At 39.2% G+C, this 288,358-nt stretch overlaps 5 protein-coding genes and 2 pseudogenes across 20 annotated transcripts; 2 read left to right on the forward strand and 5 right to left on the reverse strand.

The window, feature by feature from the left end:
* Positions 1–20,355: 20,355 nt before the first annotated feature.
* On the forward strand, positions 20,356–111,165 carry PHC3 (polyhomeotic homolog 3). Of its 12 annotated transcripts, none has more exons than XR_009612180.3 (18): positions 20,356–20,443; positions 23,423–23,588; positions 28,072–28,227; positions 29,350–29,427; positions 42,851–43,009; positions 45,025–45,123; positions 52,964–53,210; positions 60,530–61,401; positions 61,696–61,743; positions 67,068–67,218; positions 72,046–72,296; positions 76,379–76,538; positions 84,182–84,296; positions 87,874–88,006; positions 88,098–88,329; positions 93,539–93,751; positions 103,778–103,852; positions 109,198–111,165. XR_009612180.3 is itself a non-coding variant. In XM_060639173.3 (16 exons), the coding sequence occupies exons 1-16, from the start codon at positions 20,430–20,432 to the stop codon at positions 93,691–93,693; spliced, it is 3,036 nt and encodes a 1,011-aa protein (XP_060495156.2). In that variant the 5' UTR covers positions 20,356–20,429; the 3' UTR covers positions 93,694–101,592. The 12 variants fall into 12 exon arrangements, 8 of the variants coding, with proteins under 8 accessions (XP_060495156.2, XP_060495158.2, XP_060495159.2 ...); XR_009612181.2 differs by lacking the exons at positions 103,778–103,852; positions 109,198–111,165 and adding exons at positions 88,506–88,633; positions 91,875–92,003 and having other exon boundaries at positions 93,539–93,650; XR_009612179.2 differs by lacking the exon at positions 109,198–111,165 and having other exon boundaries at positions 103,778–104,197.
* Positions 68,984–160,316, reverse strand: GPR160 (G protein-coupled receptor 160). 5 transcript variants are annotated; one of them, XR_013549769.1, is made up of 5 exons: positions 160,047–160,316; positions 159,246–159,373; positions 108,936–109,041; positions 72,061–72,294; positions 68,984–69,428 (listed from the first exon to the last, which is right to left on the reverse strand). XR_013549769.1 is itself a non-coding variant. In XM_060639196.3 (5 exons), the coding sequence occupies exon 5, from the start codon at positions 104,769–104,771 to the stop codon at positions 103,755–103,757; it is 1,017 nt and encodes a 338-aa protein (XP_060495179.2). In that variant the 5' UTR covers positions 104,772–104,843; positions 108,060–108,219; positions 108,936–109,041; positions 159,246–159,373; positions 160,047–160,313; the 3' UTR covers positions 101,997–103,754. The 5 variants fall into 5 exon arrangements, 4 of the variants coding, with proteins under 4 accessions (XP_060495179.2, XP_060495183.2, XP_060495184.2 ...); XM_060639196.3 differs by lacking the exons at positions 68,984–69,428; positions 72,061–72,294 and adding exons at positions 101,997–104,843; positions 108,060–108,219 and having other exon boundaries at positions 160,047–160,313; XM_060639200.3 differs by lacking the exons at positions 68,984–69,428; positions 72,061–72,294 and adding exons at positions 101,997–104,843; positions 158,811–158,978 and having other exon boundaries at positions 160,047–160,312.
* Positions 160,317–181,505: 21,189 nt separating this feature from the next.
* LOC132683367 (large ribosomal subunit protein eL6-like) lies at positions 181,506–183,752 on the reverse strand (annotated as a pseudogene).
* Positions 183,753–190,088: 6,336 nt separating this feature from the next.
* On the reverse strand, positions 190,089–191,634 carry LOC132683366 (DNA-directed RNA polymerases I, II, and III subunit RPABC5 pseudogene; annotated as a pseudogene).
* A 6,292-nt stretch (positions 191,635–197,926) lies between these two features.
* Positions 197,927–222,390, reverse strand: SEC62 (SEC62 preprotein translocation factor). The gene is made up of 8 exons (XM_078432179.2): positions 222,274–222,390; positions 214,431–214,539; positions 213,391–213,496; positions 207,862–208,066; positions 207,514–207,606; positions 204,901–204,961; positions 203,624–203,743; positions 197,927–199,342 (listed from the first exon to the last, which is right to left on the reverse strand). Exons 1-8 carry the CDS (start codon positions 222,307–222,309, stop codon positions 198,873–198,875), a joined length of 1,200 nt encoding a protein of 399 aa, XP_078288305.2. The 5' UTR covers positions 222,310–222,390; the 3' UTR covers positions 197,927–198,872.
* On the forward strand, positions 222,338–245,080 carry LOC132683370 (uncharacterized). The gene is made up of 4 exons (XM_078432181.2): positions 222,338–222,607; positions 237,455–237,509; positions 242,740–242,869; positions 244,598–245,080. Exons 1-4 carry the CDS (start codon positions 222,414–222,416, stop codon positions 244,615–244,617), a joined length of 399 nt encoding a protein of 132 aa, XP_078288307.2. The 5' UTR covers positions 222,338–222,413; the 3' UTR covers positions 244,618–245,080.
* Positions 245,081–249,079: 3,999 nt separating this feature from the next.
* Positions 249,080–276,761, reverse strand: SAMD7 (sterile alpha motif domain containing 7). The gene is made up of 9 exons (XM_060639189.1): positions 276,535–276,761; positions 270,832–270,937; positions 268,227–268,353; positions 266,845–266,969; positions 262,806–262,884; positions 261,039–261,661; positions 259,890–260,011; positions 252,921–253,031; positions 249,080–249,784 (listed from the first exon to the last, which is right to left on the reverse strand). Exons 2-9 carry the CDS (start codon positions 270,932–270,934, stop codon positions 249,617–249,619), a joined length of 1,458 nt encoding a protein of 485 aa, XP_060495172.1. The 5' UTR covers positions 270,935–270,937; positions 276,535–276,761; the 3' UTR covers positions 249,080–249,616.
* Positions 276,762–288,358: the final 11,597 nt, after the last annotated feature.

The following is a 288,358-nucleotide window of genomic DNA, read 5'->3' on the forward strand; positions in this document are numbered from 1 at the left end:
GAGATTACTCCCAACTGTGAGCCTCCACTAATTGGTAAATGATTGCCCCACTACTTCTGACAATGCCCTAGGGCATAAATTGCTCCATTGTCTGAGCCAATGGTCATTTTTTATTTATAATTTTCTTCAGTTATGGTTGTTTCACTGGGGAGAATATATAGGAAGCTCCTCATGTTTCCATTCTGGAAGTGCTCTGACATTGATCTTTAAAGTCAATGTAATGCAATTAAAACAGAAGGCACAAAGAGTTATGCATACAGGATGATCAGGTCACAGAAATTATGTTATTTTTAGTAACAACAACAACAACAAAAATCCCTGGCAACTATTGAGCCATCTCTTTAACTTAGAGAACACAGAACTCTATAAAAAGGTTTAAAAGGAACATGGCATCGCATTGATCATATCTTTAGGAAAATTTGACTTCCTTGCTGCAGATTAAGCTGCTCTAACAAGAATAATCAGAAGAGCTTGACCTTTATGTTCAGTCTCAATTAGCCTCACCAGTGTGCCCTGCAGTCAGGATCAAATAGGAAAATTTGTTTGCCATGTTCTTTATGTCAACTAATAAATCCTGCTACTGGATTTCTGTGGTCTCTTCCTCAATTGAGAATCAAATGATATAAAATGTGAAGTCAATGGTAGACCCTGTGAACAAGTCTCCCACAGCCCATTTTCTTTCTGTTGTACTTGAAACAGTGTTTACTAATACCCTCAGCTTTGGTTAAGCCTGCTGCCCTTAACCTAGCATTCTTCAGTGGTTACATTGAGCAGGGGATAATGTCATTAAAAGGAGAAAAAAAGTGTTTAAACTGCAATTCCCGATCATTTGAGCGGGGGCACTTTGTGACTTGCAGAGATAAACATTGAGTGCTAGGCTGAATTAACCTGCCTTTGGCTCACTGCAATAACTTTAATCGTAAAAATTAGTTAATCCTCAAATCCACAGGCTTAAGAGATTTTAAAGATTTTGGCCAACATTTTCTCATTTTGTGATCACAAGAGTACTTGTCCCAATGTAAGGCAAAAATAACCTGCTTGGAAAATGGTGAATGAGATAATAAATAGTAGACACAGGTCCCCTGTGATAGTGTCTTAATATTACATTGTTTCATTTAACCTTCAAGAGCAGCGGCAAAACTCCTGAGTGGAGTTCTGACAGCTGAGGTTAGTGAGAGAGTTTAGTTTTTATTGTGTTAATTCACCTTGCCTCTTCAGAATGGAGAGCTGACAATACCCCCATGACTTTCTCTTTCCCCTTCTTGTGTCCTCTCACTGCCCTATTGACATTGCCTACTTTATCTTCAAGTTATCTGAGTATTCCCTTCACTCCAGCCTTGCAAACTTATTTCCGTTATGGGTCCCCAAATTAACTCCCACACCATAGAGAATGACATATAGCAGTTTTAGCCTTAACTTGTTTTGCTTTTGGAATAACTTTGAAGCGCCTGGCTGGCTCAGTTGGTAGAGCATGCAACACTTAATGCTGGGGTCTTGAGTTCAAGCCCCATGTAGGCTGTAGAGATTACTTTAAAAATACAATCTTGGGGTGCCTGGGTGGCTCAGTCGGGTAAGCACTGGACTTCAGCACAAGTCAAATTTCACGGTTCGTGAGTTCAAGCCCCAGGTTGGGCTCTGCTCTGACAGTGCAGAACCTACTTCTGATCCTGTCTCTCTCTCTCTCTCTCCCTTCCCTTTCTCTCTCTTTCTCAAAAATAAATAAACATTAAAAAAATAATAATAAATAAATAAAATAAAATCTTTAAGGGGCACCTGGGTGGCTCAGTTGGTTAAGCGGCTGGCTCTTGATTTAGGCTCAGGTCATCATCTCCCGGTTTGTGAGTTCAAGCCCTACATCAGGCTCCATGCTGACAGTGCAGAGCCTGCTTGGGATTCTCCTTCTCTCCCTCATCTCTGCCCTTCCCCCACTCATTCTCTCTCTCTCTCTCAAAATAAGTAAATAAACTTGAAAAAATAAAATAAAATCTTGGGGCACCTCGGTGGCTCAGTTAGTTGAGCATTCTACTTTGGCTCAGGTCATGATCTCGCAGTCAAGGAGTCAAGCCCCGTGTCGGGCTCTGTGCTGACATCTCAGAGCCTGGAGCCTACTTCAGTTCTGTGTCTCCCTCTCTCTCTGCCCCTCCCAAGCTTGCACTCTGTCTCCTCTCTCTCTCTCTCTCTCTCTCTCTCTCTCTCTCTCTCTCTCTGTCTCTCTCTCAAAAATAAGTAAACATTAAACAAAATTAAAAAATAATAATAAAATAAAATCTTAAAAAATAAAATGTCTTCCCTTTGAACTTAAAGAATTTTAATATTCATGTCTATATTCCCTGATAATCACAGAAAATGAAGCTCATTTACGCCAATGACAACATAGTCCTGTCTTTGTATATATAGTACCATATACATGTATAGTACCATATCCTCTGCTTAGTCTGAAATGCCCTCCCATGCTCAGTGCCCACCAATCCTGGCCAAATGCCACTCTTTCTCTAGGAACCATTTACAAACTCACCTCTGCTCCCTAGGCCGTTACATACCCATTCTCTTCATTTTTCCTCTTTGTACTCCTGCTCTACATTCTGCTTATATATCATATATAGCACACGCATTGCACAGTATCATAGTTTGTTTTCTTGCTGGCATGTTCATAATGCTGGAACTGTAATTGGTTCATCACTGTGTCCCCTGTACCTAGCCCATATTGAGTTCTCAGTAATGTCTATCGACACTGAACAATACCACTTTGCTTCATTTTTCTTATCTGTAAGAAAAGGATAAGCTTTTGACTTATTTGATAAGGATGTCCTGAGGCTGGGCTACTTAACTAATTTTTTTTTTTAAGTTTATTTATTATGAGAGCGAGTGCACCAGGGGAGAGATGGAGAAGGGGGAGAGAGAAAGTCTCAAGCAGACTCTGTGCTGTCAGTGCAGAGCTGGATGCAGGGCTCAGTCTCACTAACCAGAAGATCATGACCTGAGCCGAAATCAAGAGTTGGATGCTTAACCCACTGAGCCATTCAGGTGCCCCTAATTACTTAATTCCTAAAATATAAAGCCACGCTATGTTAATACAAAAAACTCCTGAAAGAAGATGTTTGTTTTAATGAGCTATCAGTGGAGAGTTCCATTAAGTGGTAGAGTCAGTAATGCAAAAAATTATAAAACATTTACTTAAAAAATTTTTTTTAAATGTTTATTAATTTTTGAGACAGAGAGAGAGACAGAGTGCAAGTCAGGGAGAGGCAGAAAGAGAGGGAGACACAGAATCCGAAGCAGGCTCCAGGCTCCAAGCTGTCAGCACAGAACCTGACATGGGGCTCAAACTCACAAACCACGAGATCGTGACTTGAGCTGAAGTCAGATGCTTAACCGACTGAGCCACCCAGGCACCCCTATAAAACATTTACTTGATGAAAGTTGCTGAATATTCAAAGAGGTCAAAGAAATCTCACCATAATTAACTCCTATTGGGTTAATTGGTGCCAGGCACTATTGTCTCCTTTTCAAGAAAGGTCCAATCCAGATAGAATGTCAGGACGTATACCAATAAAGAGGGAAAAAATGCAAAATAGCAAGCTGTGTGTCCCAGGCGATAAAGAAAAATTGCAACAGCTCATGAATACCACTTTGTCTTCTCTGGGATCCAGAAGAACCCACTTGTGTCTGGCTAGATTGAAAGGCACAAAGTTGACTGGTAAAATGACATTGTTGAAAGAGCCTCCATTAACCCATAAAAACTTGAATTTGAAGTATCACTGTCTACTGATGTTTGCATACCAAGTACGCTGTCACCAGCAGCAAAAAAACCGTTAAATGTAAGCTACCCTCCAAATTTGAAAAAGCACACCTGTTCTTGAGGCTGGCACATTCAACTGAAAATGTAAACCTTGTCTACTAAATTCTCTGTGCTCCAGCCACCCAGCCACCCCACCACAGGCCTTTTTCAGTAATCTAGTTCTCTCTTACAGCGTCTGGAGTAACTCCTCTCCCCAACAAGGTTGCTAACCCCTCTCTCCTCCCATAGAGGACTTGCTTATTTTCTCCACAGCCTCCACCTACTTCCTATTGGATTCAAATGCTTTCATATTGAATTTCTGTTGACCTTGAATTAAACCATATTCTATTTTGGGCCACAGAGAAATCAGAGGAAAAAGCAGAGCTCATAGTCTATAATGATTTCTGGCTGCTTAATCACACATACGGTGTCATTGGGAACAACACTCCAGAGATAAAGCTGCCTGTTAGTTCACCTGCACACGGAGCTTATCACCCTGCAACTTGAGCATGAGATATTTTACTGGATTCGTATGGCTTCTTATTCCAGATAGTAACAAACTACGAATCATTCTATCATTAAATCAGCAAAGGGCTCCAGACACAGAGACTTTCAAAGCAGGGCCACTGTCTTCATTAGGTACCTCAAGAGCAGGAATCTTACCTTTTAATGTCTTTTGACATTTAGAAAATTCTAGGTATTCAACATATATTACATTGTTTAACTTGACATTTAAATAATTTTACGTCGGTTCATGTCCACTTAAATACTAAAATTCATCTCGGTGAAAGAGGAAGGAAGCTGGCAACACCAAACCAGCAGAGCAAGTCTTTATTTTCTGTTTGCCTTTAAGCTGTTAAAGCTGTGACCTGAAAAGTTAGTTCAACTTGCTGAGCAATCTATTTACTCAAGTCAAACACAACTTGTAAGGAAGTGACTCTCATTTTACCCAACTTGGAATGTTTCAGCTAGAATCATGGGTGGGTAGAATTTACTAACTAAGAAGTTACGTTATATCGTCTAAATCAGGCTTCTCAGACTTTCACATGCATACAAATTAGGTGGGGATTTTATCAAAGTGTAGATTCTGATTTAAAAGGTGTAGAATGGGACCCAGATTCTGCATTTCAAACCATTGTTGGTGGGTTGCTTATGCTGCTGGTCCACTGATGACTTTGAGGAGCAAAAAGTCTAGGCCTCATTTTGTCCAGAGAAGTGAAATGACAATGATTTTATCATTGCTCCAGAGTGTTTCATTGATTAGCATAATTTTAAAATGTCATGAATTTGAAATAGGGAATGAGCAGTTTCTGGAAGATGAAGAAAAAAGTTAACTTCACAAAATTCTTAGTTTTATTATTTTTTTTTTTGTTTCTTATTTGTTTTCCATGATCTAACCATGTGGGAACATGCTGTCTGGATGTGTTGTAATTAGAGAATCACTTTAACCCACACATAATTTGTTCTCATCACAATCAATTAATAGGCTCACTGTATTCCCATAGATGCATGACTGTATACTGAGTATCAGGTCATGACATACTCATTCTGTCTCATTCAGCAACCTTTTATTTCATCTCAATTTAAAATTTTAACTCTGGGTGGCTGGCTGGCTCAGTCAGTAGAAAATGTGACTCTTGGCCTCCGGGTTGTGAGTTTGAGCCCCATGTTGGATGTAGGGTTTATTTAAAAGATAAAATCTTTAAAAATAAAAAGAATAAGTAACATTTTGACTCAAACACTTTCAAAGATTTTGGTTATGTCCTGCAAAGCACTATTCAGTATGAGGCTAGATTATTCTGTCGTCTTTTTCCACCTCATAACTAGAAAGCAATCTTGATTTAAGGAGAGAAACAGGATGTCTTTCTCTACTTTCTGACTCAGTAATTTAAAACTATAACGCAGAGTTCCCTTGAGAGTTAGTTTAATTTACTCAATTCCTAGAGGAATGCTGCCAATCTTTCTTATCCTTTTAATAGAATTTAAAAGCTTTAATAGTAATATTAAGAAATATTTAAGTATACATCTGTACTAAATTATTGGGTCTCTAGTCTCTCCATTCCTCTAGGAAGGCAAGTAAAGAGGCGCTAGAAAATTTCCAAAAGACAGAAGACTCTTTTCCCTTAGAGCCTCTCACCCTGAGCATCTGAGTAAGCTGCCTTATTATCTGTGGAATGGGGAAAACAGAATGACACTTAGGCCGACTAGCTTCTGATTTTAAACATGAATTATTTAAATATGCAAATAATATCAAGAAACAGGTACTGCAGGTCTCCTAGGCACAAGGCTCTATGTTTCATACAATAAAATGTAAAATCCAAATTTTGCCACTAAGTCTAGGTGAGATAGTCTACTTAGGAAGGTCACACATAAACCTGTGATGAATAATAATTCAAGATTATATAACAATTCAAAGCAATAGGGCAATACAGAAGACATTGCTAATTTGTGCAAGAGCAAGTATGATCTATACAAATTCAGAGAGAGGAGTAATTATGTACAGCTAGGTTGGAGGAATTTTGTTTTCAATCTCTGATAGCAGTTATCTCTGAAGATAAGTGTGATATAAAACAGAAGCAATTGTCTTTCATCTGGAAGGGACTTATCAAGGACTAACTGAAAAAATGCTTTATCAAGGACTCACTGAAAAGTCCTTTGTTAACTTGTAATAGAATGTAATTTCAAAGAGATCTGGGTCCCTCTGGCAAATTTACATGAGATAGGCCACAGGCTGCTACTTAGCCTTTCAAGGTCTGCTTTTTGTCTTACTGAAAAACGAGGGGGCCCATGATCTCCAAAATCCATTCCAGTCTAGAATTATAAGATTCTGGGGCCTCTTAGGAACTTGTGGTTTGAAAAATTCACTAAATTGTGAGCTTTCTTTCTGTATAAAACTTCCCCAGGACCCAGCAAAGCCTATGGCAGTTAGTATTTGTTGGTCGACACTAGGAATTTCCAATCAGATTTTCATTCATTGAGCATGTTAGTTGAGAGTTTACTATGTCATACTCCCATGCTGGACATGGAGATAGGAATACAAGAAACTCAACCCTAGGAAGTTCACAGTAGTAGATGTATGTCAACATTTACTGAAAAACATGCGGTAAGTGGTGCCTGGGTGCCTCAGTTGGTTAAGCATCCAACTTTTGATTTCAGCTCAGGTCACGACGTCACAGTGCTTGGGATCAAGCCCCGTGTTGGGCTCTGCACTGACAGCACAGGGTCTGCTTGGGATTCTCTCCCTCCCTCTCCCACTGACCCTCTCCTACTTGTGTATGCTCTTGTTCTCTCTCTCTCTCTCTCTCTCTATCAAAATAAATAAATAAACATTAAAAATCAAATCAAATCATGTGGCAAGGGCCAACCCAATTAAATTGGGGGAAATAATTGTTGTTGTTGTTGTTGTTGTTTAACAAATGATGCCAGAACAATTGGATATCCATGTACAAAAAAATTAAGTTGGACCCCTTACTCAAACCATTACAAAAATTAACTCAAAATGGATTAAAAATCTAAATGTAAGAGCTAAAATTATAAAACTCTTGGAAGAAAATGTAGTAAATCTTTGTGACCTAAGATTAGGCAATGGTTTCTTAGACTGACACCAGAAACACAAACAACAAAAGAAAAAGATAAGTAGAACTTCATCAAAATTAAAAACGCTGGTATTTCAAAGGACACCATCAAGAAAGTGAAAAACCATCCCACAGGGGCGCCTGGGTGGCTCAGTCGGTTGGATGTCCGACTTCGGCTCAGGTCATGATCTCGCGGTCCGTGAGTTCGAGCCCCGCATCGGGCTCTGTGCTGACAGCTCAGAGCCTGAAGCCTGTTTCAGATTCTGTGTCTCCCTCTCTCTCTGACCTTCCCCCATTCATGCTCTGTCTCTCTCTCTGTCTCAAAAATGAATAAACGTTAAAAAAAAAATTTAAAAAAAAACAAACCATCCCACAGAATGTGAGAATATATTTGCAAATCACATATCTGATATGGTACTAGTATTCAGATATTTAAGTAACTCTTAACAACTAAACCGTAAAAAGACACATAACTCAATTTCTCTTTGTGGGCAAAGGATTTGAATAAATATTCCCCTAAAGAAGACATACAAATGGCCAATGAAAACATGAAAAAGTATTCATCATTAGTCATTTGAGAAATGCAGCTCAAAATCACAATGAGATGCTACTTCATACCCACTAGTTTGACTATAATCAGAAGGTGGATAATAACAAATGTTGGCAAAGATGAGCAAAAGTTGGAACCCTCATGCATTGCTGGTGGGAATCTAAACTGGTGAAGCTGCTTTAGAAACAGCTGGACTATTCCTTAAGACATAAAACACCGAGTATGACCCAGACATTCCACTCTTAGTTATATAACCAAGAAAATTAAAAACATATGTCTGCACAAAAACTAATACATAGAGGTGCTATTTGTAATAGCTAAAAAGTGAAATCAAACCAAATATCTATTAATTAAAGAATGGATAACAAAATGTGGTATATCCATAAAATGGAATCATATTTATCTGTAAAAAGGAATTAAGTCCTGAAAGATATGACGATGTTGAATATTTTATGCTAAGAAGCCACATCCTGTGTAATTCCATTTATATTAAATGTCCAGAATAAGCAAATCCAAAGGAACAAAAAGCAGATTAGTGGTTGCCAGGGATTGCAGAGAAGGTGAATGAAGAATGATTGCTGGGGGGCCTCAGTAGTTCCATTGGTTGATCTTCGGACTCTTGATTTTGGCTCTTAGTTCGTGATCTCACAGTTCGTGGGTTTGAGCCCCACATCAGGCTTTGCACTGACAGTGTGGCATCTGCTTGGGATTCTCTCTCTCTCTCTCTCTCTGCCTCTCCCCCACTCACACACGCTCGCTCCCAAAATAAATAAATAAACTTAAAAAAAAAAAAAGAGGGGCGCCTGGGTGGCGCAGTCGGTTAAGCGTCCGACTTCAGCCAGGTCACGATCTCACGGTCCGTGAGTTCGAGCCCCGCGTCAGGCTCTGGGCTGATGGCTTAGAGCCTGGAGCCTGTTTCTGATTCTGTGTCTCCCTCTCTCTCTGTCCCTCCCCCGTTCATGCTCTGTCTCTCTCTGTCCCAAAAATAAATAAACGTTGAAAAAAAAAAAAAATTTAAAAAAAAAAAAAAAAAAAAAAAAAAAAAAAAAGAAATGATTGCCTTATGATCATGAAGTTTCTTTTGGAGTGATGAAAATGTTCTGAAATTAGTTGTGGTGGTCGTTACACAACATTTTTAATATACACTGAGTTATATGCTTTATTATTATTTTTTTATGTAAACTCTACCCCCAAGGTGGGGCTCGAGCTCATGACCCTGAGATCAAGAGTCACACGCTCTACCAACTGAGCCTGCCAGGGGTCCCATGAGTTGTGTATTTTAAACAGATGGATTTTATATTGTGTAAATTATACCTCAATTAAAAATATATGTACTCATAGAGGAGTATAAACAGAGTACTATGGGAGCAGCTAACTCCATCTGGGAGAGGCTGTGAAGGTCAAAGGGGGAAAACATTGAGTGGAATTTGAAGGATAATGCTGGCTGACAACAATGGATGGAGAGAGACAGCCATACTGAAAAGGACAGAACATGTATCTTGGAGTTGGACTTTGGTTCCAAAGCTAGTCCTGCCATACTAGCTGTGTGACTTTGAACAGTTTACTTAATCTCACTAAAATGAATATCCTCATCAGCGAAATAGAGGATACCTACTTCATGGGTGCAAATTAGATAGGATACTGTATGTAGAGCACTGAGTAAGTATTCAACAAGCATAGCCCTCTCTTTCTCCCCTCAACCTCATATTGCTATTTTAGGTGGAATTAATGTTGAGTGTAAAGGCAGAGCAGGGAAAGGCCTAGCTTGGGTCTGAATGGCAAGAAGTTCAATAAGGCTTAAGAAGAAAGGCAGCTGGAAGCAGAAGAAGGTGTTTTAGAGTCAGAAAATAGAGGCTCTGGGTGGCTCAGTCCAACTTTGGCTCAGGTCATGATCTTAGGGTTCGTAAGCTTGAGCCCCACATCGGGCTCTGTGCTGATGGCTCAAAGCCTGGAGCCTGCTTCAGATTCTGTGTCTCCTTTGCTCTCTGCTCCTCCCCCACTTGTGCTCTGTCTGTCTGTCTCTCTCTCTCAAAAATAAAAGTAAACATAAAAAAAATTTTTTTAAGTGATAAAAAAAAAGAAAATAGAGTCTGTACGCGAAAGAAGGAACTTTGAATTTGGTCCTATGATTTAGTCCTAAATCCACTGAAGTTTTAAAGAGAAGAGGAATGTGAAGATACTGAGTCTTTAGATGACAGCAGAGGGAAGGGTAGCCCGAACTAGATAAGAATGGTAGCTGTGGGACTTCAGGAGACGATACAGATTTTTGACTTTATTAAATGTAAACCAAATCTGGGCATATTAGAGGCACTTGATGTGGCCTATTTTCTAATGAATTGTTAATAATTATTTGGTGACAGGGCACCTGAGTGGCTCAGTCAGTTAAGCATCTGACTCTTGGTTTTGGCTCAGGTCATGAGCTCACGGTTTCATGGGTTCAAGCCCTGAATTGGGCTCTGTGCTGACAGTGAGGAGCCCACTTGAGATTCTCTGTCTCCCACCCTCTCTCTCCCCCCTCCACTTGCTCTGTCTCTCTCAGAATAAATAAATAAACTTCAAAAGACAATTTTTTTAAAACTTCAAAAAATTTTTAAAAATAATTATTTGGTGACATTTTCTATATTTTAATCGCTTACTTCAGTTAGTATTTTGGTAAAACTAAATCTTAGATAATACCAGTAAAAAAAAAGTACTTATTGTTGAGAACAGTCCAATCTCCAGCCTGAGCACTACATGGCAAAATTGAAAGACTTGGCTCTATTTTTGACTGAAGCAGGTTATGTAACTTGCTGTGAATTTATTTCCCTTTCAGAGAATAAATGATGACAACGTTAACCTGGCTGACTTCAAAATATTGTGAAAATAAACAAACATCTCAAAGCTCTTTGAAGTTCATTGATGGAAAGTACCCTTCAAATCCAAAATTTCATTATGTAAATAGACAGTGAATTATTATTCTTTTCCTGAATCAATTTTTAGTGTTCCTTCCTCTAATCTTGCCCTTGAACATTTCTACAATTACAACAACAATGAAAAACCTTCTGAATTCTTACTCTGAAAAAGTCCCTGCAGTATATTATAAATTCTAGACACATGTGCATAGTACACTGCAGTCACAAAACACTTTTACAAATACAATCACATTCAGATTAATTGATTTTTCCCAATAAGCTCAACTGGTAATGTTGGTGAACTTGGTATGCGAACAGGTGAGATGAATTGCCTAATAACAACCAGCTAGACATGAGCAGGGCCAGTGCTTAAACTCAGGTTAACTCTAGATTCCAGGCTTTGCCTATCTTCCTGCATTAAACCAGACAAAGATTCCTACACACACACACACACACACACACACACACACACACACACACACACACACATTTAATTCCCTGCAAAATATTCCATACCTCTTACAAAGAATAGGCTACTTCTTGGGGCGCTTGGGTGGCTCAGTTTGTTAAGCATCCAACTCTTGGTTTTGACTGAAGTCGTGATCTCATGGTTCCTGAGTTCAAGTCCTGCATTGTGCTCCACTCTGACAGTGCAGAGCCTGCTTGGGATTCTCTCTCTCCCTCTCTCTGTCCCTCATTTGCTTCAGGACCCAAGTGGTCTCTGTGCTGACAGCAGACAGCCTGATGCGGAGCTGGAACTCAGAAACCTGGAGATCATGACCTGAGCCTAAGTCAGACACTTAACCAACTGAGCCACCCAGGTGCCCGAGACAGACGTAATTTATTTGTAGATTAAATAGTATAGTATTGGCTAAGAGAAATTTATCAGCTTTTAAATGTTTTAATTTATTTCTATAAAACTACTTCAAATGAATAACCGAAGCATTTCTCAAAATAATACATCAATATTACACAAATTATTTGAATAAACTATATATATTAAATCATTACAGCAGAAATTATTCTGACATGAATGTATATCATACTATACTCTGCATAAATATATAGCGTATTTAAAATACCACATATAATAATGGTTTATAGTCAACCTGAAGAATTTGATCAGGGAATAAACTTTCATAATACCTAAATTGGACATGTATTAATCTTGTTTTTTACTCTGTATATTTTGTGAGGCTTTGACATGTTGGTGGCCTTACTGACAGAGGGGCCTTCCCAGGGCTAGCTCATTCCTAGAGATAGCAAATGACTCCCCTGTGACCATACCTTTCATATGCAAACCAACCCACCCAGACTTTATATCCCTAAACACCTCCTTTATCTAACTCATATACAAGCCACTATTCCCCCTGCTCTAAATTACTCTAGGGCCAGGCATTGGGCAACTAGAGACCACCCCTATAGACAAGAGCCTGCTAAAATTATTCAAATTATCCTATCCCAAATTTGCTCAAACTTTCTTACACTGCCTTGTCCATTCCTTCCTGCAGAAACCACAATGAATGCTCTGGCCCTGCTTTCTCTTTCACTCTTTCTGCCTCCTAATGGACACTGGTACTTCCCCAGTGGCCCCCATAGTGTGGCATGCCCCCCCACCCCACCCCCCAACCCCCACCTGGAAGCTGTAAATAATAAACTCTTCTTTCAAAGGCAGGTGTCCCTGCGTCTGTCACCTTACCATACCTAACTAAAGCAAATCTCAGGTACAAATCAAGACAACTGTGGCATGGTTCCTTAACTAAGAGTAAATAAAGAACTGGGGGTGGGGGGGGTGCGGGGAGAAGGCAATGCTCCATTCATCATGTACAGGAAATGAAAGATCAAAGATGAAATACACTTTTTTGGGTGAGTGACTTATGTACTTATTTATTCTTCCAACATTTATTTATTGAGAGTTTACTAAGTGCCTGGCACTGTGTTAGGCAATGAATATACAGTAAGGGACTAAACAGGTTTAGTCCCTGTCCTGTGAGATTCACAGTTTAGAGAGAAAAGATAGGCAAGAAAACAAGTGAACAAACACATAATTACAAGGTGTGCTATGCTTACAAAGCCACCCAGGTGCCCCTGATTTACAGTTTTAAAAGCTTACTTACCATGTAGAGAATAGACTGTAGAGGAATAAGGCTAGAAGTTGAGTGACCTGTCAGGAGCCTATTGCAGTGGTCCAGAAGGTGATGGTGGCCTGGCCTAGGTGGATAATAGTGGAAGTGGTCAGATTTGGGGGTGCCTGGGTCTTTCAGTCAATTGAACATTCGACCCCTGATTGTGGCTCAGGTCATGATCCCAGGGTTGTGGGATTCAGCCCCATGTCGGGCTCTGTGCTGAGTGTGGAGACTGCTTAAGAATCTCTCTCTCACCCTCTGCCCCTCTCCCCTGCTCGCACACTCTCTCTCTAAAAAATAAAAATAAATAAATAAAAATAAAATGAAAGATTATTAAAAAAAAAGAAGAAGATGAAGACGAAGAAGAAAGAGAAGAAAAAGTAGCAGATTTGGTTAATTTCTTGATGATTTCATGCATGGTGTGGCCAGAGATGAGGTTATGTTTTGAAGGTGGAGCTGGCAGGATTGCCACAGGTCGCAGTTAAGGAGTGGTGGAGCCATTATTCAAATCTAAGTATGTCTGATTCTACAGCCATGCTTCTAACAATTCTAGGCTGTCACAATGCTAAACAACAAAAGCATAAAGGCAGAATGGAAAGTTCATAGTATCTTCCAGTGTTTATTGAGCCACGTATATGTTTGAGGTAAGGCTTTGTGGAACAAGACAAAAACAAAACAAAACAAAAAACCTCTCAACTGGGTGCATAGGAGATCAGGGTTCAAACTCTGCTTTTGCCTGGGATTCTTCATCAGCATGGATCACATGACATCTAATGTCCCTTCTAGCTTTCGTGCTCTGTGTTTCTACTATGCGGCCCCTGGGGAGATAGAGCTATGTTTGGTGCCACCCACAGGTGTACAAGGGAAGATAAAATGGCTTAGCATATGATTAGCATACTAATTACGGCAAGAGCAGATAAGAGGAGCAGGACTAGAGACTGTCTTCAGTTTCAACACTATTTGGTTTCGCAAAAGTACTTGGTTTTAGTAGATTGCTTTCAAGGAAAACAGAAAGCAGGTCTATACATTGTTGTCATTCCAATTTTCAGGATATGCTAGAATTTTATGCCTCATTCATCCAAATATTCAAGTATTTATTCCCTCATCAAGCATTTAAAACCTATTGAGTATTAGGTGTACTCAATAACATTTATTGAGCAAATCTGAGTGAAGTTAAAAAACAAACGAGGACTTTTTTAGACTTTACATCTGGCCTTTTAAGACTTTACAACAATCTTATAAGGTGTCGTCGCTCCTTTCTTTTTCACATAATAAAACTAAAACCTGAAGCAGTCTAATCACTTGTTCAAGCATAAGGTAGTGAGCCCAGTATTCATATCTAGGTCTGCTGGATTTTTCACCTCACCACATAGGATCTCACGAAAGTGATCGCAGTCTAGTTGGGGTATGGGATGGTGTGTGTGCTGTATTAACTACTCTGAAAAGGTGCAGCATGGAGTGATCCATGATCTAGAATAGAGGTCAGCAGACTCTCTCTGTAGAGGGCCACCTAGTGAGTGAGGGTCATGATAGGGTCTGTTGCAGCTCCTCAGTCCTGCCCTTGTGGCACAAAAGCAGCCATAGACAACAAAACATAAATGAGCGGGCATGGCTGTGTTCCAATAAGACTCTGCTTCATGGATAATGAAATTTAAATTTCACATAATTTTCACTTGTCACCAAATATCATTCTTCTTTTGATCTCCCCCACCCCAATCATTAGAAACATAAAAACAAATTCTTAGCTTGAGAGCTGTAGGAAAAATAAGTGGCAGGCCGGATTTGGCCCATGGACTGGCGTTGGCCAGTTTGGGGTGCTATAACAAATACCACAGACTGGGTGGCTCAAACAGTGAACAATTATTTCTCACAGTTCCAGAGGCTGTGAAGTGCTGGCAGTTGTGGTGTCTGGTGAGAGGCTTATTCCTGCTTTGCAGACAGCCATCTTATTGCTGTATCCTCACAGGGCAATGAGAGAGATCATCTCTCTCTCCTGTCTCTTCTTATGAGGGCATTAATTCCATTTATGAAGGCTCCACCCTGATGATCTATTTACCTCCCAAAGGCTCTTAAATACCATTATGGTGGGAATTCAGGCTTCAATATACAGAGTCTGGGGGGGACACACTCACCCTGCAGCAGTTTATGAGAGGCGCCCTGGCACGCAGAAGAGTTCTGCGATCACTCTTCTCTGCAGGCCAGACTTACAGTGGGAACTGCTTCAACCGATTGGGAAACTAAATGCAATAGGAGTAATCAGATCCTAGGGTGGCAGGGGCCAAGTGGCAGCGCTTAAGTACTAAAGGCTAAGTGGGCATGGTTACCATGATGGACAGCAGAGTCAAAGCAGTAATTAGTCTGGCTTGTGCAGACCTATGTCATTGGCTCATCATGGTGTTCCTAGAAATGAAATAGATAGGGAGCTTACTAAATTCTTACTTGAACTGGATCAGTAGAGAAGTCTTTAGTTAAGTAAACAAAAGTCTAACCTGTATCATAAAAAGAGAGTCACAGCCCCTCAATCAAATTCTCAGACTCCAGCCAGTTTACAGAGCCCAGAAACCCTTAAATGAAAGGGAGGCCACTGGGACACTACCAAAAATTTATAGTTAATCTTTCTCTAGCCTCTACAAAAGAGACCTACAACCTTTACTAGGGTAACTGTGCATTGGGGAAAAGGAAACAATCAGACCCTTTGGGGTCTACTGGACAATGGCTATGAAGTGACATTGATTCCGGGAGACCCAAATGTCACTATGGCCCATTAGTCAGAAGAGGGACTTATAGAGGTTAGGTGATTGGTGGAGTTGGATCTCAGGTCTATCTCACAGTGGGCCCAGTTGGTCCCCAACTCCATCCTGTGGTTATTTCTTCAGTTCTGGAATGCATACTTGGAATAGATATACTTAGCAGATAGCAGAATCCTTGCATTGTTTCCCTGACCTATGAAATGAGGGCTAATATGGTGGAAAAGGCCAAGTGGGAGCCCCTGGAACCACTTCTGCCCAGAAAAATCGTAAGCCCATTCCTGGAGGGACTGCAGAGATTACTGCTACCACACACCTATTCAACAATCCTGTTTGGCCTGTGCAGAAGACAAATGGATCCTGGAAAATGACAGTGGACAATCATGAGCTTAAACCAGGTGATGACTCCAATTGCAGCTATTGTACCAGATGTGGTTTCCTTGCTTGAACGAATTAACACATCCCCTGGTACCTAGCCTACAGCTGCTGATCTGGCAAATGCTTTTTTTCTTGATACCTGTTAGTAAAAACCACCAGAAGCAGCTCACTGTCAGATGGCAAGGCCACCAATTTGCCTTCACTGTCCTACCTTGGGGTATATCGGCTCTTCAGCCCTATGTCATAATGTGGTTCACAAAGATCTTAATCATTTTTCCCTCCCACAAGGTATCACACTGGTCCCTTATATTGATGACATATATTGATTGGACCTAGTAAGCAAGCAGTAGCAACTACTCTAGACTTATTAGTAAGGCATTTGCATGTCACAAGGTGGGAAATAAAATCCAAAAAGACCTTAGGGGCTTCCACCTCAGTGAAATTTCTAGGGGTCCAGGAATATGGACTCAACATATATTCTCATTTGGGTGTTTTATTCCATGCTATTTACTGAGTGACCTAAAAAGCTGCTAATTTTGAATGAGGCTCCGGACGAGAGAAGACTCTGTGACAGGCCCAGGCTTATGTGCAAGCTGCATTGCCACTTGGCCAGATGATCCAACATCCAATGGGGCTTGGAGTATATGTTGCAGACAGGGATGCTGTTTGGAGCCTTCGATAGGCCCTTACAGGTGCATCATAGTGCATGCAAGCTCTTAGAATTTTGGAAAAAAGTCCCACCGTCCTCTGCAGATAATTTGTTTTGAGAACCAGATCTTGGATTGCTACTGGGCCTGAATAGAGACTAAATGGGTCACCCAGTTACCGTGAGACCTGAGCTATTCATCATAAACTGAGTGTCATCTGACTTACCAAACCAAGTTGGTTGTGCATAGCAGCATTGCACCATGAAATGGAAAGGGCCCAGCAGACCCTGAAGGCACAAGTGGTTTACATGAAGAAGTGGCCCATATGCTTGTGGTTCCCAATCCTGCTACAATGGAAGGATACAGCAAGGAGGCAGCTGTCTGCAAACTAGGAAGAGGGCTCTCACTAGACACTGAACCTACTTGCACCTTGATCTTGGACTTCCCAGCCAGCTTCCAGAACTGTGTGAAAGAAATGTTTGTTGTTTATGCTACCCAGTCAACGGTATTTGTTATAGTGGCCCAAACTGATTAAGGCAGAAATAGTAGTTTGCCAATCCCTGACCTAGAGTCCAGACTGGCACTGTCCAATAGAACTTTCTGTAATGATGGAAATGTTCTATATCTGCACTGCACAATGTAGTTGCCACTAGCTACATGTGGCTATTGAGCACTTGAAGTGTGACTAATGCAACTAAGGAACTGAAATTTTCATCTTGCCTTCTTTTCAATTCCTGTAGCCCTTATCATTTATTTCTCTTAGGATTCATATAGTTTCTAAATTAGTTGCCCTGTCTCCATTTTCATTCTCCTCCAATCTACCCTTCACAAAGCTAGAGGGGTTTTTCTAAAACCAAATAGGATCCTAACACTTCTCCAAGGTTATGGTTCCTGGAAACTTTAGAAAGAAGTTCAACTCGCTAGCATGCCATATACATCCTTTCCTTAGGAAATCACACCCCAAAAACCAAGAGCACACTTCACACACTGTCCATTAGCCAATTTGACAATAAATTCTATTTAAAAAATAATAAAATAAAAAGTAAATTAAAAAAAGGAAATCACAAAGAAGGAAAATACCTTCCTCTGATCAGGTAAGTGATGATAAATTTCTTTCTTTTTTAATTTTTTTTAATGTTTATTTATTATTGACAGAGGGAGACAGAGCATGAGCATGGGAAGGGCGGAGAGACAGGGAGACACAGAATCCGAAGCAGGCTCCAGGCTCCCAGCTGTCAGCACAGAGCCCGATGCGGGGCTCGAACCCATGAACCGAGAGATCATGACCTGAGTCGAAGTTGGACACTTAACCGACTGAGCCACCCAGGCACCGCTATGATGATAAATGTCTTAAGAGTAGTCCCTCATCATACTTTGTCTCTTCTAACATTTCACACAGTGGCTTTCTAAATGCTGCCATGAAAAAAAAACCTTGGCTTTGGAGATGGAAATTAGAATCCTGCTTCTGGTACATTCAAGCAGAGACACTATGGATTCTTAATCGCCTTGAGCCTTACTCTACCTCTGTGCTAAATGGGAATGATGTTAATTATATCCAGGGTTTTGGTGCAGATTAAATGAGTCTGCACTTAGTAAAAAGGCTGTATACATGGTTGCTGTTGTTCTAATAACTATCAACTTTAGAAATGTTTCTCAATGGGGTGCCTAGGTGGCTCAGTCAGTTGAGCATCCGACTTCAGCTCAGGTCATGATCTCTCGGTTCATGGGTTCGAGCCCTGCATCAGGCTCTGTGCTGACAGCTCAAAGCCTGGAGCCTGCTTCGGATTCTCTGTCTGTCTCTCTCTGTCTCTACCCCGCTCATACTCTGCACATCTCTCTCTCTCTCTCTCTCTCTCTCTCTCTCTCTCAAAATCTCAAAAATAAATAAATATTAAAAAATTAAAAAAAGAAAAAGAAATGTTTCTCAAAAAGCAATACTGGTCTGACTTTACCTAAAATACTTTACCTAACATGTTTATCCCAAACACTCCTTTGACATTTTCTGTCTTTAGGTTTAAGACTGTAATTTCTTCACTTTTGTTTCTCTAACCAAAAATTTCAGCAATACCAGTGGAAATTTGATTCTTGAGAGTCAAATGACAATGCCATCATATAAGCATGTCAGAAATGAAAGAAAAAGTAGTAATATTTTTAAGTATCCAAAGGGACTTTTCAAAGGGGACTTTTTCAGTGAGTTCTCCTAGGAGTAGTAGGAAAGGCACTGCCCTCAGAGAGGAAAATGAAGTAAAGAAACCACATTTTCAAGGGTGCCTGGCTGGCTCAGTCAGAATAGTGTGCTATTCTTTTTTAAAATATATATATTAAATATAATATCATGCTACTCTTGATCTCAGGATTGTGAGTTTGAGCCCTATCTTGGGTGTGGAGATTACTTAGGAATAAAATCTTTTTTTTTTTTTTTAAGTTTATTTATTTGGAGTGAGAGAGAGAGAGAGAGAGAATGCATGCATGGGCTGGGAAGGGGCAGAGAGAGAGAGAGAGAGACGATCCCAAGCAGGCTCTGAGCTGGGCCTGATGCGGGGTTTGACACTATAACCGTGAGATCATGACCTGAGCTGAAGTCAAGAGTGAGACACTTAACCAACTGAGCCACCCAGGTGCCCCAAGAATAAAATCTTTAGGAAAAAAACCAAAAAAAACTATGTTTTCAGAGGAGGGAAAAGAAATAAACTGACAATTTAGTTTACACTGGAAATGTTCTTTTTCCTTCCCTAGGGAAAGCCTGAAAGCACAAGATTTCTAAGATTAAATATACTTTTCATTAGACCACAATACACTTTATGATAGATTTATATCAATACTTCATTTTTCAGGTCTTGAAATTAGGTCTAGAAATACCAAAGGACATTCATCAGTACACTTTTTTTTTCTGTTAAGGGCAGTAAAGATTGCTTATTTCATGAACTTAAGGTTTCCAAAACACTTAATGGATGTTTCAGAATACTTATTACATTGAACGGATATCTCTACAAAAACACCCCACTCTTGATATTAAAATTTCTTGGAAGACACAGATTTTTAAAAGTCATCTTTATTTCTTTGTCTCAGTCTGCCTCAGTGTAGTTAGCATATACACTGTACAGCAAACCATATTAGCAAACCGGTGGCCATTCCTGCTTATTCTTTCCGGTGCTCAAGTTTGCAATCCCTACTAAATGCTCAGTAAATTCATGCGGAAGACGTGAATAACATTCATAGGGTAATTATGGTGATTCCTTAATCTCACAGGGTCTGGAACACAATTTTTGAGGCTGAGAGAGGAACTGCTTGTTTGTACCCCCAACTTCAATAAGCCCTAGGTAACAAGCCCGGTAGCCACCAAAGCATTTCCTTTCCCACTGAAACTTCATCCAATCTCGGTTGTATTTTCTTCCATTTCACTTATGGCAGTTTGCATAGGCTTTGGTATATTTTAGATGTTCTTAAAAATTTTAAGTTAACTGTCCAAGCAGAACTTTTTATATCTTGGTTACAGACCCCTCCGTAAGAAGATGACCATCGGCAAGAGAAAGGGAGGGATTGGAGGGGAGATAGTGGCAGCTAAATTGGAGAAACCTGGTCATTTCCCCGAGCGAACAAGGCCTCAGGTGGGAGGGGGGATTGGAAGACGAGAACACCACGTGACCTTGGGGGGCCCCCGGGCTGAGTCGACCCCGCCCCTCCGCTCGCCGCCGGGGGGCGCATGCGCAGCCCGTGTTAGTGATGGAGGAGAGAAGATGGCGGAAGCGGAGTGAGTGACTTGCTGGTGACTGATGTCGTAACCGGGGGGCGAGTGGGGCAGCGACATGTCCCCTGAGGGGAAAGCTCAAGGCTCTTTGGAGGGCAGTGCAGGGAAAGGGAGACCCAGGAGTTCCTTATCTTGCTTCGAGGAGCCCGCTTGGCCCATATAGGGGGGCGGAGGCCAACTGTAAGGATCTAGTTACCTCCAGGCGGGAGCGCCCCTTCCGCCGTGTGATGCCGAATCGGCAGGGCCCTGCTGGCAGAGTCACCCCAGGGACCCCGACCGCTGGGGTCTTCCGGGAGGTGGGCCCCAGCGGGCCCCTCAGGCGCTGTCATCCCTGCAAGTGGGCCCCGCGGGCAGCCTCGTCACGGATGCCCGCTCCAGGGGCCCGCGGAGGCTGGGTAGGGTTGGGCGGGCACTGCCGGGCCTCCTTAGCGCTCCCCCCCTTCCCGCCCCGGCGTCACCCCACTCCTCCTCGGAGGGAGAACCTGAGACGAGGCTGCTCACCGCCCTCCCCCAGGAGGCGTGGAGAAGGTGTCCTAGCGCGGGCCTTATCGCGGCGGGGGCTCCTGCGGGTCTGGCCAGGCTGAAACACCCCGGAAAGAAAGACCTTATTTCCCCTGGGTCTCTGGCTGCAGTGTTGACGCCTGCCTTAGAGAGCCATGTTCTTGTGCGGTGGTGTGGTGTGATGATGTTCTTAGGTAGCTACTCAAACTTCGTGTTTCCTGGGTAGGCCTCTTGTGCACCACGACTGCCAGCTGTATTTTGCAGACAGTACTACGCACAGACGGTGGAGTTAGTAAAATTGTTTTTTTGTGCCAGGTCTCCAAATGTGATACAATGGTTTGGTCCTTCCTGCTCACTGATGTTTAGATTTGGGCCTAGAATTTGGATTATCTGCGACCATCTTTGGTTTGTTAGTGAACGAACTTACCATGGGGTTTCAGTTTGAGGACGTGGTTGTGCAGAATAGCTGTCTGAAAGGACCAGAATTTAAGCTGGCTTTTTGCATATCACTGCTACATGGGTAAGAGTTTTGACAGCCAGCAATTTGGCAAAAAGTTTACCTTGTCTACCACTAAATCTGTATGATTTGAACGTATGATTTGATGATTGGAAAGCAGTTTGAAAAAGTATAAAAAAAAAAACCATAGAGAAGCATAAAGATGTGAGTCATTTACTAATCAAAAAACTGAAGTCAGCTGTTTTCCTCTACTATTTTCCTTTCACTTCCTTTTATTAAATTGAGGTTTTTTGTTTTTTTGTTTTTTTACTTTTAATTCCTTGGACAGCCTATAAATACTATTTGCATAAATGGTGTAAAGAACAAAGAAAATTTGTACGTAAAGGGACACCATATGGGAATAGTGTGTGTATGCACAATTAGTGCCAAATTCCTTTGTCTTTTCATGAAGTAGAAAGTGTTCTTGCTACATTCTTGTCAATGATGCTGATGTGATGTGTGGCAGATTTTGCTTCTCAGAAGAAAAGATTGGATAAGAAAGACATAAAATCCGTAGATTCTCAAGTGTGCTTTTCACCATTCTGGTGCATTTCTAAGTTTTACTTTCTAACAATATTGAGGCCCTCAGATTTGACTTAAAATGTTGTTTGAATTTATTCAGTTGTAGATTCAGTGTTAAGTGGGATTTTATACCACAACAATGAAGTGAGTTTGAAGGAATCAGAAAGTCTGGTACAAAAATGTCCTTTACTGTCCATACATGAGGAAAGTAACATAATTACGGTTTTTCAAAATTTGGAGCAGTTCTTTATGAAAGGAGGTTTTTGGAAGGAAGTGAGGAAATTGTTGTCAGCTGCTCTGTTTTTCAGGAGTAATCTGCTTATAAGTATAACCAGAGTTATTAGGTGTAGTGTGGACAGTGTTGTAGACTAGGGGAAAAGCTGCTGTGAGTTAATAAAAACTTACTATTTTTACTTTTTAAAAAATGTTTATTTTTGAGAGAGAGCATGAGTGGGGAGGGAGAAAGAGGATCTGAAGCAGGCTCTGTGCTGACAGCAGAGAGCCCAATGCGGGGTTTGAAATCACGAACCTGAAGCAAAGTCGGACACTTAGCCAATGGAGCCACCCAGGCGCCCCTACTTTTTTTTTTTTTTTTTAAATGTAAGCTCTGTGCCCAGTGTGGACCTTGAATTCACCACAACCCTGAGATCAAGAGTTGTGTGCTCTACCCATCGAGCCAGCCAGGTGCCCCTTAGAGGCCCACATCAAGTATAGAGATTACTTAAAAAATAAAATCTTTTTTTTTTAATGTTTTTATTTATTTTTGAGACAGAGAGAGTCAGAGCATGAGCAAGGGAGGGGCAGAGAGAGAGGGAGACACAGAATCCGAAGCAGGCTCCAGGCTCTGAGCTGTCAGCACAGAGCCCGACGCGGGGCTCGAACTCACGGACTGCGAGATCATGACCTGAGCCGAAGTCGGATGCTTAACTGACTGAGCCACCCAGGCGCCCCCAAAAATAAAATCTTAAATTATTTTTAAAATTAATAAGAGAACATTTTAAAAGCAGAGTGTATATGGTAACCAGAAATAAGCTAATGAACACAAATGCTTAGGCATCCTATTTTAATAGTTAAGAATGACTTTGGTCAAAAAAAAGTAAAGAAATATTTTAAATTCTGATGTTGCTTTAGTATTTATTTTTTAGGTATAGTATTCTTTTATAAACTTGTTTCGGTTTCACTCATCTTTCAATAATGAAAAGATAAACTTTAGGCCAGGATTTATTTAAGTTGCATATCCTGAATTGAACTCAAATTTAGAAGGTATTAACTATCAAATATGCTATATATTTGTGAAGTACTTTTCCTAAGTGTTTATGGTGACTGTATGCTATCTCTGCTATTATGAGGGTTGTCTTAAACATTTAGATTGTTGCTGATTATTTCTTTGAAATAATTAAATACTCTTTAAAGCCTGTAACACAGTGCTTTTGCCGACACAAACCCTTTGTGTTACCTGACAGATTCAAGGACCACAGTACAGCTATGGATAGTGAAGCAAACCCTGGCACATCTTCTGTGTCGACAACAGCCAGTAGTACCACCACCACAACTATCACCACTTCCTCCTCTCGAATGCAGCAGCCACAGATCTCTGTCTACAGTGGCTCAGACCGACACGCTGTACAGGTATTTCAGTTATAATGACGGGTGGGCTAAGACTTAGGATGCCGTTATTTTTCTCTTAAGCCGGGTGAACCTGTTGTTTTACGTCCTCAAATGAGTCACATGATATTTTCTAAATGAGTGCAGTTAGAATAGTTAATATCTGAAACAATCAAAAGTTATTCAATAATCCTTCTATTGAAAGGGCTTACATTTGTCAGCATGTGGCTTATAAAACCATATGTCAAGAAAATTATAATTGGAAGGTCTCTAGGTGGCTGCTACAATGTGGAGACACTCAGCCTACAGCCAAAATATACAGAATGGATCTAGGCTTTTCTAGGTTCTTTTATATTTGAAACCAAAATATAGACTTAGGAAGATCTGTTCAGGTCTGTGGATGTGTTAAGAGGTTTATTTTATTTCTTTTTTTTTCTTTTAATATTTTTTAATCTTTATTTTTGAGAGAGAGACAGCATGTGAGCAGGGGAAGAGCAGAGAGAGAGGGAGACACAGAATCTGAAGCAGGCTCCAGGCTCTGAGCTGTCAGCACAGAGCCCGACGTGGGGCTCGAACTCACGAATTGTGAGATCATGACCTGAGCCGAAGTCGGACGCTCAACCGACTGAGCCACCCAGGTGCCCCTATTTTATTTCATTTTATTTATTTATTTATTTTTTTGAAGATTTTTTTTTAATGTTTATTTTTGAGAGACAGAGTGCAAGTGGGGGAGGGGCAGAGAGAGAAGGAGACACAGAATCCGAAGCAGGCTCCAGGATCCCAGCTGTCAATATAGAGCCTGATGCAGGGCTCGAACCCACAAGCCACGAGATCATGACCTGAGCCAAAGTCAGACGCCCAACCAACTGAGCCACTTAGGTGCCCCTAGAGGTTCATTTTAAACTCAAGTGGCTTAAGAACCTAAGCAGAAGAATCATTTAAAGTTCTTAGGGGCAGAGGGGGGAAGGGAATATTTAGGAAAAGTTTTAGTCTCTTCACTTGGTTGCAAAATTAAGTTTACTTGGTTAACTTTTATAATGAGGTTGAGGCAATATGGTATTTCATAAAAAGGGCATGGGCATTGTAGTCTGATATGCTCTTTGTCTGAATTCCATTTTCTTAATCCTTAGTAGCTATGTGTCTTGGCTGAGAGGCATGATCTCTTTGACCATCAGGAAATTGTAAAATGAGGATGAGACCACCTAGTTCCTCAGTTACTTTGATCATTAAAGGAAGCATTAAAACGGTGTGGGGCACATTATATATTCCCAATCAATAACAGTAGCTAATATTTATTGAATAATTGCTATGTGGCAAGCATTTGATGAATGCTTTACGTGGATTATCTTTTTTTAAAGTTTATGTATTTTTGAGAGAGAGCATTAGCAGGGGAGGGGCAGAGAGAGAGAAAAGACGGAGAACTCTAAGCAGGGTCCCTGCTGACAGTGCAGAGTCTGGTGTGGGGCTCAAACCCATGAGATCATGACCTGAGCTAAAAATCAAGAGTCGGACACTCAACTGACTGAGCCACCTAGGGATCCCTCTTTTTTTTTATTTTTTTATTTTTAAAGTTTATTTATTTATTTTGAGAGAGAGAGAGTGCATGCACGAGCAGGGGAGGGGGCAGAGACAGGGAGAGAGAGAAAGAATCCCAAGCAGGCTCTGAACTGCCAGTGCAAAGCCTGGAAGCAGGGCTTGAACTCATAAACTATGAGATCATGACCTTATTCAAAGTCAAGAGTCAAAGGATGTTAACCTACTGAGCCACTCAGGCATTCCTGGATTATCTCTTCTAATCCTCACCACACCTCTGTAAAGTGGATGCTGTTATCTCCCATTTTACGGATGGGGAAAACGGATGTTTTAAATAGATTAACTTTTCCTAAATTCACATAGCTAGTAGATTGTCTGGTTTTAGAGTTGTGCCTTTAATCACTCCGTGAGTTTTTATGTTTCATTCTACTCTGAAAATAACTTAACCTGGTTGCAATATAGTCCTCTCTCCACTCCATTTTTCTAGATTGGATATCCCAGCATAATGGCTTTTAACTGTTGTGTTGTTTAGAATTCTGAAGTTACCAGGGGGTAGAATCAGAGTTGTTGAAGATTGAGTCAGTCCAGCAAAAGTTCAAACTGGAATGAAGAATGTGTTTTTAATGTTTTTTACCTTCTTTGCGGCAAGGGATCTAGGAGAGAGTATCTAGATGTTTGAGCATGTAGTTGATGTGGTATTTTAATATGACATTTTGATCTCTAGTTTTTATCTAAGCTGAATGTGTTAATAAAAAATAAGATGTTACTGGAGAAGGATAGGTATAGGTATCTCTCACAAATAGCACTTATACTAGTTTTTTTTTTTTTTATTTTTTTATTTTTTATTTATTTTTTTTATTTATTTTTGGGACAGAGAGAGACAGAGCATGAACAGGGGAGGGGCAGAGAGAGAGGGAGACACAGAATCGGAAACAGGCTCCAGGCTCCGAGCCATCAGCCCAGAGCCTGACGCGGGGCTCGAACTCACGGACCGCGAGATCGTGACCTGGCTGAAGTCAGACGCTTAACCGACTGCGCCACCCAGGCGCCCCCTTTTTTTTTTTTTTTTTTTTTTTTTTTTTTTTTATACTAGTTCTTATGAGGTGATAGAATTGCTTCCTCTAAAGTACAGTCAAATCAATATTCATTGAATTACCTAAGTAGTTCTTTAATACTGTCCAGCATTCTTTTCCAGTCCCATGAGTTCTCTTTACCCTTTTTGTTTCTTTAAAGATTAAAATAAGAACAATGTGTTGTACCTTTAACTTGCCTTTTAGGAGTCTCTCTTCCATCAGTGTGTCATTGAACGATAATGAAAGACTGTGTTGACAATAGAAGAAATGGCTACACTGACAAAAATGTGTCAAATAGATTATATTTATCTTTTATTTTAGCTTGACTTTAGTTTTGTTATGGAATTCGAAGAACATATATAGATTTACCTGACCCAAAAGGTGTACTGCTGTAATTCTAAATTGCTTAATGCTGGTCTGTTGTCTCCTGAGAGGTCAAAAGCGTACATTGATATTGTGACAGGAGTCTGTAGCAGATACAGCCAATCTGTAGTTGGAGAGATGAGATATGAATACATGAAAGTAAACAAGGAAATATGTTTCTTGGAATTTGGATAAAGAGATTCATTGCTCTGTGGTTCATGGTGTCCTGACTCAGACCTCAAGCTGTAGGATTATGGCTCAATTACTCTGTTAGTTCTGAACACTGTGGTTTGATCCTGAGAGTAGGGTTTTGTGCTGTTTCAGATCACTGTGGGGCATGGTGTGACTTTGGAATGTGGTTGCAGAGGAGAGGTCTAGTCTGACTTATGAGTTTGGACAGATCAAGGATTTTTTTCTCTTTTTTTAGAATACTTTTCTACATGTATCTATTTGTGAAGTTTCAGGCTCAGATTTTATATTTTACTAATATTCACAGTAATTAACAGTTTTTCAGGAATTTTTTTAAGTTAGAATAGTTTTTTTTATGTTGAAAGGAATCTGACATTTAAAAACATTAAAAAAACTAATAATTTAAAACAGGAAGTAGCTTTATAGTTTTACATGATTATTTATATAATACCTGCTTGTAGATTTTTTCCAGATATTTACGGAAAGTACAAATGAGAAGGTAAAAATCTCCTCGAATCTAGCTGTCTATTGGTAGTCTTTTAATGTTTTCCTGAATAGTCTTTCAAATATTTTAATATAAAATGGTATCTTACTCCATACACTATTTAGTAATCTGCTTTTTTCACCAAATGATATATTTGGGAATTTTTTTTTGTTGCTAAAAGTAGATATGTCTGTGCTGTACAATACAGGTGTATTGTGTCCCTAGGTGCTTGTGACTATTTATATTAAAATTTAGTAAAATTAAAAACTCATTTTCTTAGTTGCATTAGCTGCATTCGTAAGTGCTCAGGAGACACATGTGGCTAGTGGCTGCTATATTGAGCAGCATTGATCTATGTTATTATTTGTAATGGCTGTAAATGCATATTCCTCTCTATACCCAAGCCCGGAATGCTACCCAGTTTTCTCTAAAACAGTACGCCAGTTTACATCCTTACTGACACTGTGAGAGTTATCTGTTTCCCCATTTAGTGGTAATATTCTTTTAAGTCAGTTATTCAGTTCTTGCTTTGGCAGCGCATACACTAAAATAAGTCAGTTATTCATCTGAAAGTTGGAAAATAGTATCTTGTTTTAATTTGTAAATTTTGACTACTAATGAGAGTGAAGATTTTTTCAGGTGCTTATTTGGCTCTTTTTTCTTTTGTGAATTGCTTCTTTTGGGTGGCTTTGATTTGTACAGATTAGCGAATCTTAGTCATATGTAACTAGGAGAGAACTATGTTAATAAACATTACCCTCAGTATTAACGTAGTGAAATTTTAAACCACCGCTTGTTTTATACTTCATGGTTCAGCTTAACATTAAGATCATGATTTGACATTGGTTCAATTGACTCGTCACAGGTGATTCAGCAGGCATTGCATCGCCCCCCCAGCTCTGCTGCTCAGTACCTTCAGCAGATGTACGCTGCTCAGCAGCAGCACTTGATGCTACACACCGCAGCCCTCCAGCAGCAGCACTTAAGCAGCTCCCAGCTTCAGAGCCTTGCTGCAGTTCAGGTGAGACTTAACTGAATTCAGACTTTATGAGGTAAAGTTGGCAAAAGTTCACATTTTTTGCAGATAATTACTGAAAATAGATATATTGGGTATTATTTCGGAATTCTCAGATGTCCTGTGATTAGTTTGTCTTAAATTAATAGGCTGCCAGATAGAAGTTAATAAAAAGTGTACGGATATGTTTTATATGTTACTCGGTTGCTAGCTCCGTCCCACTTCTTTTTATCTACATTGCAGAAATACTATGCTAGTGTCATGGTTTTGTGGGTGATAAAATTCTGGGTACAACAGTGAATACTTAGGGTTACAGGAATTGTATTTACATTTCAGTGAAAAAAATTTTAATATAAGTAATTTACATTCATTTAAAAAAATCAAGCAGTATAAAATTGTTTATAAGAGGTAAAGTGGAGGTGTTCATTTTCTAGACCCACTGCTGTTTTTCATTCTTCACAGGTGGCTGCTGTTCAGTATATATTCCTCCAGAAATTTTCTGTATAAAAATATATATACATGCACCTTTCTTGTATCTAGTCATAACTTCCTAGTGATAACGGGATATTTTTATAATTAAATGCTTGCTTTAAAAAAGATTTTCATTCTTATTCTGTTTATTTAAATAAGACTGTATGTGAAGATTTAATCTTAAATATTCTTATGAGAGGAGGATCTCAGTTGATTGAACCTGAAAAAGGTTTATTTCTGTTAGGAACACAGCTCTTGCATCTTCTTCGTAGTATGATTTTAAATAACTTCATATTCATGATACAAGTTAGGAAACTGAAACCCACTGGCACTTGATGTGGCTCCATTTTCTTTTTCATAACGTTGGAGTGGTGATTCCACTTGAAAGAAGACAGAGACTTGTAGAGTGAAACTGACAATGAGTGCAGCTCTTAAAATAAGATTAGCCTTTGGGTCCTTCGTTTTCGTTATTCAGCTTTTTCCTTTTTTTCTTAAGCTGTTGGGCCAAAGCTTAATCTGTGTTGACTGTGAATTGAATTTTGCATTGGTTCATACCTAGATGTTTTAACTTTTATTGTGATTTTTTGGTATCTTGGTGCCAGAAAGTTTTTAACTTCAGATTTTTATAGACATATTATAAAGATCTTATTATTTTAGGCAAGTTTGTCCAGTGGAAGACCATCTACATCCCCCACAGGAAGTGTCACACAACAGTCAAGTATGTCCCAGACATCTGTAAGTGCCCTAAATTTTTTCCTGGATTTAAAAATGTTAATTACTGCTTTCCAAAAGTGAACTTAATATTTACAAAGTTGCTGTTGTATATTTGTTGATTGATACGTAAGTGATAAGTGCGTAGAAATAGAAATGATAAGTTTCAAGAATTCAGAGCTAATGTTAAGCTTCTGAAAACCTGAGTTTTTTTTTTTTTATAAATTTTTTTTTAATGTTTGTTTATTTTTGAGATGAGCAGGGGAGGAGCAGAGAGAGAGAGAGGGACACACAGAATCCAAAGCAAGCCCCAGGCTCCTAGCTGTCAGCACAGAGCCTGACACAGGGGTCGAACTCACAAACTGCGAGATCATGACCAGAGCTGAAGTAGGACACTTAATTGACTGAGCCACCCAGGCGCCGTGAAAATCTGAGTCTTAAAAAAAAATGTTTTTGTATTATTTCTTATATATGTTTTCCTGCTGATTTTTCTCAGATTTTATGTGATTCAGAATTATGGCAGTTTTCAGTATGTATTGAAAGCCTGAAATGTACAATGCAGGAGTATTAGGCCATGTATTCCCTGCAATATACTAAAGAATGTCAACCCTTGGTAGACATCTAAATGTTTCTAGCTTTTTTTGGACACTTCACATTTTAGAAATTAATACTTTTCAGCTTATGCTTACTTGACTTATCTTGGCCAATTTACAAGTATCCATTCAAGATAACGTAACTTTAAAAAAAATTTTTTTTTGAAGTTTATTTTTATTTTGAGAGAGCGAGAGAGCGCAAGCAGGGGAGAGGGCAGAGAGAGTGGAAGAGAGAGAATCCCAAGCAGGCATGCACTGTCAGCACAGAACCTGATGCGGGACTCAATCTCACGAACTGTGAGATCATGACCTGAGCCAAAATCAAGAGTTGGACGCTTAAATGACTGAGCCACCCAGCACCCTAAGATAACGTAATTTATTTTGAGAAAGGAGTAAATCTGATTTGCTATATTGCACATATATAGAAATTGTGCAGTTTCCCAGTTAAAAGAAATTTATAGGCATGTAATATTTTTTTATCTTGATAGAATTTCACATTGTAAGCATATTGAAAATTTCTATATACTTTTTACTCAGATTCACCATTGTTAGCATTTGGTTCATTGCTTTATCATTCATTCTTTCTCTCTACATATATACGTGTAGACAGACATCTTTTTCTGAACCATTTGCAGGTTAGTTGAGACATGTTCCTTTATTCTTAAATACTTCAATATGTATTTCCTATGAACAAAGTTGTTCTTTTACAAAACCACATGAGAATGGTCAGATGCAGGAAATTTAACAGTGTAGTCCATATTCACATTTCGTTAGTTCCAGATTGCTCTGTCTCCTCCACTGTAGACGTTATGGACCAGATAACTTTTTGCTGTGTGTGTAGGGGGGCTATCCTGTGCACTGTTTGGGTCCTTAGCAGCATTCCTAGCTTCTACCCACTAGATACTAGTAGGCCCTCCTCATTGCCACAGTGTGACAACCAAAAATGTCTCTAGGCACTGGCAGATGTTTCCTGGAAGGCAAAACTGCCCCTGGTTGAGAACCATTGAGTTAACCTAATAATATCCTTTCTAACTAATTTTTCCTGATCCAAGATGATAATACTCTGATACTTTGTAAAATCGACTGCAGTAGAGTTTAGTTGTAGATTGCTAAGGAATTGCAGATAACTTGTACTGTATTTCTTTAGCTAGGGGTATGGTCTTTGCTGACTAAGTACATACATAGGAGCATATGATTATTTTTATGGCTACTGACATTTTTAATTTAAAAATCCTATTTTTGGCATGGAAGTATCCTGGAACATGAATAAAATTAGTTAAATCTCACTTCGTGAGATCAAGCCCTGCATCAGGCTCTGTGCTGGCAGTGCATACCTACTTGGGATTCTCTCTCTCTCTCTCTCTCTCTCTCTCTGGCCCCTCCCCTCTTTGTCTCAAAATAAATAAATAAACTTAAAAAAAAAAAAGATGTTACTTATGACTTGTAAACAGACTGAAAAAGAAAAATTTAAGCAATGTAATCTAGCCCTAAGCCTTAATACTATAATTATGGTTATTGATGCCGATGTGTCTTTAATTAATACATTGGTAGTTAAGGCAAGCACTGTAAACATTTGTGAGCTGGTTAAAAAAAATTATGGGCAAATTTTTTTATTCTTTGAAATACTGGAATATCATAAATATCAAAGAGAGATTTTCAAATTATTAAAAGGTATCCTTTTAAACTATTTTTCTCTCATGAATTTATGTATGTGACTTTCACAGAAATTCTGATTCCAGTGATTGTATTTATTTTTTTATGACATTATTAGTGCTGCTTGTCATAAACCAGGCAGGCTTGTATGTATGACAAAACATGCCAGAACCTGTGATTGGTTGGTGGGGGGAAAGAGGTAAGCATGGAGAGCAGATGTCCAGGAAAATTAAAAAAAAATACACTGCATTTGTTTTATTTTATATCCCAGTTGAGCAGTAGCTCAAGTGAGTTGACTAGCTATCCAAATTATGATACCCAAGGTAGCTTAGTAAGTATGGGTCAGTCTCCAAAAGAGGGAAAGAGTGTGGTAGCAGAAATCTCTAGGTAGTGATACTAATGAGCCATGTCAGGTGGCAGTCTAGAAACTTTTCACAGTTTTTGGTTATTTCAAGGTAGGATTCCAGATCAACAGTGAAATCCCACCGGGAAGGGTCCAGCCTCCAGTAGGAGAAAGGGCTAGAAGGTAGGTTGTCAAGTCATCAGCCAGATCCATAGACTTGGATTTAGAGTAGGAGTGGGATCCCAATGGAGAAATAGAATATTATTAAACAACGGAGTCAAAATCCAGTCATTGTGATTTAGGGTTGAAACTGTGGAGAAGGCTGTTGTTAATTGAATATATAGGTAATCAGTGGGTGCCAGCATCCTCTTCTTTCCAAACCTCATTAAAACAGACTAATTCTAGACTTTGATCAGTAGTGAGAGTGGTGATTTTATGATTGTTTGGTTTTAAATGTAGTTGGGACTGAGTGTTCAAGTTGATGCCTTTGTACTTTAACTGAATTGGACTTAGATTTAGTTAAATTTGATTTGCCAAAATGAAATCCAAACCAATTAAAAACTCTGCTGCAAAAAAAAGCAACAAAGTTAAAAACCAACAGAATGATTAAAAATATATTAGTACCTTGTAGATTAACCAGCTGATATTTGTGAAATAACAAGGATTCATTTATAATTGTAAGGTAAACAATGAGAATTCACAAAAGACCTGTATTGGTAATTTTCAAAGAAAAATTTCTGGCTTCTCAATATATGAAAATGTATTTACTGTATTAGTAACAAAGAAGTGTATGTAAAAACAAGGACATCTCTTAAATCAGAAAACAAGGAACAACATTGAGTCAATACCCATTATTGGCAAGGATGTGAGAAAGTAGGTATACTCATACACTATAAGTGGGAATGTATTTGGTACAACCTTTCTGAAAGATTATTTGTCAATGTGTATGAAAATTTCAACTATGCGTTCCCTTTCACTTACTGTTATTTTTAGTGACGTCATTTACTAAAAATGACAGATAATTATGACATAGATAATCATGCAGAAATGACATAATTATACAACTATGCATGGTTTATAATCGTGAAAAATTATAAACAATATAAATAAGTGCCCATTAATTAAAGATTAAACAAATTATAGTTAATTCGTACAGTGGAATACTATAGCTAAAAAATATGTGTGTATACAGAGACTTACATTTTCATTAGGCATTAAGTGAAAAGAGCAAAAAGTTATAGTATGATCTCATTAACTTATATTTAGGTTATTCTGTTTTTCAGTTCTAAAATTTCCATGTGATTCTTATTTGTATCTTCTATTTGCTGAGAGTTTTTCCATTCAAGTGGGCTCACATTGCTTGTTCAAAGCTTTTTTATGATGACTGCTTTAAAATCTGCCAGATAATTTTATCTTTCATCTTGATGTTGGCATCTACTTATTGTCTTTTGTATTCAGCTTAGGTCTTTCTGGTTCTTAGTTTGATGAGTGATTTTTGATTGAAACCTCAATATTTTGAGTATTATGAGTGTATCATATTTAAACTTTGTGTTTTGGCTAGCTTCTGAAAGGGAATGTGTGCCACCTCCTTACTATCGTCTGAGGGTAGAAAGTCCAGGTTACCCATTTGATCTCTATTGACACTCATAATTGCTGAGTGGTGGTGAGAGTCCTGGCTGGAGGGAGCGAGGGGAGTAAGAGTACCTGTTACTGCTCCACTGATACTGCAGGGACAGGGTGGGTTGGTGGTGGTAAGTCTGTTACTGCCTGGCTGGGATGAAAGTCCTGCCTCTCTACCTTGTTTTCTCTGAAGCATATCCATTGGAAGGATTAGGAGAATTGGGGTACCTCATTACATCCTGGTGTAGGTGGAAGTTTTTGCTGGTGTGGGTGGGCCAGAGTGTTTTCTGTGGTGTTTGGCTAGAGTAGAGCAGTTGTCTAAAAGTTTTCCATGTTGTAGATAGCCTCTTTCTTGGTCTTTCGGCTGGAAAGAACAGGCTGCTTTTGGGGCTTTTTTTGTTTGTACCCATTTGTATTTCTGGGTTACTGACTACTTCAGCTTAAAATTTTGGGTTCTATAAGACAAAAAGAAAACCCAGGGACCTCACAACAACATGTTTCAGTGGGTTCTGAGGTCCTTAGCCAGTCTGCTTCTCTCCACCTCTCGGGATCTTCTTATGCTTATTTTATATGTAACATCAAAGGTTTTTAGTTTTATTTAGTGGGAGGGATACTGAAAAGTATCTCTATCTTCCTGGAAACAGAATTCCTGTCATTTAACTTACTTAAAAAAAAAATCTATATATCTGCCTGACTATTCAGGAAGAAAATCTGTGATACACAACAAATTGTTAGTCATTTGTTATCTCTGAGGAAGTAGATTGAAGAGCTTTATTTTAATTTTTATATTGCCTAAATAAAACACAAACGTACTCGTGTTGTTTAAGGGACATACACTACAATTGTATAAAGTAGAAGGGACATCCTGATTCAGTAGTCCCTTTGGCCCTGAAAAAATTTTGTGTCAGGCTTTCCTATTACTGTGTGTTTTTATACATGAATGTAAACAGATAGACTTATGTAGTTAATTTTATTTGTCTGTTTTAATGTAAGTGAAGTGCCATCATTCTCTATATACTTTCTCCTTTATGGGCATTTTCAGCTGGAAAGGATTATGTAGCTGAAAATTGCAATCATAAGTCTCTAAATGACTCAATAGCTGTTTGTATCTCATTCTCTTTTTCTTTGTTGTCTTTTGGTCCTGGGATCTACATTAATCTTGGGTGTTTTGATTTTCATTCACTGTACTATTTAGTCAAAAAGGGAAAACCTTGTTTGTGATAGCTTTCTACTTATGGTGCTAAACAAGATGAGATTTTGAAGCCCAGTTCTATGATTCTTTTTCATTCATACATTTCACTTATACGACACATATTTATTAGCATTCAATATGTGCCAGACCCTTTAGGTGCTGGGAGCACAGCAACACAACAGACAAATTCTCTGTCCTTGTGGAGCTAGGGATAGACAGATGGTAAGCTGGTATGTAATATGTCAGATGGTAAGTGCTATAAAGAAGAATAATGCAAGAAAGGGGAATGGGGAGAGGGAATTTGCTTTTTTAACCAGGGTGGTCAGGGAAAGCATTGCTAATAAAAATGGTATTTGAAGGAGAGTGAAGGAGGCAAACATGCTCGAGGAACAGAGAGGAGGGTAGTGTGGCTGGAGTGGAATGAGAGAGTGGGAGTGTGGTGTAGAGATGACATTTGAGAGGTAATTGTAATCCAGTTGGGAAGAGATGATAAAACTTTTACTCACATTTAATTGCGAAGCAATTGGAGAAAAGAGCTATTTCGGTAGGGAAGCCACATGATCTCAGACAGGTTTTAACTTAGTGGCAGTGTTAGGTTCTAGGGGGCAAAGATAGAAGCAGGGAGACCAGTTAAATGGTTTTTAATGGTTATCTGAGAGATTAGTGGCTTAGACTGTGATGGTGATAGTAAATGTGGTGAAATGTGGTTGGCCAGATTCTAGATTTTTTTTTCACCAATATTTTATTATAGAGATTTGGACATGTTTTAAAAGTAGAGCTAATAGGATGTGCTGATGGACTGAATAAAAGATGTGAGGAAATGTGAAGACTCAAGGATAACTGTAGCATTTTGGCCTGAAACTCTGGAAGGACCTGCCAAAGCAGGTGTTGGAGAAGAAAATCAGGAGTTTGGTTTTGGACATTCTGAGTTTGTGGTGGATATTAGATACCCACTTGTAGATGTTGAGTAGACATTGGATCTGTGAGTTTGGAGTTCATGTTGAGGTCTGGTGATAAGTGACGTCTTATGCATCTACCCAAAATTTGTTTGTTGATGCCCTAACCCCCATGCGACTGTATTGGAAATTTTGCTATTATAAGTAAACCTGCATTGAATATTCTGTTATATATCTTGTTGACATATCTAGTTATTTTCTTTTAAGAAATTTCCTAAGAGTATACTTTTTGGGTCAGTGAGATTGTTTTTAGATCAATCTTAAAAATGTTTACTTTCCCCTAAAAATGTCTAAATCAGATTAATCATGTATCAAATGAATCCATTGTAAGTTTTTCTGAGAGAAAATTATTTGTTTATAACCAGTCATTCTCGGTGTTCTATTGCTAGTGTCCTCATCCTCTTACCTATTTTAAGAGGTACTTTATTTATTTTATTTTTTGAAATGTTTATTTATTTTTGGGAGAGAAAGAGCACATTCACATGTGAGTGGGGCAGGAGTGGAGAGAGAGGGAGACAGAGGGTATGAAGCGGGCTCCACACTGACAGTGGAGAGCCCGGTGCGGGGCTTGAACCCATGAACTGTGCCGCCATGACCTGAGTGGAAGTGGGATGCTTAACTGAGTCACCAGGTGCCCCTGTTTTAGGAGTTACTTTAATCAAGGATTTTTTTTTAATTAAAAAAATTTTTTTATTTTACATTTATTTATTTTTGAGGGACAGAGTGAGACGCAAGTGGCGGTGGGGGTGGGGGCAGAGAGAAAAAGAGACACAGACCCTGTAGCAGGCTCCAGGCTCTAAGCAAGAGTTCAGCACAGACCCCGACACGGGGCTCAAACCCATGAACCGTGAGATCGTGACCTGAGCCTAAGTTAGATGCTCAACTGACTGAGCCACCCAGGTGCCCCTAGTCATGGATTTTTAAAAATGAAATCTCAAGTGATTGAGTTTATGTTTTGGACCTATTCCAAAACTTAATAACCACCTTAAAATAAAATTGTAGCCTGAATATTTGTATGGTCATGAGCAGCTTTACCACATTCTTGTAAAATATTCCAAAAGTACAGCAAAAGTAAAAAAAAGTGTTAAGTCCCCTTCAGCCCTCTGTCCCCTTCTGCCTTCTTTCAGTCCTCTTCAGTCCTTCTGACTCCTCAGTGTGCTGGATATCCCTCCATCACATCTTTACCTATGCATTATGGACATATAGAGCATAAAGAAATGTGTGTAGTAGCACCTGGGTGGCTGAGTCGGTTGAGTGTCTGACTTTGGATCAGGTCATGATCTCATTCGTGAGTTCAAGCCCCACATTGGGCTGGCTGTTGTCAGCGCAGAGCCTGCTTCAGATCCTCTGTGCCCCTCTCTCTGCTCTTCCCCTGCTTGTACTCTTTCCAAAAATAAATAAAACATTAAAAAAAAAAAAGAAATGGGTGTGTATATGTTAACACATATTTTTATGCACTGGGAGCAGTGTTCTGCATTCTGTGTTTTACACTCCATGGTGTCTTGAGATCTTTCTGTGTTAGCACACAGAATTCAATCTTACTTAAGCTATTGCATAGTGTTGCATAGTATGGATGCGCTTTATCTTATATAACCATCTCCATTGCTGGACATTTTAAGTTACTTACCATATTTTAATTGTTTCAGCATTGCAGTTTTTCTAAGATGTCAAAGTCTGAAAGCAAATGGGAGATTATGAGGTTTCTTGTTTGTTTTGCTGTTATGTTTATAGCTTGAATCTCAGATAGTAGAAATAATGGTTTTCTATAATAAATAGAATACACATTTTATTTCATAGTAGTATTAAAAGTGTGCTGTCTTGGGGCGCCTGGGTGGCTCAGTCAGTTGAGCGTCCGACTGTGGCTCAGGTCATGATTTCGTGGTCTGTGAGTTCAGGCCCTGTGTCGGACTTTGTGCTGACTGCTCAGAGCCTGGAGCCTGCTTCAGATTCTGTGTCTCCCTTGCTCTCTGCCCCTCCCCCGCTCATGCTCTGTCTCTCTCTCTCTCTCTCTGTCTGTCAAAAATAAACATTAAAAAAAATTAAAAAAGTGTGCAGTCTCTTAAAGGAAATCCTTTAAGTAGATATTATTTGAAATATTAGGTAGATATTATCTAAATGGGCAGATATTATTTGAAATATTAATATTTTATTCTTCTAGACACTTGAATTACCTACTAATACCCACTGAATAATGAGCCAGGAAAAGGTATACACTGCATTGAAGTGGTAAAAACAAAACAATGTACTAAACGTTAAAAAAAAAAAAAGGAAAATAACATTTCCTTTCCTATTTTAAAGTAACACCTACATAGAAAAGACAAAAAAGAAAATACACATTATCCCAAATTTTACCCGTAGTGGGGATTAGTCACCTTTAAATTTTGGTGACTGTTCTTCCAGAGGGGCGTGTGTGTGTATCCATATATATATGAAATTTAATCACATACAGTTTTATGAGTGCATTATTGTGTGTATATACTATGCATTCATTTTTCTCTCAACGTGTTTTTCACATGTGATATGTATGTATACATGAAGACATTTTCACATAATTATGTAAGTGGGAATGCAAGGAATGTACTCTATATGTTATTCTACAGTTTTTTCATTCTTCAGTGGGTCATTAAAGATATTTTCCTGTCATTGAATATTACAGATATATATTATCCTTTTAATGTCTGTGAACTATTATGTCTCTGTAGACATACCTAATTGATTTTGATCAGTCATATAACAGGAGTGGTTCTCAAATGGGCTTTGGCTTTAGGGAGAATTCTGGGCCGGACACCCTATGTAACCTCCTTTTGGGCAGATACCAAGATGGTTGGGAGTCAAATGGCTTTTCTTGGTATATGTGGTTTTCTCTGGTGACTCTTGGAATTAGTGCTTTCAACTGGGAAGAGAGCTTCCGTAATAAGGGCTCAAGGAGTATGGGTCCTTTAAGGAGTATGGGTCTTTGGGTATGAGGTGACAGGATTGGCCAAGGCTTTAAAGTGATAAGAAATTAGGAATGTTGGGATGGAATTAACAGAGAATATAATCCAAACAGTTAAGGGCTCTGGTTCAGGTCAACAGACCAAAGCAGAGAGTAGAGAGGCTTATCAGTTGTGGGAAGGAAAGGAAGTTTTTTTAGTTAGATGAGTTGTGGAGATGGACTTCTCGCACAGATACATTTGCCCTCATGGGTTAGGCATTTGTGAGGAGACACTTGCTATGTGGAACTTAAAAATAAACATGATATTGGTTTTTTAATCTTACAGCCTGCACAGAATGGAATGCAGGTGGTGAGGAAGTTACAATTTAGTTTTCGTACTTCCTTTTTTTCTTTTTTAAGAAAAAGAAAAGCATTCTGTTTGTACTTTGTGTTCTGCTTCCTTACAGAGCACTCTCAGGCATTTTAGCTACCAGCAAATCATTTTTTATAAAGACTTTTTTTTGTGTTTCTGTTTAGAGTGTGTGGTCTATTCTTACTAGAGTTCCTCCCCGCCCCTCCCCTTCTTCCTTCCACTGACGAAAAAAAGTGCCATGGCACTATTACTGCAGAATGACCCAAATTAGCAAGTGATCAGGGTGTAGAAGACAACTCTGAACGCCAAAGCACATGGGTCAGAAAACCTGAGTCCAGTTTTACCCTGCTAAGTGATTTAATCTTTGCAGCAAGGCTTTGTTCAAAGTGTCCATTTGTAGAGGTATAGGAAAATAAAAAGCTTTGGGAGGGGGCTATTAATAATTTATTATAAAGCACATCAAAAATAGAGTTGAACTAATATTACCACACTGCCTCTGCCTTTTTACTCTGCTTTGTTAGGGACTGTACCAAAATGGCTTTTTTTCTCTCATACACATCTACTGATACTCTGTGTTGGGCTTATATATTAATTAAAATTATGAAGTGTGCCTTAAAATAACATGGCATTCATTAACTCAGTAAACTTATTGAATGAAGGTACTTTTGTATATATTGGATATATTAAGGCAAATAGTCCATGATCCCCCACCTTATAGAAATTATTGTTTATAAGAGTGAGATAGAAGTATATGCTAGAAGTATATGGATGATAACAAGCAAAAAGGAAGGGAAGTAGTTCTACTGTGGGATGTAGGGATGCCTGAAAAAAGCTTATTAGAGCAGATGATTTTTGAAAGAGGGTTGTTCACTACCTAGGTGCCGATGGGGTGGGGCATGGGCTAAGGGGATGCTCAGGCCAGTCCAGAGCATTGTTACTAGGGCCACAGAGGCCTGGGATATTATGATATTGCAAGTAGCTTCATATGGCTAATGTGAAAGTTGTGTATGGAGGAGTGAAAGGAGTTGATGCTAGAGAGGTAGTCAGGGGAGGTTGAAGCTACCCAGATTTTTAAATGGTCAGTTAATTAAATCAGGGAAAGACTATATGGCAAGTAAGAGGAAACAAGATTTCAGGCATGGAGGTCAGTTTGCAGCTGCTAAAGTAATCTAGCTGGAAGTGCCATAGGCCCAAACTCTCAAACTAAGTGATTAAAAATCAAAATGAAAACGAAGAAAATAAAGATGTATAAACAGTAAGATGTGACCGATTTTGTATGTTAGTAAAGGAGAAGGAAGATTCAGGATGACTTCCATATAATCTGTCTTATGGGATTTTAGAGGATACCTGTGGCCATTTGAGGTGAAGCTGGTTTAAGAAGGAATTATAATGAGTTTGGTGTATGAACACACTGAATTTGAGTTGATAAGAGATATCCAGAAAGATGTATTCTGTAGGTATTTGGATCTGGAGCTCTGAATGAATTTATAATCAAGGATTGAGAGTCATCAGATTTGAGGTTTTTTTTTTTGAGACTGTGGTAGTGTAGATGTGATAATCTAGGAATTCATGAAGAAAAGTGTTGAGAACAAAACATGAACACTCTGGGGGTGGGCCAGAAAGAAGAGCTGGTAAAGAAGATTGAGAGGGAATGGTCTGGAAGGAATCCACTGAATTTGTTAGATGGAAGACATTGGTGATTATTGCTAATGGGATTTTAGTGGTGTGCCAGGAGTAAAAACCATATTGCAGAATAATTCTGTGTATGATATTCATTGCCTTTATGCACTGAATTCTAGATTTAAGTACACATATTATTTTTTATTTGTATTTTTTTTATAAAAAAATTTTATTCGACGTTTGTTTTCTTTTGACAGAGAAAGAGTGCAAGCAGGGGAGGGGCAGAGAGAAGGGGAGACACAGAATCTGAAGCAGGCTGCAGGCTCTGAGCTGTCAACACGGAGCCCGTATTTTTATTTTTTTAAATGTTTATTTATTTATTTTGAGAAAGAGAGCAGGAGAGGGGCAGAGAGAGAGGGAGAGAATCCCAAGCAGGCTCTGAGCTGTCAATGCAGAGCCTTACATGGGGCTTGAAATCACAAACTGTGAGATCATGATCTCAGCCGAAATCAAGAGTCAGATGCTTAACCAACTGAGCCACACAGGTGTGCCAGTACATATATTTTTTTAAATCAAAAGATAACAGATAAGTTTAGAGAATTCATTAACCAACTCTTGTGTACCCACTATACTGTTTTTTTTTTTTTTAACGGTTTTATTTTTAAATAATTATAGACTCCTAGGAAGTTATGCAAAACCTCCAATATATCCTTCACTTAGCTTCCTCCAGTCACTCTTTTAGTTTAACAGATAGATACCTTATTCATTTTAACAGATGTCCTGAACTGGTTTAAATGCTAATGTTTTGGGATGGGTTATGGAACTGCAGGTGGTGTAAATTTGATTTTGTATCCCCCATATGGTGCAAGCCTGGTGTTATGATTCTCATCGGAGCCTCTCTCCTTCCATTGAAGGCAGGGCAGATGGCAAGCTCCCTTGCTGCTTCTCAGGGCACATGGGTGGAGCATTTCCAGTCCCTTTGCACGTACTGAGCACCGCTTTTGAAGATCTCGGCTCAAAATAGGGGTTTTACCTCCAGCTCTTGCCTGAAATAGGTTCAGAATCAGGTCTTCTATCTCTAGACCAGGATCCCCTGAGACTGCCTTCCTGTCAGCTAGAGCTTACATCTTTGAGTTACTTCCTTTCTGGAACCTTGGAATTCCACCCCCCAATCCTTGCCCTTTAGGAGTTCAATTGTATTCTAGTTTTTCTTGTTGATTTGGCATTTCAGTGAGTGTATTTGGGCACATAGATGTATTCGTCTAGTCTACCTTGTCGCTTGAATCAAAAGTCTAATAAACTGCTTTATAATTTATTTCTTAATTTTAAAGTATTGGAGGTCAGGTTATATTACTCTTGTTAAAATATTTATTTTTAATATGGATAATACATAAACATTAAAAAATCAAAATAGAGAAATAAAACACAAAAAATACGAAAAAAGGATAATATATGCATGTGGTGTGAAATTGGAAAGATAAAGGCTCTATGTGTTTCCCTTTGTTCTCTACCTGCTTCACCCAGTTTGCTTTTATAGATAATAACCATTTATCAGTTTTTTATGTATCCTAGAGATAGACTGTGCACTAGTTTTCTTTTTTTTAACAGCAGTTTTAACTTTAAGGTAGTGCTTATAATTTAATTTTGTAATCAGTATTCAGGATTTTTCCGTTTGACAAGTAGTAATTGTATTCTTTGAGAGCTTTTGAGGGAGAACGTTATACTAATTATGTGTTACACGTATGTTTATATATATATATGTGAATGGATTATCTGTGTTTTAATTTTTGTTCACTTGAGAAAACCCTCGAAATGTGACAGAATCTGACAAAATAGTATAAACTGTTGATTCAAGTGTTATAAGGAATATTAAAATAATGGAACATTAACCCTAATTTTTAGGAGGTAGTGGAAATGATATTTTAAGATGCTGGAATCTTATCAAAACACCTTGAGGATATCCTTAAAAATTATCCTGATTACTAATCAGTACATAGTGTTGTTTGCATATGTGCAGATAATTGCCCAGAGAAGTGAAGGAGGCTCCTTCAAAGATAAAGCCCTCTCTTTTAGGTTCCTTAGCCATAGTTTATACCATTGATTGCCTAACTGCAGCTTGGTGAGATTCACTGGCACGGAAACAAAAAATGGAAGCCTATGACCTAATATGTTTTCTTCCTTAGATCAACCTCTCCACTTCTCCTACACCTGCACAGTTAATAAGCCGTTCCCAGGCTTCCAGTTCTACCAGCGGCAGTATTACCCAACAGACTATGTTACTAGGGAGTACCTCCCCTACCCTAACGGCAAGCCAAGCTCAAATGTATCTCCGAGCTCAAATGGTAAGATACGAGCTACCAAATTTTTTCAGTGTTTAAGGACTTGAGAGAGATCAAAATGTTTCTTGATTTGATGCAATAAGAGGCATTTTTAATATTTAAGAAATGTTTAACAAATTTTTTATATGTGTGCTTAGCTCTTATACATATATGTCATGAAAAATTCTACTTTTAATTGGTAGGCCTTCTTGGTGTATCAAATAGTAGCAACTTTGGGAAGCTAACAGATTCTGTAACATGGAGCGATTATTTTTTAATATAAAGTTTTATTGAATTCAAACCTTTTTCACATTTTTACATCTCTGAAACTGAGATGCATTTATAACTGATGGCATCTTACAGTATTATAATTGAGAGTTGCAGTGATATGAAAGCCATTGTGTATCTTTGACATCCTAAATTTGATGAAAACTTGGTGGTTAACTGTTAAGTTAGAATTTATGTTGTGGAATCTTCTGAAATCTGGATTGGAGTTCCTGGTAGTTTACCAGATGCTTTTTAGCTTTGGTCATTCCCATCTCAAAATCTGAGAGGTATTTGTGTTCTTGTGTTTACTTTGATCTTTTGTTAATACAGGAATGTTAATTTGGCTATTCTTTATTTGAGTACCTGCTGATTTCCTAATTTGACTATCGAGCTTCTTTAAGGAATGTAGAAATTGTTGACATTTACTTTATTTGGTGTCTTTACAGGTAGCTAGACAAGAGCTTTGGCCTAATATATATTTATTTATATTCTTTTTTGTTCAGTGAATGGAATATATATCTGGATCACCAGTTTTCCACTAAAATGACAGAGTTTTCCATCATATTTCTAAGAGGAAACCATGACATGACCGACCTTTTATTTACAGATTATTCAGTAGACATTACCATATTTCTGATTTTATTTCCCCAGGAGATCTTATTTAATTAATAATATGCTTTAAAATTAGACTGAACTATTTGAAATGACCACTTTGACCTCTTTATAAAACTTGCAGGTTCACATGGTTCAAGCTACATGGAACATTTTCTCTTGAGGTTTCCTGCTTTCAGCTGTTTATTCTGGGAATTACCTTCTTGTGAAAGTTATACTTGGTTAATTCATTTAAACTTAGCATATAAAGAACTGAAATTTAAAAGATCTTTTGACTGGTAATTTTAATTTAAATAGGAAACTGAATAATTTGTAATGCAACTTTCAAATAGAGCATTTACACATTGTTTGAAATAACTCTCATAATTTATTAAATTGGATTGGATAATCTCTGAGTGGATTGTATTGCCTTTTTAAACTAATGGCATTCTGTTTCAATATTAAAAAATAACATTTGAAGAGATGGTGATGATAAATAAATCGAGTATGTCTTCCTTTATTTGATGTGAAGCTTTTTTGCAGGTGTTTCATTGTTGTATTTTGACATGTTGTGGCATTTACATTTGGAATGAATATTTCTTTATGAATAGTTTTAAAATCAAGGGCAGCCTAGGTTTGTACTATAGATCCCATGTGGCTGAGTGAAATACTATAGTGTAGTTTGTAGCATAGTTATCTTTTGTGATGAAGAACACTGAAAAGACTTTTGTGTTTCTTTTCAGGTTTCTCACTGAAATTTGTATTCAAGAGTAGTGACTATGGTTGTCCACTGTAAATAACTTCCATTTTAGGAATCCTGCCATAGTTTTAAGCTGGCAAAAGTTTAAGCATCATAATAGCTTATTTGGGGCAAAATTTGGTATGAGGATTTCATATTACGAAAATACATTTTCTTTTTTGAGCACTGATTTATTTTTCTACTCATCAGAATCATGAGCTGTTTCAAACTGTTTATGGTTTTTTTATTTTTTTAATTTTTATTTTTTTTAGTTCTCTATTAGAAACTTCTCTTTGTCACGTAAAACCTTTTGCTTAGGAGACAATCCTAAACTGCATTGTCTTTCTGTCACAAATTTCAGTCTCTCTTGCCTGCTATACATTGTGTGTGGGACACGTTCTTTTTGTCTTAGGGTATTTTTTTGGTTTTTCTGTCTGTACAGCTGATTTTCACACCCGCTACCACTGTGGCTGCTGTACAGTCTGACATTCCTGTTGTCTCGTCGTCATCGTCATCTTCCTGTCAGTCTGCAGCTACTCAGGTGAGCTTGTCTGCTTCATAATGTGGTACTTGAGGTCTGGATCTTCAGGTTAAAGATAAGCATACGTTGTGTTTAAGTTACTGATGGTTACAGTGCTCTCTGTCGTACATTTCAGATTGGAATTTAATAAAATACCATGAGAACTTCAAGAAGGTTTTTTGGTTTTATACAAATTATATTAAAAACAAAACAAAACCAATCAAAACAAAACAAAACAAATTATATTGCCATTAAACACAGATATTTAGGTTATTTGACCTTAGTGAAAGTTAACTTTCACTCAGTGAGGTTTTGCTGTTATATATGTTTGTTTTATTATAAGGCAGATTTATTGCTCTTATTATATGAGTTGTATTCTTTTGTGTAGATTGTTTTGTAAGCAGTTGTGTAATAACTAAGTCAAGATAGATTTTAAGTTTAAAAGTGAATTGGGGATATTTTTAATTTGAAAAATTGAATAGAGTATTATCTTGTTTGGTACTATGAAAGAAACAAACCTTAATTTTCTCCTCACCATTCACAAAAGTAAACTAGAAGTACAATGTAGACTTAGAGGTAAAAGCCAAAACTACAAAATCTCTACAGGAAAACATAGCATTATCTTCACAACACTAGGGTAGACAAAGCTTTCTTAGGACACAAAAAGTACTAATCATGAAAGAAAATAACAAATTGGAATTTATCAAAATTAAAATCTTCAAAAAACATTGTTACCAAAGTGAAGAGGCGGGCCATAGACTGAGGAAAAATGTTCATAGTACATACATCTGGCAAAAGACTGTATCCAGAATATACAAAATATGCTTACAACTCAATTAAGATCGTGAGCAATTCAGTTAAAAATGGGCCAAAGATTTAACACTTTGCAAAGGAAGATATACAAAAGGCCATGATAAGCACATGAAAAAAATGTTCAACATCATTAATCCCTTTAGAAATCAAAATCAAAATCACAGTGAATATCACTACACACTAGAATGGCTGAAATGAAGGAGACTCATAATACCACGTGTTGGTGAGAATGTGGAGCAACCACAGTTTCATAATATTGCTGGTGAGATTGTAAAATGGTTCAGTGATTTTGGAAAACAGTTTGTCAGTTCTTTGTAAAGTTAAACATATACTGGGGTGCCTGGGTGGCTCATTCAGTTAAGTGTCTGACCTCAGCTCAGGTCATGATCTCACGGTTCATGGGTTCAAGCCCCACATCAGGCTCTGTGCTGACAGCTCAGAGCCTGGAGCCTGCTTCGGATTCTGTATCTCCCTCTCTCTCTACCCCTCTCCACCCCCTCCCCCCCGCCCCTGCTCATGCTCTGTCTCTTTCTGTCTCTCAAAAATAAATAAATACAAACAAAATTTAAAAAAAAGTTAAACATATACTTAACATATGACCCAGCAATTCTGTTTATAGGTGTTCACTCTGAGAGGTGTGGAAACATAGCCATATAAAGATGTGTAAATGAATGTTTGTGGCAGCTCTATTCAGAATAGCCCTGAACTAGAAACAACTAATGTCTTTAAACTGGTGAATGGATAAACAAATTATGGAGTATTACTCAGAAATAAAAAAGGACAAACTCCTGATGCATCTCAGAAACATTATAATAGCAAATAATGCAGACACCAGACAGTATCTACCTTGTGATTCTATTTATGTGAAATTCTAGAACAAGTACAGCTAATCTATCGTGAAAAAATTAGATTGATGGTACCTGGGACTGAATGTGGGAGAGATTGACTGGTTCAGGGTATGGGTGAACTTTTAGGATGATGGAAATGTCCTGTATTTTCATTAGGGTGGTGGTAACATGGTGTATACATATATCAAAATTCAGTAGAACTGGTTTATTCATCTTACTGTATGTAAGTTACACCTCAGTAAAGATTAAAATGAATTAAATTGAATAAGTTTTAATTTGTTTTTTTAAAGATTTTATTTTTTTAACTAATCTCTATAACCCAGCATGGGGCTTAAACTCACAAACCTGAGATCAAAAGTCAAATGTTCTACCAACTGAACCAGCCAGGCACCCAGAATAAATTTTAAGTGAAGACAATTGTATAGAATAATACTTTGTATGATAGATACTGTTTAGGTATTTTTCCATAAAAAATGTTTTAGATACGTATGGCAGAAATAGGTGTATCTTAGAATCATCCTTAGCTTTATATTTTTAATCTCAATTTTTTGGTAAAAGGTAAAAAATGAGAGAGTAGTAATATTCTTTGATACTTTTTGTAGACCCTCTTTATTATTTATTGAATAATAAAGACCATTTTGCATATATCAGAATATAAAGATGGTGGTCAGGTTTCTCCTAATGTGCTCTGTGAGCCCTCCACAATTCCTTAACTTTGTTGTACTTTCGTTTCCATATTTACAAAATGAAACCTTTGTTAACTTTGTTTTTTGAGCTCCTACCTTTTTTTTTTTTTTTTTTTTTTTTAAGTTTATTTTGAGAGAGGGGAGAGAGTATTTGCATGCGCACACGTGGGAGAGGGGCGGCACAGAGCCCTACATGGGGCTTGAACTCATGAACCAGGAGATCATGACCTGAGCTGTGAGCCTTTTTGATATATCTTTGTGGAGTGAATTTGTTGAAGTAATGATCTTCCTGTTTTCTTTTGGTTTTGTAAACCTAATAAAGGAAGACCATTATCAACCTCCAGAATATGTTTATTTTTTTAATGATTGACTTTGTTCCAACAAAATTCTAGTTGATTTACAAGATGCATATAATAAAACGAGATTAAAAAAATTGAAAACATGCATGAAAAAAGCAGAAATTAAAATAGGAAAGTGGCATGGAGTTAGGAGTGAGGTTCCCGAATCAAATTACATGCATGAAGTCCTCCATGGACTTAATTTTATCTCCCACTTCAGTTATTTATTAGTTGTATAACTTTAGCCAAGTTATCAAACATGTTTAATAGTCATACATACTTGCAGGGTAAGTTGAAGTATGAATAGTAGATGTATTTAGTGTCTAGAACATTATAGGCACCCAGTAGTTTTTTTGCAAAGGGAAGAATAGAAAGACCCGGGTTCAGATTCTGACTTCAGCACCAACTGCCAGCTTTGTCACTTAACAGTTGATTGATTTTGGACGAGGTCATAGTGTAGCGTAGTGTTATAAGTTTGGTCTCTGGAGCCAGACTCTCCCGATTGGAATACATGCTCTACCACTTTCTCATTGTATATCATTGATCTCTTGCCTCAGTTTCAACAGTATAAAATAAATATTTATAAAATGCTTACTTCAAAGTTTTGTAGTGAGGATTAGATATGTTAATAGTTGAAAAATAGAACAATATCTGATACGTAGCACTCATTAGATGTTTTTGTTACTATTACCTGGGCTGAGCCTCACTTTTTTTTTATTTTATTTTTTTAAGTAAGCTCTCCACCCAGTGTGGAGCTTGAACTCTCAACCCTGAGATCAAGAGTTGGCACACCCAGGGCACCTGTGTGGCTCAGTTGGTTAAGCATCCAACCTCATCTCAGGTCATGATCTCATGGTTCGTGGGTTCGAGTCCTGTGTCGGGCTCTACACTATCATTGCAGAGCCTGCTTGGGATTCTCTGTCTCTCTGCCCCTCCCCAACTTGTGCTCTCTCACTTTCTAAATACATACATACATACATACAACATACCTTAAAAAAAATAGTTACACACTCTACAGACTGAGGCAGCCAGGTGCTCTGAGCCTCAATTTCTTCACTGTAAACTAAAATAGCTCAGAGTTGTTATAAGGAATAATGAGACAGTACTCATAAAGTACTTAGCATAGTGCTTGGCACCTATCACATGCCACTAATCACCATTTTTGTTATACAGTATCTAAAGATGAGTCATGAATTTGGTTCTTAGGTTTCAAGTAGCTAATAGTGAAGAGAGAAAGACAACCATTTAAATGATTCATAGTTTCCAAGGTAGAATAAACCAGTTGTTAAGGAAACAACTACATGCTCTCTAGAGTGCTCTAGAGTTGTGTTGTGGGTTCTCATGGAGAAAACATCTTACAGTGTCTTTAGTAGTATCTTTAAATGTGAACATAGTCAAAATAATTTATAAAAGTGACTCTTTGGGATTCAGGTCAATGTGATACAGGTATTTGGCTCTGTGATGATCTGACTTAATTCAAGGATAGACTTTGAGAAACTAAAGGAATGGATTGACCTTTAGGAATTTATCTACAAATGTTTTTTCTTTATTGTGGTTTTGAAATGGCAGTGAATCAAACTGGTTAACAGTTGGTATAACAGTTTTTTCTTTGTATTAAAATTTTATTTGTAGCATACTATCCAAAAATAAGAAATTTGGAATATCTTACCTTTGATTACTATTACTTATTTAAAAAAATTTTTAATGTTTATTTTTGAGAGAGAGAGTGCACGTGCATGAAAGCGGGGAAGGGTGGAGAAAGGAAGAGAGAACATCCCAAGCAGGCTCCATGCTGTCCATGCAGAACCCAGTGTGGAGCTCCAAGTCACAAACTGAAATTATGACCTGAGCTGAAATCAAGAGTCGGACACTCAACCGACTAAGCCATCCAGGGCCGCCCCCCGCCCCCCCCCCCCCCTTATTTACTGTTTTAAATGCTCCATCCGTTTTCCCTACCATGACCAAGAAAATAAAAATAAGTAAAAAAATATAATTTTCAGAAAGATACAGGACTAAAAGCAACAAATCTTACCAATGTTATCGGGGAATGCTTTTAGAATTGAGAAGAAAACAGCCCTTTGGGTTTAAGAGCTAGAAGCTCAGGAGCGCCTGGGTGGCTCTGTTGGTTAAGCTTCCGACTTCCGCTTAAGTCATGATCTCACTGTTGCTGAGTTTGAGCCCTGCATAGGGTTCAGTGCTGACAGTGCAGAGACTGTCTACTCTCTCTCTCTGTCCCTCCCCCTGGTGTGCTCTCATCACTCTCTCTCTCAAAATAAATAAATAAGCTTAAAATAAAAACTAGAAACTCAACTCCACTGTTAGCAGTCTGACATTAAATCTTAGTTTCCTCATCTGCAAAGAAGGGATGCTATAGTAATTCACGCGCTATTTGTTAGAAACAAATTAAATAATTGATGTGAGAGTATTTGAGGAATCCACTGTAAAAATGTAATGTGTGAAATTAGCAGAAATAAGTCATGTGAAACCTAGACATTTTTAAAAGTCAGAACGTTTCCATAATTTGATCATAGGAAAAGTTCCGATGAAAGCAAATTGGACATTAGAGTGCCTTACTATTCTGTATCTAGAAAGGTTGGGTTCTTCTCAAGAGGGAAGCTCTGTCAAGGAAATCTGAATATGTCGATCTTTCTGTTAACAGCTAAATTAACTCAGTAACATACTTTGAGTATAGTTAACATATTTGAAATTTATTGTAAACATATAAACCGAGATGACCATGGCTATTACAACCATATTCTAAAATTTATCTTTTCATATAAATAATATATAGTTTATAAAATATATAATAAGGACACACATATATTTTCTTTCAGAATTCCAGAAAGTAAAATTAGAAGAAAAGGTGTATGATTCTACAGAAATGGACTGCTACAGGTTTAGCGTTCATTGTGTGAAATCCTCATTTACTGTGAATATGCTTTTCATTTGAAAGAAAACTTTCAAGTTTTCTAGATTATAATTCAACCTTTGGTTATTATTGTGATGTGGTTCACCTTATAGATCAATTATGGCAGATGTTAAATTTTAGGCTCTTTCTCCTTGCTTCCTGAAAGATTTTAATGTGCCTCTACTAGATATTTGTTGAGTTTTTTTTGGTTAAATATGAACAGATTTTAATGTTTGCTAAAAAAAAAAAAAAAACATAAATAGAACTAAATACTTACCAAAAAAATAAATAAGAGCCAGTTAACATATATTTTAAAATCAGAAATAGGAGAATATCTCAGACTTGTGGAGTTTCTGTTATGTCTGTAGCACTCAGCTGTGGGGAGTATAAAAATGCATGTCAGAGATGAGAGCCTGCCAGCCAGAGTCTCAGTATTTCATTGACAGAGACATTAGTAATTCTAAAATAAGCTAGATATTTGTCAGTGCTGTAGGCCAATATGATCCAATTTCAATGGGAAATGCATTCTAGACGGAGGAGACGTTATTTCTAACTAGGGACTTTGTAGAGGTTTCTTTGGGAGAGTCAGTGTGATTTTTACTGGGCCTTGAAGAATGGATTGGACTTCAGGGGACAGCTTTGAGGAAGTATTTGGCATTTTAGGCAAGAGAAACTTGAGTCAAGGGCTCAAGTACATGAACGAGTACATCAAGGAAGTACAAGATGTGTTTGGAGAAGGGTGAGCAGAACAGTTTGGCTAGAGTGAATATTGTGGATTGGAGTAGTGGAAGATGAGCTTGAAGTGGTTTGGACCTAGACTGTGGAGGGCTTTCAGTGGCAAGCTTAGAAACCTGGATTTTAGCACATTTTATTTTTGCATTAAATTTTCGTAATACAGCAGTTGTTAGTCCACTTACATTGCTATGGAGTATTTGACAAAAATCAGAGAAGATGCTCCATGTAGTCTCACTTAGAAATTTTTTTCAGTAGCTCAGAATAGAATGATTTAAGCTTCAACTGCTCTGAAGTAAACATTTATTTAGTGTCTGTCGTTGGCTGAACACTGCATTTGGCACTTGTGAAGAGAATGGATCGCCTGTGAGTATCAGTTAATGATACAGTTCTAGAGACAGACCACACATGAAACTGAGGAGTGTTCATAAAGCAGCAGTATCTCACTTGCTTTGTCACTTTAGAATCTTTTACTTTAATTTCCTACTCATGCCGTGTGCTAGCATAAATGTATTTAATGCATTCATTCCAGATAGGTGAAAGGTTAGGCAGCTCTTGGAGAGGCATTTTCTGCCTTGCTCTTTGGAAATGTTATAAACCTCAGGTGAGAGTCATTGGGATGATCCTTGCTACCATCCAGACTGGCAGTATGTGTAGAGTAACCCTGGGTGTAGACAGGAGCCTTGACCATAAGCCATTTCAAGTCTGTGCACAGTCTTGTCAGTTCACAAGATCTAGTTCTCAGAGACAAGTTAGTATTACATAACAACAGGATTTTAAAAAGGAGTTAATGGGAAATGATTTTCATAATTATCACAATGGGGTAGGTGATTTGATGAATTAGTTTTCTTATTTACAAGATGAGTGCCCCCCTCCCCCAAAACCCCAAAAAACAAAAAAACAAGATGAGTTGTTTCCATATAATCTCGATAGAATGGGTCTTTTTTTTTCCTTTTGGTACCTCTTTCTGATCTATATGAGGATGACAGTATCTTTTGTGCACTCTCCTAACTGTATGTGTAGTAACAGTGAGGCCCATGTAACATGAGGCCCTTGTAACCTTCAGTGTTTTACAATCTTGGCCTGGAGAAGTCAAAGTGAAGTTGAAGGAATTGCTCCTTCTTGCCTTATGCACCCTGGGCTCTTCTGCCCTGCACCTTTGCTCAGGTTTTCTCCCGTATCTGGAATACCCTTCTCTCCCCTCCCTTTGGCTGTCTCTGAGCTGGTAACTTCAAAGTGCAGTATGTTGCATAGTAATTTCCTCATATTCATAGTTCATTTATTATATACATACTGTTTTCATGTTGTTCTTAATGATTCCCTTAATGTCTTCTAAAAATTTTTTTCCTTAATTTAAGGTATGATTACTTAGAGTCCTAACTCCCCTTTCCTTTAGGATTAATCAGTTGTTTAAAGTGGAACTTTATGTACGAAAAGCGTAATGAAAACTTGTTGTCATTGTTATAATGGTAATGATTATCACATCTCAATTAATACCATCTGTTTCATCCTTATTTTTTGTTGTGTGGTTCTTAGGTTCAGAATTTAACATTACGCAGCCAGAAGTTGGGTGTATTATCTAGCTCACAGAATGGTCCGCCAAAAAGCACTAGTCAAACTCAGTCACTGACAATTTGTCATAACAAAACAACAGTGACCAGTTCTAAAATCAGCCAACGAGATCCTTCTCCAGAAAGTAATAAGAAAGGAGAAAGTCCAAGTCTGGAATCACGAAGCACAGCTGTCACTCGGACATCAAGTATTCACCAGTTAATAGCACCAGGTAGGATAAAACTTGTTGAAAATAGTTGCATTATTCATACAAAAGATGTCTATTACTTGAACAAGAACAATGCTTTTAAAACATTTTAAAATGTGAATTTCATGAGTTTACAAAAAGTCAGCATTGTAGCTTGAAAAAAGGGAAACCAAAAGAGCCCAACAGCTAAAACAAATTACAATAATAAAATAAACTTTTTTGGTCAGTTAACATTTGATTAACATCTTCATTGTGTGCTGGTCTCCCATTATACTAGTAAAACCAATAGCTTTTATTTTTTATTTATTTGATTAAAAATATTTTTTTAACTCTTCTATGGTTAATGTATAGTGTTATATTAGTTTCAGGTGTACAGTGTAGTGATTTGACAATTCTCTTTATCACTGTTTATCAAGATAAGCGTACTCTTAATCTCCATCACCTATTTCACTCATCCCCCAATCCACTCCCCTCTGGTAAACCCTTTGTTCACTGTAGTTAAGAATCTGTTTTTTTGGTTTTTTTTCCTTGTTCATTTGTTTCTTAAACTCTACATGTGAAGAATTCATATGGTAGTTGTCTTTCTCTTGTTTCACTTAACATTAAATTCTCTAGCCCTATGTATGTTGTTGCAAATGGCAAGATTTAATTCTTTTTGATGGCTGAGTAATATTCCATTGTATATATCTACACATCTTTATCCATTCGTCTATGGATGGACACTTGGGCTGCGTCCATAATTTGGCTATTGTAAATAATGCTGCAAAAACAGGGGTGCATGTATCCTTTTGAATTAGTGTTTTCATATTCTTTGGGTAAGTACTCATTAGTGTAATTACTGGATTGTAGGATAGTTCTATTTTTAATTTTTTGAGGAACCTCCATCGTGTTTTCCACAGTGGCTGCACCAGTTTGCATTGCTGTCAACAGTGCAAGAGGGTTCCTTTTTCTCCACATCCTGTCAGTGCTTGTTATTATAAAACCTTCTAGCTTTAAAGAAAAAAAAAAAAGATTTGCCTATAGTTTATTTAATATGCTTTAGTGGAACAAAATTAAAACCTCTAAAAAAAAGCACACATATTTTTTGTTTAAAGTTGTCATTAGTGAGTGGAGTTTACCACTTTCCAAAACTAAGGATTTTGTGTAATTATTTCCCTTACCGTGTTGCTTTTTTTCCATCTTTTATTTCATTTCTGAGAGGAAGATGTCAGGCAGTCAGTTAAGTCATTTTCATTCTCATCAACCTTTGAAACCTTCTGCTGTCCACAGATAACTGTTTCACGGTTCTCATGCTGAAAATGTTGGGGCCATCCAGCATGAGTTTCCTTACCATCTCTTCTATTCATCTCAGAATTTATCAGTGTTGAGCTTTGTTCACTTATAATAAGATAAGGAGTTATCTGCTTTCTACTTTAAAGTTAACACTGATTGTGTCATTGATTTGCATCTTTTTTTTCTTTTTTTTTTTTACCAGCACCTGACTTTTTCTTGTAGTTGTTACAGCATCTTTTGTTTCCCTCATGCTGGATCCTTTCCTTTGCTTCTCATGCATACTTAGATTTCTCCTATATATATCTGCATATGTTATTTCAATAGCTATTTCAACTATTGTTTATTGAAAGTATGTGTGTGTGTGTGTCATTCACTGGGCTAGACATCACATATGTTTCATTAAAAATCCTCCTGGGGCACCTGGGTGGCTCAGTCAGTTGAGTGTCTGACTTTCAGTTTTGGCTCAGTTCATGATCTCATGGTTTATGGGTTCAAGCCCCTTGCAGGCTCTGTGCTGACAGCTCAGGATCCACTTGGGATTCTCTTTCACTCTCTCTCTCTGCCCCTCCCCTGTGTGCTCATGCCTACTCTCTCTCTCTCTTTCAAAATAAATAAATTTAAAAAAAAAGTTATTTCTAATAAATGTCCTTCTCAAAATAAGTAAATAAACTTAAAAAACCCCTCCTTTGATCAACTTCATCAAGTAAGCGTCTTCTTTCTTTTTAAAACTCTGCATTACTTTTTAAAGATTAATTTTATATTACTGAAGTCTCCTTTTTCTTCACCTAAACCTATTTCTCTTACATCTTTCCTCTGTGTTAATATTGCCAGCATCCTCAGCACCCAACCTCAGTGTCTTGTAATTGTTTGATTCCCCTAGTTAGAAATCTCTCATCACTTTGAACTTGTATAGCATTTTTATGCTTCTTCATGGTCCTTTTTCTTTTATACTTATTTATATACTTAGCTTTTCCCTAGATAGTAAGCTCTTTGAGAGTAAGATAATAATATTGAGCACTTACATGTCAAGTACTTTACAATTATTAACTCCTTTAATCCTTTTTCAGATTCACCTTTTCATCCCTTAATCTTGACAGCGATAAATTGTACCTTATAAACACTTTCTACAATAGATGGACAGTAAATATTTGTTGGATTAATAGTTGATTTTTTTTCCATTTGAATTTTGGAAATTAAGTACAGGCTTTGTTATAATGTATAAATTAATAAATCCATTCATAGTGTAGTGTGGTGTGAATTCTTTTTTATAAACATATGTGTGCTTAGGTGCTGTTCTCTGTATGGCTTGATAACAGGATTTTTGTATTGTACTGTCCAGAGTATTTTCAGCCTCAAACCAGCCTCTGGCCAGTGTTAATAGAGGAGTCAGTGTGGACAAGCAGTGACCCACTGCACTTGAAATGACTGCTTAGGGGACAGTTTTTAGTGACTCTTACAGTTATGATAGATTATAATGAAGGGTGGGTTAGTTTACTACCAAAGAGAATGCTACCTTCAAAGAAAGCTAGGACCTCTTTCAGGGTGAGTTCAAGCAAGGAGATCTAATTTTAGATTTTCAGTCCTACTGAACTCCCAATACCTGGTTCTTTTTTTTTTTTTTTTTTTTTTTTTAAGTTTATTTATTTTGAGAGGGGAGGGAGGGGCAGAGAGAGAGAGAGAGAGAGAATGAATGCCAAGCAGGCTCTGCACTGTCATTGTGGAGCCTGATGTGGGACTTGAACTCACAAACCCCTGAGATCATTACCTGAGCTGAAATCAAGAGTCCCAATACCTGGTTCTAAGTTGACAATTACTCTTCCCCTTTTTTTTCATTGATAGTGTGATAGTATCCCTATAGTTGCCTTCCTCTGATAGCCAGTATTTTATGTGTGTATGGAGGAGACAGGTAGGCTAAAACCATCAGAGTCTCAGGACAATTCAATTCCAAATTTAGATCTCTTACGTGTACTAACCAAACTCCAGTTTCCCATGGTGTTGTTGATTAGAAACAAAACCAATGAAACACCCTCAGCCACAAAAACCTTTGCAGCTACCAAACTTATAAATTCATTCAAGCCTTACACTGCAGTTATGCAAAGTAATTTATATCTCCTGTCTAGGAAACAACTGTATTTTTCCACTCTTAGTTTTTCTGCACTTGTTGGTGGGAAGTTAGTCTGAAATGAAGATTTTTTTCTTTTTTGAGATTCTTGAATTGGTAATTTGTCTTTTTCCTTAGAAAAATGCTTATTCCTATAAGTTGCTTTCAAATATGAGAAAAATCTACTGGTGTCCTAATGCAGTATAGACTAATAATTATTATAATGGACATGGTTATTATTTCTTTATATTTATTTCTAGGGTGCTAAAATCATTTGATTTTTTCCGTCATTTTTTTAAATTAAAAAAAAAATTAAGTTTATTTTTGAGAGAGAGACAGAGAGTGAGTAGGGGAGAGCAGAGACAGAGAGGGATAGAGAAAATCCCAAGCAGACTCTGTACTGTCAGCACAGAGCTGGATATGGGGCTCCAACTCACAAACCGTGAGATCATGACCTGAGTCGAAATCTAGTGAGACGCTTAACTGACTGAGCCACCCAGGCACCCCTCATCATTTCTTTTTGAATGTGTAGTTCTCACTTCATAGTTAATGTATTTTTAATATATAAAATAAAGGTGAACAACAACCACATATCTGAATATTATCATGAACTGTATTCAAGTCTTTATAGCAGTTTTTAGAGCTTTTAGTTTAGAGCTTTCAGTTCCAAACAAAATTTTCTAAACAAAATCAGTTTAGTTGGAAAAAATATATACCACTTTCTGTAGACATGGATTTAATATGTAGTGAAAAGCCTATGCTAGTCTGTTCAGGCTGCCATAAAGGATACCATAGTCTAGGTGGCTTAAACAACAGAAAATTATTTTCTTACAGTTCTGGAGGCTGGAAAACCCAAGGTCAAGGTCTGGCAGTGTTTGGTTTTTGGTGAGAGCTCTCCTCCTGGCTTGCAGATGACTGCCTTCTTGCTGTGTCCTCACATGGCCTTTCATCTGAGTGCCAGGAGAGAGGATATTGAGCTTTTTGATGTTGATGTATATTCTTGTAAAGATTCCACCCTTCTGATCTCATTCAACTTTAATTACTTCCTTAGAGGCCCCATTACCAAATACAGTCACATTAGGGGTTAGGGTCTCAACATACGCATTTTTCGGGACAAAAACATTCAGTCCATAAGAGGAACCCAGACTCAGCTAGGGCTATGGGTTCTTTTAGACCCAGTGCTGCCCCTTAATAGCCAGCTGATTTCAGGTAGTGCACTTAACTGCCCAGTTTCTTCATCTGTAATATATTGGATTATCATAGTACCCTGTTTGCCTCATGGGGTTGCTATAACTATTTAATAAAATAATATGTTTAATAATTTACAATAACGTGTAATTGTTGGGGTGCCTGGGTGGCTCAGTCGGTTAAGCATCCGACTTCAGCTCAGGTCATGATCTCACAGTTCATGAGTTTGAGCCCCGCATCGGACTCTGTGCTGATATGATAGCTCAGAGCCTGGAGTCTGCTTCAGATTCTGTGTCGTCTTCTCTCTCTGCCCCTCCCTGCTCACACTCTGTCTCTCTCTCTCAAAAAATTAAATAAACATTAAAAAAAATAACGTGTAATTAATAATATACTTAATTGTAAGTAATTGTATAAAGAATTCTACATATGTGAGAGAGTATGATAATCAACTCTCCAAATATAAGCCCATCTTAACAATAATATTTATTAAAATCAGAGAAGTTAACAAACATGATATTCTCCAGAACACTAGGGCTTTTCTTGTAAAAAGAAGTATTGCTTCAGATATTCTCTTAATTATTCTGTAATGTATATGCTTATCAGTTGGACTTATGGACTAATATAAAATATATAGACTCACTTTGATGTCTCATCAAAAATTTAGGTGAGAGAGTATTGAATTATCAGCTCTAGAATATAAAAAAAGATTGCTTATTTGCTAGAGCTGAGAAGGAATTTTTATTCCCATAAATATGATGTACATTGTAGTTCAATCATATGGTAAATTTTGGGGCTCCTGGGTGGCTCAGTTGGTTAAGCATCCAGCTCTTCACTTGGGCTCAGGTAATCATCTCACGGTTTGTGAGTTCAAGCCCGGCATCGGGCTCTGTGCTGACCGTACAGAACCTGCTTGGGATTCTCTCTCTCTCCCTCTCTCTCTTCCCCTTCCCCACTCATGCTCTCTTTCTCTCTCAAATAAATAAACTTAAAAAGAAACTTAAAAGAGTGGTAAATTTTAATTACAACTTAAAAAGTTGAATTAAAATGGGCTTTTGCTGTTATCCTGGAAAAAACTCTATTTCCCTATATTTAAAAGAGGAAAAATAGTATCTTGAGCCCTTTGGAGAAAAGGCACTCTCTAGAATTCCAAGATTTGGGGGCACCTGGGTGACTCAGTCAGTTAAGCATCTGAATCTTGATTTTGGCTCAAGTTTTATGATCTCACCGTTTGGGAGCTCAAGCCCTGCATCAGGCCTGCTGAGGACTCTCTGCCCCTTCCCCGTGCACATGAGCCTTCCATATCTGTCTCTCAAAATAAATAAATAAATCTTAAAAAAAAAAAGCTTAAAAAAAAGAATTTCAAGATTTTATTGACTGTTCTATAATATAATCTTTATCAACACATTTATAAAGTACTAGTGTAAAATTTTCAGTCTTAATTTGAAGTGCTAGTTATGTGAGAATTATTTTGTTAAATGAAATTTTAGACCTAATCTCCATTTTTCTTAATACAATTTGTGGATATTTGTTGAACCCTCTCTTTTGAGATGTTAATCAGATGTTAATTTCCTTAAAGGATCTCCAAATTTTAAATGATAACCAACCAAATGCAAGAATGTTAAAGTTGTTACAAGGTTTCATAAGGCTTTTTGCCACAAATGTGGTTAAGTACAAAAATAGATGCAAGGTTTATCTTAACATTCTGAGATTTAAAGAAAATGTTGCAGAGTCTTTAGACCTATTTTAAGTGTATATAGCTTTTATATGATATTAAGCAATCTTTTCAGTTTATCTTCTAGTGAAACTAGTGTCCATTTTTAAGTAAACAGGATTTCCCCAGCATCCCCCTCTGTGTAAACATACACACTAGTATGCAGAAGAAGCATAATGATGGGACAAATATTTACTACTTGATTTTGCTAATTCTTACATATATTATCCCTGTTTGTGAGTGACTCCTGTGTGGAGAAAACTGATAGTATCAGTGATAGATCACTGTAGGTTTTGTTGTTGGTTTTTTTATTTTTGGTGGGTGGGGAGAGAAGTTAAACAAGATCATTTATTTAGACAGCATGGATTCTCTCTGCAAGCAAAACTAATGCTCTCCTAGATTTGGAATGGCCTCTGAGATTTTATTTCTTAGTTACAGTGATTATTGAACAGTGGTACAGAATTGACACGTGTTTTGCTTAGCTGAATTTACTTTTTATACAAAACATTTTCTGAGTCAAATAATACCAACTTTTTATCCTGGCTCAAATTTGGAAAGTTATTTGGGAAGCTTTATAAATAATTACATTGACTATTAGTTGGAAGAGTATTTAGACATAGATTAGAAAAGATGAGACATTTATGAATTTTGATATTGCATATTTATGACTTTGAAGTTACTTATATACATATTACATTTGTTCGTGGTACTTCTTCTCTTCTCCCCAAAAAGGAATTCAGATGGATAAACTTTGTTAAGTTACTGCAGATATTCTGATGACTTATAAAATTTAATAAGAATAAATCATGTGTATATTTCAGATGTATGAATCAATTGCTTTAGGCAGTTTTTCTTTTGACCTTATCACAGTAAGGTTATTTTTTGAAGTCTTTATAGTTTTCTGAGGAAAAGTTGTTATTATATTTTCAAATCACTCTTGTCTGAAAGTCTTATAAAAGATTTCTGGAGATTATGACATTCTGATGTGAAAACTTGCCTCCTTTAGATTTATTTAAAAATGTTTATGATATTTCTGGAAAAAATACTAATTGTCATTTTTTTCTCTCACAGCTTCATATCCTCCAATTCAGCCTCATCCTCTAATAAAACATCAGCAGATTCCTCTTCATTCACCACCTCCCAAGGTTTCCCATCATCAGCTGATATTGCAACAGCAGCAACAGCAAATTCAGCCAATCACACTTCAGAATCCAACTCAAGACCCACCCCCATCCCAGCACTGTATGCCACTCCAAAACCATGGCCTTCCTCCAGCACCTACTAATGCCCAGTCACAGCATTGTTCACCAATTCAGAGCCATCCCCCTTCTTTAACAATGTCTCCTAGCCAGTCACAGTCAGCACAGCAGTCTGTAGTGGTGTCTCCTCCACCGCCTCATTCACCAAGTCAGTCTCCTACTATAATTATTCATCCACAAGCACTTATTCAGCCACACCCTCTTGTGTCATCAGCTCTCCAGCCAGGGTCAAACCTGCAGCAGTCCACTGCTAATCAGGTGCAACCTACAGCACAGCTGAATCTTCCATCCCATCTTCCACTTCCAGCTTCCCCTGTCGTACACATTGGCCCAGTTCAGCAGTCCGCTTTGGTGTCCCCAGGTCAGCAGATTGTGTCTCCAACATCACACCAGCCATATTCAACCCTGCAGTCCTCTCCAATCCCAATTGCAACCCCTCCACAGATGTCGACATCTCCTCCAGCTCAGATTCCACCACTGCCCTTGCAGTCTATGCAGTCTTTACAAGTGCAGCCTGAAATTCTATCCCAGGGCCAGGTTTTGGTGCAGAATGCTTTGGTGTCAGAAGAGGAGCTTCCAGCTGCAGAAGCTTTGGTCCAGTTGCCATTTCAGACTCTTCCTCCTCCACAGACTGTTGCGGTAAACCTACAAGTACAACCACCAGCACCTGTTGATCCACCAGTGGTAAGCCCTTGGAAGCTCTTTGACTTTCTTGCTGAACTGAGAGTAAAAACTTTTTTTCCCACATTATGTTATATTGCTAGATCTAAATGCCTATGAATTTAAAAAGCTTGAAATTTCCATCTGTCAGTGTCTGACAAACATGCTATATGGGCAAAAAAAAAAAAAAATGCCATTTGTTGTAGTATGGTTGCATGCTTGATAATTTGTGATGGTTATTAAAGTCCCTCGTTAATTTTATTACTATTTAAACAAATCCATCTGCTATCTTTACAGAGTTGATTTTTTTTCCCCAAGGGAATGCATTTGAACCAGTGTCATCTGCACAAAGTTTTTTCTCTTAAGGTGATTATCCTTCATAGATCCCTTCTGTTGGCTTGTATGTTCTTAAACGTATGGTTTATCTACCTGACCTTTTTGGTTGTGTGCATTCTGAAGTCCTGGGCCTTTAGGGGCTTTGGTTTCAAGGTAGAGGTATGCTTGTATGATGTAATTTTTGGGTACAATTACATTTTGTAATTAAGTTTTGTAAAAAAAATAAAATAAAATAAATCTATTCTAGGAAAGAATCCAAGTTTGCAAAAAACATTAACTGTAGACCATCTTTTAGAATTGCTAAACTTGTGATTTTTAAATTTCTATGAAGGGAAAATATGTACTTAAGATTTCTCATTTAAAAAGCTAAAAAAACTGAGTGGATGAATTGAATCTGAAGATGAAAAAATCCACTGGGAGGAGTAAAAGTTTTGAATAATTGAGATAGATCGTGGTGAAATTTTTAGAATAAACCTTTAGCAAAGGTACTTGTTGCCTAGAAAATTATCCTGGAGAATTTTTTTAAACATTCTCTAAAAGACTTTAAATTTATAAAATGATTTACAATAAAAGTTGAAATAAGATTGTTAAATGTCTAGGCAGAATGATCAAATCCATAATTAGTTTATAACTGAGGAAGACAGTCTTCCCAAAGGAGGTTTTGTATTAAACCTCACTGAAGCGGTTTTATCACTTAAAAATTAATAACCACTAATTCAGAAAGGAAAGGAGTTTCAAAGTCTGTTCTTCAATGGGAAACATTTTGGTTCACAGGATGCAAATTTATAGATTCTTTATTCTTGTCATCCTCATTGATGTTTATATGCAGAGAGAGATTGAATTCCACTTTGATTTACTTTTATGAAAAACAGTTTGACAGAGGAGTGTCTGTGTCACTGGCTTAGAAGAACGTGTAGTTCTTAATCTTGGGGGTCGTGGGTTCAAGCCCTATGTTGAATGTAGAGAGTACTAAAAAAAAATAATAACAACAACTTGACAGAAACAGCAATGGTCATCTAGAAATAAGTTTGTCATTCAGTTATCGTGTCTCCATATCTGTTAGATTTCTGAAGAATTTATAGTGGATATTGTAACATAAAAACACAGGCTTCAAAGTGTACAGTAATTACAAGTAAAAAGTAAAATTTCTTTCTGTGCCTACTATTTTTCTAGTTATCTTTGTTAGGAGAAACTTTGGGATAGAAATATCGGGGCACCTGGGTGGCTCAGTTGGTTGAGCATTCGACTTCAGCTCAGGTCATGATCTCATGGTTTGTGAGTTCGAGCCCCACATCGGTCTCTGTGCTGACAGCTCAGAGCCTGGAGCCTGCTTTGGATCCTGTGCCTCCCTCTCTCTCTGCCCTCCCCTACTTGTGTGCTCTCTTTCTCTCCCTCTCTCTCTCTCTCTGTGTCTCTCAAAAATAAAAATAAACAGTAAGATAAATTTAAAAAATAATTTTATTTTAATGAATATAAAAATAATAATTAAAAAATGTACGTTATCTCATTTTGGAGTTTTTTTGGGTTTTTCCCCCCATGAAAATAGTACATTTTTCTGCTATCACTGGTGTGGTCATACATACTGTAGATGTTTCTGTGTTATCTTATTTTTTATCTTTCTCAAAGATAAATTTATTAAACTATGTTTTTCTTTTATTACCTTTGATCAAATCTGATTTTTTTTTTATCAAATCACATTTCTTTGTGAATTACACATTTCTTCAGTTTCCTGGTTGTTTCAGATATTTAAAGATAGGAATATATATTTATTTAAGAGATGTAACATTTTGAAAGATAAGTATGAATATCGAAGTTAAATCAGGGTATTTTTTTTTTTTTTTTTAATTTTTATTTTAGAGAGAGACAGGGGGAAAGAGAGAATCCCAAGCAGGCTCCACACCCAGTGCAGAGCCCGATGTCGGGCTCAATCCCATGACTCTGGGATCATGACCTGAGCTGAAATCAAGAGTCAGACGCTCAACCAACTGAGCCACCCAGGTGCCCCCATCAGTGTAGTTCTTAAAAATATATATTATAAAAGATACATTTATGAAACTAAAATTTTTCATTGATATATGGGTATGATGTGTGACAGTAGATAATTTAGAACCAATAAATGTCCCACAGTTTATTTAGGAAAAGTAGACAGATAGGACTAAGGTACTTTATTGAGGTAAGTTTGGCAGTCATTGCTAGTTTTAGAATAGTTTTAGTTATGGGCTAAACAGAAATTGTGGAGTTTCCTAATCTTGTGAGTAAAACATCAACTTCTTTGTCTTATTCAATATTTTAGTTGTTGCACTTAGATTTTTTTATGTTTAATGGTGCCAGATGTCTGTGATAGATAGATTTCCTACTTTTTTTATTAACTTATTTTGCCTTTACATAGCAGATTTGGAAGAAAGTATGTTTAGTTAGAATTACCTATAAAGAATGAAAATTATTTTATAATATTCTTTCATAGATTATTTCAGAATATGCTATTAGTGACTCTTTTTATCCTTTCAAACTTGTTCATTATTTTTAAAAAATCAGAGTTCTTTGCATGATTAGACTTTGTGGCAGCATGAATATTAAAGAGAGAATTTAAACATTTTAAGGAAATATCTAAGAAAGGAATGCTGCACAGGTGTACCTTAACTGGTTGATAAAACCATACTTTTCTAATAACCTCTGATCAACATACCTGCCACTGTCAAATTAAGGTAATCACTATGACAGATGCCCCTCGTTAGAAGATTTTTTTTCTTCCCTTTAACCCCTAGGACATTCCTTTTGGATGACTTTACCTGTGTTGGACATTATCATCATTTTAAAAAAATTGGCATGTGAACAGATACTAGCAGCTCTCATTATTGTACTGTACAATAATGAATGACTGCTTTCACTTCTGAGGATCCAGACAGGCAAGGAATCTCCCTTGGTGAAACAGGTTTCCAGATGCAGGGGTGGGAGCAAATAATTTTTTTTTTTAATTTTTTTTAACATTTATTTATTTTTGAGACAGAGAGAGACAGAGCATGAACAGGGGAGGGGCAGAGAGAGGGAGACACAGAATCGGAAACAGGCTCCAGGCTCTGAGCTGTCAGCACAGAGCCCGACGCGGGGCTCGAACTCACGGACCGTGAGATCATGACCTGAGCCGAAGTCGGCCGCTTAACCGAGGCCACCCAGGTGCCCCAATAATTTTTAAAAATGTAGCCTACTTAGTTGATTCACATCACAGTTCCGGATATCATATTTGGTATAAAATTATTGGCAACAGGAGGATTAAAGTTATTTTTTTAGGATTTTTAAATTTTTTAAAAGGAAAAGATCTTTTTTTTTTCTTTTAAGATATTTTATTCCTGGGTGGGTCAGTTGGTTAAGCAACTGACTTTGGCTCAGGTCATGATCTCACCATTTATGAGTTCATGCCCCAATCGGGTAAGCTTGAGCCCCACTTCAGGCTCCATGCTGTCAGCATGGGATTATCTCTGCCCCTCACTTATGTTTGCTCCCTCTCTCTCTCTCCCTCCCTCTCTCTCCCTCCCTCTCTCTCCCTCCCTCTCTCTCTCTCTCCTTCCCTCTCTCTCTCTCTCTCAGAAAAAAAAAAAAAAATTAGAGGCTTTGGAAGTTAGGTGTTTTTTGGTTTTTTTAATTTTAATTTTATTTTAGGTTTATTTATTTATTTTGAGAGAGAGCATGAGCAGGGGAGGGGCAGAGAGAGGGGGAGAGAAGAATCCCAAGCAAGCAGGCTCTGCACTAATAGTACAAGGCTTGAACTCATGAACCATGAGATCATGACCTGAGCTGAACAAGGGTCACGCGCTTAATTTTTTTTTTTAAACTGTATTGCTGTTAGCTATGCCTTTGTAGATGAAACTTGATAGTCCCTTTTATAACATTTGGTTTATGTTGGTTTTAGAAATCTTGATCACTTTTATATTGACCAAGATATACTTCAAATCACCAGGCTTTTTCAATAGTTTGATTAAAAGATAGTATAAAAAATACATATAGTATTAGATATCACCTCAAGTTTTTTGTGAATGTTGTTGAAAGGTTTTTTGTTTTAACATTTATTATAATTATTAATCAGTTTAATCTTAAAAACTTACGACCTTTGTAAATTTAAGTAATAAGCTTTGTATATTAGAAAAAGGAACTGCTTTGTGGTTTTGTTTTTTGTAACCTATCATCTTTCAAAAATAATGATTAAATCGGGTCGCCTGGGCGGCTTAGTTGGTTAAGCCTCCAACTTCGGCTCAGGTCATGATCTCACAGTTCGTGGGTTTGAGCCCCATGTCGGGCCCTGTGCTACTTACTGCTGGAGCCTGGAGCCTACTTCAGATTCTGTCTCTCCCTCTCTCTGCCCCTCCCCCCACTCACACTCTGTCTCTCACGCTCTCTCAAAAATAAACATTAAATAAAAAAAATTAAAACTAATGATTAAATAATGATAAAAATAGTCTAGAAGTGGACTTTGAAAACAGCCTTAAGTTTAATGAAAAATTAGTTATTTTTAGTTACATAGTACCTTCTCAGATTGAGTCCATGTTTTCTTAAGTATACTCTTTAGCATTGGATTGCAAAGGTCAAGTTAAAAAATTAAAAACTTTGTAAGTATGAAACAATATTGAAGAACTAAAAATAATGTGTCAGATGGCTTAGGAGTGGTGGGTTTGGGTGTGTATTAATTCAAGGACATGTATTTTCTGTTTACCTGATACTAGCTTATAAAAATTCATTAGATTCTTGAGTAGGTCAGAAGATTAAAGAATTAAAGATGTAATTGCATACCTTTTTTGTATGTTCTTAGATGTTATTTTTCATAATTTAATCTTTAATTCACATAAATATAATAAAGAAGAACCTGGGGTATAGTCCTTTACGCAGTCCCTGATATATTATGTGTCATTTTGGAGAATTACTTAGTGTGCTTGTGAAAAGTACTAGCATTTATTTTTATTTATGACAGTTGGAAGTTAATAGAAACAATAGCAAATCCCCCAATTAGTTATTGAGTGTATAAGATCAAAATTTTCTTTTAATTCTCAAAATTAAGAATATGTCCTGACTTGACTGTCACCTTTTGGGAAACTTTAGTAATTTGTAGCCTAGATACTGATTCGCAACTTACTTTCAGTGAAATATTTTCGAGCATTATGAAAAACCTCATTTGAGTTGTTTCAAAGTTTTCTTTTCAATCTGTTAAATAGAAGCTAAAATAGTTTCAACTCTGCTTCCATGGTCGTTTTGCCTTTTTAAAATTTAAAACACTTAGAATTTATTTTTTTTTTCAATTAAGTTAGGAACACCTTAGTAAATATATTTTTAGAAACCTTTTAAGGCAGTGTGGTTTGTCATTGTAGGTTTATCAAGTAGAAGATGTGTGTGAAGAAGAAATGCCAGAAGAGTCAGATGAATGTGTTCGGATGGACAGAACGCCACCACCACCCACACTGTCTCCAGCAGCTATAACTGTGGGCAGAGAAGATTTGACTTCCGAACATCCTTTGTTAGGTGAGGAAATACCTAAATTTGGGGAAATTTTCTGCTAGGTAAATGTTAGTAATAAAGTTGAGTAAAGTAAAATTAATGAAGTGTAATAAAGTGAGTATAGAACCCCCACTGGAAATGATATTAAACTAGTTTTTTATGTAATTATTTACAGCAAAATATAATAGAATTCAAGATTTTCTTTTTCTTTTTTTTTCATGAGAAACAAAACAATTGATGAGGAGCCACCCAAGTGAAAAACATACTTTAGCCTTCTAATTTTTAGTAGTTTTTACAGATATGTTTTATATGCCCAATCAGGTTCATTGGTCAAGCTATTTCTAAGCTTAAAAATTAGGGTAAATCAAAGTTCTATAAAAAGATTTCACTTATGTTTTCCAGAAATCACAAAACATTCTGAGTCATATTTGGCATTCCTCGTAATTACTTGTGATCCAGGCTGAGTACGTTTTTAAAAATATTCTTTCCCAGGCAGTTCTTAAATTAAGCCTCACTAATTCTTTACTAGAGACATGGATTAAAAAAATCATTGTCCTTAAGCATTTAAATTTTTATTCACTACTTTAGTGCTACTCATGAAATCAAGTAAATCTTCTGTATGCTCCTCCTCACGATATTAACATGACTGTGAATCCTAGGTATTTTACCTAAAACATTTTACAAAACATTATATAAAACATTTACTAAAACTAAAACATTTACTAAAATAAAACTCATATAGCCCTCTGTCTAGGTCTTAAAAAAAATACATTCCATGTTAGATTTCAATTAATTTATCTATGTATCTATTTAATAAAAGCTTTTCTTTTTTTCCCTCTTTTTAAAAGAACATTTTTAAATTTTTTTTTTTTTTAACATTTTTATTTTTATTTTTGAGACAGAGAGAGACAGAGCATGAACGGGGGAGGGTCAGAGAGAGGGAGACACAGAATCGGAAACAGGCTCCAGGCTCTGAGCTGTCAGCACAGAGCCCGACGCGGGGCTCAAGCGAGATCATGACCTGAGCCGAAGTCGGCTGCTTAACCGACTGAGCCACCCAGGCGCCCCTAAAAGAACATTTTTAAAGTAAACTCTGCTTCCAACATGGGGCTCACACTCATGACCCTGAAATCAAGAGCTGCATGCTCTGCCCACTGAGCCAGCCAGGTGCCCCCATGTTAGATTTTTAAAAACTATGAATATTTAATTTAGATCAGGGCTGGCAAACTACAGTTCATGCTTTAAATCTTTTCTGCTATCTATTTTTGCATGTCCCATGAGCTGAGGATAGTTTTAAAAGTTCTAAGTGGTAGAGGAAAATCAAAAGAAGAGTAATATTTCATGCCATGTGAAATTATGCAGAATTGAAATTTCATTGTCCATAAATAAAATTCTATACAACACAGCTACGTTCATTTATTCAAATATTGTCTATGTTGACTTTCGTGTTCTTGTGGCAAAGAGGAGTAGTTGTAGAGCCCATATGGTTCTTTACAGAAAGCTTGATCCAGATAATAGTCATCTTGATTCAGTCTTCCTTGTAAGTATTCAGTCCTCTTGAATATCTTATGACTCTCGTGATTATTTACAGTAAATAAGAACCCCTGTCACAGGTACAGACACAGATTGTAACAGGACACTGACTTTGCTACCAAAGCTACTCTTGCCATCCCTTTGTTTCAGTTGTGCCACAACTCTAACCCTTATTCCCTTACTATCCGTGAGAATCTCTGGAAGGCACAAAAAGGGAGAAATCAGTTTTCTTCCAACATTTTCTCCCTCCTGAAAAACAGAAAATGTTTAGTCAGTAAAATTAGATAAAATATTTAAGACAAGTTTAATATTGCCTTTGTTTACTCAAAGTAATACCACAAAAACTAGATTTAGGAAAATCTAACTATAGTATTAAATCTTTGTAGTTTCTCTACACTGAAAATGGATTTAATTTTGCTGCAGATTTCCTGGAGTTTGATTTAAAGACAGAAATAAAAGTTTAATTGGATACTAACCTTGCATTGTGACTGTGACTGAATTACCTTAAAAGCATTACTCATGGTGACAAAGAAAGTTTAAGCACTTGAAATACTGGAACACAAACACAGCTTCACATTTTTTTTCCCCTCAGGAACACAGTTCAGGATTCTGTCACGTGTATCCCTCAGGCTAAATTGTCTAGGTACAGTGTAGAGAATCTTCTTCTCATTTACTTCATACCTACTACTCTTCTGTAGTGTCTATGAAGGGGCAGAGCAAGCACAGGTTGATTTTTTAGAATAGCTCTCAGCAAATCATAAAATAAGCAAACCCTGCAAAAACAGAGGGATTTGTTTCCATCCAGTATTTAGTTTTTGTAAATCTCTAAAAATTCCATACAAGTAAAAAGCATCTGTTAAAAAAAAGCTCATGGGGGTTCCTGGGTGGCTCTGTCGGTTAAGCGTCCGATTTCAGCTCAGGTCATGATCTCTCAGTTCGTGAGTTCAAGCCCCACGTCAGGCTCTGTGCTGACAGCTCAGAGACAGGAGCCTGCTTCCTCTCTCTCTGTTCGTCCCCTGCTGGCACTCTGTTTTTGTCTCTCTGTCAAAAATAAATAAAGATTAAAAAAAATAAAAAAAACTCACAGATCTTGTTCAGAAAATGAGACTTTGAATAAGTAGAGTACCTTGTGGCAAAGTCCTATTACTTGTGTTTTCTCTTGTAGTTATCTTAAATCTAGAGAATGTAGTAATTTTTCTACTTTCATAACATCAGTGTTTCTCACCTGTTTTTATTTTTAACAGCTGATTATATATACTGGCAAGTAATAGCTATTAGCCTCTTCAAAAAGTCAGTAACTTACAGCTCTATTTTTAACAACATTTAGGACTCTGTGTAAGATTGGCACATTTGTATGTATGATCTAAAAATTAATTGGAAAATACACCAAGCAATATTTTCTGAATAAGCCAAATTACACTTAATGCAGCTTTATATTTCTAAAGTAACAAAATATCTATAAATCTGTAAGGGACATTAATATTTTATCTTATTTTTCAGTACCCCCGTAGATTTATATTTTCTTTCAAACATAAAACATGGCTTTCAATCCCACTTTATAATTTTATAATTTAATTTCCTTTTACTCTATGAGTAAATGTGAAGATTTGGTAATGTGGGATAGAATTTTTCTGGAGTTCCTCAGTTTCGTAATCCATGCATACAATAATACTGCATGTGTTCCGTGAAATCAATAAACTAGCATTTTTCTGTTGACTTTTTTGTTTAATTTTTAATAAAGGATTGTGTAATTTAAAAATTTCTTTAAATCTTTTTAAAATTTATTTTTGAGAGACAGAGCGAGAGTGGGAGAGGGGCAGAGAGAAGGGGAGACACAGTCTGGAGGCAGGCTCCAGGCTCTGAGCTGTCAGCACAGAGCCTGATGCAGGGCTCAAACTCATGGACCGTGAGATGAAATCAGACACCTAACTGACAGCCACCCGGGCGCCCCAAGGATTGTGTAATTTTTAACAGGTTTTCCAGTACAGTTTATCTTGGTGGATTATTTGGTGGAACTAGGTTAATAAATGGCTTATAATAACAGTGCTGTGATCAGATATATTATATGATGTTAATCACATTCGTGTTCTTGAGTGTGAATTGTTAGCTTTTCCATTTCTGAGATTATACAGATGATCGCTACACTGTATTGTTAGCTGAAAATTTTATTCTTTAGGGATTCCTATTTCTTCTCTACCTAACTGGGCTATATTTTGAGCATTTTTGATAGTGGTGTCAACCCTTTTCATACTGATGATGGAGAGGAGTTACCACAGCAATTATAAGAGCATTGTCTCAAGAACTGATTCCCTAGGTTAGTATCCCACCAGCTCCATTACTTAATTAGTTGTGTGTCCTTGACCAAGTTTCTTTATCTTCCTGTTTCCCTTGGGCTAGTTTTGAGGATTAATTGAGTTACAACCTGTGAGGCATTTGCACAGTACCTGGCATGTAAGTGCTCAGTAAATCATACTGTTATCTTTACACATGTGCTCTTTTTTTTGTTATTTTTCTCAGACATCTCTAGTCACTGATATTTTTAGCTTTCAGCCGGTTCTTTCTATTTCATACAGTCAGTAAAGTTTGGTGCTATCGTACGGCTTTCATACAGTTTGGTGCTATCGTACGGCTAGGTAAAGTCTCTATCATAGGCTGTGGGGTCTATCTTAATGTGGTCACCAGAGTTTGAAGGGGAGGAATCACAGTGATCCAGCCCAATGTTTTGCAATTGCCTGGTACTAAAGTGTTTCTCCAAATTGACATACACATTGCTACTGAAGAGGTATTAAAAAAATGTACGTGGATTGGATTAGCCTTACTGCTTGAAATAAAGGTGATGAATGCTGTGTAATCCTTTAAAAGTCTCTACTTTATGGATTTTATGATCCTTTTTTATTTAAGTGTACTTTCAGAGTACTCCCCACCAACCACCCCCCCCTCCCCATGCCATCTGGAATATATAAACAGGAACACAGGGAATTTAATATCTGTTTAGCTTAAAAAATTTTTTAAAAGCAACAATTTTCATATTCTTAAATTGACACTCTAAAATATTTTTGTGTCTTATGGGGCAAGGTTGGAATGTAACCTGTAACCAAGGTTGGAATGATAACTTTTAGCAAGTTATCCCCTTCTGTAAAGTGGGGATAATAGTGGCTTCTATCTCATAAGATTAAATGAGATTAAATATAAAGTTCTTAGGATGTTGTTTTAAAGCACTAGATCTTAACTATTATTGCTGTTAATGTTTATTCTTAAATTTTTTTCATATTTGCCTGCACAGAATGATAAAGATAAAAACTGACTTTTCTTTTTCAGAGCAAGTGGAATTACCTGCTGTGGCATCAGTCAGTGCTTCAGTAATTAAATCTCCATCAGATCCTTCACATGTTTCTGTTCCTCCACCTCCACTCTTACTTCCAGCTGCTACCACAAGGAGTAATAGTACTTCTGTACCCAGCAGCATTCCCAGTATAGAAAACAAACCTCCACAGGCTATTGTTAAACCACAGATTTTAACGCATGTTATTGAAGGCTTTGTGATTCAGGAGGGATTGGAGCCATTTCCTGTAAGTAGTAAGCAAATTTGTATTTTTAAAAATTATTCATGTAGTATTATTTTTAAATGTAGTGTATTGTTCTTTAATAAACTGCTTGTAATTTTATTTCAAAAAAGCTGTCGGGGTGCCAGGGTGGCTCCTGTCGGTTGAGCATCCAACTTTGGTTCAGGTCATGATCTCGTAGACTGTGAGTTCGAGCCCCCGCATCAGACTCTGTGCTGACAGTTTGTGGAGTCTGGAGCCTGCTTCAGATTCTATGTCTCCCTCTCTCTCTGCCCCTCCCCCACTTGTGTGTGCATACGCGCGCGCGCGCTCTCTCTCTCTCTCTCTCTCTCTCTCACACGCACACACACAATATTAAACATTAAAAAAAAAAAAGTCAATCTCTTGCCTGGAATTTCTCTCTCTATATATTCTTTATATATTTCCAAATACATTTATAGAATTTTTATACTTGCTGTATATAAACTAAGAAAAATTTCAGGATATTAAGGATATCGATTTTTATAATTTTTAGAGAAAGATAGTTGGAAGTTTATTCCAGTGAAATAAATTTTTAAATTTTTTTTTGAGGGGACTGAAATTACACAAAAGTGCCTTATGTTTCTAAGATGGTGTTTCTTTCTCTTTTTTTTTTTTTTTTTGTTTTTTATTCCTTTTTTTTTCTCTTAAATTTGTTGCAGGAGAGAACGAGAGAGCAAGTGGGCGAGGGGCAGAGAAAAAGAGGGAGAGAATCCCAAGCAGGCTCTGCACTGTTGGCACAGAGCCCTACCTGGGGCTCAGTCCCACAAACCATGATATCATGACCTGAGCCAAGATCAAGAGTCAGATGCTTAACTGAGCCATGAAGGCACCCCTAAAATGGTGTTTCTTATATAGTGTGATTACTTTGTGAACTTTTAACTTGAGTGCATGAAATCATAACTTCCTAGTGACCTAATATTTCTGAAGTTATCCAGTTGATGGTTTAAATTAGCAAATAGATTTTCTCATTCTTAAATCTCTGCCTTCAGTCAGATTTTAAAAATGTTTTAAAAATGTTTAAAAATGTTTTAAAATCTTCACATCAAAATGGAGGTGCTGTTTCTGTCACTGAGAGTCTTATGATTTGAGACTAGTTGTATGTAATTTATATGCTAATATCTAGAGAAGAACATTTTTCCTTAGAAAATAAATCAAAGACAGGTGGCCAAAGTCAAAGCCAAATAAGACAAGGAAACAAAATAATTCCCTTCAAAGGCCTTTGAATCATCTGGGTTTTTAATTTTTTTATTTATTTATTTATTTATTTTTTTAACGTTTTTATTTATTTTTGGGACAGAGAGAGACAGAGCATGAATGGGGGAGGGTCAGAGAGAGGGAGACACAGAATCTGAAACAGGCTCCGGGCTCTGAGCTGTCAGCACAGGGGCCCGATGCGGGGCTCGAACTCACGGACTGCAAGATCGTGACCTGAGCCGAAGTCGGCACTCAACCGACTGAGCCACCCAGGCGCCCCTCATCTGGGTTTTTAGATTTATGGGTGGTGAAGATCTTGCATTGTGATAGTGGGTTGCCTCATCATTTGCCTTTCTTTTCAGTTAACTGCATGTATTAAATGTGGATCTCCTATAGGAATTCTGATAGTGGAACAACAGTCTTTTTTCCCTGTTCCTCAGGGTTTGGATTCTGGCAGTGCTGCATACTGTAACCTTTGTTTAGTCACTCAACCTTTTTGATCTTCATTTTTGCTCATATGGCAAATGGAGATTATACTTTGCTCTTAGGGTTGTTGTGAGGATTAAATGTGCATAAATTGTTTTGTGCAGTGCCTGGCACTTAATATCCATAGCTGCTATTATTAATAATTATTAGTGTCAACTATAACGTTTTTTTCCTGATTACAAAAGTAATGACATTATTTTAAATGGAAGATATGGGAAATGGATAGAACAAATAATCCTCAGTAATACCACAATGTGTATTATTTTATATATATATATTTCATATTATCAGGACTATTATATATACAGTTCTGCATCTGTCACAGTATATTTAGAGCATTTGTTTTCTCATATGATAAATAGTACTTTGGGAATATTTTGAAAGGTTACATAATACTCTGCTTTATGAACAACTATAATTTATGTAATTCTTCCATTATTGTTGGGCGTTTTAGGTTTCTATTATTTAATAATTTCTTTAGCCATAATGGGGTGTCTGGGTGGCTCAGTCAGTTAAGCATTCGACTCTTGATTTTGCCTCAGGTCATGGTCTCACAGTTCATGAGATCGAGCCCCAGGCCAGGCTCTACACTGACAGTGCAGAGCCTGCTAGGGATTCTCTGTCTCACTCTCTCTGCCCCTTCCCTGCTTGTGCATGTGCTCTCTCAAAATAAATAAAAGATAAATAGTAATAATTTCTTTAGGATGAATTCCTAGAAGTACAGATACTGGATCACATTACATATGTATTCATAAGACTCCTGGTATATATATTGCTAAATTGTTTTCTGGAAAGATTATTTAAATATATTCACACAGCAGAAGTGTAAACTCTTAGTAGCACTGCATATTACAGTTTCTTTAGTAATACCTTTTGTAAGTTTTACTTGAGGCATAATGTATATACTAACTGAAATGAACAAAATTTAAAAGTTCACGGGTGATTATTCTCTGAAGTTAAATGTAGAATTTATAGTAAGCATCATTTACCATCTGTGGCAGATACTGTGGAGACTTAACCACCATTCTTAAATAGAAATAGGAGGTTCTATTTCACATTAGCTGAAAGTTCACTAGCAAATCAGTAAAATGTTTTTTTGGGGTTGTTTTTGCTGAAAATATTTCTGAAATAAGTATTCATGACTTAACCAAGTATACTGAACATAAGTGAATATTTTGTTGTTGATTTTAATGTTAATGTTTGAGGATTTTTCCAATTCTTTTTGTGATTATATTGGATTAGGTTGCTGAGTTAGGAGTCAGGAGACTGAGTTCTAGGCCTGATTCTGCTTCTGTAAAGAAATTACCTAAACACTTTGAACATTAGTTCTCTTGCTTTTTTAAAAAAATATTTATTTGAGAGAGAGAGAACGCACGCATATGCGAGCAGGGGTGGGGCAGAGAGAGGGAGAGTGAGAGGTGGAGAGAAAGAATCTCAAGCAGGCTCTGTGCTTTGAATGGAGCCCAGTGCAGGGCTCAATCTCACAAACCATGAGATCATGACCTGAGCCAAAATCAAGAGTCTGATGCTTAACCAACTGAGCTACCCAGGTGCCCTATAGTTCTCTTATTTTGAAAATACATACAATAATGATCTATCCTAAGGTGATAACTCTTTAAGTAAAAAGTTTGGTATGTGAAAAATAAATCTTAAAAGTTGTTGCAGAAAAAAAATAAGTTGAGGATACTGGCTAATCAAAATTTGTTACATATTTTTCAAAACATGAAAATATGTAATTTTTTTTAATGTTTGTTTTTGAGACACAGAGTGTGAGCTGGGGAGGGGCAGAGAGAGAGAGGGAGACAGGATCTGAAGCAGGCTTCGTGCCAGAGTCCAGTGTGGGGCTCGAACTCAAGAACTGTGAGATCATGACCTGAGCCAAAGTCAGATGCTTAGCTGACTGAGCCCCCCAAGGTGCCCCAAAGACATTTTTAAACTATTTGCCTAAACTAGAACACTAGGTTCTATTTGACAGATTTTGAAGCATCCATATTGGTGATGACTTGAAATACAAACTGTTGAGGTCTAGATTGCCTAAAATTTTCTTAATGATTGACCTGATTGGCTGAACAAGTAAATTATCACAGATACTGTTCATTTCAAGAGGGTTTTTTTAACTAAGTTCTTTTTTTTTTTAAGATTTTTTTTTAAAGTTTATTTGTTTTGAGAGAGAGAGAGAGAGAGAGAGAGTCAGTCAGTCCCAAGCAGGCTCTGCGCTGTCAGTGCAGAGCCAGACATGGGACTCAGTCTCATGAACCGTGAGATCATGACCTGAGCTGAAATCAAAAGTTGGATGCTTAACCGACTGAGCCACCCAGGGGCCCCTTAACCAAGTTATTTCTGAAAAACCTTTTAAAAGATTGTTTTATTCTCTGTCTCGTTTAAAGGTGAGCCGTTCATCTTTGCTAATAGAACAGCCTGTGAAAAAAAGGCCTCTTTTGGATAATCAGGTGATAAACTCTGTGTGTGTTCAGCCAGAGCTACAGAATAATACAAAGCATGGAGATAATTCATCTGACACAGAAATGGAAGACATGATTGCTGAAGGTTTGTGGATTTTACTTAAGATACTGTTTAACTTTGACTTTTACTGCTTGAAACACGATATGGATTTTTATTTTACACATATTTTCACACTGGGAAGACAAAAGTAAATGGAAAGCTAATCAGACCTTTAATGGCTAAATAATTCAAATAGCAAGATGTTTAATTTGCATAATGTCAGATTGACCTTTGAAGGAGTGTGGGAGGGAAAAGTTCCCCTGTATACGAAAGTAGTTCAGAATTTTAGCATCAAAGCAACCAGTTCTCTTTTTCTAAGCAGACTGAGTTTGCTTAAAATTTTAAAACTCCTGGGTTGTTTGGTTTTAGGCTTTCCATATTCTGATGTTTGATGTCAGGTGGGAATTACAGTTGTATTAAGGATGTACCTGTCAATCAAGAAGTAATTAAATTTGTTCAAAGAGGAAAATATCACTAAATCTTCTTATTGTTAGAGACTCCTCTTTTGAAGACTTTAGTCTAATAGTGAATATTCCAGAATGAACACAAATACATTCAGAACTGATACCTTTTATTGATTCTGATCATGGTCCTGTCCTTGCAACACAGTTGAATCAAATAACATTCAGTGTAGCTAGGGCTGCACAGTAGTGGTTTTATAAACATCTGTGTCAAAGTAGTTGTCCTCAGTATCTTAGTGTATTTCATCTGAAATTAATTTTCACATGTTTATTGAGCATGTACTGTGTGCCTGTACTTTGCTAAATTAAACAAAATAGCATGCTGGTAAACAAAATATATAATTATCTTTGCCCACAGTTTGCCTGATTATTAAAAGGAAGGCACCTGTGTCATTGTTACTACCTTATAAACTATTGCAATATATTCATCCCTGGTTTATTTTTTATTTGAACAGGGAAGAGTATGATAGTATCAAATTTGGTTTTACTGCTAACTTATATTGAGATCAGTTTGGTTTCTTTTACTTAAAAAAATGTTAACAATGAGAAATTTCAAACCTACACAAATTAGAATTGTATAATGAATCCTCTCCCAGACTCAACACTGTTACCCGATTTCAAACATTATTTTTGCCACGCTAGTTTCATCCATCTCTTTTGTTTTCCTCCCTCCGTTTCCCCCTTCTTCCTTCCTGTCACTTTTCTTTTTCTCTTTTCTTCCCTCCTCCTTTCTGTTAAAAAAAAAAAAAAGTCCTCATTTCATTGCGCATTTCTAAAAATATATACGGGGCATCTGGGTGGCTCAGGCAGTTAAGTGTCTGACGTCAATCAGGTGATGATCTCACAGTTCAGTTCGTGAATTTGAGCCCTGTGTTGGGCTCCCTGCTGTCAGCATAGAGCCTGCTTCAGCTCCTCTGTCTCCCTCTGTCTGCCCCTCCCCCCTCTCAAAAACAAACATTAAGGAAAAACCCACTAAGTTAAAAAAAAAAAAAGATTTTAAATAGATGAAAATGCGTACATTTTCTCATATAATAACTATAATGCTGTGTCACATGAAACAATATTAATAGTAATTCTTTGCGGTCATCTAGTACCTGATTCATATTGAGATTTCCTCAATTATATAAATTGTATAAATATCCTTTTATAGTTATTTTTCAAATCAGAATCCAACAATGTCTACATTTTACCTTTTGTTATGAATTTAATTTCACTTAATTCCTGAATACTTTAGTTATACATACTATTCTGAGAAAATGTTTCATTTGAGCTGAAGAATAGTAAAGATGAATGTACAGGGATTTTTTTTTTTTTTTTTTTTTTTTTTTTTTGGGCCTATAGCTACAATAAGTGTATATATGAACATTCTAAACTAAAAAGCACATATAATGTGCTGTCTTGTGTGTACACATTGGAGAAAAATGGAAAACTGTTTAGGAACATATATTCCATATATTCATGGCTTATAATATAATAGACATACAGCATATGTTAGACTGTGCTAGAACCTGAGAGGAGCTTTTGACCCAGTAGGAACTGATGAATGTAAGATAACTAAGGAGTAACATATAGTAAGTTTTAAATGAAGTATATGGACAGTATGAACTTGGGACTTTAAAATAAGTTTTAAAACTAGTTGAGATAAACCACATTGTGCTTTTATAACCACAATGAGGTATCATCTCACACAAGTCAGAATGGCTAGTATCAAAAAGATAAGAAGTGTTGGTGAGGATGTAGAGAAAAGGGAACCCTCGTGTATGGTTGGTGGGAATGTAAATTGATGCGATCACTATGGAGAATAGTATGATGGTTCCTCAGAAAACTAAAAAAAGACATAGCATATGATCCAGTAATTCCACTTTTGGGTATTTACCCAAAGAAAATGAAAACATTAATTTAAAAAGATATATGCACCCCTGTATTTACTGCATCATTATTTATAGTACCCAAGATGTGGAAGCAGCCCGTGTCCATCAATAGGTGAATGAATAAATATGTAGTATTTATCACAATGGAATATTACTCAGCCATAAAAAAGAATGGAATTTTGCTATTTGTGACAACATGGATGGACCTATAGGGTGTTACGCTAAATGAAATATACCAGACAATCTGATTTCGCTTATATGTGAATTCTAAAAGATAAAACAAGCAGGGGAGCCTGTGTGGCTCAGTTGGTTGAGCGTCTGGCTCTTGACCTCAGCTTAGGTTATGATCCCAGGGTTGTTGTGGGATCGGGCTCCACATCAGGCTCTGTGCTAAGCATGGAGCCTGCTTAAGATTCGCATGCTCGCTCACTCTGTCTCTCTCTCTCTCTCCCCTCCCTCCTCTCCCTGCTCTCTTTCTCTCTAAAAAAATAAAAATAAAAAAATAAAAAAACAAATAACAACCACAGAAAGAAATAGACTTATAAATATGGAGAACAAACTGGTGGTTGCCAAAGGATAGAGGATGGGAGGATGGGTGAAATTAGTGCAGGAGATTAAAAGGTACAGACTTCCAGTCATAAAATAATTAAGTCACGTGGCTGAAAAGTACAGTATAGGGAGTATAGTAGTATTGTTACACATTTGTAGCAAGTATTTCATAATGCATATAATTGCTGAATGACTATCTTGTGTACCTGAAACTAATTTGTCAATTATACTTCAATTAAAAAAAAACCTGGTTGATGGAATGTTCTGAATATGTCTGTTAAATCCATCTGGTACAGTGTGTCATTCAAAGTCACTGTTTCCTTGTTGATTTTCTGTTTGGATGATCTGTTCATCCGTGTAAATGGGGTGTTAAAGTCTGCTACTATTATTTTATTACTGTCGATGATATCCTTTGTATTTGTTATTAACTATTTTACGAATTTGGGTGCTTTGACATTGGGTGCATAAATATTTACAATTGTTATATCCTCTGTTATACCCTCTTGTTGGATTGTCCCCTTTATTATTATATAGTGTCCTTTGTCTCTTCTTACAGTCTTTGTTTTAAAGTCTATTTTGTCTGATGTAAGTATTGCTATCCTAGATTTCCTTTGACATCCATTTGCATGATAAATGTTTCTCCATTCCCTCCTTTTCAATCTACAGTTGTCTTTTGGTCTGAAATGAGTCGCTTATAGGCAGCATATAGATGGGTCTTGCTTTTTTATCCACCCTGTCACCCTGTGTCTTTTGATTGGAGCATTTAGTCCATTTACATTCAAAGTAATTACTGATATGTGTTTATTGACACTTTGTTACTTGTTTTATGGTTGTTTCTATAGAACACTTGAAAAGAATGCAAACTGGTACAGCCACTGTGGAAAACACTATGGAGGTTCCTCAAAAAATTAAAAATAGAACTACTCTCCATTCCAATAATCGCAGTATTGGGTATTTCCCCCCAAAATACAAAAACGCTAATCCAAAGGGATACATGCACACCTATGTTTACTGCAGCATTATTTATAATAACCAGCACTGGAAGCAGCCCAAGTGTCTAGTGATAGATGAATATATAAAGAAAATGTGGTATTTACATACAATGGAATATTATCCAGCCATAAAAAAGAATGAAATTTTGCCATTTGCAACAACATGGATAGAGCTAGAGAGTATCACGCTAAGTGAAATAAATCAGTTAGACAAAGATAACATAAGATCTCACTTACATGTGGAATTTAAGAAACAAATGAGCAAAGGAAAAAGGACACAAACCCCAAGAAACAGAGTCTTAACTATCAAGAACAAACTGATGGTTACCAGAGGGGAAGTGGGAGAACTAGGCGATGGGATTAAAGATTATGCTGATGGAAAACAACAGCAACAACAAACCTGGTGGAGATTATTGACAGTTTGGTAAGTTTTCTGTAAAGATGGGATTTGACCTGGGATGATAAAACACAGATTTAAGTTAATGAACAGGAAGAACCTTTTAAGTTGGAACCATGAATAAATGTACAAAGGATGTGCAGTAACTTCATAAGGGGGCAGCAAAAAGTAGACTGTTGGGTTAGAGAAGTAATGAGAAGTAAGACTGGCAGAATCAGATTGTAGAGCATCTTGGATATTTGACCAAGTAGTTAGGAGTTATCTTTTCAAGAGGATGGTTACTGAAGATTTTTAGGCAGGTAACATGCAAAGAGGGTTTTTGGAAACTGCTGGTCATCTGTAGGATGAATGTAGGTTTGGCATGTAATTGATACTTGTAGTTATGTTGAGAAGAGAAAGGAAAGGATTTATGGAGGATAAGGCAAAGGGTAGTTTAACAGGGTAAGTTACCAGAGTAAGGCAAAGAAAGATTTAAAGATGATTAATCTGAGCAAGGATAAGTAGTAAATAAACCATAGAGATCTAATGCATAATATAATTGCTTGGAGACTAAAACTGAAGTATTCCAACCACTAAACAGGAAGGATAACAGGGTGATGGAGGTGCTAAATATTGCTACAATAGCAATCATCATATATAAATGTAACACATTGTACTTTTAAATTTGCACAGTGTTATAAGGTAAATGTAGTCCATGAAAAAGACGAATCTGTTTCACAGTAGAGATATTTACATAGAATATGCCAAATTTTTAAATATTTCATTTAATTTCCCAAGGTAATTTTATAAAGTGTTTCTATTACTGTGTACTTCACTGTTTATGGGAAGTACTATAGGGTGAAATGGTGAGGTCATTTATTTAGTGGCTTTTAGTAGTATATACAGTTTAATTCAGTAGAATAAAACTTAGTGTAAGGATTATTCTGGCATCTAAGCTGCCAGTGTGTTAGGGCTCTGTCATCCCTAGAATGTTGCTTTCATTTCTAAGATAGTTAATCTTCATTTTCACATTCTAAAGAGTGAGTTGGGGGAAAGGGCATCACACTTCATGAATGGCCACACCTTGGGCAGAAACTGTAGTTTTTGTTTTCAGAGACCCTATGTCTTGTTACAAATTAGGATTTGTGGCTGTAGGAGAAAAGTGAAGAATGGAAGGGGGAGAATTACCAGCTATCTGTGCCATAGACTCCTATCTTTATTAGCTGAAGCAACAGTTTTTGAACTCTTTTGGCTCTGTAATTTTTTATTCACCAATGTAGAAAAGTAGCCTTGTTAACATTACCAAATTTGTTAAAATTCTGACAAACATTGGAACAGATTTTTTTTTAATTTTTTTTTAAATGTTTTTATTTATTTTTGAGACAGAGACAGAGCATGAGCAGGGGAGGAGCAGAGAGAGAGGGAGACCCAGAATCCGAAGCAGGCTCCAGGCTCTGAGCTGTCAGCACAGAGCCCAATGCGGGGCTTGAACTCACGGACTGTGAGATCATGACCTGAGCCAAAGTCAGATGCTCAACCGACTGAGCCACCCAGGCGCCCCGAGGAACAGATTTTTGAATCTGTTAATGTTCCTCTCTTCATTATGAGAAATAAAGCTGATGTTCATTTTTTGTTAGGTTGTTAGCCCTTAGACCATACCTGTTTGGACCCAAAACATTTCTTCTTCTTTATAAGGTATTCTAGCCTATTATCACATGTTGTATATTGCGACATTAATTAATAGAAACTTTTTAAACAAAGCTTTCAGTGTAGTCTGGAAGTGGAACAACTTGATGACCAGACTCTTTAGGGCCAGATTGGTGTCAGTGGTAGGTGACTGAGAGGTTCTGTCTCCTGTATAGGCTTTTCAAAGTCAGTTCAGGTTTCAAGCATGACAAAGTGAAAACAATACTGGAAGTTGTGACATCAGGTCCCAGGAATGTGTTGTTGAGCCACAGTTGTGTAAAAGGCATTTCTAGGTCATTGGAAGGAGTAATTTTAGTTTTACTTCTTTTGAGACCATTTCTTCTTCATTGCTACTCAGCGGATGAGTTTTACTTATGAAGATAGTCCTGAAAAATTTTTTAAAATGACCTCTTGCTAGTTCATGATTTGATCAGTCATGATGATGTATTTGGATGTTCCCTGGAACTTCAGATATTTCAGAGTATGTTTTTAGTAGCTGTAGCCGTCTTATGTTGCTTTAGCACTTTGCCATTGCTTCTCCAAGAACACTAGGATAGACTGCCTAAACTTCCTGAGAACATGTCATCCATGCCTACATTTCAGAGTCTCTTTATCTTAATAAGCCTTTGGTTAAATGAGTACCATAGAAAAGCACACATGGAACTCATAGCTAAAAGCTTTAATTAGTAAAGTGTGTTTCGTGTATTTTACATAACGTGGCGTAGGAATTATGGTGACGCAAGAACATGGTAGAATATGGTGGGTTTAAGAATGTTAACGGTTTTTAGTTCTTAAGTACTTATTACAGGTCTTGGTAGTCTTAATTCTTATGTGGAAAATAGGAAATGGAACTGCCTCTTTTTTATGCCTACTGTCGTCATTGCAGTTCTTTGGGAAAAGTATTATAAACCCCATTTTACAGATGAGAAAGCTGTGGGCGATGAAAATTAAATTGCTTGCTGCTGAATACTGGAGGATTTAGGTAGGAGGTTTCCTTGGGTCTAGTGCTATGGCTTGAAGAAAACTATGGATATGGGGGGGGGGGGGAGGGAAGGATATTCTAACTTAATAGTGCTCTGACAAGAAGGAGCAGAGGTTAGAAATGACAAAATTATTTGTGATTTTTAAGATTAATATAAATTATTTTTATTTTTATACGATACATATAAAAGGGACTATTTTATAATTAGGTATCTATATCTTTATATTTTCTGTTATATATTGCAGATCTTTGAAAAGGTTAATTATCTTATATGCTCCTCTGACATCAAGTATATTAAAATTTTAGCTCCTCTTTGAAGGCATCCTCGTCTCCAGTTACAATGAAGTGTTCTCTGCTATATATCTTCATAGCACAGGGAACCAAAATTCATAGCCTATACAGTGCTTTTTGAAAGTGTTCCTCCTGAAGGTTACTTACTCATCTTCACTTCTTGTAACACTGCTCAATAAAGTTATTTGCACATTTTAGGTATGTTGGATTCTTAGCAGAATGAACCTTTAAAAATGCATTGCTTACTTATATAGAGAAAATTCCATCAAGTTTTTATAGAGGAGCAAGAGGGAATTGATGGATGCAGTTGCTTTTGTAGTATTTTCCTTGCCAAAGTGACTGTGGATTGAAAAGTTAAAAGACCATTCCTTTAAGTTTCCTGGAGGGACTGAACTAGCTGCATCCAACCAAAGTAGAGGCTTAAAATTTGCCACAACTAAATTTTTGGAAGTTTTTTTCCTTTGTTTCCTTCTTTTTTAGAGACATTAGAAGAAATGGACAGTGAGTTGCTCAAGTGTGAATTCTGTGGGAAGATGGGATATGCTAATGAATTTCTTCGGTCAAAACGATTCTGTACTATGTCCTGTGCCAAAAGGTATTTCTATTCTCTTGACTTTCCTAAAGCATAAACCAACAACTACTGTAACAAAACCAAAAAACTTGTAGAGTTTACCGGTGGCCAAAACTAGATATTGTAATATAGAGGAAGAATATCAAATAGGCATTATCTGGAGCTACTTTGATATTTAGTTATTAAATTTTGTTCTGTGAAAATTACATATTCATAACATTTACAGTGAGTTTTACAGCATATTCTGATACTGAAGTAGCAATCTCATGTTAAGAATATGCTTAGGAGAATCTCTCCTGTGAACAGACAGACTACTAATCCTTAAGGTATCAAAACAGTATTTCTTTTATCACCTGGTTGTTGGTCAGTATTAAAATACCAAGATTTACTTTGTTTTTTGTTTATTTTATTTTATTAATTTAATTTTAATTTTATTAGAGAGCCCGGGGAGGGGAGAGAGGCAGAGGGAGAGAGAGAATCTCAAGCAGGCTCCACTCTCAGTGCACAGCCCAATGTGGGGCTCAATCCCACGACCCTGGGATTGTGACTTGAGCCAAAATCAGGAGTCAGACACTCGACGCACTGAGCCACCCAGGCGCCTCAGGATTTACTTTTTTTTGTTTTTGTTTTAATTCGTTTTAATTATATCCTATTTTTTTTAGCTTTTTATGTGGGACAGCTGTAGCACAATTTCTCCACATTGTTACATTATCAGCAAAATATGTCTTTTCTAAATCTCTATTTTCAGTAGTAATACTATAGGTAAACAGTACTAATAACAAAAGAAATGTTTAGGATCTTCGTTACCCTTGTCACAGATTTAGTTTACATTAAAAAAAAAAAAAAAACCCTGATGCTGATAATAAATCCTAATATAAGTATTCACCAGTAGAGGTGAGGTGTATGTACAGATTATTTTGAAATTTGTTCTCTGTTCCAGGAAGTGATGATTCTCTCAAAGAATATAAGATCTTAATTGTTTACATCTAGGGATTTTCTTGCTTGAACATACTATTTAGTATGGTGCCACTTAAATATACTTAGTAAAACTTAAGTAAGTAATAGAAGTATTTTCCACCAAAAATGGCTTCATTTGGTTTCTCATGTCAATTTTTTATTCACATATTATCTCACGTTATTGATAGCCCTAAGCAAGTTCTATAACTCCTGTTTAAACTTGGGAGTTTTCCATAAGAAAGACTAGTGGCTCTCTGGTTCTAAGTGATTAACAACTTTGAGGAAAAAGGGCAGCCTTTCATAATATTTTAAAGGTCTTGATTATTTAGAAGTTATTTCAGAACATTTAATGCTACCATCACTCCTCCCAGAGATGATTACTGAGTTGTCAAGTTATTCTACGTAGGTGAATTTCTTTAGAAGGTTAGGGATCTTAACATAAGAGAAATGCAGACAGAGCAAAAAGAGGATAAATTAGGTCAGGGAAGAAATGCTGCTATTTACATGTCTGCCTTGGAGATTTAAATATTTAGGGACTAAATAGCGAGTGTAAGGTTAGTCTCTCTTCTCTGGTCTCTAGTCTTGGAGGAAGGAAGGTTTGTGAATGGAAATTGCTATGAATGGAAATCAGAAACCTACAGCGCTGAGCCCACAGATCAGCATAATGAACACAGCTGAGCTTGTTGAATTGTTTTAGGGTAACATGAAGTGGCCATCAGGACACTTTTTGTTTTTTAAGTTTATTTAGGAGAGAGTGAATGTGTGAGTTGGGGAGGGTCAGAGAGAGAGGAAGAGAGAAAATCCCAAGCAGACTCTGCCCTGGGCTTGATCCAAGGGACCCTGAGATCATGACCTGAGCTGAAATCAAGAGTCAGACACTTAACCAAACGAGCCACCCAGGTGCCCTGTGAACACATTTTTAAATATATATATATATTTTTAGGGAAAAAATAGCTTATTCATTTTCATGGTACCCCTTACTTCCACCTCCTGATATCTTCATAAAACATAGGTGAGGAAAATACACTTTGGTATCTGTATATTGGTCCTAGGATAGTTATCAATAGCAAAGTTAATTGGGATTTATTCTTGTCATTTTCCTGAGAAATCTTAGAGGAAGAGTCTTGACAATATGAAGTTACAGTGCAGTTTTTTTAAAAAATATTTTTAAGACAGTGAGGTGGCAGGGACAGAGGATCCAAGGCAGGCTCTGTGCAGACAGCAAAGAGCCCGATGTAGAGCATGAACTCATGAACCGTGAGGTCATGACGTGGGCTGAAGTCAGATGCTTAACCAACTGAGCCACTCAGGTGCCCCTACAGTAGCAGTTTTGGATGTATAAAAAAAGAGGAACTGTATGTATTTTTCTTAGCCTTTCTTTAGCTTTTCCGAAATTTGTTTCTTAGATTATCTCTTCTGCTTTTTTTTTTTTAAGTTTATTTATTTTGAGAGAGTGAGAACGTGAGAGAGTGGAGGGGCAGAGAGAAGAGAGATAATCCCAAGCAGGCTCTTCACTGTCAGCACAGAGCCCAGTGCGGGGCTCCATCTCACAAACTGTGAGATCATGACCTGAGCCAATCTCAAGAGTTGGATGCTTAACTGACTGAGCCACCCTGGGCATCCCTTGCTCTTCTTTCTAGGGAAGGGGTTGGCAAACTGTACCCAGGCCAAGTCATCTGTGTATCCTGTTTTTGGATGGCCCCTGAGCTAAGGATTGTTTTTAAATTTTTAGGGGTTTGGAAAAAAAATAAAAATAATATTTCACGACACATGAAAACTATGTGAAACTCAAATTTTACTCTAAATAAAATCTTATTGGAACACAGCCATGCTCATTCATTATTGTTCATGGCTGATGGCTGCTTTCATATTACAGTTACAGTGTTCAGTAGTTGTGACAGTCTTGTATTGTCTACAAAGCCAAAAATATTTACCGTCTGGTCCTTTGTAGAAAAAGTTTACCAGCCCTGTTCTAGGGCTTTGAAACCCAATAAACACGCACAGGACTTTTTTTAAACTGTCATCATGTCTTATATTAAAAAAACATTAGTCTATTTTGATAAAATGAAAATAATCTTCCAGCCAGTTTTAAAGAATTAGGTGTATTTGAATTTCCTAAATAGTGAGAACTATGATGAATTTGTGCAACTTCAAAATCTCAACTTTAGGTTTTCACTCTTTGATTTCAGTATTATTTGAAAAATCTTTTACTAGCCATTTGAGATTTCCCCCTCTCTACTATACTAACCTTTCTTACTATATTAATCTCTCTTCAGAAACAATTACTTAGGAAAATAGTTTGAACATCTACACAGTCAAACTTCTTTTTTCCTGGAGCCTTGAATTATTTTGCAGTAAATTGGTTATCCTCTATATCATGCTGTTATTAGGAGAAAATATCAATACCTATTGGTATCCAATAATGTATTGAGAGCTATATTATGATATATACAGAGACCATTTTTTGACTGTCACCATAAGTAAATCCATTGGACACTACTATGGTTTACTTTCTGAGGTATCACAGTCTTTAATGAAGTATCTGGCACTTACTGATTCACAAGTGCACTTTAAAGTCATAATTAAATACTAAATGGAGTGTTCCATATATCATTTAATATTTTTTCTTACTTGAATTTCTTAGGTACAATGTTAGCTGTTCTAAAAAATTTGCACTTAGTCGTTGGAATCGTAAGCCTGATAATCAGAGTCTTGGGCATCGTGGCCGTCGTCCAAGTGGCCCTGATGGGGCAGCAAGAGAACATATCCTTAGGCAGGTCTGTAGAAACCTTGCTTCAATGTACAATACCCTTTTCAGAAATGTAAGGAAAGTGCAATGCTGTATTTTACTTGTACTACATTTTCCAGCTTCCAATTACTTATCCATCTGCAGAAGAAGACTTGGCTTCTCATGAAGATTCTGTTCCATCTGCTATGACAACACGCCTGCGCAGGCAGAGTGAGCGGGAAAGAGAACGTGAGCTCCGGGATGTGAGAATTAGGAAAATGCCTGAGAACAGTGATTTGCTACCAGTTGCACAAACAGAGCCATCTATATGGACAGTTGATGATGTCTGGGCCTTCATCCATTCTTTGCCTGGTATGTAATTCACCACTTTGGCCTTAATATTTTTCTTGTGCATTCACACACAGGAATGATGTTAGATCCATCCACACCTATTGCACTAAAGGGCTAGAGAAGTACTATGTATATGTGTTAATTAAATGGCATTTGCTATTGAAATGTGATCTGTTTCCTCTTGCTTATTCCCTCAGCACAACTGGGTATTTTCTCATACCCCCCAAGTCGATAAAAACTGACTAGTCCTGCTTCTGCTGTGACACCTCAGCCGGTGAAGATATTAAAGGTGCTCTCTTCTCTTCAGTCTGATTTCTCTCGAGAGGTCAGTAGAGAGATTGAGTCAGACACTTCTTCCCTTCTGCTCTTCTATTTTTCTATTCCATTTCCTCTTTATTTCCTAATTTAACCTTTTTTAAATAAAATAAGAGAGACTATATATATATTTTTTTTCTTTTTGCATTTTTGAAAGCTAATCAAGACCTTTTAGAATATAACATTTTGGTTTCTTTTTAAAAAAATCAAGCTGGTTCTTTTAAAGGAAGCTGCATTCCTTGATTCTTTTCAATAAGTAGACATCAAGAACACTTCTGGAATTTGATTTTTTAAGTAGACAACTAAAATTCATTTATGATATTCCATTCCAATATTGAGGGTAACTTTCTTATTTATGTTTTTTCTGCTCTCTCATTTTGGTACTCTTTCCATCAGCTTAATTCTTTATGTTCTTTATCTTTTTTTAATGCAACAGTCTTTTATATCTACTTTCTCCAAGGGGCTGGTTACTAAAGATAATTGCAGCATTGCTCATGATGAGACCCACAATGATTATATATATTAAGAGTATATTTTTTTAAAATCAGCAAATCTTATTCATTCCATTATGAATATGGAAAACAAGGAGATTTTTTAAATGTTTGCTCCATTTTGATTTTATTGTGAATCATGCTGTTTCTCTTGACACAAGCTTTCCAGAAAAGTATATTCCCTTTGAACTTGTCTACAGACTTAGTAAAATTAATCCAGCTACTTTTGCTGATTAATCTATGAAGGTAACCACTATCTCAGAAGCAAACCTACAGTTAATGTGCTGAGTGAAGAAAGTATATTCAGAACTAGTACTACTTTAAAAAAAACCTGTCATTTTACCTTATATACAGAATTCTATGACATTTTATTGTTTTTTCTTTTTTTAAGGTTTATGCATTTATTTTGATGGAGAGAGAGTGGGGTGTGGGGCAGGGAGAGAGGGAAAGAGAATCCCAAGCAGGCTCTACACTGTCAGCACAGAGCCCCGTGTGGGGCTTGAACTCAAACCATGAGATCATGACCTGAGCCGAAAGCAAGACCCGGTTGCTTAATTGACTTGAGCCATCCAGGCGCCCCATTTTATTATTTTTCAGTACCTTGTTTTAGAAATGCTAAATAAGTCTTTTTTTAATTAAACAAGTTATACTCACTTTTAAAGAAAGATTGCAATTGTTTTAAAGAGAGGATACATTTTTCATAGAAGATTTTGAAGCACACACCTAAGAAAACTTAGGTGTGAGTTAAGCGCTGACCATAGAGGTTTTGAATCTGCTTTAAAACTGGTATGTTAGAGGATGGTGAGTCTTCACTGGTTGTGGTTTTAATATATGAGGACTGAAATAAATTTTAGTTTTTAAGCCAGTCTCTAGATATCATGAGAATTAACACTGGAATCTACTGATCCCCTGGGGCTTGACTTCGATTCTGTCCTCTTCAGAAGTAGTCTCCACATGGGGCGTGTGAACTGTTAGCCTGATTTCTCATTTGGGGGAAACTATTTCCTTTGGGAAAGGAGGGTTCGTTCATAACCTGAGGAAAGTAGTTGGTCAAATAATGAACAATTAATAGATATCTGATTCTTCTAGCATTTCATATGCTTTTTTTTTTTTTTTAGAACAAAGGCTAAATTCTTGCTTCTTCAGTTGAAAAAAAATATTGCTTATAGCTTGAGATGCTTGTCTTACTGAGTTCATTGAGACACAATTTTGCCAGTTATTCAAAGAATATTACATATCATTAAAGGGAAACTGCTTTATAATTTACAATTGCTTGGTACTGTGTAAGTCTGCTTAATGTAACTCTGCTTTCCTTTTACTGATTAAATGGGACTATTTCCAAACTGCTTTGACAGGCTAAATAACAAGATTATCTGTGTGATCAGTTCTATCTTCTTTCACAAAGTTTCTCTGAGTAATTAATGTCTGTGACTTAAAGAAAATCTTCTATCAGAAAATGCTTTTGTCTTCATTTCTGTGTACTCCTTTGGCCTTTGTAAACTTGTTTGAAGCCTCTTTCAAGCTCATTCAGGACTGTGTTCCACCCTCCACCAAGAAGTCTACTTTCAAACTTTTCTCATAGAAGGAACGAGCTTATAAATTTTGTAATCTCTTATATTTTCATTCTTTCCAGTTGAGATAGACTTCCCTCTTTATTCAGGGCACTTATATTTACTTCTAGAGTTTGCTCTTCTCTTCGTGTAATATCATCTTGTGAACCATCCTGGTGAGACCATGTTAGAGCTGGTATGCTTTATACCCAATCTCAGAGCTGTTACCACAGTGAAAAATTATTTTCTTCTCAAGTTTTGTGTATTCAGAAGTTCTCTAGAGGAACGATTCTTGTTTTCAACTAACTGCAGTTCTCTTAACTCTTGTTACAATGCAAACATCAGTTTATTTGGTATTTATCGATTTGTGAATATGTAGTAGATTCACTTTTTCTGTAGGCATATAAAGTAGGAATTATCTAAAAATATATGATTATTGGTTTTCATAATACTAATATTGGGACTTGTTTACATTGTGGCAAGTGATCTATTTCACCAGCCTGAAATTTTGTGTAGAGTGCTTCCATTTTGGATTTAGCTGAAAAAGTGACTGGACATTGCAAAGTCTAGTTGTGACTCATGTCCGTTTGTAGAGGCCGATGCCCATCTTGATAGCTGCTTCTGGTGACATAAACCCAACAAGGTGACTGGTTGCTGCAGGTAGGATATGTTTGGTAGGAGTCCCTGGGGCACCAGCCATTTTATAGAAGTAGATTCTAGTGTCAGAAACTCAATACCTTGAGCGTCTAAAAATTTTTTGAAAATTCACTTTTCTTTAATGGGTTTCTGGAAGAGTATTTGCTTCTGCCTCCCCACCCCCACTTTTTCTTTTTAAAGTAATTTATTTTTTCATTTCTATACTAATGTATAGTATAACTACCCTTAGTTGTGGTTGGCTTAAGAGAGTTATCGATCCAAAATTCTGAAGATAATGCATTCCTACTCAATCATGTGGTTTCCCAAAACATTTTTTGTTCTTTATTATTTTGCTAATACATTTACTTAGTACCAGAAGACATTTGAAGAGGGATCTCACAATACAGAGGAACAAAAACATGCTATACATTTCCTCATGGAAAACTCCTTGTTTCTATTCCCAAACGTAGCTCTTACAGTCCTCATTACTTCTCATTGCTCCTGTTTTCTGACTCTAAGTAAGTCCTGCCCTATCTTTCTCTCTCTTTTCTTTTCCTGTGTTCTTGTAAGTAAGACTGAAGAGAGAAGAACATTAGTTCTTTCATAAAAAGAAGGATGAAGTCACAACTAGATGCAAGATTAGTCAGTTTTGTCTGCCCAGTTTTGAGAGCTACCTCTGGGAAAAGAAAGGGAGCTTTCTATGGTGAGTAATCCCATTTTAACTGTATAATTTCTTTTATATGGTAAATGGCAAAGCTGTAACAGTCTGCATAGGGTACTTTTGAAAGGTCAGTTTTTTTAAGTCTGAGAAATTAAAATAGAGAAGTTAAAAAACTGGCTGCTATATATGAAACAGAAAAGAAATAACCAAGAGAAGGCCATACAGCTAAATACAGAAAGAAGTGTATTATTACTATTACAAATAGCTCCTCCGTGGCAGATTCTGTTTTCGTTCATTGTTTGTTTATTCACTCATCCAGTCCTTCACTTATATAAAAAAGTATGTATTTAGCCCCTAACAATGCTTTGAGCATGGTGCTGGGGTTCTAGGGATGACATCATTATCTTCTATAAACAAGAGGATGACACATTTGCAATAGACAGGATAATCATTTCAGCAGAGTTGTGCTATCCAGGGGTGTAATATAACCATTTCTAGTTTTCGTTATCTTTGTGTTTTCTCTTAGAATGTTGATTTGAATAAAACAGATTTTAAGCTGTTAGTTTTTATTCTTAAATTCATTTTTTATAATTTCACTCTTATAAGGAAGCTTCCACATTACTGCATTCTCTCCTTTCTTGGTTCCTTAACTCATTACCTTCCCTGGTTGTTTCCTTACCCTTCGTGGGGAAGTTTATTGAGTAGCCTGGCTGTGCAGACTTTGGTAGATAATAAAAACGTTTGAGGTTCAAGTAGATGTTAGCATTGTTACCTGCTGAAGCACCTGGTTTACATTGAGAGATAAAATATTGTTTGGTAAGAGATTAGGCGGGCAAGCTCATGATTTCAATGGGGATTTATGTTTTCTTACCAAAAATGGAGATGAGTCCAGTGATGCTTAGATATGAAGTTGGAATACAAGTCAAGCAGTGTAATATATTTCAGCAGCATTACAGTAGATTGATACTACAATCTTGATGGTTTGGTTCTTTCCTGAGTGAAAAATAAAAATGTTTTAAATGTGCTTGGCAATTGAAGGTTGTAAATTCGAATAAGGTACAAATGATGCCGAAAAGGGTACTCTGGTATTTGAGAAAACATTTCTAAATTGTTATTCACATGGCAGAACATTACATTTTATTCCTTCATACATACATGTGAAGGTTTCTTATACAAAGATAAGTTCATGACATGTAATAACTAGTTAATCCAATCTTGTTATATGTGTGGCATGCTTTGAGGTAATACCATTATCCTTTTTGTCAAGGTAGGTTGTATCTGGACCGATGAATCTACATTTTTCCTGACTTTTACTAATTATTTCTATATTATTATTTTTAGAACAAGAATTCCAAGTAAATTGCTTTACCTGGATATCAAATTAATTCTTACTTTCAGAATGCCAAGAAATACTCTCTTCTTCAGGAGTGAACCCAAGACTACCCTAAATAAATTTCATTTGTTTCCCAGCCTGTATTTCAGATACTCAAACCCACTGAGAGAATAACTGTCACTGTTAAAGTAACACCTAGTTGTTACATATTAATGCTAACTTCCATCCTCTGATCAAATTCCAGGCTGCCAAGATATCGCAGATGAATTCAGAGCACAGGAGATTGATGGACAGGCCCTTCTTTTGCTAAAAGAAGACCATCTTATGAGTGCAATGAATATCAAACTAGGCCCGGCCCTAAAGATCTGTGCACGCATCAACTCTCTGAAGGAATCTTAACAGGATCATGAAGCTGTGAGAAAACAGCAGTTTTACTCTTCTTAAACAAACTTGTAAGGTAAAGGCTCAAGCTGGCCTAGAATGTTATCATATATTGTGGTGGATAGCCAAGCACATTGGGATCTCCACATCAAAAGCTGATATTTCTTCTACAGATACAGTAATTCATCATACATTTTCTTAATTAGCCAACATTGGTAAAATTAATTTTACAGGTTACATGCAACATTGAAAGACTTGATATAGAGGGCCATGATATTTTTCAAAGAAACGTGTTATACTAGATAATTTTTTAAAGGTGATGTTTATCGTTAATATAAAGAATCCTTTTAAAAGTAATTTAATGATTTACATTTTTCCTCTTTTGATTCGGTTTTCTTATACATTTTTCTACCCTGTAAGTTTTCTATAGGTTGTCATGAGAGATATAATTTAGGAGTAATTTAGGAATAGTTTAGTAGGAGTCCAGTGACTGGAATTGTATGCAACGAGGTATCAGTTGTACATTTTAAGAAACATGTCTGTCAGACAATTGCTTTGTCCATAAAAAGGATTGCATTCTAGCATGAATAATACTAATCTGGAAGTCAGAAGAGTTGGTTTCTATTCCAAACTTGCCCAAGAATTTGATGTGGCTGAGAAAGTTAGTTTTCTTCTTAGTTTTTGTACATTTAGAGCAGTGGTTCTCAACAGAGGTCAGTTTTGCTCCCCAGGGGATATTTGACAATGCCTAGGGACATTTTGGTTGTCATAGCTTGGAGGGGTTGGGGAGGGTTGTTATTGGCATCTGGGTCATGGAGGACAGGGATGTTGCTAAATATCCCACAGTGCACAAGACAGTCCTCCAAAACAAAGATTCATCAAGTCCAAAATGTCAAGTAGTGTCAGGGTTCAGAAACCCTGATGTAGGAGTGATAAATGTTGCTCTTTTTTACCCAGAGGGTTAGTTTGAAAAGATGAGACATAATAAGGACTACATTATACAATGGAAGTATTTCAGACAGCATTAATGTTCTGCAGAAGTATTTTTCCCAGTTTTATGCATACTAGAAAAAGGGAAAATCCACTAAATTGACCTGTAAAACTAAAATCCGCTAAATTGACCTGTAAAGTAAGGACTAGCATACAAATAATTTGAGTCTCAGAAAGTTACGAATTCATATTCTCTTTCATAGAGCAGCAGAGAGCTGCTCCTCTGCACTGATGAAGGCATAATATCATTATACCTTATGAACCAGTGCATAGCCTTTGCTGGCAAGACAGTAGTTTGTAGTGGATATGTGTTTGGTCTTTGGATTTTTTCTAATGTTGAACATGCTGGGTCTAGCTAGAATGCACATTCCTTTTTCCTTGACTAAACCTTTGCATGCTTCCTACAAAGTTCCCACCAACTAGTATCTCTTGGATTATCACATATAATTTTGTATGTACATGTTTTACAGAAAAAACATTTTAAAACAAAATTTTTCACTGAACAGTTAGTGTTCTATCAGAATTATGACATTAAAACAAAATTGTTGTGGGAGCCCTGAGAGCCTTATTGTCGGGAAATAAAAAATTTGTTTGAATCCTTTTTATCTTTACCACACGATGGAAATGTTTTAAAATAGAAGGAACATACACAGATATTTGGCAGACGTTCAGTAAGTGGGGAAGAGTCCATGGGTTTCAGTCATTGTCACTGCTCTTTTCAAAAAGATTGTGTTGAGCTAGTAGAAGACTAAAGATGTCATTAAGGACATCACAGATATTTATCTTTTGGCTTTGTGTACATTAGAGAATGTTGATTATTTTTATACAGAAATACAGCGGGTAATTTTTTTAATCTTTAGATGCCTCTTGTTTGAATGTATGCTTTGTGGGATTCTTTTGTGTAGTAATGTTTAAAAAAAAAAAAGATGTTTACTGATAGTTATGTGTAGGATTAGAATGTGTAATATAGTGTAAGGCTCAAGTTCCAGACCTACAATAGCTTGTAGTCTATGTTACATATTTCTTTATATCACATTGTTAATTATTGGATTAAAGTTTCAAGGAAAGGTAGGAACTCTATAGTCAGTTTTCATTTATTAGCAGTTAATCATTATGACAGTTGTCATATCCTTGGCTTTTCCCCCTCATCTTGCCGTTTCAGAACACAGGAATAGGCTAAGCATTAATAGGATGGTCCACTGTGTGTGGGGTGGGTGAAGAGCACACAGGAAAGTCTCCCGTGGAATTAAAACTTTATCATAGATAATCCACAAGCAACTGATTTCGGGGTAGACTCCCTTAGCAATAATGGGTACCTCCCATAACTAAATTATCTGTGTAGCCTTTAAGGTATTAGGACTATGTTACAGGTTCTCCTTTTCTTTACTGTCTCTTTTAATATCAGTCATTATATACTGATTGAAAGCCCTCGTGCCTAGCACCATGTTAATATCCAAGAAAGCTTACCAGAAGGGGGATTTCCATTGAGAGCACCTTATAATCTTAAATCTTGTAGTAATCTTAAGAGTAGTCCAGATCTTCTCTTGACCTCACTCAAAACATACCCAGAAAATATACTTGCTTCTTTCAACTGAGCTATTTTGTTTAGAAATGGCCTATTTGCTTTCAACTGGTAGTTTTCCCTATTGATGCAACTGTTTTTTTTTTCTAGAGGATTTAATCTTAAAAATCAAAGCTTCAGTTAAATATGAATATAGATGATAACACTGGATGTCCATTTCTCTTCTAAGTTCTAAGCACAGTTCTGGTATGATACAGGTGGGGAGAGTATTATTTTCTGTTTCCATCATGCTACTAAATTGTTTTAGGATTTTCATTGATGAGAAGGAATGACCGAGAACATGGGAAGTTCTTCCTATTTTTGCTAAGTGTACATTTTCTGACTTTAAACTGATGCACTCTTTTCCCTTTGAGGGAAGTAAAAAAAACCTACAAGTTTCAAATTTTATTTACTTTAAGCCATGTGTTCCTAAGAAAATAAAGTGAGAGCTGGTTTGTAGATGTTTTTGCATGACATGGATTCTCATCAAGCCTAGTGTAGTAGGCATGTGTCTGACAGGCTCTGCACCTTTGATGTAATCATTGTCATATAAGGCAGAGTACTGTCCCAAAACCTGTCACTTTTTGAGTGGCATATAACTTTCCAGGATGGTACTTTTGATTTGCTGTGGCATCGCTAAACAGACATTTTCCTTAGTCTCAGCTTAAGGGCTGTCATGTAGGAGTAGAGAAGGTAGAATGAGGGGAAGACATGTTAGTGAAGAGGCGTGAGAATGGGAAAGAGGCAGACAAGAGACCTGCCACTTTGCTTGTCCCACTTCAACACTGAACAAATTTCTGCACTTTTGACGTTAATATTCATGATTTACCTTAAGTAGAAATGATTTTTTTTAGATAGCCCATTGTTTGTTTTTGTTTCCTAGCGTGTTGAAACACTTCCTTAGAACTGTCTGAAGTATTGCTGTGCCCATACCTTTGAATAATTTTTGTGTGAAATTATAGACCTTTATTCAAATACCGGTCCTAGGCTGAAATCTGTCACAGCATCCCCTATCACTGACTTGTTCAATTAAATGTTATAAAGTCCCATTTGCATTTGCAAGGTTCTAATACTGTCATGGCACAAGTACGGTGGGAAGGCAATATATAGGTTGTATAGTCTTCGGTTGTGTTTATATGGGTGTAAACAGTTTGAGAAAGAATAAATTATTGTAGATGTACGTGAATGATGCTACCCTCACAGCCATATTGAGTAGATGAAATCCCTGGCTGGACACACTGTTAAAATGTTTTAAAGACATTTTCAGCTAGAACAGACGGATTATATTTTGTGGCTTTAAGATCCTCACCCTTAATGAATGGCAGGAGCACATGCTGCCTTGTGTGCAGCTGGCACTGGGCATTGCCTGATAGCATGAAAGGGCCTCGCTTCCTGCTTTCCTCTCCTAAAGCCTATTCCAGCCCTAAGGGAACTGCGTGAAAACTTGACACTTTTGCCTGAAAATCCTTAGAGAGGATTTTGTAGTGGCGTTAATTTTAGGAAGGTAATTGGGGCAGGACTTTCTTACACCTAACAGTCATGTGTCAGTGAAACCTTTGGGCAGTGGACACTGGCCCAACTATGCAGTGTTTGTTCACTCTGTTTCCTGTGCACCATATATGTAGCTGGGCCTTAAGGAAGGTTTTCCAGGGTGAAGGATAGGGAAATGGAGGAAGTGACAAATAGGAGGAAAACATTCTAGACCCAAGAGGGTAATAATACAGTTAATGGAGTGAGGTTGTGTAGTATAGATAGGACCTTCAATAGTTCAAAATAATACATTGTAATGGTTTGATCCCAGTTACAGCAATAAAATTCACCTGTAACCATACTCATTCTTTCACTCTCTGTCAAGTGATTCTGCCCCCTATCAGTAGTTCCAATGATGCAAAAGCTAGTGTTTTTGACTTCAAAAAAAAAGGTGACAACTATTGTACTTGGAGAATATTTGTCAAAAACTCAAAGGTTAATTATTTATAATTGAGTTATTGGACCTATAGAAGGGAGTATCCATTTTCAGATACCACAGTTGAATCACCCTTGTAGATTGTTATAAAGGCATTTTAAGATAGTATTTTGTTAGATTGTATCTAAGAATTGGATGACTAAAGAGCTATCTTTCTCTTTATCAGTGTGGATTTCAGCGGAAGCCTACCTCTATTTCTTTGATGCACAGTAGTGTGGATCATAAAATGAACTGTTTAATTCACATTCATTAACATTGGTATTTTATGAGTCTCTTTAAAAGCATTTGATTTCATCTTAAAGATTGTAATTTAATTTAGATAAGCACAAATACAGTATTAGGAAAAATAAATATGCAATCTTACTGAAATTTAATTTCAATCTATTATAAGCTGTACATCTTTAAAAAAAAAACTCTTTGGAAAGATATTCCTCTTTTGTTAGTCCATAATATGTACACTATATAGTTTCCTTCATAGCAACAATACAAGCCATTTCTTCAATAAAGAAAAAAAAATGTTGAAAATTATATTATCTTCTTTGGAAAAAGTTTCCTAAATTTTTAAGAATTTAAAGTTTTACATGTTATTTTTTAGAGCTTATTTAATCTATTTTAAAATAATACTATGAGAAGGCATTTTTTTTTTTTTTTTGAAAGTTATAAAGCACTAATACAAATCAGCATCATTTTCCAGAGCACAGTGTTTGGCTTTTTTTGAACTTATTTCACAGACATTAAAAGGGAGTGGCCTCCCTACTTCTCAGATCTGAGGCCTCGCTTCTCTAATGAAAATCCCCTGTTCTACTTGAACCCATGAACACACACCTCTTAAGTGCCATGTTTATAGGACCTTTTGGGAAGTGTTTTCCGAGAATGTTTTTTTCTTTTTTTTATAGCTTGTGAACATTTAATTTTATTTAAAGATGATGATTTTAAAACTCTCAGATATTGGAGAAGAGGGTACATTAGAGAAGTATTTTTTTCCCTGCTTTTGAATAGTATAATTGCTTTTAAGTGATATTGATGGCGTCAGTATGAGTTCATAGAAAGAAAACCTGTACAAAGGTTTTAAAATGTATTGTTGAAGTGATGAATTTTAATTTGGAAAAAACTGAAAATATTGCTAACATGGCATAGTTTTAAATATAACAGTAATTTAGTAAGTCCTTTTAGACCACCTATTTAAATTGACTCCAGTAATCTTCTTAAGGATTGATCGTAGCCATCATTTATTGGCTTAAAAGTTAAACTTCAAGGAATATATATTATCAGTGTTAAATCCATGTTTTGTGGAGCTTTAATTAATGGAGGTGAAGAAGTTGGTGTTCATAAGATACTGGTGGGGCTGGTAGTGAAATAAACATCGATCTATTTTAGAAAGAAGGAATTTTTAGTTTTGCCTCAAGCAAACCAGAAGTGTCCACTGCTTAAAATCTGTTTAGAATGCTGTGTGTTAAAGTCTTCTTTTTGCTTTAGGTAGTACCAAATAATCTACTTCAATAATAAATAATAGATGAATATGATGAATGAAGATAAAGGCTGGCTGGGGGGCTGGGAATTCTACTTCCAGTTGGTGAATTAGCTGGTGTGTGACACCTCAGGCAATTACTTAGCTTTTAATCTGTTTCCTCTTCTGAATATACAGTATGGAGCCTATACTACTCAAAATGCTGATTTGTGTTTAAGTCATCTTTAAGGTACCTCCCAGATCTAGAACTATGATTCTACGTATTTTTAAATACTTCTACTTAAATGCTTTTAAATGCTTCTACTTAATTCTCTTTCCCTTTTTAATGGTTCATTTCATACTTAAGAGCTTTTGCTAAAAGAGAATTGTTAAGCATCCATTTCCTGGTTCACCTATATATACAGTCTTTGTTCTCTTAAGGATTTATGTAGAGAAGAAAAATTACACAGACAAGCAAATGAGGACATTTTTCTAAATGCTTCTTGCTAGTTAACCACTGAACCTGTGAACACATAGGAACACTGTCATTCATGCATTTTTCCATTCGTTTAAAATGCAAGCCATTTGAACACTTATGTGAAATGTGTGGTATATATGACAGGAACTAGTAATAAGTGAACAAAATCTTCCAAAACAAAATTCTAATTGTGGCTTAAAACAAACATGGACATTATTTACTTACTGTATTGAACTGAGAGGGAAACTTTTATGCACTGGGTGAAATATTTCGCTAGATGACATTGGGGCGGTGGGGGTAGGGGGTGGTCTGAGTGAATCACAGCACAATTCCTAAAACACATTTCACATACAAATCAGCCAATCATAAACCTGATTAGGTTATAAAATCAAGGGCACCTAATAAGGATCTACATTCTGAGACTTTTGTGACAGCCCATATTTCTCAGAATTATTTTGACACTTTGAATCTATTCCAGAAGTGTTGCTATACAGGGTGTGTGACAGAACAATACAAAGAATACAAAGATAGAAGCCGATGCTGACTTACTATACATTTTTAACTACAAAAGCTTTACACCCACTATTGACAGTGAAGTAACTTTCTACAACTGAAAAGATCGCTGAACAGGTTTTTTATTTTTTTTTGTTTTTAAAGCAAGAAATTACACAAAATAAATTTTATTATTATTACAAATACTTACTTTTTAGAGAGCACACACGTATTACATAGGAAAAGGGTTTCCTTTAACTGGTAAACATAAAACCCTTCCATGCTTGAATTGACAACTATTTGGGGAGTAAACGTTGAATGGCATTGATTAATTGGGTGAAGTTTCCTTACCACTTGGGGATCTTGTGAAATTATGTTGTAATTCCTTTTGGCCCAGCGAAACAGATTAACATCACTTGATGCTAACATTCTCCATAAAGATACAAAATGAAAATACCTAATATTTAAAAACCTCTTTTATTCATCATAGTCACAGCTTTTTAAAGCAGGAAAATGTCCAGATACGTGATAGATTAGAATCTAAAACTGATTGAAAATAGAACACAGACATCCAAGTAACCAGATAGTCTGGGTTTAAAAAAATTTGCCATGGTATTGGTTCAAGTGTACTTTTAAAATATTTTAATTTACCTAATTTTTCAAATATTTTATGCTATTAAAATATCTACCGCATACTTTTTGTATATGTATTTTTAAATTTTAAAAAATGAACGGGCTGGGCAAAGATGATACAATTTTAGATGTTTCATTTCCAAGACATTTAACTAGATTCCCAATCACTTCATTCAAAAGCTTGGTCTTGTTTTTTCCATAGGAAAAAGTCAAAGTGAGTTCTAAAAACGGTCCTCAGAGTCAGGAGTGAGCTGCGGTGCAGACTGGACTTGTACACAGTGTGCAGGAGGGGCACTGACAGAGGAGAGGCAGGCATGCCCAGCCTCTGTTAAATTACTGTTTTTGTCTTGCCTTGTTAAAAAAAAAATGGTCTTTTGATTTAACAAAGGCAAATTGTTGTAATTTTTTTTGATGCTTTGAGCACGTTAACTGATTTTTAATTCCTTTTGGTTCCTCCCATTATCCTAACATAGGACTTTCATATTAACCTCAAAAGCTGATCCACCCAGGTTGAGCAGAGCGTCACCAAGGGGAAAGGAAACCTTTTTTACTTTTACAGAAACAAATGTTAAGATTATATATACATGTATTCTTTACATTGGATATTGTATTACAGTCCTCCTTACAGGAAATGAAATAGTTTAGCACTCTTAGCATTAGCATTCCTAGATTGGTGTCTATAGCTACCGTTTTAAAATGTATAACCTGAAAATGAAGTTAATTTTGCATTAATAAGAGCACACCATGATCTATGTAAAAAGACTGTCCATTTGGTGTATTTTTTTAAAAGAGAAAGCACTTTCATATTAACAAGTAGCATGTGTATGAATTTTAGATTTTCATATTTGTTGTGTCTGTATTCAGTGAAGTAAAATTGAACATTCAAATGTTTGTTGATGGCAACATTAACTGTTAAATTAAAGCACCTTATACTCTGCTGCTTAAACTTGCTTGTAATTGCACCTTTGTTACCTGCACATTTTCACATAGAATATTGTTGTTAACATTGCCTCGTGTGGGTCTGGATGGAAGGTTAGTGGGCCTACAGGATCATTTATTTATAATGTTTATATTACAATAATATATTGTAGACCAGTTGTAAGTTCATTTCTTTACAAATAAAAGCCTCTTCCATTTGGCTGGTCTATTGAATAATTTCTTTTTTTAAGTTTATGAGGGCTTTGAAATAGTTACAAATTTGCCTATTTGAAATCTGCAGAGTGTAAATCTTTACTAATGAAGTACAATATATTTTAAAGTATCTCAGTCCTGGGGCACTCCTGGGTGGCTCAGTCGGTTAAGCATCTGACTCTTCATTTCAGCTCAGGTCATGATGTCCCAGTTCACGAGCTCAAGCCCTGCATCGGGGTCTCTTCTGACAGTGCAGAACCTGCTTAGGATTGTCTCCCTCTCTCTCTGCCCCTCCCCCGCTTGCTCTCTATTTCTCTCTCTCAAAAAATAAATATAGTTAAAAAACTTTATTAAAAAAAAGTATCTCAGTCCTATGTAATGGCGAATTAGAAAGTGGTATACTTAGTAACACCGAGAAGGGACCAAATTCAGAAACTGTGACAGATTAAACAAAATCTGTAACAAAGTGACTTCAGATGATTCTGCCATTTGGATTGATTTACTCTAGCAGTTCTCAAGAGGGGGGCAATTCTGCCCACCAGGGTAAGTTTGGCAGTGTCTGGAGACATTTTGATTGGCATCTAGTGGGCAAAGAGAAGGGGTGCTGCTAAATATCCTACGATGCACAGGGCAGTCTCCAACAAAAAGTTACCCGACCCAAAACGTGAATAGTGCTGAGGATAAGGAGCCCTCCTTTACTTTTACGGTGTGATACACTGCCAATGTGATTATGATTTGACATGCAAGTATGTGACATACAAGTTATAAATGAAAATGAGTCTGGTATGTCATGGAAAGAGACCTAGTCACTACTCCCAATTCTGTAAGGTGAGCAACTAAAACTTTTCTTCCAGGATTATCTGCATTAAGAACAGAGATCATTTTTTTTCTTCAATTACGTAAATTTAAATTGAGCTACTCTCTCTTCCCCTTATGTTAAAGAATATTTATATCAAATAATTTTCACAAAATGATCTTGATTTTCTTGCTCTGAATTTAATAAAAGTGTTTAGTTACATTTGTATGTTACTGGCAGTGAATCTCGGATTTACATAACAGTTTGCATCCAGTAATTTTTTGGGTAACACAGATCAGTATTACTGGCCAAATATTAACTCGTTTCACTTCTTTGCTAAATTAGTATTTGCAACATGCAGTGTTCCAGAACAGGCATAAACATTTTTCTTGGAATTATTTTGTTTTTAATACCATAGCCCCAAAAGACACATTGTGAAAAGGTATGAAAGTTGGGGCTGGAGGCATGGGGTGGGGGGCAGTTTCAGTTCAATCTTTGTATGTCCGGAGTCATCATTCTTTCCCATTTGTAAAATTATGATTCTTATTGTAGTTGTCAGTTTGAATTAGTTTTCACATGGCAACATTAACAAATTATTATTGATATAGGCTTTTCAATTTGCTCAAGATTATGAATTGTAAGTGGAATGAAGCAGCATTTCCAGTTGACGAAAGGATCCGCAGGTAATGCAACGTCTCTCAAATTAAGCTTGTGACAATTAAACCAGTAAACTGTGGCAATGAGAAAACTATTGACAAAGTACAACCACGGAATGTTCATCTCAATATATGCTGGAATCTGTACTTTAAGTAGAAGGATAATTACTTGAAGTAGTACAAATGGTAGCCAGGTACCGAGAAAACAGATAATGAACTTGGGCAAGAGTGTTTTCTTAGAGCTCAGAGTATAACTAGAATGGGAAGAAAAGGGAAAATATAGGATAGTCTCATTCATATAGGAAGTCATCCTAACAGCCTGCACCAAGGCAATCACTTCTGACCAAGAGGTTATAAAAGCCATAAATAAAATCATCACCATGGAAAATGACAGCCAGTAACTCTGAATGCTAATGTAGAAAGGACATTGATAAGAATAAACACTCTGTGCCTTCAGGCTTTGATAGATACCTGGATCCCTCAAAACATAAGCAAGGACTGAAATCCAAATTAAAATTACTGTAAAGAAATAAAATATTTTTTGACACTTCAATGCAAGCTTTGGAGTTTTAGAGAAATTCAGGTAATAATCTATACAAGCTATCAGGAAAACCGGATAATGCAAAAAACCGTAAGTAAATGAAATAATTTGAGTAAGTAGGCAGATGTGGTATTTAGTAAACCTAACGCCTAAAAGTACAAAATCTCTGTAGTAGTATATAATGGAAATGTTTACTAGAAGTAAAAAATCAATGAATGCTAGTGAAAAGCAAAAATACTCCATAAAATTGTGACAGGTGTTTTTTCTTCTCATTCCTAGTGTGAGGGTATTTAGTAACACTTTCCCAAGTATTATCAAGAATAGCAGACAGTTACCATCTAGGGACCGATTTGCTTGACGTAACTGGTACTGAAAAGAGCAGTTCCCGGAAGAAAGAGCAGTCATGTTTTTAGTTGAACTGCAGAAGGCCTGCTGAAATACACACAACAAAACACTGCTTCACTTTATTTTCCATCCCTGTAAAGAAAAATGGAAAGAAAACCTTGATGCTACGTCTAATTTAAACCTTTCAAAGCAAGCACCTCTAGTCTCAAAGAACATATTTAATCCAGTCATTTTCCCAAAAAAATTACAGGTGACCCTTGAACAAGAAGGGGGGTAGGGGTGTTGATCCCCGGTACAGTGAAAAATCTGTGTGTAACTTTCAGCTCCACCAGAACTTCACTCCTAATAGCCTACTGCTGACTGGAAGCCTTACTGACAAGTCAGTGAACATGTATTTTGTAGGTTTTATATATATCATATACTATATTCTTAGAGTAAAGCTAGTGAAAAGGTTAGGAAAATCATAAAATACATTTACAGTACTGCACTGTATCTATTGAAAAAAAATCAACACGTAAATGGACCTTTGCACATCAAATCTGTGTTGTTCAAGGGTCAACTGTAAATATATAAATAGGAATTTAAATTTCTCACAATACAGAATATGATCAAGAAGAATTAATGTGTATACTTTGTTCATTTTTTTTTTTTTTTGAGACCAGGATGGTCCAGAACTTCTAAGATCTCTAACCAAAATGTTATATAAAAATTACTCAACTTCTAGAAAAGTACAGGTTTTAGTTACTTGTAGAGAGAAGTAGAAAACGAATCTACCAGAGACAAAAACAGGCTTAAAACAGCAACCTGATAGTAATACTCAGAACAATCATTGATGGCTGTTAACCCAGTCTCACTCTGAGTCCAGACAATGAACATTACCCCCGCTCAACTTTTTGTGTTTTTGTTAGTAAAATTTAGGATAGCAATTTTCAAAGCTTTTTGGCTGCAGGATCATCATTCTGACACTCAAAGATATAAAACAGTAAAGCTGAAAATGATGGGGACACAGATAAAGGGAAGAATGATACAAGATTTATCTTTGGACATGACAAAGATCACGTTATGGCACTTGGACAGACAAGACAAAGAATCCGGGGAAGGAACAGGGGCTGAGAACATTAAGAAATGCTAGGTAAAGGCAAGGGAATAGGAGTTGAGGCTTGAGTGATTAAGGCATTTGGTGGCAGGAAAAAGAGAAGATGAAAAAGAAAGGTCAGAGGGGAAGAATGGAAGGAGGGGCATCTGGATGGCTCAGCTCATGGAGCATGCAACTCGATCTTGGAGTTGTGAGTTCGAGCCCAACATTGGGTGTAGAAATTACTCCAAATGAAATGAAATAAAAATAAAATGGAAGGAAATTCGAGGAATTTATCATAAAAAAACACGACCAAAATTTCTCTAAGACTGTTCCACCACAATGTTTATATAAACAACAAAACAAAAACAGTAACAAACCCACACATAAATGCCAACAATTGGAGATGAGTTAAAAATGATGCATGGCACAGGGCACCTAGGTGGCTCAGTCGGTTAAGCGTCCGACTTCGGCTCAGGTCATTATCTCGCAGTTTGTGAGTTCAAGCCTTGCGTCGGGCTCTGTGCTGACAGCTCAGATCCTGGAGCCTGCTTTGGATTCTGTGTCTCCCTCTCTCTGCCCCTCCCCCACTTATGCTCTGTCTCTCTGTCTCTCAAAAATAAATAAACATTAAAACAAAATTTAAAAAAATGATACATGGCACATCCTAATAATGTACTATTATGCAGTTATTAAAACTGCTTCTCGGGATAGGAGGAAGTTTTGACTCTTCCTCTTCTATAACTTGTTAAATGTTAACCTTATGAATTTGTTACATGTTAAAAATAAATTTCTACAGAATGTTTAAGTGAATTGCAGTTTACAAAATTGTGCAGCAACATATCATCTAATTATTAAGACGTTATACAGAAAGTGACTAAAAGAGTACACATCGAGTATTTATAGTGTTATAGGTTTCTCTGAATTTCTCAAACTTCAAGGAAAATAGTAAGGGAACACCAAGCCTGAAAAGTAAAAAACAAAAAACTCAATGTGCCTAAAACCAGTTAAATGATGATTAAATAATTTCAAGGGAGTAGTTGAGGATATTATCTGAGGGTAAAGAAAAAAATCCGTGTGAGAGAAGGCGATCAGTTCTTTGGACAGACTGAACCCTAACTTGAGTCTTTCCACGTTTGAGTAGAGAGTTCCAGTGATTTCTTCAGCTTCCGTGTTCGTCTTTTCATTGTCCCAACTTTAGCAAGAATCCTGCTGAGTGTGGTTAGCCAGAATCTGACCTTCAATATCTGATGAAGTTCCTCATCCCGCACCATCCCCCAGTGATGATCTATCACTCTGGCCTGCCTTAGCAAGAATCCCTCCTTATCCCTGATGTTTCCTCAATAATACTCCTCTACTAACCTCCACCTTGCTCCCTGGCTATAAATTTCTACTATTCCTTGTTGCATTCAGAGTTGAGCCTAATCGCTACCCCACTGCAAAATCCCATTGTAGTGGTTGGTCCCTGCACCTAGTGCAAAGGTCCTGAGTAGAGTCTGCCTTAACATTCTTTAACAAGAGTCCTAAATTACTTTTTCTTGAACATAGTGTCATGGCTATAAATCTACCATGTTGTAAGATGACTTACTAAGATACACAAATTAGGTATTTACCCCCCCCCCCACACACACGTATATATATATATAAAGACAATTATAAAAAATCAGTTATACCTATTTTTATAAACATAGGTAGAAAAGAACCAATGAAATTCTTTTGTATGCTCAATTGTTTTCTATACTCAAATATATATAGTTTAAATCTATACAGTTTTAACTTGACCCTCTGCCAAAAAAGTTCCATTCAGATTTGATGTACAAAGGCAGAGAATCATAACTACCACCTTGACAAATGCCACTGGCCTTAAAAGTGGTGTTGCTTGGATAAGGAAACCCGGGTGGAACGATAAGAATATATGAAGTCGTTCTTGTGACAAGAGAAAATAAGGCTGTTTTAAAATAGCCAGTGTTGGGGTGCCGGGCTGGCTCAGTTGGTTAAGCATCCAAGTCTTGATTTTGGCTCAGGTTATAATCTCATGGTTCATTAGACTGAGCTCTGAGTTGGGCTCTGTGCTAAGCATGGAACCTGCTTAAGATTCCCTCTCCCTCTCCTTCTGCCCCTCCCCTGCTCACCCGTGTGTGCTCTCTGTCAAAGTTAAATAAACATGAGAAAAACATGGGCGGTGTTGGTTTAAAATGGGTGTGAAAAAGGTAAAAAGAGTAGGTTCATATTTAGACCCGTCTAAAAAAATATCTTTAGGGTAAAAGAATTACCTGTATAAAGTAGTTTTAACCTTTATAACTCATCCAAAATTAAACAGATTAAAGAATCCATGTTTAAGTGGTCAACATCCGAGGGATGTTTCCTGAGGTCCATTTCATCACTGGCTCTCAGAGAGGGGCCAACTGGAAGGACAGAGAAGCAGGCTAGTCTCTGGAGGAAGAAAGTAAGAAGGGATGATGAGGATAAAGATCAGTTGTAGCCACCAAGGTACTAGCCATGAACCTCTTCACAAGAGGACTGGAAGAACGAAGACAAGTTGGGTGTGTAAGAGAATCGTGAAGCTGAAAGAAACTAGAGAGGAGGGGGGAAAAGGCCCTGGTTAGATACGCAACTTGAGGCAATAAAAAGCAGCTGAAAGAAGTCTATCGGAACACCGGGTTTTAGTCATTTTATGATGGTCCCTGAACATAGTGATTGTGGAAACGAATCAAAACTTTCTCATACCAATTTTGTGTCCCACTTCCCCCATGAACCACTAAAAAGGTATTCAAAATTGCAGTATTTTGTTCTTTAAACCTCCCAAGCAAGACAAAAATCCTCTGATAGGCTACCTGTCCTGAATTTTCCCTTGAAAAAATGTCCACATGAACTGCAGGGATCCAGAGATTTGTAAGATACGGCTCTTTTCCTGAATGACTTTTTAAACTATTTATGAATTAATTCATATGCTTCATATACAATGTAAATAGTTAATGTGGAAGTCCTTTTTAAGGCATCTTTGGGTTTGCACTGCAACCTGGCTAGTTTGGAAGAATTAGCAGGGCCGGAGGGAAACAAACCATGATTTCTTTTCACTGATCCGGTCTCTGGGTTCCTATTTAAAACCCAGTTAATTCTTAACACTACACAACACTTGACATACTCACTCTGCTTCCTCTAGTAGGTCTTTCTTGGCTGACAGTCTTCCAATTTCAATTTTACTGCCTTCGGTGATCTTACTCTTGGTACCGGGCATACCAGTGTGAACAAGCTCTGTGTGAAAGATAGAAAACAAAAATAACCATCATTAATAGCCGTCTTAATGGGAGTTCAATGTCATCTACTGGCTCTAGTTCTCTGCTTAGAAAAACTATAACTTTCTGTGGCATTAGAGGCAGTAATTAACTGCTTATATTCTTTTTTTTCCAGGAAAAGGAAGAAAGGGGATACATTTAGGTTGAAGTCTCCCAAAGACCCTGAGATATGTGTACACGTAACATGGCACCTATTTGATAAAACCTTGTTTGCACCGCAGTGTTCGCTCCCGGGCTTCAGAGTCCAAACCAGAAGTTCTCCAACTGTTTGGTTTCAGGACCTTTTGACACTTGTTGCATATTAACATAAGGAACATTTTTTTTTGTAATGAAAGATTACTGTATTTTACCAAACAAAAAGATTTAGTGAGCAGAGTAGCATTTTTTTTTCACATTTCACAGATTGCTCTGGTTAGTCTAGCTCAATAGCAGGCTGCTCAATTATCTACATTTAATCAGTTGCAATATCGTACATCATGTAGCTTTTACAAAGTCCTGTGTACATTCATGAGAGTTTGAGAGTAAAATAAAAAAGGTGTATACGTGATATTATAATCAAATAGTTGCACCATGCAATCTCAGAAAAGCTTGACAGAATGATTTGCATTAAACAGCAGTATGCGAAGGGGAGCAGGATTAACATCCCGGTCTACTCTCATACAGAAAATGGAACTGGCACTGTAGTTAGATTTGCTGAAACCAATGAACGGAGGCAAGCCTCTGGCTAAATAACGAATGTATTGAGCCTTGTCCAGGGGTTTATATACCTTCCGCCTTCCCCTTACAATAATCACGGAAGGTATAGATTTTTCCCCATGGGGAAAGAGGCTCAGGTGTTAATAAGCACATTTTCTGGCTGGATGACTGATAAAAGTGGGAGCGGACAGTAAGCTACATTATGGCTCAACTCACAACTGGAAATGTAAAAAGGGACCCAATTTATGTACATGAAAAAGCTTTCTGAAAAGGTGACATCCAAGTAAAAGTGACTGTGTTGATTACTGGTACCCAAAGGACCGTAACTAACTGATCTACTTGGATAATGTAATTTTATTCTTCTGAAAAGTAAATAAACTTTTCAAGATACGGTCCTTACTTGATATGTCAAAATTCAGTGAAAAAAACAAAATGTCATTTGACTCTGACAACTTTTGAAGAAACCGATGTTTTTATTCATTTACATGGTATAATTCAATATAGAAAGAAAATGCAGAAAATAAAAGTTTTTACTTGTTTTTTTAAAAATAGGTAATATAATTTACACGGTATAAAACTCAACAGAAGTGTCTGCTGTAAAAATTATTCATCCTGCCCACCCTCACCCCCAACTGATCACTGTCCAGTACAGTTCCCTCCCTAGATAATACCATGGTTACCAGTTACTTGTGTACATTTCAGAGATACTCTAAAGCAAGGTTTTAAAAATGTGAAATTTTCATGTAGCAAAGGATTCTTGATTTGCCCTTTCACAGGTCTCATTCACATACTTATAAAATGTTAGAGCTGCAAAGGTAGAACAAAATATGAATCACATATGAATCAAATATGAATCAGATCACAGGAGTAATTCCCACCAACCCCAAACATAAGATTGGCCATGAAGAAGGTCAGAAAGGCCAGGCAGGAATACAGGAAGTAGGTAGGGATTATCTCACAGAATGAGAAGTAATCTCTATTTTTTCCTGGAGTATAGAATTACAGTATTCACTCCTACCTACTCCTCGGCTTCTAGGCCCACAGAAAGATTTCACTTCTTTGTTACGATTAGCCTGTGAAGTGGCTATTTCTGGCTAAAGGGCTATGAGGCCAAAGCATTTAATTGCAGAGAACCCCCTTCGGTGTTCTCTTCTGCCATAGGGAATATAAAGGCCGTGTGTTCCAGATGGTAATAGCTCAAGATGGTGAAGCCTCTGTCGACGTGGGTCCTTGAGTGACTGTGTGGAGCAAAGCCCCTGATGATTCACAGTGAATGTATGGTGCGGGCAAGAAATAAAAGTCTGTTGTGTTAAGCTGCAAGGATTTTGTGATTATTTGTTATGCCTTATCCTAATAAACGCAATTCCACATAATTTGAAATGTAACAGCATGTATTATTTGTATTATCAGAATTAAAAAAAAAACTATAGTAGAAAACAACTGTGAAAAGCAACATTGCAAATGTCAGAAAATTGGTAAGTAAAAATTCAGTTTTAATTTCCAATACATTAATTGCTTTTGCACTGTTTTTTCCCGATTTTCTTATGTTTGTCTATACATATTTCTTATATTTGGAAAAGAGGGTCTCAGTGACCTAAGTTTCTACCTTAAAAAAAGGGTGTGGGGTGCCTGGGTGGCTTAGTCTGCTAAGCGTCTTCTGATTTCTGCTCAGGTCGTGATCTTGTGGCTCATGAGTTCGAGCCCTGCATTGGCTCTGCACTGATCATGTGGCACCTGCTTGGGATTCTTGCCCTCTCTCCCTCTCAGAATAAATAAATAAACTTAAAAAAAAAAAAAAAGGTGAATTAAACCCAAAGTAAGCAATGGAAGGCTATAGAGAGCAGAAAATAATGGTGTTTATAATAAACAGAACAACCGATGAACCAAAAGCTGGCTCTTTGGAAAAACAACAACAATAAAATTGATAAAACTTCAGCCAAACTGAGCAAGAACCTACCAAACTTGAGAAAGAGATAACCTCACTACAGATCCTACAAACATTAAAAGGATAATAAGGGGGGGGGGGGGGGGGGCGCCTGGGTGGCTCAGTCAGTTAAGCGTCCGACTTCGGCTCAGGTCATGATCTCATGGTCCGTGAGTTCCAGCCCCGCGTCGGGCTCTGGGCTGACAGCTCAGAGCCTGGAGCCCATTTCAGATTCTGTATCTCCCTCTCTCTCTGCCCCTCCCCTGTTCATGCTCTGTCTCTCTCTGTCTCAAAAATAAATAAACGTTAAAAAAAAATTCAAAAAAAAAAGGATAATAAGGGACCGTTACAAATAATTTTAATAAATGAGGCAACTGTCATGAAACAAATTTCTGGAAGGACATTACCAAATCTCATTCAAAAAGATCCCTAACAATCTCTATTAAAGAAACTGATTTTGCACTTAAAAACCTTTCCAGAGGGGCACCTGGGTGGCTCAGTCAGTTAAGCGGCCGACTTCGGCTCAGGTCATGATCTTGTGGTCCGTGAGTTCGAGCCCCGTGTCGGGCTCTGTGCTGACAGCTCAGAGCCTGGAGCCTGTTTCAGATTCTGTGTCTCCCTCTCTCTGACCCTCCCCCGTTCATGCTCTGTCTCTCCCTGTCTCAAAAATAAATAAACGTTAAAAAAAAAAAAGTTAAAAAAAAAAAACCTTTCCAGAAAGAAAACCTACTAGGCTCAGATGTCTACACTGATGAATTCTACCAAACATTTAGGGAAGAAATACCAAACTTTAATATACCCTAATATCACAGCCAGTGAAAGCCTGGTTTAGCATTAGAAAATCAAGGGCACTTGGGTGGCTCAGTTGGTTAAGCATCAGACTCTTGGTTTTCAGCTTGGGTCATGATCTCACGGTTTCGTGAATTCGAGCCCTGCTCCATGCTGATAGTGCAGAACCTGCTTGGGATTCTCTGTCTCCCTCTGTCTCTGCCCCCACCCCACTCACTCTGTCTCTCTCAAAGAAGTAAACTTAAAAAAATCCTATTTCTATATATTAGTGATAAACCATTGAAAATGAAATAAAAACACTAATAGCATTACAAATATAAAACACTTAGTATACATTTGACAAAGCACATGCTGGTACAGTATTCTGAAAATTTTAAACAATACAGAAACAAAGATCTAAATCAGTGAAGACGTTTACCACACGTTACCAATAGTGACGGGGTGTTTACTTTTATAGAAGCACTCTAATGAGTGAATACGGAATAATAAAATTTGAAAATCACCATTCTGTAATTCCTGACGTATTAAATGGAGGCAGCCAATGATCATCAGTTATTTTTTTGCTGTTGAAACTGGCAAGGTGATTCTTTTTTGTTTTTTTTTAAAGAATATGTGATTTTATTAAAAAGAATTTTTTTTAATGTTTGTTTTTGAGAGTGAGACAGAACGTGAGTAGGGGAAGGGCAGAGACAGAGAAGGAGACTTAGAGTCCAAAGCACCCTCCAGGCTCCAAGCTGTCCGCACACAGCCCGATGGGGCTTGAACTCAAACCGTGAGATCATGAAGTCAGATGCTTAACCAACCCAGAAACCTGAGCCAAGGTCAGATGCTTAACCAACTGAGCCACCCAGGCACCCCTGGCAAACTGATTCTACAATTTGTAGGGAAATGTAAAGGACTGAGCAGAGCCAAAATAATCCTTAAGAACAACAAAGTTGGGGGACTTTACTACCTGATTTTAAGACTTGTTATAAAGGTACATAAAGAGGGAAGAGGAATAGTATCAGCATAAGGATAGTTCAATCAATCAATCAATGAAACAGAAGAGGCTCCAGGAACAGACCACACATTTATGGTCAACTGATTTTCAAAAAAAGTGCCAGGTAATTTAATGGGGGGAAAGGACAGCCTCTTCTAAAATTGGTGCTGGAAAGTGGATATCCATATGGGAAAACTTAACCCTTACACCACACCATACATAAAAATAAACTCAAAATGGATAAGACTAACTGTGGGTAGGGAGATAGGTTAAATAGGTGGTAGGGATTAAGGAGTACACTTGTGATGAGAACTGGGTGAGGTATGTAAGTGTTGAATCGCTTAAACACCTGAAACTAATATTACACTGTAATGTTAACTAGCTGGAATTTAAATAAAAACTTGGAAACAAAAGACTGTGGAAGTGAAATTGAAATATTCATAATAAATATGTGACTGACGACTTGAATCCAGAATGTAAAAGGACTCCTACAACTCAGTCAGACAATTAGCCCTTTAGAGAAATGGGCAAAAGATCTGAACGGACACATTAGATACCAATGGAAGTGAAAACCACAAGGAGACACCACTGCACACCCACTAGAATGGCAAAGTTTAAAAGACTGAGTATAGGTGTTGGCAAGGAACCTCTCAAACACTGCTCAATCCATTTGGAGCTTTCTTACAATGTTAAGCATTCAATCACCATTTCATCCACCAATCCGACTCCTAGCTATCCACCCAAGAGAAACAAAGACCTATGTCCACAAAACGTGGCCACAAATGTGTGCAGCAGCTTTGTTCACCAAGGGTCCACACTGGAAATGTTCCATATGAACATCAACAGGAGAATGGTAAACAAATTGTAGCATATCCATACAGCGCACGTCTCAGCAATAAAAAGGAATGCAGTATTGAGTGACACAGAAATACTGTATCTGCAGAGAGAAATCTCAGAAACACGCTGAATGGAAAGAACCCGACAGGAAAGAGTACGGACGGCATGTTCCCAATCATGCGGAATTCCAGAACAGCAAAACAAATCCATAAGGCCAGACAGACCATCAGTGGAAATCTGGGGCCAGGCTGGGGCAGAGGGGCACCAGGGAACTTTCCGTGGAGATGGAAATGTCCTTTATTTGGATTGGGGTGCTGGTTCAACAAGAGAATACATTTTCCAAGATTCAAACTCTACACTGAATATGAGAGTATTTTATTTATGTTTAAGGATGTTCATCTCACATTAGTGGATATACAAGTGAAAGCCTAGTGTTAAGTTATATATCCAACAATAAGAAATGGGCTACATAAATTATGATACGACTTCCAGTGAAAGATGGCATTTTGAATAAATGAAATTACCTCTACTCACTCTCATAATACCACTAAACTAACAAATTTAATTGGTACTTGATTCTAAAATGAATAAGCAGGGGCGCCGGGGGTGACTCAGTCGGTTAAGCGCTTGACCCTTGATTTCAGCTCAGGTCACATCATGATCTCAAGGTTCATGAGATCAAACCCCACGCCAGGCTCTGTGCTGACAGCGTGGAGCCTGCTTGGGATTCTCTTTCCCTCTATCCCTGTCCTTTCCCTGCTCGCATGGTCTCTCTCTCTCTCAAAACAAAAAATAAACATTAAGAAAAATAAAATGAACAAGGAAACGTCATTTTGTCATATGTGAGTACACCAGAAACCGAGTCACTATGTGTTTAAACTGGTAAAAACAGGAAAGAATCAAGCATTTTTTTTCTACCTTTTCTATACTAACTGTACTACTTGGTGAAAGAATAGTGATGGGGTGTTTACTTTTAGAGAAGCACTCTAATGAGTGAATATGGAATAATAAAATTTGAAAATCACCATTCTGTAATTCCTGATGTATTAAATGGAGGCAGCCAATGATCATCAGTAACTATTAACACCCAAAGGGAGAGATGGAAGGATGTACCACTACCTAAGAAGCAGACTTGCTAAAAACTTAGGACCTGACCAAGCCTGCAGATTCAACTACTTATTTACAAAAAAAAAAAAAAAAAATTAAAAACAAAAACCAGGACAAAAGAACACGTTGAATAACCCCATGAGATGCAATAAGCAAAATCCAGGCGGTGGTAAGCTCTATAAGACAAACAACTTGTATGTTCAATGCAATGTATCAATAACAAAAGATTAAAGGAGACTTCAGATGTATCAACGTGTAGAACTTACCTGAATTCAGTGAAACAAAGAATTACACTTATAGGACAACTGGAAATTTAGACCACTGCTGAGGAATTTGAAGGTATTAATGACTTATTAATTTTTGGTATCGTAACAATATTTTGTGATGGCTAAAATGTGTTCTCCCATGTTCAAAATTCTTAGGTTGAAGCCCCTAACTTCAGTACCTGAGAATGTAACTGTATTTGGATATGAGGCCTTTAAAGAGATAATCTTGAAATTATCTTAACTTATTAAACTATCTTAAATTATTCATCTTTAATCCAATCTGACTGGTATCTTTATAAGAAGAGATTTGGACACACACAAGAGACACCTGGACTGGATGCACATTGAGCAAATGCCATGCAAGGACATGCCAAGAAGGTGGCTATCTATAAGCCAAGAAGACAGGCCCCAGGAGAAACCAAATCTGTTGAGACCTTGATCTTGGCCAGTTTTTTTTTTTTTTTTAACATTTATTATTGAGAGAGGGACAAGAGCATGAGCAGGGGAGGGGCAGAGAGAGGAGGAGACACATAAACCAAAACAGGCTCCAGGCTCTGAGCTGTCAGCACAGAGACCAACGCGGGGCTTGAAATCACAAACTGTGAGATCATGACTTGAGCCAAAGTCAGATGCTTAACCGACTGAGCCACCTAGGTGCCCCTAAGCCAGTTTCTTTTTTTTTTTTTTTTTTTTTTTTTTTAATATATGAAATTTACTGTCAAATTGGTTTCCATACAACACCCAGTGCTCATCCCAAAAGGTGCCCTCCTCAATACCCATCACCCACCCTGCCCTCCCTCCCACCCCCCATCAACCCTCAGTTTGTTCTCAGTTTTTAACAGTCTCTAATGCTTTGGCTCTCTCCCACTCTAACCTCTATTTTTTTTTTTTTTTTTTTTTCCTTCCCCTCCCCCATGGGTTTCTGTTATGTTTCTCAGGATCCACATAAGAGTGAAACCATATGGTATCTGTCTTTCTCTGTATGGCTTATTTCACTTAGCATCACACTCTCCAGTTCCATCCATGTTGCTACAAAAGGCCATATTTCATTTTTTCTCATTGCCACGTAGTATTCCATTGTGTATATAAACCACAATTTCTTTATCCATTCATCAGTTGATGGACATTTAGGCTCTTTCCATAATTTCCTAAGCCAGTTTCTAATACGTCGTTATGGCAGCCCTAAACAACTTAATATGGTAATTAAAAAAATAAAAATATATCCTGGGGCATCTGGATGGCTCAGTCAGTTAACCGTTCTATTTTGGCTCAGGTCATAATCCTAATGGTTCATGAGTTTGAGCCCCACATTGGGCTCTGGGATTCAGATCCTCTGTCCCTCCGCTCTCTCTGTCCTTTCTGCCCGCATTCGCTCTTTCAAAAATCAATGAACATTTGGGGCACCTGGGTGGTTCAGTCTGGGCTGACAGCTCAGAGCCTGAAGCCTGCTTCAGATTCTGTCCCCACCGCCCCGCACCTCCCCCACTCGCACTCTCTCTCTCTCTCAGAAATAAACATTAAATTTTCTTTTAATTTTTAAATAAAAATATATCCTAAAATATTTACAGATGAAATATTGTTCTCTGTAATTTGCTAAACATAACACTATGCGTTTGGCTGGAGTGAGGGTTGATGGGAGTGTAGATGGAGCAGGATTGACCATAAATTAATGATTATTTACTTGTATGTATCTTTGAAATGTTTCATGAATTAAAAAAATATTTTTTTCATGTTCATTCATTTTTGAGAGACAGAGCATGAGCAGGGGAGGGGAGGAGAGAGAGGGAGACACAGACTCAGAAGCATGTTCCAGGCTTTGAGCCATCAGCACAGAGCCCAATGTGGGGCTCAAACTCATGAACCATGAGGTCATGACCTCAGCCGAAGTTGGACACTTAACTAATTGAGCCACCCAAGTACCCCTTTCATGAATTTTTTTAAAAGACCAAAACCTCCAAGGACAAAGGTATTTGATAGTAGACATGGGGGTGGCGTTGGGGGGGGGGGGGGAAGCCCAGACACTGGAAAATGAACGGCTGAATGGTAAATGACTTAGCATCTTGCGACATACAAAGTAAGGTCTGAGGAGGAGAGGTGTAATAAGCATCACCTAGGACCTTGTTATAAATACAAAATCTCAGGCTCCAACTTGGACCTGCTGAATCAAGCTGAATCTTTATTTTATTTTTATTATTTTTTTTTTAACATTTATTCATTATTTTTGAGAGACAGAGTGTGAGTGGGGCAGGGGCAGAGAGAGGGAGACACAAAATCCAAAGCAGGCTCCGGGCTCCGAGCTGCCAGCACAGAGCCCCACGCCGGCTCGAACTCATGAACCATGAGATCATGACCTGAGCTGAAGTCGGATGCTCAACCGACTGAACCACCCAGGCGCCCTAAGCTGCATTTTTAATAAAATCCTCAAATGAACCACATATACTGATAACAGACTGAGGACAGCTAGCAGTGGTGCAGGCACAGTGGAAACCTCAGGGCCCCTCAAAAGACTCAAGAACTGTTGGCTCAGGTAACTTTGGAAAGGGATGTAAAGATGGGGTTAAAAACTAGAGGACTATTTACAAATGAAAGAAACAATTGGATCCCAGATCCCTTCACGGACTCAGTGCAACAGACGACTGTCTCCATGGTCTCTGGAGTCTGGAAGGAGTTGAGAATGGAGGGATACCATGTTAAAAACACAAGAGATCAAGGAAAAATACACACATTAAAAGTTTGAGACCTCGGGGTGCCTGGGTGGCTCAGTTGGTTAAGCGCAGACTTCGGCTCAGGTCATGATCTCACTGTTCTTGAGTTCAAGCCCCACATCAGGCTCTGTGCTGACAGCTCAGAGCTTGGAGACTGCTTCAGATTCTGTGTCTCCCTCTCTCTCTGCTCCTTCCCCACTCGTGGTCTGTCTCTGTCTCTCAAAAATCAACAAACATATGGGGCACCTGGGTGGCTCAGTCAGTTGAGTGTCTGACTTCAGCTCAGGTCATGATCTCGTGGTTCGTGAGTTCAAGCCCCGCATTGGGCTCTGTGCTGACAGCTTGGAGCCTGGAGCTGCTTCAGATTCTCTGTGTGTGTGTGTGTGTGTGTGTGTGTGTGTGTGTGTGTCTCTCTCTGTCCCTCCCTTTTCATGCTCTCTCAAAAATAAATAGTAAAACATTAAAAAAATTGTTTTAAATAAACAAACATTAAAAAAAAAAAGCAGGGGCACCTGGGTGGCTCAGTTGGTTAAGCGTCCGACTTCAGCTCAGGTCACGATCTCACGGTCTGTGAGTTCGAGCCCCGCGTCGGGCTCTGTGCTGACAGCTCAGAGCCTGGACCCTGCTTTAGATTCTGTGTCTCCCTCTCTCTCTGCCCCTTCCCCGCTCATGCTCTGTGTCTCTCTGTCTCAAAAATAAGTAAAAACATTAAAAAAAATTAAAAACAAAAAAAAAGTTTAGACCTCTCTAGCCTTCTATTCCCCATTTGGATTTTAGGAATACTACTATCACAAAAAATATCTAACGATACTGACCTTGAATCTTCCCTAGGGAAACATCCTAGATAATTCACAGAAAATCTCTATTAATGAGATGTCAACCCACAAGGAGAAAAAAAGACAACTTGGAGGAAACAGACACAATCAATGTTAGAAGAAAACTTTATTTAGAAACTCATTGTTTTCAGGGAGAAAATACTGCGTCCATTAAAACAAAAAGACAGGCTTTTAAAACAACAAGAAAACAAAAAAGTGCTTTTGGAAAATAAAAATATGATCAAGGCAGAGAGGAGTTAAGATGGCAGAGCAGCATGGATATCCTCAGCTTTTCTCATCCCTGAAACACAGCCAGATCAGCACCAAACCATTTTGAACACCTACGAAATTTATCTGAGGAGGGGCGCCTGGGTGGCTTGGTCGGTTAATCGTCTGACTTCGGCTCAGGTCATGATCTCACGGTCCATGAGTTCGAGCCCCGTGTCAGGCTCTGTGCTGACAGCTCAGAGCCTGGAGCCTGTTTCAGATTCTGTGTCTCCCTCTCTCTCTGCTCCTCCCCTGTTCATGCTCTGTTTCTGTCTCAAAAATAAAATAAACGTTAAAAAAAATTTAAAAAAAAATTAAAATTAAAAAACAAAAAAGAAATTTATCTGAGGATTAACACAACAATCTGCATAACCTGAGCTACAGAACATGACAGGTACAGGATGCAGAGAGGTCAACCGGGGGAGAGAAAAGCCTCTGAGGGTAGGGAGCCGTTTTTGTGGAGAAGACAGTGAAAGGGAAAAGGAGGGAGTGTGGTGCATCGGGACTGTGCAAGAAAAGCACTCCCCCAAGGGGCGCCTGGGGGGCTCAGTCAGTTGAGCGGTTGACTGCGTCTCACGTCAAGAGCCCGCGGTTTGTGAGTTTGAACCCCACATCTGTCTCTGTGCTGACAACTCAGAGCCTGGAATCTGCTTCAGATTCTGTGTCTCTCTCCCCACCCCTCCCCTAGTTGTACTCTGTATCTGTCTCTCTCAAAAATAAATTAAAAAGTTAAAAAAGAAAAAAGAAAAGCACTCCCTCAAAAGCAGCTAGAGAAAGGGTGAAAACACTCACAGGGGACTGAACAAGAAATCTGTTCCCCAAAACCACTGATGGGGAGAAAGGAGAGGGTTTCAATTCCACCAGAATTCTATAAACAGTGGAGGGCAGAGTCTGAAGTTTTGGAGCTCAGTGCCTGGCAGCGCTCTGGTGAGGAGGTACGGCGAATCTCCAGGAGCAGGCAGCAAGGTCTGAGGGGTACATGTACCACACAGGGAGAAGTGGTTCCCCTACTTGGAGTGCATTTGGTGGAGGCCATAAAGCCTCCCCACAGGCAAAGATCCCAGCAGACCCCGGAGAGCAGCCACGTTTGCTGGTATTGGGACAAAGATGCCAGAGTGTGATAAAACCTGGAGCTAGCTGTGATTTTGGATTGCTGTAATCCCTGAAACTCTGCTGCTATGCGATCACACAAACGTTTTCTGGGGAAAGCTGGCATCCAGCCATTGCTCAGCGAGACCCTCTCCCAGAAAGTCGGCGTGGGTCCAAGCCACAGGGGTCTCTGAAGTGTGGGGTGTTGAAATACAATCCCAAGTGAGCTAAAACTCTGGAGGGAGGTGCCACCTGACGGGCGGATGGCTTGGAAATGGACAGGGTAGAGTCAGGGATGGAGGCCTGAGACAAAAGAGGGGTGCTTGATCACGGGTAGGCCAGAGACTAGGGAGCTGGGGGAAGCCATTTCCACCTCTCCCAGGCACGTGCATGAACACATGCACACCACACTGATCAACCCCAGTAAGCTAAGCAGCACCACCTAGTGGAGAATGGAGCCATTACACCAAGCCCTGTCCAATTGTGCCTTCCAAGCGCATCCCCTAGAAGAACAGCACAAGTCACTCCACCTGCTTAGGGTACAAACTATAGGACTAGAGAAGGCATAGTTTCAGTTCTAGGGGAAACTGGATGTAATTTCATTAGGGTTTCATTTTGTTTGCTGGTTCATTTACTCATTTTCTTAGCTTCTGTTTTTTGCTTAAATTTTTTTTTTCCTTTCCTCATTCTTGGATACAGAAAGGAATATTTATCTTTTTATTATTTTTTTACTTCCTTTTTTATTATTTTTAAAATTTCTTGTTCTATTTCATTTTCCTTTATTCTATTTTATAATTTAATTTTTAAATTTTTCTTTTTTTTTTTTTCTTTCCCTTTTTTCTCTGTTCTATTAAGATTCTTTCAACAAGAAGGGGCACCTGGGTGGCTCAGTTGGTTGGGTGTCAGATTTCAGCTCAGGTCATGATCTCGAGGTTCATGAGTTCAAGCCCTGCATAAGGCTCTGTGCTGACAGCTCACAGCCTGGAGCCTGCTTTGGATTGTGTCTCCCTCTCTCTGTCCCTCCCCTGCTCATTCTCTGTCTCTCCCTCTCTCTCAAAAATAAACAAACATTAAAAAAGATTCTTTTGACAAGCAGACCAAAACACACCGAGGATCTAGCTTCCTTTATTTTTGTTTTTAATTTTAATTTTTTTTATTTTATTAACTTTTTTCCTTCCTCCAAAATGACAAAATGAAGGAATTCACCCCAAAAGAAAGAACAGGAAGAAATGACAGCCAGGGGCTTAATCAACACAGATATAAGCAAGATGTCTGAACTAGAATGTGGAGAATCATGATATCAAGAATACTATCTGGGGTTGAAAAAAGCATAGAATTCCTTTCTGAGGAGATAAAAGAAATAAAATCTAGTCAGGACAAAATTAAAAATGTTGTCACTGAGATGCAATCTCGATGAATGCCACGACGGCAAGGATGGACTAACTAGAGCAGCGAGTCATCAATTTAGATAATGAAGCAGAGAAAAAGAGGGAAACAAAGGCAAAAGATCACGATATAAGATTTAGAGAATTCAGTGACTTATTAAGGAATAACATCTGAATTATAGGAGTCCCAAAAGATAAAGAGAGAGAACAAGGGAGAGAAAGTTTATGTGAGTAAATTACAGTGGAAAACTTTCCTAATCTGGGTAAGGACACAGATATCAAAAGCCAAGAAGCACAGAGAACTTCCATTACTGTCAATAAAAACCGACTATCACCAAGGCACGTCATAAGTCAAATTCACAAAATACACAGACAAGAAAAGAATTATGAAAGGAGCAAGGGAAAAAAGTCCTTAAACTGTAAGGGAAGACAGATCAGGTTTGCAGCAGACCTATCCATGGATAGTTGGCAGGACAGAAAGGAGTGGCAGGATATATTCAATGTGCTGAATCAGAAAAATATGCAGCCAAGAATTCTTTATCCAGCAAGGCTGTCATTCAAAGTAGGAGAGATAAAGAGTTTCCCAAACAAAAACTAAAGGAGTTTGTGATCACTATACCAGCCCTGCAAGAAATTTTAAGGTGGACCCTTTGAGTGGAGAAAAGACAAAACAAAACAAGACCAAAAGCAACAAAGACTAGAAAGAATCAGAGACATCACCAGAAACAATAACAGGAAACACAATGGCGCTAAGTGCATATCTTTCAGTACTCACTCTAAATGTCAATAGACTAAATGCTCCAAACAAAAGACACAGGGTATCAGAATGGATAAGAAAACAAGACTCATCTATATGCTTACAAGACACTAATTTTATTTTATTTTATTTTTTAATTTTATTTATTATTTTTTAAAATTTATATCCAAATTAGTTAGCATATAGTGCAACAATGATTTCAGGAGTAGATTCTTCTGTGCACCTTACCCATGTAGCCCATCCCCCCCTCCCACAAACCCTGCAGTAACCCTCAGTTTGTTCTCCATATTTATGAGTCTCTTCTGTTTTGTCCCCCTCCCTGTTTTTATATTATTTTTGTTTCCCTCCCCTTCTCTTCATCTGTTTTCTCTTAAAGTCCTCATATGAGTGAAGTCATATGATTTTCATCTTTCTCTGACTAATTTCACTTAACATAATACCCTCCAGTTCCATCCATGTAGTTGCAAATGGCAAGATTTCATTCTTTTTGATTGCCGAGTCATACTCCACTGTGTGTGTGTGTGTGTGTGTGTGTGTGTGTGTGTGTACACACACACACACACATACATACCACATCTTCTTTATCCATTCATCCATCAATGGACATTTGAGCTCTTTCCATACTTTGGCTACTGTTGATAGTGCTGCTATAAACATGGGGGTGCATGTGTCTCTTCGAAATAGCACACCTGTATCCCGTGGATAAATTCCTAGTAGTGTAATTGATGGGTCATAGGGTAGTTCTACTTTTAGTTCTTTTGAGGAACCTCCATACTGTTTTCTAGAGTGGCTGCACCAGCTTGCATTCCCATACAAGAGACTCATTTTAGACCTAAAGACACCTTCAGATTGAAAGTAAGGGGATGGAGAACCATCTATCATGCTAATGGTCATCAAAAGAAAGCTGGAGTGCCATACTTATATCAGACAAACTAGATTTAAAATAAAGACTGTAACAAGAGACGAAGAAAGGCATTATATAAGAATTATGAGCTCTATCCACCAAGAAGATCTAACAATTATAAATATTTATGCCCACAACATGGAGGCACCCAAATACATATATCAATTAATCACAAACATAAAGAAACTCATTGATAATACCGTAACAGTAGGGGGCTTCAACACCCTATTTACAGGAAAGGATAGATCATCTGAGCAGAAAATCAACAAGGAAATAATGGCTCTGGATGACACAATGGAACAAATGGACTAAACAGATATATTCAGAATATTTCATCCTGAAGCAGCAGAATACACGTTCTTCTCTAGTGCACATGGAACATTCTCCAGAACAGATCACATACTAGGTCACAAATCAGCCCCCAACAAACACAAAAAAAGACTATACCTTGGGGCACCTGGGTGGCGCAGTCGGTTAAGCATCCGACTTCAGCCAGGTCACGATCTTGCGGTCTGTGAGTTCGAGCCCCGCGTCAGGCTCTGGGCTGATGGCTCGGAGCCTGGAGCCTGTTTCCGATTCTGTGTCTCCCTCTCTCTGCCCCTCCCCCGTTCATGCTCTGTCTCTCTCTCTCCCAAAAATAAATAAAAAACGTTGAAAAAAAAAAAAAAAAAAAAAAAAAAGACTATACCTTGTGTATTTTCAGACCACAGTGTTATGAAACTTGAAATCAACCACAAGAAAAAAATCCGGAAAGACCATGAATACTTGTAGATTAAAGAACATCCTCCCAAAGAATGAATGGGTTAGCCAAGAAATCAAAGAGGAAACTAAAAAGTACATGGAAGCCAGTGGAAATGAAAACACGACAGCCCAAAACTTCTGGGATGCAGCAAAGGTGATCTTAAGAGGGAAGTATATAGTAATCCAGGCCTTCCTAAAGAAAAGTCTCAAATACACAACCTAAACTTACACTTAAAAGAGCTGGAAAAACAACAGGAAATAAAGCCCAAAACCAGCAGAAGGAGGGAAATAATAAAGATTAGAGCAGAAATCAATGATATCAAAGTAAAAAACAAAAACGAAAAACCAAAAAAAATCAGATCAATGAAACCAGGAGCTGGTTCTTTGAAAAAATTAACAAAATTGATAAACCACTAGCCAGACTGTTCAAAAGGAAAAGGAAAGGACCCAAATATATAAAATCACAAAAGAGGAGAGATCACAACCAACACCACAGAAGATAATATTATAAGCAATTATATGCCAACAAATCGGGCAATCTGGAAGAAAAGGACAAATTCCTAGAAACATATACACTACCAAAACTGAAACAGGAAGAAATAGAAAATCTGAACAGACCCATAACCAGTAAAGACATTAAATCAGTAATCAAAAATCTCCCAACAAACCAGAGTCCAGGATGGCTTTCCAGGGGAATTCTACCAAACATTTACAGAAGAGTTAAGATATATTATTTTGAAGCTGTTCTAAAAATAGAAATGGAAGGAGAACTTCCAAACTTATTCTATGAGGCCAGCATTACTTGATTTCAAAACTAGACAAAGACCTGACTAAAAAGGAGAACTACAGACCAATTTCTCTGACGAACTTGGATGCAAAAATTCTCAACTTACTAGCAAACCAGATCCAACAATACATTAAAAGAATTATTCACCACGATCAAGTGGGATTTATACCTGGGATGCAGGGCTGGTTCAACATCTGCTAATCAATGTGATACACCACATTAATGAAAGAAAGGATAAGAACCACATGACGCTCTCAATGGATGCAGAGAAAGCATTTGGCAAAATACAGCATCCTTTCCTGATAAAAACCCCCAAGAAAGCAGAGATAGAAGGATCATACCTCACGATCATAAAGGCCATATACGAAAAGACCCACCACTAATATCATCCTCAACAGGGAGAAACTGAGAGCATTCTCCCTAAGATCAGGAACACGACAAGGATGTCTACTCTCACCACTGTTCTTCAATATAGTGTTGAAAGTCCTAGCCTCAGCAATCAGACAACACAAAGAAATAAAAGGCATCCAAACTGGCACGGAGAAAGTTGAACTTGCCCTCTTCACAGATGACAGGATACTCTATGTGGAAAATCCAAAAGACTCCACCAAAAAACTGCTAGAACTGATACACAAATTCAGCAGAATCACGGGATATAAAAATGAATGTACAGAAATCGGTTGCATTTTCATTCACCAATAATGAAGCAGCAGAAAGAGAAATCAAGGAATTGATCCCATTTACAATTGCACCAAAACCCATAAAATGCTTAGGAATAAACCTAACCAAAGAGGGGAAAAATCTATACACTGAAAACTATACAAAGCTTATGAAAGAAATTGAAGAAGACACACAAAAAAATGGAAAAACATTCCATGCTGATGGACTGGAAGAACAAATATAGTTAAAATGTCAATACTACCCAAAGCAATCTACATATTCAATAAAATCCTTATCAAAGTAACACCAGCATTCTTCACAGAACTAGAACAAACAATCCTAAAATTTGTATGGAAGCAGAAAAGACCCCAAAAAGCCAAAGCAATCCTGAAAAAGAAAACCAAAACAGGAGGCATCACAATCCTGGACTTCAAGATGTATAACAAAGCTGTAATCATCAAGACAGTATGGTGCTGGCACAAGGACACATAGATCAATATGATCAGAATAGAGAACCCAGAAAGGGACCCACAAATGTATGGTCAACTAATCTTCGACAAAGCAGGAAAGAATATCCAATGGAAGAAAAACCAGTCTCTTCAGCAAATGGTGCTGGGAAAACTGGACAGCGACATGCAGAATGAATGTGGACCACTTTCTTACACCATACACAAAAATAAACTTAAAATGGATGAAAGATCTAAACGTAAGACAGGAAGCAATCAAAATACTAGACAAGAAAACAGGCAACAAGCTCTTTGACCTCAGCTGCAGGAACTTCTTACTTGACACGTCTACAGAGGCAAGGGGAACAAAAGCAAAAGGAACTATTAGGACCTCATCAAGATAAAAAGCTTCTGCACAGCAAAGGAAACAATTAGCAAAACTAAAAAGCAACTGATGGAATGGGAGAAGATATGTGCAAAGGACACATCAGATAAACGGTTAGTATCCAAAGTCTATAAAGAATTTATCAAACTCAACACCCCAAAAAACCCAAATAATCCAGTGAAGAAATGGGCAAAAGACATGAATAGACGCTTTTCCAAAGAAGACACCCAAAGAAGACTGGCTAATAGACACATGAGAAAATGCTCAACATAACTCATCCTCAGGGAAATACAAATCAAAACCACAATGAGATACCACCTCACACCTGTCAGAATGGCTCACATGAACAACTCAGGCAACAACAGATGTTGGTGAGGATGTGGGGACAGAGGAACCCTTTTGCACTGCTGGTGGGAATGTAAACTGGTACAGCCACTGTGGGAAACAGTATGGAAGTTTCTCAAAAAAATTAAAAACAGAACTACCCTATGACCCTGCAATTGCACCACTAGGTATTTATCCAAAGGGTACAGGAGTGCTGATTCGAAGGGGCACATGCATCCCAAAGTGTATAGCAGCAGCACTGACAATAGCCAAAGTGTGGAAAGAGCCCAAGTGTCCATCGACAGATGAATGGATAAAGATGTGGTATATACATAATGGATTATTACTCAGCGATCAAAAAGAATGAAATCTTGCCATTTGCAACAACATGGATGGAATGAGAGTGTATTATATGCTAAGCGAAATAAGTCAGTCAGAGAAAGACAAATACCATATGATTTCACTTAGATGTGGAATTTAAGATACAAAACAGATGACCCTAAGGGAAGGGAAGCAAAAATAATATAAGAACAGAGAGAGAGACAAAAACCATAAGAGACTCTTAAATACAGAGAACAAACTGAGGTTTGCTGGAGGGGTTGTGGGTGAGGGAATGGGCTAAATGGGTGACGGGCATTAAGGAGGAAACTTGTTGGGATGACCACTGGGTGTTATATATAAGTGATGAATCACTAAACTCTATTCCTGAAATTATTATTACACTGTTAATTTGGATTTAAATGTTTTAAAAAGTAAATAATAAAAAAATTAAAAACATAATCATGGCAGAAATGATAAGCTGAACAAGAGCTAGAAAATTCAGAGAATTCCCCCAAAACTTAGAAGAAGATAAAGGCCAAGAAAATTAGAGAACCAATCCAGTAGGTGCAAAATGTCAATAATGGGGTCACAGAAAGAAAATGAACTGGAGGGTAAGAAATCAAAGAAAAGACTAACATTTTCTAGAATGAGAGTCCATCAGTGCCCACCTCGCTGGAAGAAAACAGACCCACACTGAGACACATCATTGGAAATTTCGAAACAGTGGCCACAAAGCAATTACTAGCTTTCCAACAGAAAAACAAAACAAAACAAAACAATAGATTCCATATAAAGAAATGAGAGATGGAATGGATCTCTTGAAAACAGGTAAATTTAGGGAAAGAATAAGACATTTACTCTGCCCCATGTGAGATGTACCCCTGGGGAACCAAGTAGTAGATGAGAAGTATCCCTTAAAGGGGGTTTCAACTTGCAAAATGAAAAACTGGAGACTTAGAATTCCATCATTTTGCCACCAGCTCTTCCCAACCTCCCACCCATGAGTTAACAGGTGTGAGCATTAAGCACTTATTGCCATCATCATCACAACAGGAGAAAACTAGACATTCTGTACCTCCTACAGACTGAAACTGAGTCTGATAAAATCTCTAGATCAGCTGCCAATTTGCAAAAAATACAGAGGACACAAAAGCAACACAAACATCAACAAATGAAGAGATAAAAAGTGGTGTACTCACACAGTGGAATATTAGTCAGCAATAATAATAATAATAATAATAATAATAATAATAATAATAAAAATAAAGTATCAAACTTGCAACAACACAGATGAATCTCAAAATAATTAAGATGAATGAAAGAGGCCAGGCCAAAAGAAAAAAAAAGTACACACTGCATGATTCCATGTAGAAAATCTTAGAAAATACAAACTTGTCTATACTAAGAGAAAGCAGATCATTAATTGCAGAGGAGACAGGGAGAGGCAAGAGGAAAAAATTACAAAGGGACGCAGGGAACTTTTGGGAGTGGTAGTTGTGTTTAATATCCTGATGCTGGTGATCTTTTCATGGGTACAGACATATGGCAAAAGGCATCACATTGTACACATTAAGTATGTGCCGTTTATTGTATGTCAACTGCCCTTCAATAAAGCTTTTTTTAAAAAAGGAAAGAAACACTGAGGGCAGCTGTACTGTGAGTGTGTAATCAGCAAAATCACACTGGAAAACTCTGAAGCTCAAATGGTTCAGTTCTTCAGTATAAGAACAAAGGAAACAAGGAATGGAGAAGAAGTCTATAGAGTAAAAAAGAGACTTAAGATCTCAAATAATTTTTGACTTCAGCTCAGGTCATGATCTCAAGGTCTGTGAGTTTGAGCCCCGTTTTGGGCTCTGTGCTGACAGCAGAGCCTGGAGCCTGCTTGGGATTCTGTGTTTCCTTCTCTCTCTGCCCCTCCCTTGCTCATGCCCTGTCTCCCTTTGTCTCTCAAAAAAAAAAAAAAAAAAAAGAACTCAAACAATTTTTTTAAAAGAGTAAATAAGACTAAATCAAATTCTCCAGGGATACACTTGGGGTGATAAAATGATCTTTTAGAGATGCAAGAAAGTGACTGTTCTAGGAGCTGTTACTTTGGGGGAAGGGGGCCAGGAATGGGAGAGGTCACAAAGAAGGGCTATACAGGGCAGAGGCCTAGTTCTGACCGCTGGTTACAAGGGAGTTTGCTGTATAATTCCGTAAGCTCTACATTTTTGTGTATGGCTTTCTGTATCTGTACTTCATTTTTTTTAAAAATAAATGTAAAACAAAAGAACGATAATGGAATCAGGCCCCTCAGCAACACTGGAAGCCAGAGATACCTTTAACTCTAAAGGATAAGTTCATCCAAAAAAAAAAAAAAAAAAAAAAAAAAACAACCCAAAACCCAAAAACCTTCTGGGCATAAAAACCACAGGAAAAACCTAACGCAGAGAACAAACTGGGGGAAAAAACCCAAACATTGTAAAATATTAATCTCCCTATATAAAGAACTCTTGAAAATCAAAAAAGAAATCTAAGGCCAGTAGTGAAATTGTAAAACGAGCAGGGGATCTGCTCTGAAGAGACATTTCACGCACACGAATAAAATGGGCTGTTAAACATATGAAAAGATGGTCAGCATTACTTACAAAAAAGAAAAACAACAATTTAAACTATGCTGTTTGCCTCTTAAAAACTATACTGTTTTGCCTCCAATTCATCAACAGAGTATCTGTGAGGCTGTTGGAATGTAACTGGTAGGTAGAATTTGGCTTTATACATCAAAATCACAAAACACACCAACGTTCTTCGACCCAAAAATTCCACTCCTAAAGGATTCATCTTATAAATTTACTTGTGTGAATGAAAAATTAGTGTATAAGATTTATGCACAGAAGTACTGTTCATGAGAAGAAAGGGATGGAAACAATCTAAATGTCTATCAATAAGCAAACCGTTAAATAAACTATACACCTAACCAATGCAATACTATGCAGCCATCTTTCAAAAATGAGGAAACTCTCCACACACTGATATGGGCAAGTCTCCAAGATACACACACTGTTAAGGAAAAAGCAAGACACAGAACAGTACATAAAACATATCATTATTTGTGTAAAAGGGGAGAGAAAAAGGATATACAGGAAAAAATATATTCCATGGGGCACCTGGGTGGCTCATTCAGTTAAGCATCCAACTTCAGCTTAGGTAATATCCTGCAGTTCAGGACGAGTCCTGCACAGGGCTCTGTGCTGACAGCTCAGAGCTTGGAGCCTGCTTCAGATTCTGTGTCTCCCTCTCTCTCTGCCCCTCCCCTACTCTCTCTCTCTCTCTCTCAAAAATAAATAAAAACATTTACATATACATATATATTCCACGTATGCGTAACGAAACTATGGAATGACACTTCAGAAGTTAGAAACGGTTACAGAGGTTCGTGTAGGTTAGGAACTTGGCAGATGGGGTCATGGATGGGATGGAGACTCCCAATATATACGTTTTCCCTACTACAAAAGTTTTCCTAACCACATGAATGTATTACGTATTCAAAACATTAAATATACTAAATAAGGAAAAACTAAGTTATTTACAAATTGGTAAAACTTTCAACTATACACATGGTTTAAGTACTAGCTTAAAAAGCTTTTAAGTCTTTAATGAAATCATTAATTTCCAACGTAGAATTCTATACCAAGCTTAATGGTCAATTAAGTATAGACATAAAGCAAAGCCATTTTTAGGTATGTGAGGTCTCAAAATGTTTGCATCACTTGAAGTTCTTAGGAAGCCAAGAGAAGGCATACCCCTTCAAAACAAGAGACTAAACTAAAAAAGAGAAAGATATACAATTCAGCAAACAGAGAATGCATTCGAAGAGGGGAAGAAGGATCCCTAGCTGGGAAGAAAGGTGTATTTATACACCAGTTATAGAACACACCATCTAAATCAGAGTAGAGCATATTTCTAGGAGAAAATGAAAATTCCAAATACTTTTGAATGTACTTGAAGAGATTTACAGAATAGGGAAGAGTTTATGATTGAATTAGTGATAAACATAAAGAAATAAAGAAGAAAAAAGATGAAAGGAAAACAAAAAAGTTGTTCAGGAAAGGATATGCAACTGTAATCATACATATGACATTGGTTAGCTGTGGGTGGTTTTCGCAGAGTTCTATAAATGTTAACACTGGATATGGCTCTAACTGTAAATCTTTTTCTTTTAATTTTTAAATGTTTTATTTATTTTTAAGACAGAGGCAGAGCATGAGTGGGGATGGGGCAGAGAGAAGAGGGAGACACAGAATCTGAAGCAGGCTCCAGGCTCTGAGCTGTCAACACAGAGCCCAACCCGGGGCTCAAACTCACGAACTTTGAGTTTCTGATTTACTACACTGACACAATTGCCAACAGAAATAAAGGGCAACATTTCTTTCCCACTTTTTGTCTCTAGACCATATGCCATTATGGTGTAGTCAGAGAACTGTGTTGAAAGTTACCTGACTTCCTGTTTTTTTTTTTAATTTATATATTTTGAGAGAAAGTGCGAGTGAAAGAGAGCGTGTGCGCGGCAGAGGAAAGTCAGAGAGAGGGAGACAGAATCCCCAGCAGACTCCTCACTGTCAGCTCAAAGCCCAATGTGGGCTCAATTTCATGAACCAGGACATCATGACCTGCGCCAAAATCAAGAGTCAGACATTTAACAGACTGAGCCACCCAGGCACCCCCAATTTTTTTTAAACTCTGTGTTTATATAATCAATTTGTTTTTGATTATCAGTTGCTCTTTGATATTCAATTACAAGATTTGCTTTGTTTTCATGACACTTAATTTTATGTAATTGAATATGTAAAATATTTACATGGCTCAAAGTCAAAACTACGTACAAAGGGATACTCAGAAAAGTCCTATTTCCATCCTTATCCTCCTTCAACCACGCCCACCACCCACTTACAACCTGTTTCTGGTTTATAGTTCCTAAGCATCTTCTACAAAAATGACCTGTGGAGGTATTTCCTCTGGAAAAATTACTAGAAGTGCAACTGTTAGGTCAAACGGGAAATGTTCATATATTTTTGTTAGCTATCACCAAATTCTCCATAGTGACTGCTGACGTCCATTCTTTTTTTTTTTTCTCACCACAATAACTCATCATTTGTTACTATATGACACTGTCACTCTATTATTAAATATACACATTACTTTGTAACTGGAAGTTTGTTCTCTTAATCCTCTTTATCAATTTTGCCCATTGCACCACCCATCTCCCATCTGGCAACAACCAGTTTGTTCTCTGTATTTAAGGGTCTGTTTTTTGTTTTGTGTTTTAGATTCCACATAGAAGTGAAATCACATGGTATGTGTCTTTGTCTGACTTATTTCAAATACCCTCTAGGTCCATCCATGTTGTCACAAATGGAAAGACTTCTACGGCTGAGTAATATTTTCATTGTGTGTGTATATGTATGTATACATATACATGAAATCACATGGTACAGTGAAATCACATGGTATGTTTCTTTGTCTGACTTATTTCAAATACCCTCTAGGTCCATCCATGTTGTCACAAATGGAAAGACTTCTACGGCTGAGTAATATTTTCATTGTGTGTGTATATGTATGTATACATACACCTTCTTTACTCATTCATCTATCTTTGGACACTAAGTTGCTTCCATATCTTGGCTATTGTAAATACTGCTGCAATAAACATAAGGGTTTTGAACATACATTTTGAATTCGTTTTCATTTTCTTTGGGTAAATACCCAGTATTGGAATTACTGGATCAGATGGCATTTCTAATTTTACTTTTTTTCAGAAAACTTCTGTATGGTCTTCCACAGTGGCTGCACTAGTTTGCATTTCCACCAACAGCACACATGGGCTCCCCTTTCTCCACATCCTCACCAATATTTGTTGTTTCCCATGGGTTTGCTTTTAGCCATCCTGATTGCTGGAAGGTGATATCTGTGGTTTTGAGTTGCATTTCCCTGATCATAAGTGATAGCATCTTTTTATGTGTCTGTTGGCCCTCTGTATGTTTTCTTTGGAAAAATGTCTGTTCAGGTGCTGTCTTTAATTTCTTTTGTCAATGTCTTATACTTTTCAGAGTATAGGTCTTTCGTCTCCTTGGTTAAATTTACTCCTAGGTATTTTACTCTTTTTGGTGCAGCTGCAAATGGCATTTTCTTAATTTATTTCTACAACTTCATTATTAGTGTATAGAAATACAAAACATTTCTGTATATTCATTTTGTATCCTTCAACGTTACTGATTTCATTTACTCGAATAGTTTTTGGTGGCATCTTTAGGGCTTCTAATACATAGTATCATGTCATCTGCAAATAGTGACTGTTTTACTTCTTCCTCACCAATTTGGATGCCTTTAATTTCTTTTTCTTGTCTGACTGCTGTGGCTAGGACTTCAAGTTCTATGTTGAAAAAAGATGGTGAGAGTAGACATCCTTGTCTCATTCCTGATCTTACAGGAAAAGCCCCCAGTTTTCCCCCATTAAGTATGATGTTAGCTGTGAGTTTTTCATATATGGTCTTTATGATGTTGAGGTATGTTCTCTCTACACCTATTCTGTTGAGGGTTTTTATCACCAATGAATGTTGTACTTTGTCAAATGCTTTGTCTGCATCTATTGAAGTATGTTTTTTTCTATTCTTATTCTTGTTAATGTGATGCATTACAATGATTGACTTGCAAATATTGAAACACCTTCACACCTGGAATAAATCCCACTTCATTGTGGTGAGTGATCTTTTTAATGTATTACAATTATCTTTGCTATTATTTCATTGAGTTTTACATCTATGTCTATCAGGGATATTGGCCTATAGTTTTGTTTTGTTTGTAGGGTCTTTGACTAGTTTTGGTATCAGGCTAATGCTGACCTCGTAGAATGAATTTGGAAATTTTTCTCCCTCTTTTATTTTTTGGAATAGTTTAAGATGAATAGTTGTATTAATACTTCTTTAAGTGTTTGGTGGAATTCAACTGTGAAGCTACCTGATCCTGGACTTTTGTTTCTTGGGAGTTTTTTTGATGACCAATTCATTTTTTTAAATGTTTATTTTATTTTGAAAGGGGTGGGGGAGAAGGTGAGGGGCAGAGAGAGAGAGAGAGCACCAGAGAATCCCAAGCAGGCTCTGTGCCATTAGTGCAGAGCCCGATGCAGTGCTCGAACCCACAAACTGTGAGATCATGGCCTGAGACAAAATTAAGAGTTGGGACACTCAACTGACTGAGCCACCCGGGTGCCCCTGTAACCAATTCACTTTTGTTACTAGTAATCAGTCTGCTCAAATTTTCTATTTCTTGATTCAGTTTTGGAAGAGTGTCTGTTTCCAGGTATTTATCCATTTCTTCTAGGTTGCCCAATTTGTTGGCATATAATTTTTCACAGCATTCTCTTATAACCACTTGCATTTTTGTGGTGTTGGTTTTATTTCTCCTTCTCATATCTGATTTTATTTAAGTTCTCCACTTTTTTTTCTTGGTGAATCTGGCTAAAGGTTTATCAACTTTGTATATCTTTGTCAAACAACCAGTTCTTGGTTTCACCAATATTTTCTTTTTTTTTTTTTTTAGTCTCTAGTTCATTGTTTTCATTCTAATTTTATTTTCTTTCTTCTACTAACTTTGTGGTGTTATTTGTTCTTTTTTCTCTAGTTCTTTTAGGTACAAGGTTAGATTGGTTATTTGAGATTTTTCTTGTTTCTTGAGATAAGCCTGTATTGGTATAAACTTCCCTTTTAGGAACTGGTTTTGTTGTGTCCTAAAGATTTTGGACCATTATGTTTCATTTCCAGTTATCTCCATTTATTTTTTAACTTCTTTGATTTCTTTGTTGACCCTATTGGTTGTTCAGTATCATGTTTTAGTTTTTATTTGTGTTTTTCTAGTTTTTTTCTTATAATTGATTTCTAGGCTCATACCATTGTGGTCAGAAAAGATATTTGATATGATTTCAATCTTATTAAGTGTATTTTATTATCTTTTTTTGCCTCTATCCCCAATGTGGGGCTCAAACTCTTGACCTTGAGATCAAGAGTTGCATGCTCTACCAACTGAGCCAGCCAGGCATCCCTGATTTCCATCTTCTTAAACTTATTCAGACTTGTTTTGGGACCTAAAACATGTAACCTATGCTGGAGAATGTTCCATGTGCACTTGAATGTGTATTTGGTTTGGACAAAATGTTCTTTTTTTAATGTTTATTTTTGAGACAGAGGGAGACAGAGCGTGAGTGGGGGAGGGACAGAGAGAGAGGGAGACACAGAATCTGAAACAGGCTCCAGGCTCTGAGCTGTCAGCACAGAGCCCAATGTGGGGCTTGAACCCATGAACCGTGAGATCATGACCTGAGCCAAGGTCGGATGCTTAACTGACTGAGCCACCCAGGTGCCCCAACAAAATGTTCTTTATAGATCTGTTAATTCCATCTGGTCTGTATGTATCATTCAAAGCCATTGTTTCCTTGTTGATTTTCTGTCTGAATGATCTTTGTAAGTGGGGTGTTAAAGTCCCCTACTATTATCTTATTACTCTCAATTTCTTTCTTTATATTAATATTTGTTTTACGTATTTAGGTGCTCCTATGTTGAGTGCATAGATATTTACAATCATTATATCCTCTTGGATTGATACCTTTATGATTATGTAATGCCCTTGTCTCTTACAGTCTTTATTTTAAAGTGCATTTTCTCTGATTTAAGTTGCTACCTCAGCTTTTTCTTCCATGGAGAGTATCTTCTTCCATCTCTCCACTGTCAGTCTGTGTGTGTCTTTAGGTCTTACGTGAGTCTCCTGCAGGCAGCATATAGATGTTTATCTGTTCAGTTACCTTATGTTTTTTGATGGGAACATTTAGTGTATTTAAACTTAAAGTAATTATTGATAGGTATATACTTATTTCATCTTGTTCATTGTTTTCTGGTTATTTTTCTAGTTCTTCTCTGTTCCTTTCTTCTCTTGCTCTCTTCTCTTGTGGACTGATAGCTTTCTTTAGTGTTATGCTTGGATTCCATTTTTTTTTTTTTTATGTATCTATTATAGGTTCTTGATCTGTGGTTGCCATTGGGTTCATATATAACATTCTATGTGTATAACAGTCTATATTAAATTAATGGCCACTTAAATTCAAACACATTCTAAAAGCACTAAACTTCTACTCCCTCCTCCACAATGTATGTATATGTTGCCATATTTTACATCTTTTTATTTTGTGTACCCCTTGACTAATTTATTTTAGATAGAATTGATTTTACTACTATAGTGTTTTAACCTCCATACCTGGCTTTGTTGGTGGTGAATCTACCTTTACTATAGGTCTGCTTTTACCTGTGAATTTTTTCCTTTCATAATTTTCCTCTATTTATGCAGTATGATGTCACAAAGTTCCCTTAATATTTTCTCATTTTTTATTCTTTTTTCTTTTGGCTGTTCAGCTTGGCTGCTTTCCGTTACCCTTTCCTTCAGATTGCTAACCCTTTCTTTTATATTTTCTAATCTGCTATGGATTCCTTCATGTGTATTTTTCATTTCAGTTATTGCATTCTTCAGCTCTGACTGGTTCTTGTTTATATTTTCTATCTTTTTGTTGAAGTTCTGAGTTCATTCATCCATTCTTTTCCCAAGTCCAGTGAATATCTTCATGACCATTACTTTGAACTCTTTATCAGGCATATTTTTTACCTCCATTTCATTTAGCTTTTTTTCTATGATTTAGTCTTGTTCTTTTATTTGGGACAGAGGAATAGGTTTTGTCTAACTCTCTGTCTACTCTTTGTCTAACTCTTTGTCTAACTCTCATTTTGTCTAACTCTCTGATTACTATCTAACTCTGTGTGTGAGCTAGGTCAGTTCCTAGTCTTGAAAGGAATGGCCTTGTGTAGAAAGGTCCTGTGGTTCCCCATAGCATGATCTCCGCTAATCACCATACCAGTTCTCCAGGGGTATCCCCTTTGTGGGCTGCATCAACCTTCCCGTTCTGACTGTATCACGATTGCTGTGGACATGCTGGTGGATGGGGCTAGCCTTCAGCCCAGCTGGCTGCAATGACCTGCTTCACCTACTATGAGTGCACTGGGCACAGTTTACTCCCCATGCTGTTGAAAGGACCAACTGCAGCTATGGTAGGCTCACTGATGGCTAGGGCCCACACACAGCCCAGGTATCTGTAATTAACCTCTGCCACAGCTGCAGGCACGATGAAAGGCAGAGTTTGCTCCCTGCTCAGCTACCTAAGAGACTTGGCTGCAGGAACTGAGGGTATGCAAGTATGTGGAGTTATTTCCTCTGTCTCCCTAGGGTATGAGTCACTTTGCAGTGGTGCCTGCAAAGGTGCGTGGGTTGGGTGGGGTTGGTCTGTGGGGGGATCTCTGGGCCAGGGCACATAGTGCCAGCAAGACAGATGGAAAGTGTTGGAAGTGGCTCCTGCACTGCTCTGGAAAACAGTGTGGGGTTCTTCAAAAAATTAAAAATAGAACTACCCTACAACCCAGCAATAGCACTACTAGGAATTTATCCAAAGGATACAGGAGTGCTGATGCATGGGGCACATGTACCCCAATGTTTATAGCAGTGCTTTCAATAATAGCCAAATTATAGAAAAAGCCCAAATGTTTTTTTTTTGGGGCACCTGGGTGGCTCAGTTGGTTAAGTGTCCAACTTCAGCTCAGGTCATGATCTTGCCGGTCCGTGAGTTCAAGCCACGCATCAGGCTCTGTGCTGATAGCTCAGAGCCTGGAGCCTGCTTCTGATTCTATGTTTCTCTCTCTCTGCCCCTCCCCCACTCACCCTGTCTCTCTCTCAAAAATAAATAAAACGTTTAAAAAATTTTTTTTAAAAGATGTGGTTTATATATACAATAGAACACTACTTGGCAAGAGAAAGAATGAAATCATGCCATTTGCAACAACGTGGATGGAACTGGAAGGCATTACACTAAAAGAAATAAGTCAGAGAAGGACAGACATCATATATTGTCACTCATATGTGGAACTTGAGAAAGTTAACAGAAGACCATGGAGGAAGGGAAGGGGGAAAATAGTTTCAAACGGAGAGGGAGGCAAACCATAAGAGACTCTTAAATACAGAGAACTGAGGGTTATGGGGGAGAGGGGGAGGGGAAAATGGGTGATGGGCATTGAGGAGTGCATTGAGGAGGGCACTTGTTGGGATGAGCAGTGGGTTTTGTATGTAAGTGATGAATCACAGGAATATACCCCCCAAACCAAGAGCATACTGTATACACTGTATGTTAGCTAATTTGACAATAAACTGTATATTAAAAAAAAAGAAAAGAAAAGAAAAGAAATAAAGCAGCCCAGATCTTTGAGGGGGGGGGGGGGGAGTGGCTCCTACAAGTGTCTGGCTATCTAGGCTAAGGGAAGGCAAGAAAAATGGTGCCCACCAGCACTTTTGTTCCAGGAGAAATCTCCTGCAGATTTCTGCCCCCACAGCACATGTTATAAAATTAGTCAATGAATCTGCTTCATGCATACCCCAGGTGCTTTTCAAACTGCGCTTCTGTGCTGGGTCTCTGGGCAAGCTATTTAGCATGCTGGCTCTTTAAGAGCAAGGGCTTGGTTTCCTGTCACCCACTGGCTCTTCCAGAGTTAAGCCAAGGCTAATTTTCAAAGCCATGTTGAAGGGACTTGTCTTCTCAGTGAGGGTCCCCAGGGACAAGGTGCCCAGTGTGGGGTCGGACTCCCTCAGTCTTCCATGCTTATGATGTCCCTCCCGTCTACAGTTAGGCCAGGGAGTTTGGCTGCAGACTGCAATTCCACCCATCTAACCCTTTTCCATACGGCCTTCTGTCTACAACTAGCAGATCTGTTCTGCCAATCTTCACGTTGTTTTCAGAGTTACTTGCGTAGATGTAATTATTGCCTCAGTGTGTCTGTGGGACGAGGTGAGCTCAGGAGCCTTTAATTCTGCCATCTTTCCCCTTTCTGACCCTCATTCTTGAATGATGGCTTAACTAGTACTGAATTCTAAGTTGAAATATTGGTCTCCTATGTTCTAAATTCTACTGTTCATGAGAAACCTGCTGTCAATTTAGCTGTTGTTTCTTAGAGGTATGGCAGACACTGTTAGCAACTCTCAAAATATATGTCCCCTTCCTTTTCGAAGCACCTATATTTATCCAGGAAACTCCCTTGCCGTTCACTATGGACACGTAACTGATATCTAGCCAAAGGAATGTGAGCATGTGTGATATTCACCACTCCTGGGCTGAGCTCATTCCCCCTTCCTGGACAACCAGAGCAACTCTGAAGAACACATGGTGAAGGCAGCACAACTACCATCAGCTGGGTCCCTGAGTGCACAGAGCCACCCAATGACCTGAAATACCCACCCAGGACTGGGACATGAAAGAAAGAAACTTGTACTAGATTTGAGCCATTACAATTTTGGTTTATTTTTACAGCATTTTAGCCCATCCTACTTAATATAAAATACTTCTTTTTTTTTTTTTAAGTTCATTTATTTTGAGAGAGACTGTGAGTGGTAGAGGGGTACAGAGAGAGGGAGAGAGAAGGAGGGAGAGGGAGAGAGAAGGAGGGAGAGGGAGAGAGAAGGAGGGAGAGGGAGAGAGAAGGAGGGAGAGGGAGAGAGAAGGAGGGAGAGGGAGAGAGAAGGAGGGAGAGGGAGAGAGAAGGAGGGAGAGGGAGAGAGAAGGAGGGAGAGGGAGAGAGAAGGAGGGAGAGGGAGAGAGAAGGAGGGAGAGGGAGAGAGAAGGAGGGAGAGGGAGAGAGAAGGAGGGAGAGGGAGAGAGAAGGAGGGAGAGGGAGAGAGAAGGAGGGAGAGGGAGAGAGAGGAAGAGACAGAGAGAGAATCCCAAGAAGGCTCCACACTGTCAGTGCACAGCCTGACATGGGGCTCAAACTCAAAAACCGTGAGATCATGACCTGAGCCAAAATCAAGAGTCAGACATTTAACCAACTGGGTCACCCAGCCACCCCAATACAAACTATTTCTAATTGGTTCTTTTTCATATCTTTCCCCTCTTGCTGCATATGTTCCTACTTCTATTTCAGATTTTTTATTCACTATAAGCCTTCACTGTATCTTGTGCCTGCTCTTAGCCTCATATAAATATTCTTAACCAGAGCACTGACTTACGAAATGTGGTATTCTGCATGTACTTGTATTATAATTATTGATGGCTCCACTACCTTGTGATTCACCATGGCCCAGGGGCTTTTTTTCTGCCAGGAATAGGCACAAAGGCAATTATTTACCAATGTGAACTTCCTACTTATAAAATTCATTAGCCTTCATTTCGCCCTGTCCAATTTGTAAGTACCCAATTTATCCAGGTTATCTTTACTTGTTTCCAGTATTTCTGGCCTACAAATATGTAGACAGTACATCACTAGTTATGGATTAAAACTAATTAAACAGAACTAGGTCGCAGCCTGACCTGTAAAAGGTTATAACTGATCAAAGCTATCCACACCAGCACCATATCCTTAATAATGTTTCTGTATGACCTTCCCACCATCTAATCGTGGTATCATCTGACCTAAACTACATTTCCCTGGGTTGCTGATGATTACATTTTTCATAATTAAATCAACGGTATGAGAAAGTCAAAACATATGTGCCCTGCTTCCTCCAGATCCTTCCAACGTTCTTAAAAAAATTAGGTTATACTGATATGATTCAGTTTTCCACATTAATTTTTACCCAATGTCCTACGTTTGCTTAAATATAGTAAATTAACATTCTGGTGATGTATATTTTAATGTATCTTTTCCTCACAATGTGACTGTGTCTTATTTACTGCAGATTCTACACATATATTCACCTCTTCATCATTTTGGTGGGAACAGATAATTAATACAAGTATAAATCTCAGAATTAAGGGAAAAGGACTTCTATACCTTGTATTAGTTATTCATTTTTTGGTACCAAACTTTAAGATATCAATATACCTAAAGAAATTAAATACCGGACAGGGACTCATAATAGCAACAGGGAAAGGGTCCTAAGAACGGGAGTTGTTCGAAAGGATACGTTCATTTGGGAACTAGTGTTTACACCACCACCAGAAATGTCCAAATACAGATGAGATAACTGCTGAGCAAACATGCTCATAAAAGTGGTTAAGTCATCACAGGACTATGGAGCTAGAGATGGCTTCCTAGTTCTCAGTGACTGTCATCAACTTTAGTTTTGCTCTTAATGACCTTGGAAATACTAATCAGAAATACATGCTCTGTAGTTCCTGAGACCTTACTCGGAAGTCCCAAGCTACTGAACGCAGCTCCTGGGATGACTCAACAACCAGAGAAGAGGACACTCCTTAAGTTCCATCGTCCACGGCTTCTAAAACCATGGCTCCATTTGTCATTGCTGAAAATATGAACCAAGCCAGTTGCCCAAGGGACAGCCTTTTCTCGACCTCACACAACCTGGGATAGCCTGGCCAACCACAACAGCACCTGAGTTCTGCGCCAGCTTATTCTACTATCATAAACACTTGCCTGCTTTGTTTCCATTCCCTTAGGATTCAGAAAATACAACATACACATCTCCTCAGACTGATTTTTTTTTAAAAGCATAACACTAATGGTAGAAGTTTCGGAGATTAAGACAAGTTTTGGGGAGCAGGCAGATCCCTTAAGTAAAATAATTCTACCTAAACATACATGGTGCTTTTTAGTTTATAAAGTATTTTATGGAGATTATGTAATTCAAAGTGTCTAAATCATGCTCCTGAACATATATTCCATGAATGATGCCAAAATGTTCATGTGTTAAAATTGAGTAATAGTTTTTTCCCTAATACTTTTTCTTTAATTTGAGGAAAAGGTGTCCTATGTAAAAGAGACATATTCACATTAACAGAAGGAAGGAAAACAAATCATAGGATAATCTTGAGAGGTGCCCAAAAAGCTTCTGACAAAATCCAACACCCATTCATGACAAAAACCTCTCAGCAAAGTAAGAATTGTTGGAAATTTCCTCAAGAACTTGAGAAATGATGATCTATCATCATACTTAATTGTGAAAGACTGACCACTTTCCCCTTAAAATTGGGAAAAAGGCAAGAATATCTTCTCTGATCATTTCTATCCAACATTTTAGGATGTGCTGGTCAGTTCAGTAAGGCAAGTGGGGGGGGGGGGAACCGAACAGAGATTAGAAAGGGAAAGTAAAACTATTTCTGGATCATGTTTAAATATTGTTTTCTTAATGTTTTTTGTTTTTTTTTTTATTTTTGAAGGAGAGAGCGACAGAGTGTGAGCGGGGGGAAGGGCAGAGAGAGAGGGAGACAGAATCCCAAGCAGGCTCCAGGCTCCAAAGCTGCCAAAACAGAGCCCAAGGCAGGTCTCAAACCCATGGACCGCAAGATCATGACCTGAGCCGAAGCTGGACGCTTAACCGACGGAGCCACCCAGGCGCCGCATGGTAGATCATGTTTATATACAGCGGACCTTGAACAATAAGGGTTTAAAACTGCACAGGCCCACTTACACGCGGGTTTCTTTTTCAATAAACATACGAGAAAATTTTTTGGAGGTCTGCAACGATTTGAAAAAACTCAGACACAAACTGTGTAGGCTAGAAATATCGGAAAAAATAAAGAGAAAGTCAGGTATGTCATAAATGCATAAAATATACGAAAATGTATTATACTTGTCAGTTTTATCATTTGCTACCATAAAACACCCACAAATTTGTTGTAACAAGTTCAACTTAACCGCCACTTAACATGGCACCATTTGCTGTCGAGAGAAACGTAAACAAGCACAAAGATGCGGTATAGAATCGGAACTGCGTAAAACCACCTGTAGTTCCTACTGCACGATGTCATCACCTCACAGCCATCCCCGTCTGCCGTGGGCTCAAGGGTTGCAAGTATCCCCTCAAGACGCCCCGTGACGCTGACCATCTCTGCGTGAGCAGCATGCCTCTCCAGTGAAATGAAACGCACGTCGCAGTAAAAAGTGATTTCTCACAGTTCTCACGTATTTTTCGTGTTTAGCACAATACCGTAAATCTTGAATAACACCACGGGACCCATACGAAGCGCACCGGCGACGCTGGGAGTGCTCCCAAGAAGCAGAGAGAAGTCATGATATTGCAAGAATGAGCTGGCTTGCTTGATACATACTGGAGACTGAGGTCTGCAGCTGCGGCTGCCCACCATGTCAAGATGGCTGAATTCAGGAGGAAAGGAGAGGGGAGGGGAGAGGGAGGGGAGGGGAGGGGAGGGGAGAGGGAGGGGTGGGGGAGGGGAGGGGAGAGGGAGGGGTGGGGGAGGGGAGAGGGAGGGGAGGGGGAGGGGAGGGAAGGGGAAGGGGGGAGGAGGGAGGGGAGGGGAGGGGAGGGAAGTTTGTGAAGTCACACCAGCAGGTTCAAAATCTTACACTGTTTGCAAAATGCCTTTTTATCTTGTATTGAAAATGCAGCTTTCATGTGGGTAGAGCATTGCTATAAAAAAGGCTTACGTACAGACTCTAAAAAGATTCAAGAAAAAAAAAATATATGACAACTGAAAGCAAAAGGAAGGTAAAGATCTCAAGTTGGAGAGTTTAATGCCAGCAAAGGATGGTCTGATAATTTTAGAAAGAGGTTTGGCTTTAAAAAAATGTCAAGATAAAAGAAGAAGTAGCCTCTGCAGACCAATGGCCAGCAGATGAGTTCCCCGACACCATAAAGAAAAATGTTGGGGAGAAAGGACATCTGCCTAAACAAGTTTTTTTTTTTTTTTTAAGTTTATTTATTTACTTTGAGAGAGACAGAGACAGTGCAAGCCTGGGAGGGGCAGAGACAGGGAAAATCCCAAGCAGGTTCCAGGATGTCAGCGTGGAGCCAGATGTGGGGCTCAAACTCACCAACCATGAGATCATGACCTGAGCTGAAATGAGTGGACCACTTAACTGACTGAGCCACCCAAGGCAGCCCCTGAACAAGCTTCTAATGAAGACAAAAGTGTCTTATTCTGGAAAAAAAAAAACATGCTACAAAGGACATTTACTAGCAAGGAAGAGAAGTGGGAACCAGGATTTAAGGCGGGAAGCAATGGGCTAACGCTACTTGTTGTGTAGATGCAGTCAGGTAGATGATAAAGACTGCCCATATCTATGAAGCTGTTAACCCCTAAGCCTTGGAGGGAAAAGATGAACACCAGCTGCCAGTCTTTTGGTTGTGCAATAAGAAGGCCTGGGCAACAAAAGCCCTTTTTCTGGATCAGTTCCATTAATGTTTTGTCCCTGAAGTCAGGAAGTACCTTGCCAATAAAGGATTCCCTTTTAAAGTTCCTTTGATATTGGCCAGTGCCCACGGTCACTTACAACCCTAGGAGTTCAACACCAAGGGATCAAAGTGCCCCTTATTTGCCCCCAAACACAACATGTCTAATTTGACCTCTAGATCAGGGGATCATAAGGACCTTTAGGGCTCATTACACACGGTACTCTATGGAAGAGAACTCTGATGGAGAGAACGTCATGAAAGTCTGGAAGGATTACACTATTGAAAATGCCATCATTGTTAAAGAAAAAGCATGAAAATGCCATCAAGCCTGAAACAAATTCCTGCTGGAGAAAACTTCATCCAGATGCAGTTTGAGCATGTCTGCACAGGATTTACAACAAAGCCAAAGACAGAAACTACAGATATGGCAAAAAAAAAAAAAAAAAAAAAAAGGTGGGGCTAAAGAGTTTCAAGATATGGATTTTGAAGAGCTAACAGACACTGCACTGCAGAATTAACAGAAAATGACTAGAGTGCTTCCGAACCAATGTCAAGGAGGAAGAAAAAGAAGCAGTGCCAGAAAATAAATGGACAGTAGACAATCTGGCAGAAGTGTTCTGATTATTCAAGACTGCTATCTACTTTTATGATGTGGACTCTTCTATGATACGAGAACTGAAGCTAAAGCAAATTGGTGGTAGGAGGATTGGTACCACATAGAAACATCTGTAGAGAAATGAAAAAGCAAAAAATATCAGACAGAAAATATGATGTACTTCCATAAAGCTACACCAAGTGTGCCTGCGTCTCCCGACTCCCCTTCCATTTCTTCCACCTCCGCCATCCGAGACAGGAAAGACCAATCCTTCCTCTTGTTCCTCGTCCTACTCAATGTGACAATGATAGGATGAAGACCTTTATCATGGTCTACTTCCACTTAATGAACAGTAAATAATCATCATGACATCCAGTTAATAAGCTTATGTTATATGTATTTGGGAAAAAAGTGTCTTCGTGTGAAAAATCTAATAAATATATGGCAAGAACTGTATCACACATTTTTATATCCTCGTCATCACCACCCAAGTATTCATCACGTAAAACATCGCGTACAAGACTTGTATGAAAGACGAGGCTGTAGACAGCCTCCTCTACATAGGCATAAGCTGAGTGATAATATAAAATTAATAATGTGTTATTTTTCTTATTGTTTTAAAGTTTGTTTTCAAAGAATAACTCTACCATACAATATGCCCCTTTCTCTCCTGATTGGAGAAATTATGTATCAGCCTATCATTACAGGTAAGCGGTTTTAAAAAAAATGTAACAATGTTTTCAACACTGTCATACAAATAGGACTATAATACTGTATGCCAAAAAAATTTTATAATGATTCATTCATTAGTGTATAGGCTAGCTACCATAAAGCAATCATATTGTTGCTTCTTTGTGTTATCAATGCATGAATCGTTATACCTGTAAATAAACACAATTTCTTTTTCACATTACCTTTCATTTTTGACATCTAGTGTTAGTAATACGTACAATAGCTAGAGTGTTTTTACCATGTAAGACAATACTGATGGAGGTACTGACACACAGATGATTCATCTTGTACGCAAACAACAGGAACTTATGTTTATCAATAAATAGAGTACAGTACTGTAAATGTGTTTTCTTTCATGATTTTCTTAACATTTTCTTTTCTCTAGCTTATTTTACTGCACAAATGCAGTATATAATACATATAACATACAAAATATGTGTTAATCAACAGGTCATGATCTCACTGTTCGTTAGTTTGGGCCCTGCGTTGGATTCTGTGATGACAGCTTGGAGCCTGGAGCCTGGAGCATGCTTCAGATTCCATGTCTCCCTCTCTCTCTCTGCCCTTCCCCCACTCATGGACACACAGGCTCGCTCTCGCTCTCTCTCTCAAAAATAAATAAAACATTAAAAAAAAATTTTTTTAAGAAAACTTATGTCCACACAAAAGACTGCTCAAATTGCCAAAATTTGGAAGCAACCAAAATGTCCTTGGATAAACCTTTATTATTCAGGGCTTAAAAAACAAAGCAAAACTATCAAGTCACGAAAAGACATGGAGAAAAACTGCATACTGTTAAGTGAAAGAAGTCGATCTAAAAAGGCTACATACTATATGATTCCAAGTGCATGATATTCTGGAACAGGCAGAACTATGGAGATCAGTGGCCAGGAGATAGAGAGGAGGGAGCAAGGAACAGGTAGAACACGGAGCATTTTTACTATCAGTCTGTATAATACTGTAACTGTAAATACATGTCTTTATGGGTTTGTCAACACTCACAGAATATATACCACCAAGAGTGAACTGTAATGTAAACTGTGGATTGGGGGCAAGTATAAATGTGTCAATGTAGGTTCAACAATGGCAACAAATGTACCACTCTGATATGGGAATGCTGGTAACCAGGGAGGCTATGCATGTGTGGAGGTATATGGGTATATGGGGGTATATTGGGAATCTTTGGCAATTGTACCTTCTGCTCAAGTTTGCTATAAATCTAAAATTGCTTTAAAAGATTAAGTCTATTAAAAAAAAAGGCTTGTAAGAGGTTAGTTAATATTTCTTAGATACCTAATTAAAAGCACAAACCATAAAAGAAAAAAAAAACAGGTAACAGACTTCATCAAAATTTAAGTTTTTTTATTTAAAAGGCACCATTAAGAAAATAAAAAGATTAGTCATGGATTCAGAGAAAACATTTGCAAATCATATATCTGATAAAAGACTTTTTAAAAGACTTTAAACAACTGAATTTTTATTAAATATTTTAAATATTTAAAGTTTTTTGAAACTAAGATAAGTGACAACCCAATTTTAAAAATGAGCAAAAGATTTTCTTAAGAGAGTGTGAGAGCAGGGGAGAGGGGCAGAGAGAGAGAGAGAAAGAGAGAGAGAGAATCTTAAGCAGACTCCACACTCAGCAATGAGCCTGACATGGGGCTGACCCCATGACCCTGGGATCATGACCTGAGCTGAAACCAAGAGTCACTTAACCAACTGAGCCACCCACGTGCCCGAAAATGAGCAAAAGATTTAACTAAACATTTCACCAAAGAAGATAACATGAATGACTAACAAGCACATGGAAAGGTGCTCAACATCATTAGTCATTAGGGAAACGTACATTAAAAGCTGCAATGAGAGGGTTGCCTGGGTGGTTCATTCAGTTAAGCATCTGACTTCAGCTCAGGTCCTGATCTCACAGTCCATGAGTTCAAGCCCCGTGTCAGGTTCTATGCTGACAACTCAGAGCCTGCAGCCTGCTTCAGATTCTGTGTCTCCCTCTCTCTCTCCGTACCTCCTCTACTCATGCTCTGTCTCTAAGATAAATAAACATAAAAAAAAAAACAAAAACTGCAATGATATTATCACCACACATCCATTAGAATGGCTATAGTCAAAACCACTAACAATACTGAGTGTTGGTGAGAATGTAGAGAAATCAAAACCCTCATACACTGATGGTGAGACTCTAACATTGTAACAGCCACTTCTGGGAAAAGTTTGGCAGTTTCTTAAAAGGTTAAACTTACCATATGATCCAGTAATTACACTCCTAAGAATCTACCCAAGAAAAATAACATAAGTCCACACAAACACCTGTACATGATTTATAATGGCCCAAACTGGAAACAATTAAGATGTCCAACAACTGGTAAATGGATAAACAAAATATGGTATATCTATGAAATTGAATACTATCAACAATACAAAGGGACAAGCTATTAACAGATGTGGCAACATGGACGAACCTCAAGACTACAATGCTAAGTGGAAGAAGCCACAAAAAAACTACATATTCTAGGATTCTATTTTTAGGAAATATCCAAAAAAGGCGAGAGAGAAAGAGTAATGGCTGTCCTGGCTTAGAGGAGAGGACTGACTGTAAACTGGCATGAAGAAACCTTGGGAGTGACAGAAATGTTCTAAGATTAGAATGTGGTAATGAGTGTAAAAGTCTATAAAGATAATAGATCTGTACACTTATGATGGATGGATTTTATGGCATGTAAATTACACCCCCCTAAAACAGTTTGTTTTAAAAATTTGTACAAGATTGTTCATAGCAGCTTTATTCATCATAATGGCCTCAAACTGGAAACAACCCAAACGCTCTTCCAAGGAGAATGGAAAAATTGTGTATATTGAAAAAAAGAGTATTAGTTATTAATAAGAAACAAATTACTGAAACACAAAATATGCATGAATCTCAAAAACCTGTTGACAAAAGGCAGTTTTGTTCTAATGTATACTATTCCATTTACAAATATTATATTTGTATATAATGTAAATTATGTTTCATATATGCGAAGTTCAAGAACAGGCAAAGTCGGGGCACCTGGGTGGCTTAGTCGGTTAGGCGTTCAACTTTAGCTCAGGTCACCATCTCGTGTTTCACAAGTTCTAGCCCCACATCGGGCTCTGTGCTAACAGCTCAGAGCCTAGAGCCTGCTTCAGATTCTGTGTCTCGCACTTTGCCCCTCCCCCACTCACACTGTCTCTTTCTCAAAAATAAATTTTAAAAAACTTAAAAAAAGAAAAAAGAACAGGCAATGCTCATGTATGGCACTAGAAATCAGGACAGCAGTTGCCTCTAGGGTAGGGAGATTGACTGCAAAGGGGCATGAGAGAACTTTCTGGAGCATGAAAATATTCTGGATCTTGACTGGGATGTTTATATGGGTGCATACACTGATCAAAACACAACACTTAGAATTTTACTTATGTACCTCAATAAACTTTTAAATGATTAAAAATTCCTCCCAAAACTCTATAAAAACTTTACTATTAGACAAACTCTGAATCAATCAATCACACTTATTTCCAGATGGTATGGTTACGTGTGTGTCTATTCGGAAACCATAACATGTCAAATAGTTAATAAAAATGAGTGGCTAATGATTCAATACTCTTTTTTTAATTTTTTTTAATGTTTTATTTTTGAGACAGAGAGAGACAGAGCATGAACGGGGGAGGGTCAGAGAGAGGGAGACACAGAATCTGAAATAGGCTCCAGGCTCTGAGCTGTCAGCACAGAGCCCGACGCAGGGCTTGAACTCACGGACCGTGAGATCATGACCTGAGCCGAAGTCGGCCGCTCAACCGACTGAGCCACCCAGGCGCCCCAACAATACTCATTTTTAAATGCTTTAATTATGTCATATGATACACACATATATATTCAACTTCTGTATGTTATGGAAACAGAATCAGACTCATTTATTCTTTGTACATTCATTCATTCATTCACTCCAAAAATATTTTCCAGGCATCCAAGTCCAAATTGCAACTCAATTACAATGCTGATATTTCATTTTCTTTATGTCAGAATCATAGTGTACCTCTCAGAATGTTTGCTTAATGTGAGTTTCTTGGTCTAGTCATGGGAAGAAAAAGTGTTAGCCTAATAGTCTGAGACTTAGGAAGCAAAACCAAGTCAAGGGCAAGTCCAACAGAGTCAGGCCTCAACTACAGGTACGTATGTATGTACACACACACACACACACACACACACACACAGAGCCCACCCCCCCACCCTGCCCCTTACCACTGTAAGATAGACCTGGAGCTGTGGCCAGCTCAGTGGCATCTCTTACAACTTAAGCCTCAGGCTAGGAGGAAGGGAAGGCCACCACCACAGGAAGCCACCACCCTTCCAGTAACTTCCCTTCCACTCTCCCAACCCCCCTTAGAGTCATAACCTAGAGTCTGCTCTAAGCCAGGCCTGCAGGGGTGATGCTGAATGAGTCACGACCTCTGCTCCCCAGAGAGTCTGTCTACAGACCACACTAACCACTGCGCAGAATGGTTCGGTGTCGGGGTACTTCCTACACTCCTGGTAGATTTAAAGAGGTTTAAAATGTTCGTGGCTTTTGACCCAGTTATCTCCACTCCAGGGATTTATCATAAGGAAATAATCAGAGTTGAAGGAAGGAAGTACTGTACGAGCAGCTCACTAGGGCATACTTATAATAGCCTACAGAAGACTCTCTTCCCTCAAAAGAATCAAAAAAACTTAAATGCCTAAAGCAGGGAAGTAGTCAGATGAATTATGATAGTCACACTATCTGCAGACATGAAAGAGAAGCTTTGCAGGAAAGAGTATTAGAAAATGCTGACAATATGATGTTCAATGATAGAAGCAAGCTAAAAGCTGGGGCGCCTGGGTGGCGCAGTCGGTTAAGCGTCCGACTTCAGCCAGGTCACGATCTCGCGGTCCGTGAGTTCGAGCCCCGCGTCAGGCTCTGGGCTGATGGCTCGGAGCCTGGAGCCTGTTTCCGATTCTGTGTCTCCCTCTCTCTCTGCCCCTCCCCCGTTCATGCTATGTCTCTCTCTGTCCCAAAAATAAATAAAAAAAAAAAAAAAAAAAAAATTTAAAAAAAAAAAAAAATTTAGAAGCAAGCTAAAAGCTATATATATCAGGGCTTCTCACAGGGGAGCATCGTGGTATTCCCCCTGCTTCCCAGAGATTCTGCTGATCCTGGAATCCGTGTTACTGAGGGGAGTGAGCTCTTGTCCTCAGATGGTCTTAGGGCAGGGGGGTTGGGAGGCTGAAAACCAGTGGTAGAGAGTACCATCTCAATACTGGGTGAATAGGAAAAACGTATGTATATACACAGATCAGAGTTAATCAATGCCAGAACCCTGTGATTGGTAGGATCACGGCCTTGTAAACCAACACTTCTCAAACTTGAATGTGGGTCTTGTTAAAAAATGGATCCTGATTCAATGTCTGGCACGGGCCAGAGATTCTGCATTCCTAACAAGTTCCCAGGCGATGTCCAGGCTGCTGTCCATGGGCCACACGTGGACAAGCAAAACTGGATGCACACATCCTGCAGGACAGACAAACTACACCAACAGTGACTTTCTGGTTGGTCACGGGATGGGCGCATTTACTTTTTACACTCCCTACACTCAGTGGATCCTTCGCAATGAAAATTCATTGCTTTTGTAATCAGAAAGAAAACTCACTATTCAAAACCTGGGACTCGGTAATTATTCTTACAGGAGTCCATTCCAAATAATGTGAAATGGAATCAGAAGGTAAAAAGCACTGTCCCCACACATAACACGTCTTACCACCAAACTTGTGAGGTTTTCCACACCAAGCAGATCTGACACCACCCAGAGTTAGCGGAGGCCACACAGGGTGAGGGCTCAGCCCCACAAGAAGGCTGCTTCCCACTTCAGATGCCAGCCAGCCACAAGGCCAGGTTGTCACCTACACGTCTACCAAGTTAAAAATTGGGAGTGCCTACATCCCCCTCCTCAGGCTTGGTAACAGCTCTTGGAACTAAGACCAACACTTTACTATTACTGGTTTATTATAAGGGATACAATTCAGGAACAGCCAATTGGAAGAGATGCACAGAGCAAGGTACAGGGAAAGGGTGCAGAGCTTCTGTGCCCACTCCGGGCACATCACCCTCCCAGCATCTTGATGGATCACCAACCTCCATTACATAGGCATGACTGATTAAATAGCTGGCCATTAGTTATTAAGATGATCTCCAGCCCCCTGGGGGGGGGGGGGTGCTGAGGGGAAGGGGATGGGGACGGTGCTGAAAGTCCCACCCCTCTAATCACATGGTTGGCTCCCCTGGCAACCAGCCCTTAGAGTTGCCTCATTAGCATAAATTTGAGTGTAATGGAAAGGTACTTATTCTGAATAACAAAAGACACTCCCCCCACCAGGAGCTTGGTACCAGAACCTTGGATGAAGGCCAAATATATTTACTTCTTATTATATCACAGAATCACAGGTTTATGTAATGCAACTTGGAATGATTTACAATACCAAAAAATAAGCAACCACCTAGTTCTCTAATATTAAGAGGATGGCTTAAAAAAAAAAGCCTGAAATAGCACGCAATTATCACAAATAATATTTATAATATTTATAATCACATGAAAATGGAACGATAAATTTTAATCACGGTATGAGAACTTTGTTTAAATGCTAACATAAAATGAATTAAATGTTTATAAAATGTTAAAATTATTTTTTTAAAAAGCAAATAGTAAAATGCAACAAAACTGGCAAGAAATACACCAAAACGTTCTTTGGGTCCTTGAATAGTGGGGTAATAGAAGATTTTTTTTTTCCTTTCTCCTTTCCAGAATAAAAGAAAATTGACAGGAAGGAGCTTGCATGTGATTACGATCATGGATGCAAGGATACCAATGGAAAATGGAGGCGGCAGCAGAGAGAAACCCATTCAAGGGCTGGTTACAGGTGATGAGGGAGCATAAGGCAAGCTAACAGGCCACAAACACTGCCCGTTCCCCGCCCCCCCCACCAGGTGGAGTATTTGTGGTATTCCTCGGGCACTCCTGGTGGCCCAAGAACAAAGGGAAGGTGGAAAACAAATGGTTAACTGATAGAGATCATAGTCCCGCAGGACCTAAGTCTCCATCACCCCTCCATAGTGATGTGGGAAACAAAGGCAGAAGGAAATGGCAGATCGAACTAAATTTCCTTATAACCTGCAGCCCATTGACAAATACTTGAGGCTAGCAGAGTAAAATGTTCCTCCAGGAAGTCCCTACTGTCTTAATGCTAATGATTTGTAGAGGGAAAAACCACCTTAGCTTGACACTAGCCAAGGCCTCCAGTATCCTGTGAGTCTTCTTTAGCGTATGAAAATCTCACTGGAAACTTCCCCAGAACTTTGTCTCCCCCAACACGGTAGTATGTAACCAGTCTCTCCTCATGGCCCCGGGGCAGCTCTTCCTCCCCTCTGGTCCTGTTCCTGTGCTTCAATAAAATCACCTTTTTGCAAAGATGTCTTCAAGAATTCTTTCTTGGTCATCGCTCTGGACCCCACGAACCCCATGGTCACCCCAAAAACCTCATCACAGGGAGCAGGCTTGGGAGCCTATTAGTTGGGGGATGGGGTGGGAGTGCGAGGCTGTAAGAGGGCTCACTGGACCACCCGGCTGGGAGTGGAATAAGAGAAATAAGGAGAAAGGCAATGGGTTAACGAGGGCAGGCTGGAGTGCAGAGCCGACAAGTCTGGACAAGGGGCAGGAGGAAGGAGACCATCCGCCCACTACCTTTCTCCCTGACCCCCAGCTAGCACTTCCACGAACAGGTCTGGGCAGAAGCTGTCAACAGGAGCAACCTCTGTCTTGGCTGATTGGGGGGTGCTGGCCACCCCTCCATTCAGCCTCCCTGTACAGAATGGATGTTTTCTGCTTCTCAGGAACACCCCATCAATCTCTCCCTTTCCCTCCCCAGGATATCAGGCTCCTCAGGATTCCTTAAGGGCATAAGGAATACAAACTCATGTTTACCTTCTCTAATAAAGCAAAATGAACAGCCTTTGCCTTGTTCCCATTTCTGGGTTCATTTCTGGCCTGAACCTCACTTCACTTGTGTCCCTCTCCTGATAGGCAACAAAAGGCAACAGAAACAAATACAAATACATAAACCTGCATCACTGGTCGATGATCAAATTAGCTCTTTTTTTAAAACTACAAAATGCTATGTAAAAATTAATAGCCTCTTTATTACTTCTCCAGGTTAAAAGGTAAACCTGCTGGTCTACCAGCTCTATGATCTCACTGCTAACATGGGGCAAGTGGGACACAGTATGTCACTGTACCTGTGTCAGGATTTCACAAAATTTTTGTTAGCCTCTCACAACACTCCTGCGAGGAACACTCATCCCCAGCTGACAGCGAGGCACTGGCCGCAGAGTGCTCTGTCTGCCATGAGCCCCCACAAAGCAGTGGCAGAGGTGGGGCTGGGACTCCTGCGTCTCCCTATTCCACGCTGACATCAGCCTGTTCTTCCACAACAGGACGGGTCTGCACCCACACGGAATGCCAGAAGAGTCCGTCTCTTTTCCAGAGTCTGTGCAGATTTTAATCCCCCAACAACAGAGCCAAAGCTCAGGGTTCACAGCCATGGGCTCAGGCCTAGCTCTCTTCATCAATTGCAAAGCTGTGGCTACACCAAACACCCTGTTAGGGTTTGTCCTGTAGAACATTTCTCTAAGGCCATGAGGCTGCTCAGATGGGCAGCTCTTGGCTCACTCTGAAAACAGGGAGATCAGAGCTGGGAACCTATAGCCTGCCTTCTAAAACTATGGGGGAAAGTCCTACAAATAAAAGCAAAATTGAAGGAGGCAAGCTCTACCAACAACAGTAAGAGCTGACCCATGGTGAATCCTTATTCCATAACACCTGATGGGCCACGGAATACACACAGCCCTACAAGATGGGTATTATTATTTTACACAGGAGAAAACTGGGGCTCAGAGTGGTTTGAAAAAAGGTCAAGGACACACAGCTAGGTAGCAGAAGAACCGGAAATAATACAGTGATCTCGTGATAGTCCACACTCAGGATCGCACGGCCTCACCTCTGTTTGGTGTGGCCAGTAGGCAATCAACCCGCTTTCCCATGCCATCTGTCAGTTGGCAAGGGCCTTAGTAATCACCTATCTGAGGGAGCAGGCACCCACAAACCTGGATCTGAGTTCTCCGGAAAAGATCCAATCAACCAGCTGTTCTAGCATTTCCCACACAGCTCAGTCTCTCAACTTACTTTCAACTAAACAAGACATTCTACTTGCAGCCCTCCATCCTTCTTTCTTATCATGCTAGGGTAAGTACATGCCTACATTGACAGTTCTAGTAACAAAGGCCTCAAAACATCACCTGACATTTCCTCAAAACCACTCCAACGGGGTTTCATTTATGGTATTTTTCTCTTTTCTACCCGCCCCCTGCCCACACCCCAGATCTATGAACATTCAGAATTCAGGGGAAGGAAACAAAGATCAGAAAGGAAGCTTCAACTGTAATAAAACTCCAGATATGGACAGAGGTGAGAACATCTGTTCCATGACCCTTAACTGAAAGTTTCAAGATGAGGAAATCAGGCCATCCTTCAACTTGCCTCACAGGAATCTCTCAAAGGCTGGGCTGTGGGCACCTCAGTTCCTCATTCCTGCAGAGGCTTCAGATGGGGCTATGCCTAAGCAGTGGGTAGGAGCGGACCTGTCACTGGCTGCAGACCGGTGGGCAGTGATGGGAGAGTGGGGAGCACCCCTGCAAGTCCTGGGAACCCTCAGAGCGGCTATGGAGAGCCAACGCACGAGCTGGAGGATCCACGTGGGTCCCAGTGTCAGGCTGCTTAGAGGGAGGGCTTGCTGGCGTCCTCTCCCCACGGAACACCCTGGTGCACAAGACCCATATTCCCACTCACAGAGAGTTAGTGGTTTGGGTATTGGGGGTACCCCTTTCCTCTGTGTCTTGCCCACACATCACTCCATCTGGGTTGTATAGCAGGGGTAGGAAACTCTCAAGTTCTGTGTAATAAGCACAGCAGGCAGGGTGTGGGGGGAAATGATGACATAGCCTGTATCTTTCTGACATAGAAACACTGCAGAGAAAACAAGACTCTTCATTCCCTCAGGTGAATATGCGCTTTCCATTTTTCTTGGGACAAGAGCTTCTCAACCTATTTTTGTTATCCCTTTTTGGACAGATGCATAAAAAGACTGCTCACTGTAGAAGAAACAACATTGTGAGTGTGACGGAGCCAGTCTCAAAGCTGAGGACACTTAAGGGAGTAGCGGAGGCCAGGGGAACAGGGGGGCACGACTCTGCTCTAGAACTGCCTTTGGGAATTCCTGGGGCAGCACATGTGAAATCTCCCAATTTTCAACACTGATTCGGTGGTTTTTTTGGTTGTTGTTTTTTGTTTTGTTTTGTTTTTACTTTCTGCTGGCCCGATAAAACTTCTGTTGGTTGTATGTGGCCCAGACCCCGTCTGTAACCAAGGCAGTTGAATGTAGTCAAAAGACAGTTTGCCTAGACTGACTGACCAACTCTTGGGTGTGTAGCTCAGCTGTCTGCAAAAGGCAGTATGGACAGTGTAGGGAGAATCCATGCGAAGACCCAACAGATTTGAGTTTGAATCCTGGCTCTGCTTTTATTAGCTGCAAGACTTCAAGTCCATCATTAACCTTACTTAGCTGCCATGCCATCTGCAAAATGGGCTGATGGGAGATTTGTGAGAATTAAAAACGTGTGTGCGAAGACTACCATGAACTCTTCATAAATGTCAAATTTCCTTCCCCTGTAACTCTAAAGAAACGATTTAGCCTAATCTTAGCTTCTTCAGATTTCATGGTTTTCATCTGTTAGAAACTAGAATAATCATCCACCACTGAGGCTCTACCTCACAGGATGGGATGAAGTGATGCAGATAAAAGCAGGGTGCTTACAACTTAGAAAAGTATGAGCGGCTTGATTGCCAACACCCTTTCCTCTCATTTCGAGGCCAACAAAGCAGCAATCTGCTTTCCTAAATGTGTTTATCCCCTTCCGTAAGGCGATGTGGGGAGAAGATGGAGTCACAGTTGTGGTAATTTCTTTAAAACAGCGATTAGCAATCAACTCCCCAGGGTCCAGTCCCACCATCCTTACACAGAGGTGAGGAAACATTAGGTCACTGCCTGGTCACTTAAGGGCCCAGCAAGTCTGTTTTCTCTCTCCACACCTTGTTTTAGACAACCGAGGAAGAAAGTCAAGTCACTTAACAGCTGCAATATTTCTTTTCCTCACACAAAGAAAACTGAGCCGCAGGCCAAACACATTCATTGAAGTACCATCACTATGACATTTTCCAAAGGCACGGGGATTTTTGTCAATTCTCTTATTTTCCACACCCTTTGACAAAAGTGGGACATGCTTTGGCATTTCCTCAACTGACTGACTTAAAGCATCTTTACAACTTCTTTTACACGAATGGGACTATACCAGCAAGGTCTAGGCTGAGGGGCCTGATCTAACACTTCAACTTTTTTTTTTTTTTTTTTAATTTTTATTTACTTCTGAGAGAGAGACAGAGCGTGAAGGGGAAAGAGACAGAGAGAGAGGGAGACACAGAATCCAAAGCAGGGTCCAGGCTCTGAGCTGTCAGCATAGAACCCAATGGGGGGCTCGAACCCACGAATCGTGGGATCATGACCTGAGCAGAAATCAGACGCCCAACCGACTAAGCCACCCAGGAGCACCAACACTTCAACTTTCAACTATTACAGACAGGTTTTCTCTTAAAAGCAAAGAGGCATTAAAATCAGTTCCGCTGAAGCTACTAAGGATTTTTACCTTTCAGGAGTATGCCTCTCCCCACCCCAAACTTTAAAAGCTCCCTCATGCAATTGCCCTGTTTCCAAATTACCAATCAAGCATGACAGAATGAGCAGGAATTGTATAATAAATCTAGAGGAAAAAAATGAGCAAGTTGGATGAATATACAGATATTACTCCTCCCACCCAGCCCCTTCTTCAAAGCAAGGTTCTGGTAAAGGAAAAAGAACACCACAGAATGTTTTAGGGGTTGCTTCATTGCTAAACACTTCCAAGTCATAATGCCTGGGGCAAACAAGGTGAAAATGGCAATACAAATAGGTTAAGATCTCTTTCAGGCAATGAGTAGACCTCCACTTACCTAGTGATTTGTTTTTATAATGTACACTCTTTACTGATGTATATACCATGCTTCCAAAAGTATACACGAATCTTAAATGGATAAGTACTGTGTTTACTACTCTGAGCTGTTTCTTGATGTGCATAACTTGGAAAGGATTTGGGCAGCTCAGAAAAACTGCTACCACATTTTACACAACCTGTCTGTCTGGACACAACTCAACCCCTAGGCTTGCTAATACCCTTTGTATCAAAAGGGCTGACCCAGCATCCACCTGCATCAACTTGATCCCCTCAGCTCTGTCGCACTCAGCAAACACCCTATGCCTTCTGAGCAAAATAAAGCAGCACCCCACGAGGGAGAAAAAGAAGTTTTAGGAGTCTGAAGAGGCAGGTTTTACACCCGATTTACAAAGAGTGAGGGTCTGTGGAAGGCCTTGAATCTCTTCTAGAAACACTCACTGGTGCTGCCCTCCAAACCTACCGTCAGGAAAAGAAACAAACAAACAAACAAACGCTCCGCTGGCAGTGGTGGTGGTGTTACTTTTAAAGGAAAATGCCAAACATAGAATAGTAGAGACAATAGTGTAAGGAATTCCATACCCCACCCTTCATCCCGCTTCAACTATTAACAACTCACAGCCAATCTCCTTTGGAGCTCCCGCCTCACTTTTCCACTAGCAGTGTTGCCCCAAAGTGGTTTATTTTGAAGCAAACCCTCCACCTACATTTCAACTTCAGTATGTATTTTTAAAGGTTTTTTTTTTAACAACCACAATCCTAACACCATTACCAAAAATAACTAAACAAAACTAATATTTACTTTAGTACGATCAACTAACCAGTACACATTTCTTTTATTGGCTCAATGTTTCGTGACTTTTTCCCCTTCGAATCAGGATCCAACCAACGTTCGCAGACGGACTGCACTGCTGTGTCACGTCTCTTCAACAGTGTTTAAACCGCAGGTTCCCCCTTCCCCGTGATTCTCACGGCAGCCGCGCTGATCCCTAGTGGCAAATTCCCAATGATTCAACTCTGGGGATACCACAAAGAGACTCCGGTCTTAAAGGCTTGTTTAAAAAACGTCAGACACGTATATTAAGCAGTCATTTTTGTAATTAAATACGTTTAAAATAAAAAAAAATCTGAGAAGCACAAGCGAAACGATTTGACCTGAAGCGATTAGCAATCCTCAGGGCCACTCAAGCACGCGTCCTTTGCAATTCTGATCCGTGTGGGTTTATTTATGAGGTTAGAGCATATCCCAGCCTTACCCGAGTCTTTTGCAAAAGGTGGGGCGGAGCGAGCCGGTTTCCTCGCAGGACCTTCCTCCGCGGGCTAGGTCCTGGCGGTCGCCTCCGGAATTCGGGGGTTGGCCCCGGCCGCCGCCTCCCAGGGCCACCTGCCCAGGTGAGAAAAAGGAGCTTCAGCTGACGAGTTCCGGAGAGCAGCCCCAGGTTATCTAGAAGGAATTCTGAGCCAGCCAGGAAAGAGGAACGAACCAGGGTACCACGGTCTCGTAGAACAAACAGCCCTGAAAAATCTCGGGGCTTAATCTCTGTGCCGGCGCGCGCGGGGGCACGGTCCCCAACGCGGAAGGGCCAAGAGAGGTGACGCGCAGTCCGCCCCAACGAACACACGTGCGTCTGTGTACGTGACTGATTACATCCACCTCTGGGTGCCAGGAGAGGAAAATTACATAGACCATTTCTACATCACCTATGTTATGTTTAAAAGCTATCTCCACTGGAAAAAGGGTGCGAATGTCTGGCCAACCCAAGCCACGGACCCCGTACCAGAAACCCACTACAGACCGCCGGCGCGAAGGCTACGCGATAACCCCCAATCCGAAGCGGTCAGGCTCGGGCGTCTGCAGCTTTCCGCCAAGGGCCCTCCGCCCCACTCCAGGATCTCTTAAGTAGTAAACCCCGGCTTCTGAATCCCTGTAAGAGAAATTCGTCTCCTTCCTCGACGCGCACAACGCGCGCCGGAGAAAACGCGGGCGCCGCTGACCACTCTGGACCCCGGGGCGAGCAAGCAGGTGCGAACCGCCGGGCGCCGGCCCCCGCACTCACCCAAAGTGCAGCGGTTTCCGGCGTGCGCTCCGCGTTCCCGGCGCTGGGTGCCAGACCAGACACCTGCTGCGCCCGGCCCCAGGTGACCGCCGAGAGAGGGGCGGGAGCCCCGTGCGCCCGCCCGGCTCCGCCCCGAGCGCTCAAAGGAGGAGGGCGGGGGCAGCGAGTCCGGCCCGAAGCCCCAGCTGCGGCAGGCTAGCCGCCTGGCGCCAGGAAGCGCGGGCGTCCGCGGAGGGCCGACTTTAAACACGCACGCCCCGTCGCGACCCCGCCGGGAGGCTGGCCGGAGGGGCGCCGCCTGCCGGTGGGGCGGCGACAAACGATGGAAGCCGCCACCCCGGATCCTTGGGAGAGGGGTAGAGAAAGGGGAGAGCTGCAGCCACTCGCCGCTTAGTGACATCCCCTGCCGTGTACCAGGCGTTGAAGCCCCAGCCTCAGCCCCAGCCCCAACCCAAGGAGAATCTACGTCCCCAGTAGGGTGGGCAGGGCCATTGGCAGTTGTCTCCAGATGAAGGTACACGCAGGGTGACAGAACCTGAAATATGCATGCCACTAAGCAAAGCCTGCAGTGCACTCTGAATTCACAGTTTTATATAAACTGCAAATAGCACATTTGCAAATAGCACAATTACATTGCATTGTCTTTTTTTTTTTTTTTTATCAACAACGGTGCTAAAATATTGTATTTATTCAACAAGTATTTGTTGAACACCTACAAGTTCCCAGTCGTCTAAACATTTAAAATGTGGCACAATTTCCTCCTCCTTTTCATGCAGAACCTTGAACAAGGGGAGTGGCCTGGGCCTTTTTTAACCCCTCAGAAAGCCTGGACTGGCTCTACGAGGAATCTAGTAAACGCCCGCCAGAGGGTGCAATAAGAAACGAGCCTTGGCAGAAGTTTAAGTGTGCGAAGCTACTGGAACTGAGGACTTCCCCAGAGAATTCCTGGAGGTGAGCTGGTGTAGTAAAGGACCATAGGATTCACCAGGATGTGAAGTGTTTCAGCCGAGATGTCACCGTGAGCAAAGCCAGAAGCAGAAAGCTGGGCAGGGTGTGCACGTTCTGATTGAGAAAAGGCATGTGACTCAGCATAGCTGAGAAGGAAAGGATGTGAGCTGAGGTCGAGCAGCGAGCGTGAGGGGACCAGATTATGTTCCTCTCAAAAATAACAGCCGCCGTCTATGGAGTGTATATAAAACAGGAGGTGGACAAGCATCACGTCAAACTAAGCTCGCACCGACCCTACAAGGTAGGGTTATTACTCATCCAAGAGGAAAATGAAGACTTGCTAGTGACAGGGCTGGGAAGAGGTGACTTTGAGGGACTAACCGCACTCTTACTGGCACTTTCCAGCCAATCCAGGAGACCGAATTTGTCTTCAGACGCTCCCAGCAACCCCAAGTATCCTCGAATGCCTACTGCTCTCCCTCCATCCCCCAAAGCCTGAGTTAACTGCCCCAGACCCCTCCTGTCTAGAAATGATTCCGGAGCACACAACTGTGCACATCAGACCCCTTCCCAAGGGGAACCCTGTCTCAGGGGCCTGTGGCGGGACTGAGGCAGAGCCCTTGGTTGCTCCCCAATATCTATTCTCTCCTTCCATAATAACAGAATTGAAGCTGAGCCCAAGGCTGCTCAGAACATTTCCTTGCCTCTCTTGGACGAAAACTAGTCAACAGAGTTGCCCAGAGCCCCTGGAATCCACTAGATCCAGCAGCACTTCTGAGGTCACTGTTCCTCCCCCAACATCCTTGTTCTGTCCGATATTCTTCATGGGGCCGTCATTGCTCACTGCCTTCTTAATACCCATTTCTCCTACTTTCCGAAGAGCACGCAGAGTTCGGTCAGGGAGGCAGTAAGTGGAGCGAAAAGTGCTTATCTTCCCAGCGGGCCTTGCGGGGCAGTCACGTGGCTCAACTCTGGCCAATGAGATGTAGGAGGAAGTCTCCTAGCGAGTCCTGAGGAGTTTACTGTTTAGGACCCTTGCGCAGTTGTCACAGCGTTCCTCCTGTTTGCCTCCGGCTGTGAGGTGGTTGTGAAGTTGGAGGGGGTGCAGCCGATTTGTGGCCACAGAACCACACACCAGAAAAAGGAGGAGCGGCACTTTAGACATGAGAAGAATAATTCCCTTACTCGTTTTACGCACTCTCGGTCAGGTTTTGTTACAAGCAATTGAATAGTTACAAGCAATTGAATACAGTCCTAATGGATACATTATTCCTTCCAAAGAAAAGCCTCAGAAAGAAATCCTGATTGATACCCTACCTGATATAGAGTATTATAGCCGAAAGAGAATGGGTTTTGGTATGAGACAATGCAACAATCCGAGTTTTAGCCCTTCTTCTTCTTCTTTTTTTTTTTTTAGCTAATGACTTTGGGCAAATTTGTGAACCTAGATTATGTATTGTAAAATTAGAAATTGTCATAAAAGCACAAGGCACAGTACTTGGCATATGGTGTGTGATTAATAAATGATCATTGATAGAGTTCCTGGCCTCCACCAGATGGATACCTAGCCTTATGGTGATTCAGAATCGCATATCCACTTTCCAATTTCACCCCTAGACAAATATTTTTGCCTATTCTTATCTTAGATGCTTTGGAACAAAGTCAATCTTAAAGTTTCAATCTTCTTGTTTCCTCAATTTCTAGATTATATCTGCTGTACCAAAAGTTGTTTTTAAAAAAGAATAGAGGGGCATCTGGCTGGTTCAGTCAGTAGAGCATGCCACTCTTGATCTCAGGGTCATGAGTTCAAGCCCACTTTAGACATAAAGTTTACTTAAATGAAAAATAAAAAAAAGTAAAAGAATAGAATTATGTGCTTTGTAGCAAGTAGTCATGAATTACTGGTACCGTAGGTTAACAAATGCAAGTGCATATTTCTGTTTGAATCTTTTTAAAATAAGAAACTCTATTTTCAATGCTTCTAGGTTTGTATTTTTAATTACCAAACAAGATGTTTTCATGGTCCAAAAACATGCTTTTGTTGAAACTACCTCATATCCCTCTTTGCGGAAATTGAATAACATTAAAAATTGGCATTGCTCATGGGCAGCCTGGGTGGCTCAAGTTGGTTAAGCATCTAACCTTGGCTCGGGTCATGATCTCATGGTTCGTGGGTTCGAGCCCCACATCGGGCTCGGTGCTGATGGCTTGGAGCCTGGAGTCTACTTTGGATTGTGTATGTCTCTCTCTCTCTCTGTCCCTCCTTGGCTCCCACTCTGTCTCTCTCTCTCTCAAAAATAAAATAAAATAAAATTTAAAAATTAGTATTACTTAGATTTTTAGTTTAAAAAATATACATGCTTTCAACTGCAGTTTTTAAGTAAAAAAAAAAAAAAAAAAAAGTACCATAATTTAACTTGCCTAATTTAACCTGCCTTCTATTACTAGACATTTAGGTTATTTTTAGTTTCTCTCAATTACAGACAACATTGCCTTGAACATGTTTGTCCCTATGCTTTGGCCAATTCCTGTAAGCTGACCACATCTCCCCACTCCACTGTTACCTCCCCACCCCACCAACTCCAAGCCACTACCCTCCTGTTGATTGTATTATTGGAATAGCCTCCTGAACAGCTCCCTGTGTTTGCCCTTGCCCTCCCTCAATCCATCTACAGCACAGTAGGTGGAATAGTCAGGTTAAAACGTAGGTCAGATATTATCCCTCTCTGCTCAAAACTTTCCAGTGGTTTCCTTCTCATTCAGAGTGAAAACCAGTCCTTACAATGGCCTATAAAACTGTTCTGTCTGCCTCCCAATGCCATTACCTCTCTGAGCTGTCTCCTTCCATATTCCACTCTGTTCCAGCCATACTAGCTTCCTTGTGGCCTATTATTTGTGTGCCAGGTACGCTTCTGCCACAGGGCCTTTGCACTTGCCATCTCTTTTTATAACTCTCTTCTTCCAAATACCATATGATTTGATATTCTACCTCCTTCAAGTCTTTACTCATATGAGTGTCTTCCCTGAGCACAAATTACCAAGTGCCTGATACCTTCTGGTTCCCTCTCTTGCATTCTCTTTTTCCCTTAGCACTTTTCACCTTCTAACGTACTGTATCTTTGAAGTATTTACCTTCTTTACTGTTTTCCCTCCACTCTTCCGCCTCAGAATGTGAACTCCAAGAGGGTAAGGATTTTTTTTTTTTTTTTTTGAGAGTAGAGATTGGTTTCGTTTATTGCAGGATCTCCAGCAACTAGCAGTTTTCAGTATAGATTTGTTGAGTGAATGAAAGTTGTGTTTAAGTATGTAAAATAGGTTCCTAGAAGAATAATTTCTGGGTCACAGGGATTTATGTTTAGAATTTTTTTTTTTAACGTTTACTTATTTTTGAGACAGAGAGAGACAGAGCATGAGCGGGGGAGGGTCAGAGAGAGGGAGACAGAGAATCTGAAACAGACTCCGGACTCTGAGCTGTCAGCACAGAGCCCGACGCGGGGCTCGAACTCACGGACCGCGAGATCATGACCTGAGCCGAAGTTGGCCACTTAACCGACTGAGCCACCCAGGCGCCCCTATGTTTAGAATTTTAATCAACCCCTCCAAATTGCCCTTTCAAAAGGTTGGAACAACATTCCTACCAACTGACCACTAGTTTCCCCTCACACTCACTGCTGTGACCACATACTTGTCTTTTATTTTTAAATTATTATTTATGTATTTATTTTGAGAGAGACAGAGATAGCATGAGTTAGGAAGAGGCAGAGAGAGAAGGGGAGAGAGAGAATACCAAGCAGGCTCCATGCTGCCAGCACACAGCCCAACTCAGGGCTCAAACTCATGAAACCAAGAGATCATGACCTGAGCCAAAACCAGGAGTTGGATGCTTAATCGACTGAACCACCCAGGTGCCCCTCTTTCTTTCTTTCTTTTTTTTTACATGTTTATTTATTTCTTTTGGCAGAGAGCACCAGTGGGGTAGAGGCAGGGAGAGAGGGAGAAAGATAATCCCAAGCAGGCTCTATGCTGTCAGCGCAGAGCCCGATGCAGGGCTTGATCCCACGACCCTGGGATCAAGATTTGAGCAAAAATCAAGAGTCAGATACCCAACTGACTGAGCCACCCAGGAGCCCCCATACTTGTCTTTCTTAAATGCTATGTGAAGGGCTTGTCAGACAAAGTCTCTCTGACAAACAACAGAATCTACTCTATCTAATTTAAGCAGAAGAATAAATTTTTTAAAAGGAAGCTCACAGAATCTCTGGGCAGACCAGAGAGCCAAGTGCACTTCTGCAGACAGAAACAATGCCCAAATACTCTGATGAATGCCTCACTGCTGGTGCCTCTGGGCCCTGATGCCCCACTTGCTCTCTTAGACACCTGATTAATTGTTTACATTGATGATGTCAAACCTGCAACACATTGTAATAATTCTTGTGATAATTCTTGCTATTGTTCACCTTAGTTTGGTATTTAAATGATTCCTTTCTCACCAGCGACCCATTAAGGCAGTGTCTTTCCCATTCTTGAACTCTTTCTCTTAAACTGTCCTTTGATTGTCTAGATTTTGCAAGTAATTTTTCTGAGAAAGGTTGATGGGTGCCATATTTTGGGTCACCCGTCCTATCATCTTGACTCATTGTCTTTCCTTTACCTCTGACTGCTATATTTTCTCAAGCCCATCTTCCAAGTCATTGATTCTTTTTACAAACGTATCTTTACTTCTTAGCACTTCTGTTGTGGTTTTCATTTCCAAAATGGTTTCAATGTCATTTCATTTCTTTCCTGGTTGGTGCCATTTTACTTCCTTTCTGATCTTTCATATGTCTTCCTGAAGCTCTTGAATCATAGGTTCAATGAATCACAGGTTCGTTATTTTTATTTATTTATTTTCTTCCAATTTTTATTTAAATTCCAGTTAGTTAACATACGGTGTAATGTTAGTTTCAAGTGTAGAATTTAGTGATTCATCACTTACATACAATACCCAGTGCTCATGACAAGTGTCCTTTGTAATCCCCATCAAGTATTTAACCCATCCCCCCACCCACCTCCCCTCCAGTAACCATCAGTTTATTCTCTATAGTTAAGAATATGTTTCTTGGTTTACCTCTCTCTTTTTATAAATTACATTCTGTATGTTTTTATTTCAAATTTTTATTTAAATTCTAGTTAGTTAACATACGGTGCAATATTGGTTTCAGGAGTAGAATTCAGTGACGTGCACTGGGTGTCGCATGCAAGTGATGAATCACTGAATTCTACTCCTGAATCATAGGTTCTTTTTAAATTCTTTGAGAGTGAAGTATTTTTCTTAAATATCCTCCCATACATGTCTCTCTCTTTGTTTTTTCAGTTGGGCTATGCATGACTTAAGCTGCACTTTCTGTGTTTGATTCACCTCTATATGTTATATCCGGGTCTGCCTATTGTTCAATAACAATTTGGAGAGGGTCAGGGGAGTGAGCTGGCATAGTCAGTCAGCAGCTTCAAAGTGAAAATGCTGCCTCCGAATGCTCTAAGTTATCTGTGTCATCCTCGTTCTTGGTGGAACAGTTTCCGTCCAGGTGAGCAGGCTGCCCAAGTAGGAGGTTGTTATAACGATTCCTGGATGATAACTGGTGATTTTGTGTTAAACTGTGCTAATGGGTGCTGGTCAGCACCTGCAAAGCCAGTTTTGGTTTCTTTTCTCTTCTTCTCACCTCCAAGCAATCTCATCAGGTTAGAACCCAGATTTCAGAGAAAATAAAAATGACTTAGGAATTCAGTTTTATCGGGGCGCCTGGGTGGCTCAGTTGGTTGAGCGTCCAACTCTTGATTTCAGCTCAGGTCATGATCTCACGGTTTGTGAGATTGAGCCCCACATTGGGCTCTGTGCTGATAATGTGGAGCCTGCTTGGGATTCTTTCTTCCCCTCTCTTTCTGACTCTCCCCAACTCTTGCACCCGCATGCATGTTCTCTATCTCTCTCAAAATAAACTTAAAAAAAAAAAAAAGGAATTCAGTTTATCATCAGCTCCACTTTCCTCTTGGTCTATCTATAATTCTTTTTTTTTATTAAAAATTTGTAATGTTTATTTATTTTTGAGAGAGACAGAGAGACAGAGTGTGAGTGGGGGAGGGGCAGAAAGAGAGACACAGAATCTTAAGCAGGCTTCAGGTTCTGAGCTGTCAGCACACAGAGCTCAACCCAGGGCTCAAACTCACAAACCGTGAGATCATGACCTGAGCCGAAGTCGGACGCTTAACCAACTGAGCCACCCAGGCACCCCATCCACAATACGGTTGCTATTGGGTTTGTTTTATTTTTGCTTTTAATTGTTAACATTTATGGAGAAGTAAACATATGGGCCAGGCATAGTTCTAAGTGTTTTACAGCTATCACCTGATTCAGTCCATACAACCGCCCTAGATTTTATGATCCTCATTTTAAAGATGAGGAACTGGAGGCACAGAGAGATGAAATAACTTGCTCAAGTCACATGACATAAAGAACAGAACCAGGGTTTGAGTAACCAGAACCACTGCACTTTACCATACTTGTAAATGAAGAAGCACTTCTCAGGAACCACTAACATGCTTTCTAAACTTGCTGTCACCTTGCCTAAGATCCTAAGAGCCACATTTCTTCATAGCCCGGGTTCTGGACGTTGCAGTTATTTCCTTGTTTTTAGATGGACTTGTCTAAATTTTTTCTTATTGTTGTTTTCTCTTGCTCATCTCAGTAGATTTCCTGGAGAAGCCCAGCATATACACAATACACTTCAACTTTTACCAGAAATCTTTAGTGGCATTATTTTCTTTTTTTTGTTTGGGGTTTTTTTTTTAATGTTCATTTATTTTTGAGACAGAGAGAGACAGAGCATGAACGGGGGAGGATCAGAGAGAGGGAGACACAGAATCCGAAACAGGCTCCAGGCTCTGAGCTGTCAGCACAGAGCCCGACGCGGGGCTCGAACTCACAGACTGTGAGATCATGACCTGAGCAGAAGTCGGCCGCCTAACCAACTGAGCCACCCAGGCGCCCCTAGTGGCATTATTTTCAAGTAAATTGCAATGTAGCTGTTGACTCCACTGCCTGAGTTCCCAAGGGCTGCTCTGTCCAATACAGTAGCCACTAGTACGTATGGCTATTAAACCCTTAAAATATCAGTGGTCCGTACTGAGATATGCTGTAACTTTAAAAAACACACTGCATTTTGAAGACTTAGTATAAAGGATAGAAAAGTAAAACATTTTAATAATTTTTTATATTGATGCCATATTAGAATGATAATATTTCATATAAAGTTAAATGAAGTAGGAAACTAAAATTAATTTCACACGTTTCCTCTTCTTACTTTTCACAATGTGGCTACTAGAATACGTAAACTTACCCCTGTGGCTCATATCATATTTTGATTGGACTTTGGGGTTCCTTTCATGCAGCAATGGCTTAGGCCAGACAGGGAGGCAATATGGATGCACAAACAAATGACTTCATTACATTCGTGGGAACATGCCGGAAGGACAGAACAAGAGGAAGAGGTGGTGTGCTAAACCACCACCTCACAGGTAGACCCACCATATTCCCTTGTCCACAACCAAAACTTTCCCCACATGGTGCATTATTGTCTGCCTGTGCAAATGCTGCCAACAATCCAGGCCAGCACTCCTGTCTTTTGTGTGTCAAAACCACACAACCTATTCCTCTTTCTTCCTTTTTTTAAAAAATATATATATATATATTTTCTTAACATTTATTTTTTATTGAGAGACAGAGAGAGACAGAGCATGAGCGGGGAAGGGGCAGAGAGAGAGGGAGACACAGAATCTGAAGCAGGCTCCAGGCTCTGAGCTGTCGGTACAGAGCCCGACACGGGGCTCAAACTCAGGAACTGTGAGATCGTGACCTGAGCCGAAGTCGGACGTTAAACCGACAGAGCCACCCAGGTGCCCCAACCTATTCCTCTTTCTTGTTCCTGTTTCCCCAGGTATCTTGCTGACAAATTCATGTTTATTTATTCTATTGATTCCATAATTCTACATTTTACCAACCGAACATAGCATTCAAAATAGTCCCAAACATTTGCTTCAAAATAAAATAAGGAGGGTAGAAGTCAGTGGCAATATCAATGACAGATTGCTTATGAGGTGGTCATTGTTGAAGCACGGTGATGGGTACAAAGGGGTTTCTTACACCATTTGAGCTACTTTTGTATATGATGGAAATTTTTCTTAAGGGAAAATTAAAAACAGGAATGCCTGGGAGGCTCAGTTGGTTGAGCATCCGACTTCAGCTTGGGTCATGATCTCCAGGTTAGTGAGTTCGGGCCCCACATCAGGTTCGCTGCTGTCACTGAGGAGCCCACTTTGGATCCTCTGCCCCCCTCTCTCTCTGCCCCTCCCCTGTTCATGCTCTCTCTACCTCAAAAAAATAAAATAAAATAAACCATTTAACAAATTTAAAAACAAATTCCCAAACATGCATAATTAATAGAAAGTTGTTTTTCATGGTTCAGAGTCCACACATGTAATTTACCCTAACAGTTTCTCCCTTTTAAAATATAATAAATTTACTCTTGGTCAGAACCTATCTGTAGGAAATAAGAAGACAAGATACACTGTACAATGAAGGAAATGTGAAGAGCTTTCCGTCTGGCTGAGAAGACAGGCTAGGTTCACAGCCAGCAGTCACGTTCCAACTTGAGAGTTTCTAGTTTATATTTCTTGATAGGAAAGATTTGGTACAAAGTTCACATTCAATGGTTAGTGCCTTGGGCACACAGGAACCCGACCTTATCAGTAACAGGTTTTTCAACAGATGCTGTTTTCCTACGAAAGTGTGTACACATGAATCTGAAACCAGGACACCACACAGAAAGCACTGATGAATTGGGAAGTGTCCTTTATTTTGTTTTTTTCTTGCAGCAGTACTCAAAGATTACTTGCCGGCCCCAAGAAAGAGTGTTGGGGTCCTCCCTCTGGAATTGGGACTCCCTGGTTTCAAATCCTGAGTCACTTAGAGTTATCCAAGCTTTTAATGTCTTAGTAGTTTAAAAAATTGGCAAAATGGGAATAAAGCATATCTCAAAGGGTATAATAAGGATTAAATGACATCATGTATGAAATATGCTTTTTACCATACCTGGACCAAAGGAAGAACCCAATAAATATTAGCTATTATTTTTATAGCAATTTATGTTTATTATTAGTGTTTCGACACTTTACAGATTCTCTGGCTAATTAAATATTCTGATTTATATACATAAAACATGAGAAATTACCAATTTTCAAATAATCAAATGACTGTGTTTTCTAGGAGACTCAGCTCTTTGAGGGTAGGATCGTGTATTATTCATCTTTGAATCCTCAGTGTTTAGCATAATACAGCTAATAATCTTTTTCATAGTCCTATGGAATATACAACATATTGAACATAATAAAATACACTGAAAATTAAAAGCCTAAGCATTGTTCTTGTGGTTTTAGAAGGTTAGGACATCAGTCTATAAGCAATTTACAACATGAAATGCACGTGGCTTTTGTGTACCTTTCTTGGGAAACTCATTCAACAAATGCTTAAGTGCCTCTGATACCGAAGGTATTGAATTACGTTCTGGGTCCCTCATCAAGGAACAGGATAGACACAGTTCTTATGCCCATGGAGTTTATGACCAACAGGAGAGACAACTGTGCATGACTTCTTACCAAATTACGTATGTATAATTAGAGAAGAAGCACAGGGTACTGACAGCACAGACACGGGGCACACACCCTAGTGTAGGGGCCTCTGAAGGGTGATGTGCGGGCTGATAGGTTTGACTGCGTCTGGGGAAGGGAAATAGCAAATTGAGATCTGCAGCTGGAGAAATCAACAGGGATCAGATCGCAAAGAAATTAGAATTTTATTCTAAATGCGGGAAATGATCCCTGCAAAAAGCTAGGACTTCTGGATTTGGGTTAAATAATCTGAGCACATTGAACAAAATGGGTGGAATATATAAGGAGCAAAAGTGGCCACTCATTGATCATTGTTGAAATTGAATGACGGGTGCATGATACTCTCCATTTTTGTGAATATTTAAATTCTTCCGCAATTCAAAAGAAAAAAAAGAAAGAAAATCCCTCCAGCTACAATGAACAGAAAGGGAGGAGAACAAGATGTGGAGCAAGAGGAGCAAGAACAGATGTGAAGAGAACTGACTTTGCTGTAGAAAAGGTGAAAGAGAAGACAGTTGTGAACTAAAGTGGTAGTGGTAGGAATTGGAGGGAGTGGAAGGATTCTAGGGATAATTGTGAACTTGAAGGGAGAGAATGTGGCGATTGATCAGATCTGAGGAGGAGGGAGACGTTACAAGTGGGTCCTTGTTGTTTAATTTTTTTTTTTAACGTTTATTTATTTTTGAGACAGAGACAGAGCATGAACGGGGGAGGGTCAGAGAGAGGGAGACACAGAATCGGAAGCAGGCTCCAGGCTCCGAGCTGTCAGCACAGAGCCCCACGCTGGGCTCGAACTCACGGACCGCGAGATCATGACCTGAGCCGAAGTTGGCCGCCTAACCGACTGAGCCACCCAGGCGCCCCACAAGTGGGTCCTTTTTGTCTGGCTTGGACAGTTAGGTGGAGAAATTCTCCTGAGGATGAGTGACAGACCTGCCAAGGGGGGATTCTGGTATAGTCTTACTACTTCGTCCCACGAACTCTACCATCTCCAGGTTTAATGTAATTCAGCAAACATTTGTTGAATTCTGCCCGTGTGCTAGGGATCATATTGGGAGATATGGAGTGGGCTAAAGAGAAAGAGGCAGTTATAAAAACAATATGGTACCATTAACTGAATGTCTGTGACGGAACTCACATTTTACATCCATTTATCCATAATTCTCACAGCTTCCCTGTAAAGTAGATAATGTTAGGCCTCTTTTACAGATGAAGAAATTGAGGTTCAGAGAGGTTATGTAACTTACCCAAAGTCACAGAGCAGGTGTCCAAAATGGAAGTCAAGTCAACTTTTTGACTCAAAAGCCTGTGGTCTTTGCACTACATCATACTGCCTCATGGGAGTTTCTGAAAAGGCAGGTGAAGGCATTCCAAAGAAAATTCTATCCATTTCTCAAGTTGTTTTTCTTAGATTTGCAGTGAGGCTAAAAACCACCGTTTCATGATCCAAAGGGATTTGAATGCTAATATGCTGCCTGAAAATTAAATGAATGAAAATTCTGAGACAGGTCAAGCCAGTTCATCACCTCCATCCTAAAGAGTCACAATTACTGCTTAATCAAGTTAAACTGTCTTTTCGCAAATGATACCCTCAGTTCTTTGAATCAAATTATTGGAATAAAGTTCTAGAGTTTTATGCGTTTCTTCTCTGGAGGACAGGACCATTATTGTCTCAAGAGGAGCATCAGTCAAGATATCCAGTACTTTCTCTTCTCTGCTGTGACCCCAGCGACTACAGAAAATGATGGTTTTGTCAAATATTTGTATGCCTGGGTTTATTTATTTTTTAAATCTACGCAATTATTTAGACAGTAAAATATATCCAAACGTTAATATATCATTTCAATGATGTAAAGTGAAATGTGAGGCCTTTTTCCCCCTTAACTTTTTTTTTTTATGGACGATTTTAAACACGCAAAAAAAATCGGAAAGTATCACCCAGCTTCAGTACTTCTTAACTCAGTCTTGCTTCATCTATCCCCACCCACTTCCTCCCACATGTTTTGTTCAGAAGTGAATCCCAGACTTTGTATCATTTCATCCATAAATATTTCAGTGTGTGTATCTAAGAGATAAGGACTCTTTGGGAGCTGAGTATTTTGTCAAGCATTTCTCTAGACTGGTTTGTGGGGACATATGCCAACGGCTTGCATGCTTCCCAGAGAGCTGGTCCTGGCAGTGAACTCACCTCACCTCCAGTCCAACCAGTCAGGTGCCTGGCATCACATTCCTGTACAGAGAGGGAAATGCTTCATGAAACAGAGTCTATCAGTGACAACTGATGGAACCAGAGACTGGAAGGCGCCAAGGGAGTAGAGCTGCGACTGCCGGAGCCCAGCTGAAGGGTGGCTAGGATAAGAGGAACGGCATCAGGAGAGTGATGACAGGGGCAGACGCTATGGTAAAGGGGTTATGGCAGAATAGCAAGGAAGGGATGGATATTGAGCATGGGAGGATGCTGAGCATGGGTGAGGGGGGCAGGGGGCAGGCTAGGGTCACAAAAGGACCACTGTGACCACTAGAAGCATTTGTGAGCTACGTAGGGACCCACTGAACAAGGAGGGGTTTGGGGGCTGGGCTCCATGTAATTTTGGTGATTGAGTCTGCAAGCAGACCACTTTGTTCCTCTCCATCTGCACTCTTATTATGATTTTAGCCCTGGAATGAGGAAGAGGGGTAAGGGGGTTCAAAACCAAGCATGAAGCCTTTTGTACTCAGGCTAAATTGTCATGTCAGAAGTCTAGTGTGGCTCCGAGCTTTTTGGTCACTGAGGTGGTTGGTGTAGTTTTGAGAGCTAGGGTTTTTTTTAATCGGGAGGCCTGTCTGTGATCTCCCATCACTTGGGGAAGAAGGTGACTTCAAGACACCAAATCCTTCAACAACGGAGCATGTCATAGGCCAGCTTGTTTTCCACCTGGACCTCAGGGGTGGATTATGTGTTCTCAAAGGTGATTATGTGGTTTTTTTCCCCCTAAAAGACCAGAAAGTTACTATTTCAGCGCCGGAGACCTGCTTTTTGAATCACCTGGTTCTGCAAAGCAGCAATAAAGAGTGTGGCTTCAGGCAGCACAATTTCAATCCCAGCTGCCTCCAGCATTTGCTGGCAGCAACCCTGGAGGAATCATTTTGACTTGCAAGAAACCCGTTTACTTGAGATTTGAGCTGCTATCCAAAACAGCACTCAGTGGGCTAATGCAGGCCAACTAAACTAGGAATCCTGAAACCAGGAGGCTCTTCAAGCATTTATCCTGTCCTCTTGGAGAAGTCTCAGAGCTGATGCTCTCAGGCCCTATGGATCATCCATTATTTCTTCATTAATCAGGCACTTGCCATGTGCTCAGTACTGTGCTAGATGCTTTGGGATAGACATATAATGCAAAAGAAGTGGCATGAGACTTGAGACACCCAGGTTCTATCCCTCTGGCTTCCCTTTAGTCTTCCCTGCTAGTCTTTAGCTAGCAGCAGGATCTTTGTAAAGCCATTTAACCTGTCTACGCAAATGTTTCCTCATCTATAAAACTAGAGGGGCACACTCTGGACCTTTAAAATCCCCTGTAGTTCTAAAATTCAAGATTCTAAGGAATAGAAAACTTATAACTAGGTATTTTAATTGAATATCCACTAAGTGCAAGATATAGTGAAAATATAAAGATTTCCTCAACCGTTCGGTTAAAACATTAGGGAATATTGTTTTTTAGATTATAACATAAAAGGAACTTCCAAATTGTATGACTTGACTAACAAAATGTTCTACCCAGAAGATAGGCGACATAGGAGTTAGGTGCTGTGTCATTCTAGGACCCCTGCTGTGACAAAATGGTCCACAGCCATCTTGCCCATGTCTTGGAAGTCATATCTCATGGATGAATCAGTCTTAGATCTCTGATTCATTTATAAAAAGCAATAACCAACTCACATTGAGTTAAGCAAGAGGGTGAAATACTTTGGCACATGACATGGAAATGTCAAGGGATTGGCAGGGTTTGGCATAGTTTGATCCAGGAATTAAATGATGTCCTGGTTCTTGGCTTGTCTCCATCTCTCTTTTCCACTCTTCTCCATATTGGCTTCATTCTCAGACTCCATATGGTGGCAAGATGACTGCCAGGAGCTCGAGGCCACCAGGCTATCTGGACTGATAGCTGCCACACAGGTCCTGGAATTCACTCTGATTAAACTAAGTTGGAAATGACTTAAAATAAGGAGTGACATTTGAGCTGGAACTTAATGTGTGAGAGCTTGTGAATTGTTAGTGGGATGGAGAAAATAGCCCAGGCAAAGGCAGAAAGATATACGAGAGCTTGGTGTGTTTAGGGAAATCTAAGACTCCAGCTCTTTAGAAGCCGGAGGGGCTTTGGGGGAAGTGAATACTGATGTACCCAATTTTTATCTAGAGTTTTAGACAGTATCTTAACTCAATCTTCATGATTTTGGCAAAAGACTTTCCTTCTAATCTACCTACCTCATTTGAACTCTTTCTTTTTAAGTTTATTTTGAGAGAGAGAGAGAGAGAGAGAGAGGAGAAGAGGCAGAGAGAGAAGGAGAGAGAGAATCCCAAGCAAGCTCCACGTTGTCAGGACAGAGCCCAACGCGGGGCTCGAACTCACTAACTTTGAGATCATGACTTGAGCTGAAATCAAGACTCAGATGCTCAATTGACTGAGCCACCCAGGTGCCTCTGAAATCCTTTTATAAGTTTAAAATGTCACCAAATAAGCCACAAAAGTTTGATTGACAAAGACTCCCACCCCTAGAATTGCCAAGTTATATTAAGTTCTTAAGTAGCCATTGTGTTCAGATTTCCAGACCAAACCCTTGGAGCTTTCAGAAAGGATGAGTGTCACTGGGACTTTCAGTCCTGTTGGAAGAGGGTGATCACAGGACCTGGGAGTGATGTTTGCCTTGAAGCTTAGCGAGGGCCTGATGGTTGGCTTTGACTTGGGCTCTCCTGGAAGTAGGCCCTGAGACAAGGATTTGAGTGCATGTAGTTTATTGGGCAGTGATCTCAGCAAACATCAACTGGGGAATAAGAAAGTGAAATAATGAGGTGTTATGGGCTGAACTGTTTTCCCTCAAAATTTATGTTGAATTCCTAACCCCCAGCACCTCAAAATGTGACTTTATTTAGGGATAGGATATTACACATATAATTAGTTAAGTTAGGATGAGGTCATACAGACCCCTGGATTATGGGACGGGCCCTAATCCAATATTAAAAGGGGAAATTTGAACACAAACACACAGAGAGGTAGAAAACTACATGAATATGAAGGCAGAGATCAGAGCGATACTTCTGTAACCCAAGAAACATCAAAGATTGCAAACAATTAGAAACTAGTTTAAAAGAATGTAACAGATTTTTTCTCTGTTTGGATGAAACTAAGATGCCCAGCACCTTGATCTGGATTTCCAGCCTCCAGAACTGTGAGACAATAAATTTCTGTTGTCAAATCTCCCCAGTTCTGTAAAACTTTGTTCTGGCAGTCCCAGCAAACGAATACGGAAGAAAAGTCACCAATAAATGATGTGCTATCAGGCAAGTTACCATTGTGCTCTAATGGGTCTTAATCTCAAATGGACAACTTTGTAGGCAATGTGGAATGTGCACCTCAAAATTGTCCTGCCAGACTCAGCAATAAAAAGGCAACCCAATTTAAAAATGGACAAGGATAGATATCTCTCCAAAGAAGATATGCAAATGACCAGTGAGTACGAGAAAAGATGTTTAACATTGTCTTTGTTTGAGCTGCTAAAACACAATACCATAGACTGGGTGGCTTATGCAACATTTATTTTTCACAGTTCTAGAGGCTGGAAGTCCAACATGGGTGCCAACATGATCAAGTTCTTGGAGAAGGCCCTCTTCCTGGCTTGCAGATGTCTTCTCATTGTATCCTCCTGTGGAGGAGAGAAGGCTAGCTCTCTGCCTCTTCTCATGAGGACACTAATCCCATCATGAAACTCCATCCTCATGACCTAATTACCTCCCAACATCCTACCTTCAAATACCATCATATAGGACTTCAACATATGAATTTTGAGGAACACAAACATCCAGTCTATAGCAGCATCATAAATAATTAGGGAATAATGGTTAATAATTAAAAAGATGGTTAATAACAAGTGTTAATGAGGATATAGAGAAGTGGGAACCCTTATTCTTACTGGTGAGATTTTGGTGCAGCTGCTTCAGCAAACGGTTTTCCAGTTCCTCAAAAAGTTAAACATGGAGTTATGATATGACCCAGCAATTCCACTCCAAGGTATGTAGCCAAGAGAATTGAAAATATATGTCTGTCCACACAAAGACTTGTACAATGAATGCTCATAGCAGCATTATTCATAATAGCTCAAAGTGGAGACAGTGCAAATGAATCACTTGATGAATGGATAAACAAAATGTGGTATATCCATAAAATGGAATATTATTCAGCAATAAAAAAGTATGAAATACTGATACATACAACATGAATAGATCTTGAAAACGTGTTAAGTGAAAGAAGCCAGTCACAAAAAGCCACATATGATATGATTCCACTTACATGAAATTCCTAGAAAGACAAATCAATAGAGACAAAAAGTGTTTTAGTGATTGCCAGGGCCTGGAGGGATGGTGGAGTGGGGAGTGACTACCAAGGGGTATAAGGGTTTCTTTTCGGTGTGATGAAAATGTTCTGGAACTAGAACATTGAATAGTGATGGTTGCACAGCTGTGTGAATATATAAAAACCACTAAATTGCACACTTTAAAGTGTGAGTTTTATGGTGTGTGAATTTTTCCTCAATTAGAGAGAGAGTGGATCTTTAACAAAACTATCCTGCCTGCGGGATGAGGGAACTGGAATACTTATCAACCAGTCCCCAACAGTCATTGGTTGAAGGCTGCTTCTGGGATGTATTAATTCTCTGGAACTTGTGGCCAGATTTATATGTGGAGTCCAGGATTCAGAGAGAGAGGTTTGCAAATGTTAGGACTTGGAAATTGGGGATAGATATTTTCAGGAACTCTCCATTTCAGAAATATGGAAAATTCCTCACAGCCTCATGGACAAATGATACTTGCCTCCCAGGGTTATACAGTATTGACTCCTTACTGCTCTGTGCTCATACAAGTCAGAGTAGTGCCTCAACTTGGAAGCTGAAGCATTACATAATGAGGGTTTTCCATGACCTGCTTATGACTTGACTTGTTTTGAGATGATCCACAGTTATTTTAGCTGTAAACAATGGAAACTGACCATGGCCAGGATGACTGTCATAAAAAAGATGGACAGTAACAAGTGTGAGGGAGGATGTGGTAAATTGGAACCCTCACTTATTGCTATGAGAACAAAATGAATTTAGAGGCAAAGTCCGAGTGGCTCACTCCCTTTATCTATCTATCTATCTATCTATCTATCTATCTATCTATTTTTAAGTAGGCTCCATACCTAACGTGGGGCTTGAACTTACGACCCTGAGATCAAGAGTTGTGTGCTCTACTGACTGAGCCAGCAAGGTGCTCCCCAATACAATACAAATGGTAGTATTATTAAATGCAGCCACAATCTGCAATCATATTTGTGTCTCCAACAACTAATTTCTGAAGCTGCCAGGCAATTATATTTGCCAGGCACAACTGGTCCACGGTGAGCAGGTAAATGATTTACACCCCAGAGACAATTGCCTCAAAGCTTTTGCCCTTCCTTTACTTGGTACAAACCTCCAGCTTGGGTTTTCTGGGTTCTGTTCTATCTGCCTCTCATTTCTAAAGCCTTTCCTTCATCCTTTTTCTCACCACATGGCCCTATGTGTCACCAAACCCTTATTTTCATCATCTTTGTCAAGGGCCTTTAAATGCTAAGCTGATCTGGAACAGCAGCTCTCACATTTTTTTGGTCTCGGGATTCCTTAAATAATCTTAAAAATGATTGAGGATGCTAAAAAAGCTTCTGTTTCTGTAGATTATTCACTGCACTGAAAAATTTTAAAGCAGAAATTGAAAAAAAATTTATTCATTGATTTTAAAACAACAGCAAAAGAGATTACATGTTAATTTAAGTCCCATAAATATGTTTTTCAAAAAAACATTTGTGGGAAGAGCGGTACGATTTTTAACAAATCTCTTGAATGTCTGGCTTAATAGAAGAAAGTTAGATTCTCATATCTGCCTGTGCATTTCTCCTCTTGCCATATCACACCAGAAAACTCCATGGTACACTTTGAGAAAATGAGCATGGGAAGGCAGGAACATATTAGCATTATTCTGAAAATAATTAGAACCTGCAGACCTCCTGGAAGGGACAAGCAGCAGTCCCCAGACCGTGTGTTGAGAACTGTTGCTAGTTTTGGTACTCTTCACTCTTTGCGTGGATCCATACTTCCATTGGGTGCCATTTTCCTCCAGTGTGAATAACTTCCTTTTAACATTTCTTGCAATGGAGGTCTGTTGGTAATAAATTCTTTCAACTTGCATGTTTGAAAAAAGTCTTCATTTTGTTTTGGCTTTTGAAAGATATTCTCACTGGAGTGGTAGAATTCTAGATTGGCAATGTTTTATTTCAGTATTTTAATGGTGTTGCTCCACTGTCTTTTCACTTAAGCTATTTCTTTTTTTTTATTGGGATGTAATTATAATTAACATATAACATTAAAACAGTTTGAGGTGTGGAGTATAATGATTCAATATTTGTATGTATTGTGAAAGAATCACCACAATATGTCTAGCTAACATCTATCACCATGCATAGTGACTTTTCCTTGTGGTAACTTTTAAGATCTACTCGCTTAGCAACTTTACAATATATACAATATAGGTTTATTAACTGTAGTCATCATACTGTACATTACATCCCTATGCTTATTTGTTTAATAACTGGAAGTTTGTACCTTTTGACCACCTTCACCTATTTCAACCACACTCCACCATCTGTCTCCTGAAAACCACCAAATCTATTCTCTGTGTCTGAGTTCAGGTTTTTATTTCATTTTTTTTAGATTCTACATGTGAGATCATATAGTATTTGTCTTTCTCTGTCTGACTTATTTCATTTATCATAATGCCCTCAAAGTTCACCCATGTTTTCACAAACAGCAGGGTTTCCTTATTTTTTTTTTATGGCTGAATAAATTTCCATTGTATTTCTATATACCACATCTTCTTTATACATCTACCCATTGATGGACACTTAGATGGCTTCCACGTCATGGCTATTGTAAATAATTCTGCAATGAAAGTGGGGGTGTAGATAGCTTTTCAAGTGAGTATGTTTATTTCCTTCAGGTAAATACCCAGAAGTGGGATTGCTGGATCATATGGTAGTTGTATTTTTAATTTCTTGAGGAAATGCCATACTGTTTTCCATAGTGGTAGTACCAATTTATATTCCCACCAACAGTGAACAAGGTTCACATTTCTGCACATCCTAGCCAACACTTGTTATTACTTGTTGTTTTGACCTTCTGACAGGTAAGGACTGATATCTTATTGCAGTTTTGATTTGCATTTATGTGATGATAGGTGATATTGAGCATATTTTCATGTACCTTCTGGCCATCCATTTGTCTTCTCTGGAAAAATGTCTGTTCAGATCCTCTGCCCATTTTTTAATAAGATTGTTTTTTTGCTATTGAGTTGTATGAGCTTTTTACAGGTTTTGGATATTAACCCTTTATCAGATATATAATTTGCAAATATTTTCTCCCATTGAAGACGTTGCCTTTTCATCTTGTTGATAATTTCTCTTGCTGTGCAGCAGCTTTTTAGTTTGGCATAGTCCCTCTTATTTTTTATTTTTTATTTTTTTTAACATTTATTTATTTTTGAGAAAGAGCAAGCACAAGGGGAGGAGGGGCAGAGAGAGAGGGTGACAGAGGATCTGAAGCAGGCTCTGCACTGACAGCAGACAGCCTGATGTGGGGCTCAAACTCACAAGCAGTGAGATCATGACTTGAGCCGAAGTAGGACGCTTAACCAACTGAGCCACCCATGTGCCCCTGTTTTTGCTTTTGTTGCCTTCACTTGTGTTGCTTCTGATGAGAAATCCGCTGTCACCTCTATTTTGTTTTTCTGTATATAATGTGTTTTTTCCATTTCTGCACTTAAGATTTTCCCTTTATCCCTGGTTTTGAGCACTTTGATTATGCTGTACCCTGGTATAGTTTGTTTGTTTTCCCTCATGTGTCTTGTGCTTGGAGTTTGTTGGGATTTTTTTGACCTGTAGGTTTAAAGTTTTCATCAAATTTGAAAAAATTTGGTCATTATTTCTTCTGGTGTTCTTTCAGTTGCCTTCTCACATATTTCAGGGATTCCAATTACTCACATATTCAGCTACTTAAAGTTGTCCCACAGCTCACTAATGCTTGGCTCATTTTTTATAATTTATTTAAAAATAATTATAGTCTTACAGAAAGTTGCAAAAGCATACATAGAGTCCCTTGTACTCTTCTCTCAGTTTCTCACAATGGTACAGCTGTAGTGTAGGAGCAAATCAAGAAAAATAACATAGGTACACGTCTGTTAACTAGGCTATATAGCTTATTTGGGTTGCATCATTTTTAATATACATTTGTATTTGTGTGTATAGTTCTGTGCAATTTTATCATACATGTAAATTCATGTAATACCACCACAATCAAGATATGATTGTTTTATCACCACAAAAGGTCTCCCTTGTGCTACCCTTTTATATTCAACCACTATCCCTGTCTATTGGTAACCACTAGTCCATTCTCCATTTCTATAGTTTTGCATTTTGAGAATATTATATAAATGGAATCATAAAGTGTGTAACATTTTTAAATTTATGAGTGAAACCATCTGAACCTGGAAATTTCTTTATGGGAAGGTTCTTAAATACAAATTTAGTATGTGCGTGTATGTATGCATTTATTTATTTATTTTTAAAGTTTATTTATTTATTTTGAGACAGAGAGAGAGAGAGAGACAGCAGGGGAAGGACAGAAAGAGAGAGGGTGAGAGAATCCCAAGCTAACAGCGCAGAACCTGATATGGGGCCTGATCTCATGAACTGTGAGATCATGACTTGAGCAGAGATCAGGAGCCTGAAGCTTAACCCAATGAGCCACTCAAGCACCCCACAAAATTAATTTTTAAAGTGGGATATAAGAATATTCAGGTTATCTACTTCCTTTTGAGTGGGCTTTGATCATTTGTATTTTTCAAGGAATTTTATTTTATCTAATTTATCAAATCTACTGTCATAAAATTGTTCACAATATTCCTTTACAATTTCTTTAATGTCTGTAGGCATCTGATATTTGTCATTTCTGTCTTCTTTCTTTTTTTCTTGATGAGTTTTGCTAGAAGTGTACCCATTTTAAACACTCTTAAATAACCAGCTTTTGTTTCCTTGATTTCACTCTACTGTTTTCATTGATATTCCTTTTTTTGCTTTATAATTCCCTTCTACTTGCTTTGGGCTTAATTTTTTTTTCTAGTTTTTTAAGGTAGAAGCTTAGATCCTTGATTTGATAATTATCTCTTTCTCTCTTTTTTTTTATGGCTCAATTATTTAATTAGATTCCTTGTAAGTGATTTAGAATACCAATTTGTGAGGATAAACTCCATTTGTGAGAGAAAACACAGAGCAGAGGTAGCCCTGAAGTGAGGAACAGTTTGATTTTTGGCAGAATTTGCAAGTCCACAGCTTTCTAATCAAGCTTGCACTGCTCTGTAATCTCATATTTGTCTTTCTCTTTGTCAAAGACCTCACCTTCCTGATGAATGGCTTTACGCAGCTTCTTCTTTGTGAAGAAAGTATCAGTGAGATGTTTTGGGATTTTCACACTGCTGATATCAATTTTGGTGGAGGTGGCAATGACATATTTCTGGTGTGTTCTACACAGAGGAACTCGATTGAGGGCCAGAGGTCCAGTCACAAGTAGCAAGCCACTGGGCAGCTTGGGTGGCTCTGTCGGTTAAGCGTCCTACTTTGGCTCACATCATGATCTCACAGTTCATGAGTTCAAGCCCCACGTCAGGCTCTGTGCTAACAGCTCAGAGCCTGGAGCCTGCTTCAGATTCTGTGTTTTCCTCTCTCTCTGCCCCTCCCCTGCTTGCACTCTCTCTCTCTCTCTCTCTCAAAAATAAATAAACATAAAACAAACAAAAACAAGTAGCAAGCCCCTGCTCAGTTGCTTCAGGAAAACTACCCTCTTGCCTCTCTGGCACCCGGTGAGGATGATCAAAATGGCCCCAGGAGTGAGGCTAGCTCGTAGTTTTCTCACATGCTGACTGAAGGTTTTTGTTTTTTTTTGTTTTGTTTTGTTTTTTTACCATGGTTCAACAGCTTTTGAGGTGCATCTTCAATAGGATAATCCCTAGGCATTTTGCAAAGTTTAACCACTTGGATACCACTTGTCACCACCAACTGGTTTTGTGACAGTAGTAAGAAACTTCTTTTTCTTTTTTTTTTTTTTAATGTTTATTTTATTATTTTTGAGACAGAGAGAGACAGAGCATGAACGGGGGAGGGGCAGAGAGAGAGGGAGACACAGAATCGGAAGCAGGCTCCAGGCTCTGAGCCATCAGCCCAGAGCCCGACGCGGGGCTCGAACTCACGGACCGCAAGATCGTGACCTGAGCCGAAGTCGGGCGCTTAACCGACTGAGCCACCCAGGCGCCCCACTTCTTTTTCTTTTCAACCTTGGATTTGGTTGCTGAATACTTCCTCTTATATAGCCTTTCTGGAATACACAGCCATTCGAATATCTGCTAGTTCCCCTGTCTGACAGGGTTTTAGTCACAGTGGGGCTTCTCCTTCTTTGCGTTTTAGGCTTGAGATTACCCTTCTTAACCTTGTCACTAGCACCAGCCTTCTTGTCTTCAGATTTCTTCTCCTTAGTGTCTGGCTTCTCAGCTTTTTCACCTGCCATCTTGCAAAATGGGAAAGAGAAAAACCTTTCTATTTTTCTAATGTAAACATTTAAGTGCTATAAATTTCTCTTTAAGCACTGCTTTGGTTATATGCCCAAAATTCTGATATGTTTTGTCTTTATTTAAATTTTTTTCAAAATATTTTCTAATCATCCATTTGACCTCCTTTTAGACTCATGGGTTATTTAGAAGTATCCTGCTTAATTTCCAAACATTTGGATTTACCAAATCTTTTCCATTTTAGATTTTATTTTAGATTTCTATTTTAGATTTTAGATTTTTATTTTAATTCTGTTGTAGACAGAAAGGTTAGTATGATTTCAATTCTTTTAAAAAAATGTTTATGGCCTAGAATATGATCTAACTTGTGAATGTTCCATTGGCACTTGAATTTGTATTCTGATTGGGCAGAGTGTTCTATAAGTGGAAATTAAGTCAAAGAGGCTAATAGTATAATTCTCTTCTATATGCTTTCTGATTTTTCTGTCTACTTGTCCTGAGACAATAGTGTTGAAGTCTTTAACTCTATCTGTAGGATAGTCTATTTGTCCTATCAATTCTAACAATTTTTGCTTCATGTATTTTGAAGCTTTGTTCTTAGGTGCATACATATTTAGGATTGTTATATTTTCTTGATGAATAATTCCTTTATCATCATGTAATGACCCTGTTTATTATTGTCCACTTTGTTTGATATTAATAAATCCACTGAAGCTTTCTTTTGATTTGTGTTTGTGTTGTATATCTTTTTCTATCTTTTTCCTTTTAAGTTATCTAAGCATTAATTTTTATCTAAGCTGATCTCCTCTGCCTTTTAGTTTTATTTAAACCATTTATATTCAGTGTTGGCCTTAAATATACCATCTCTCTAGTTTCTTTCTGTTTGTCTGTTCTTAATTCATTTTCCCAACCTGGGTGAGGGGCCAGACCCATGATCCAAGCTCAGCCAGAAGGATGCTCCCACCAAGAACCTTGACTCTTGAAAGAGTGACGCAAAGAGGGCAGTCGGATCATTCAAGCAGAAGTGTGGTGGCAGGATTCAATGGCACTGAAGACCTGAGTAGCCTGTTCTGGTGGTTGGGTTTCTAGGCTGCCGGATATTTCCTGGTTCCTTCCTATTTTCTAAGCATACTTTTCCAGACTTCTCTTCAATCTTGGGAGCCATTCACATCCTTCCCCAAAAATCCCATTTCCGTGTCCTCTAGCCAGAGTTGGTTTAATTCATTGTCACCAAGAGCTCTGAGAGATACAGAGATCTCAGCAGCAATGATTTCAGAAGAATGTTGGGTACAGAAACCAGCTTGCAGTGGGTTAAACTGAAGTGGAGAATAAGAGTTCTTAAAAAGGACAAGGAGTGAAAGGAGGGATAAAGATATTTGAGAGAGAAGTAAAGTGTAAAGAAATTGGTTGTTGGAAAAGGCAGAGGTCTGAGCACATTTGTAGGCTGAAGGGTAGAAACCCGTGGAAGAAGTCACTGGAATAGATTTCTTCTTTACCTTGACATTTAAGTTTTCCTGCAGGGTGCCTGGCTGGCTTAGTTAGTCAAGCATGAGACTCTTGATCTCAGGGGTTATAAGTTCAAGCCCTATGTTGGGTGTAGAGATTGCTTAATTAAAATTATTTTCCTGTAGTATGATTCCCATCTTGTTTTCTAGACTCACTTCCCAATATTCCTTATAATTAAGGCAATCAGGACACTTAATATTTTCTATAAATGCCCCATAGTCTGTCTTTGTTTTTTTTTTTTTTTAAGATTCTTTAAAAAAATTTTTTTTTAATGTTTATTTATTTTCGAAAGACAGAGACAGAGCACGAGCAGGGGAGGGGCAGAGAGAGAGGGAGACACAAAATCCCAAGCAGGCTCCAGGCTCTGAGCTGTAAGCACAGAGCCTGATTTGGGGTTGGAAATCATGAGCCTGAGCCGAAGTCAGATGCTTAACCGGCTCAGCCACCATGGCGCCCCTGTCTTTTTTAATTTGCTTACTTGGTTTGTTGGTTTGTTTTTACTCAGGATATAGCCTTGGCCTGGAATATTTACACAGATTATTATAGCCTGGATGGCTCAGTTGGTTGAGCGTCCAACTCTTGATTTTAGCTCAGGTCATGATCCCAGGGTTGTAGGATCAAGTGCCACCCCCAACCCCCACCAGTGTCGGGCTCCACACCGAGCATGGAGCCTGCTTAAAATTCTCTCTTTCTCTCTCTCTCTCTCTCTCTCTGCCTTTCTCCCCCAATCTTGCACTCTCTCTCCCTAAAAACAAACAAACAAAAAACCCAAATACACAGATCATTCTACTGATCCTATTAGTCCTCAAAGGCTCAGACACCATCCTAAAGGCTTCTTCAGATCCCTTGAATGAGTGTGATTTCCTCTGACATTAAAATTCCCAAAGTACCTTGTATGTCTCTTATCATTTCTAATCAGATTATGCCCTTGAAAGATAGTCATTGTGTACTTGTCTTATTACTCCTTCTTTTCAGTGTGAGCTTCATGGCTGGGATTATTGTCCTGCTGTACTCATCTAGCACAAGGATTTGTACATAGCAGATGCTCAGCAAAGACTAGCTGAATTCACAGTGGAAGGAACAGAAAAATTCTTAATAGGGATTGAGTTACAATGGTTGGGAAGTTCTCAGGAATTTATTATTCTAGCCAGGAATCCACTCTCAGTGGATAATGGCAGCTCTGTTCATCCAAAGTTAAACTGGGAGGTGAGGAAATGGAGTTGCACTTGGAGTCCCAGTCTGAGAGAAACCTCACACTCTGTAGTTCTCCTCCCATCCAGGATGTGACTAATCATCTGTGCAGAGAAAATGAAGGTACTGCTGCTATATACAATATAGATCTCACAATGTTGAAAAGTTCAACACAGAAAACTACGTATGATAATTTCATATACACAAAGTTAAAAGGAGGCGAAACTAGGGGTACCTGGGTGGCTCAGTGGGTTGAGTGTCCAGCTTCAGCTCAGGTGATGATTGATGATCTCATGTTTTGTGCTGCTGTCAGTGTAGAGCCTGCTTCAGATCCTCTGTCCCCCCCCCCCCTTCTCTGCCCCCCTCCTATTTGCGCTCTCTTAAAAATAAAAGATTTAAAAAAAAGGCAAAACTAACCACATGGTGTCACAAGTGAGCGTGCTGGGGAGGGGAGGAGTCAGGTTCTTGGTAGGCATTAGGAGTTGTGGGTGCTTCTAGGTGCTGGTGTTCTACTGCTTGGTCTGACTGATGTCACATGGTTATATTCCCTTTGTGATGCTTCACTGAACCATGCACTTACGATGTGTATGGCTTTCTCTAGGTATGTTACACTTTATTGTAAAAGTTTGTTTTAGGGGTGCCTATGTGGCTCAGTCAGCTAAGCCTCTGACTGTCAATTTCAGCTCAGACCATGATCTCATGCGTTTGGTGAGTTCTAGCCCTGCATTGAGCCCTGTGCTGATGATGCAGAGGCTGCTTGGGATTCTCTCTCTCTCCTTCTTTCTCTGCCCCTCTCTCACTTGTGTGCTTTCTTTCTCAAAAGAAAAAAAAAAAATAATAATAATAATAATAAAGGTTTCTTTTAAAATATTTCTTGTGCCTGTATATACATTTCTAAATTATCCAGTTAGACTGTTCTAGCAGCAGAACATTAAAAGGCAACAGGAAGTTGATCACATACAACAATTAAAGCAAACCACCTTCTCTAAATGCACACTTCTTGGTTGCCTTCATCTGCAGGGGGTTCTTAATGTTCCTCTGGGAGGTATGAAATTTTAGAGCACAAATCTATTTGGGGAAAAAATTCCCATAATTGCATGTTGTATTAAGAAAAAAAAAAAAAAAAAGCATCCAACAGGAAGGAAATGGAATTGTTTTCAGCAGCCTAGAACAATGTCTTGGGTTGCTTCCTCTTTGTAACATGGCAGGTGAGGGTAGAGTAAACAAAATGAGCATCCTTGTGGATTTTATTTTAGGTAGGTTTAACTTTAGCATAATAAGTGCAAGATACTTAGAGAGAAATGGAATACTTACTTGATATTGTCCAAATGTTAAGTCTTGGTGCTGGAAGCCTCTATCACAAAGAGGCCCAAAGTATTTTGTTCCTTTTTTCCTACCCAGACAGTAGGGGTTATTTCTCACTTGGATTTGTAAAGTCTTGGAGGCCAATATTCTCCATTTGGTAAAGCATCTGTTGATGGTAAAAAAAAAAAAAAAAAAAAAAAAAAAAAGGGAATGAGTGATGGCAGCTGTAAAATTCTTGCTGGCTGGATAAATGCTATCTCATTGGTCTTCTCTTTTTGCTTCCCCAAGCTCACCTTCCTGCTCTCTCTCTCAAAGTCCCACAGCATTTATGTTTTTGTCTCTTTGGCACATAGGGTTTGACTTTGTAGCTGCCTTATCCCCCTCCAGGCTGGAAACTTTCCAGTGGCAGAAATTGTAGCTCATTGGGTAGAAATGGATCTCCTGCACCATATCTGTTCTTGCATGGCAGAGGCTGGTTGCTTGCCCCTTCTTCAGACGGGGAGCTGAAGGTTCCTCATGTTGTATTTCCATTGTTTGGTACACAGTAGGGGTTCAAGAAGTGCTGGTTAAATGAAGAAAAGAAGGGATGGTGGATCAGTTCTCCCAATTTCTAGATTCTTCAGAAGCCCTGCCTCCCGAGTGCTGCAGAAAACTGTGATGGCTCCCTGAAGAAGCGGTCTACGTGGCATTCCTTCTTTCCCTACTGATCATCACACTCTTCTCAACCTATAGAGGGCAGAATAAAGAATGTGGGGTGGCAATGGGGCCGAAAATTTGAGCTTATTTCCCAGGGGTTGGTTCCCCTGCTATAGGCAAATTATCTGTTTATAATTGTGGCTTGGCATTGATAGAACCTTTAAAACAAACATTGCATGCTCACTTAGTAAGTCACTTTGGAAGTATTAGACATCTTCAGAGTCCTTGCACATACATTTTAAAGAAATAAAATCTGCAACCAGTCCTGTGGAAAGAGACAAATTGTGGGTAGGATGGAAGGCGAAGTAGAAGAAAGTGCATAGGAATTTGAGCAGTGGAGAACTCTGGTGTTAAAGTTCAGGGAGAGGGGTGCCTGGGTGGCTCAGTTGGTTAAGCGTGTGACTACAGCTTAGGTCATGGTCTCACGGCTGGTGAGTTTGAGCCCCGTGTTCGGCTATTTGCTGTCAGTGCGGATCCTGCTTTGAATCTTCTGTCCGCCCCCCCCCCCCATCTACCCCTCCCCTGCTCATTCTCTCTCTCTCTCTCTCAATAATAAATAAACATTAAAGTTCAGTGAGAGAAGAAGTTACTAAGAATAAAAGTTTCAACTCTGTAAACCTTGCAGCCTCTATGCAGCTAAGAACTAGGGACAGAGATGCAGCCTGCTTACTTTGTGCGCCAAAGCTCTTTACAGTCGTGAAGTCTGACAGATACTGATTAGATTCTAAAAATGCAAACTCCTTTCTACATACTTACTGCTTTCCCTCAGTTTTAGACAAATTTGCTTGTTAGTGATTTTTTTTTTTTCTTTCTTTCTTTCTTTTTTTTTTTTTTTTTTTTTAAATTTTTTTTTCAACGTTTTTTATTTATTTTTGGGACAGAGAGAGACAGAGCATGAACGGGGGAGGGGCAGAGAGAGAGGGAGACACAGAATCGGAAACAGGCTCCAGGCTCCGAGCCATCAGCCCAGAGCCCGACGCGGGGCTCGAACTCACGGACCGCAAGATCGTGACCCGGCTGAAGTCGGACGCTTAACCGACTGCGCCACCCAGGCGCCCCGCTTGTTAGTGATTTTACTTTTTCTTTGCAGTGGAAAATACCATCACTGTAAGAGGTGAAGGTGTCTATTTGAAGATGTGGGAAAGTTAATCATGAACTCTTCTGATTCCCTCTTACGTCGATCATCAAACACACTGCAATGTGGAAATCTGTGTCTGTGACATGCATTTGGCATACACTTAATCTAAGGTTAACATAACATATGTTCACATTTCCAAGTCTGGATCTGATGAACAGGAATACAATTTAAAATCATAAATTGATCAATGAGTTGTTTCTGGAAAAAAATGTTCTTTTTCCAGATCATTGATTTTTGATATTTGAAGTGCAAGGTACATACGGTACAATCTCATTTGCTTAATACCTTTTCCCACCTCTGTGAACCTGCAGACACATGTCACATATGTAAAGGTTTAGAAGGATGTATATGAGTTTTAACAGTGATCGTCCATGGAGGGTAGGTTTGGGGGTTTTCTGTTTCCTTATTTTTGCTCTTAAGTATTTCCTGAGTTTTCTGTAATAAGAAAAAACTTAAAAAAATTTTTTTAAATTTATTTTTGAGAGAGAGAGAGAGAGAGAGCGTGCACGCGTGCAAGCAGGACAGAGGCAGAGAGAGAGGGAGACACAGAATCTGAAGCGGGCTCCAGGCTCTGAACTGTCAGCACAGAGACTGACACAGGGCTCGAACTCATGAACCGTGAGATCACGACCTGAGCCAAAGTCAGACACTCAACCGACTGAGCCACTCAGGCACCCCAAGAAAAAAATTTGTTATTTCGAAACAAGAGGGGAGTTGTGGGTAGAACATACAAATCTGAGAAAAGTTACAAACATTCAGAGAAAATGATGGTCACTCCAATAACCACATCGTTCTCTTTCCCTCTGGACATGCCCCTCATCAGTCCATTTCCAGTGGTCAGGGTCATCCACCATGCAAATTGGATGGTGGCACCTCCCTGCTTTGAGTCAATTCCCTCTAAACGGATGTCAGTGTCTCTGTTCGTCCTTACCATCCTATGTAAGTCAGTCACCTTTCAATTCCAAGTGACAGAAACCTCATTCAAAGTAGCTTAAGCAAAAATGAGGAATTTCTTTGTTCATGTAACCAAAGAGTCTGAGGTTGGCTTTAGGCAGCGCTAGACTAGGAGCTCAAAGATGGCATTCATGCTTTATCTTTCCTAGTCCTGGTTTTCTCATGTTAGTTTTGTTTCTAGACAGGTTCTGTCCATGTGGAGGCAATATGCCATCGGTAACTCCAGGCCCCCATGGTCCTTCAAACTCGGATCCTGAGGAAGGGAGAGGATTGAGGTTGGCTTGAGTTGGGTCATGTGCTCTTTCTTAGGGCAACTCCAGAAGAGAATGAGGAGTACAACAGAGGGAAATGGGTGTTTCCCAAGGGAAAGGATTCTAGGCAAACCATGACACCTTTATCTCTTCCCTCTCCAGACTCATCTGTCTCTCCCTCTCTCCTCTCTCTTGGTTCTTCAAGGACCTTTACTGATGGTTCCTTCCAGAGGAAGGACAAACACATACCCACGTGGCTGTGGTCAGGCATTGCTCCCAGCTCTTCTACCTCAGTGGAATGAACTCCAGGCACAACCCTGACTGCCCGTGGTCAGCAGGTGGCGGGAGGCTCTAGCACGGTTACTTCTCCAGGGATGCAGAATTGAGCAGCTTCTCCATCAGTTCAGCGTGAGACAGCGTGCAGCACTCAGGCCCAGTGAGTCCAGGGCGCCCCCTCAGTGTCCGAGACCCGCAGCAACCCCAGCTAGGCCTCCTACTTGTTGCCCGCCATCTTGCCACAAGTGACGTAGCACATAGGTATAATCATGGCGGCAGCACGGCAGCAGACTGGTCCCATGGACTGCCTGACCAACAGTCACCACACTACGATTCTCTAGACTCATCTCTTTTCTAGCTGCACCCGAACTATTTTTGGTTCCAGGAATATGCCAGACATACTTCCTTGTCTTTTATTTTATGCGTCTCATTGCATTGGCTGCAAATAGCCTTCCTCAATTTTTTACCTACTGCCAACTCATCCTTCAAGCTTTTCCTGATCCTCACTATCTGGGCTGGGTACTCTACTATGTGATCCCATAAGCATGTAATTGATACTCTTGACATCAGACTACAGTCTGCTGCAAGTTCTTGTTTGCATAAATACTGTCCTTCCCTCACTAAACTAGCTCCTTGTGTTCAGTGATTGCTTAATGAATGGCCCACAAGTGTTTATTGAATGATTGAAAGATAACCTCAGTATGGATAAGATCATACCCTGCTTCCTCCATTTATAAAGTTCTTACAAAAAATCTTGAACTTTTGTTTAGGAGTTAAGGTATAATCTATTATTTTTTTTAGAAGATTTTTTTAAAGTAATTGCTACACCCATTGTGGAGGTCGAACCCACAGCCCAAGAGCAAGAGTTGTTTACTACCCCGGACTTCAAGCTGTATTACAAAGCTGTAATCATCAAGACAGTATGGTACTGGCATAAGAACAGACACACAGATCAATGGAACAGAACAGAGAACCCAGAGATGGACCCACAAACGTATGGCCAGCTAATCTTTGACAAAGCAGGAAAGAATATCCAGTGGAATAAAGACAGACTCTTCAGCAAGTGGTGCTGGGAAAACTGGACAACGACATGCAGAAGAATGAACCTGATCACTTTCTTACACCATACACAAAAATAAACTCAAAATGGATGAAAGACCTCAATGTAAGACAGGAAGCCCTCAAAATCCTTGAGGAGAAAGCAGGCAACAACCTCTTTGATCTTGGTTGCAGCAGCTTCTTACTCAACACGTCTCCAGGGGTAAGGGAAACAAAAGCAAAAATGAACTACTGGGACCTCATCAAAATAAAAAGTTTCTGCACAGCGAAGGAAACAATCAGCAAAACTAAAAGGCAACTGACAGAATGGGAGAAGATATTTGCAAACAAAATATCAGATTAGTATCCAAAATCTATAAAGAATTTAGGGTTAGGGTTAGGATTAGGGTTAGTATCCAAAATCTATAAAGAACTTATCAAACCCAATACCCAAAAAACAAATAATCCAGTGAAGAAATGGGCAAAAGACAATAACAGACATTTCTCCAAAGAAGATATCCAGATGGCCAACCAACACATGAAAAAATGCTCTACATCACTCATCATCAGGGAAATACAAACCAAAACCACACTGAAATAACACCTCACACCTGTCAGAATGGCTAGCATTAACAACTCAGGCAATAACAGATGTTGGTGAGGATGCGGAGAAAAAGGATCTCTTTTGCATTGTTGGTGGGAATGTAAACTGGTGCAGCCACTCTAGAAAACAGTATGGAAGTTCCTCAAAAAATTAAAAACAGAACTATCCTATGACCCAGCAATTGTAGTACTAGGTATTTATCCAAGGGATACAGGTATGCTGTTTCGAAGGGACACAGGCACCCCAGTGTTTATAGCAGCACTATCAACAATAGCTGAAGTATGGAAAGAGCCCAAATGTCCATCGATGGATGAATGGAAAAAGAAGATGTGGTGTATATATATATATACAATCGAGTATTACTAGGCAATCAAAAAGAATGAAATCTTGCCATTCGCAACTATGTGAATGGAACTAGAGGGTATTATGCTAAGCGAAATTAGAGAAAGACAAATATCATATGACTTCACTCAGACGAGGACTTTAAGATACAAAACAGATGAACATAAGGGAAGGGAAGCAAAAATAATAAAAAACAGGGAGGGGGACAAAAACATAAGAGACTCTTAAATATGGAGAAGAAACAGGGTTACTGGAGGGGTTGTGGGAGGGGGGATGAGCTAAATGGGTAAGGGGCATAAAGGAATCTACTCCTGAAATCATTGCTGCACTATGTGCTAACTAACTTGGATGTAAATTAGAAAAATAAGTTAAATAAAAAATTTAAAAAAAAGACAACAGAAAGAAAAAAAAGAGTTGTACACTACCAGCTGAGCCTGCCAGATGCCCCAAGATATAATGTATTATAAATAAAACCTCACACAACACATGTAATTTGCTATATATGTGTTAATGAAGTAGACATGTGAATAATATGAAAATAAAATATCAAATCATGCTAAATTAAGTATCATTGGCCTTTGAATACCATGTTATAGTCCTATTTGAAATATTGCCACCAATATCTGGTTAGCTAGGTCAGGGTTTCTTAACCCAGAGTCTGCAGACCTCTAAGAGATTTGAGGGTAGAATTCAGATGATACGTGAACTTGGATGCGAATAAAAATTATTTCCTCTAAACTTTAAGTGGAATTTAGTATTTCTTTTTATTATAAATGCAACAATCCAGAGCTGTATCAGGCAGTAGCTGTGAGTTTGTCAACAATAGAAATCAGGTATTTTCATACCACAACTGTTGTAGAGATATCATACTGTTTATGCTACTTTGATATCACAGCAGTTGTTAAACTTCCTGCTAGATGTGGTTATTAAATGAACACATAAATTACTGTATTATACATTTACATTATTTTGATAACTTGTACTTCAATATAATTTTTTTACTTAAAAAAATTATTTTTAATTTTTTTTTTTTTTTTTTTTTTTTAGAGAGAGTACATGTGAGCAGGGGAAAGGGTAGAGAGAGAGAGAATCCCAAGCAAGCTCCATGCTCAGCTTGGAGCCTGACAACACGACTCTGGGATCATGACCCAAGCTGAAATCAAGAGTCAGAAGCTCAACCAACTGAGCCACCCAGGTGTGCCTAATTGGTTTTCTTTGTAATCCCATGCATTTCATTTTCTGCACTTAAAAACATTATTCTGAAAAAGAATCCATGGCACAAAAACGTTGAATTGATGGTGGCATTCATTTGAAATGCGACCAAAGTGTGGTGATCTAATTCCAGAGAAACTTAGCCCTCCTGCCTTTTGCACCACCAGGCAAAGGATAGAGATTATAGGCCTTTTGGACAATCCTAAAAACTATAAATCTAAGAAAGGATGTCCTTTCTCAGCCTGAAAATTTATTTGAATGGAAAAGCCATGTGAGTTATTTAAGTTTCAGAGGATCTCTGGGGTAGGTTGGAAAAGTGGAGTAAATGCATTTGGATCTACTCATAAACTCACAGCTAAACGCTGCAGACTTTGGCTTAAGACTTGTCCAAGAAGACAAATTCATTTCTTTGTGTAGTATCTGCATAGATATCTACTAGAATAGGATTTTAGTTACTAAAACTGTTAGGACATGTTCTGCAAGGTTGTGAGATCCTTTCTAATAACTGGCGACAAGGACCTCTCAGAGGTAGTAAACTCATTGGAATATTTGTCCTCTAGGAATTTCTCTTTGGTTGATTTGTCTTGGTTCCAAGGACGGGAAGCAGATGGTCCTTAAATTAAGATACTTTGAGGAGATACTGCACAAAGGTTTGGGAGCAGGGAACCACAACAGGAAGCACAGTAACTTGAGCAACTCCGGATTAGTGGCAGCAGAGCTGATATTACCTCTTGGGCAGAAGGAAAAGCACAGGGAGTGGCAAATCCAAGGAAATTAGTGAAGGGAAGCTTGGAAAAGATGGTGACAGAGCCAAAAGAATAGGTATTCTGACCATCAGTCTATCTCTGACCAGGGCACTCCTCGGCCAAACCCACCCAGAGGCCAGGAGGCAAAGGAGCTCATTGCTGTGGTCCATTCATCAGCTTCATGGGGAAGAGGGTGGAGTAGAGATGGAGGGGATAGAGATATCCAGCACATAGGACAAATCCCTACCATAGCACATATCACAGTATTTGATGGTCTAAGGGGGGAGGGCTGTAATATTTAATCTGTAATTTTTTTTAAGTTTATTTTGAGACACACACAAAGAGAGGAGAGAGAGCGAGCGAGACAGAGCAAGCAGGGGTAGAGAGAGGGAGAATCCCAAACAGGCTCCATGCTGAAAGCACAGAGCCTGAATTGGGGCTTGATCTCATGAACTGTGAGACCATCGAAATCAAGAGTTGGATGGTTAACCACTGAGCCAGCCAGGTGCCCCTATTTTTGTAATTTTTAATTCATGGCTGTGCCTAATAAAATTCTGGCACACAGCAAGTACTCAATGTTACTGAATGATTAAACAGAGAATTGCCATGCCACTGAAACAGAGTAAAAGCAAACTATCGACTACCAATAATTAGGAACTAAGTGTTTACTTTCAGACAGTGGACATTTAAAATGTTATGGAGGGGTGCCTGGCTGACTCAGTCAGTGGGGCAGAGTTGATCTCAGGGTTGTGAGTTGGAGCCCCATGCTGGGTGTAGAGATTACTTAAAAATATTTTCTAAAATGTTATGGAAATATGGGAGCATGATGATCTATTCTGTAGCTCAGGCAAATGGATGTCATAGCTTTATAACATAGTAAGTACAATTGAGCATCCTCATTCATGGATTCCGTGTTTGCCTACTCTTTAAAACTTCCCTGGTGCTCTCATGGTCACCCCTAGAGTGAAAATTTTGACTTGCTCAATGCATATGTTCCTACTTGGGGTTGAGCAAGGTGTTTCACCTCCCATACTGTAGATGAATATCCTTTGCTCCAGTTAGTGCCATTTTTTTTGCATTTTTGTGCTTTCATTGGTGATTTCCCTGTTTAAAATGCCCCCCAGATGTAGTGCTGAAGTGCTAATTTTTCCTAATAGGTGCAAGAAGGCTGTGATATGCCTCATGCAGAAAATAACATGTTAGGTGAGCTTCGGTGAAGCATGAAGTTACAGGGCTGTTGACCATGACTTCAATGTTAGTAAATCAATGTTAGTAAATCAACAAAACACAGACACCTGAAACAAGCTTCTGTATTGACTAGTTGATAAAAATGTGACCAGAGGCTTGCAGAACAATAGGCCTGTATTTTCCCTAGGAGCAATGGTTCAGTATTCTGTATTAGTCCTGTATTAGTGGTGACTATAGAATCTAACTGCCATGAAGAACAACAATCAACTGTACTTGCAGTTTTCCAGTTCCTAATAAAGATTCAAAAAAGAATATTCAAGTTACAAAAGACATTTTTCTATAGTTGGCAGCTAATTGGTACTTATAATGTAAAGCCAAAGAGGGGAGAAACATTAAAACCCATCACCACCGCATAATTTCGATGTGATACATTAAAATTTATTAGTTTCCGAATAGTATTTGACTAATTCCAAATTATTTCAATTAGAGTTGTCTAGGCCATATAGTCGGAAAATTGAAGAAATTAGTGGGAGGAAAAGGGGAAAACAATCTAATACATTGACTTGAAGAAGAATTACATATGCTTTATTCTTATTATCTGGACTCAGCTGGTTAATTCAGTCCTTAGGCCAATTTATACCTACTCCACAATAAATCATACATTATCCAAAAGCTTCATGCTTCTACTTACAGTAGCATAGCAAACTTGGAAGTTCCTTGTAAAAAAGAAATCACCATTCCATTGACTAATGTAGACAATTCCTCCATGCTCTGGCATAAGAATATTTAATGTTAGCCAACAAGACAGCCAGCGATGCTTTTGAGGCATAGAATAGTGGCAGCCTTTTGATTTTTAGTTGCTTTAGGTATACAACCTCGAATAGTAGGAGACACTGACCTGAAATTTCTAACCCACTTTCTATCGTTAAGGATGTTATTTCCCCCAGGGACCACCAGGTATTTATAAAAATTTGTACTAACATTCTGTAAGAATCCACAAACATCAAGAAGAAGCTGACTTTCTTGTCATGCTCCAAATGTCTTTAAGACTAGACATACTATATATATTATAAAGAGCTTTAGGATAAATATTGAGTGCCTGGGTCTTAACACAGTAGTAAAAGTTAGGTCATTTTTTATTTCTGAAAAACACTTTTGGTACCATTATCATACCCCAAAATAGGGATTAGTGTTACTGGTGATTAAGAAGCTCGAAGCTGTAATTATGCATATCCTTCCTGTGAAAATAAGCAGTAGCAGCATTCTGAAAATGTGAGGGGAAAACACCCAGGTACTTAAATCAATGAACATTTGCCGGGAGGAAACTTATTAAAATGACTGTAGCCTTGACAGAGTTGCATTAACATCAACAGCTGTATTTCTGTCCACTTACAAGGAATACTATAAAGAAGCAGTCAAGCCATGTTTAATAAAATGTGTCAGTATGCAGAAAATGCCTTTTTTCACAATTAGAAAAATTTAACATCTTTAGTCAAACACTAGATGGGAAACAGCCTAAAGAAAAAAAACCTACCCACGACACCTATTTGAACTACAAAGCAAAATGCTCTGTGACTGAAGGAAAATAATTTAATATTCATCATCATTTTAGAAGTGTCTAAATCCAAGGAATGATATTTTATGCTCATAGGTAAACACCAGATTTTTCTGGAAGATTTGTAACTAAGGTAATGCAAGGCATAAAATCAAACTGCAAAACTAGTTCAAAGCACTTAAGAGTCCAATGGTTCTCTTATGTTTTCTTTTATGTTCTTTATTTTAAATGGATTATTTTAGAACAGTAAATTATCTTTCATAGAGGTGAATCCTGGTCTGGTAATACAGTACCTCCTTTCTGAATGTATCGATTTAAGATAAATCAAAACGAACATTAAGGCATACAAACAGCTACTTTAAGTCTGCTCTTATTTATTAAGGATCTTTTTAACTCATATTCAAATACATGGAATGTTGGCACAAAACTGAAGCTGCTGTAGAAAGAGCACAGATGTTCTGTGGGTTATTGAAACTTCCATTTCTCTAAAAACATACCCTTACATGGTCTTAATTTTACAAATTTAAGTGTTGAGAAAAATGTCTAAATAATAAGTAACAATTAAAATAAAATGTTTATTTGTAAATTATGTACAGAATACATTTTACTTTACGACAAGGAAATGGGAAGAGCCATCACCTTCCAACCAGTGCTGTTTGCTTCCTCTGTTGGAGATGACTATCTTTCTCTGAGTCAGATGTACAAATCAGTTTGGATTTCCTAAGTTGGAAAAGGAGAATTTGTAGCTAAACTAAAAGTGTTACTGCACCATTACTAGTTGGCTTGTTTCCACAAAATGCTTTTGAACCCTGCTAACTCAGAATCCCAGAAATTCCCTGGTATACTTTTATAATCAACCAAAGCTTAACTATCAAGAACAAGGAGTTTAAGCATTTCATTTTAAAGAAACTGTGAAATGGCTACATAACTACGCATAATCTGAAATGTTGGTGTTTCTCTTTTATCCCTTTTGGTTATTTTGATTAATCTAACAGTAAAAAGCCATACAACTATCAAAAATGCCATTAATCTAAATATCATTGTGGAAAATGCATCTTTGATAACTATCAAAACAAGTAAGACCTACTTATTGTAAAATTATCAAACAGATACAACTTATAAATGGCTTTAGACTGTACCAATAATAGTATTCTATGAAATGAAGGACTGAATATAATTGCTTGGATGTCAAATACATTTCAGCAAATGGATTTAAAGAATGCTACAAATGTCATGTGTACATTAGGACGATCAGCCAACATAGAAAATCCAACCTCTTGCACTTTAGTCCCAAATTAGATTATGATTTTTCATGGGAAGATTTAGTTGTTTCTCCATCATTGTCTTCTTCTTCCTCTTCTTCACAATCCCCATCTGTTTGCTGCTCCAGTTCCTCTTTTGTGATCATTTCAAAATCATTCCCATTTCCACTACTGTGCTGGGATCGGTCATCTTCCCTCCTGTCACTGTCTGTGTCCGAATGCCGTTCTCCACCCAAGCCTTCTGTTCCAGGATTCCCTGGTCCTACTTTTCCCTCTTCATCTTCCTTTTTCTCACTGTCTGACTTTTCCTCACTGTCGGACTTCTGCTGCTTTTTGGCTTCAGATTTCTCATCTTTCTTTAAGTCTGCTTTTGGTCCTTTATATTCATGTGTGTACAGAGGCCTGAAGGAGTCAATGAAGCCCACATCAGCAGTCAGATTTGGCAAGAACCAAAAGTGGTGCCTTCCTCCAGTTATGAGCCAGATGATGAGAAACAGAATGCAACGAGCTATAGGAGAAAAATGGCTCTAATTGAATAATTCAAGCATTGACTCATAGCAAGGAATATTAATAAAACACTGAAGAAACATTCAGAGTTTATTATTTGCACATTACATGTACCTTATATACAAACAATGAAATCCTAACTAATCTAGCAGCAACCACAGTATTCCAGGCACAGAACATTCTGCTCCGATGCTGAGGGCACACCTGACTACATCGTATATCAATAAGCACAGCCATCAGTTAGATCTTTCAGTATGCATGAGACTCTGATGTAAGAAAAAGGGAACAGAGTAGTAAGGGATGAAGGATATCTTAAGAAGCCTTTAAAAGGGAAAAAGCAAGGCTGCACCCTGACTTTCCTAGTAGGCGCTTTTGCCTTTGTGAGGCAATTACTCTGTAGAAAAATATTAAAAATTACACTCTTCATGACCATAGTAGTATACATATAAAATAATCCTGCATAGGTTGTTATATACATGTGCATATATTACTACTGCTGATTTTAAAAGAAACAAAAATACATTTCCAAAGGGCCCTAAATATATCATGGATCCAAGACATGTGCATACTCTGCCTAAATGGTGAGTCTTCTAAGTAAAATTACACACTTCTGAACAATAAAAGAACATTTTTCTAGCTACAATTTTGTTAATTAACTATGTCACTTCTGCTTATTTAAGGATGATTCCTCTCCTAATATTAGGAAACAAAGCAAAGATTGCTTAAACAAATGGCACTTGAGGTTACTCTCAAAACTCAAACTCAAAACTGTGGTTAGATAATGGAAGAATTTGAGAATTTTAAAGTTTAGGGCAATAAGTTATCACAAACACAAACCCTAGTATTTCATATAGTTTTCTCTTCATCTACCAGTTATACAGAGCTATGTGATTTTCCTGTTTTGTTTTGTTACATATCAGGTCTGCAAAAAGCTCAGCCATTTGTGCCTCCTCCATTATTCTGCTTTGAGTAAATAAAAGGAAATAGTTATAGCTGCCTTGACTTTTATGAAGCAGTAATTTCTATTTTCACAAAGAACATAAATATTCTGAAAGACTGTACACATTAATGTCTTTTGTGGTACAAACAGAAATGGCAAATATGTTTGCAATTATGATTTATTAATAAATTCCACTGATAAAAAGGAATGTCTTTTAAGGAGGCTGCACATTTTTTCTCCAAATAAAATTATGATACTATTATAGACTTTGTAGGGCTGTAAGACCAGTGGTCCATAATATGAAATTTTGGCTCAAATCCAACGAAAAGCAATATGGAAATGGCACAAATGAAACTTAAATTCTCCACATATATAAACTGGGCATAGCAGAATCCTAACAGGTTTTACAGTTCTTCCTCTATGGGGCATTAGATTACCGGGGGCAAAAGTGAAAGAATCATGGGAAAACCATTGTGATATGTACTGTCACACCATCCTTATACTAAACGGGACCCATTTAGAAAACCGCCAAAGGTCTTATACATATTCAGAGTAGCACCAAATAGAATTTTGACTAATATATAATACTTCATAGGATAATATAAAATAAATATCCAGTTTATAACTCAGCTACAGATCAAAACTATTTGAAAGTATATTTGGAACTCTAGTGCCTAAGAGAAGTAACAAAATGTTGGGTTTGTTTTCTGCTTTAATTTACAAGATTATTTAATCTATAATGCATACTTAAATCCATAGGATATTTAAAATGAAAGATGATAGAAAACACTACTGAAAAAATGATATTTTAAAGAGCAAAAAGAAAGAGCTTCTAAATTTTCAGGGATTTGAGAGCCAGAAAGTACTAATTTAAGTTTATAGCTTCTCATTCTTTTTTTTTCTAATTTTTTAAAAACATTTATTTATTATTGAGAGACAGAGCGTAAGCGGGGGAGGGGCGGCGGGGGGGGGGGCGGGGGGACACAGAATCTGAAACAGGCTCCAGGCTCTGAGCTGTTAGCAAAGAGCCTGACGCAGGGCCTGAACCCACAAACCGCAAAGTCATGACCTGAGCTGAAGTCTGACGCTTAACCAACTGAGCCACCCAAGTGCCCTAATATAGCTTCTCATTCTTGATGCAGGTAGTATACTACCACTAGTTAGCTGCTTCACAATCTTAGATATAATTTCTTGGCCCACAAATGCACTGTTACATGCAGAACCATCAGGGTATTTTCTGAAGGTGACTAAGCTAGAAGAGGGAAAATATGAAAGGTGGGTGAAGAAAGCTTCACACAGTCAGAGATCACAGAGAAAAAAGAGAAACCCATAAACATGATAAACTGAATGAAAATACTACATAAGCTACAGGGTGCAGTTAGTGGCACTAACTCAGGACACCCTGATGTCCAGGGTGAAGGGTCACGCAGAGGCAAATTGCTAGGACTATAGGAGTAATGCTTTATTTTATTTTTTTTAACGTTTATTTATTTTTGAGACAGAGAGAGACAGAGCATGAACGGGGGAGGGGCAGAGAGAGAGGGAGACCCCTCTCAGACCTTGAGATCGTGACCCGGGCTGAAGTCGGACGCTTAACCAACTGAGCCACCCAGGCGCCCCAGGAGTAATGCTTTATAACACAGCAATCTATTATGTATCACAGAATCTCAGAATAACATTTGCTCAGTTCAGATAATCTTGGTCAAAGTATGTCCTCTAACAACAGATATTAGGTCAATAATGTGATTTTTTAAATTTTGTATAGGAAGTACTCTCTTATGCCTTGGTGGAAAGGTGGATTTGTCAGTTAGGGAAAATAATCAGAACTTAGTACCATACACCAATATAAAATCTAGGTGGATCAAGGAATAATATACTGTATGTAAGTTTAAATATCAATACACAGCTTTAGATAAGCTGAGAAAAACTTCCACTTCTTTCTCAAAGTAAAAAAGTTAAATTAAATCTGCCTACCCTTTATGGAAATATCTTCAAAGACTAGGATTTTAAGTAAAATAATGGTTTTTTTTCCATGGTAAGTAATATACTCATTGTAAAAAATACAGACAAGTCGGGGCGCCTGGGTGGCGCAGTCGGTTAAGCGTCCGACTTCAGCCAGGTCACGATCTCGCGGTCTGTGAGTTCGAGCCCCGCGTCAGGCTCTGGGCTGATGGCTCGGAGCCTGGAGCCTGTTTCAGATTCTGTGTCTCCCTCTCTCTCTGCCCCTCCCCCGTTCATGCTCTGTCTCTCTCTGTCCCAAAAATAAAAAAAAAAAAAAAAAAAAAAAAAAAAAAACGTTGAAAAAAAAAATACAGACAAGTATAAAGAACAACATTAAAATTATTCACAACTACCACCACTCTTCATATTTAAGTGCATTTCCTTTCAGTCAGATCTTCCCTGGCACTGAGTGATTCCATTTCTTTTCTTTTTTTTTTAAGTTTATCTATTTATTTTCAGAGAGGAGAGGAAGAATCCCAAGCAGGATCCGTGCTGTCAGTATGGAGCCTGACACAGGGCTTGATCTCCAGAACCGTGAGATCATGACCTGAGCCAAAATCAAGAGTTGGACACTTAACTGACCCATCCAGGAGCCCTGAGTATCTCCAAACAAACAAACAAACAAAACAAACAAACAAACAAAACTTCCTAATTAAACAGGCAAAAAACGATTCCGTTATCTTAATTTTACTGTTTGACTACTAGTGATAAGAATTTTTCAGCTATTTGTTAATCGTTTGTTTTTAATTTCCTCATTTGAAGTAGATTATTTTTATATTGTTTTGTCTTTAGCTATAAAGACCCCATTCATCAGGCGTGTAAAAAAAACATTACTTATGTCTCCTTGTTTGATTTTTAAAAACCATTTATAACACATTAATGCATCTAGAATTTATTTTGGTACACAGGTGCAAAATTTTTCCCCAAAATGGCATTTACTGAATTGAATATATATTTATTAAGCTTATACAATTTAAGTATTTAATACAAGTTTCATTTGCCTTAAGTCAAAATACAAAAATGTCTTACTAAAAGGATTATGTCTCATAAATCATCAACCATCGTAAAAATATTAGTCTCTGTGATAGCTAAACTTTAAGCCATATCTACATGCAGATGAAGACACATTAAATACTTTCTTCACAACAGACCAAATCTAATCAGGTACATATTCTACCTCAAGCTTGAGTCAGTTTTGGGATATGACCCAAAAAGTAGGTCCATATACTCCTTGATTTGCCTACATTAGTGTTGCAATTAAGCTTTACTTGAAGCTCCAGATTATAGCCCAAATTGCTTGGTATGTTCCTTACTGAGGTCAAATTTACTAATGCTACTTACCAACAGCAAGAAGAAGAATGCTGGCTACAAAGCAGCCTGCCCCCACACTGAGGTAATAAACACCTACTCTCATTTCTGCTGGCCAAAGCGGGAAGAGGGTGGCTGCTATCACTGCAATTACTAGAACAAGAAATGACAAAGTTACATAGAGAACTTTTAGATTAAAACTTAAATGGCTTGGCTGCAATAACAGTCATCATATTCCTAGGGGGAAAAACTGAAATATAAACATATTAAGACATATAAAATTGCCATTTTTATAGATAGAAAATGGTAAATTTTATCAGCCATTTCATATAGCTCAACCTAACATTTTAAAATTTTTCAACGTTTTTTATTTATTTTTGGGACAGAGAGAGACAGAGCATGAACGGGGGAGGGGCAGAGAGAGAGGGAGACACAGAATCGGAAACAGGCTCCAGGCTCCGAGCCATCAGCCCAGAGCCTGACGCGGGGCTCGAACTCACGGACCGCGAGATCGTGACCTGGCTGAAGTCGGACGCTTAACCGACTGCGCCACCCAGGCGCCCCTCAACCTAACATTTTAACTATTACTCTTGGAGGCTAGGATTTTTCTAGTATAAATTACATATAGTTAGAAAAAAAGTGTTGTTTAAAAATGTGACATTGTCAGCTCCTTAAATGATCAACTGCTGCTGCTTTCAAGCAATGTCTTATTGTCTGAATGTATCTGTCTACTAACTAGAGGAGCTGAAAGAAACAACCTCCGAACAACACTAAACCAAAAAATGATTCCACTCTGAAGATTCTGAGTCTGGGGTGAAGCTCTGGCACCTACAGACTGAAAAGCTCAGCAGGTATTCTGATGGTTTTTCGGTAGTTAGGGAAACTGGATACAAGCATCTCCAGTTTTTTTTCTAAGTACAATGGGACCATATGGAATAATCAGAAGAAATCAGAAGTCTGGTTCTAGGTCTTTAGAAAGCAAGAAAGATCAGGATTCAAATTCTACCTCTATCATTTATAAGCTAAGTAATTCTAGGCAAGTTTTTTAACCCCTTCAAGGTTAAGTTACCTTATTGCTGATTATTGATCACTGTATTTCTTTACCTGTGGACCACCTTTACCATTTTTCTACCAGGTTGTTAATCTCATTTTTGCTTTAATGTCTTGTAAATATTTTTCTCAGCTTGTCATTAATCTTCTAACCTTATTTCAAGTACACCTCTTTTAAAATAACTATTTTATGTTAAATATTTTTCTCTATGGCTTTTGCATTTTTATTTTCCTTTCTAAATTTTAGAGATTGTACTTACCAAGAATTAATCCCATGACAAATGTTTTAAAGTGAACCGGGTCATATATCCACACAAATACCTAGAAGAATCAAGAAACCCCAGTGCTTAAGGTTACATTAGAAAGTTAAGCTTAATTCTGTATCGTCTATAACAGTCACTTCCAACTTCTTCACATATAAGAACTAAGTTTCTAAGAAAACAAATTCCAAAGACCCTTCTTTCAGGAATAGTGTTTCTTTGGGTATTTATTCAGTTAGAAAAATAATTTTTTTAAACTATAAATTCCTTAAGGCACTTAAGTAAATTTCCATGTACTTGCATGCATTTAACAATTTGTTCATGTGTGCAAACCATTGCTTATTTTCACCCAAAGAGCAGCAACTGTGTAACTTTATGTTCCTAATGTAATGGTGCACACTGGTATAAGGAGAAGCAGTCTGGGCTAAGAGCACAGTTAAGATAGATTCAGCCAGGCCCTATTACAGATCCAGCAGCAATCAACTCTACCTTATTCCCTCTCACTGATGAAACACAAAGAATCATTAATGAAGATCCATGCTTAGTGAACATAAAGATTCCATGACTAACTGCAATAATTTCATTGCCTCCTCCCTTGTGGAGAGTCTGTAGCCCATAAGCTAAATCAGGAAACTCTTCCATTTCCTGATTCTATTTTGACCAGAATTCTATTGTCTTTGATTTCATTCTATTTCTAACACTGGGGGTTCCATTTCTCTTTTTTAAAAAATTATTATTTTTTTTTTTAATTTTAGAGAGAGAGAGAGAGAGCATACACGTGAGCAGGGGAGAGGGGCAGAGGAAGAAAGAGAATCACAAGCAGGCTCCACATAAAGCGAGGAGCTCGTTCTCATGACTGCAAGATCACATGACCCAAGCCACACAGAATCTGAAGCAGGCTCCAGGCTCTGAGCTGTCAGCACAGAGCCCAAGGTAGGGCTTGAACTTATGAACCACTAGATCATGACCTGAGCCGAAGTCGAATGCTTAGTCAACTGAGCCATCCAGGCGCCCACCATTCTTCTTTTTTAACTGCACATTTCCCCTAGAAATCAGACCCATAGACATCACACCTGCCAGTAAGCGTTCTAAAAATCCAGTTTTTAAAGACATTTCCCACTTTTAAAATTTGAAAGCATGTTGCCTTCTATAGAACAAAATATAGTATTTTCAGGAATGCAAGCACTCCTGCTTTTGCTCAGGCTGTGTCCTTCACCTAATAGATCTGTACACTCCTTCAGTGTACCTGGTAATCTGCCAATCATCCTTCAAAACTTAGTTCAAGTGTTCAAGGTCTCCAGACCCTCCTTATCCTGTCTTAAATTTACTATTCTTAACTGATGTTCTCTTATCCTAACAGTCACCAACCTATGATACAGTAATATGTTTAAAAGCTTGTATCTTTGCTAGACTACAAGCACTTCCAAGAAGAGAATTTATCTTATTTATCATGCTTTTCCAAGCACCTATAATGTCCTTGCATATAGCTAATGTTTGATGTTTAACTGAAGGTGTTTGAACTTTCACATTAGGGGAGAACTGTGGTCTTCTCTTCTAGCCGTTCTTAACCAAGGGTTCACATCAGAATTGTCCTGGGACACGTCAGACAAATTACACACATGTGCCACCCTTATATTCCATACTACAGATTCTCATGCAAGTATGTCTAGAATGAGCCAAGAGCACATATTTTCTGAAAAGCTGTCCCAGAATTTCAAACTTATAGCTCTAGGAACCACTACTTTATATATACTACTTTTGTATTAGATACAACAAAAACAAATATGCCTTGAAATTCACAAGAATTCAATGGCCAGTATATAACTAATGTTTTTGTATTGGTTAAATGATTAAGTAGTCTTCATGGAAGGCTACCATCACACAAATCTTCCATTACAAAAGAAATAAATACAATTTCCTTGAATAAAGCATTAAGTAACATTGAAAATCTTAGGCCTCTAAAGTAGTGTATAGTCTGAATATAAAAGACAGAAAACTATTGGTGCCCTCCATTAACCATTCTACTCTTTTTTCTTTGATAGTAAGGAAATCCTGCATTTTAGCTAGGCAAATGACCACCAGTACAAAAAGCACATTTCTAACACTTTACTGCAGGTAGGCATGACCATGTGACCAGGTTCTGGCCATGGCAATCCAGGCAGAAATGCAACTGCTAGCCTCCTCGAAGTTGTCCTTAAAGAGGAGGCATGTTCCTCATTCTCCTTTCTTCCTTTGGATGCAGATATAAGGCTAGCTGTCATTTTGGACCATAAGGTAACCTTTACTAATTGCCCCACACAGCTGCACCATAGAGCTGCCATAGCTGTACTACTAAATTTCAGATTTAACTGATGAGAAACAAGCATCTATTCTGTTTTCAGCCACTGTTATTTCAGGTTTCCTATTACTCACAGACAGCTGAACCTAATTCTGGCTAATATTCTATACATTTTTTGTAACTCTAATTCAGAGAAATTATTGTTTTTTTTAAAAAGTAGTGCCTATGTGGTTAGATTTACCAAAATTACTTCTTTTCTTAGTAAAGTCATCACAGATAACTCTAAAAACTCCTATGGAAAACTGGATTTCTATTTATAAGGTAGATATGCTCACCTCATTTCCATCCAGAAAAACTTGATCATCATGTGGCTCAAGTTTGAATTTTTTCTTAGTTTCCTTCTTTTTAGGAGTTCCTGGAGTTTCTTCCTATTAAAACACAAGTTATGCAGAATGAAAAAAAAAAAAAACACAAAAAGGAAAAACAATAAGACATTCATTCATAGTCAAAAAAAGTTTCACTATTTGAGACACAGAAATAAAAATTCTCAACCATGGTATTCGTAAGAACCCTAATATATTTATCTTAAGTGGTTGCTGCACAGCATTTCAAAAATGCTCATATGCCAGTGATCATGTGCAAATAATAATTTTTTATTTTTACTTAAATTTAGCTAAAATCACCTTTTTGGATTCTTCCTTTTCACCATCTTTTTTTTTTTCTTTTTCCTTTTTTGTCTTTTCATCCTTTAGATTTTCTTTCCTGCTCTTTTTATCTTCTTCTTTTCCACTTTCGGCTTTTCCTTTCTCTTTTTCTTTTTTTATGTCTTTATCATACTTCATTTTCATTACTTTTAGTGCCCGGTGAAAAAACTGCTTCTTTAAAAGCCTATGGGAAAAATGGCATGATATTACACTCCTTATCAATTATATAGATATAGACTGAAAAGAAAAAACACTAACCCCTCTGCCCCCACCCCCCCCAAAATGAGCAAATATACACCGGCAACTCATGAAAGAAATTACAACTAGTAAATCCATGGAAAAATAGTCAACCCACCTCTAATCAAAACATGTACTGCCAATTTGATTACATAAGTTTTTCATCTAATTTTTATTTTTCAACCATATAATTTAGATATAACAGATTACAAGTTTGGAATTATCCTTATGAAACTTTTCTCTGAATTAAGAGTAAATCAAGATGCTTCTTTATTTAATGTTAAATTTCAAATTCAAGAGCAGATAGAAGGGGAAAATAAATAAAACAGTTTAAGAAATGTTAGCAGATTAAAAATGTGCCCATGATTTGAATGATCTAAATCGTGTTTTCAGCAGTCTTCCTTGATGTTATTTTTTTCTCTCACGATTCAGCCTGCCACTATTATGAAATATCTTCAATTAAGTAATGAATAACTAAATATGCTAAGGTGATATTCCTGGACTCTGAAAACAACCACAGCAGTAACAAAATGAAAATTGTACAATATACTGGCAAAACACCAAGTATTCCTTGTTTCACTAATTTCTCGCAGTGCATTGTTCTTTATTCAGTAATTATTTTTTTCAAACATTCCTACCCGAGGGCTTTTGCTCTGTATGCCCTTCTTTGCCTGGAATGCTCTTCCCTCAAACAAGAATGTCCTTTTGGTTCACTCCCTCACTTCCTTCAAATGTTACCTTCTCAACTAGCCCTATCCTGTTTAAAATTATAAACCCATCCCCCATCCTCTCTCCTGTTTCCTGTTATCCTAGCCATTGCATTCATCTTCTAACTTAATATATAATTTATGTCTGTTTGCTCCCTTTACTAGCATAAACTACTTAAGATATCTTTGCTTTATTCATTTCTTCATCTGATGAGCTTAGAAGACCCTAAATTAAGTCAATCTAAGTGGTAGTTCTTTTCTAGCCTCACAATCCTACTCAAGAAACTGAGTTGCCCTTACTTTTGTTACCTAAAAGCCATCCTTTCAAATCTTATGTTCCAGTTTCAGAGTTCCTGATTTGCTTCTTCGTTGCTTCCTTGATAATGTACAACTACCAAACACAACATACAAACTAAGTCTCAAATCCACCATCTGTGCCTGTTGACTGCCCACCTTTCTACCTCCACTACCTCCACTAATGCCTGCTCCAGCACATCATACCACTTCTTAACTAAGTGCTTTCTTCCTGTCCAGTGACCACTTATTTCTGGTCATTATGTTGTGCCCTCTGAGGCCTCTGTTTTGAACTGCCTGGCTGGGCTTTATTCTGCTGCCCAACTGGGGTCCACTCCATGAACATTTCCACAAAACTAATTTCTAGGTCTTCTCATTTGGCCTTCTACTTGTTCACATCTACACAGCATAAAACTCTGCAACTGTCTGAAATGTCCCACAGACTGTACCATTAGTATCTGCCACCCATGTGCAGTTGATCCTTGAACAACACAGGTTTGAACTACGCAGGTCCATTTATACACGGATTATTTTTTAATAAATACAGTATGCCCTACAAGTGTATTTTCTCTTCCCTATGATTTCCTTAATAACATTTTCTTTTCTTTAGTTTACTTTATAATACAGCATATAACACATATACCACATACGTGTTAATCAACTGTTTATGTTAAGACTACCAGTCAACGAAAGCTGTTAGTAGTTAAGTTTGGAGGGGAGTTAAAAACATGAATTTTTGACTGTGTGGGGTTGACACCCCTTAACCCTCAGGTTGTTCAAGGGTCAAATGCAGACTATTAAACAATAAAACTGGTGTCGAACAAGTCATATTCAGGTACATGAGCTCAAATACCACCTCTACCACTTAACTATGTGGGTTTGGGTACATTATTTAATTTTAGTAAAATTTCTATCTCACAATCACACGTAGATTGTTATTAGCATGGTGCCTGGAATATACGTACTCAAAGTAAGCAAACTTTGCTATAGCAAAACCTTGAATTTCATTTAATAGTTACAGAATATACATACACATACTTTGGTTTCACATTATTACATTATAGCATCAATCTATTCACTAGTAAGTAAAATTATTGACATATTCCTTGACAGGTCTTTAGAGAATGCCTACTTCAACTCACTCTATGAGTGGAAAAGTGAGATGACATTTACTATTGTAACAAAACCAGTGCCTTCATTTATTTAACATATCATATAGTACAAATCACTCACACAAAGCTCTCTTACATTTCCACAGAACTACTTCCTTCTTCCAGTATGTTCTGCTCCCTTTGCCAGGATTGACTGTCCTTTCTCCCATTGTTTGCTGGGTAATCACCTATTTATGTTTCAAATTTTGATTAAACCTTTTCTCTGTGAAGCCATTCTTGACGTTTTCTCATCCCTGTCCTCCTTACAGAACACAATGCATTGTAATTAGTCATGAGTCTTCTCTAAAAGGCTAGAATATGTACTTTGGAGGTGGGGACCAAGTCACAGTCATCTTTGTATTCTTGGGGCCTGGAATACAACAGATATTTTATAACTGCTGAATACACAAATGGATTGTTAAAAGCAGCTTATGCAAAGTCATTAAATTGTATTTTTTCCTCACCTCTTACTTTTTTTTCAGGTTTAACAAACATTTATTGAAGCCAGACATGTTTAAGACTTTCACCCATGTAGCAATAGTAACGTTTTATTAAATACCCACGCTGTGCTAATTGCTATGGAGTTACACTAAAGCAGAAAATAGTCCTATAACTGCCTTCAGATATGGCTGGCAGGAAATTTTAAAAACTGATTCATATGCAACAATTCTCAAATAGCTAAGGGGTATAGTGTATGAACTAACTTTATAAATGCTATAGAACCTTAGATACAAAGATTAATGTGGGCTGGAGGACCTGTGGAATAGCACATGGCAGAGAGAGAACTGGAGGGATATTTAAATTGAGAGGCAGGCAGGATTGACAAAAAACCATTTGGGGAAAATGGCAGGTTATGATCCATGAAAGACCAGAAAAGAATGAGTGTGGTATATGAATGAGAGTGAGAAAGACATTACTGGAGTAGTGGGTTGGAGATGCGAAGTCACGTGTAGAATTAGATTCATACTCAAAGCAGGCCATTATGAGGCACAGAGCACATTAGAAAAGGTTGCTCTTTGTATCATTCTACATCTTCCTGTTTTGTTTTTCTTCAGACTCCCTCAAGTCTACTGATCAACTTCATAAAATGAGACTAGACAAATATCTCTGTGGTTTTATTTGTAGTCAGGATAGAACCCACGAGGGCTGGCCATGGCTTATCAGAAGTGGCTCTGAAACATTTAGGTAGTTATGCTTCTCTATTTCCATGTAGAAAGGACACAAACAACCTGGCATGAATGGGAGTAACATCTACAACGAAAAGTGAGTATATCTCTAGGTCTTTAAGGCTCTTCATATAACAAGGGATCAAGGCTCCTAAAAGGACAAGAGATGTGGATTAGTACTTGCTGCTCTCTCTGGGCTCACAGATTTAATATTCAAATAGTATTGACAGATGAATCCTTCATCTTAATTTGCTTCATTAAATGCATCATCATTTTGTTGGAGGAGGTAGTATATCATGGTGGTTAGGAGCATGGACTATGGAGCTAGAGTGTTGGATTTAGAATTCTGGCTCTACTACTTTTGAGTAAATTACCTAGCTTCTCTGTTTTTTCATGTATAGTATCTTAATTTTCACACCATATGTAAAACAAAAATCTATTTTTGAGGCAGGCAGAGAAATTTGCACTTTGGAGCTCTACAGAAATGGCTGTAAAGAAAAATACCAGGTACATCACTGTTAGCTCATTCCTGCCCCAACAGTGAAATTTTCATTGTTTTTGAAAGGTCCAACAGTGACTCTACTTTTTGGCAACTAAGAATTTTAAGAAATATTTGATAGTTCTTTAACATCACAGTTTTATTTTTTGTTATTTTGTTTTGTTTTAGAGAGAGAGAGAGAGAGAGTGTGTAAGTGAGCTGGGGAAAGGAGCAGAGGTAGAGAGGTTGATACTCAGTGTGGAGCCCAATGTGGGGCTCAATCCCATGACCCTGGGATCATGACCTGAGCTGAAATCAAGAATTGGATACTCAACTGACTGAGCCACGCAGGCGCCCCTAACTTCAGTTTTAAAACCAGGTTGGGAAACAGTGGTTTTTAGAGGGGTGTCATGTGACTGATACTTTAAATGCCATTAACCAACATATTAGCAAATACTATGTGTATCTCCCTACCAAACATAAAATAATCTAAAATGTAAGATTCCTACCAATTATAAACTTCAGTGATAAAGACAAAATTTGGTTTATTTATTTTTTTTTAATTTTTTTTTTTTTAACATTTATTTATTTTTGAGACAGAGAGAGACAAAGCATGAACGGGGGAGGGTCAGAAGAGGGAGACACAGAATCTGAAACAGGCTCCAGGCTCTGAGCTGTCAGCACAGAGCCCGACGTGGGGCTCGAACTCACGGACCGCGAGATCATGACCTGAGCCGAAGTCGGCCGCTTAACCGACTGAGCCACCCAGGCGCCCCAAAATTTGGTTTATTAACATCTTAATAAATATGCCTAATTATTTTAGTAAGTAAGCCAAGAGAAAAAACTGAAAGAAAAATCAATATATTTATTTTCAGAGGAAAGTGGTTTTTGTATACCACTCACCATCAGAAGTTTTTCCCAAAGGAGAAGTACCTATTATGAAAAACATGGATATGTTACTGAACTATCTATGCTTCACCATGGAATCAAGAAAAGGCAGATGCTGTGGTTGCCTTGATTTTACAAGGAATACATTAGCAATCACCAACAAAATAAGGAAGGGTACCTGACTGACTAACGCCATACAGGCACAAAAACAAACAACCCAGATATAACAGGTCTATTAGGAATCCCTGTCAAAGTTTTGGGAAAGACTCCCTAGCCATTTGCGTAGAAAAGAAAGACTTTTTTTGGTTACTTTTAACACTGGCCTAGGATTTGTATTGCTGACCTTTCAGCTCGGTCAGCCTGGCAAATGTATACAAATTAAAATTATGAAAATATCATAGTCTAATACCAAATAAATGCATTTCCAAAGGTACTGAAAAAAATCCAGGTTGCATGAAAAAGCTCTGTTTGAGCTATGTTCTAGTATCACTACATTTAATGATAAAAATGGGGAAGGAGCTTTAGGACTATGGCAAGTATTTTGAAATCACTACTTATGTTATCCATCACTAAGAAATAAACACTACCTGTTGCAGTAGTCAACCACAGACTCCCTTGTTGTAAATAAAGCTTCCTCTCCTTTCTTGGCCTTTGCCCACTTTGAATCCAAAAGGCAATCCACTGCTTTTGAAGCTAAAGAAAAAATTTATCATTTTAAATTATGTATACATGGGAATTTATGTCTAAGTAATAATTTATAAGATATTCTGGCATCAGAAAATAAAACCAAATTCAAAGGAAATTAATTCGGACATGATCATGATAGATAAACAATTCCTCAAAACTTAAATTTGTGAAACACAGCAATAAGGGTCTTTTTAAAGTAATGTTGGGAAATAACTGACATCCAAAAATATGAACTAAGACCAGATATATTATGTGGAAATGTTCTAGACAAAAACATTTAAAATCAATATAAGTATCATTCTTATCACATAATCATAATTAAATGTAGAATAAACTAACCAAAAATCTTCCCGACAGTAATAGAAATTCTGTTATCAAGTTTACCATGACCCACTGAGAAATAAGCTCTGTGAAAAATCTACTGCTATCACAAGAAGAAACTAAATATAGTAGGTCTGATGAGACTAGCGTTTATTTTACTTTCATATTATTTTTTTTTCAACCACTATTTATAAGCTACAGGGCCATATTATAGATGACATTAGCTTATAATGAGGTCCTTTGGATTATGTGAAGAACCAAAGCTCCTACATTGGTTCCATCAAACTTGTTTCCCATTGAATTCTATTCCAGAGTTTTACAAAAAGATTATCTTCAAGTACTTTTACTATCTGAACAAAATGTAGTATTATCACTGAAAATAAATCCCATTAAAAAAAATTGCAACTAGTGTTATTACAAAGCACTTTCTTTTGTCTTTTTACTATTGACATTTGTAATCAAAAAAGGCAAGAACAGGATAATCAACTGCCATATGTCCATCACCCAGCTGCATCTCTGTACAATACTTGGAAAGCACTTTTAAAATGTCTACATATCTCAAATTTAGGTATCTTCATAAAATATATACACTAATAGAATTTTACTGATATAATCCTACCAATAAAATAATCAACTCGGTGCCCCATCATATTGGTGGACTTTGTTGGACAGTTGAATCGAAGATACTTGGCTACAGCCTTCTCTTCTTTAGATGGTTCACCAACTTCCTGCAAAATAAGAATATTTAGTGTAATCACTTACTTCACAAATTCATGTGTTGAATTTACATATGTGTTCTACAAAGCTTTTAAAGTGGAGTATAAGCCTTTCTTTCAAGTCTTCTCTGGAGGAGACCTGATAATATACACAAAAGACAGAATAGAGATTTAAAAAATTACATGTTTTTCAAATACTTGTTGATAGGGCCAAAACCTGCCTCTTCACCTCAGCTAAGGCATTTCTGTTGAGTTGTTTTTCCAGTATGGTAACTACTTTGTACTAACTCACCTCACTCTTGCCCGGTCTTTTTTTATAAGCCACAAAGCAGTAATTTAAAAGATTAAGAGGTTGCCAGTAGTGAGTGCCCAAATGTCAAAGTAAGTAGAAACAGGTGCCATAAGTAAATGTTAAATTTAACAAAGCTATGTACCCTGAACAATGGACAACAAACTACAGGAGGAATTCCCAAATTAACCAGAGAGATCTGTCCCAGTGTGGGAGCCATAAGAATACTATTTCAGATACTAAAGAGGTGTATTCTCTTCCCTTTCAATTACTCCTGTGTACGTCTTCTCCCCACCTATATACTGAAGAAAATGAAGGCAATCTACATTTGTATACATCTGATACACTTTTAGAAGTTGTTGTAGTGCTATAAGCTACAAAAACAAAAGTACTGTCTTTAATTACATATGTAAGCATGATACAGAGAGCACTCAAACAATATTCTCAGCAATGTATAATCTAAACGTGAGTAATTTCGGGAAGGTCTGTTTCTTAAATGAAGTGTCAAATATTCGTAAAGAACTATCTGCCAAGAATCTAGATGCTGAAAACAATTAATGCTAAAGACAGTTATGTTTTAGATAAGACATTCTAATAACACAAAATAGAAAAAATAATCCAAGTTATCAGTCTTTATGTCAGTTTTCCCACAAATTTCAGTTAAGTCTGAATTCAGTTATGTTTGATGAAAATGAGGAACAATGAACAAACCAAAGTACCAGCTTCAATTTTATCCTGAAAAGGGAGTAACTTGTTGGATGAAGTGAAAGCCTGTACTTTGGTTGTTAAATCACCTGGCAGCTACTTCTCATATTTCTTACTCTGCATTTTCCAAATCCTCTTCTCCCAGTTGCCCAATTAACAGTGTATGATTCTTATACTTTACTAGTACCCCATCTGTGGGTTATGTGTGGCAATAAAAATTAAAAGTTCAAACTATTCAATCCAAATGAAGACTACAGTAAAAACCAAATATTTGCGTGAATAAAAAACCTTTAGTTTTATATAGAAAAATATGTATCATACAAAAGTAGAATCTTGAAAACATTGCATTTCAAAATTAACACTATTAACAAAAATTAATTCACAAAAGTTAACACTCCCAGTTCACTAAAACCACAAGGTTCATAATGATTTGAACCACAAAGTATACTTTCTGACACACTAAAAGGTGAAAAAATCTACATTTCAATTTTTGTGTGTGTGTGTTTAATATTTATTTTGAGATCGTGCACAAGCAGGGAAAGGTCAGAGAGAGAGGGAGAGAGATACATCCAAGCAGGTTTGGTGCTATCAATGCAAAGCCCTACACTGGGCTCCATCTCATGAACTGTGAGATCATGACTTGAGCTAAAATCAAGAGTTGGACACTTAACCAACTAAGCCACCCAGGCACCCCTATATTTCAATTTTTGAAATCACACTAACATATATTAACATGTTAGTATCATACGTTAAATGATAGTATTAAATTCTGGTTGAATAATACAACGCATTTCTAAGAGGCTCATCTATTAGTAAATAATATCCTATATATTTGTGTATTCCAAAAAGTAATATTACAAATAGTTGAAAATAATGAGCTACTACTAATTGGCTCATGGAAACCAATTCTATTTTATTATCACACCCACCTATGCTCAATTTTTTTCTCATTTGATACATCTGTTGTCAATGTAAAGTTTTTTGTAATCAACTGATAAGTTATTACTGTATATGCTTGATTAAAAATAACCATGGGAAATAAGTCTAGATAAACATAAATTGTTCAAATACATACTTACTGAGTGTATACCTAGAATACCTTTAGGTGCTTCAGTTAATACCAAAATTTGTAGAGCATGATACCTATCTTTTGTTATAATTATACAAAATAGCAATTGTTATTTTCCAAAATCGTATCATACATATTTCTCAAGCACATCAACTTTAGGTGTGACAAGTCTATACTCATACTAGCACCCAATCAAACCATTTACTAAACACAGGTATAAATGTACTCATCTACTGATTGTTGACAGAGGCATCACATGTAAAATCTGATATGAGGATACACAAGAAATGGAAAAGTCTATTTATTCTATTATTATATGATACAGTAGGGAATCTGATACTACACGAATCCATAACACTTTTAAACCTCACTTTAACAACTAACTTCAAAGTTCACCACTCTTCTAACAACATCAAGACAGACTCAAGTAATCTACTTTTATTCCTTTTCCCTCCTTGGTAAATTAAAGATACTACTAAGCAACAATGAACAGAAGAGACCCAGAAAATATGGACTTGGATAATCTTTCCCAAGTAGATACAGTTACTTATCCAGTTACTTTTTTATTAAAAAGTATCAATAACTTCCCTTGAAGTAATTCCCTAGAAATGTAGTGAATTCTATCAAGATATTGGTGTAACACAACTGATAACCTTCCTTGCTCCTTCTTCAAATCTTAATAGGTTTCCAATTTGTTTTGTGAAATATTATGAAATGTTCATTATACCACATATAAGTTATCATATTGTAGAATGCCTTTAAGAGAAAAGTATAGAATTTGTTCCATCTGCTGGGGCTTTGAAGCCTGAAGAAGCCAGAAAGAAGACTACCAAGAGAACATGACCATGGGAAGCTGGTTAGGGAGATCCTGCCATGGAGTCTCCACTCTCACTGCTGCCCTGCTAAAGCCTAAAGAGTATAAAACAGTCTTACTCTCTTCCTGTTTACGCATTAGACTATAATACTTCCCCTCTTTGTTCTCTTTTGATGTGAACAAATCTTCAGAATATTTTCATAACTTTTCTAGAAACCTTCTAACAAAAAGGTGAAGGCCTTTTGGGAATAGCATCAACCACTAATAAAGAGAAGCCAGGGGTGCCTGGGTGGCTCAGTCAGTGAAGTGTCCGATTCTTGGTTTCGGCTCAGGTCATGATCTCACGGTTTGTGGGATTGAGCTCCCCACTGACAGCATGGAGCCTGCTTGGGAGTCTCTCTCTCTCCCTCTCTCTCTCAAAATAAATAAAAAAACATTTAAAAAGTCTTAAAAGAGAGAGAGAGAGAGAAAGAGAGAGAGAGAGAGAGAGAGAGAAGCCAGCTCATCAACCCTTAAATGAAGAGAACTTTATAGCTCAATGAATGAGCTCAAATGTCTTAGAAAGCAAAGAGCCAATAAGGTTTTTGAGGCTAGACTGCCATCTTTGCACCCAAATACCAAGATGCTGGCTGCTGCAACTCACAACCCAAAATTATATAAGCTGGTTAGAACACTCTTTTTAAATTACTTAAATGCTATTTTTACTTTAGAATAGATCAACATGCAAATACTGTAATGAAATAGGGGTTATCACTTTTAGCTGTATTTTATTTTAGCCAGTAGTTACAAGAATTTTTTTGAGAAAAAACATTAGATCAAGAATCAGTAAGCCAGTCTTTGGGGTGCCTGGGTGGCTCAGTCAGTTAAGCATCTAACTCTTGATTTCAGCTCAGGTCATGATCTCATAGTTTTGTGGGTTTGAGCCCTGTGTTGGGCTCTGCACTAACAGCGTGGAGCCTGCTTAGGATTCTCTCTCTCCCGCCCCCTCTCTCTTTGCCCCTCCCCTGCTCGTGCTGTCCCTCTCTCAAAAATAAATAAACTTAAAAAACAAAAAAAAAGCCAGTCTTCTATCTTACAGAATTTTTTTAATTGCTACATTCAGTAGAAATAAGTTTGGTTGATCTGTGAAGTGAAGTAAGGAAAAAAGAAAAAGGTTAGTTAACAAATTATAAATTCGTATCTTCATGCAAGCAGTGTAAAATATTTGTGAAATGCAAATAGATTAACAGAGTAAAACCTGAAAGCTGGAGGAGGACTTAGGTAAATTATATGCTTAAAGTCACACAGCATGTTACTAATAAAGCTTCACAAGAGTCTCTGTATCTTGACTATGACAGTGCCCTTCTGTGTTTGACTCCTATTGCAAGCCCTCCAGTAAGCCTCTGGGTGAGTTTTCGGACTTAGGACTGGCTTCATGGGTTCTGTCTTATTTTCTTCAGAAGGTCTCAGAGAGTCAGATTATATAGTCACAAACTTTCTCTTTCCTTCCCTTTTCTGAAATTAAGCATACAGGCCCATGACATGTCAGGGTTTTACTGCTAGGAAGACAGATGGGTACAATAAAATTAACTGAGATGCAGATTACCAAAGTTCTAAGAATTAGGAAGCCATTTAAATGTCCCCAAACTCAACCGAATACACATAAACAGAATACTAAATGGGAGGTTTCTCTCTTTAGCAGGGACAAGTCGTGTTAAATCTTTATGTTATATTATTTAATATAAGGACTTCAGGGTTAAAGTATTTCCGAAATTTTTTTTTTAACCACTGGGGAGGTATAAAGAACACTCAACTGGGAACTAGAAGACTTGGTCTAAATCTGGTTTTACTACCTTGATGACTGACTCTGGGTCAAGTCACATAACCTCACTGAACCTTAGTTTATCCATAAAATGATGGTGATATATTAGATCAGTAAGTTTTATACTAGTAATACTTTTAGATGTAGGTCCCAAAAATAGTTTAAGGACAATGAGTATGGGATAATGGTAGGGGGTACCAGGTTATAGGGCTTTACCATCTTGCTTTTCCCATAAGAACGGCATTTGTGCAAAAGGATTCCAAACAAATTCTACTATCTGAAAATCCTTCTCAACTCTAAACTTTCATGATACCAGGATTCCAAACCAGTAAGCACTTTGCTAACCAATATGCACATACTGTATATTTTTTAAAACTTGCATAATTCATTTCTTAAATCTTAAAATTATTTATTTTCAAATGGTTCATTAATTTGTATTGAGATCACTCTCATTTGAGAATCTCAATCATTAAAATCTCCTAACATTAATAAACATGTAGCTCACTTCCAGTTTTCAGTGATCAGTAAAGTGAATCCAAGAAGAAAGTGTGACAAAACAGTCCCCTTCTTTCCAACTTTGATGGGATATCAGAATCTGAAATTATGTAACACTAGAAAAAGCAAATGAATTAGCTACTTTTCGAAACTCTGATATTATACCAATCATTTCTTCCAATATAAAATTACAAGTCGAGGTCACTTGAATTTATTAAACATAAGAATCTTTTCTAAATATGAAACATCAAGTAACAAACAGGAAACTCAGTTGATATTACAGACTTTTTTGCCCAAAACTCTTATAAAAGAATCTTTTCTGTAACTTAAACTCTGAACTTTGACATTACACTTGATCTTTTTGTCCAAAGTGAGGCCAATATTACAGTTTCTGATTTGGGGGGTGGGGGTGGGGGACCCAAGGACATTGTAAGATATTGTACACTTGTATTAGTTTGTTAACACTGCACAGCAGTACTCCAAATAGCACTCCCAAGATCTCTACAACATTCTAGTACAGCTATGTGTAAACCTCCAGGATGGGAATAATAAATGTTAGTATGTTTTTATTTAGGAATATGCCAAACTGATGTTTAACAATCGGATCCTCACATATATATCTAACCCCCAAATTCACAGCAGTGGATAAATAGCTATATTTACGGAATTCACAAGGTGATGGTTTATTCACTGAATGGATAGCTGTTAATCTTTCTTCAGTACGTCAGAGTGCTTCACAGAAACCAAAACAGCCAACCCAAACCTTTCATCCTTTTGGAGAAGGGGAAAGGAAGGAGTTACAGGCCAAACACTCCTAATAACGTCTATAATCTTTAATAACAAGTCACTGACTCACCTATTTTTGCAACAACCCTACAACCTCTCCTTTTTTTGAGGTACATATCCTTTCTTACAATTTGTAAGTCGAGGTGAAAAGTTAAGTAACTTGCCCAAAGTTACACAACCAGTAACCGGTGAAACGAGGGTGCAAACAGAACACTGTGGCTCAAGCTTTAGGTCCCTGACACAACCACCACTACACAGCTTCTCCATCTACCTTACTCTTTAAGACAGGATCGAGACGGGAAAAAAAAAGCCGCTGTTCAAAAGTGAGTAAGGTTCACCTTCACAACGTTAAAGCTGAAAGCGGGCAAATACTGCGTGCTAAAGGGCATAAAATGCACTCTGTGTGTGAGTTTACGTACGTGAGTACACATTTGACTGGCAACTTCAATACAAACTCTAATGCAAGGGTGATAACACCAAATCCTGCCACTGGGAATAGGGTCATTAGAAACTTCTTCCATAATCCCCTTAAACCCTGCTTTGATGACCTGTTGGAACCTGGGGGAACTTGTCTCTGATTCTCTTCTGCGCTCTGCTCGGAAGACTTTCTTACTTCTGCCCAATCCCACAATTCCAAATTTACTCACCGCTGGCATCTCCCCCCCCCCCCCCCCCCCCCGCCCCAGCGCTTCCTAGTCTTCAGGAGAATTTTAACGTGCATGGCTCAGATCAACTCTGGTGTAGTCCAATTAAGTCATAAATTTTTTTTTTAATGGAGGAATCAAACATTACACAGAAAAAAAGTCATTCTAGGCAATGAAATCCCAAGAAACAGAAAGTCAACGATGAGTGTCACAATTTGTGATTGGCATCGTAACAACTCACAACATTTTATCCATTTGTGATGCCGTCGGAAGGTTTCTAGGCAGATAAGCTCAGGAGGCAACGACTAACAGAAATCGTCCTGAGTCTAAGACGTTCCATGTGTTTAATCCTCTTGGCAAAAAGCTAGAACAACAGGGGGAAAACGGCAGGGAAGATGGGCACAGATGACAGGCATGTGGAAGGAGGGAGGCATGTTATGTAGGTTATGGGGCCGGCACGCTGGCATGTGAGAGGTTTCTGGGCGCGACCAGGTCGTCGCAGTACCAACGACGCTGTGTTTATTTACACCGTGTCGCCTGGAAGAAAGCCGGAAAGCTTCAACTGGCCTGTTCCTAACACTGAGAAAGGAGGACATACGCAACTGAACATCTGGATTGCCAGACCGTCGCCCGGGCCCCCGGGGCAGCTGACCAAACCTAGGTTACTCCCTCACCTACGTTCCTCCCATTCGCGCACAAAGAACCGAATGCTTTAGGTCAGCCCTCCGCCTCCTCCTACCCTAATTACCATGGCCTTAATTTCGGGATAACTAAGGCGAGAGGATGAGGCAGAAAAAAAGGAGGGGAGGAGCCCGGGGAGGTCGGTGTCTGAGCTCGCGAGGAGGCCTGGGCCGGAGCAGCCACAGGAATCCTAGGCTGGCAGACGCGCCTCCGCCGCCGATTCCGAGCGCGGCGCCTCTTACCTTCCGCCGCTGCCCCACCACCTCCGCCTCGGTCTTTGCCGTCGCCAACACCGCCCCCCCTCAGGCCCCTCACAACGACGCAGCCCGCGCCCGGAGGCCTCGCGGAGGAACCCCCACCCCGTCTTGCCCTCGGTTTCGCTCGCCTTTCCGGGGGCTTCCCTCGCTTCTTCTACTCCCGAGCGCCCTGAAGCCCCCCTACCCCGGGGCTCGCCTTTACTACCTGGATCCGCTTCTTGTGTCGCCTGCGTTCCGCCATGTTGGCCGCTCCGCCCGGTTCCCTCTGACGTGGAGCGAGGAGGGGCGGAGGGGGGGGGGGGGGGTTGGAAACCTCGCGAGAGCGGGCCGTGGGCCCGTTATGTAATGTGGCGGCTGGCGGCTAGCGTCCCGCGCCGGGCGCCCTGGGAGGGAGAGGGCCCGGGCGAGGCTGGGACCCGGGCCGGCCGGGCTTTGTTGACGCCTTCTCGCCCCTCCTCACTCGCTCCTTTTGTTGCGGGAGCTGGAAATCGCTGGGACGAGAAGGAAATGGAGAAGTTGTGCAGAGAACAGAAGGGCTGGTAAGAACCCTTGGTTCTCAATCCTGACTGAGCATCTGAATCACCTGGGAACTACTAAAATACAGATTCCCGGGCCCCACCCCACTCAGGGTCAGTACGTTTGGGGTGGAGTCTTTCACAGAGAGATAGTATCACTAAGATCCACGGAATTCAGACGTCTCTGTGGCTATTCCTGTGTTTTCAACGAGTCCTGACCCACCCACTCCCCATGTGTAAATTCTTCTAACCCCATTTAAAAGATGGGAAAACAAAGAACTGCGGGGCAGAGATATGAACTGATTTATCTACGTCTCCACAGTTGGTAGATCGCAGAATTGAGACCTAACCTAATTTTCTTTTACCATATGAAGTGCGAGGTAGTACCGCTCACCTAAAACAAAGTTTGGATCCTCCACTCCATTTTCTACGTTGCTTCTCAAAACTGACCTTTAGAATCCAAGAGTTGGAAGCTAGGGAAGTACAAGCAGCTGGTAAGATAAATGGGAGAGAGAACCTAAGAAGTTGGGAGTGAATTACTCTTAAAACTATTATTATTCTAGGGATTCTTAGTCATGCTTACAATTTCAAAATATACTGTCTCCTGGATTTCTCCACTGAATGTCCCAATTAAAAATCCCCACTTCATGTGGCACGTGGCTGGCCCAGTCTGTAGAGCATGGGACTCTTGATCTTGGGGTTGTGAGTTCAAGCCCCACCTTGGGTGTGGAGTTTACTGAAGGAAAATAAGTAAACATTAAAAATAAAAATAAAAAGCACCACTCTCCCCACAAAACCTGCCCCCTTTGCTGTATTTTAAAATTCTGATAACTTCATCACTGGTCACTCAGTTACTCATATTAGAAACTTTGGAGGCATCCCAACCATGCTTCTCTGTCCATCAGTCACCACTCCAATTGATTCTACAACTGAAATGTTTGGAATTCTTCCCTTCCTCACCATTCCTACCGCCATTGCTTTTGATCAGGTCTTTAGCATTACCTACCTGAACTATTATTGCAAGAGCCTCCTAATCATTCTCCCCAACTCTACCTTCTCTACGCCCCAGGCCATCTTCCACTCCCCAACCCCATGGCTCCCCAATTGTGTACAGCATTCGTGATGGCTAATGTTCACACAAGCCAAATGTCAGATGTCTTTTATTTAATATTTATATAAAAACAGCTCAAACGTTCTTTCCAGCATTCTATTTATATATTTGATGGTTGATGGAGGTAGTAGGGAGTTTATCCTAGCCACTTCTTGCTCCGATTTCCCTTTGAATTTAAAGTCTCACTCCTGGGGCGCCTGGGTGGCGCAGTCGGTTAAGCGTCCGACTTCAGCCAGGTCACGATCTCGCTGTCCGTGGGTTCGAGCCCCGCGTCAGGCTCTGGGCTGATGGCTCGGAGCCTGGAGCCTGTTTCAGATTCTGTGTCTCCCTCTCTCTCTGCCCCTCCCCCGTTCATGCTCTGTCTCTCTCTGTCCCAAAAATCAATAAAAAACGTTGAAAAAAATAAAATTAAAAAAAAATAAATAAATAAAGTCTCACTCTTGTCATTGGACTGTTCTTTCTTTCCCCAATGGGAAGCATTGCCCCTCCTGCTGTCTTTTGCCCAAGCAAAACTTTGCTTTGCCCCTGAGCTCTGTTACTTCTTCTCCCTAGGGCTCTTTCTGAAAGAGAAATGGAGGTCTTCACTCTGTACTGGATTCCTTTGGGCTTATAGACTCATTACCATGTTTTACTAAACAAAGGGTTCCCCACTGTGGATTGCCTCTCTGGAGGACTGTTAAATAGGTGGGGATTTGAAAAATTCAATTTCTTGGGTTCTACCATCCCAGTGATTGGAAGGAAATAGTATATAGAAATATATTCCAGGGGCTCTGGGTGACTCAGGCCGTTAAGCTACTGACTCGATTTCAGTTCAGGTTGTGATCTTGCCATTCTCAAGATCGAGCCCCCAAGTCAGGCTCTGCTTGGGGTTCTCTCTTTCCCTTTCTTTTTGCCCCTCCCCTGCTCTCGGTCTCTCTTTCTCACTCAAAGTAAATAAACTTAAAAAAAAAAAAGAAATATATTTACATTGATCAGACTTAAGTAAACTAGAAACTGGTACATTCATATTTTGTTTTAAATAACACTGTCTTTAGGTCCATTGTATATGTTAAACATATATATGTGTGACTAAATCAAAAAGAAAGAAATTATAGGGAAGTATAGCAAATGAAAGCCAGGCCTTTTTTGGACATGGTTTTTATAAGAGCATTTAAAAATACGTAGCTAGGGTGCCTGGGTGGCTCAGTCAGTTGAGCGTCTGACTCTTGATTTCTGCTCAGGACATTATCTCACAGTTGTGAGATCAAGCCCCAAGTCTGGCTCTGCACTGAGCATGGAGCCTGCTTGGGATTCCCTATCTGTCCCTCCCTCCCTTCCTCCCTCCCTCTCTCTCAAAATAAATAAACTTTAAAAAATAAAAATAAAAAAACCGTAGTTAATGACTTAAAGTTGTTATCACAAAGAAAAATAAATTTAATATAAATATATTTAATATAAAATAAAAGCCCCATTTTATTTGAAAGTTGATTAATATTTTAAAATTAGCTGATTCTTTAGACTTCTAGTATAAATAGGAAATGGCATGAACAAGATATTGAGTATGTATCATTGGAAAACAAGCATTTTTTGTTTTGAAAAAGTACTATATATTTAACATGATAATATTTTTAAAAATATTTTTATGATTAATATTAAAAAATCACTTTGTCTTTTTAACTGAAATAGTAATTATTTTGTCTTATCAAACACAAATCTTAGCAGTATCATTCTCATTCAGATACCATGAATATGAATGAGATACTCTCATTCAGACACTGGATTTCCTTATTTTCACTTTATCAGTCAGAGTTCAGTGCATAAAAGAGAAACTAGTCTAGGTGTTTTAATAAGAAAGGACTTCCAGGGCCCCTGTGTGGCTCAGTTGGTTAAGCGTCCAACTCTTGATCTTGGCTTAGGGCATGATCTCATGGTTTGTGGGATGGAGCTCCGTGTCAGGTTCTGCACTAATAGTCCAGAGCCTGCTTGAAATTCTCTTTCTACCCCTCTCCCACTCACACTGTCTCAAAATAAATAAACATTTAAAAAATAAAGAAGAAAGGAACTTAATTAGGGGAATTTGATGTTTCCCAAATCCTTGAAAGGCTTGGGACTGTCTGAATGACTGCTAGAACCCTGCAGCATAGATCAGTTAGGGAGATCTCTATCTTTGGCGGGGGGGGGGGGGGGGGGGGGGGTCAGGAATCCACTATTAGAAATACTGAGTCCAAGAAATTACTAGGATAACTGTTCTGTTAGGAAGCCAGCATCAGAGGTTGTTGCCAGCACTGCTACAACTGCCTCTTAATTCCCACAATCAAGACTGGACACTGCAGTGAAGCTATAGAAAGACCCTGTAACTCCATGACCTTGCCTGCTAGCAGAGAAAAGGCCAGCAGCAGCAGGAAGAGGGTGTCATTACTTGTGTCCTGATATCCTGCCACTGCATCGAATTAGAACCAGAACTCTAATTGTAAGGTAATCGGGAGATGAAGATTTTAGCTTTTCATCTTCTGCTGGGTGCTAGCTGACCATATCCAACAACTGTCTTCTTCCTTAGAATCACCTAGCTCATGCCTACCTTTCCTCCTTCATCTTTGACACTGTGGGACATCTTTGACACAAAGTCCATCTTTGACACAGGGTTGTCGAGCACAATGGCCGAGAAAGAATTCTTGAGATGTCTTCTGGAGCAACTTAGTAAGGTTATTTAAGCAGCACGAGGACAGGACCCTTGGGCAGAAAGAGCTGTACTTTTGCTGTATGAAGCTGGTGGTTATAGGCTTAGTGCTCAAGGTAGAGGGGATGTATAGGGAGTATTAGATCATGTTTCCTTTGAATTTCTATCCATAAATTTCTACTCATAAATCTACTTTAGTAAGATTTCTGTGGTCCTTATCATTCAGCTCAATATTAACTATTGGCAAGATATACAGGCAGTCATGAGACCCTTTCAGAATGTAGCAACCAATGCGTGTTTGATCCTTATCGAAACTATGTAGGCTATTAGGTCAGCCTTCTAGGCTAAAGGCAAACATTCTTCTGTTTCTATACCTCATCCATACCACAGTTCTCCTCCTATTCCCTCATCCCTCCACGTGCACTTTCACACTTACATGTCTACTATTTTTTCCCCTTTCCACTTGCCATATCCTTCAAGGGTCAGGTAACAGGTCACCTCCACAGCAAAACCTGCCCTGAATTTTCTCTTCAGCAGACTCGGTTGTTTCTTTCTCTGCCTCTTATAACATTTTATGCACTCACTGTTAGTATATAAGTTCACATTATAATTTGTTGTGTCCTTTCTACCAGACCGTGAACCATTCAGAGTCAATGTCTAGTCCAGTGCCTACTTCATGTAATGTCTAAATAGGGTGTCTGTCTGATCGGATAAGGGACCCAAATGTAGAGCGACCATTGAGTGGAAGCCAGTGGCATGGGTAGTGGAAGAATTTACCTGATGCAGAACAAAGAAGATAGAAGATTACTGAATACACCACAAGGGATCAGTGGAAAGGGCAGCAGAGAGGCTGTCTGCAACAAGGCAATGGGTGGGGGCTGTTTCTAAAGGGGGAAGAGGAGGAAGTATGACAACATATGGAATTCTCCCTTTTTTGGTAACTGTGCCTGACTGTAAGCCGCCTATTGACCAGTTAGGGCCTATGGGTATTTTGAGGTGGAGCACCTGATTGGCCTGTCTGTATTCAGCCAGGTGGTCACCTGTGGCCCTTTCTACATTCCATTGCTCAAGCCTGTTTGCCTACAAGCAGACTCTACATTCCCCACCCCCCCCACCCCCGACAGATCGACAATGACAAATCTTTGGCATTTGGGCAGAAGTCTCATCTTCAGTAGCTTCTTCCCACTGAATGAGGAGCCTATAGACGACATGATCTAAACTTGTTGCTTCATCAGGGGTTCTGTGAAGTTATGGAGGGGACCCTCTGATGGTATGGGCTGGACTCCCTGTTGAACCATCATTCATATGTGGAATTGTTGAATTCTAGAAGAGACAAATTTAACAAAGAGATTAAAGATAGGGGGACCAATAATTAAGAGCGTGACTACTGAGGACAGGGGTCTTAAGAAGGGAAGGAGTCAGGATAGCCATGAACAGTTTCCTTTTCAGGAAAACCATCCTTGTGTTGCATCCCAGAAGAAGGAAGCTAAAAGAAGGTTACAATGAGAAAGACAAAGCTTAGCCCCAAAAGGGGTTGTGACTGTATTGTAAGAGCAGAACAGCAAGGGGAAACAGTTCCAGGTAAGTTATGATTTCTGACTGAGTAAATCTGGAGGGGTCATCCTGAAGGGAAAGGTTGAGAATGAAGTCTTGGAATTGGGAAGGAGAAATCGTGAATTTCAGAAGGAAAGAATTGAGAAAGTTTTTCTAAGATAATGTCATAGAATGATTAAATGCAAGAGAGTGGGGGATTGGCAAGGGGCCGGATTCATGGGTGTCTAGGTCTCCGGGTGTGTATCATCTGAGTCTTGTTTGAGTAACAGGCATAGATCTCCAATTGGCTCACAACTGTACTTGGCAGAGGGCTCCACATCTGGGGCTGGAATGCTCTTGATTCTGGAAAGATGAATCCACAGGGAGAAGCCATGAAGTTTTACCACTGTTGGGAGTGGTCAAGAGAACCTGATAGGGCCTGATCCAGTCCGGTTTGAGTGGCTTTTTGTCCTGTGAAAGAGTCTTAAGGTATATCCAATCCCTGGATGTAAGTTTTGGATGTATGTTACCTAAGAAAGAGGGGTCAGGTTTTGGACTGCACTGGTTTGGTGGTCAGTTTGTCCTAGGGATATAACATATGGTGTAATTAGAATAACAAAAATTAAAAGAAGCCCATGGAAGACAGCTGACAAGCCTTCCTCTAGTCCAGGAGTTTAACCAATCATTAAAGTAAAAAGAGGGATCATTTAAAGCACCAATTTGAGTATTCATGTTAGTTAGAAACCCAGAAATATTTTCGTGGTAATCTGGACTATATACAGAACCCTCTGTTTTAATGAAGCTTAGGTTCCTCTTTGAGCTGCAGTCAGGATATCAAGGGCCATTCAGTTTTGGAGGGCTATCTTTTGGATTTGTGAGTGACGGCCTATTGAGCTTAGTTAAAGGTGGCTGCTGTGTGCTTGGCTAAAGCCTCTACTTGCAATTTTATATCACTAGAGGCAGTTCCTGAGACAAATATGCCTAATGGATAAAACCATCAAGAAGCCCTCTTTGTTTGATGTCTAGCCTTAACAATATCCTAATTACGAGGAATCACTGACAAGTGGGAAAAGACTTGTCTGGGGATATGGGTATCCCCAAGTGCATCATCCAATCCAATCTTAAGGAAAGTGGGGCCATTTGTTGTTTCCTTGAGTCCATAGTTAATCCCACGGAGTGGGGAATGCTCTGGATTTTAAGGAACTATTTTGTCATCCCAGACACAGAATTGGTCAAGGTGATAGTTGAGTTATACAGTTGACAGGGAATCCATTCCATTTTCCAGATGTTCAAATAATCATATGTCCATGGGATCCTCTTATTATCCCCATAGAATAACAAGCATGAAGACTGTCTATACATAAGCTATGGTGGTGATTTCTCTGAAGTTTACCTCAAGTTGTCTAGCTTAGGCAGACAATAAACATTTCAGGACAATCAGAACTAGAATTTAACATTTGCAAAGGTGTGTTACTGAAAACTAATTTTTTTTCTTTAAAATCCCCCCTTATTTACAGAGATAGCCAAATCAAGACTTATTTGTTTGAAAAATAAGTCCAATTTTAACAAACTTGGCCAATTTTTTTCATACTCAGCAAGAATAGTGATTGATCATACAGATTTCTAAAATCTGTTTTGCTGGAACTTTTCATAAGGAATCCAGATTGAACTTTCAGTAGCCTCTCTAGGCTACAAGCCCACCCAAATACTTGTCAGACATGCCTGCAATACCTGTCGATTTGGGTGAAGTTCTCTTCTTGAGGTTTCCAAATATCCTGAGATCCCTGCACCTGCCAGGAAGTGACATTCTTTACTCACCTGGTAAGGCTGCTGGGAACTCTGTAAGCAAAGTATCAGGCCAACATTTCCAAGGGGCTTTATGGCTCCATGTTTCATAAAGTCAACCTTAGTTCCTTAAAGCTGTTTGGTCATATCAGAGTCTATGAATGTCACTCTCAAATATGACATTCCAGTCAAAGCCTTGGTAAAATAACCACTGTTTCCAATGGTACCCTGTTGCAAGGAGAAGAGATTCTTATTGAACTTCTGCAAATAACTATGATTGTCAAGGAAGAGAGAATACTCAGAGTTTCTGAATTCAGAGGTTTCAGGTCGAGGGAAAAGTTAAATGCTTCAATTGGTTCACAAATGAATACTTTATCACATTTCTGTAAGTCACAGATATCCTAAGAGAAAGTTTCCTTATCTGGAAGAGCAAACATTAGAGAGCCAGCAATGTTTTAAATAAGAGTCACAAAAACTGTAATTCTTATTCAGTTTGAATGCAGCTTTAGTTTTACTTTCCAAAATTCTTACTCATTTTAATGCTTTAATAATCAGAATATTGAGTGATGACCTTATACCAGAACATAACATGCCAAATAAACAAGCCTAATTAGTCAAAGAGACTTTGTTTACAATTTAAATCTCAGGGAAGTTTGTTAAAAAAATCTCAGAAAGTTTTAAAGCACCAGATTAAGTAGGATTACAGCTAATCAAAGACCTGATAAAGACAAAACATAGAAACTGGTTTTTCCGGGCAGATTAAAAAAGACAAAAAACAAAAAAACAAAACTTTGTTTACATTTGCTTATCAAGAACAGACCAACAATCCAAAAACACTTTTATTAACAGAGAGAAAGCAGCATTTCAACCTTATACCAGTGTACTTTTATTTATTTATTTATTTATTTATTTATTTTTTTTATTTTTTTTATTTTTTTTATTTTTGGGACAGAGAGAGACAGAGCATGAACGGGGGAGGGGCAGAGAGAGAGGGAGACACAGAATCGGAAACAGGCTCCAGGCTCCGAGCCATCAGCCCAGAGCCTGACGCGGGGCTCGAACTCACGGACCGCGAGATCGTGACCTGGCTGAAGTCGGACGCTTAACCGACTGCGCCACCCAGGCGCCCCTATACCAGTGTACTTTTAAAATCCATTCATTTCTCAAAGCACCTGCACGGCTCATTCAGTTAAGCAGCTGACTTCGGCTCAGGTCATGATCTCACGGTTCTTGTGTTCAAGCCCCACATCGAGCTCTGTGCTGACAGCTCAGAGCCTGGAGCCTGCTTTGGATTCTGTGTCCCCCTCTCTCTCTGCCCTTGCCCCTCTTGCACTCTGTCTCCCTCTCTCAAAAATTAATAAACAGTAATAAATAAATAAATAGAATCCATTCTTTTCCATCTTAGTCTATCCTGACCATGCATAAAATTCCTTTCCAAAGACTTCCCTTCATAAACCTTCTACAGTTTTCCTTTACATTCAGATTTGTGTCACACACCATTTCTCTGCAAACAATCAGTCTCATTTTAGGACAAAATTACTTTCTTTTACCGTCAACAAAAATGTGTTCCCGTCCCTTATATCTTTCTTACACATCTCCTACTTTCCTACATACAGAGTTATTTCCCTTATTTCCATGAGTCTAATTATTTAGCAGAATTTTAACTCTTAGAAATCTTAGTCTCCAGTGAAAACTAGTAACCAATTGTGAACTATTATATCAGAATTCTGTGGGTGGCAAATTTATGAATCAATTAAACACAAAGCATGTTTCCCAACAGACTCAAATATCCTTGTTTTTTTTGCAATAAGATGTCAAAAGCAGATAAACCTTATGTTTAATAATCAATGCTTCAGCATTTCATCCTCTTTGGAAAAGACCTAGATATCCAATGAATTCATCCAATTTATCATTCAAGCAAATTTTAAAGTTTCAGGTTACCAAACAGTTTGAAATCTGTCTTAACAATTACTGATGAAAACTTTGAGACATCTTTTGCTAACAAATTGCAACAGAGATCATGAGCTTATTTAACCTTCAGCAAACTTTGGTAGAATAAAAGTTTCAATTAGCTTAAATAGCGAATTATGTTTTAAAAGTCAATCAATTTGTTCCCCATTGCCAATTTTTACCTAGGGCACCTATGAAGAAATCTGAAGTCGGTGGTGTAAGTCCAAGGGGGTGCTTTTTGCTTGTAGACAGCAAGGGGAGGAAAGGAGTCAATGGTGCTGGAGGCACCAAAGGTGGTGTAGGAGCCAGATTTGCAGGCCACACCCAAGGTGGTGCAGAAACAGGAGGAGGGGTGGGGAGAGGCAGAGGTGAGGTGCTGCCTGAGGGCTGAGAAAAAGGACTCCCAGTTCTAAAGCATGTAAGCTTGGACAGAAGAGCAAAAGCCATGTTTTTTGTTTGTTTGTTTTTTCTCATCCACAAGTGGAAATGGGTAGTCCATGCTGGGCCAGAGAAGATAGAGAACCTCCCCAAAACAAAAGTGGCAGCTGCTTGGGAATATTCCTTAAAGTCCCCTTCCTGAGGTAGACTAACCACAGTTCACTCCAGATATCATAGCCATTAACATGGGAAATGAATGAGGGGGAAGCTGCCAGATATAGCCAAGAGTAACCTAGGTCTATTAGGAGGAGGAACAGTGAAAGAGTCAGTGGCCAATGTGTCAGGAGGTGTTTTGTTAGCAGCCAAACACATTCTGCAAGAGGCTCCTAGGTCGAGGTCCTGATTCAGGGCCATGAAACCAAGCAAGACACATTTGAGACTTCTGACCATTTGGAGGAGTTCTAGCAAAGGAGGTCAAGCTGGAAAATAGTATCTAAGAAAGAGTTCATGGGAGGGTCATACCTCTTGACCTGGGAGTTTGTAGTGAGGCCTGGAAACATCCTTAGGCCTTGGGGTCAAGTTTGATCTAGCTTTTCTTTTCTTTTTTTTTTAAACTTAATTAATTTTTAAAATTTACATCCAAGTTAGTTAGCATATAGTGTAACAATGATTTCAGGAGTAGGCTCCTTAATGTCCCTTAGCCATTTAGCCCATCTGCCTTCCCACAACCCCTCCAGCAACCCTCTGTTTGTTCTTCATATTTAAGAGTCTCTTATGTTTTGTCCCCCTCCCTGTTTTTATATTCTTTTTGCTTCCCTTCCCTTATGTTCATCTGTTTTGTATCCTAAAGTCCTCCTATGAGTGAAGTCATATGATATTTGTCTTTCTCTGACTAATTTCACTTAGCATAATACCCTCTAGTTCCATCCATGTAGTTGCGAATGGCAAGATTTCATTCTTTTTGATTGACGAGTAACACTCCATTGTACATATATACCACAAGTTTGATCTAGCTTTTAAGAACATAACCCAAAGGTGAATGGAAAGGAAGAGAGGGGGTTTGTCCCATAGTGGGAAAGACCGGCTGCTGATTTCCAAAGGGGCATCCTTCCAAAGGGAACGGAGCTCCGACTCGTGGTCATGATTTCAGCCAGGGTGTCCTGCTGACCTGAAAAAGGACCAGACCTAATACAAAGTGATCGACTCTTCTGGTGGTGTCCCACCACAGGGAGGGTTGCGGCTAATATGGGACGACTGACTCTTTTTGTGGTGGCTGCACATACAAGGTGACTGACACCTTTGGGGCATCCCACCAAGCTGGGTGGTCCCACCAAGAAAAGGGTCCCTGCAAATTGCCTGGCACCTCTTGTTGGGGTGTCCCCTAGCAACAGGGAGAGCCGACCACTGGTTAGGCCAGACCGTCAGGCAAAGGAGTAGGACACCACCACTCAGATGGGTAGGAACACGTTCGTCTGGAGATCAAGATGGCAGCTGGCTCCACAGGAACAAAGGGAAAGGCTGCTAAGAGTTAGCCAACGTCAGAAAAGGGCCCTGAGAGGCCTGAGAAAATTAAAACTTAAAAGCTTAAGTTATGGGAAACTGAAACCTAACCAAGCTTAACCAGCTTGTTCCGCTTCTGTACAATTGCTTGGCACACCCATGTATTCCTGATCAATCATTGTTGCCTGGCACATCCGTATATTCCTGATCAACCATTGTTACTTGGCACATCCGTGTACTCCTGATCAATCATTGTTGCCTGGCACATCCGTGTATTCCTAATCAATCATTGTGATACCCGTACCCCCGGTTGTGGTCTGACCTAAAGGTAGGAACCAATCGAATACTGTTAAGTGTCCAACTTTAAACACCAACCAATCGCAGCTCTGTAACTGTGGAAAATTCCTGATTTCCCCATGACTTGTTTGTACCTGTCTATAAAAAGGGTGTAAAAACCTCTCTCAGGGCCTCTTGGCGTCACTGGCAACGGGGGCGCAGAGGTCCAGGTTCGAACCTGCAATAAATGACCCTTGCTGCTTAGCTTTGACTCTGGACTCTGGTGGTTCGTTTTTGGGGGTCTCTTAGACTCTGGGCGTTACAGCCCAACCAAGTCTGCAAGCTCTGTGGATTCACCCTGGGCGGGCTGCCAGTCGTGCCAGACTTTGGGAGCAGATCTCAGGGGTCAGAGTGAGAAAGCAGAGGAAAAGGGCCCTTGGCCCTCTCAGGCGCAGAGGGTCCAACCTGCTCGCCCTCAGACCTTTAGACCCCACCCAGGAGCCGCCCCGGCTGGAGGACTTAAAAGTTGTCTGGGAAGTACTAGGGAGGGCCAAAAAGAGAAAAGAGAGGGAGGGAAGGATCCCTGCAAAGGGCAAAAGGGGAAATCCCTCACCCTTTTAGGCAAGGGTGGTCAGGCTGGTTCCCCTTTGGGGATTTGGATCCTCACCGAGGAAGTAACCTTGGCAGGAAGTCGTCAGTTCTCCAACGAGAGAAAGTCCGGAGAAATTCCTGGAGAGTCTGGGGTGAGTCCCAGACTGGCAAAGGCTCTTTCCTTGTCCTTGGGCAGTGTTCCCCCAAATCTGGGGGGAGGGGGGCGGGGGGGGGGCTAGGTCAGCATAAAGTCGTTAAGCCTCAGACCTTGATTTCATCTCTAGTCCTGACCTCAGGGTTCATGAGATGTAGCTGCACAGCGAGCTACAGCGAGGGATTCTCTCTCCTGTCTCTGACCCCCACTCCTCCCGCCAACTTTTGCGCCTGCGCACTCGCACTGTCTCAAGATAAATAAACATTAAAAAAAAAAGTACTAAATTCCTTTCCTAAGCTATACTTTGTAAAGAAACGGATTTACGGGGGGTGGGGGTGGGGGTGGAGAACTTTCCTCTTCCATCCACCTTCTACCCAGGAATTGCTGATCCGAAGGTCAGTGTAGTTAATACTCTTATTATCATAATAAAACAATGGCCAGCAGAGATCTAGTCATATTGTTACAAGGACAGACCTGAATTACCTAAGAATTTTCACATACAATTGCCATTCTGACATTCAAGTTTTGGTAAGAAAATAAATGCTGAAAGCTTAAAGTGTGCTTTTAAGAAATGCCTGAAGAATTCTACACATGACTAATCAAAGGAGAAATTTGCTTGTCTAGTCTTAAATTCCAGACTGAAGTTACTTCTTTCAATTAACATGTATGCTTTTATTACGTCCACAAACCAATAGTGTAATAAATGAATTTTGTTCAGTCATGGTTTTTAAAATTTATTTTTAACTTTTTTTCAACTATCCATCTTGAAAACCTTTCAGAGTTACGAAAAAGTTGCAAAAAAGAATGTGAAGAATTATCATCTACTCTTTATCCACCTTACAGATGTTAGCGTTTTCTATAACCACAGTACCATTTTCAAAGCAGGAAACTAATTTGACAGAATACTACCTAGTAATCTATAGTCCTTATTCAAATTTTGTCATGTCCTACTAATGTTTTTTGTTTTTCCTGCTCAGGATCCAATCCTGCATTGCATTTAGCTTTCACGATTCATTAGTCTTTAATCTTTAAAAAAAAAAAATCCTCAATTTTTCTTTGTCTTTCATGACTTTGACTCTTTGGAGGGCACTGGCCAGTTAGAATGTTGCTCAATTTGGGTTTGTCTGATATTTCCTCTTGATTACGTTCAGATGACACATTTTGGGCAAGAGTATCACAGAAGTGACATTGTGCCTCTCAATGCATCCTATCGGCAGGAACATGTTTGATGTGTCCCATCCCTGGTGATGCTAATTTTGATCACTTAAGGTAGCACCTGGCAGATTTCATTGCTGGAAAGTTACTGTCTTCCCTTTGAAATTAATAAGCATCTAATGAGGTGACAGTCTGAAACTATGTAAACATTTTGCTTTTCATGATACTTCTGCCCACTCATTTTAGGGTCCATTAACCCTAAAATAATTATTACAATTGTGTTTGCCAAATGGTAATTTTCTGTTTCCATCATTCCTTCTACACTTATTAGTTGGGATACTACTGTAGGGAACAGTTTATTTATTTATTTATTTATTTAGTCCTCAGTTTGGCTCGACTCTCTGGAAACCATCACTTAGGAAAGGCTTGGGAATGGGAGACAGCACAGTGATCTTTGGGTACTATGCTCTCTGTTCCACCCCACAAGAACTCCCTTTTGTGCTATTTGTGCAGTTGTATTGTTGGGGGAGAGGGTCTGGAAAAGAGCTCATGTGGTTTTGTGGAAGGACCTAGGGAACATCTCTCATTGTGAATCTGTTTGTATCCACTTCTCTATATCCGGGCTGAACATCTTTGCGAGAAAAAGACTTTGAGCTCTGTGATGGCATATCCAACATGTGTGATGGACTGGCAGGGTGCTCACCGGAGGAGTGATGTGGCGCATGAGAGTAATAGGAGTAACTTATAAGAGAAGAAAGAGCCTGGTGGGGAAGTCAGACCCAGAAACAGAGCTCCAGAGGGGGTGGAGACTGTACTACTTACCTAAGCACAGACCTCTGCCAAGGTGTGACCCTTGGCAATGGTTGTTTAGTGTATTAATTAAAATAACTGTGAAACTAAATGCACTAATGCTTTGGATTCAAGCAACCTTGCCGTGGGACCCTGTACTGCGTCTCCTGAGCATCACCCAGAGGGAGCAATCTCCTCCTCACCTTCTAAGATCAACATTTGGACCTCTAACCTCAAGGACAACATTTCACTTCCAACTCCACCAGAGCAGCTGCAGGACTCTAGCTCAGTGACCCTAGATGTAGTTCCAGGCATTACTGAGTTTCGAATCCACCAGGACGCAAGGCACAGCTCTGGGCACAGGAACAGTTTAGTTCTGTGTGTCACTTCTATGGAACCATCAGCCCCTGAAGTTGGAAACCTAGCCGAACTTGCCAGAATGGCAAATAATGGGCATTACCGATTCGTGTCAGTAATTACCGACTCATGGACACATGTAAGATCCTGAGGATTCTAGCAAATTTCCAGAAATAAGGACACTGTTAGAGATTGGGCCTCTTACAGATAGTTGAGCAAGTGGGACTGAGGTACTATTAAGATTTAGATACTAATATCAGCAGGGTTTCGTTTGTACCTGTTGTCTTAAGGTAATGAGACAACAGGATCTAGAGTTGAAACAATAATTTTCCCTAGCCTACTTAGTCTTCAGAACACACACATTAGCTATTTCCAACCCATGAAACAAGCAGATCATCATGAAACATCCTCCTGTTGCAAATGAATAATACTAATTGTGTCATCCTTATTTAGTTCTTTTTCTTCTATGTGACTTTAATTGTGCTAATCCAGGATTCAGGTGATGAGCTTTAAAAAATTTATAAGAAGTAACCCAGAGGCAATTATGGCTACTATGCAGCTGAGTGCCCACCTACCAGCAAAATCTAACATGGGGTAATGCATGGACAGTCCTGACTGAAAACTTTTGTCTTTCAGTAAGCTTGGAAAATTGAAGAGACAAAGTAAAGAATCCAAGGAACAAGTTACAAAGGTACGTGTGATTTTCCCTTTTGTGAGCACATTTGGTGTCTTCTCTTGCTTTTCTAGATCCCCTTTCTACCCTTTAGTGGATTGCTTTGTGATCAGGAGGCCAATCAGTGGTCTCCCTCCCGCTCAGCCTTCTGCTTACATTCAGCCAATGGAGAGTGCTGGCAGGAGATTGGAGGGTGGGAAGAGAGGGTCAGGTTGCTTAGTCTGCTGGTTCACTTCCCTGCTGGGAGGCAGTGGTCTGTTTGTGCCCTTGGCTGAAGATCACAGCTCTTGCTAGGTGAGCCTCTCCATTCAGATCTCTCAGTTGGGGTTCTGGAAACAGTTTCCTTCCCTTGGCCCTTGAGGTTTAGGCTTAAGATAGGCTCCAGATGCTGCCAGATTGAGAAGACACAGGCAAAGAACTCTGGAAAAAAGAGCCTCAGGAGTGAGGGAATGCTGGATGCCGGTGGGTGGGCGGGCTTGATAATGGAAACATGGGGGGCGGGGGTGGGGGTCGTGGGGGGGTTGTGTCAGTCTCTCCTTTTGTCTTCAGATGGTAGAGTATGAACAGGTAACTCCAACAGGCATTTTTGCTACTTCCTACAGGATGAGCCTTACTAATTAAAATTATACTGATATTTTTCACCTGTAACACTAGCAAAGATCAAAAGTTTTGATGAAACTGATGGCAAGAGTGTGGGGCAGGCAGTAGGCACCAACCCCATTGCTGGCAACAGTGTAATATTTTGTCACATGAAAAAAAAAAGCACCAAGCATAGTATGTTAATGCTTTCATAAAAAGGGGGGGTTGGGGGGGAGCGGGTAAAACAATATATGTACATTTTTTCTTGTTATGGTAGAGTGATTAATAGCTGGAAGACAGGATTGGAGCCGAGGTATAACACTGTATCCCTTCTTGAGCCATGTGACCATAGGCAGTATTTCTTTTTAACTTTAAAATCCAAAGTTTAGAAACAAAAGAAGTAAGAGCAGCCGCCGCCGCAGCAGCAGCGACTCTAGCTGAACACAGAGGACTGCTTTCCTAGCTGCAGTGGAAACCGCCCTGACTCCACAGGAACAGTAGAGCCCAGATGTTAGGCCCACATCCCATTTGGCGGCCACAGCAGCGATAGCTGGATGGGCAAAGCCTGGCCTAGACCCCAGGAATCAAAGACAACACTTCCGACCAGGCCTGGCACTGTGGTGGGACGAGCGGAGGGGCAAACTGTCCCAAGTTAGAGGAAATGAGTAAGAATTGGGTACATTTCAGTCATGTTGGGAACAGACAAATCTGTTCTGACTGATCATTTGGAAAAAGCAGACACTGGAGGTGGTGAGTTCCAAAGCCCTGGTGCACGTGAGTGGACGGACTTGCAGGGGCAGGGCTTGCCCAGCATGGTCCTTCGCAGTCCCCCACTACACTTCACCTGCCCTCCACTTAGGCAGGTGAAGAGGCGCGGTCATGAAGGAAACCAATTACCAATCACTTCCCTGTCTCAACCTGTTTTGATATTAGGCTTTCTTTGATTCAGTTGTTAGGTTCCTTTACCAAGCAGAATCATCACTCACAGATGGGTGAAGAGCGGTTCTCTGCTTGTGTCCTTCAGAGTAGGGAGGAGTGGGGAGGCAGGTATTTTATGACACAACAAAGTGTAAAGCCATGAAACAAGAGAGGGAGCCTCAGACAAAATTGCAACATTCATCTGAGAATCTGACTAAAAATGAATAAAATCCACACATGGATGTTTTTATTATTCTGTTTTTCTTTGCTGGTTTTCATGCTTTCAGTTTTCCCAACTTAGCCATGAAAATGCTTTCTTTGTTTTGTTTTGAGTAAACTCTACCCCCAACATGGGACTTCCACTCGCAACCCCAAGATCAAGAATTATATGCTACTGAGGCGTCTGGGTGGTTCAGTCAGTTAAGCATCTGACTTCAGCTCAGGTCATGATTTCATGGTTTGTGAGTTTGAGCCCCGTGTGGGGCTCTGTGCTGACAGCTCAGAGCCTGGAGTCTCCTTTGGATTCTGTGTCTCCCACTCTCTCTGCTCCTCCCTACTTGTGCTTTGTCTCTCTCTCAAAAATAATAAACAAACAAACAAACAAACAAACAAAAGAATTATATGCTACTGGCTGAACCAGCCAGGCACCCCAGCCATGGGAAGTGTCTACAGGCTGATTTCCTACAGATTTTCAGTTTTTAGAAAATAAGCAAACAAAACCAGATTTTGTCAACCAGATTTTGTCATACTGGTACCTTAAAGGCCAGTTCCTGGCTCCTTTCTTCACTAAAAAATAAAAAATTTACACATATATGTGTGTGTATATTTGGGTAGAATATGATAAATCATATGATTTATCATATCATATGATACGATCATATGATATGATAAATCATAAGATTTTAACTGCTAGGGATGCTATAGGTTGATGCCTTCATTTCACAGACTAAAAGGTGGAGGCTTAAAGAAGTAAAATGAGAAATACAATATTGTATGAGAAAGAAATATTGTATGAGAAATACAATAACCTAGTTGGAATTCAAACTTAGATCTTCTAACTCCAAGTTAAGGGCTTCTTCACTTGTGAAGTGCTCCTTTTAAGGAGGGGTTTTCTGAGGAAGTTAGTAAATACTGTGGTTTCTTGATGGTTTCAGATAAATGCCAATACCTAGTATTCCTTTGGCAGGCACATGGGAACAGATGTGGTGCAGCAGTTGTTATATTATTTCTAGCAGCATAAGGCAAAAAAAAAAAAAGGGGGGGGGCGGGGAGCCGGTTTGGATGTTCAATTATTCATCCTTTTACTGAATACCTACTCAGGCAGGACTGTGCTAGGTTCTGTGAGACATGAATGATGAATAAAATTAATGATGTATAGATAACTCAAAGGAATATTCACAATAAGATCCCAGAGAGAGAGAGAGGGAGAGGAGTGACCAAACTTTGAATATACACCAAAATTCAACCAAGAAGTGGGGGAATGAAAGGATATTCCCTCCCACCTCTTTTTGGGGGTGGGAAGGGGGTGTTAATTTTAAATTTCTGTATTCTGCATAACAAACGTGCATTACTTACGGAATAAGAAAAAGAAGTTATTTTCAATTTAAAAAATTGACTAAGAGGGACACCTGGGTGGTTCAGTCGGTTAAGCGGCTGACTTCAGCTCAGGTCAGGATCTCACACTCTGTGAGTTCGAGCCCCGCATCGGGCTCTGTGCTGACAGCTCAGAGCCTGGAGCCTGCTTCAGATTCTGTATCTCCCTCTCTCTCTGCCCCTCCCCTGCTCATGCTCTGTCTTTCTCTGTCTGTCAAAAATAAAACATTAAAATAAATAAAATTTAAAAAAAAATGACTGAGATATGCTGTGTGAGTTCTTCAGAGAGCCAACTGAGCTGTGCTCTGGTGTTCTTGAGCCCCAGGCTGAAGTGTCCTTAGTGGTCTCGAGTCTCCAGCAAAGCTGTGGCTTCCAGGAAGCCCTGGCTGGAGGAGAGCATGAACAGGGAGGGCATTGTTTCTATATTTGCCCGGCCCTGTCTTACTCCATCTGCCACCTCTTGGACATCAAGTGCCTTGCACTAATTCTCATGGTCACATTACTTGCTATACCTGTCCACGCTAAAGAAGGGCCAAACACTGTCATTGGCATAGCATGGACCAACAGGGGCACACTCATTGATTACCCACAGAAAAGATAAATGAGTCAAAAACATTTTAAAAATCTTTTTCTAACTTAGAAAGTGTAAATGATGATTTTTCAAATTTTTAAAAAAATTTTTTGTGAGGTCAGCTGTGTTAAATCTCAAGTAAGTATCTCAGCTTAATGAGGGCAACTCTGTCCATTGCATAGGGGAAAACAAAGTTCTTGAAACAATGGGAAACTTGTAAGCATACTTTGTTATCTTGTTCTTGAACTTTAACATTATAGTATTATTAGAAACATTGTGTGCACAGTGAGAGTTTTGTCATTTCAAAAAATGAAACTTGGTGTATGTTTTGCTGTCCTTGGTTAAAATAATTTACTGGTAGTGCTCCTGGCCTTCCTCAGTCTCTCCATTATCCGAATTCAGCAGGAGGAGCTAACATTTGGGAAGCATTTGGGAACAGAGAGGTATAGCAATTGTGTCACAGAGCATCTGAATTGACATACCATCTCAAAACAAGATAATTGAAACAAGCTACTATTTTTAAATAGTTTTAAATAGTTTCATGTTCATGAAAAGTGTTAGAGTCTTCACAAGAATTCTTGCATTGTATTGTTATTCTTAATCCTAAATTTCTATTCTATTTTATTAAGTTTATTTATTTTGAGAGAGAGCATGGGCTAGGGGCAGAGAGAGAGAGAGAGAGAGAGACCCAAGTAGGCTCTGCACTGTTGGCATGGAGCCCGACTTGGGGCTCTATCTCACAAACCGTGAGATCATGACCTTAGTCAAAATCAAGAGTTGGACACTTAACCAACTGAGCCACCCAGGTGCCCCTCTTTATCCTAAATTTTAAAACAATGCCTTGATTTATGAATTACATATTTCAAAGATGGTAATCATAAGCAGTAACCCGATCAGACCATTCATTCTGGAAAATTCTCCATAAAGGAAGGAGTGCTTAGGATCTGTTTTGTGGATGTCATTTGCTGAATGTGCTTGTGAGTATAAGCAAAGGCTGGTGAATAATTACTTTTTATGCCTCTGGCATGGAAGCAGCCATTAGGCCAAAAGTAAAGAGTTTTTTCCATATGCTCCCGGGACTAAAAAGACAACAGCTTTTTATAGTTTTGTCCTTTGGGGTGGCTGATATCTCTCTTAGTTAAACCTGTACAATCAGATATTGGCTGATTCATTCTGAATCCTATGCTATGAATCTTTATGTGTTTGCTCACTTAGATGAGTGGTTTTAGTGGCAAACCATTGGTATTAATATAAAACAATAAGGACCAATTTAAAGGATTCGAAACCTGTTGGATTACCATAGTAGTTCCAATCCCATGAAACAACGAACCATCTGGTCATCATCTAATTCATAAAAAAACCAAAACAACAAAACCTCACATGGACAAAATTACTTTTGGATATTTTGAATGAAGTTATTTCTATTTATTCAGTGTCTGGGGACCTAAATGTGTATCTGAAAAGAAAATGTTGCTATAGTAGAAATCTGTAACTGGAGTCTTAAAAATATCAGGGGAACTGTTTTCAACTATTATTTACCAAATGTTCTACTGCTTTTTGTAAGCACTTGTAATTTCCATCATGTAGGCGAAGGAAAACTACAGCAAATTATCAAGGCAAAGCACAGCACTGAATTTGACAGAACTCCAGCAAATATTGTGTTTTCTTCATAGAACTGATTGTATTAGTCATGAGATGTCAAAAAACAGGTTGACAGGTAAGCCTATTATCTGCCTGGACCATACAGACAGCACTGAAATTTCCGGTTTCTGCAGGACATTTTGCAGTGTTCGGAGAGCAGTTGAATGACATTTCTAGTTTGTGATTCAAGGCAGCTGGTGGCACAGCCTATCTTAGAAAAGAAACAGGCTTCCGATGTACAACAGACACAGAAACTTTGCCTTATGGATTCTGCACCATGTGTCCAGTTAAGTTCATCAAAGAGCTCTACAACAGTATGGAATAAAGACTTAGAAGTGCTTAATGCAGAATTTGAGGACCCAGATAAGTAGAGAGAAGAAGCAGAATAGATTGTGGACACCAAAGGAAGACTATTTCAGTGCTATGTGATAAATATAGCTCCTAGATTCTGTATCTTAGTGTGTGTGAAGAGGCCTGTCCCCTAGGAGAAAGAGGAGATTCCGATTCTGTCTCTCTGGAGTCATTTCCCCAGGACCTTGGGGCTATGAGTGGGAGACTGCTTGAGGTGACCACTGTAGGAGAATTGAACAATTTGGAAGAAAGAATGGATATCCTGTTATAGGAAGTGCTCAGGAAGTGAGGTAGGCTGAATTTAGAATGGATGGGGTGGTGGTCTAAGGAATTTAGAGCCAAGAAGCAGAACAAAGGATGCTATTACCCTGGTCCCTAGGACTGGGAGGGTCATCCCTCCAGGGTGGGACGGGTGAGACTTCTGAGGATTGAAAAATTCTCACAGTGGGCAGAACTCTTGGGGGTGAGTTTACTTATCTGGGAAAGGCAGAGCCCAAACTCAGAGCCCTAATTTAGGAGACCCTGAAGTGATTTCAGTAGGAGGAAGTGGCTGGAAAGGGGGAGGGGACTTAAGCAGACGATGGATGACTGTCTGCCAGGTGCTGTCCTGCCAGTGTCCTGGCATCTTCCTTGGCAGTGTGACTAGACAGAGTGCAATCCATCACAGTCTGTGATGTCCCTTCTTCTCCACCCAGAATACAGTAAAACATTTTCTCTTTCTATGAGCCAAGGTTCTGGTCAGGAATGGACTGTATGTGTGAGTCAGTGTTGTTTTTCCCTTTGGTGTTTGGAATTAGCTTAAAAGATGGGTGCCTTGTATGGTGGGAAACATAACTACCCTAACTCTGTTCTGCCATGGGTGGTGAGTTGCTGGACAGTAGACTCGGGTTGTATCTTCTCCCTTGATTCTTCCCCTTATTGTTCTTCTGATTTCACAGCTCTCGCTCTCTCTCCGGTAGAGCTTTTGGTCAGGCTACAGATGTGCTTTGGGACATTTGCTCTGATGAGAGGTTTCCTCGGTAGTTTTTACTTTAAACAGAATACATTATACATTTTCCTATGCTTGAAGGCCTCTCCCCCTTGACGCAAATGCTTGGGCCCCTCGTAGCCCACATCCTCCAGTGCCACACATCAGTGGCACAGGCTGGGTTTTGACAGTGATCTTCAGGTACCCAGTGAAGAACCATCTTTGCAAGAATGGTGGGATGGCAGGACCCATGATGAGTATGAAGACTGATGTCTCCAGTGCAGGAGCATCACAGTGATCCCCAAAAGGGAAATATACTCTTTAGTTTTGTGCTTCCCACGGCATGCTCTTAGGAGGGGTATGGTTAGGAAGATGTATAATTAAGAAGCAGGGTTTCTAAGTTTTTATAACAGCTGGTTTATCATCTGGATAAACTCTGTAACTCTCTGATCCTTTTTAATGTGAAATTTGCTGTTTTCTATATAGGAATGCAACTGCAGAAGTAAAAAGTGCAGAAACCTGGCTACTCCCTGCCACGCACCCCATCCCCCAAAGACACAGAAGGGGAGCTGAAATTGCTGAATATTTTTTTAGGCATCAAAGAGCTGAAAAATGTTGACAGGGGACTGACAGCAAATGGGCTGATGAATGTATTATGGACTGAATGTTTGTGTCCCCTCGCCAAATTCGTATGTTGAAATCCTAACCCCCATTGTGATGGTATTAGGAGGAGGGCCCTTTGGGAAGTGATTAGGTCATGAAGATGGTGCCCTCGTGAATGGGATTAGTGTCCTTCTAAGAAGAGACACAAGAGTTTGCTGTCTCTGGTTTCCACCATGTGAACACACAATGACAGGCCGATAGGCTTCACCCTGGAAGAAGGCTGTCACTAGAAGCCGACCATGCTGGCACCTGGGTTTTGGACTTCTAGCCTCGGACCTGTGAGAAATAAATTTCTTTTGTTTATAAGCCACTCAGTCTGTGTCATTTTATTATAGTGGCCCAAACCGACTAAGACAAGAGGTGATAAAAAAATTTTTATAGCAACAAGGTGTTTGAAACTCTTGCTTTTATGTTTTATTTGATGAGAAGGAGTTCTTAGCAGGATGAAAGGAAGTAGGCATTGAATTCAATGTAATAATCAGTCAATAAACTTTATGTCACTCTAGCCAGCAAAATAAAATTACCTAGTAGGAAATGCGCCAAAGGGGTAGTGGTGAAATATACTAGAAATGCATTTTGTTTTTTAAATGTGCACAGCCTAAAAGCATTCCGATTTTTTCAAAATGACACCCAATCATGTTAGGCAAACTATTACATTTCTGGGGAGATTACTTCTCATGGCTGCACAATGACATCTTGTGACTATTAGCAGATATATCAAAGACCTCAGACCTTGTACTTTTGGCTTCTGTGAAGAGACATTCATTTTCCCCAGGACAGGATGGACAAGTACAATAAATTGCCTACAACTCTCTATAAAACAGATCTTTCATATAGCTGTAATAAAATTACAATATAAATATTTACCATCATGAGTAACTGCATTTGCTTGAAGTTATTATCTTAGTATTGATAGAATAAAAAATTCCACAGATTTTATTTATTTTTTATTTTTATTAAAATTTTTAAACACTTTATTTATTTTTGAGAGACAGAGAATGAGAGGGAGACTCAGAATCTGAAGCAGGCTCAAGGCTCCAAGCTGTCAGCACAGAGCCCGATGCAGGGCTTAAGTCCACAAACTATGAGATTATGACCTGGGCCAAAGTCAGCGCTCAACCAACTAAGCCACCTAGGTGCCCCATAAATATTCCACAGATTTTAAATAGCAAATATGCATTTTTAAATATACTATCAGAAAATATTAGAACACACACATAATGTATATGATAACTCTTAATAAGATTAAAAAAACTTTTGTTATGGAAAATTTCCAAACATATATAAAAGAAGAATGAACAGCATAGTGAGCCTCATGTACTCATAACCCAGCTTCAATAAGTATCAACTCATGGTCAAAGTTGTTTCACCTATACTCCCACTGACTTACTAATACCCTCTCTTCTCAATGGATTTTTTGAAGCAAATCCATGGCATGATATTGTTGGAAGAGACACTCTTTTCTGGGTCTCCTTTGTTCCTACAGGTCTTTCTGGGTGGGCCAAGATTGCAAGATCCTGACTGTTCTTTCATCAGGGCCAATTTTCAGGGTTAATTATGTACTGGTAACCTTAAGAAATGACATAACATCTCTTCCCCACTCCCCTCCAACATTCCATCCCCAGCCCAGTCAAAGAGCAGGCTTGCTTACTGCTTGCTATAAAATTAGTGGGTTTCCCAAGCTCAGTGCTCTTCAGCTGTGATGCAAGACACTGCATGTACAGGCAATCTCTAGGCCCATCTTTATTACCCCTGCGGCACTTGAGAGCAGGGAAAACCAACACAAATATGCTAATGTTTGGGCTTCTTGTTGTGTCATGAGTAATAGAGTCCCTTGTCTCTGACTCAAGAGTCTTGAGTGTTCTGCCAGACTCCATTTAATTTAAAAAATGTGTGATTTAAATCATTTTTAAGTGTACAATTAAGTGGCATTAATTACACTCACAATGTTGTGCAACCATCATAACTACCTGTGTCCAGAATGTTTACATCTATGTGATTTGAATCTTTAGTATCTTTTAACCTATTGATTTTCCTTTTTCTTCTCTTTGTTTTTCTTTGCAATTTGTTTGTTGAAGAAAATCAGGTCATTTCTACTATATAGTTACTAAAACAGTTTCTACCATGCAGTTTCCCACAGTTTGGATTTTGTTATGGACTTCCATAAGGAGGCATGTATTGTCTGGTTGTTTCTCTATTTGTAAGGGTACCAGCCATTCATGATCGTCAGCTAGATCTTTATTTTTTAGGGATGCAAAATGATGATATGCAAATTCTACTTTTGCTTTTTGAGAGCTGTAATAAATACTTCCATCATAGAAACAGTTGCATAGCGCTCCATTGTGTGGATGTTTATTCAGTCTGTCTACACAGAATATTTCGTAAGTTGAAGATCCTAATTAGCCAACACAGTTTCATTGTGATTGGTTTTCAAACATAGGAGAGACTTCTTTTTGTTGCTGTCCTTTTTTCTATTCTCACAAAGGGTACAGAGTATGCTCAAGACTAAAGTAGTATTTGCAGAAAAGGTAAACACTATTTCTATATGATAATGTGGGTGAAATGTTCATTCCCCAATACCATTTCTGTCTCTAAAGCAGGTCTGTTGTTAAAAAGTAACCCGGAGTTATTCATCTGGAAAGAAAGTAACCTTAGTGTGCACAACCAACTCCAGCCTCCTTCCCTGCCACCCCCCCTTCCACCGGAAGAGTGCAGGGAGCTGAGGACCCTCCTTCACCTACATCCTCTACTTTTTTATGCATGGATCTAAGATTAAGCACAGTGCTTTTTTTGGTGATAGTATATGCCAGGAAGTCATGTCAGAACACTTTCCTTAGTGAGACTTTGAGACACATGTGTTCAAGTGAATCAGTTACCAACTCGATTGACTCATTTAGCAGGGATAAGAAATTTAAAACTGTCATATGGATTGAACCACACGATCCTTTTCCCACTAAAAATATTACTTAAACTTTCCTTTTTATCCCCCACCATAACATCTGTTAACTCACCTTTGGTATCTTGTGAAACTTCTCTATGCTGAGAATTGTAACAGTTGAAAGGGCATGTGACAAAACTTCGTAAAATTTTGAAATTTTCCCGGATTATTCCTCTTTTTCTCCTTCTCTCCCTCCTCAGTCTCTGTCTCTCTTTCTCTCTCCATAGAAAGTAAATTAGCAAATCCACAAGGACATTTGAAAGTACAATATAATTTTATGTTGGCAAAAACCCCTTGCTGTTTTCAGATTAAAAGTGAAAGAGAGCAAAGCTTGATGATGTTAGCCTGGCTTGTAGGGAAATAACTTCAAAAACCCACCTTTAAACCAAAAAGTGAATGTGGGTACCAGCCTATACATGTTATACAATGCACTTTATTTGTTTGTTTTAGTTATCTATTACTGTGAAATAAATTACTCCAAAACTTTGTGGCTGAAAACAACACATTTATTATTTTGCAGTTTCTGTGGGTCAGGAATCCAGGAGCGACTCAGTGGAGACCTCTGGTTCAGGCCCTCCATCAAGCTGTAGGCAGAAGCTGCATGTGTAGTTATCTCAATGCTTCATTGAGGAGAAGCCACGTTCAAGTTCCTTAATGTGGCTTTGACAAGCCTCAGAAGATTTGTTTCCACGTTCCATCACTCAGGCTCTCAGCAGGGCTGCCTGGACTCATAGAAGCTGGCTCCCTCAAGTGCAGGGATTCCAAAGAGAGAGAAAGAGCATCCCAGACAGAAGAACCAAAGATGTGACATCCATCATGATTTTCATATTATGTTCACTAGAAATGAGTCAGTAAGTCCATCCCACCTAAGAGGGGAGGGCGTTACACTAGGGCACAGGGACCGGGAAGCAGGGATCATTGGGGGCTATCTTCGAGGCTGCCTGCTACAGTTTCTTCATTTTAAATGTAAATTTTAAAAATAGAAAATGCATTCTCATCGTTGGACATTTAAAATGTACAGGAGGGTAAGTGCTAAGTTTCCCTCATGCCCCTCTTGCCAGTCCCTTCCTTGAGCAAACTCCTAGCCGTTTCTTGTGTATCTTTTCAGAGGCTTTCTGTTAAGTGTAAAGTTGAGAGGGACTCCACGGGGACAAGCAGAAAGTCACCTTCATCTTCTCCCCTCCCTCCAGCCAATTCAAACCTGCTTTGCAGAGATAACTCTATCCCCACCCTTGTGGGAAATCTGAGGTGGGTACTGTTACTTTTCATCTCTGTCTCAGATAATTAGGAGTTATTTTGAGTCATGACAATTTCATGTCAGAAAGAAAATGCTGAATAACAGTCTCTCTGAACTGAAAGGTTAAACCTTCTGTTCTTCCCTGGCTTGGTCCTTCTTCAGCCTGGAAGCCTGAAGTGAGAAAAAGTGGAGGCCTTGTGGTCAGCTTCTCTTTCTCATTTTTGTACTTTGCCACTTTTTCTTCTACATCTTTCAACTCTATGGGATTGCCTTGGTCTCTTTCTGGGTTGGGGGATGGGAAATGAGTGAAGGGAGATAAGGAACTCTTTTTTTTTTTTTCAGTATTGGTTCTTTTGGCTTCTTAGGAGATTTCCTCATGGAATCATCCAACTGTAGCTTTTTTGGTGTTTGCAAATGCTCTCCTTCATTCAGCATTTGCTTCCAAGGATACACCTGCAGCCACTTTGGGCTGAAGTCACATTAGGAAGGCTCTCGGACAAGGCCTCCTTAAGGGCTCCAGGAGGGCTGGCTTTCTCTTCTTCCCAGCTTCCATCTCATCTTGGGAAACCCTCACACACCCTTCAGAATGTCCTGGACTCTTTGGAAAACTGATTAAGACTGTTCTTGCTCCTTGAGGGTTTTAATTTCTCATGCTATCTTGTTCGCTTCATTTAGGAATTGTTATATCCTGGGAACAAGGGACATCCAATGTATCACCCCAGGAATTAAAATCCAAAAGAGGGGATGTATCTGCTGGTTGATCAAATGGTTGTTTTGTATGGGTAGGAAGTAAAAGACTTTTCTTATACAACATACTTTCCACTTGCTGAGATACCTTTGGAGACAAAATGATTATAACAATTAAGTCTATAGATTCTTTCAATAACCCAGCATCCTCTGCTTAGGCACAGAAGGCAGGAAGGATAGGTAATTTCAGGCATGGGGCATCTAGATAGTTGTGAGGGACACCGTTCTAGGATGTGGGGGCTTTTTCTTTCTCTCAGAAACATCCAGCGTTTATTACTGTAAAACTGGATATCGCCGTGGTAGTAACTTTGTAATTCCTGGCTCTGGGTCTGCTATGGTTCATCTGTGACACAGTCATTTCACTCTGAGTTTACTCCACCTCACCCTTTCCTAAGGGTCCCTCAACAGATCCCACAGACACCCCACTCCACCTTTACCAATGCCCAACTGGCACTTCTCTAAGCTGAGGCTCTAAGCTGAGATTCAGCACACAGGTGGCTTCAAGTTGCCTTAGTGTTGAGACATAAACATTGCCGCTTTGGGCCTCGGTGCCCCAGCATTAACCGCTGGGCTCTTACACAAACCTCACCCTCCATGGGACCCAGGGGATTTCTACGTCGTTCACATTGTCATAGCTCAAACCCAGCTTCTTCCACTCTAATAATACTGGGTTCTCAGATTCCAGTAATGTCCTGTATGCCTTGTATGCCCTGTTCAGGTCCACCTTTTAAGTTTCTGGTCAGCCGGGTGGGTTTTCTTCTTCTCAGCAGGGCTTACTATAATGGAATTTTGCCCCTGCTTCCCATTTTGGAAATTGAGATCTTCCCCCACAGCTTCTGGGGAGCTCTGTCCTGTTGTGCAGGCAGATGGAGCCTGGACTTTAGAGCTCACTTGGGCTCCATAGAGTTACTTATACACATTAGGTGTGAGCACAGGAAATGACTACAGCCTTGTGAAAATGATTTGGGGCTAACAGTGATGGCAAGTGAGGACAAGATGAAGACTGACTTGGAGAATGTAACACTGTATGCCAACTATATTCAAAAAGAAAAAAGAAAGGCTTAGAGCTGGCCACGTTGTTAAGGCAGAAAAAAATAAGTGCCAGAGTGATAAATTAAAGCCAAAGTAAATCAGATTTGAGAAAAAAAAAACCAGGCAGTGTCATTAGAATGCCAAGAGGGATAGTATCCTCACTAAAGAAAAATACATTGTTGGGGCGCCTGGGTGGCTCAGTCAGTTAAGCATCCAACTTCGGCTCAGGTCATGATCTTGCGGTCCATGAGTTTGAGTCCTGTGTCGGGCTCTGTGCTGACAGCTTGGAGCCTGGAACCTGCATCAGGTTCTCTGTCTCCCTCTCTGTCTGCCCCTCCTCTGCTCGTGCTCTCTCTCTGTCTCTCAAAAATAAATAAACAAAAAAAAAAAAAAAATTAAAAGAAAAAAATAAATTATTTAAAAGTGAATACCATATTGTACCAATGTTAATTTCTTAGTTTTGACAAATGTGCCACATTATGTAAGATGTTAGCCTTAAGAAAAGCTGGGTGAACTCTATTATCTTTGCAACTTTTCTATACCTAAAATCATTCCAAAATAAGAAGTTGAAAAAAAAAAAAGAATACCAATGGAAACATTAAGGTATTTACACTAGAAATAAAGAACTTCTTTACCCTAAACTTTTTTGGCAGATAAAAATGGTTTTCGAAGGACATTTTGAAGTCTCATTGTTCTTTGCGAAAATATGTATTGTAAAGTGGTTCAGTTCTGTACAAATTCTGGGAAGAATCAGTTGGTGATTCTTGGTTTCACTTTTAGGAAACTCACTCTTTCAACAAATAACTTTTGACTTATCATGAGTCTTGTATACTCTAAAGATACATTAGTCAACAAAACAGATAAAGATCTATGCTCTCATGGAGATTACATTCTAGTGGGTTTGGGGGGGGGGAATCAACAATAAACATGAATATAATAAATGCATTGCATTGTATGATTGAAGATGATAGGTGCTGTTGGGGAAGAAAAGAAGAGAAGAAAAGGAACAGCAGTAGTGTGCACAGATGCTGAGCTGGGTACAATTGTAAATAGGGCGATCAGAGCAAGCTTCATTAAGAAGATATAGCAGAACAAAGATGAAGGAGGTGAGGGAACAAAGCATGAGGATATCAGGGGAAGAGCATCCCAGGCAGAGGGAACGGCCCTTAGGTGGAGCTTGCCGACAAGTTTAAGCAGCATCCAGAGGCCAGTGGTCAAAAGCAGTAACTGGGGGGTGTGGAGCAGAGGGGAGGTAAGTAGAAGACGAGGTCAGGAAGGTAAGGATAATGGTGGGTGGAGAGGAGCACAAATGATATAAACTTTGGGCAGTTACTCTGGAGGAAATGGGGAGCTATTGCAGACTTTTGAGCCAAAGGGTGACATGGTCTGTCCTATGTATTAGAAGGATCATCCTGAACTGTTTTGTGCATAGGCTCTGGGAGGGCAAAGGCAGAGCGGGGCAAACAGAAGGCTAAAGCAGTAATCTAAGGAGAGATACTGGTGCTTTAGTCCTGAAGGAAGCAGTGGTGATGGTGAGAAGTCATGAACTGGAGTTGGCTCGGTCCAGTCTCAAGAGCCAATCATTACATTTTCTGGAAGTTTGCAAAGCAGTTGCTAAATGTGGCATTGTTAAAAATTAAATTATATAAATTTACAATTAAATACATTATATTGAAAACTCGAGTCATCAATACTCAAAACTGATCACTCCTTAATTGTTTTTACCTAACGATTTTACTATTAATTATTATTATTCTGCTCCTGAGGTCAGTTATGTGTATCCATATGGTGAACATGCTCTAAAATGGGGCACTGCTGCGCCTCTCTCCCCGATTCTGAATTCGGGGACATGACATTAGGAGTTTGTCAGCCATCGTAGGCGTATTTACATTACAGAAATTAACAGATGCTACAAGTCAGCGTTCATTTTGTTTTTTAAAGGGAACTAGTTGTTAAACATTCACCAGCACACCACTGCTTTGTGCCTTCCCAACCATAGATAGGAATGAGTACCACTACCCCACCCAAAGCTTTCAGGTTTCCCCATTTCTGTCAGGTCCCCACCCACAGAGGGGCAAAGCTTAATAAAGAGGTTAAGTGGATATTGTGCATATTACAACAGGAGAAAAGTAACATATTTCTCTTAAGCCTCATACCATTAATACATATTTGGTTATGAGAACTCACCATACCTGAGACTGAATCTTGAGCGCCGGCCCTAGCTTTAATCCCAGAGTGCTGCGAAGATGCTCCTCGGTGAGTAATGGCAAGGTTTCTCCATCAATTGCATGATCTTTAAATACCTTTATCAAAAACAAAAGGTGTTAACTTTGCATGTCTTTAGAAAAAATTCCTGTGTGGGGCAGCTGGGTGGTTCAGTCAGTGGAGCATCCGACTCTTGATTTCAGTTCAGGTCATGATCTCACAGTGGTGGGATGGAGCCCCCTGTCAGGCTCCATGCTGAGCGTGGAACCTGCTTAAGGTTCTCTCTCTACCTTTGCTCCTCTCCCCACCCCCCTTTTGTCTCTCTTAAATAAAATAAGTAAATAAATAAAAATAAACAATTTTTTTTTAAGTAATCTCTATACCCAATGTGGGGCTCAAACTCATGACTTTGAGATCAAGACTTGCATGCTCTCCCCACTGAGCCAGCTAGGTGCCCCCCCCCCCAATTCATTCCTTCTTTCTTTCTTTCTTTCTTTCTTTCTTTCTTTCTTTCTTTCTTTCTTTCCTTATTTATTTATTTATTTAGAGAGACAGAGAGAAAATGCAAGAGGGGGAGGGACAGATAGATTGAATCCCAAGCATGATCTGCACTGATAGTGTGCAGCCCTTCTCGGAGCTCGAACTCACTATGTGAGGTCATGACCTGAGCCAAGATCAAGAGTCAGTCACTTGGGGCGCTGGGGTGGCTCAGTCGGTTAAGCATCCGACTCTTGATTTCAGCTCAGGTCGTGATCTCATGGCTCGTGGGTTCGAGCCGCTCATCTGGCTCTGTGCTGATAGTGCAGAGCCTGCTTGGAATTCTCTCTCTCTCTCTCTCTCTCTCTCTGCCCCTTCCCCACTTACACACACATTCTCTCTCTCTCTCAAATAAAAAGAGTCGGTCACTTAACCGACTGAGGCACCCCCCAAATTCTTGTTCATATATAGGTATTTTAGTTTTGAAGGAACCATTAAGACTGCTTGAGGATGACACAAAATGTCATAAAGTTTCTTATTTTCAGTTACTCTCTCTTCTGTGATCCAGTAGCACGTCTGTGCTCTTTAATGACTCTTGGAGTACATTGTAATTCTGTCTCTGGAACTCAGATCCAACCTGGAATAGTTATGACTTGAGGGCAGGCCCATGTCTTGTTTACCAGTGCCCCTATAATGCTGTGGCTGGGATATGGTAGATGTGCAATAAATGTTGCTGGGCAAACCAATGAATGGCCAAATAGGCTGAGTAAAGTGTGGTGGGTGGAAACCATGGCAGACAAATTTTACCTCTCACGCTGACAGGTGCAGTGTATCCGTCCACTGCCCTGCGTGCATGGCAAGGGGAGGAGAGGGAAATGCAGGCGAATGCTGTCACATTCAGCCTTTCCGGGGCCCTATCTGTTCTGCCTGTGTAGTGGATGCCACCGTGCCTTCTTTTCTTCTGGAAACTAGGAAGGCCACTGGTGGACAAAGATTCCAGGCAGATAAAGAGATGAATCAAAAATCTGGGCAGATTTGGTAGTGCTGTAATTTCATGATCTCCAGCTTCCATCTGCCCGGCAATCCTCTATTTACTGATAAGTTTTCTCTTTTTTCTATTTTCAAGCTCTCTTCACACTCTTCAAACTTAAGATCTTACAGAATCCTCCCTCATTTTCAGCAGATTATATAACTTCCTAATTAAAAGAAAAGAAAAGTAAAGAAAAGGAAAAGAGAGAAGGGAAGGGAAGGAAAGAAAAGGAAAGGAAAGAAACCAATAGACAAGAACTTCCTCTAATTCTGCCCAGCAACCTAAAAACTTGTATTTTCTCCCTTGGTCCTGATATGGTGGAAGAGTGTCTCTCAGTGTTTGAAGACAATCTCTTCATTGAAGACAATCTCCTCACCCCTCCCACCTCAGGCTTCACTCAGTAGATAACCCCCTCTCTCAGTGTTAGTCTCCCCTCTTGAGCTGGCTCCTTCCCATTGGCATTTACCCAAGTCTCCATCATTAAGCAAACAATAATAAGGCATCTACACAAACGCTTCCTCACTCCGTCTCTAGATACAGCCCCATACCTCTCATCCCCTTCACAGGCCAGTTTCTCAAGAGTTTTGATCTTCCCTGCCTCAATGTTCTTACTGTCCAGTCATTCCTCAGTCTCAAGGACCCTGACTTCTACCCTCACTAAGCCACTAAACCTGCTTGTCTCTGGGTCCCCGGTGACTCTACTGCTACCAAGTGCATGGATGTTCCTGGTGTTCCTGGCTGTATTTGACATTGTTGACTACTTTTTCATTAAAAAAAAAAAAAAAAAGCTCTTTCCTGGCCTTTGCAAGGCTCTCCCTCCTGGGTACTCTCTGCCTTTCTTTCTCAGTCACTTGTGTGGCTATTATTTCTTTATCCATGTTTATGGGTTAGGGTTCCTTAGGCTTCTGCCTCAGGTGCTCTTTGGTCTTCCTGATTAATCTCAGTCTCTCTCTTGGCTTCAGTGAATATCTCTTTCTGCTGAAGGCTCCCTAATGTATACCTTAAACTCACAAGCTGAATCACGCCAGTTCTGCCTTTTCCATAGTGTTCTTGTCTACCCACCCCACTGGTGCCACTCTGGATCTAGAGCTTCCCCACTAGTCTTGCTGCCCTCAACCTATTTTCATAAGAGCAACCTGAGTGACCTTTCTGAAATGTAAAGCTAAGTATGCCACTCATGCTTAAAACCTCCACTGCCTCCAGGATAAAGCCACAGTCCCTCCCTGGGTCTCCACAGCTCTTTGTGACCCGACCCCCTCCCCTCATCCAGCCTCTTATCTTGCCATTGTCCCCTCTCTCACTGCCTTCTCTGCCACTGGAAGCTATCTCGAAATCCCAGCTGTGCTAAATTCTTTCTGGTTCCTGGTCTTCACTTGGAAATTTCTCCTTTGCCTCTCTTCCACCTCCCCTCCCCCCTCAGCTAGTAATCTCACTTACAGATGCCTCTCCCTTCAAGAAGCCACAAGGCCCTCCCGTGTGTGCCCACCATGCTCTGTACCTGCTCTCTCGTAGCATCTCCACGTTGATGTGGAACTCCTTACTAGTGTCCCTCTTCTGGACTTTAAGCTCAGTGGCAAGGGGAACCATATTTGTCTTGTGTCCACTATATTGGAGGGCATGCCTCAGGACTGACTGAAAAGTCAAGTCTTTTGGGGAAGCTTCTGTACTAGGAAATTCTTGTTCTAATAGATTTTAGTTATTTATAAACTGTGTTTGCTAAGTAATTATTTCGTTTCCTACTTTAATTAAGGAAATTATAGAATGCCTAACATGAACTAACTTATCTTAGGCCAAAGTGAAAAAGTTGACACTTTGGTTAGGCTTGTAGCCTTATCTTGGGGAAACGTATGATTTCTCTTAATGTTTTTTGAAGTATTAGGAATAAATTAAGGATTCCTTTTACCACCTTTGACAATACCTAGGGGCCCAGGTACCCTTGACTATAAACCATATGGCCCAATATCTTCAGCGTAAAGTAATTGTGGTGGAAAGAGATTTGTAGTCTCATACACATTTTTCAAGCACTCACTCTCTTAGACACTGTGATGCTCAGTTTTACTCAGCTGCAAAATAGAGTTAATATCTTCGGGGCGCCTGGGTGGCGCAGTCGGTTAAGCGTCCGACTTCAGCCAGGTCACGATCTCGCGGTCTGTGAGTTCGAGCCCCGCGTCAGGCTCTGGGCTGATGGCTCGGAGCCTGGAGCCTGTTTCAGATTCTGTGTCTCCCTCTCTCTCTGCCCCTCCCCCGTTCATGCTCTGTCTCTCTCTGTCCCAAAAATAAATAAAAAACGTTGAAAAAAAAAAAATTTAAAAAAAAAAATAGAGTTAATATCTTCTTCATGGAATTGGTATACATTAAATTTAAAAGATAATCTAAACGACGTGCCTGATACAGAGACTCGCATATAGTCCATGTTCAGCAAAAAGTAGGCATTATTATAATAATGAGACAACCAGTGTAGAAAAGGTTAAGTGAGTTGCCAAGAAGCTGAGCTTGCCAAGTAGAGAACTTAGAAAATAAAAGGTTTCTCATTCTGATCCAGGATTTTTGCTATGTAATCCTGCTGCCATTCAGAGAAAGGGGTACTGGTGAAAACAGTTAAATGTATTAATGGTGGGAAGGTTTGGCCCATTTCTCTTTCCTTTGTAGGGATTCCATTGAGGAATGAAGGGATGCATTTTCTTTTCTTTTCTTTTTTAATTTTCTTAATGTTTACTTATTTTTGAGAGAGAGAGAGAGAGACAGAGTGTGAGTGGGGGAGGGGCAGAGAAAGAGGAAGACACAGAATCTGAAGCAGGCTGTAGGCTCTGAGCTGTAAGCATAGAGCCTGATGCTGGGCTCGAACTCACGAACTGTGAGATCATGACCTGAGCTGAAATCAGATGCTCAACCAACTGAGCCACCCAGGTGCCCCAGGATACTTTTTCAAACAGAGATAGGTTGGCAGCTGGGACTGACTTGCATGAGGACCCAAGCCTCAGCCCTGACGGATGAACCTGGGCCTGAGGCAAAGTTGCAGAATATGCCAGTGTCACTCACATGTCCCTCCTACTTCCTTGTCAAGACAGCAGTTTAAGCCAGGAGCACCATATAAATGTACACATAATTTTAGTAATTTCAGTTCTTTTAGGGAGAGAATATTTTATCTGCTGAGTTCCTTGAATGAGACATTTACTTAGAACAAACAAGATGTGTCACAGGCTCTCCTGGATGTCCCTGAACAATTGAGCTACCAACCCTCTCTCTCTCTATTTAAAAGAATTCATTTGCATAGGAGCTTTGAGGTTTAGTTGTGGTTATTTTTTTCTGGCTTTCTTTTTATACCTACAGGAGGCAGTTGGTAGGAGGTTGCTGAGTGGCCACCTAAGGCAGAGATGAGAAAGAAGACAGCAGGGTGGGTGTGGGAGACATGGTGGGTGTGACCCTGACTAGTCCCAGGCTGTGACATACTAGACAAGGATTCCAGGGACAGCTGTGCCCGAGCTGTGCTGCTTCTGAGCTTGTTGCACTCAATTGCATCCAAGGGGACTCTCTCCATTTCTGTACAGAATACTGTCCCTAACACGGCAGGGGCATGCCTAGCAGGGCAGTGTTCTTCTTGCTGTTGATTTCACCATCAGTCACCAGCTGAGAGGGAATAGACTCATGAAGAAACAAGAGCAGAACTTGACCCTAACCACATTTGAGAAACACCTAGAAATAACTGTTCCATTTCTTGGGGTGGGGAAAGGAGCGCTGACATCCTGTTGGTGAGAGATAATGAGTCAGCAAAGTGTGGGGTATTCGTGCTTATGTGACTTCTATGTACCCACAAGAAGACATTTGGGATGATAAAGTATGAAATGCATGTAGCATCATTTATTACAAGAGCAGGTCTCATAAGCGGCACTTCCATGCCTGTGGATCACTGGCCGATGAAGAATAATGAGGGGCCAAACAGATTCGGCCCACCCAGAAGCCAGCAATCACATGTTCATTGCTTATTGCTGATTTCAACTGTTGCTTATTTCGGACTGTTATCAAAATTTGGTAACTTTGCTGTACTGGCAGTTGGTGCGGCACTTGATAAGTGGAATAGATAAATTTAAAAAGGGATTGCCCCATGGTCAATGACTAATAAGAAAATAATAAGGTTAGACTCATTGAATGGGAGAAAACAGGACAAAATTTTTTTACAAAGTATGCAAAAAGACAAAGTGGATAACTGAAAGAATACAACTTGCCTGATAAGGAACCCGTTATCTTGAGGAGCCTCTGATAGCATGGTGAAATTAACGCTCATCAAGAACTTATAAGGTGCCAGGCCCTCTTTACTGCTTACCACAATCCTTTGAGGATAAATTATATAATTATCCCCATTTTACAGATGAAAAACAGCACTAAGAAGACAGGCGGCTTGTCCTAGGTCACATGTCCAGATAATAGAAAAGCCAGGATTTGAACTTGTACTTTCTAGTTTCATAAGCTATGCTCTTAACCACTACTCTATCTAATTTTCCATAAGTCCCATAAACAGAACAAAAAAAAAAAAAAAAAGAAAAAGTAGAAGAATTAATGGCATTAAATTGAAGAAAAAAAAAATGATCATAAAACCAAGATCTGAAAAAAGTCATTTCTAACATCAGTTAATTATGTTAAATTATAATGTCCTTTCCTTGCCTTTTTTTCCTTTAATATATAAACCAAAGATAATGACACCAGATTTAGTAAGCAAATTGCAGCTTAAAGTTGTGTTATTAAATCACTTGAAAAAATAAACTTTATATATGAAAATGTAGCATTGACATAAACTTCAAAAACCGGCCAACTCATTATTTTTGTCACCAGTTTTCCCATATGAGGAGAGCTAGTCTTCTTTCCAACTGTCCTAATGGTTCATTATGATTCAAAAAAAATAGTATTTTATCTACCAGACTGAATTATACGTGTGTATTCACTTTTGCATATTGCCCTGGCATAAATAGAGAATTTGAAAGTAGTTAATTTCTTATTTTTCAGATCTATAGGCTTGTTATTCTTTTTAGAGTTCTATTACCTATTATGAGTAGCCTAAAACTTCTGGTACAGAAGTATGTGCCCCCCAATGTTTGCTATATGGAAGAATAGGGAAAATACTCATCATTTCTCAATATTTTTGGATGTTTAGCCTCTGAATCTCCTAATTTTGGGTAAATTCCTATCTCCCAGGAATCTTGATGGAACAGAAACTAATGCCACACATTGGCTTTCCCAGCCTCCCCTGCAGATGGGCTGTGGGGACATGACCCAAGCTTCAGCAATCAGAGGCTCCTGTCCCCGGTCAGTCGATGACATACAAGGGGTAGATTAGAAGCAAATTCAGAGAAGCAAACTTCTCTGAGAGAAAAATGCAAGTTTGGCAGAACCCGTGTTGAAGGAAACATATTTCAAAATGTCTTATTTTTATGAAAGTACTTAAATGTTCAGTCACCTGAGCATAATCTGAACAACCTGGAAGGCCCCTAATGAAGTTGTGCACGTCATTCACGGTCCATTTCTGAATATCTTCATCCAAAGACAGATTTTCCCCAATTGTAACCAGTGGGTGCGCTCCTTTAAAAGTGGAAAGGAAATTATTTTGTGGTATACAATTTCCAGGAAAAGGGGAAACTAAGAGCACGGTTTTATGTATAGTTACATTAATTTCCTTATATTCTATTACCACAGAGGGTCCCTTCATATCTATGTGCAAGCTCCTTAAACAATACTGAGAGATATTTTCTGAAAAATTTAGCAATCTCCTTTCTTTCCTTCTTCTAAAGGATCTTTAACGACAGCATTATCGTAAATAAACAAAGACGTTCCATACTGCTTCATTTTCTCTCAGGTTCTAATAGACATGCCCTGTGGATTTCATTCTCCAGATGAACACTGTCATGTTCTATGATGTTCTATGAATTATCATGCTCTCTAGGTGACATGAGAATGTAGCCACATATTCATCGAAATGGCAAATTAACGCTTTGTAAGGGTAAGTCACCAACACAATTGGTTTGGTGACGAGATTACAACCACCTCCCCCAAATACCTGTGTTTTAAAATGTTTTTACCAAAAGAAGTTCTAGAAACTATTCAGTGTTTGTTTGGGAGGGTAGTATGTTAATGTTTTTAGGTAAAAAGTTATCGTAACAGGAATGGGCACTGAAAGTTAATGCTTTTGTTTAACTGTCTATTGTTTTCTGCACTTAAATACAGGGGAGATGGAATTCATACTTTTAAGGAAGAAGTCCCTCTATTTTGTATTGAAGAAGGTAATAGCAAATTAAATTAAAAATTTAATTTAAAATTCTGGTAGGTTTCCCCATCTTTCCTCATTCTTGCCTTCCTAGCTTTCCTAGCTTCCTAGCTGAAAATTCTCTATACAGCAATATATACAGCAATATATAAATAGAGACAAGTTTCACTAATATGGCTTATTGGAACAAACATAATAAAGGGACTTCAAGAAGACATAGTCCTGAATAGGATTAAGAAAAAGAAGAATAAAAGGAAACACGATGAGAATGGTACATTATGTAATAACTTAAGGACGTGGTGACCTGTGGCTCATTAGAATCTGCCATTGGCCCCTGACACCCACCTGGCAGAGAAGGTCGAGGAATTGGGGGACAAACCCCATTCTTTTCACCACAGGCTGCAAAGCCTTGCTCTGAAGTCTTCTCCTTTGCACCATCCCAGGCCTTTGCTTCTAGGGGAGCACCATGAGCTCCCCAAGGTTTTTTATGGGTGGGCTCGAGCTCCCCACAGGTGTTGCCAAGAGCTGGCTTTTCATTGGTTTCCCTTGACTTCTGATTGTTGAGAGCTTCAGTTTCTGGTTCTTTTGCAAATTCATCCTCTTCATAGGGAATCACATGAGTCTGGCCTAAGATTTTTTCTTCTCCTTGACTTTTAGAGCTCTCAGTATCGCTGTCTAGAACTTTCTGATTCCCAGCACCTCTCCTGAGACGACGACATTTCTGACTCCAGCTTTCTAGAAAATGTGGACCAGCTGCCACTAGCGTGGGGGTTCCCTGAAGGTTTCTCAGGGTGCTTCTGTGAAAATGCAGGTCACTGGCAGGGAGCATGCTCCTGCCATGGTAGTTGGCTGGGCCAGGAGGGATGCTGGAGCTATAGAGGAATGGTATCCCTGGTCCTGCTAGTCCCTTGGGATTCACTTTTTCTATTCTCCTTTGCTGGTAAAATGCATGCATTTCCATTTCCATCCTAAAAACAAAACAATATATTTTATACACCCCAAGAAAACTGCTAGAAATATAATCTTAATGGTTCTCTGTGTTCCTTGAGATGGAACCTCTGCTTTTCCCAGGTCTTCCCACTACTTATCAGAAGTTTGTTGGGTGGAAACACGAATTCCCTTGAAAATCACCAGGAAGGAGAGTTTGGAATAAGACCTGAGGATGAAAGGTTTGGCCGAATCTCACAATGGAAGTCCAAGGCCTGTCTTTAAAGCATTACCTCTAATAGATCTGGCAAATTTCGCAGGAATGGGAATAACATAGCACAGGGTAGTTTCTTGCCAGAAATTAATCCTCGAAGAAATCAAAGTTCTGGAAAGAGTTTTCTAAACCCCAAAGTATAATCTTAGTGGGACTCAAGGAAGTCAATGCAAGTCTCAACTGTTACAAATCAATGCAATTGGCAGGAGTTGTGGGGGAGGATTTGTTGGGGGTTTTGCTTAATTTATTTTGATTATTGGTTATCACCTGGACTCATTAGGGTTCAGTGATGGAAAACTGAGTCTGAGGCCTTCTTGTACCCCGGGGCCATGCCCTAGTCATTATTGCTGTCTTTTCTTTCTCCTAGTTGCTACAACTGAAGTCCACTTTTGGGGCCACTGACATGGGGCTGCCTGGGCTCTGCTTGTAGAGTCCGAAGTGGGGTTGGCAAGCTTAGCTCCTATATTTGGGCAGAACTGAAGTCTTTTAAAACAGAAGTGCAAATATGAATTTCAGGGGACTCACAACTAGGCATTTTAATTATGAGACATTATTAAACTCTCAAGATCTACAGACATAGATTCACTATGTAATTTCTAATCTTACTTTTATCTGTAACTAACTTAAATATATGTTTGTATATAATTCTTTCTGTAATATTCCTGAAGTGCTTTTTGTATGTAATCAGGTATCTATCTATCTATCTATCTATCTATCTATCTATCTAATATGTATATAATTAGAGTTTGTATATGTATACAACACAAAATACAAATATAATGAATGCATATAAAAAGTATCTTTATATCTATCTATTATCTATCTATCTATCTATCTATCTATCTATCTATCCATCTAAAACCAATGAACAAGTGAATAGAAAATAAATAAAAACAACACCATTATGTTACCTGGCAGTATGCTGCCTTTGAATCATTTCATTCCTTCTTGCCATTGCCTTTATGGATTCAGGTGGTAAAATGCCCCAACCTTAAAAAAGAAAACCACCATCCCACCCCACAAACAAATTAACAATGTCCATTTAAAGATAATAAAAATAAAATACAATGATTTAAAAGAACATCCACCCACCAGTAGAGCACAGTGTTGGAAACAATATCAGATAATTGCTGTTCAGCATCTTAGAGTTACTTTGGTGATGGAATGATAAAACACTAGATAATTTTATTTTTCTTTAAGTGTGGGTCTCATGATTGGTGACATTTTCCTGCCATACTTGGAAAAAAAAAATGAAATGAACTGTGGATCTCTTTGTTTCTAGCTTTTGAAGCAAAAACTGATAATTTTTCTTTTCTTTTGCTGCAAGAGAAATCAGTTGACCTTTAAAAAAAAAAAAGTAACTAAGTGCTTCTTGTGCACCAAAACCCCTGGAAATAAATTCAATGATTTCATGGATAAGATATAAAGCTCTCTATGTGGACTTTTTGGTGTGTCTGAGGAAGATACTTTTTGCAAAATGCCTTCAATGAAGTTGGTAGAAATTACATTCTTTGTGTCAATCTTCTGAAGTGTCTTGAAATAACAGCAGCATTACGGAATTCAAGGCTCTATTCTTGCCTGGTAACTTTATGCTCTATTGATTTTTTTCTTTCTCTGTACTCCTAATGCACTTAGAGTCTATACCGATGCTTTTTAAACCATCTATGGTAAAGCAGTATTTTTTTTTTCTTTTAAAATTTCTGCCCCTCATGGGCCAAAACATTTTTAAAAATATAATAAAACAGCCTGGGTGGCTCAGTTGGTTGAGCGACCAACTTCGGCTCAGGTCATGATCTCACGGTTTGTGAGTTCCAGCCCCACCCTGGGCTCTGTGCTAACAGCTGGGAGCCTGGAGCCTGCTTCAGATTCTGGGTTTCCCCCTCTTTCTGCCCCTCCCACGCTCATGCTCTGTCTCTGTCTCAGAAAGAAACATAAAAAAATTTTTTAAAAATACAATAAAACAAACTTTTGTAAAATTGAAATGAAAACAAGGACAAATACAAGTGTAATGTAAAAAATGATCAGATTAATAGACATAGAATTACCCTGTCAAATTGCTGCAAAAGTTTATCTATTTATGCATTTATTTGCACAACCTCTTCATAGACCAGCACAGGTCCACAGAGAATTCTTCAACAATAATAGACATACAAATTGTACTTGTTTTATGTAGTTTTACATGTGAAAATCTGTTCTCTCTAACACAGGGGTCAGTATCATGAGAGAATTTCTTCTTGCACATGCTTTGTACTAACTTAGAAGAGCTCATTAACTCCTATTAATAACCCATCTTAAAATAAATAATGCTATATATTTTTTAAGGGAGATTATTTGTCATTTGTAAAATTCAGAGATTGGATGAGGTGGCCTCTAAAATCCTCCTAATGCTAACGCTTTATATTTTTTATAATTCAGGGGCGCCTGGGTGGCTCAGTCGGTTGAGCATCCAACTTCGGCTCAGGTCACGATCTCGCGGTTCGTGAGTTGGAGCCCCGCGTCGGGCTCTGGGCTGATGGCTCAGAGCCTGGAGCCTGCTTCCGATTCTGTGTCTCCCTCTCTCTCTGCCCTTCCCCCGTTCATGCTCTGTCTCTCTCTGTCCCAAAAATAAATAAACGTTAAAAAAAAAATTTATATTTTTTATAATTTGGTTATAATTATAATTATAAATGATTATATATAATTATAAATAATATATATATAAATTATATATATAATTTATATATATATAAATAGATAAATTATACATAAAAATAAATATAATTATAAATAAAATATAATTATATTTTTTATAACTCAGTGGGGGGTCAAAATATTCTTCTCTAGAGAGCCAGCATGGGTGAAACTATCAACCCATGAGGTACTGACTGCAAAAGAATGCTGAGAAATTTCTCATGAGAAGTCCAGTTTAGAGGGCACAATTTTAATTACCTGGATTTTAGAACCCTCTGAAATCTGGAATCCCCAAACCTATTCCAAGTTTCTTTCTCTTTCCTAAATAGATGACATCAAACTTAGTGCTAGTCCAGCTGTAATAACCTACTTTCTTCCTGATACCCAATTTTTTGAAATAGATTTGTGTCTTGGTTTCTATTTTGCTAACTTAGTAGCTCAGTTTCTATAGGACTGAGGCCCTAGTTTTCCGTTGCTTACTCTCCTACACATCAGCCTTGAGTCAGGAGACCTGACCTCTGTCCCTGAGACAGGTGGTGAATTTGCTTGCTTGTATCCAAACATTGGCAGCTTCCAGATTCTTTATCACTAAGATGGGCTCTGAGTCAGCAATGCAACTATTTCACTGGTCTATTTATGTGTTGCCTGTAACCATGGGCTATAGATTTACTGGGTTCTTGATGCCAGATGGGGTTTTCATCCAGGATTAGCCTTTGGGACAACCTTTTTGGTCCTTGGAACACTCTAGTGGGTGTGTCCAGTTTCAGTCAGGCCCTGGCTTCTACGCCCTATCCCCTTGCACTGGATCCATGCACAACATGCTCAAATCCAGGCAGACTGGTGTCTTCACTGGCCCTGGCACCAATCATATTTTTTCTTGTGCCAGGCTTTTCACTCCTACTTGTTCTTATCTATTGAGAGTTGTTGAAATTGGAGAGCAGGGACAAACAGAAACTCATGAATACGGTTTTGGGGGATAAGATACATCAGTTTGATCTTCTATATGATGAGGAATTTCTCTCTTCTTAATCTCTCTTGAGCCCCCACCAGTCATGTTTTCATTGATAGCCCTCTACTGAGATTGCTCTTATCAAGATCACCAATGAGCTCCACTCAGCTAAATCTAATCATATATTCTTAGTTTTCGTCTACTTCATCTACGAGAGGCATACTTGACCCAGATGCTCACTCTCTCCTTAAAACTTCGTCCCTTGCCTTCAAAGCCACCAGGCTCTCCTGGGTCTCCTCCCATCACACTGTTTTCTCCTGTTTCTCCCTTGTTTGATCCTTCTCATCTTTTGGATCTTGTTGGTATGTCCTAGATATCATCCGTTTAACCTCTATCAACACTCACTCTAAAGATGATCTCATTTAGTCTCATCTATGCTGATGACTTCCAAAATTATATCTCCAAGCTGTCTCCAGAAGTCCTCTCTTCACTTTAGCTGCCTTCCTGACATCTCCCACTGATTATCTGTTAGGTACCTCAAACGTAACAGGAGCAAAACAGAGCCCATAACATCTCTCCCACCCCAAGAACTCTGTTCCTCTCACACTCTTCCTCAGCAGTGAACAGCAACTCTACCTCTCCTATTGTTCAGACCAAAATTTTTGCTATCCTCCTTAAGACCTCTCTCTCACACAGCTCATATCTAAACTGTGAGAAAATCTGTTATTTCTACCTTCAAAATAATTACAGAATCCAACTACATGTTACTATGCAACTGTCACCACCCAGAGCCAACCCATCATAATCTTTTGGCTCTTCTGATAGCCCATTAACTCCCATCAGTTTATCTTCAGAGCTTTGATCCTATCAAGTTTGTCTCAAATACAGGAGCTGGAGCCATCCTGGTAAAATGTAAGTCAGACCATGTCACTCCTTTGTGCAAACTCCTCAAAAGCTTCCCCTCCTACTCAGGATAAAAGGCAAGCCTCCACTTTGACCTATCAGAGATAAACAGCCCCAAGCCCCCTTAACTCTCAGATCTCATCTCCTCATGACCCCTTTAGTTCCTCACGTGTAAGATAAGACAGATAGAGATATTGCAACTTTTCATGTTATTCCTCAGTAAATTGGTGGTTGGAGGCATTAAGCAACTTACACGTGGTCACTTAGTGGTGGAACCATGATTGAAACCTAGGTAGCAAGTGCAGAACTTACAAGCACACCTACCACACAGTTTTGCCAAACTTAGCAGTAAATGCGATGGCACGATGGCAGAACTTAATGCAGCCATCCAGGTCACATTGGTGCCACAGACCATCTATCGCTCATACCTGAGTAGACATGATTGGATGGCACGTTCGGCATATTTGCATTTGGTAGAACAGAGGATCCAAATTGGGAAGGAACACAAAACTGTCTTGGGTCAGCAGGAGCTACAGTGGAAGACAATAAATCTCTAGGAAAAAAAAGATATAAAATAGATAAAATGAGGATGGAACAGTACAAATTTTCCATCGCATAGGCAGTGAGATTTTCTAATTGCCAGATGAGATTCTATCATCTCTTCCAAAAATAAGATGCAAAAATCCTGCAGCCTCTTGGTTTCAGTAGAAATGTGCTGAGAAACATCTACTAAGGAAGGATTGACCCAGCTGACAACACAACAGAAACATCAAGAAAAAAAAGTTTTAGAAATGTCTGGAAAAAATCTAATCAAATTAATACTGCTCTCTGATTTCCCATGACCAACATACTATTCTGACCACATTCTTTTCTCATGTAATAGACACACTTTGCCTTGGGTTTTGCCATCTGGGATCAGTGTTTGACTATGTGGTGGGCAGCTTGTTTGTTTTGCCAAACTTCAGTGGTCTCGAGAAGTCAAAATTTATTGTTCACACTCCACAACAACAAAAAATAATGGACATTACTTTCCTCTCAGAATGTCAAAATATTCTAAAGAGGGGAAAATAAGAAACTACCAGAGTGTACAACCTAAGTACTGATAATGTCACTTTTATTGAAAGAAAAAAATTGTTCTATCATGAGAAAACCAGGGTACTCAACTGTTATGGAGTGAGTTGTGTTCCTCCCAAATTCATAGGTTGAAGTCCAAACTCCCACTATGACTATATTTGTAGATAGGGCCTTTCATGGGGTACGTAAGGTTAAATGTGGCCATAACAGCGGAGCCCTGATCCGATAGGACAGGTGTCCTTAGAAGAAGAAGAGGAAGAGGAAGCAGGAGTGCATGCACAGAGAAAAATGCCAGGTGAGGGCACAGCAAGAAGGCGACTTTCTGCAAGCCAAGGACAGAGGCCTCATCACAAATCAACTCTGCCGACACCGTGATCTATGGCTTTTCAGACTCCAGAACTAGGAGAAATAAAATTCTGTTGCTGAATCCATGCAGTCTGTGGTATTTTGTTAGGGCAGTCCTTGCAGATTATATCAATGTTTATACCTGTATGATGCCTGTCCCATAGTAAGTGCTTGTTAGCTATGTGTGGAGTGTGTCAAGCAGGCCCCAGATGGGAAGTGATGGGAAGTGTGTTGAACGTGTGGCCAGCAGAGCATCTTGATGTGAATTTGTGCGCCACAGTTCATGGAAGTGACACTAGACAAGAAAACAAAACTGGAGTCACCATCATTTGAAACGTTAATGGTCATCCATTTTCTCCTTCGAACAGAATAGTATATCAGAAAGAAATACCGATCCACCGTTGGAGGTTCAAATGATGAAGGAACCAGTGGCATCCTCTGCTGCCCTGGTGCCGTCAGTAAAGGATTCATGGCCATCGTTGGATTTATCATCAATATCTCTCGCCACTGATGGAGTTCTAAAAAGAATCAGATAAATATGTAAACAAATAACTACACTTTTAGTGAACTATTTGAATTTTTCTTGAACACAACGAACACCTTTTGTATTTCCCCAACATCTGGGGAGACCAGCTATACCAAACTTTCAGTTACACAAAACCCCCTTCACTGTGAGCTCCCAGACCCAACTGCAGAACTTAGTGATTTTCAGCTTGTCCTTGGAATTCGTTGATGAGTTCACAGGAAATACCACACCATATTACAAGCAATAATAAAATTAAACCAGCCTTGCAAGATTCCAGAAATACCAACCTCCTTTCTTACAACTTATTTTGATTTTTTTATTTCCAGGGGTACAAATGTGTCTATTTCCCATATGTTCAATCTTTAGAAAAATCTTCCTTTTTAATTGTTAAGATTAAAATAGAAAAGGGGAAAGTCATAGTGGCTAAAAATACATCTAGTTAAAGTAGATATAGACTAGGACTGTGTTTAATTAGAACAAGTGAGCAAGTTGTATCCAAATATACATAAACACAGGATGCATAACTTTATCTGAAGAACCTAATGACCAGAAATAGGGACCGTTGTTAAAAGGATAACATTTTGATTTACATCTTCCTGTTAATTATTCATGTCCTTTGAGTAATTTTAAATATTAAACAAATACTAGTCAAGCAGGTCATTGTTGCTTTTCCTTCATCCTCCATCGTCACTTCAAAAAATTCAAGATACCTACAAGTATGGTTTTTAAAATATTTTATTTTATTTATTTTGAGAGAGAGAACAAGAGTGTGCATGCATGCACGCATTAGTGGGGGAGTGGCGGAGAGAGAGAGAGAGAGAGAGAGAGAGAGAGAGAGAGAGAATCCCTGAAGTAGGGGCTTCATCCTACAAACTGTGAGATCATTACCTGAGCCAAAATCAAGAGTCAGATGTTTAACTGCCTGAACCACCCAGGCACCCAGATACCTACAACTGTGTTTTTTAAAAAAGGAAACTAGGAGGGACCCCTGGGTGGCTCAGTCGGTTAAGTGTCTGACTTCAGTTCAGGTCATGATCTTGTGGTTGGTGAGCTCGAGCCTCACATCAGGCTCCACATTGACAGTGCAGAGCCTGCTTGGGATTCTCTCTCTCTTCCTCTCTCTCTACCCCTCCTCTACTTGTGCACACTTTCTCTCAAAATAAAGAAATAAACTTGAAAAATTAGGAAATTGGGAAGAAAATGTTCTGCTTTTCAAAGTAGTGATCTTCATTTTTTCCTTTCTTGTATGTATATTTGATTTGATTGTTAAAACAGTTAATACACTCATATAGATCAAAAACTAAAAATATAATGGTATTTAAATAAACAATCCCTTTTTAAGCTTCTTTTTAAGACTGAAACCTAGTGATCATAGTCCATAGTTCACCTAACATTGGCTTTTGCCATTCATATATTTAAAAAATTTCTTTATGTTGATTTCTTTTCACTGGGTTTCTGTGAGGTCAGTATAGTTTCCTCTCTGATAGTGACCTCAGAGAGTCTATGACTAGTCAGGATTAAAATAAAAATATTTGCCAGGTACCTGCCAGCCACGGTGAGAATGCCAACAAAGAACAAAGGTTGGGTATATGTCAGACATGGGCTTGCAATTCTGGCAAGGACACTGTCGTGCCTTGAAATCTCAGGTCCTCCGTGCGCAATCTGGTGCACAGCCCCCTTCCTCCCCTTAGTCCATCACACAACAGAACAATGTGGGACACAACTGGGTGTTATTGAACTTTCATTTGTGTCATAAAATGACTGTCTTTGGCAGAAGTTTGAACTTACCCACGAATGAGATAGAATCTTTAAAATTATAAAATATAATGTTTATCTTGCATTTTATGTGATGCTGGAGACGAATCAGGAGGAAGGAGGAGGAAAAAGAAGGAAGAAAGGGAGAGGTGCAAAATCCCTCCAGAGCAAGGATTGCCTAGATGTTGGACCACCCTTCTTCCTCACACACGTCACCTGAGGGAAATGCCATAAAAATTAGTCACCAAAAACAGATGAGGCTGTCTTATTCTGGCATTCCCCCTAAGAAGGCCTTAAGACAAGGACTTGAATGCAAGTAGTGGTCCCAAGGAGCTCACAAGGGGGAGTGGGGAAGTGAAATCAGGAAAGGAAAAGCTGATAAAGGGAGAGTTAATGTGTGGATTACTACTCTGGGCAACTGGGGATCAACGCTGCTAAGACATCTTGTGGAACACACCTCAGGATTTGTCCCAATGAAAGACAAAGAGACGGGTAAACAGCCCCTGGATTATGCCTGATCTAGATGCAAGGAACTCCTGTGGTGTGGGAGGGAGCCTTCAGACCAAGAAGCTGAGAGGAGCAGGTGCTTGAGATGGGGAAGGACCTCCCCATGGTTGAAGATGAAACTGGAAGGGGGCCACGGGGAGCTCCCATATATCTCCCTCTGCCCCACTGGCGGCAACAGTGTCTGGGGCTGTTGAGGCAAGGTGATTACCTTCTAATGTCATTCCAGTAGAGAGCTGGCACAGATGCCTTTCTTCCGGAGTACCAGGTTCACCAGACAGAGGAATACATTTACGAGGTTCTGTAGGGTCCATTGTCTGCAACAACACAGCAGGATTGTTTTTTTACTGTTAGTCACGTGTTTAGTGAAGTAAGCAGGGAACTCAAGGCTATCAGGTTAACAGAGATGAAGAAATAGAGCATCAAAGACAAGTCTGATCTAATTTAAATCTGCTTAAAACTCTTCTTGGTAACATAACTGTTCTGGATCCTATGGTTCTTGGGTGCGGTTTTTTTTTCTTTTTGTAATGCCAAGGAGATTGAATGTGATCTATAAAATTTTGTTACACATCTGGCATAGTAGTTTATTATTTTTTAATAATAATCAATCCTCCAAGTTTGCACCTAAAATGTAAGCTTATTTCCGAGGTCTAGAGAAGTATCTCTATGTACGCCATGAAGGTCCCCAGGAAGGATGAGTCAGTGACATCTGCCACATCTCAGTGTTACGGTTTTGGGCTCCACTTGGCTTCCCTAGTTTCCTTTCATCCTTATACTTGTAAGCGAGTGCTTTTTAACTTACCACCATCATATCTATTGGTGCCCAAATTTTCTTCTAAAAGTCTAATTGCCTGGTGCTATACCCTGGATTTTTAAGCCTCCTCCCATTCATATGTTGAATACCCAATATGATGGTATTAGGAGGTAAATATTTGGGGAAGTGTTTACATCACGAGGGGGTCTACCCCCTCACGAATGGGATTAGTGTCCTTAGGAAAGAGACACTAGAGAGGGGTGCCTAGTTTCGGCTCAGGTCATGAACTCATGGTTCGTGGGTTTGAGCCCCATGTTGTGCTCTGTGCTGATGGTGCAGAGCCCATGTGGGATTCTCTGTCTCTCTCCCTCTCTCTCTGCCCCTCCCCTTCTCTCTTTCTCAAAATACATAAAGTTTAGAAAGAAAAAAAAAGAAAAAAAAGACAGAAAGAAAGAAAAGAGTTACCAGAGAGCTCCCTCACCCCTTCTGACATGTGAGGGCACAGCAAGAAAGTGGTCATTTGTGAACCAGGAAGCAGGTCCTCACTGGACTGTATCTGGTTTGCAGACTGCATCTGCCGATCTGCTGGCGCCTTCACCCTGGACTCTCTGCCTCCAGAATTGTAAGAAATAGATTTCTGCATTTATAGGCCACCCAGACTACAGTATTCTGTTATAGCAACCTGAATGGACCAAGATACCCTTTTTGTGTTCTGTTGTTATATTTTGAATGTGCCAAATTTTTATGCAGTCTATTTTTTTTTTTTTAAATTTTTTTTTTTTCAACGTTTTTTATTTATTTTTTTGGGACAGAGAGAGACAGAGCATGAACGGGGGAGGGGCAGAGAGAGAGGGAGACACAGAATCGGAAACAGGCTCCAGGCTCCGAGCCATCAGCCCAGAGCCTGACGCGGGGCTCGAACTCACGGACCGCGAGATCGTGACCTGGCTGAAGTCGGACGCTTAACCGACTGCGCCACCCAGGCGCCCCAGCAGTCTATTTTTTAATAGACTTTATTTTTAGAGCAGTTTTAGGTTCACAGCAAAATTGAGTAGATAGTACAAAGAGCTCCCATATATCTCCCTCTGCCCCACATGCATAGCCTTCCTCACTATCAATGTCTGGCACCAGAGCGGTACATTTGTGAATGTGGCACATCAGTAAACCTATACCTACATGTCACTATCATCCAAAGTGCACAGTTTACTTGTGTGCCTACTTTTAGCGTGGTACATTCTATGGGTTTTGAGAAACGTAGAATGCCATGCATCTACCACTACAGTCACACAGAATGGTTTCCCGGCTCTAAATCAAATTATATTTCAAAGCAAATACTATCAGGAGACGTCCAAAGCAACATTCTGGGGTTGGCCAGATCTTTCCTTTCATCAGCAAGGTAGATGCTTGAGCTCCAAATCTAGGTGTCTATAATCTCACCATTTGGGGAGTCATAGGATCAACCCATGAGTCTTTAAGTATCAACTTTCACATTTTCAGGGTATCCTCTTATTTTAGAAACATCTAGACAAATGAAGTGAACCAAGGTCACTTTGGCACGGCAGATGAAATGCTCTTGAGTCAAAATGCAGACGGGGATATCCATTTTAAACGCAGTGAGTCTGGTAATCCCAAGTGCGGAGTGTAACGGTGCTTAGGTTTGCATTCAGCGTGGATTTCTCTGACCCAGAGCTCTAATCCTGGATGGCCAGCACTTTAGGAGGATGAGGATTCCTTAATCTCTATCTTCAGACTCTTACCCTCAACAAACCCCTCCAGGCAGCACACAGACGATTTAGGTAGTGCTAATTCTGTCTCAACTGATTAGGGCAGTAGTAGTAAGACATGAAGTTCATGAACTAAAGCCCTTGCCAAATCAGCAGATTTTCACTGAATGCTTGCCTGGTGCATAGTAGCCAGGTGTCAGTTTGATTCCATTTCAGTCTCTCATTGGCTATACTGTGACCATTTATTAAAGTCGGTGCAATCTGAGTTTGGCCAAGCCTGAATTTGAGCAATTACATGTGGAATATTTGTTGTGTTGCATGTATGATGCATGACTTCTGGGATTGTACTCATTGAAATAAATTAGTTTTTAAATAACTTCTGTATTTGTAAGTTTTTACAAATACAGTTTGTATATTCTAAGAGTAGATCAGTAGAATTAAATGTTTCTACAATCTTGAGAAAAAAAATATAAATTCTTAAGTGAAAACTAGTGGGAGATATTTACAGAGATCTTTTATTTAAGGTATAAAACAATCCTTAGTAGCTTCACACATTCGCTATTCTAGGTGTCCTATATTAATCTAGGTTCTGAAAAGCATGTTAGTGCTAAAGCATAATTCACACTTCCTTAAGTACATTTTCAGTTTAGAAAAATAATAAATAGGAAATTTTTTTAAAAAAAATAGGAAGGCTGGGGTGCCTGACCATTAAAAAAAAAAATAGTTAAGTGGCCATCTCTGGCTTAGGTCGTGATCTCCCAGTTGGTGAGTTTGAGCCCCACATCCGGTTGTCTGCTCCCAGCACAGGGCCTGCTCTGGATTCTCTGTGCCCCTCTCTCTCTCTACCCCTCCCCCACTTGCATTCTTCCTCTCTCCCTCTCTTTCTCAAAAATAAATAAAAACATTTAAAAAAGTAGGAAGACCAATAAATTGTCCAAAAGTATTTAATTATCAATACCCCTAGCAGAAAAATTCACGGTGAGAAGAGAGATCATGCTAATTTCACAGTTATAGTTAGAAGTATGAAAAGTTTATTTTTATATCCAATAATAAAAAGCTTAGAAAATAATTACATAAAACAGTGTGTGAAATGTAAATAATTGTACTGATATTCCAAATACATAGTTTCCTGAGATTACAAGGTGATTCTAAAATTATCCAAGCCCTATTTCAAGTGGAAGAAATAGTTACACTTAAAGCATCTTTACCCCAAATGTGCATCATGGCCATTTATAACAGAAAGAAAGACAAAAGACATTGCTCCTTAAAATCTGAGTGGCTGCTTATGTGGGTCCTGAGAAACTTAACAGAAACCCATGGGGGAGGGGAAGGAAAAAAAATAGGTTAGAGTGGGAGAGAGCCAAAGCATAAGAGACTCTTAAAAACTGAGAACAAACTGAGGGTTGATGGGGGGGTGGGAGGGAGGGGAGGGTGGGGGATGGGTACTGAGGAGGGCACCTTTTGGGATGAGCACTGGGTGTTGTATGGAAACAAATTTGACAATAAATTTCATATATTGAAAAAAAAATCTGAGTGGCTGATGTCTCCATCGGCCCCACCCCACCTCTTCCTCAAGGATTTCATCCTCATGGGTGGCCAGGCACTGACTTTTTGCTCTTGCAGGGTTCCTAGTCTGGCCGACAGCCCACCTCCTGTAGCTGTTCTTTCCTCTCTGCTCTACATTGACTCTGAATGCCATCCATTTCCCTCAGTATCCACAAAAAAGCACTCACACAAGGCAAATGTGTTGTGTAGCCAACTTGACTGAGAATTGGCCAATCAGATTGGGAGGGAGGGGGCAGTGTCAAAAGCAATTTCAAATTGAACATTAAAGTTCTCCATTGTGAAACATCCCCTTGGGGGAATTTTGACATTTCAAGCCCACGCTTCTTGTTCTTTTCCTTGACCTTCTCTCAGTTGGTCCCCCAATAATTGCAAAACATTCCTCCCACCTAGTTTTGCAGAGGGCATCTGCACCCTCTTCCTGACTCTGCTCTGAGCCTCTTCTCAAGGGGACTTTGACTCTGGGTCTCTGCATATTCCTGCCCCTCCCCAGCCTTGCCGAGGATAGGGAAGGAACTTAGAGGCTTCTTTTCTACTGGCTTGAGTTGTGTCACTAACAGCCCACTTTGGAGGTCAGCTAGACTTAATTTTTGTTTTAAATAACAATAAGCATATACAAGCACAATATAAATGAAATGAGGTATCACTGTAGTAGTAAGCATTACTGTCCACAAAGGCAGTTAGTACCGAAGCACTTGGCAGTGGCCCTGAAATATATTTCACTTTTACTAAAGGCATATACTGTATTAAAGCACCGTTCTAAATGCATTGCGTCACAATGCGAACCCTGGAAAGTGTTGGTGAAGGCATATGGTGTGTGCATGCTTCCCTCACCTCTCACTTCTTTTCATTCTGGAAGCTCGTTGTCATTAGAGCCGCCTATGCTTACTTGAGATGTAAAGTTCTAGACACATTTGCAAATACTGTAATGAAAAAGACTAAACCTTTTCATCATTAAGCAAGTAGAGATTATGTAATATCTTCACTACTTGAATTCAATATAACTTATGCACTGCTATAATTTGAATAAATTACGTTCACTTTCTCCAAAAGATCGTGAAGCAAAACCCATTGTATATAAATTTGTACGTAGGTCAAAGTGACATCTAGTAGTACCCGTATAACTGAACTGAATTTTAGATATTTTAGTGAGATTGTTAGAAAGAATGAGTTAAGAAATAATTAACATAGGGTTTTTTTCATGATTATCATTGACTGTTCCTCAATGTTTTTTTTCCTCAAAGTTTCTACTCTGACATTTTATAGTCCACACTTCGTAATTCTTTTTGGAATATAGTTATCTGCAGTAACAAAAGGCCATTAGAAGAATAACGCATAGTAAATGTATAGGAGCAACACACAGAGGCAGGTACTTAATCTATTTGAAGATGAGAAAACACTTGATAAATTGATATACAACTTTGAGCTGACTTTATTTTAAATAAATTTCCTTTTACTTTTACTTAAAATAAAACTAAGGTGTGACAGATAGTATTTATTTATTTGACATGAGCAGTATATCATTAGTGACTCTTCAGTAGTTTCAGCCAAATAAGAATTTATTAGCTAACATGTTGTTAGCAATAAGGGAGCCAACCAAATTTATAGATAAATCTAAGCCTTTCTTTATAAAAATTCATTTTTCCAAAGTCTAATGTGTTTTATTTTTATAATGTACCCAGCGATTTTGGCAGGAATGCTGTTGATGGTATTTATACAAGATGATTTCCTTACTTCTCCATTGTGCACTCGATCCACGTAGACCTGCCTTCCTTTTAAGATAAAAGTGTCCATTTATTTTATATGTGCAAACATTTTATTAAAAGTAACTAGCCTTAGTTTGGACTCATTAAGGGTAGATATATATACTTACATCCTCTCTGAAGTCTTCTTGGTTTTGACATTGCTTGTGGAAGAACCATCCAAAGATTTTCTTTCAATTGCGGAAGCTCCTCTGGCTGCAGATTTAAAAGCACATCTGACGACTGTTTCAGAAACCGTCTTAATTAATTCACCTTGCCTTAAATACGAATTCAACTAAGTTGATTAGTCCTATTTCATGGCAGAAACGTTGCCCTCTGATATCCTCTACAGATAGGCGAAAAGACGCTAAGCCCTAGGAAAGTGCACTGCAGTGTATATAAACCTGTCTCAGAGTTTAGCCTTTAGTTTAATCCTTCCTTAGCCTCTAAGATGCTTTGTGGGCATTCACTTAATGCCGCTCTTCAGGTTGACACAAAAGGAAAATACTAGGAGAATGATAAGCTTTCTTTGATGGGAATATGACCTATTTCATATTTCCAACAGGTTTTGAGTGGGAAGATTCCTTTGAAAGTAGGGAAAAAAAAACTAAGTTATTTTTCACAGAGCTGCAAAATTAAACAAAAGATGGCAGTCTGTTTAAGGAAGAAGCTTCTAGAATTGACAGGGGGAAAGCCCTTCATGGTCTGTGTGAGAACTGCGAATTATATAAAAGAGAAAACATGGAATTCTGAAGATGTGATGTTTTATTTACTAGTGAAACATTTGTAGCCTTGAAAAAGAACCTCAATCATTTGTATTCCTAGTAATTTGCTAATGGAAAGTACAAAATAAGAACTCAATACAAAAAACTAAAGTTGTGTTACAAGTAATTCTTTAGGCTTCTCGTTTGAAGATAACTTTCTTCTTTGTAGACACACATTTTTATTGTTAGCTATTGAGGTCATTAAAAAAATACCATATGGGATGTATTGATTTCACTCTAGGGTTATTTTTCATGAAATATGTGGTCATATTTCAGCAGCAGGGATTTAATGGCTAACAGGCCCAGTCAAGTCCCAGGCCCGCTGTGTGTGACCTCTACAACCTGGCCAAGTTATTGAACTTCTCTGAGCCTCAGTTACCTCTTCTCAGAGTCTCACAGAGTTTTTCTGAGACATGAAGGCAACGTGTAGACAAAGTATTTGGATAGTTTCCACCAATTGCTAATTATTTTGTTAGATAATTACATCATATGGAGTCCTCTGTTGAAAAGCTCTGGGCAAAATTTTTCTCAGCCTGCCGCGCTAGGAATAATTGGACTTTTCCCTGAGAAATCCACTCAAAACAAAATCTCAGGAATCACATAACTAGTGAATTTCTTTGCACTGGCTAGTAGGAAGCTCAGGGCCAAATTTGTGGCCTGCCTTTAGGCATGCATTTTAAAACTACAAATATTCTATGGTTTCATCTCAGTTTTCCTAATGCTATTTTCCTTTTGCCTTGATTTCTTTACTAAACTGTCTGTCTCTCTGTATTGTATGTGTATATTGAAGTCTCTGCCAATAAATAATAAATGCATATAGATTTTCATCACTCTCATAGGCCTCAAATTAGAAGAGCCTGGGTCTGAAAGGCTTGCCGAAATATCGCTAAACACTGTTTTGCTACAAGCAACATCCTAAAGGAGAATTCAGTTCCTGGCCAGCCCATAAACATCCATCTAACAGGGTAACAGCAGTATGTGTTCCAATATAGAGCTACCGTTTATAGTCCTGTTCTCTGGAAATATGATCAGAGTCCCAGGAGGGTTCATGAATGACCCGGTTTCCCCTGGATGCGTGCCTGTACCGCACTAGCAGCTGTTACTCCATTTACTCCTAACACCAGCTCCTGCTATGTTAAGGAAGGAAGAAAGATGAGGAGGTCTGACAGGTGGAATGTGGAGAGGAGGAGAAACAGTGGCTTCTGGAGAGTCGGGGGCCTGATGGGAAGGGGGAGAGAACAGGTAGCAACTTCTGGTATCGTCAGCCACACCAGGAGCAGGTTCTATGAAAGCAAAGGAGAGGGAAAAGGAGTACTGGCAGGGCCCCAGCTATTTGAGGAATGGCTGGAAGAAGTTCCACAGGCAGAGAGGAACAGGTGAGGGTAAGACCAGCAATGTTCTTGGAAGTTATTTGTGAAGCATTCACAAGTATTGTAAATTTGCATGCCCAGGGTGAAGAAAAGCCTCGTTGTTTCCTTGCAGTTGGTCTAGTCTCTTTCAAAAGTCCTGTTCTCTCAATAAGAGGTGAGACACTATGTTTAGTCCAATGTGGTAAATTCAAAGCTACCCAACAATGTAAAGAGACAGTGTTTCTTGGGGAATTTAGTCCCTTCCAAGACTAAATTGTCTCCTTTGGATCTTTTCTCCATCTCCCTTTCTTCCTTGAGATGGCGCATGAACTGGGTGTGGGCAGTGTCCTAGTGGGGGAAGGGATCCCAGAGTGTGTCAACGGACCAGGTCCTGCCCTCTGCCTCTCCAGCTGGCTTCCCATGCAGACATCCTAGGGCTCACCAGGAGGCCCTACCTGCTGACTCAGCATCTGACACAGCAGAGCCTCTGAGGTTTGGCAGTTCATCCTCTGGCTTAGGTGGTCCTCCCTGTAAGCCCTTGCTTGACCACAGAGTTATCTTTGCCCTGGGATTGGTGACCCACTCCAGCAAGCTTCCCAGAGTCTCTGCTACTTTTATATCAACTGAGGGGAGGCAGGCACTTCTAGGTCCTGCCTTCCACACCACTCAGGGTGACTCAGGAAAGCTAACTCAGGTCCCTGGAATCAAAGTGTAGGCCACCTTCTTCCTTACTTGTTGGGACTTCCCTCAGGTGCAACTGTGCTTGGGGTCCCCAGTGCTCCCTCTTGATATGCTAACCAATGGGGATGATCTGGAATTAGGCTATCCATTCTCTCTCCACAAACTCTAGTTTTAAGGACAAATGTCTCAACAAAGCAGGGGGAAAAAGGCAGTGTGGAACTCAAAACCAGTCGCCCCAGGCTCTGATGTTGGGAGGTCTCCCCCTCCACAGACCTCATGGCTCTGCCTCTGAGCCACCTTAAGAAGTGGCTGCTGCCTTTATATCATCACATGTTTGTGTTATCGCCATCTATTTTTTAAAAAATGATGTTAGCTTTCAAACTTTGTTGATTACTAAAGTTCTTACTGACTGACCATCAGTGACTTCTCTCTAAATGTGGAAAGGATACACTGAAATATAAAGATTGCTTTAGAACTATTTTATATCATTTGTTTTGATACTGATACACTTCTGATCCACCATGCACTTGAAATTGTTTTCTTCTATAGCGATGACAGCTCTTTTTCTGGAAGATAAGGAAGGTATATGTAATAGTATATGTGAGCACAGAAGTGGAATGTAATAGAATTTATTCTAAAGACATGTTTTCCATGCAAACCAAAGACTTCCAGAGAAAGAATAGGAAATATTCCCTCTTCATCTGTTCTTCCCTTTCCTTGCCCAGAATGTAGATGGTGATTATTGCATGGTCTAAGGAAATTGTGAAAAATTGAGATCTCTAGCTTTATGAGATTGTGATTCATTAACTGAAACTATGGTCGCACTGGGGCACCTGGGTAGCTCAGTCGGTTAATCATCCAACTCTTGATCTCCACTTAGGTCACGGTCTCACGGTCCACGAGTTCTAGCCCTGTGTTGGGCTCAGTGCTGTCAGCACGGAGCCTACTTGGGATTTTGTTTCTCCCTCTGTCAGTGCCCTTCCCCTGCTCATGTGTTCTGTCTCTCTGTCTCTCTGTCTCTCTCTCTCACAAAATAAATAAACTTAAAAAAAATATGGTAGCATTAAATAAATTCTTCTGAAATTGTTATGTGCTACTTTTTTAATGCTTCATAATTTAGTTGCTTAAAAATTAACCGAAGACTGTATTTGGTATAAGCCTTGTATGAATAAAAGTATTTGCTTATGCAAATAACTGAGCTAGAAATAGAAAACATACTTTACACCAATGTGCATATATTGAAGACTATGAAATATATTACTATTATAATGGCAATTCCATTCTTGCTTATGTATTTTTATAAGTGGACAACAATTTGGAAACGGTAAGGTAAGATAATCAACAGAGGTTTTCATTTCTTCAGAGACTAGTTTTAATTCCATTTTCCTTCATTTTATCAATTTTTAAATTTCCTTAATATCCCCTTCAAAAAATAATCACTAAGATTTAGAAGGCCATGAACGCTGAAAATAAAAATATTATTAAAAATTTTTCTGATGTCAGTGTGCTTTTAAAAAAAGGTCATTTGATCTTCAATAATGCTTTTTTCATGGCCATAAAAAGCCAAGCACCAGGAGAACTGTATGCCAAAGACGTGGTTCTTGCTTCTAGCATATGTATGCCCCTCCCCTCTTTTTGTAAAAGACTCGTTTCTCCTACATGATTCCCTGCTCCTCCCTCTTCACTATAGATATAGCATAAAAACTAAGTACAGAAAATAATTGGCAAGGCATAGAAAAAAAGAGTAGACTAGCAAACAGAGAGAGGTGACATTTTATCTTCAAACAGGAAAATTAATTTGGAAGGGTCATTAAAACAATTGCACTTGTAAACTGGTTTTTGCTAACAATTTGTTTTTCTTTGGCACCACGATTATAGGATTGAAAACTCCTCCAGGGAATTTGGATCTAGACTACTTGGCCATGTCACAAAACTTCTGGAATTGAACACATTGTTGGTACATGGGTATTAGCTATAATGGAATTTGATCTCAAAAAAATTGTTTGCATTTCTCTAAATAATAAAAATATTTCCCACAAAAGATGATCATGGAAAATGGCACTACAGTTGCCATGCTCTCATGGCTTTATAAAATACTGAGCTCTTTTGCTGAGTGTCACTATGATTCATGAGTAACACATTTTTACTGCCATTAGAACACTTGCAAAATTAAGCTAGAATTACCTCAGTTGACTGCTATTAGCCAAAGCTCCAGGATTCAGTGCCAAGAATAAATCCTTGTAATGATAGACTTCAACAGTTGTACAAAGCAGGCTTTTAAAGACTGGTTTCTGGAAACTAAATATTATTTGCTGGGACAAAGAGCCTATCGTTCATAGTTATTTAGCCCTGACTAGTTAAATGGACATATTTCTTTTTAACAATGTAAAAATGTTTACAGAAGTAGCATAATAACACCGGTGATGTATTTTTTTCTTTACTTAATGTCTTCTTTTTGGTAAAGCATCTCTGTAGTTTTATAAATATTATCGTATTCATACCTAAAACACCTAGTTTTTAAGAAAGCAATAATAGCATTTGATCCAATCCTCAAAAGGTACAATAATGCAAAAACTGCATTTCACATGCATTGGAGAAATCAGAAGTGGCCCCAGGCTCCCTCACTCTTCCAGCTTGGTGCTCTGACTCCTGGAATGAGCCACGTCCTATTGCAAAGAAATCTTGGATGTCCATATTTTGTATCTAAAGAATGAATCACTCTTATATGAGTGCCACATGGCATGATGTATCTTTTTTTTTTATTGTGGTAAAATACATATAACGTAAAGTTTATCATCTTAACCATTTTTTAATTTAAAAATTTTTTAACGTTTTTATTTATTTTGAGAGAGAGAGTGTGTGTGTACGAGCAGGGGAGGGGCAGAGACAGGGAGAGAATCCCAAGCAGGATCTGCCCATCAGCACAGAGCCCGAAGGGGAGTTCGAACCAACAAACCACAAAATCATAACCTCAGCTGAGGAGCCACCCAGCCGCCCCTCATCTTAACCATTTTAAAACATTTTTTTAAGGTTTTATTCATTTTTTAGAGACAGAGACAGAGCATAAGTGGGGGAAGGGTAGAGAGAGAGGGAGACACAGAATCCAAAGCAGGCTCCAGGTTCTGAGCTGTCAGCACAGAGCCCCATCGATGCAGGGCTGGAACGTACAAACTATGAGATCATGACCTAAGCTAAAGCCGGACACTCAACCAACTGAGCCACCCAGGCGTCCCTCATCTTAACCATTTTTAAGCATACAGGTCAGTAGCAAGTTCATTCACATTGTAGTGCAACCAGTTGCCAGAACTCTTTTCATCTTGCAAAACTGAAGCTCTGTACCCGTTAAATAACTGCCCCTTCTCCCCATTTCCTGGCAACCTCCTTTCTACTTCTGTGTCCACAATTTTGACTATTCTGGGTACCACATATAAGTGGAATCAGTACAGTATTTGTTCTTTTGTGACAGGCTTATTTCACTTAGCATAATGTCGTCAAGTTTAATTTCCTCCCTTTTTAAGGCTGAATTAAATCCCATTGTATGTATATACCATCTTTTAAAAACTCATTTGGGGGCACCTGGGTGGCTCAGGTCATGATCTTACAAATCATGAGTTCGAGCCCCACCTCAGGCCAGGTGATGTCAGCCTATTGGCACAGAGCCTGCTTTGAATCCTCTCTGCCCCTCCCTTGCTTATGCTCTCTCTCCAAAAAATACATAAAATATAAAAAAAAAATTCATTTGTTGGGGCACCTGGATGGCTCAGTCGGTTAAGCGTCTGACTTCGGCTCAGGTCATGATCTCACGGTTGGGGGGGTTCGAGCCTCGCATCGGTCTCTGTGCTAATAGCTCAGAGCCTGGAACCTGCTTCTGATTCTGTGTCTCCCTCTCTCTCTGCCCCTCCCCTGCTCACGCTGTCTCTCTCTGTCTCTCAAAAATAAATAAATGTAAAAAAAAAAATTAGGGGCACCTGGGTGGCTCAGTCAGTTAAGCGTCCAACTTCGGCTCAGGTCATGATCTTGCGGTTTATGGGTTCAAGACTCACATCAGGCTTGTGCTCAGAGCCTCGAGGCTGCCTGGAGCCTGCTTTGGACTCTGTATGTCTCTCTCTCTCCGCCCCTCACCCGCTCGCACTCTGTCTGTCAAAAATAAATAAACGTTAACAAATGCATTTGTCTATTTGGGTTGCTTCTACCCCTTGGCTATCATGAATAATGCTACCATGAAAATGGGTGTGCAAATATCTCTTCAAGACTATGCAATACTTGTTATTTCTGTTTTGTGTGTGAAGAGGTGTGTGTGTTTTTTACAATAGTGATCCTACTGGGTGTGAAGTGGTATCTGATTGTAGTTTGATTGCATTTCTCTTGCGATTAGTGATGTTGAACGATTTTTCATGTGTTTGATGGCCATTTGTTTGTTTTCTCTGGAGAAATGTCTGTTCGAGTCCCTCGCCCACATTTTTAAATGTTTATTTTTGAGAGAGAGGGAGACAGCACACGAGCAGGGGAGGGGCAGAGAGAGAGGATCGGAAACAGGCTCTGCACAGGGCTCCGTGCTGGACTCCGCTGACAGCAGACAGCCTGATGCAGGACTGGAGCTCACGGACTGTGAAATCATGACCTGAGCCGAAATCAGACACTTACCTGACTGAGGCACCCAGGTGCCCCTCCCTTCCCCAGTTTCAATCAAGTTGCTTGTGTTTTTTTGTTGTTGCTGTTAAGTTGGAAGAGTTCTTCCTATATTCTGGATATTAGCCCCCTGTAAGATATATGACTCCTATTACTGCATAGTATCACTTAGATGTAGAATTGAAAAAGAAAAAAAGATCAAACTCACAGAAACAGAAAGTAGAAAAGTTGCCAGGGGCCAGAAGATGAGAGAAATAGGGAGAGTTTGGTCAAAGTTTGGTACAAGCTTTCAGTTAAGATGAATAAGATCTGAGTATCTAATGTAAAACATGGTAACTATAGTTAATAACACTGTATTGTATAGTTGGCATTTGCTGAGTGAGTAGAACTCCAATATTCTCACCACCACCTCCAGAAAAGGTAAATATGCGAAATGATGGATATATTAAGTAACTTGATGGGGAGAATACCTGCACAACAGGTGTGCATGTCAAATCATCACACTGTACACTTAAAGATCTTATAATTTTGTCAATTCTGCCTCTATAAAAAGTGTATAAATATTAGAAGGCTAATTCCTCAATGTTTTGTGCTATTCTCGAAGTAATGGCTTAGAGGCAGGACATCTGGATTATTAACCTTTTCTCTACCACCTTCTTAAGTCCACAATCAACAAAACAATATATCAGTCTCTGATTCATAACATTTTGATTTCCGTGGCATCTGTACTCCCACATGACAGATCTCAAGCCACCACCATCTCTCAAGAGACACACAGCAGGACATGGTTGTATATTGTTTCCTTCATTCTGGTAAATAGATGTCAACAACCTCAGAAACATAGAAAATAGTAAAACATGGTAAAATGATTAAGAAGTGATAGGCTTTGTATTACGTTTATTTTTAAGATAATGGAATCAATCGTGAGTCTACATATTTCAGTTTTTAACAGTGGCTATGTTTAACAACCAGCTTGCAAAATTCCTAAAACTCTTTTAATCAGCTTTTGTGAAGTGTTTTCAGCTGGCCCAGCACAACACTGCTTAGACCACTTCTGCTCTGAAATGTCCACCTTCCTTCCACCCCCCAACATTTTGCTTGGGTTCCCCAAATAGTGTATCACTTTGGCCTTTCCTTAAAACCTTTTATTTTTTTTTTTAATTTTTTTTTTTAACGTTTATTTATTTTTGAGACAGAGAGAGACAGAGCATGAACGGGGGAGGGTCAGAGAGAGAGGGAGACACAGAATCTGAAACAGGCTCCAGGCTCTGAGCAGTCAGCACAGAGCCCGACGTGGGGCTCGAACTCACGGACAGTGAGATCGTGACCTGAGCCGAAGTCGGACGCTTAACCGACTGAGCCACCCAGGCGCCCCTCCTTGAAACCTTTTAAATAAGAGTCCGCTGATTGCTGTTCAAAGTCCTTCTACATCTGGCCCCCGCACACCTTATCACAATGTTTCCACACCTCGTGAAGGAGAGAACCTAGTTGTGCTTCCAGGTGACCTCACTGTCTGGCTCTTCACCCACATCTTGCTCATTCTTGACTCTCGGTCCTGCTTCCTCTCCACTTCTCTGGAAAGCCTTGGTCCCTTCTCACCCAAGTTCAACCCTTCAGGGACCAGCTCCGATTCCACAGACTGTACAGAACCTTCCCTGGGTGCCTCAGTAATTTCTCTTATTGCTTTATTGCACTGACGTCTTCTACCATAAGCTATATCCTTCATGAAGTATTATTTCGCACTGACATTATTTTGTTGGCACATGCCATTCTTCATTTTCCAACTAGAATGTATTAGCAATGTCTGACATTTCCAGTTAGAATGTCAGGGAAAGACTCGGGTTTCATACGCTTGAGTACCCTCCCCACATGTATTCATACATTCAAAACTATTTATTGAGCACCCACTGTGTATCAAGGGCTGTGCCAGACATTAGGGATACATTTGTAAGTCTTTGTAAAGGAACAAGACATAAGTCTATCTTTGCCAACCTCGATGAAAAAGCACACATGAGGGGTGCTTGGGTAGCTCAGCTGGTTAGGCACCTGTCTTCAGTTCAGGTCATGATCTTGCAGTCCATGAGTTCAAGTCCCACATTGGGTTCTGTACTGACAGCTCAGAGCCTGGAGCCTGCTTCGGATTCTGTGTCTTCCTCTCTCCCTGCGCCTCCCCTGCTCACTATCTCTCTCTCTCTCAAAAACAAGTAAACATTAAAAATTTTTTTAAAAAGTACACACTAGACATTAAAAATAATTAAATTAAGTTTTGGAATAAAGTATATAAACAGAACCATGAAATTTTAGAGCTAGCAGGGATCTTAGACCAGGCATTCTCACTGGGGACAATGATATCTCCACAGAGACTTTGTGGAGCCACATTGAAAGTTTTTGGTCGTTCAGTTGTTTTGAGAATATTATGGGATTTATGGGTGCTTCTGGGGATAGCGGACATCCGGCAATGTGTGGACAGTTCCATTCAACAAAGAACTGTATTACCTCACACATAATTTTTAAGTGTTTCACTGGGAATTCATGAAGATAAATTATAATTAGCAAACCTTAGAACTAGAACTCCACTTCACATGAAACATAAAGCTTTCTCTTGTGTGGTTTTTGAAATACACTGAATTTTCCAGGTATTCAACTAAGTTGAGAAAAAAATGTTCTCTTCTGCACCAAATTTTATTGAAAGTTGTTCATCATCACAGAAAGAAAAAAGAAAAACACATCATGAACAGCAATGCCATTTATGCTGTTCAAGTCACCAAATCAATACTTGATATCATTCTGTAGTCCTAGTCATTATATACCAATCTATATAAAATCTCATAACATACCAATATGTACAGTACTGATTAGTCCTAATTTAGTCCTGATTTCATAATGTCGAGGTTTTTTTTTTTAAAGATTCTATTTTAAGGAATATCTATGCTCAACGTGAGGCTCGAACTCACAGCTGACAGTCACATGCTCTACCCATGGGCCAGCCAGTTGCCCCCAAAATGTCAGGTATTTTTAAAAGTCATAAATATTCCATTGGATACTAATAACAACATATTATTATATTAAATACAATTTAAATATATTAATGTATAATCCATTAAAATATTAAATAAAGTAATATAAACACACAAAAATTAAACATTTCCAATATAAGCAGATACAAGCAGCTGATTTTTCATGTATTACAGTGTAGTTCCATGCTATTTATTTGCATATTAAAAAATTTTTAATTTAAAAATTAAATTATTAATTTTACGACTTAAAATTTTTTTTTAGTGTTTATTTTTGAGAGAGAGAGAGAGAGACAGAGTGTGAGCTGGGGAGGGGCAGAGAGAGAGGGGGGGGAGACACAGAATTCTGAGGCAGGCTCCAAGCTTTGAGCTGTCAGCACAGAGCTGGACACACGGCTGGAACCCACAGACCTCAAGATTATGACCAGAGCCGAAGTCGGATGCTTAACCAAATGAGTCACCCAGGTGCCCCCCTACAGTGTAATTTTAAAGACGCTCATAAGGATGGTATTTGGAAAAGCTAATAATGACAAAAGGAAATAATGTTTCTGGGGTTGGGTGTAGTTCTAAGAACTAGAGTTCAAACCCCAGGGGAATCAAGCTAAATCATGCACCCCCCCCCCCCCCCCCGTTCTTTCTACCTGTCAGAGATCTGTTTCCTGTAACAGACTGGAGGTTTTATTCTTTAAAAAAATGTTTATTTATTTTGAGTGAGAGAGTACAGGCTGGGGAGGGGCAGAAAGAGAGAGGAAGAGAGAATCCTAAGCAGGCTCCCCGCTGTCAGCACAGAGCCCCACATAAGTCATCTCATGTGACCCTGGGATCGTGAGCTGAAACCAAGAGTCACTCAGCTGACTGAGCCACCAGGCACCCCCAGATTGGAGCTCTAAAAACCCATCGCCTAAAGCAAAGGCCTAAAGAACCTTGTGGTTTTGAGTCAAGGTCTGTAGAAAAGAAAGACGAAATGCCTGAAAATGTACTGGAAGCGCCGAGGAAAAACAGCCCCAGACTTGCTCTTCCGCAGAGGCATCGCACGCAGCCTCCTCCCATGCATCCCCGCTCTCCCACCGACTCACACACTTAAACACGTCAGTCCCCATTTCACCCAAGTACTGTTTCATTTTCATTTATTTGGTAGTGTCCCTCTCTTAGATCTCCGGTCAAAAGTGCTGCAGAAATTCACACAAAAAACTGATAATCAGATATCTCCAATTTTTAACTAAACAAAATCACCCTTGGCGTAACAGTGACTGAGGCTGACCAGGTGCAAGCGCGGAGGCCCACATTTGATGCTGCAAAGCTAGATTGTTCTGATTGGGTACGAGAAACACGTTGTTAAGCAAAAAACAAGTTGCGGCTGGTTCCCTAAGGGGGCGTGGCTTCCTCTTCTTATCCCTCGCTGGAGACAACTGAGGCACTCAGTGGACCCGCCTGAGAAGCCGGGAGAGAAGTCAACTGTAGGTATGATCAACTACGAGTGCATCAGGTAATTTTCTGATGACTTATGCTTTAGGTACG

The sequence above is a fragment of the Panthera onca genome, chromosome C2, assembly GCF_046562875.1.
Source record: "Panthera onca isolate mPanOnc1 chromosome C2, mPanOnc1 haplotype 2, whole genome shotgun sequence".
Taxonomy (NCBI): Eukaryota; Metazoa; Chordata; class Mammalia; order Carnivora; family Felidae; genus Panthera; species Panthera onca.

Bases quoted from the DNA above. Each gene is read 5' to 3' on its own strand.
- PHC3 (XM_060639173.3), top strand. The intron at 61,744-67,067 runs GTGATTATCCTT...TTGTCATTGTAG, and splicing joins ACAAAGTTTTTTCTCTTAAG to GTTTATCAAGTAGAAGATGT. The intron at 84,297-87,873 runs GTATTTCTATTC...TGAATTTCTTAG, and splicing joins ACTATGTCCTGTGCCAAAAG to GTACAATGTTAGCTGTTCTA.
- SEC62 (XM_078432179.2), bottom strand. From the start codon at position 222,309: ATGGCGGAACGCAGGCGACACAAGAAGCGGATCCAG. The intron at 213,497-214,430 runs GTAGGATTATAT...TTTTTTCTTTAG, and splicing joins CCGAGTTGATTATTTTATTG to CTTCAAAAGCAGTGGATTGC. The intron at 203,744-204,900 runs GTAAGTACAATC...TTCTTGTTCTAG, and splicing joins TGTCATGGGATTAATTCTTG to TAATTGCAGTGATAGCAGCC.
- GPR160 (XM_060639196.3), bottom strand. From the start codon at position 104,771: ATGACTGCTCTTTCTTCCGGGAACTGCTCTTTTCAGTACCAGTTACGT.
- LOC132683370 (XM_078432181.2), top strand. From the start codon at position 222,414: ATGTGGCGGCTGGCGGCTAGCGTCCCGCGCCGGGCGCCCTGGGAGGGA. The intron at 222,608-237,454 runs GTAAGAACCCTT...TTTGTCTTTCAG, and splicing joins TGCAGAGAACAGAAGGGCTG to TAAGCTTGGAAAATTGAAGA. The intron at 242,870-244,597 runs GTAAGCCTATTA...TTTTCTATATAG, and splicing joins GTCAAAAAACAGGTTGACAG to GAATGCAACTGCAGAAGTAA.
- SAMD7 (XM_060639189.1), bottom strand. From the start codon at position 270,934: ATGGACCCTACAGAACCTCGTAAATGTATTCCTCTGTCTGGTGAACCT. The intron at 262,885-266,844 runs GTATGAGCGATA...TTCTTTTTTAAG, and splicing joins ATCCAATCATGTCTACTCAG to GTTGGGGCATTTTACCACCT. The intron at 261,662-262,805 runs GTAACATAATGG...TTTTGTTTTTAG, and splicing joins CAAAGGCAGCATACTGCCAG to GATGGAAATGGAAATGCATG.